The sequence below is a fragment of the Bos grunniens genome, chromosome 27 (genome assembly GCF_055505025.1).
Source record: "Bos grunniens cultivar Pamir isolate PY7600 chromosome 27, Bosgru_T2T1.0, whole genome shotgun sequence".
Taxonomy (NCBI): domain Eukaryota; kingdom Metazoa; phylum Chordata; class Mammalia; order Artiodactyla; family Bovidae; genus Bos; species Bos grunniens.
The window spans coordinates 35059958-35346891 of NC_141191.1; the positions used below are offsets into that span (position 1 = coordinate 35059958).

The window sequence follows — 286934 nt, forward strand, 5'->3', positions numbered from 1 at the left end:
ACATCTTACATAACTGTACAACATTTGTCAAGTTAAGAAATTAGCCTTGATACAATACTATTAACTAAAGTAGAATTTTGGAAAGTAGAGATTGTCTTGGTCTTTTCACTAATGCCGTTTCTCTGTTTCAGGATCCAATCCAGGATCCTGCCTCGAATTTAGTTGTCATGTCATCATAGTGTCCTCTGATCTCTGACAGTGTATCCATGACCCCTGACGCGGTAATGTATTTCTGGTGTTACTAACCTTAGCCACTACCTAAGGTGGTGTCTAGGAATCGCTACTGTAAACTTCCTGTGTTTTCCTTTGTAGTGACTGAATATTTGCTGGAGATAACGTGAGCTATGCAAATGTCCCGTTTCTGCTTAAACTTCAGCCCGCTCATTTTTTAATCCATTGGCAGATCTTTCTTGTGTCAGTTACTACTGTGAGGTTCCAGTGTGACTTTGTTTCTCGAAGTCCTTCTATATTTATTAATTGGATTCCTTCTTAAGGGAGGGCTATTGCTTCTGGATTTATAGTTTTAATTATAATAAGATATTCAGGATAAGTGGAGAAGGAAATGGCAACCCACTCCAGTGTTCATGCCTGGAGAATCCCAGGGACGGAGAAGCCTGGTAGGCTGCAGTCCATGGGGTCGCACAGAGTCGGACACGACTGAAGCGACTTGGCAACAGCATTCAGGATAAGTACAGACTTAGAACTTAAAGATGTAAACCATGTTAAAATGATTCTAAATGCCAGTGTCAAGGAAAGGAAAACTAAATTGGCAGCCTCTTCCAGAAAATATAGTGAACGTAAGGAAAATTGGTGTTCATTTATTTGTGTGTGGATTTGATTCAGTTCTTGACTTAGTATTCACTCCAGACTGAATTCAAAATGTTTTTGATATTTCAAATCTGGACTTTTAAAAAGTGTCTAATATTACTTTGGGGATAATTTTTGTGAAAATCTTGAATAAAGTTACCCAGATCTGGCATGTTAAACACAACTATCTCTTTTTTATAATAACCACTATTGTTCCAAATACAAACGCCAGTATAAACATTTACACAAGTAAGTCCTGATGAAGTATCAGTGGCATGGGCTAGTCTCTACATTCTTGGTGGGGAATTCTTCCAAATGCTTTGAAAAATAGGGCTTTTAAAACTGATTTTTAGCTGGTTAAAAATCTTCCTACCGTTAGAGGTAGGAAGATTTTTAAGTTGAAGAATATAGATTAAATTGGCATTAAAGTTTTTTGGGGGACGGATACCTGATGACTGGAGTTTTTCACCTTTTTTTTCTTTTTAAAAAAGTTATGAGTTTAAAGACTCAAATAATTCTATAGAAGCTAGCAATTTAAAGTTTATGAAAAGGAGCTCTCTGTCACACTCTCATTTTTCCTTCTACAAAAGTAACCACTTTCAACTGAGTTTTTTTTAAGAAAATTCTCTTGATTTTTTTTAACCTTTTAAAAAAATTTGGCTGCACTGTGCAGCTTGTGGGATGTTAGTTACCTGACCAGGGAATGATGATTCTGTGGCCCCCAGCGGTGGAAAGCGTGGTCCTAACCACTGGACCACCAGGGAAATCCCAGTATTTTTAATAACACAGTTGTATTTCTCCCTCTTCATTTGTCAATTTTAGGCTGTTTCTACTTGTTTTCTATTGTAGAAGATGATGGTCTGGTCTCTCTGCCTCTGCCATATACACATTGCAGCCCTCCTCCCTCCAGTTTCTCCATCCACTTACCTGGTAGTTCTGTTGTTCGTTACTATGCTATGTAATGCTGACCAGAGTTTATTCGTGTAGTAAACTGGTTACTTTGCCTGAACAACTCCTGGAATTGTGAATGAATGAATTTCCCTGGAATGAATCCTTTGTCTTACTTGGTTTGTCGATGACTTATGACTAATTTGACCTCAAACCCTCCATCATTTGTCTCATCTTCTCTTAAGATGCTCAGATATACGTGGTCAGTTTCAGGCTCCTGGACAAGCTGTGCTCTGGGGCCCTCTGACGGGAGAACGGCTGTGTTCCTGGTGCATACTTATTCTGGTGTCTTCTGTTCATCCTGGGGATTCTCTCCGCCTCTTCTGTTGGATTCTTTTTTTCCTGCAGTCTGTGTCTTTCTCTTTCTTAGTGTTTTCCCTCATTTTGGTCGAGCCTGTTCTCCAGTAGTTTTCTGAAAAAAAAGGTGTATAGGAAATAATTTTTTAAATATCTTGCATATTTGAAAAGGTGTTTTCATGATCCTTTGTTTAAAACTTGGTTTTTCTTCTTGGTAGCTTGTAGGCTATTTTTGTCCCCTCTGTTCTGAGTATTTCCTAACAGTATAACGTTGGTGTGGGTCTGTTTTTGTCCATTTTCCTGGGCATAATTCATTCTGGAGACACCTGCCCTTAAGTCCTATAATATTTTCTCGGGTTTTTTGTTTCTCTTCCCCCTCTGCTACCCTCATTTCTATTACCTCTTTTTAGAATTCTTGCTGTTTCTGTTACGGATTTCTTAGCCTGGTTCTTTGACTTTTCACTTCAGTTTTCTTCCTTTTTGCTGTCTTTGTGGGAGATTTACTCCCCTTTATCTTCCAACTCACCACTGAATTTTACATTTCCACCTACCATATTTTTAGTTTCTAGAATTTTTTGTTCTCTATGTGATTCCGCTCTTATTTGTGGGTGTAGCATCTTATAACTCTAAGAACATTAATGGTAATTTCTTGATATTTGTTTCATCTTGAATAATGAATTTCCTACAAATTGTTGTTCCCTTTCTTTTTAGATTGCCATCTTTTTCATGTTAGAGTTTTTTTCAGATGTCTGTTAGTTCTTAGTTGTGTTTTTATACTGGACACCATTGTTGTTCACTACTGGAGACTCAAAATTGCCTCTAGAAAATGCTTCATGACTATTCTGTTTAATTATTTTTTCATACTGTCTCTTGGAAAGAATATCTGTTTTAAATGGAAATTGAGAAGGGAAGACTATCTGGATAATTTTTACTTCTCTGTGTGGCTCTTCTCATCACAAGTGGTGGACGGTTAGCACACAGTACAAAATGTGAGCAGAGGAGACGCCAGCTACTGAGAAGGGAGGATTTAGGGGTTTCTGAGATCAGAGCACATTTGCTCTAGCCAACTCTTTTATTTCACAATATACACCTTACCCTGGTAGAATGCCAAGAGTAGCGTTGCCAGATAAAATATAGGACTCTCAGTTACATTTGAATTTCAGATAAACAACAACTCATCTTCTAGTATCAGTGTGTTCCTCATATTGCATGGGACATAATGATACTAAAAATAATTGTTTTTCTGAAATCCAGATTAACTAGGGATATAGTCTCATCCCTCAGTATGGGTGGGGGATTGGTTCCAGTACAAAAACCATGGATGCTCAAGTCTCTTATATAAAATGGTGTAGTAATTGCATAAAACCTAGGTTTATCCTCCCATATACTTCAAATCACCTCTAGATTAGTTATAATACTTAATACAATGTAAATGCTATGTAAATAGTTGTAAATACAATGTAAATGCTATGTAAATAGTTGCTGAATGTGTAGCAAATTCAAGTGTTTGCTTTTTGGAACTTGACTGAACTTTTTTTCTTCTTTCCAAATATTGTCAACCCATGGTTGGCTGAATCCGTGAATTTGGAACTCATGGATAGGAGTGCCAGTTGTATTGTATTCTTTCTTTCTTTCTTTTTTGGCCGTGCTGAGCAGCTTGTGGGAATCTTAGTTCCCACCAGGGATTGAAGCCCAGCCCTCAGCAATGCAAGAGTGGAGTCCTAACCACTGGACTGCCAGGGGATGCCCTGTATGGTATCTTTTTAATTAAAGTTTTTGTTCTGAGGTAATTTGTTAGTTCACAGACGAACTAACTCTGAAACAATGCAGAGCTTTCCTGTGCCCCTTACCCAGTTTCTTCCAATGGCAACATCTCACAGAACTTCACCGCCACATCACCACCAGGATGTGGACATTGATACGGAACAAGATGCAGAACAGTCCCGTCGCCACCACCATTCCTCCTGTTGACCTTTCACAGCCACCCCTGCTTCTCCTTTCCCTCCACACTAAATCCGTGGCAATCACAAATCTGTTCTCCATTTCTGAATTTTGTCATTTTGAGAACGTTACAGAAATAGAATTGTATGGTATGTGATCATTAGAGGTTGGGTTTTTTGCCCACTCAGCAAAATTCTCTTGACATTCATCCAAGTTGTTTCCTGTATCTGTAGTTCTTTTTTATTGCTAATTAGTAGTTTGTGATATGGATGTACCTTTGTTCAACCTTCACCTGTGGAAGGATATCTGGGTGGTTTCAGTTTAGGGCTATTATGAATAAAGCTGCTATGTACATTCATGCACAGGTTTTTGTGTGGACATGGTTTTCATTTCTTTGGGATAAATGCCCAGGAGTGCCATTCTGGGTCATACGATATGTGCATGTTTAATTTTTTAGGAGACTACCAGACTTTCCTAAAAGTGAGGTTGTACCATTTGCATTCCCACCAGCAGTGTGGGAGTTTCTCTGTATGCTTGCCAGCATTTGGTGGTGTCAGTTTTTTATTTTGACCATTCTGATCAGTGTGTAATGATATCTCATTGTGCTTTTAACTTTCATTTCCTTAATGGTTAACAATGTTGAACCTCTTCTCATGCTTATTTGCCAGTTGTATATGCTCTTCTGTAAAAATGTCCCTGTGTGTCTTTTGCTCATTTTCTAACTATTTATTTTAATAAATTTCTTATTTTAGAATAGTTTAGATTTATAGAGGGATTATGATATACAGAGATCCAACATATACTACACCATCAACATGTTAAATTAGTGGTGTGTATTTGTCACAACTAACGGATCAGTACTGATACATTCTTATTGACTAAAGTCTATACTTTATCCAGATTTCCTTTGTTTTTACCTAACACCGTTTTCCTTTTCCTGGATCCCACCTAGGATACTGTATTACATTGAGTCATCATATCTCCTTAGGAGCCTCTTGGCCATGACAGTTTCTCAGAATTTCCTTGTTTTGTTTTGGCCTCACTGTGAGGCTTGTGGAATCTCAGTTCCTTGACCAGGGATTGAATCTGGGTTTGGGTGGATAGCATAGAGTCCTGACCACCAGCCCACCGGAGAACCCCCATGACTTTCCTTGTTTTTGATAACCTGTATGGTTTTGAGGAGTGCAGTTCAGATGTTTCATAGAATGCCCCTCAAGTGGGATTTATTTCGTCTGATGTTTTTCTCCTGATCACACTGGGGCTTGTGTTTTGGGGAGGAAGACCACAGAGGTGAATGCCCTTTCTCATCAGACACTGAATGGCTATACTGTCGACGCAGCTTATCCTGTCGATGCTAACCTGTCATCACCTGGCTCAGGTGGAGCCTGTCAGGTTTCTCCACTGCAGTCTTTCTGCGCCACTCTCCCACCCCCCACCCCCACTTCCAAACTGTATTCTTTGGAAGAAAGTCCCTGTATGCAGTTCTACATTTGGGGGTGGGGAGTTATCCTCCAACTCATTCAGAGTATTTATTGGTTAATTCTTAAGACTCTCCCTGCAAGGTATATTTGTTCATTGTCTCCCATTTATGTATTTCTTTATATCTGAATGGACCCATATTTATTTATTTTATACTTTGTGTTATGATCTGCTGCTGCTGCTGCTAAGTCACTTCAGTCGTGTCCAACTCTTAGCGACCCCATGGACTGCAGCCCACCAGGCTCCCCCATCCCTGGGATTCTCCAGGCAAGAACTCTGGAGTGGGTTGCCATTTCCTTCTCCAATGCATGAAAGTGAAAAGTGAAAGTGAAGTCACTCAGTCGTGTCCAACTCTTAGCGACCCCATGGACTGCAGCCTACCAGGCTCCTCCGTCCATGGGATTTTCCAGGCAAGAGTACTGGAGTGGGGTGCCATTGCCTTCTCCTATGCTTCCAAATCACCTAGAGGGCTTGTTTAAAATGCAGATTCCTGAATCCCACTGAAGACCTACTGAATGATAACTTTTAGAGGTATGCCTGGACATTTGATTACTCCCTCTTTTGTAACTACTGGTGTATCTGGTCTCTGTTACAGCACTGGATAAGATGTATTTGTTTACCTGCTTGTCTCTCCTATTGAGACTGTGAACTCCTTCAGGGTAGGTATTGTTATTCCAAGCCCCAGATTAGGCACACTTAATTGTTGTATAGTTCTCAAAGGGTGGTCCGTGGAGGCTGGAAGTCTTAGAGATCCCTTTAAGGGTCACGAGATGCAAACTGTTTTCCCAGTAGTACTAGGACTCGATGTGCCTTTTTTGCTGCGTTGCTGCCATTTGCACTGTTGATGGAAAATCAGTGGTGGGTAAAATTGCTGGTGCCTTTCCAGGAATTAAGGCAGTGGAAACACATTGTGCTATTCGTCATTGTATTGTCCACTGTCATGCATTTGTAAAAAAAAAAAAAATGCCAGTTTCACTTAAAAATATACTTCATGCTGCTGCTGCTGCTAAGTTGCTTCAGTCGTGCCCGACTATGCGACCCCAAAGATGGCAGCCTGGTGGCTCCCCCGTCCCTGGGATTCTCCAGGCAAGAACACTGGAGTGGGTTGCCATTTCCTTCTCCAACGCATGAAGGTGAAAAGTGAAAGTGAAGTTGCTCAGTCGCGTCCGACTCTTCGAGACCCCATGGACTGCAGCCCACCAGGCTCCTCCGTCCATGGGATTTTCCACGAAAGAGTAGTGGAGTGGGGTGCCATCGCCTTCTCCATACTTCATGAAGAGTAAATTATTAATTTTATTAACTCTTAACCCTTGAGTTCACACCTTTTTGACATTCTATGTGACAAAATGGTTAGGATGCATGAAACAGTTCTGCAGGCTAAAACTGCACTGGTGAAAAAGGGTTTCCAGACCCAATTTCAACTGTGTATGTGGAGGTGGAGGCCTCCCCACACCAACAAGCAATTCTTGAACCCCCAGCAGGGTGTCCAAGAATTCAAGTCACTTTTGACCCTGTCTACCGGGTACAGAATCAGATTCCACACGTAAAGGGTTCAGCCCCACAGGACCGTCCTCCACTCTAGGTGCCAGTCACACATCTAGGTCGTTACCTGTGCTTCTGACCAACTGGCTGCAAATCAGAGGTTCCCATGACTTGCTCCTCAGCTTCAGTGAATTTGCCAGGACAGCTCACAAATCCCGGGAAAACCCATCTATTTACTAGATTTCCAGTTTATACATAGGGTATGAGATATAGGGCATGGCCTGGTGGAAGGGGGCAGGGCTTCCATGCCCTCTCCAGGTACATGGGTCCCCCTGATCTTCACAGGTGTTCTCCAACCTGGAAACTCTTTGAACCCTGGCCTCTGGATTTTCAGTGAGGCTTCATTGCAAAGGCATGACTAAGTCATTGGCCATTGGCAACTAATTCAACCTTTAACCCCTCTGCCCTCCCCCGGAGGCTGGGCGTTGGGACTGAAAGTTACCACCCTCTAATCACATGGTTGATTCTCCAGAGAAGCAGCTCCCCCTCTTTCTGTCCCAGAGTCACTTTCCCTGAGGTATTTTAGGACCTGAGGATGAGAGTTCAAATATTATCCCACTGCTTTTATAGCTCAGGCAAGTCCAAGGGTTTGGAGAGCTGTGAGCTAGGATTTGTGAATTGAATATACATATTCATCTGAATGGGACTTCCCTGATAGGTCAGTTGGTAAAGAATCCGCCTGTGATGCAGGAGACCCCGGTTCAATTGCTGGGTTGGGAAGATCCCCTGGAGAAGGGATAGGCTACCCACTCCAGTATTGGGCTTCCCTTGTGGCTCAGCCGGTAAAGAATCCACCTGCAATGGGAGACCTGGGTTTGATCCTTGGGTTGGGAAGATCCCCTGGAGAAGGGAAAGGCTGCCCACTCCAGTATTCTGGCCTGGAGAATTCCATGGACTGTATAGTCCATGGGGTCACAAAGAGTCGGATACAGCGGAGTGACTTTTCACTTTCATACATCTGAATGACCGAATAGATGGTTTTCCTGTAAGTCACAATACCACAGCTGGTCTTGTGAGGAAAAAGCACATGCAACTAACATACTGGACTTGAAAACTAGCTGCTCTTTTTCATGGAACATCATTTTTATTTGAAAGTACAAATAACACAAAAACTGTGGCTATGCAGATTTAGGTATTTGGCAGAACTTTTTTGGAAAACCAAGTGAGCTTGTCGCTTCAAGGAGCACAACTGACAGTATTTGTTGCTAATGATGAAATTAGACCTTTAAAGAAAAAGGAATTTTGGAAAACTTACCTTGTTTGAGCTTGACAGCTTCCTAATACTTAAAAATGCTTTTCTAATTAGATTGGTGGTAATTAAAAAGATAATGAAGTATGTTAACATTTGAAAGACTGCGTAGCTCAGTGAACTATTTTCCAAATCAATGCATGATGCCATCAATCATGCATGAGTAAAAGATCCATTTAAAGTACAGAATAAACCAATGGGTTTTAATGTATCAGAGAACAAAAATTCACTAATAGTTTTCAGATCCCACATTGCAGCTAACTTTTAAGGAGCTACCATTTGTTGAATTTTAGTGCAGTATTAGAATATCCTACAATTTATCTCAAAAGGCTATTAAAAGACTTCTCCATCTACACAGTTCAGTGAGGCTGGATTTTCTTCATATATTGTACTTCAACCAAAACTAAAATTGTATTAGTAACAGGTTGAATGCAGAGGCAAATACACAAATCCAATGGCTTTCTATGAAGCCAGACATTAAAGAAATTTACAAAAATGAAAGCAATATTCTTTTCTCTGATTAAAAAAAATGTTTGGAAAATATTTTCCCACAAAAATATTTACATGAAATGGATTCTTATTTTCAAATAAATTGTTTAAATTTCTCAGTGGTAACATGTAGTACACTAAATCATGATAGACCCTGTCTACAGGGTTCTCAGCAGTTAGTATAGAGGGTACTGAGAGCCTCCCCCCAAAACTGAACACCTGGTATGGAGGCTGCATCAGGGATTTGGAGAAAGAGGAGCTTGGAATTCAAGTTCCAATTCTATCACTTAACTGATTTTAGGTTAAGTTACTTAGGTGCAGGCTCAGAAGACAGAGCATGGGTTTACAGCTCCATCACTTGCTGGTAGCATGTTAACTACCTCTGCAAATAGAGATAACCTACAAAACCCTGTTGCTGTGAGAATTAAATGGGATTATACTTGTAAAATGCTTACAACTGTACCTAGAACATGGTAAGAGCTCAGTAAAAGCCAGCTACTGTTATTAGTTACATTAGTCATCTAACAGCATCCTAGTAACTGGCTTGCTTTATCCTCTGCAGAGAACTGAAGCTATTCAGGTGTTATAAATTTGAGAAGGTATAAGTAAACTTGTGGATAATTGTGTGTGGCTTAAACAATAAGAGAGTATGTTACAAAAACTTTTAGTTTCCCTATTCTCAGCTTTTGAAGAAATTAGACTGACAAACATCCCCTGAACCCTTGCCCTATAATTTAGTTAGGAAACAGAAAAGTATTGTAAGCCCAAAGGAATTGAGGTCTTGCAGAAAACTAAATCCTCAGGAGATCTGGGCAGCTCTACTACTTAGGAAATTCATTTAAACTCTTGACCTCAGTCATGTCATCTTGTTAAGACAAAAATATCACCTCCGACCTCCCTTGCGGCTTCTGAATCCTGCCAAGCTCACCTCAACATCTTTTAAATACACCTTTTCGGCAGCCTCGAAATCCTAATAAACGCCAGGAAGAAGGGCAAAGCCCCAAAGATCTTTTTCCCCTTGCAAATGCCAACAGTGTGTGTTCTCAGCACCCAGAAGCAAAGGTCTGGACAGCCGCAGCTGCTGCCAGCTCCCTGCCCAACTTTTCAGCAGGGGGTAGCATGCCAGCGTCCTCGCACCATTCTGGCCATTAGCAGGTCAGCCGGGGTACCACGGGGGCCAGGACGTCTGTCTTCCTCTCTATAAAGTGAAGAGGCTGGGCTCGTTTATCCTTGCTCGAAGAACCTTGGCTTTCACCGAGACTTGACAGGCTTTCCACTCGTAACGCCTCAGGCCGCGTCCCTTCCTTCCAAAGACCTCCTGAGCCTTGTGCCGAGAGCCCGCGGGCGGCTTCGGAGCGGAGGGCACGCCGCACGCAACACCCACTAGTCCCACGCGCCGACCTCCAGCCGGTTCCGAGGATAACATCTCGCGCGAGTCCCTCCACCTCTCGCGACACTTCCTGCCAGCGCCCCTGCGGGTCTCCAAGCCCCGGCGGTCGCTCCACTGCGCGCTCCCCGTCACCTCAGCTCTCTGCTCTCGGCGGCCCGGCCGGCTGGCAGCTCGCCTACTGGGAGCGCGGTGGAGAACGGTGTTGGCGCGAATCCCGCGGGCCCCCAAGCTCCGCCCCGCCCCGCCCCGGCTCGCGGGGCAGGCTTCCGCGGGGACATGTCGTGCCCCTCTGAGCGAGGGCAGCAGAGCGCGAAAGGCTGTGAGGTAGCCAGGTGAGTCCGCGGCGGCCGGGCCCCGGGCCCCCGACCCGAGGGGCGGCTGGGAGGCCCTGCGGGATGGAGATGCCAGGAGCGGAGGAGGGCGCGATGCCCGGAGGCAGGGAAGCGGGGGCCCGGGAGGACCAGCCCCGGCGGGGCGGGGGGTGGCCTCGGTCTCAGGGACGCGGCCTGGGCCCTCTTGGTATCGACGGCTCCTGGAGGCGCCGGAAAGTCATCCGGTTTCCACCCGCGTCCCGCTGCTCGCTGCGGGGCTGGAGGCGGGACGGGGAGAGGCGTCCGCGAGCCCTGAGGTCTCAAACCTGGGTCGCAGGAGGCCCGGGGTCCTGGGGAGAGGGGACACGCGAGGTGGTGGAGGTAAATTCGTCTGGAGGGAAAAAAAGATAAAAAGTGGCGGAAGCCGGGGAGCGGCGGCTCAGAGGAAGGCCGGGTGTTCTCGGTCCAGCTGCACTGAGTGCCGAGATGGTCTCGCCCGCTCCCCTCGCCGGAGCCTGGGTTTCCCTTTTGTGGTCTGTCTGCAGCGTTGGTTAGTCTCTGCCGAGCGGTGAAGGGGAAACACAATGGTCAGTCTTCCTTGGGGCAAGAAGGTCACTTGCTACTTTTTTCCTCTTGAGACCTGGACCGTGCGAGTGGGCGCGCGCCTGCGCGCAGTGGCCCAAGCGAAGGTTCGCGTTTTCAGAAATTTGTACCTTCGTCCGTGCTTCAGCACCCTTCAAGGATTGATAAGAAGTGACTGTTATCTTAAATGAATAGTTTTATTTTCAGTGTTGTAATTCCCGTAATCTGGAGCCTAAAAGCAGGTGTTATTAAAAACAGTTGGAGTAAATGTTTTTGGCTTTGGCACTAGATTTATATTGGAAATTGGGGTAAAGTGGTTTGGGGTGTTTTTGCAATCAAGATTTTGACCATGCGTTTCTCATGATTCCAGTTTTGTTTAATTAAAATCGTAGTTTTCTGGGAGGATTGGGAGATCAGTGCAAAGCCCGTTGATCTAACTATAAGAAGCATTTTGTTTAAAGCCTCCTTCCCTCCCTAAAAAAAACAAAAACCAACCAAACAAAAAGCTGTTAATTTGTTATTTATATTTTAAATTGTGTGGCTGCCTTAGGTGTTGTCTTTTTTTTTTTTTTCCCAGAAATTCCTCCTAAAAATAACCCTGTTTTGTGTGTGTGTGTCTGTGTGTATGAACAATTACACTGTTAATAGAAGGAAATTTTTTTTCTGAGAGTTTTCTTTTGTCTTTTAGAGAACAAAATGTCATCAGTGGAGTCACAGCAGGAACAGTCGTCCCAGTCAGACCCATCTCCATCACCAAATTCATGTAGCTCCTTTGAGCTCCTAGACATGGATGCTGGCAGTTTGTATGAACCAGTTTCTCCTCATTGGTTTTATTGTAAGATAATAGATTCTAAGGAGACATGGATTCCTTTCAACTCGCAGGATTCACAGCAGCTGGAAGAGGCATACAGCTCTGGTAGGGTGAAAGTGATGACTTGTAACAGGCGAGGACTTACTGTCATTCCTTTAAAACTGTAATATGATAGTCATTATAGTGAGTGCTGTTTCTAGTTATCTCCTATAGCATTTTAATACTGAAGTTCTGCATTACTGTCCAGTGAGTTTATAATATTCAAGAATTTGGTCTGTATTTTGAAAACAGTGCCTATTGTAATTTCTGCATAGTTATCCAATAATGTTTCTTATGTTTCAGTTTTTGTTTAAAAAGAATGGTGGGTGGTAGTATCATACTGCAAAAGAATGAATTCTTTAATTTTTCACTTGTTTTTTCTATGCTGGTTAGTACTTTATCATCATGAGGTCATTAATTTACCTTTTGACCCCTTAAGCAAAAAATTCAGGAAAGCTTTCTTATTTACAGTTTTTGTTTTTTTTTTTAAGGGATACTATAATCTCTCCTCAGAAAAAGAGCAAAATAGTATTTGGGTATTATTTTTTTCATGTTTCATTAAAGCCAAGAATGATTTTGATGGTTTAGCCAAGAAGAAAGGGATCATTCATGTGCTTTATAACATTATTTAGCATATAACTCAGAGTTGTATTTTGGGAGTGGCAGTTGTATTTTATTTTGCTATACTATGTGCTTCTTTTCCCCTTTCCAATCCTCAATAGGAAAAGATTGTGATAGAATTGTTCCCACTGATGGGGGTAGATATGATGTTCATTTGGGGGAGAGGATGCGGTATGCTGTTTACTGGGATGAGCTGGCTTCAGAAGTGAGACGATGTACCTGGTTTTTCAAAGGAGACAAAGATAATAAGTATGTTCCATACTCGGAGAGCTTCAGCGAAGTTCTAGAGGTATTCCTTTGACCTCTTTTACTCATTTTCTTCCTTTTCTTCTCTTATTTAATAATCTTTTCTTCCTCTTTGTGACTTATTTTGTGAATTTATAAAGAGAGCTTGGTTCTATCTGCATCACAGTTTATGGCATTTCTTTTTGCAAGTCCGTTTCAGGATAAAGTAGTTTTCAGATTTTAAAATATTACAGAAATTGTTTATGTCTTTAAAAATTTTTTTCTCTAATGGTGATCATTGTTAGTATTTAAACTATGACCATGGAGTTGTTCATTTTTGCTTTTATTTTTCTTGCTCTGAAACTATTCTGAAATTTGCTTTAAATTGGAGTAGGACATTAATATTGTTGAAAGAAATATATCAAAATGTGAACAATGATTATTTCTAGTCTAGATGATGGAATTAGGACTGATTTTTTGTCTTTGTTCTGATACTTATTGTAATTTTAAACGAATTTTAAAATTTGATAAATCAAGAGAAGGAACTGTATATGTAATATCCTAATTTTGTGGATAATATACATGCATTAATATCATTGAAAGAAATATATCAAAATGTGTATTGATGTCGGAAGCCACTTTAGGCATTACTGACAGTGTATAGCTGTTTTTTTCCAGTCTAGATGATAGAGGCAGAATGATTATTTTTTGTTGATTGTTTTTTGTTTTATTCTATACTAGTGTCTGTTGTCATTTAAAGAGAATTAAAATAAATTTGATAAATTGGAGTAAGATATTCTTACTGTAATTGTTTATCTAGCAGTATTCTTGTAGAGAGGTTCAATTTTAATAGAAAAGCCATTAGAGAAATCTAATGAAATGTGTCTTGTTTTAAGGAAACTTACATGCTTGCTGTAACTCTGGATGAATGGAAAAAGAAATTGGAGTCTCCCAACAGAGAAATTATTATATTACACAATCCAAAGGTAAAGCAAATTAAGGCCCTTCTTCTTCTTCTTTTTTTTTTTTTTTTAAAGGCCCTTCTTTAATGATAGGATTGGGCTTCCCTGGTGGCTCAGAGGTTAAAGCCTCTGCCCACAATGCGGGAGACCTGGATTCAATCCCTGGGTCAGGAAGATCCCCTGGAGAAGGAAATGGCAACCCACTCTAGTATTTTTGCCTGGAGAATCCCATGGGTGGAGGAGCCTGGTGGGCTACAGTCCACAGGGTCTCGAAGAGACTGAGCGAATTCACTTTGACTTTAATGATAGGATTAAGATTAATTGAGTTACTAAAGAGAATGCAATTAATTCTTAGTGGTTTCTTTTTTCTAGCGATTCTACATAGGATAACCTTTGGAAATTTTTATATTGCATTCATAAGAATCTGCCTGCAATGCAGGAGCCCCAGGTTTGATCCTTGGGTTGGGAAAATTCCCCTGGAGAAGGAAATGACAATCCATTCCATTATTCTTGCCTGGTGACTTCTATGGACAGAGGAGCCTGGTGGGCTACAGCTCATGGGATTACAGAGTTGGACACAACTGAGTGACTTTCTCTTTCACACTTTATGTTTTGAAAGACTTGTCCCCACCCCTCAGAAGGTATTAAGATGTCTTTAATGTAGAATAAATATCTTTATTGCTCTGATCTTTTTTATTTAAGCTTATGGTGCATTACCAGCCAGTTGCAGGGTCCGATGAATGGGGTTCAGCACCTGCTGAGCAAGGTCGACCTCGAACAGTGAAGAGGGGGGTTGAGAACATCTCTGTTGACATTCACTGTGGTAATGTTAATCATTCATTTTTTTCTTATCTTCTGATATACTTGTTTATGACTTAAACTGTGGCCTTTTTCTATGACATTGATTACCTTGAGGCTTAAAAAATGGTCTTTAATCCAATGGGCTTATTCTAAGTTAAGATTAGTATTACTTGATCTAGTGAGAATCTTAATAGGTATAAAAATCTCTTTTGAAGTTGCTAAGTATATATGGTGGGATGGATAAAATTTGGGCACTACTAATCAGGAAGTCACTAAGTACAAATGAACTGCTTTAGTCCTAATTCTAAGAAATGTGATTCTTCCTGCTTGCTTATTTATTCCTGGTGACTTGTGTCCTTGAAGTTTTTCAACCAGGGGAAACTATTTTTTATTAGGACCCTGATGGTTATCCACTGGTCTCTAGCTAGGGGCATTTATGGTTGGTTTTGTAATATATTTAACTGGATTATAAAATTCCTTTTAAGTATTCTGTCAATGCCAAATTATCTGAATTTGGTAACTGCCCTCTGTTATACAAGAGACTATTCTTAGGAAACACACAAAATATTAACGGTTTAAAGAGATGTGATGTCTGTAGTCTGATAATGTATGCAGCGTACTCCCAAATGGTTCTAAAAATAAACGTGTGTGAACAATGGTAAAGTATGGAATCTGTGTGAAAAAGAGATTTTTTGTACTATTCTTTCAAGTTTTCTGTAAGATTGCAGTTGTTTCAAAATAAAAAGTTTAAAAATCCTGAAAAATTCTTTCACTGACTTACTGGGTTAGTGCAAACCTAATTGTAGTTTTGGACCATGAATTTTAAATCATTATAGCTAGGCTCAAACATGTTTTTATTAATCAAAATAGGAACCATTTCAATCAACACATTTTTGCCAACAATAAATAAGTTTTATTCCTGTAGCATAAAAATCCATGCTTCCAGATTTGACAGACTCTTTGGAAAGCATTTTTGCCTCATTCTGGTTGTGAAAGTTTTCCCTGCAAAAATTTGTCAAGATGCTTGAAGAAGTAGTAGTCAGTTGGCAAGAGGTCGGGTGAATACGGCAGATGAAGTAAAACTATGTAGCCCAATTTCTTCAACTTTTGAAGTGTTGTTTGTGCAACGTGGGGTTGGGTGCTGTTGTGCAGAAGAATCGGGCCCTTTCTGTTGACCAATGCCGGCTTCAGGCGTTGCAGTTCTCAGTACATCTCATTGATTTGCTGAGCATACTTCTCAGATGTAATGGTTTCGCTGGGATTCAGAAAGCTGTAGTGCATCAAACTGGCAGCAAACCACCAAACAGTGACCTTGACTTTTTTTTGGTACACCTTTAGCTTTGGGAAACGCTTTGGAACTTCTTGGTTCAGCCACTGAGCTGGCTGTCGCCGGTTGTTGTATAAAATCTACTTTTTGTCCCATGTCACAATCTGATCAAGAAATAATTCATTATTGTTGCACAGAATAAGAGAAGATGACACTTCAACGACAATTTTTTCAATTTTCGGTCAGCTCATGAGGCACCCACTAAGCGAGTCTTTTCACCTTTCTAATTTGCATCAAATGCTGAACAACTGTAGAAGGTCGATGCTGAGTTCTTCTGCAACTTCTTGTTAGTTTTAAGAGGGTCAGCTTTGATGATGGCTCTCAGTTGGTCATTGTCAACTTCCAGTGGCTGGCCAGTATGCTCTTCATCTTCAAGGCTGTCATCTCCTTTGCAAAACTTCTTCAACCACTGCTGCACTGTACGTTCGTTAGCAGTTCCTAGGCTAAATGTACTGTTGATGTTGCAAGTTATCTCCGCTGCTTTACAACCCATTTTGACCTTATTTAAGAAAATCACTCGAATTTGCTTTTTGTCTAACATCATTTTCATAGTCTAAAATAAGAATAAAATAAACAGCAAGTAATAGTACTTAGCAAAGAAAGAAGGTGAGAAATGTGTATTAAAACACATTTAGATGTTAGATCTATAACATAATCACATTTATTTAAAATGTTTTCCAATATCAAATGGCAAAGTTCAACAATGCAAAAACCGCAATTACTCTTGCACCAACCAAATATTTTTAAGATAAATTAGAAACACTTTTGAGATAAATTAGAAACAAAGTAAAATCGCAATATTTTTACTAAGTAGTGAAATATAGGAAAATATGTGTCTTTAAAAAAAAATCTGCTCATATTTTAACTTGCCCATTTCTATTACCTACTTATTGTGAATGTTTGATTTTAGAATACATGACTGGTTATACTGAATAACTTTTCTTTATAATTTCACTTGTAGGGGAACCTTTACAAATAGATCACTTGGTTTTTGTAGTCCATGGGATCGGACCTGCTTGTGATCTCCGCTTTCGAAGCATTGTACAGTGTGGTAGGTTCGCAAAGCGTGTCAGGTTAGATCATGTAAAGGGACTGTTAGTGCTCCTCTGAGCTGAGATAGTGTTGTCTTAGGCTGTCCTCTTAGCTGCATAATAAGATTTGGAGAGCTGAAGACAGGTGGCAAGGTAGTAAAGCCTCCCAGCTTAGACCTAAAGTGCTAGTAACTTCCTTAGGCTAATAGGTTTATACTCTTAACTAAGTTCTTGAGTGAATAAGCCTTCAAGTCTGATAAAATTGTTTTATGATGTGATTGTCCTGTATGTAACTATTCCAGATTTAAAGGGAACCATAAATATGTGACCATAAAGATAATCTAGTTTAAATGAACAACTGAAACCTACATTTTTTTAACTTAGACTGTGATAAACCTCATGATACTCTGGAATATTTAGGTCATTAACTTGATTTCATGGGGTCGCAAAGAGTCGGACACGACTGAGCGGCTGATCTGATCTGATCTCTGAACTTGATTTTGAAAGGTAGTATTCATAGTCTAATTGTCCCAATTTGGGAGTCTTATCCTAATGACTAATGCTTCTAAGCATAAACTTTCTAGAAGGTTAAGATCAATGTAATATGAATTCTAAACATCAGTGGTTTTCCTAAAATATTGGATAATGAATGATTGTTTGAGTGCAAGGCCAACTGACATCGTCAAGTGATTCTTTTAAAAAAATGAAAACAGTTCATCTGACACAGAAGTTTTGAAGTTAGCGTGTGTGTGTTTAATGAAAATGTTTTGTATAGTATAAGCAGTTCTATATGAAAGGAGTGTCTTTTCCTATATGCAGTATTAATTTTTCTTAAATATCGCTCTAGTTTTGACTCTGGTCAGTAGGTGCTCTAAGCAAATGTAGATGAGTGTGGTATAATCGTATGATCTGTTGCATCCTAATTCTGTGAATTGATTGCTTCACTGTTAATGCATTAGTTAATTTTCTTTTCTAGTTAATGATTTTCGCAGTGTTTCTTTGAACCTGCTACAGACTCATTTTAAGAAAGCCCAAGAAAATCAGCAGATTGGGAGGGTAGAATTTCTCCCAGTCAACTGGCACAGTCCCTTGCATTCCACTGGTGTAGATGTGTGAGTAGTACTTTACACCTTTGAGTTGTTACCTGTGATTGTAATGTTTTCTGATCATTAATATGCTTAGGAACATCTCTGCTGTTAGCTGAGAGTGTATATAAAATTCTGTTCAACAAAAAACTTTTTGTACTTCTGTGTCATTTTCTTAGAGTTACATTATTAAGTGCTGAACAATCCCTTTGTTTAACCAGCTTGGGTCAGGAGTAGGGAATGGTGTGTATCTTCTTCGAGTATGTTTTAATGGCTCATTAGTGTTTATTATTGCAGCTTTACTATTTCTTTAGCATAAAGGAGGTTATGGAATTTAAGTTTTCTGCTTAAAACATCTTTCCTTTTTTCAGAGATCTGCAGCGAATAACCCTTCCTAGCATTAACCGCCTCAGGCACTTTACAAACGACACGATTCTGGATGTCTTCTTCTACAACAGCCCCACCTACTGTCAGACTATCGTGGACACAGTCGCTTCTGAAATGAACCGAATTTATATACTTTTTCTGCAGAGGAACCCTGATTTCAAAGGGAGTGTATCCATTGCTGGTCATAGTTTAGGTAATGACATAGTTTAGGACTATCATATTTTATGGATACCTTTTAAGTATTTTTGAAGTACAGTGTCTTTTATCAGTGTCAGATTCAGAGGTCTAGAACTGGTGTGTGATGAAATATTAGGAAGGGGTTGGAAGGGTGATGGTGGATTGGAAAGAAAGACTCCCTACTTAGTAGATTTTGCTACATGGGTAATTGGCTTATTCCTTTTTTGTGTAAAAGGCAGCTGTTCAGTGCTAATGATTCAAAATTGTCCCCTATTCTTCTGTTTTACTTACAGGTTCGCTTATATTGTTTGATATCCTAACAAATCAGAAAGATTCTTTGGGAGATACTGACAGTAAAAAGGTAATTTAGATGTTCAGATAGGTTTTCTCGTATTATTTCTTAGGGATTTTTAGATTTTAGACTTTTTTTCCCACTTAGTCTCATACCATAATATTAAATTTACATTTATTTTAATTTTAACAGATTTGTAATTATCTCTGTTATTCTTGGATGATAGAAGCAAAATAGTAATATGCTTCTATAAATATTTGCCACATTCTAAAATAATTATGGAGTGCCTGATGAACTATGGACTGAGGTTCGTGACATTGTACAGGAGACAGGGATCAAGACCATCCCCATGGAAAAGAAATGCAAAAAAGCAAAATGGCTGTCTGGGGAGGCCTTACAAATAGCTGTGAAAAGAAGAGAAGCGAAAAGCAAAGGAGAAAAGGAAAGATATAAGCATCTGAATGCAGAGTTCCAAAGAATAGCAAGAAGAGATAAGAAAGCCTTCCTCAGCGACCAGTGCAAAGAAATAGAGGAAAACAACAGAATGGGAAAGACTAGAGATCTCTTCAAGAAAATTAGAGATACCAAGGGAACATTTCATGCAAAGAGGGGCTCGATAAAGGACAGAAATGGTATGGACCTAACAGAAGCAGAAGATATTAAGAAGAGGTGGCAAGAATACACAGAAGAACTGTACAAAAAAGATCTTCACGACCCAGATAATCACGATGGTGTGATCACTCACCTAGAGCCAGACATCCTGGAATGTGAAGTCAAGTGGGCCTTAGAAAGCATCACTACGAACAAAGCTAGTGGAGGTGATGGAATTCCAGTTGAGCTATTTCAAAACCTCAAAGATGATGCTGTCAAAGTGCTGCACTCAATATGCCAGCAAATTTGGAAAACTCAGCAGTGGCCACAGGACTGGAAAAGGTCAGTTTTCATTCCAATTCCAAAGAAAGGCAATGCCAAAGAATGCTCCAACTACTGCACAATTGCACTCATCTCACACGCTAGTAAAGTAATGCTCAAAATTCTCCAAGCCAGGCTTCAGCAATATGTGAACTGTGAACTTCCTGATGTTCAAGCTGGTTTTAGAAAAAGGCAGAGGAACCAGAAATCAAATTGCCAACATCCGCTGGATCATGGAAAAAGCAGGAGAGTTCCAGAAAAACATCTATTTCTGCTTTACTGACTATGCCAAAGCCTTTGACTGTGTGGATCACAAGAAACTGGAAAATTCTGAAAGAGATGGGGATACCAGACCACCTGACCTGCCTCTTGAGAAATGTGTATGCAGGTCAGGGAAGCAACAGTTAGAACTGGACATGGAACAACAGACTGGTTCCAAATAGGAAAAGGAGTACGTCAAGGCTGTATATTGTCACCCTGCTTATTTAACTTCTATGCAGAGTACATCATGAGAAACGCTGGGCTGGAAGAAGCACAACCTGGAATCAAAATTATGGGGAAAAATATCAATAACCTCAGATATGCAGATGACACCACCCTTAGGGCAGAAAGTGAAGAGGAACTCAAAAGCCTCTTGATGAAAGTGAAAGAGGAGAGTGAAAAAGTTGGCTTAAAACTCAACATTCAGGAAACGAAGATCATGGCATCTGGTCCCATCACTTCATGGCAAATAGATGGGGAAACAGTGGATACAGTGTCAGACTTTATTTTTTTGGGCTCCAAAATCACTGCAGATGGTGACTGCAGTCATGAAATTAAAAGACGCTTACTCCTTGGAAGAAAAGTTATCACCAACCTAGATAGCATATTGAAAAGCAGAGACATTACTTTGCCAACAAAGGTCCATCTAGTCAAGGCTATGGTTTTTCCTGTGGTCATGTATGGATGTGAGAGTTGGACTGTGAAGAAGGCTGAGCACCGAAGAATTGATGCTTTTGAACTGTGGTGTTGGAGAAGGCTCTTGAGAGTCCCTTGGACTGCAAGGAGATCCAACCAGTTCATTCTGAAGGAGATCAGCCCTGGGATTTCTTTGGAAGGAATGATGCTAAAGCTGAAACTCCAGTACTTTGGCCACCTCATGCGAAGAGTTGACTCACTGGAAAAAACTCTGATGCTGAGAGGGATTGGGGGCAGGAGGAGAAGGGGATGACAGAGGATGAGATGGCTGGATGGCATCACTGACTCGATGGCCATGAGTCTGAGTGAACTCCAGGAGTTGGTGATGGACAGGGAGGCCTGGCGTGCTGCGATTCATGGGGTCGCAAAGAGTCGGACACGACTGAGTGACTGAACTGAACAGAAAATAATTATGGTTATCTTATTTCATTATAAATATGCACTGCTGCTAAGTCACTTCAGTCGTGTCCAACTCTGTGCGACCCCATAGACGGCAGCCCACCAGGCTCCCCCGTCCCTGGGATTCTCCAGGCAAGAACACTGGAGTGGGTTGCCATTTCCTTCTCCAATGCATGAAAGGAAAAGTGAAAGTGAAGTCGCTCAGTCATGTCTGACTCTTAGCGACCCCATGGACTGCAGCCTCCCTGGCTCCTCCATCCATGGGATTTTCCAGGCGAGAGTACTGGAGTGGGTTGCCATTGCCTTCTCTACTGATCTGTTATTAGAGTTACAGAATCATTGAATTGAAATGGAATTTGCGTATGAGGAAATGAAGAATGAATTGAATGCAAATTGATATAGTTTATAGAAATTCTGCTTGAAAGCTGTCCTTAAACACTACTAAGAGCTCAGGGAAAGTTTTGTTAATGATGATGAAGAATACTTTAATAGTCATTCATTCACCAAGTCATTTATTTAAAAACATATAAAGTTTTAATCGACTGCAAAAACTTAAAGATCAATCACATTTTAGTTTATATTTTGTATACATTTCAATTTAGTCAAAGTTAAGATACTGTGTGGCTATCTTACATAGTGCTTTTCTTTATTGCAAAGTAGTAGTAATAAAAAAATCTAAATGAATTTAGACAATATAAGTTTTACAATTTAATTTTTAGGATTTGCCAAGTATTTTCATGGATCAAGGAGATACACCAACACTGGAGGAAGAGTTGAAGAAACTTCAACTGTCTGAATTCTTTAGTATCTTTGAGAAGGAGAAAATAGATAAGGAAGCTCTGGTAAAAATAATCTTTTAAAACTGTACACTCTTCCATTTTCAGTATTTTTATTGCTTATTTTCATCATACTGCTGGCTAAGAGTCTGCCCTTTAGAAGCATTTTAGTCATACATACTTTATCATTAGTAATGCTCTTTAGCATTATTTGTTGTTTTTTTTTTTCCATCATATAAAGTGATCTTTTTTTTGTGGGAGTTCAAAGTTCAGAGGAGCCACGTTGATAATAGGAATAGAGCAAAGACTAAAATCCAGCACAGCTCTGAAAACATGAGAGCAGGTGTAAAGGCCACTGACTTTTCCAGCTCTTATTTTGTTACACTTTCCAGAGCTCTACTTACGGGTATTTGCTTATTTTTTTGCCACCTCAGGTGTGCCTTTTTTTTTTTTTTAAGGTTTGTGACACATTTGTTCATTTAACAGGTATTTACTAAATACCTACTATGATCAGGCAGCTGTACCAAGTATGAGGTAGAGTGCTGATAAGGCAGATATCGTTCAAACCTCATGGTACTTATAGCTTAGTGGAAGAGACATAGATGGCCAAACACATAATTAATTACAGCTGTGCTAAGTTCTAAGTAGGGAAAGTACACAGTGGTTTAGGAGTATACCAACAGGATGAGCTGATCTAATCTGGGGGAGCGAAGGAAGACTTCATCAGGGAGCAGCCCTTTAGCCGATATCTGGATTGTTGGTGTGTTTTCTGCTCTGTGTGTCACTGCTCATGTGCATGAACAGGAACATAACCTTTCTCAGGAATGGAACATCTGAGGAGCGTGGAAACCGTGGAGGATTTTTCTGTCATGAAGTTAGATACTCCTTTCTGTAGGCTTTTTTTTTTTTACAATAGTATCTGTATTACTACAGCATTGATAACTCCAGAATTGATATTTTATATTCCTTTTTTAAACTCCTTTATTAAGAGATAAAGTTATTAATGATGCTTTACCACTGGGGACTCTTAGTCATGTAAAGCCAAGAACAACAGAGTGCTTAGGCCTATTCCTCTCAGAGAATAGGACATTTAATTGATTTTATTTTGCCTAGAAATAAAAACAGTGTTTGATTTTTTATGCTTAGACTTTATGTACAGACAAAGACCTTCAGGAAATGGGAATTCCTTTAGGACCAAGAAAGAAGATACTAAACTACTTTAGGACCAGAAAAAATTCAATGGTATGTGCTTGATATAGCTTATGGGATTAAACAGTGTTCTGACTCCCTTGTACCCTTGTGCATTTTGAGATGTATAGGGAGCTAAGCAGTTGTAAAAATTTACCTTTGGCTCTGTTTTTTAGAAACTAAATACATTTTATTAATATCTTTAAAAATATTATCAGTGTCAGAAGTCTTATCTCCCCTGGACTTCTACCATTCAATTGTTTTCGTTTTTTGGGTAGCTTTATAACTAGTTTATTGAAATATATTGCACATCACATACCATAAAATTCACCCTTTTAAAATATACAATTCAGTGGGTCTTGGTATATTCAGAGTTGAATACCCATCACCACTATCGAATTCCAGAACATTTCCATCACTGTAAAAAGAAACATCATATTCAACAGCAGTCACTCCCCATTCGTCATTCCTGTGAACCACTGATGTATTTTCTGTCTCTGAATTTTCTTATTCCGGATATTTCTTATAAATGAAGTTACACGATATGTGGCTTTTTGTGACTGGCTTCTTTCACTTAGCATAATGTATTCAAAGTATAACCACGTTGTAACAGTACTTGTGCACTGAATATTTTTGGCCACTGAATTCCTTTCCATAGCCTAGATGATTATCTTTCAACTGTTCAGTAGGTTGCTTGGGTCTGGTTTAAGGCTGATAGAGACATAGTGTCTGCTTTGATTAGAAAGGCATAGGACTGCACTGAACTCAGCAGCCCCCAGCGCCCCACAGTGCTCTGCTGCTGTTTTCTCTCATGATGGTTGCCCAAAATTTCAGTTACTATCCAGATGGCTTTGTACAGCTTTCATCATTTCAGAGCATGTAGGGATATCAATTCATAATTTAAGGCAGCTTTGGTTTTCATTAGTTGTATTTTGTTTTCTGAGAGATTCTTAAAATTGTTGACTGTCGTTTCAAAACCTTCCCAAGCATCCTTTTAAACCGGTAGAAAACTGTATAATCCTTTGGATATTTTTTACTACTTAGCAGCTCCACAGAACTATTGTTTATTCTTTAGGGTGTTAATAGACCAACCCCTCAATCACCTGCTGGGGCAAATATGTCTAATATCCCCAAAGAGTCGGAGTTCTACAGTAGTACTAATGGTCTGGACGTCGGCATTGGGCAGGTAAACAGTACTCATTTTCTTTGGTCATTTTATTGTTTGCCATTTGTATTGTAGAAACAGATGTAACTTTTATTATCAGTAAGAGATGCTTTTATTTCCTTCATCCAGGTGCCTGTAAAATACCCCCGGCTTATCTATAAACCAGAAATATTCTTTGCTTTTGGATCTCCCATTGGAATGTTCCTTACTGTCCGGGGACTGAAAAGAATTGACCCCAACTACAGATTTCCAACATGCAAAGGTTTCTTCAATATTTATCACCCTGTAAGCATTGGACAGCTCTTGTGATTTTGCCTGAATGTTAGGGCTTATTGGTGAAGAGCATATGATAGTCTATTGTGTTGATTTACTTTTTTCTATACTATTTTGTACTAATGAGAAAATTTATAATATGAACCTGGAAGTAAAGGGGACAGAACAAGTACATTTAAAAATAAATGAGCTTATAATTATTCTTATTCCTGAGACCATCATTATGATCAGCAGAGGTATATGTAACTATTGTTTTCTGCATGTAGTTTGATCCTGTGGCCTATAGGATTGAACCAATGGTGGTCCCAGGAGTGGAATTTGAGCCAATGCTGATCCCACATCATAAAGGCAGGAAGCGGATGCACTTAGGTATGTCTTGAGTCCAGAACCTGATAATTGTAGACCTTCTGGTCAGTGCAGGCTGACTGGACCTTGTTCACTTTGTTTAGCTATGTTGAGCCCTTTTATCTCCGTAAACCATGTAGCATTCTTTTTCACATGTGTTTCAGAACTGAGAGAAGGCTTGACCAGGATGAGCATGGACCTTAAGAATAACTTGCTAGGTTCGCTGCGGATGGCCTGGAAGTCTTTCACCAGAGCTCCATACCCTGCCTTACAAGCTTCGGAAACTGCGGAAGAAACAGAAGCAGAACCTGAGTCAAATTCGGAGAAGCATAGTGGTCAGTGACTCTGTACACAGTGATTACCTGCACCGGGCCAGAGAACAGGGACTCCCTGAAGTCTGGTTCTTATTCTCCCAGGGTCTTCTTAACTTTCCCCTTGTTGTTGAGAACCAGCACTAGACTATGAGTCCTACTGGGCCTTCAGCTCTGCTGGTTTCTGTCTGTCATCAAATAGCCACAAATTGTGGAAACACATTATTTGTGAGGGAAAGTGTTAAGAGAAGCTGAGCATCTAGTAACTAGGCTTTAAACCATTCCCCACTCAGGCACTGTGGTGGTGATGCTAAGAGCCTACACTGTGAAGAACCTTGCTTTTACCGGGGAATGTTTGTGTATTCATGGGTCAGTTTTATTTTCCTGGCTGGGGACTAGCTGGGACACTTCTTTTGATTGCACAGTTAGTTCGGCATTCTTTTGCTTTTTAACTGCAAAAGGAGTTTCTTTTCAACTGCCTAAGGCGATCTAACTGCATTTAGTTTGTAAACCAAAGAAAGTGAAAGTGAAGTCGCTGAGTCGTGTCTGACTCTTTGCGACCAGTGGACGGTAGCCCACCAAGCTCCTTTGTCCATGGGATTCTCCAGGCAAGAATACTGGAGTGGGTTGCCATTTCCTTCTCCAACCCTGCTTGCATTTAGTTTATAAACCAAAGATAAATGGAATTAGCTGTCAAAGGTATGGGAAAGAAAGGGGATTGGATAAAATCAGTGTGGCTTGAAAACAAGCTTTAAGGGCATTGAGAGGAGAGAGAGAGCTTTCTGAGCAGAGTAGCTCCTTCTCTGCTGAGGCTGGAGTGTAAAGGGAGATAAGGACAGCCTTGGAGGGCTGGAAGCTTCTATATTCTGACCATGGTTCCTTCACATCCAGATGTTAACACAGAAGAGAACCCTGTACCAGTGAAAGAGGAAGCCCCCCCTATCCATGTGGGAATGCTGAATGGAGGCCAGCGCATTGACTATGTGCTACAGGAGAAGCCCATTGAAAGTTTTAATGAATATTTATTTGCTTTACAAAGCCATCTGTGCTACTGGTAAGTGTTTGTTTTTGTTTTGGGTTTTTTTTTTTGTCTTCAGTCACTCCTTCGTGTCTGACTCTTTGCGACCCCATGGACTGCAGCACGCCAGGCCTTCCTGTCCATCACCAACTGTTGGAGCTTACTCAAACTCATGTCCATCGTGTCAGTGATGCCATCCAACCATCTCATCCTCTGTCATCTCCTTCCCCTCCTGCCTTCAATCTTTCCCAGCATCAGGGTCTTTTCCAGTGAGTCAGTTCTTCCCATCACGTGGCCAAAGTATTGGAGTTTCAGCTTCAACATCAGTCCTTCCAATGAATATTCGGGATTGATTTCTTTAGGATGGACTGGTTGGATCTCCTTGCAGTCCAAGGGACTCAAGAGTCTTTTCCAACATCACAGTTCGAAAGCATCAATTCTTTGGCATTCAGCCTTCTTTGTTTATTAAGCCTTCAGTGCTCAGCCTTAATTATTTATTAAGACCAAATATTTATTATTTGTATTTATTTTAAACAACATTTATTATTTTTTTAATGACAACCATTCCGAAAGGGGTGAGGGGATATTTCACTGTGGTGTTGAATTTCCGTGAGGATTAGCGATGTTGAGCACCCTTTCACGTGCCCATTATCCCTCAAATGACATGATTGTGCTATTTTGTATTAATAATTATGAATAAGCCATCATTTAATCCCAAATGAGCACTGCCCTATCCTGCTTTTTCTACATCTATCAAATACCTGTGATACAATGAGGACTTACTTCACTAAGCATAATATTCTTTAGGTCCATCCATGTTGCTGCAAATGGCAGAATTCTGTTATTTTTTATGGCTATGTATTATTCCATTGTAAATATGTACCACATCTTTATTTGTCTGTTGATGGATGCTGAGGTTGCTTCCATACCCTAGTTATTGTGAATAGTGTGGCTATGAACACTGGGGTGCATATATCTTTTCAGGTTAGTGTTTCCATTTTTTCTGGATATATGCCAAGGAGTAGAGCTGCTGGATCGTATGGTAGTTCTGTTTTTATTTTTTTGAGGAGCCTCTATACCATGTTCTACAGTGACTGCACCAGTTTACATTCCCACCAGCAGCAGATAAGAGTTCCATTTTTTCCACATCCTTGCCAACATTTATTATTTGTGTTCTTTTTGATGACAGCCATTCTGACAGGTGTGAGGTAATGTTTCATTTTGGTTTTGAATTTCCCTGAGGAATAGTGATATTGACCACCTTTTCATGTGCCCATTATCCATTTGTATGTCTTCCTTGGAAAAATGCCTCTTCGGTCTTCTGCGTATTTTTTGATTGGGTTATTTGGGGACTTTTTTGATGTTGAGCTTTATGAGCTGTTTATATATTTTGAATATTAACCCCTTATTGCTCATGGTATTTGCAGATATTTTCTCCTTTTCAGTAGCTTTTGGTTTCATCTTGTCTGTGGTTTCCTTTGCTGGCAAAAAGCTTTTATGGATTAATTAGGTTCCATTTGCTTATTTTTGTTTTGAAAGATAGACCCAAAATATTTTGCTATGATTTATATCAAAGAGTGTTCTGCCCATGTTCTCTTTTAGGAGGTTGTGGTTTCCACACTTGTATTTAGATGTTTAATCCATTATGAGTTTATTTTTGTATATGGTGTGCAGAGATTTTATGTCATTCTTTTACATGTTGCTGTCCAGTTTTCCCAGCACCACTTATCGAAGAAATTGTCTTTTCTCCATTGTATATTCTTGCCTCCTCTGTTGTAGGTGAGTTGACTGTGGCTGTGCGGGTTTATTTCTGGGCTCTGTTCTGTTCCATTGTTCTGTGTGTCTGGTTTTGTGCCAGTGCTAATATATTTCGAAACTGTAGCTTTGTAGTATAGTCCGAAGTCTGGGAGGATAGCTTTGACAATATAGGGCTTTTTGTGATTCTGTATAAATTTTAGATTCATTTGTGCTAGTTCTGTGCGAAATGTCATGGGTATTTCAGTGGGGATAACATTAAGTCTGTAGGTTGCTTTGGGTAGTATGGCCATTTTAATAATATTAATTCTTCTGATCCAAGAGCACAAAATATCTTTTCACTTCTTTATATCATCTTTAGTTTCCTTTCTCAGCGTTTTATAATTCTCAGAGTATAGGCTTTCATTTCCTTGGTTAAGTTTATTCCTAGGGCATTTTATTCTTTTTGATGTAATTTTAAATGGGATTTTTTTTTACTTTTTGATAGTTCGTTAATATTGTATAAAAAGCATTAGATTTCTGTATATTAATCTTGTATCCTGCAAGTTTACTGAATTCATTTGTTCTAATAGCTTTTTGGTGGAGGCTTTAGGGTTTTCTGTATTAAAGTATAACGTATCTGTAAATAGTGACAGTTTTACTTCATCCCTTCCAACATGGGTGCTTTTTCTTCCTTCCTCCCTTCCCTTCCTCTGATGTTGTGGCTTGGACTTCCAGTACTATTTATGTTACATCAAAGAAGCAAAAGTGGACATCTGTGTCTTGTTCCTGAATTTGGAGGAAAGGCTTTCAGCTTTTCATTGTTGTGTATGATGATAGCTGTGGGTTTGTCATAAGCAGTCTTTATTATGTTAAGGTATGTTCTCTTTATACCAACTTGGAGAATTTTTGTCAATGTATATTTAATTTTATTAAATGCTATTTCTGTATCTATTAAGATGATCATGTGATTTTTGTCCTTCCTTTTGTTGATGTGGTGTGTCACACTGATTGAACTGTGAATATTGAAGCATCTTTGTGTCCCTGGGATAAATCCCACTTGATCATTGTGTATGATCTTTTTATTTATTTTTTTGGATTGTTGCAATATTTTGTTGAGTTTTGCATCTATATTCATCAAAGACATTGGCCTGTAGTTTTCCTTTTTTGTAGTGTATTGGTGTGATTTGGGTATCAGGATAATGATAGCCTCAAAGAATGAATTTGGGAGAGTTTCTTCCTCTTCAATTTTTTGGAATAATTTAAAAAGGTTGAGTGTTAAATCTTTGTAGTTTGCTAGAATCCCCCTGGGAAGCTGGTCCTGGACTTTTGTTTCCTGGGAGTTTTTTTTTTTTTTTTTTAATATGTAACTTTTACTTATTTTTACGTATTTTAATTTTTAATTTTTACTTATTTTCTATTATTTTTGGCTGTGCTGGGTCTCTTGCTGCACAGGCTTTTCTCTACTTGCAGCACGTGGGCTTCTCATCGCGGTGGCTTCTCTTGTTGGGAAGCATGGACTCTAGGCCGCGCGGGCTTCAGCAGTTGAGGACCCTGGGCTCTAGGGCACAGGCTCAGTAGTTGTGATGCAGAGGCTCAGTTGCCCTGCGGCATGTGGGATCCTCCTGGACCAGGGATCGAACCTGTGTCTCCTGCATTGGCAGGCAGATTCTTCACCACAGAGCCACCAGGGAAGCCTTCTGTGAGTTTTTTACATAACAAATACAATTTCACTACTAGTGTTTAGTTTGTTCAGATGGTTTGTTTCTTATTGATTTCAGTCTTGCCAATTTTTATGTTTTTTTAGAAATTTGTCCGTTTCTTCTGGGTTGTCCAGATTGCTGGAATATGACTCTTGATAGTATCCTCTTATGTTTTTCTCTCTCTGTGGTATCAGTTGTAATTTCTCCTCTTTTATTTCTTATTTTGATTATTTTGGGTTCTCTCTTCTTGGTGAGCCTGGCTAAAGGTTATCAGTTTCTCATTATCTTTTCAAGAAACTAACTCTTGTTTTCATTGATATTTTCTATTGTTTTTTAAAATTTTGTATTTATTTATTTATGGCTGTGCTGGGTCTTCATTACTGCACTGGCTTCTCTCTAGTTGTGGCAAGCGGGGGCTACTCTGTTGCAGTGCGTGGGCTTCTCACTGTGGCGGCTGCTCGTCGCAGAGCGTGGGCTCCAGGGCACGGGGCTGCAGTCGTTGCAGTGTCAGGGCTCTTAGAGCACGGGTGTGGTAGACCAGGGATTGAATCTGTTGCAGCTTCAGGGCTCTTAGAGTACGGGCGTGGTAGACCAGGGATTGAATCTGTGTCTCCTGCATTGGCGGGTGATTCTTCACCACTGAGCCACCAGGGAAGCCCTGTTGTTTTTTTTTCTTTAAGATCTGTTTTATTCCTTCTCTTTTTGATCTTTATTATTCCCTTGCTTCTGCTAACTTTGCATTGTTTTCTTTTTCTAATTCCTTTAGGTGGTAGGTTTGCTTGAGACTTTTCTTACTTTTCAAGGAAGTGAAGGCCTCTCTCAGGAAGGCCTGTATCACTATAAGCTTCTCTCTTAGATCGTTTTTTCTGCATCCCATAGATTTTTGGAGAGTCGTGTTTCCATTTTTATTTGTCTCAAGGTATTTTCTGGTTTCCTTTTTGATTTCTCTATTGATCTGTTGTTTTTTTAGTAGCATATCATTTAATCTCCACATGTGAGTTCTTTTCCTGTTTTTCTTTCTGTAATTGATTTCTAGTTTCATACTATTGTGGTTGGAAAAAATACTTGGTATAATTTCTATCCTCTTAACATGTGATCTGTTCAGGAGAACATTTCATGTGCACTTGGAAAAAAAAAGTCTGTATTCTGCTTTTTTCGGACATAATGTCCTTGTAGATATCTAATATATTCAGATCGTCTATAATGTGTCATTTAAGGCCATTGTTGCCTTATAGCTTTCCTGTCTGGATGATCTGTCCATTGATAAAAGTGGGCTGTTAAAGTCCCCTTCTGTCACTGTGTTATTGTCAGCTTCTCCCTTTAGGTGTGTTAGTATTTGCTTTACATGTTGAGGTGCTCTGTCTTGGATGCATATATGTTAAACATTATGGCTTGTTCTTGTATTGATCCCTTATCATTATAGAATGCCCTTCTTTGTCTTCTGTTATAGCCATTGTTGTAAAGTCTATTTTGTCTGATAGGAATATTTAGCCCATTGACATAGTAATTATTGATATAGATATGTACTTATTGCATTTTATTACTTGTTTTCCAGTTGTTTTGTAGTTCTCTGTTCTTTTTGTTTCTTCCTTTGTGGTTTAGGGAGCTTCTCTGGTGACTCAGATGGTAAAGAATCTGCCTGCAGTACGAGAGACCTGGGTTCAATTCCTGGATCCAGACGATCCCCTGGAGAAGGGAATGGCAACCCACTCCAGTATTTTTGCCTGGAGAATCCCATGGACAGAGGAGCCTGGCGGGCTACAGTCTATGGGGTAGCAGAGTCGAATATGACTGAGCAACTAAGCCTTTGTGGTTTAATGATTTTATTTAGCAGTATGCTTGTATTCCTTTCTTTTCAGTTTTTGTGTATTTGTTGTTTTTTTTTTTTTAATTTGTGATTACCTTGGGGTTCATATATGTTGACCTATATTTCCTTGTTTTAAACTGGCTGTCATATGGGTTCAAACACATTCTGAACATTCTACATTTCTGTTCCCCTCCTCCATATTTTGATGTCGTATTTTATATCTTCCTATTTCATGTTTATTGTAGTTACAGTTGCTTTCACATTTTTTTGTCTTTTAATCTCCATACTGCTCAGTTCAGTTGTTGGTCCTCAGTCCTTACTCTGTATTTATTTCTTCTCTATAGGTTCTTACTTCTTTTCCACTTAGAGAAAACCCTTAATATTGATGAAATCTTTCAGTGTTTGCTTGTCTGAGAAGTTCTTGTTCTCTCTTTCAGTTCTAAATGGTAATCTTGCTGGGCAGAGTACTCTAGGTTGCAGATCATGCCACTCCCTTCTGGCCTGCATGGTTTCTGCAGAGAAATCAGCTGATAGTCTTATGGGTGGGGATTCTGTTTTCTTTTTTCTTGCTGCCTTTAGAAGCCTCTCTCTACCTTTTGCCATTTTAATTATGTTTTCTCTTGGTATGGGTTTCCTTCAGTTCAACTTGTTTGGGGTCCTCTGTACTTCCTGTTCCTGGATATCTTATTTCCTTCAGGTTTGGAGAGTTTTCAGCCATAATCACCTCAGCTGCATTTTCGATGCCCTGCTCTCTTCTGTCTTCTCCTGTAATGTGAATGTTGGTTATTTAATGTTATTTCAGAGATTTCTTATACTGATTTCATTTTTAAAAATCGGATTTTCTTTTTGCTGTTCTGATTGGATGATTTCCATTTTTCTGTCTTTCAGATCATATATGTGTTCTTTTGTATCACTTAGTCTGCTATTCATTCTTTTTAGTGTGGTGTTTTTTTTTTTTTGGCAGCTATTGAATTCTCTTCAGATTGGGTCTTTTTAAATATTTTCTAGTTCCTTTTAAAAATTCTCACTATGTTCATCTATTCTTTTCCCTAAATTCAATTAACATTTTTATTAACAATGTTCTAAATTCTTTACCTGGTAAATTGTTTATTTCTGTTTCATTATTTGTTTTTTTAGGGTTTTTTTCTCTTGTTCCAATTGAGAGCAGTTCCTCTGCGTTTTTGTTTTGCTTAACTTTATCTGTCACTGTGAATTTAGGTGAAACAGTTAGCTCTTGTGGTCTTAAAGGGGTGTTCTGATTTGGGAGCATCCTTATACAGACTGCGTGTGCCCAGTGTCTCCACTGGGAGAGCTGGATTCCCTCAGATATCCCCTCAGCAGGGGGTGGGGCTGGAGCTGGGTGTGAGGCAGACCTTTGCCCCTGCCCAGTGGCTGGCACCCTGCTGGGACAGGATCTGATCCAAGTTGCTGGAGGCAAGGGTCGGGCCCAGGCTGGCTCTGTTCTCTGCAGGTGTGTGTTTTCCCCTCTCCCTGCGTTGGAAGCCTTGCCCCAGAGCCGGGAAGTACTGACCAGAGTGGCACCCACGTGGACCCTCTGCAGGCAGAGGTCTGAGCTGTCTGCCTGCCGGAGCTGCACTTGTTCCCTTGCTCTGCTCACACGCAGCCTCACGTGCATGTCCCCCTGGCCCCTCACAGCCCATCACTGTGCCCAGCCTCCACCACTCGTCATAGGGCCACCCTGCAGGGTCCCTGGGGCCTGTGTGTAGTCTCCGGGTATATCCTGCGGGAGCTGTGGGGTAGAGGCTGCTGTCAGAGTGCTAGGCTCCTTCTGATGCGCCACTTGAGTAAGTGCCAACCGTGACTGCTGCCCCCAAGCAGGCTCTGCCCCAGGCCCGGGTTGCCCCTGGACCCTGTGCCTGGTGGAGGATGCGGAGCGGAGGTATATGCCCAGGCGGGGAACCTGGCAGCCACTAGAGCGCTCGTCCAACTGCCCCCTCTGCCCTGCTCTCCCTGTGGGGGTACATAAGCCGGCATGCGCGCGCGAGCGCACACACACACACACACACCATTTTAATTTTCTTTTGGGGAGTTATCTATACTCTTTATTCTCTTTCATATTGAATTGTTGTTTTTTTAATTGATAAAATCTGTGATATGAGTTGTAAATAACTTTTCCCCAGTTTGTCTTTAACATTGTGTACATTGGTTTTTTTGCTAAGTATAAACTTTGATTTTTATGTAGTCAGATTTTTCTTTTTTGGCTTCTGGAATTTGTGTCATGCTTAGATTTTCCTTGTTCTCCTGAGAATTCCTTACCACAGTTTATTCTGATATTTTAGGGTTTCATTTTTACACGTAAATCTTTGATTCTCTTCAAATTTATCCTTGTAAGAAGATGTGAATTGATTCAAATCATTTTCCAAATGGCTCTCCATCTGGAAAACGCTGTTAATAGATTTGAGGTTCTAACTTCATTGTATTAAATTTCTGTGGGTTTTTAAGTCTTACTTCTGAATTTTCTGTTCTTTTCTATTCACTCATTATTTATGCACCAGGATCACACCATTTTAATATCTGGTTTAGCTAATCTCCTCTCATTGGGATAGGAGGAATTTCTTAACCTGCAGTCCACGTGCAGAGCTTGTAGGGGACAGAAAAAGTCTACAAATCTAGTGAAATTCTACTTACGATTTTGGGTATATAGTATATGTGTATGATGTCTTTTCTGGGGAGAAATGCATAGGTTTCATTAGATTCTCAAATAGGTCCATGGCTCAAAAAATGTCAAACCCCAGACCTAGAAAAGTGTTTGAGCCATATACCTGTAAGACAATCCATGGATATTATTTTTATAGTCATATTTCTTTATGAACCAGATATAAGTAATGGCTTGTACACACACTGAATAATATCTGGAAGATACATAAGTTGATAACATCAGTTGTCAGAAGTTGGGAACTCGTGGTTTAGAAATAGTGGGAAGGAGATTTCATTATTACATCCTTTTGTATCTTTGATCTTTATCCACATGATTGTATTGGCTTTTCTTTTAAAAAGGTGACTCAAAATTTAAAAAATTAAGGTGATGAATTGGATGACTCTTCCATGTTGTCCCAAGAAGGAGTTCTGTGGAGGGAGGGCTTGGTCATTTACTACTGGCTTTTTTATATTACAGAACGCAACGTAGACTTGTTAGAAGGTAACCTAACAAACAACTTCTTTGTTAGGTTACCTTCCAAGCCACTGTCAGATACACCACTTCTGAGCCAGATGTTTTTTAAAACAGTAAAAAAAATGAACTGTGAGGTGGTTGTGTATGTAAAACACCTAGTACAAATGGTAGTCTCCTTTTACGACATCATCTTTTCTTTCTCCAGGGAGTCTGAAGATACAGTACTGCTGGTCCTCAAAGAAATCTACCAAACCCAGGGTATCTTCCTTGATCAGCCTTTACAGTAAAAATGAACCACCTAAGGCTGCTTAATGTAAGTTTTTAAATGTCATGTATGTAGCATTATTCCTATATAACATGTGGAGCCTCAAAAGCTGCTTGGAAATGTACTTTTTGTTGCTTGTCACGAAGATCTAGGTTATTACTAATTTTTAGAGGGACTCTGGTTAAAATTCATGGGAAAAAAGCACTGGAGGCCATTTAGAGAAAGGTTAGTGTGTGTTTTGCTAGCAACTTGGTCCAGTAACACTTGTCATTTTTAGGATCTAAACTCAGAATCTTCATGGTTCTGACCGTCTAAAAGTTACCATGACAACATTTACAGCTTTAAGTACATACAGTCCATTCTGGGATTTACATTGTTATTGTTGTTCAGTCGCTAAGTTGTGTCCAACTCTTTGCGACTCCATGTTCTGCAGCACAACAGCCTCCTCTGTCCTCTGCTGTCTCCTGGAGTTTGGTCAAATCTATGTCCATTGAGTCAGTGATGCCATCTAACCAACTCATCCCCTGCCGCCTTCTCCTCCTCTTGCTTTCGGTCTTTCCCAGCATCGAAGTATTGGAGCTTCAGCATCAGCCTTTCCAGTGAATATTCAGGGCTGGTGTTCTTAAGGATGGACTGGTTTGAGCTCCTTGCAGTTACAACAGTTTCAGCTTTAAGTATAGACAGCCCAACCTGGGATTTACATTACTCAGCCTTGTATATATGTATTAATAGTTAGAAAGCTTGTGTGTCAGACTCTGGCATTCTCTCTGGTTACCTTCAGCGTGATGACCTCTCTTCCACTTTCTCCCCTAGATGGACACTGAGGGATCCTTCCCCAGAAAACCTGCCTCTTTGTTCCCGCGTTTTCCTCTCAGCTATGTCGTTCCCTGCATGTTGCCTGCCACTTACTCACCACTGGGGTCTCTGGAAGATAATCTTCCTCTCTGGAAGCAAGTGGAAAAGCAAAGGGAAGACCCTGTTACTTTTTACCACTGGCTTCACAGAAACATTCGCCATTCTTTCTTCATGGCTGTGGGTAGTCTGTATCTTTAATTCTCTGATGGTATTTACATACCACACTCTATTGCTTATTACTTGAGATGGTATAAAGCCTGCCTTGAGTTTGTTTTGGGTTGGGTGTAAATTTTACTAGGTTATTGTTTATCTTTAGAGAATATTCTAATCTGGTAGTGGGCTCCTGAGACTCAGAAGCCATTCTGGGTCTGCTTATGGTCATGGGTGTTCTCTGCGTTGGAAGGCTAGATCTAAGTGGAGGAGGGAGACTGGTGGGCAGTCAGATTCCCTCCAGCCAACTTTTGTTTTCTACACGTACTGTATGAAGAAAGACTAAAATTATAAATACTGTTTACTTTCTATAGTTGACTGACAAGATTTATTGCTAGGACTCACAGAGGATGTTCATTGTTTTTACAGCTGTTTGAGCTGCTCTAAGAGTCTAAAGTGGACAGTTTAGTTTCCATCAGGTACATCTTTATAAAGATATTACATATCCTAGACTTGCCTTTTTATATCATATCATACTTCAAACTGGGAGACTCTAGATGAAGTCCAACCTAGTTATTTGTTAGTTCTTAAGTTTAGGGTAAAGTTATAAATGCTGACAAACCTGCAGTTACACAGCTTTGACTGCTTATGAAGTGATGAATAAAACCTTTTAGTGGTGTGTTCATGGTGGAACAACTTGTGAAAGCCATCTGCCACATCTGCTTGTGTGAAGGGAGTGTTGAAGACTGTTCTCTTTAAACAGACACTGTTGCCTCTGAGTCCCCGCAGTGCAGGGAACAACTGGACAGGCCCCGGCACAGGCAGCGCTGGGGGAGGGGTGGGTCTGCCCAGGGGGAGATGTTTCTCATTCCGAAAGAGAAACCTGGCTCTGGGGCTAGGAACAGCTGCCGCAGTCAGTGTCAGAGGTGCAAGAGAGATGGGTGAATGTAGACCCCCGGCGTTTACCATTCACACACGCCATCGCTGTGACAGCATAAGGTTGGGGTACTGGTGAGAGCCTGGCCTCTGTGTCCATCTGCTTACAGACTAATGCTGACCAAGCCACTAAGACGTTTCAGCTCTATGAGATGCTTTATTTACTACATAAACTCCGAGACCGAAATAAGGGTTACTGAGAATGAGGTAGCATTCAATGTAAAGGGGAAGCTTTCATCAAGTTGTTGTCTTCAAATTTAAATTTACTCTTCCTATTAACAGAGTAAGTAAATCGTAAGAGTAAGCCAGAGGACAAGCAAGAGTGAGTCCCTGTAACCAAAGATGAACAGCATCACCCCGGATTGTTAGATAAACCACTGTTTATACTAAGAAGTGTTTCCTTCCTGGTGGTGAAGGGCAGGTGACTGGAAAAGAGCTTTATATCCTGTGTATCCCCGTGTTGGTATCATGGATGCACTTACACAGGGTACTAAGCTTGACTTAAATTCCTTATTCAGTTGTATATTTTTTGCACTACTTCAGTTGTATCATGTGCAATCTCTTGACCAAGCCTATTTTTAAACTCTGGTAGAGTATCATTTTATACATATTCCCAGCTGCAGAATTGGTATTGCTTATTCTCAGCAAGAGAGATTGTTTGCATGGAAAGATTAATAGCACTGATTAGCTTTCTAATATTTTGCACTTTTTGAAATGTTTGTTTTTTATGTGATTATATTTAAAACTTTAGTAAATAATGAAATAAAACCAATTTGACCAGTTGCCTACTTCTACCTGGTTCATCCATCAAAGACCAAAGAGAATCAGTACAATAACCATTTTCTCCTCCCTTTTGTGTTACTAAAACAAGTTTAAAAAAAGTACTGGACAAAGAACGGACATTCGGGTTCTTTTCCCCTTGACTTTAAAGTACGGTGATTATAAGGTAAATATTGAGAGCTCTTTGGTATTATTAACATCAGCCACTGCTGGAGACAGTTGAGTCACTTATGTTAGAAGGGGAATCCAGTGTTTAACTTTGAAATGTTTCAGTTCTCAAATGGAACTTTAAGTGCAAAGCCCACATTCACCATTTTATTTGCATATTGCATTTACATAAGGAAAAGGTGCACTGAAAATGTTATAGAAAGAAATACACAAAACAAGGTCATATTAAAGTACGGTCAGCATAAAGAGAAGGGTGGTTTCAGGTTCCGTGCATCAGTTCCGACCACGTCCCATAACTGTTCCTCATGGCCCACTGGGGACAGGACAGGAGACGCTGATATGTCCTCCAGATAAGTCTCTGAGCGCCCTCCTGCCTCAGCCACGTGGCAGGGTGGGTGTGTTCGCACAGGTCTACAGCCGTGACTGGAGGTAGAGCGGCTCCTGAGCTCGGCTCAGCACAGGTGCGGCAGGAACCGGGATCTGCTGTCGGTACTGAATCGACGCTCCTGACCATTTTCTTGTTTACTGTGTTTACTCAGTAATTCAGCAAATTATCAAATCACTTATGTTCACAGAATTCAGAAGGGACAGCACTATTTAGCTGGACTTGGATAAGCATAACAGTGGTAAATTAGCCAGAATTGGACATTCTCCCATTTCAGGGGTGGAATTGTCCCACCAGAGAAAGTAAACAGAAGTAAAATAATTTAATTGCTCATGCCCTGGATTTTAAGATTCTGAGCTATGGAAAGTGGAAATTAAGTTTTGGTAATCAATGCTAGTGTCTAGGATAAAGTGACGCTAAGGTAAATGCTTCTTTGTGACATAATCCTTCTAAGAGCGTACTGAAGTTACATGTGAAAACACTGGATCTTGGGATACCAATCTGGTGGACCAGACTCGTAAGCTGTTGGGGAACTATGCATGGCAAACAGTAGTGAAAAAGGACTTCGACCCCTCTTGATAAATCCCTGTGCACCGTGCGCCGGGGCAAAACTGCATCAGCCTGTGGGCGTCTGTCCTCACCTGTCCTCAGGAGGTGAAGGTCAGACATTCTTGTCCTGGGCGTGGGGAGAGAGGAGGTCCGATGGGCCTGTTCTCCAGGGAGGCGGCTCCAGGGTCTAAACACAGAAAGGCTGCGGGTCGCGGGGCTGCTTCTGCGGGGCAGGAAGAGCAGGGCTGAGGGGCAGCGGCCTGTGGCACTCGGCGTCTGTCAGCGGAGGGTAGTACTGCCTGTAGCAGCTGTACGCGAACGTCAGGCCAATGGCGGATCCAGCCAGGACGTCTGGACGAAGACAGAGGAGATGGCTTTCCCTCACTCACAAGTCATGCTTGCTGGTGGAGGGAGCTTGACCCTCCAAGGCTACTCTGCAAAACCCCTACATTCCAGGGTTATGGTTTTGGGGGATTTTCTTAGTTTTATCATATAGCTGCAGTATTGTCATTATCAAGCCGTTCCCTTAAACACCAAATCAAAACACATCTTTAGTTAGGTAAGTATAACAAGGCATATTCTGAGTTCACTGCATTGAGTTTTTTAGTTTGGAAGAATAACAGATTCATTGAATACTATAAAAAACTCCTCATCACCATTCAAAGGGTTCTAGAGGAAGGAATAAACTCTAGGAGTTGCCTCTCTTTGTAAAAATTTAGTTTATTCTTCAGAACAGCTCTTAAGGGCCTCTAGCTGATACTGTCAGCTTTTTTTGTTTTTTTTTTTTTGTTTTTTTTGAATTTTGGGCTTTCTCTGCAGATACTCTGTAATTTGGATGATTTACTATATCATTCAACTTAAATTTCTTTGGTTTAATTACAATTTTATGTTTTCTTACATTTTACTTCCATTACTGAACAAAAACCTTGACAGTGAAGTTGATTTTTAAGGTAGTAAGTAAACTGAACTTTGAGGTTGGTTGTAAAAAATTTCTTGATTTTTTCCTGAACTTACGATGCTTCAAAGTAATGGGAAAATTAGGATGTCCCTCTTTGGTAATCTGTTTAAAAGATAACAGTGTGCTTTCTCATTTTCCATGTAGCAATAAACCACACTCTCAGTTCAGATCCAGACCATCCTCTGCACACTTGTCTGTTCACTCAGCAGACACCTGGGGGTGTGTCCCATGCCACGTGCGGGGGACAAATGACGGGAGAACCATGGAGGGTCCACGGCCTGGAGGCCTGTGATGCTTACCCTGCCAGTGATGCTTGTAGTCACAGGTGCGGGACAGTGCAATCACAGCTGCAAAGAGTAGGGGTGACAGAAAGGAACAGAATCTCCAAGATTTCCCTCGGCCTCTTGGTGTGAAGCAGTGTAACTTCCCCGCCAGGTAGAAGGATGCGAAGGCCAGACCAGCAAATGCAACTAGAAGAGGGGAAAACGTCTTTTAAAGGAAAAGAAGAAGACAGGGTTATGAACATGTTCTTAGCCCTTTTTGTAGCTTCTGGTGTAGATCACTGATCGAGACTGTCAGTTACGAGGGAGGAGAAAACAAGGGAAAATGAAGGATTATCTCCCAAAGTGAGTGACATTTACCCGGAAGAGAGTTTTTGGACTCCTAGTGATGGGACTTCACTTCCCAGTGCCTCCATTTCCTCGTATATAAATGGGAATCATAAAAATAACAGAAGCCATCTCATTGGGCTAATATTGCTGTCAAATGAGACATGAATCTAAAATGCTTTTGGAAGCACCTGACTATATAGTAACTCTTCCATGCTGCTAAGTTGCTTCAGTCGTGTCCAACTCTGTGCGACCCCAGGGACGGCAGCCCACCCGTCCCTGGGGTTCTCCAGGCAAGAACACTGGAGTGGGTTGCCATTTCTTTCTCCAATGCATGAAAGTGAAAAGTGAAAGTGAAGTCACTCAGTTGGGTCCGACTCTTAGCGACCCCATGGACTGCAGCCCACCAGGCTCCTCTGTCCATGGGATTTTCCAGGCAGGAGTACTGGAGTGGGGTGCCACTGCCTTCTCCGAACTCTTCCATAAAGGCTGGTTAGTATTTTTACGACTAGCACGAGATTGCAGGATTTAGGCAGGATAATACAGTAATAATAAAATGTTCAAATTTCATGAAGGGAAACTACGTCCTCTGTCCTTAAATGTTTAATACTTGAGGTTCAAGCTTGTTATTAAAGAACGGGGGCTCTCTGACTTCTAGATACAAGAACAAGACTGCGTGAGATGTTCCCATCCTCACAAGTTAGTTCCCCTGGGTTAAATTCAATGATTAAAAAAAACAGAACAGGGATGTAGAGTTCACATGGTATTCATACAGGAAGAATGGCCACTGGGGAAGCTCTTACGGCCCTCATTCACCACGGCCTTGTCTCCTGTGCACATCAAGTCTCCATGGGCTTGCCCATCCGGGAAGCAGCGGTAGAAGAAGTCTGGGCGTGGCCTGGAAGAAATACGGCCAGGTCTGAACGTGAATCGTTTACAACTCCAGAAATTGTTCTTCGGTTGTATTAGACATCGATTAACCTATTAACTGTCAGTCAAATAGCATCCCAGGCAAAACAGTGAAACTGGACTGGATAGTCACCACTAAGAGAAAAGCCTTATTTTTCCAAGGTTAGTATTTAAATCAGAAAAAAAAAAAAAAAAAAGCGGCTGCAGCGCATAATTGTTAGGGGAAAGAGCCAGTCATGCTGCAGCTTCCTCAGGGTGCTCTGGAGGACACTGACTCTGGCACTGGGAAATGTGCTGTTCTAGGCAGAAAAGAGCCCGAGAGTCAGCCGGGCACCAAGGCAGAGGGAAGGGAAGAAGCGTTAAGAGAGAAGAGGCTCCGGAAGATAGGGCTGGGGCTGCGTGACCCGCTCTCCTGACCGGAGAGGGCTGAGACGGCAGGCGGCTGCTCGGGCACTCACCTCCCCACTATCAGTTTGATCGTGTTGGTGAAGATGCCATTCAGGGCCAGCGCCAGGCTGGCCGCTGCAAAGCAAAGAAACTCACTGTCAGTGGGTCTGCGGAGGTCCCTGTCTCGTTCAGCACAGCCACAGGGGACACTGTCTCCTGAGACAGCAGAGAGGTCAGCCTCCAGCCAGACTGGAGCATAAAAGGAACGCGGGCCTTGGTGGCCACTGCGGTGCCACAGGTGCATACAGTCCTGTGCGTACAGGTGTACCTGGGAGGTGACCCAGAGGTCACAGGTAAAAAGTAGGGTAGAGGGGAGGCAGAGTCACCTTAGGGAGTCGCAGCACATGGCCTCCACACACTGAGGCCACCAGCTCCATTGGGGGGGTGGGGAGAAGACCCGATGGCCGAGCGTGGGGGTCACTCTTACCCAGGCAGGCCTGCCGGCTGTCGGCTGCGTCCGCCGCCTTGAGACACCTGGCCAGTAGGACTGGAGCCAGCGGGGCGAGGAAGGCGATGACCTGCATGGGACACAGCGGAGCTGAGCACACGAAAGAGAACAGAATCGGCTTGAAAACAAGACCTCCGACAGCAAGAGGAGCGGAGTGACAGTAGAAGTCACACACCAGACCTGAACTGCCCCCTGCAGGTGTGGCGTCCAGGGGCCACGGCCCCGAGCTCCCCTGGCCGCCCTGAGCACTGCCCCCAGCACGTGTCCCCGAGCCAAAGCGGAGGGACATCCGCTCTCAACCCCGCCGAGAAGCACGGCGACGCGAAGCCCCGTCTAGCAGCGAACTCCCCATAAATGTCTCCGCGGAGTCGGGATGACCGCCCAACGCCCTGAAAAGCGCGGTCAGAAGGCAGGCTGGTCCTCCACGCACAAACATCGGCTTGGTGGGGAGATACTCTGCCTCCACGTACGGATTCCGGTAAAGCCACATCTCCTCAGGCTGGATGAGCCTCTGGAAGGGCGGCAGCAACTCCGTCACCCTGAAGGGGACACAAAGGAGCGGAGCGTCGGCGGCTTCTGGCGAGCGCGCGCGGAACCCGGCCGGGTCTCGGAAAGGAGGGTCGGGGGCTGAGGGACCAGGACCGGGGTCGGGGAGGGGGCCAGAGCTCAAGTCCTTACAGGAAGACCGCGAACAGCGCGAGCCGCACGCCCAGCTCGGCCGCGAGGGCCGCCGCCGCCGCCTTCCCCTTGCCCATCGCCCGGTGCGCGATCAAGGCTGACGTGGCGGCGCTGGGGGCGGGGAGTCGAGGGGCGGGGCATCACGTCGGGGGCGGGGACGGGGAAGACGGGTGGGGCGGGTCCGACAGAGGGAGGGGTCGCTCCCCACGTGTCTCTCCACCCGCCTTCCTACGCCCGCCCCGACGCTTCGTACTCACTCAGCCTCCGCTCCCGGGAAGCGCGCAAAGTGCGCGTTTTGTGTTGGCTGCGTTGCCAGGTCCAAGTTTTCCGCGGCTCGGCTAGACCTTGGGCTGCGGGGCCCACCGGCAGGTTAGACGCACGAGGTCTTCCAACCCCGCTCTGGCCCCCTCCCGCCCAGGGTGGCCTGTTGGCCACTGAGTTGTAGCAAGAAGTTACAGGCAATGAACAAGTCCATATATTTAATTTTGGAACATACAGGACAATTTATTGAAGTCAATCTCAAGCAAAATCGGAAATCAGTGGAATGTCATTAAAAATCTTCCAAATTAATCCTCACGGAAGCAAAAAAAAAAATTGAATCCCAAAGTATTTGTAAAATAAAAAAGGTAACATCTCAGTAAATAGAATGTACAAAAATTATATGTTCCTACCAGCACACACAGTAGTAAGAAGCTTAAATATTACAGGCAATCCTAATACACTGTAACTAGTCAACAATAACCTATCTATATACAGGTTAACCAAGCTTTAAACATTTCACACTATGCAATAAAACATGGGCCAATCAACAAAATCCCCCAAATATCATATATCTTGAAGTCTATGTGGCAACATCAAGTCATTATTCAGTAATGCCCTAGTGGAACGCCCCCCCAGGGAAAATGAACACTAATCCTTAGTATCAGGAGCTTCTAGCCAAGTCACAGAAACTCTAATAAAAGAGATTGACTTTTAGTGAATATTGATGCTTTGTTATTAAAGACTCAAGTCTCAAGTGATTTAGGCAAAATAACATTTCACAGGATCTACAAAGTTTATTACAGATAAACAAAGTACAGAAATAACCAATCTACAAAGGTCATTATCATAGATAAAGATCACGAGGAAATGAAAACAGAATCTGTAGGTATCTGTGGTTGTTGTGCAATATCACAAGTGGATACAAATGGATTTCTCATGTCAATTCCAATTATGCACACACCCTTATATATAAAAAGAACCTTATTATTAGCCAGTTGCAATCATCATTTAGCATCTTAGTTATCAGTGGCGATAGGATTTTCTTGTTTAACATGGAGGGCATGTGACAGCACGAATGAGATAAAGAGCAATGTTAGTGACAATGAAGGAAAAGGACATTTTATCCAGTCCACTTCTAAACTGACAAGAGTTACACCATATACACCCCTCATCTACGTCATCTGATGGATACGACAGCGGTGTGCACACATCAGGGGTCTGGTGGCTGGGAAAGGGGAACCCGAGGGTGCTTTCTTGCCAATTAGCAGATGCAGTGATGTCACACGAGAAGACGAAGGACTGAATAAAGGACTTTGGCAACTACTCTTTTCCCTTTCTCTTACACGCTAATGACTTTGAGATACTCCTGAAGGACAGGTATTTCTCTACCTCCTACCCCTTCGTACAAATGTGCCACACGCACCTGAACTTGTCACTTAAGCCATGGACTGACTGGAGAAAGAACGGAAATGAGTTTGAAACACACAGGTCACACCTGGCATTTCAGGAGTGTAACATAAGTGCAAAGTTCTTTTTTTCCCTACACAGGCATCTATTAAAAGGAAAGAAGAGGTGTTTGGGGATAGGGTTGACAAAGTAACAAAGTAAAGAACATACGTAAGAAATACTCATGTAAATGCTGCTGGTATTTCATGCAGGAGTCTCTTCCCCGACTACGTGCACTGAATCTGAGAGACCTAGTGTGGACGCTCCCGTATGCAGAACTTCGCCTCTAATCCAACTTCAAGAGGGTAAGAGACAAAACAGTGTACAAAACAATGCTTTCTACTTCATAAATTTAAAAATAATTGTAAAACAAGGAGAATCTGAGGAGTTTCAAGTACTTAAAAAACCTGAATTCAATGAGGCAGAGGTCTCAATGTTAAAGTGACTACTTCGTACCTGTGGTAAACATTATAATTCCCCTCCCTCACCCTACTGTGACCCCATTTCTCCCAGTCCCCCTCCCCAGATAAACGTTGGTAGATTTCAGTATATACAAATTTCCAGCTCTTTCGTATATGTCAGTACATGGCAAAGCTGTCTAAGTCTATTTCCGAGCCTATCTGGAAATGGAAGTGAGTTCCACTCTCTGTTTACAAATAACCGGAGACCAAGTCTAGGTGAAAGAAAGCGAAAGTCACTCAGTCGTGTCCAACTCTTTGTGACTCCATGGACTGTATAGTCCATGGAATTCTTCAGGCCAGAATACTGGAGTGGGTAGCCGTTCCCTTCTCCAGGGGATCTTCCCAACCCAGGGATTGAACCCAGGTCCCCGCATTGCAGGCGGATTGTTAACCAGCTGAGCCACCAGGGAAGCCCAAGAATACTGGAGTGGGTAGCCTATCCCTTCTCCAGGGGATCTTCCCGACCCAGGAATTGGACAAGGGTCTCCTGCATTTCAGGTGGATTCTTTACCAGCTGAGCCACCAGGGAAGCCCAAGTCTAGGTGGCCTGAGGCTAAAGGAAGTTGTTCCAAATGATCACTTCATGTCTGCTGCAGCTCCAACTCGAAGGATCTAGACACACCAGCTTTTTAAGTAATTCAAGTCTAATTTGCACTGCTCGCCAATTAAGCAACTTCCCCTGTCCCTTCGTGCTGTCCCTCCTGCAGAAGAACAACTGGTGTGAGCTTCCCAAACTGTCAGCACGCCATGGTGACCAATTTTCTCATCCTAATGGGACATGGTATACGGAAGCATCTTAACTTTAAGGTGAATGCTAAAGAAGAGCTTTCTGTTTTAAAATGAAATGAGAGACAAGCAACAAATCCCCGGGAGTCCAGAGCCTGCGCTCCACATGGCTGGCCCGTCTGCTTCCAAACTGCAGGTCTGGGCTGGACCCTGTCAGGAACACACCATGCAACAAGCTACTGTGAAGTAAGGAAACTGCTTCACGATCAGGAAAGAAAGGTATCTGATAGCCACCCTGTCTGAGAGTCCTTTATGTGATTATCTCGAGGTTGTGGGTGTCACAGCATTCTTCCCAGACCTGCTTCCAAATACTTTGTGGAAATGGCAGCAGGGAGCAGCCTTTCCCTTTCCCTATTTTATTTTTTTAGTCTTTAGATGTGTTCCTGACTTGAACACACAGAAATCTCCAAGTTTTAATGATTCTAAAAGTCAGCCTATTTTATAGCTTAGGCAAGAGCTTTTTTGAGAATTAGGATAGGGTGGGAACGTGTTAAAAAGAGAAATGAAAATAAAACCCACCTCACTCCTAACTGTAGCCCTGATTAGACAGTCAAGAAATGATTCACTTCCTCCAGCTGCTTCCGCCTTCCAGGAATGCAGCCCACCCCCCCACCCCCTGACAAGCGACAGGCAGCGCCCCACTCCCACCAGGGCCTGGAAGGTCTGGAATCTCACCTCTAGTTGTTACAGACCCAGTTTCTGAAGCGTTCTGCTGATTCTCAAAAACCTTAACATTCACTTTTTCTCTGAACCAACATAAGGTTCAAAAAAAAAAATATGACCGTTGTTATCCCATGCTGCTTGATGTTATTTCATTTTTGGATAAGAAGTAAAAACCAGCCATTTTCAGTCTGACTACAGCTCGATTTCACAGTTAGCAAATCAAATAACAACTTCCGGCTGTGAGTAAGCAACGTGTCTGTCGCAGTATTTCATGGCGAGCCACAGGCAAGCATGCTGCTCGGATACTATGCACACTGTATGGATGGATACTTCGCAAACAGAAAGCACGACTTACTCTTTGGCCTGCTTCCACAGCCTGCACCTTTAAAATACGTAAACTTCTGACACCACAAGGTGTGAGTAGAGCTCCTTGGCACTGGCAGGACTGAAAACACTTCTGAGACTGTTAGAGGACATTCCCGGACAGGGACTCCAGAGCTGCGGTCAGCGATTTTGCTTTCCAACCTGATTTCTGAAATGGCAGAACAATCCTGTTAGTCACCCCCACCCGCCCCACCTACCCACCCCGCTGTCCCCCACCCCAAATCAGAACACTCTCAGCAGAGCTCTGTTACAGATACACAAACCAAATGTGACACAATGCAGAAGTTGCATAAAAATACTTAAACCTAAGGTATTTGTAGTATACAGGATATACCCTGGCTTACCATATAAAAGTCAGATATTAAATAGCACTAAGTCCAAAACAAAGCAAGAAGATTTCATGTTGGATACTGATTCAACGCGAGTTACAGTTCAAATATTAAAGGAACTCCTTCATGTTAGTAAGTTTAGAAAAGCAAACGTTTATCATATACATATATAAAATAAAGTTTTAGTATGATAAAACATAGATTTTCTTAAGTTATTTTTTTAAAAGGACATCAAACTCTATAGTTGCTCAAGAGCAAAGTGTAGTGTTTTGGTGAGCTGTGATTCATGTGACTGGCGGCAGTCGCATTTGGTAACACGTGTAGCATCTTCTATCTTGCTCTTTCTTTTGAGACCGTATCTAATCAATACAATTACTGGAGGCTCAATAAGTTACCTCAAAATTATTTGCTGGAATCACGCAAATGGCAGTTTAGGAGCTTAAGTAAAGGAATTGTAGTGTTTGTTTTTTTGTTGTTTTGTTTTTGTTTTTTTTAAACAAAAAAAAATCCAGTATAATTGCACATATACATACAAAAAAAAAAAGAGGCACAAAACAGATTTTTTTTTTCTTTTTTCCAGAGAAGAGCTCTAAATTGATAAGAAAAAAGGGGACACACAGCACAACTGAAGGAATGTCGTGGAGCATCCATCTTCCCAGCCTTTTTGTAAGGTCACTGGGTACTTCGGGAGGGAAAATAAATGCTGCCAGGTACAGGCAATTGTAAGCAGTCAAAATTCACAGAGAAAGTTAACGTTCATTCAAGCTAACCCTAGACTTCTACTTAGTACAGTGTTACAACAAGGTCTGACAGGACTAATGGATCCATACAGGGGATCCTGGAGTAGACATATTCCTACGCATTACAAGCAAGGGAGTTGTGGGGGCAGACAGTCCGCTTCACGAGCGTCTATTCTTGCCAATACTGCTTTCTCGGGAGCTCTCCCTAAGTGCTTCCTGCAGTGAAGTGTGTTTGCGGGGCCCTTACCTACCCTGCACAAGTGCTTCCCTTCCCCAGTGGGGCGAGTCTAAGGACTGGATAACTGACAGGTAACTTGGGGAATGCCCTGACCCCTTTCACCCTCAAATGTGGAGTTAAACAGAAAGAGCTACTCAAATCACACAAATTCAAATTCATTTGTGTAGTTTCCCTGAGGAAACTGATGTCTGACCAGGAGACGGAAAATAAAACGCCCACATTCTCTCCAAGCCAGACCAGGGTCCACAGCACGCTGGACAGACAAGGGAGCTCCTCTGATCCAACTTTTGGTCCGTGCCCTTCATCTGCCTTTAGCTGCCTTTACCAGTGCCCCAGGATAATAGGAATGTCCATTCAAACACTGCATTCACATCCCACATAAATGCACTTCACCAAAATACCCATTATCATCGGAGAACATTTCAGACTCGGTGAGGCCATCCGCTTCTAGTTTCCTCCAGAAGGAAAAACCAGCAACCACATTACATACCTTTCTAGGTAAAGTCATATCAGAAAGCCCGCCGAGTTTAAGACCACAGAGGTAATATCCACTGAGGGCTTTTGTTTTCAAGAGGCCAGGTTCAGTCCTCCCAGAGCCGTCTCTAAGACCATGAGAGACACCTGGAAGGGAAAGCGAAGCCAGCCGCCCTTCTGCCCGGGAGAGGGGCCTGTGACACCGCCAGACCCTTTTCTAGAGGGCTTTCTGCAATTCCTACTTAAAACACACATGTACACACATACACTGATCAGACTATCTGAACTACGCGTCTCAGAATCTTAAAAAATGAAAATAAATAAAGGAATGATGACTACTTTTGTTTTGTACACCCATGGAACACATCCTAGACTTTAAATTTATCTCATTAACAAAAAACTTTCTTTTCTGTCTGTTCTTATTTTAAAAAGTGAAGACAGCTCTTTTTTCCCAGCTGCAAAGGCTCTGAAGCACAGTAAAAGGCAAGAAAAGACCAAGTGAATCTAACCCTCCACACAGGAATTCCCAAACCGACAGAACTGAAAACACCAGAGCCCACCACCGGCTTCGGCCTGCGGACCATCTCCCCGCTCCTGCTTTTGCAAGGCAGCACCGCTGGCCAAGGCTGCCCACGTCGCAGCGGTCTCTTCTTGCACTGACGCGTCCTCTACTTTTTTCTTTTCCTTTTTTTTCCTTTAAATAAAAAGAAGGACATTTTCCCTGCCCATTTACTCCTTGACTTCTTCTCCGTGATCCTGTGATTCCAGTTTACACTTGATCTTGCTCCAGTACTCGGGGGACACAGGGGACGCAGGGTCGTGCTCTGAGCAGCAGAGCCGGCCTTCCAGGGCGGAGGGCACCAGCGCCCCCTTCTCGTGATCTTTACAGAAGGACCGGGGGCAGAACTCGCAGAAGGCGACGGCCGCAGCGCTGCACTCGTCGCACTGGTGCCAGGGGCACTCCCACTTTCCTGGAGAGGCGGGAAGAAGGACAGAGCCCAGTGAGTGCCCGGGTCCATTGCCCGCCAAACACCCCACCTCCCACCTGCCTCTCCAGCTGGAGGCTGCGTCCGGCTGACCACAGCTCCAGGCCTTGGCCCACGAGAGGTCTGTGTGGTCCTGGCGGCGTGAGTGTGAGCTCTGCCCCCAGCTCCACACCACAAGAGCCAGCTGCCCACCTCAGGGAACACAAGACCCCAGCCCTGCCGCCCACAGGCGTCCCCCCATGCACTGAGAGTTGCTTGCTCCAGCCACTTGTCCTCTCCGCTGCCCATCGCATGGCCCACAGGGGGCTGGACGTGGCGGGGGGGGGGGGGGGGAGGCGCTCACCGTAGGGCGGCTGCGGCAGGTTAAGGCAGAGCAGGTGGTAGGCTTTGGAGCAGTCCTTCCTGTCGCACATGACCAGCTCCCCGCCATCCCCACACTGGAAACAGAAATCCTCGTGCAGCTGCTTGGGCTCCGTTTTGATTTTTCGTCGCTTCGGCTTTAGCTTAGCATTTTTGGCCTTTTCTTCAGCTGTGGAGGCACATGCCGACTGGCGGGAAAGAGGGACCATAGTTTTAATGATCACAGCGCATGAAGCGCTACGGAAAAGGAAAATCCTACAACCTCAGGTTCACTTAAATCCGTCTGTTGTCCGGTTAGATAAAACTCCAGAAGGGCTTGTCCCGTAACAGAAATGAAAGAAAAACAAGGCTTTATTGGGACTTTCCTGGTGGTCCAGTGGATGAGGCTCTGTGCCCCTACCGCAGGGGGCCTAATCCCTGGTCAGGGACTAGTCAACATGTTTTAACTAGAAGAGCCCATGTGCTGCCACAAAGAGCTGGTGCAGCCAAATTAAAAAGAAAAAGAAGGACACTGCTCTATTTTAAAAAACTGTGCTTCATTTTCACTGACTTTTGAATAGGTGCTTTTTCTTCAAAATTGCAAAGACACTGAGATATCATTCACAAACCATAAAATCCACCAATTTAAAGTGTGTAACTGGGTGGCTTTTAGGGTAAGGTGAATTTTTTAAAAATGTTTTTGAAAAGGAGTCTACTAACTTCCAGTTCAATCAGAAATACAAACATGTTCGGAACCTGACAGATGAAACCATCTGGCCCACTGTTCCTGAGACGGTTCTCCAGCAGCGCCCTCCCTACCACTGACCTTCGGGCGCACGCCCAGGAAGCCGCTGCAGTTGTCTGCCCCGCAGTGGCACTCCGTCCTGCCGTTGCCCAAACAGTCCAGGTTGTAATTAAATGTCAGCTCCATCCCTAGGCCACAAGAGAGAGAACCATTCATACTCAAGTCCCGGGGAAGAGAGAAGCCGTCAAAGACACAGCCTCACACTGATAAGAGAGACATGATTCTGATATGAAGACCCTTCCCTCCTCCTTGTTCCACACTGAACACAGTGATGGGGAAAAGGAAAACAAACAAACAAACAAACAAACAAACAAAAGCTAGAAGAAGACGTCCCCATCCACCAATGATTAAAGCAAAAGAAATATTCTGCAAAGGCCATCATAGCCTTTTCACTGAAGTGGTCAAACACTATGATAGAGAGACTGAGAATCTGAAACCTGTGCTCAAGAAAAACAGGCTCTAGTTCAGGCCTCTTTTTCTAAAACTATTTCACACCTAGTGTCCAAGTGAACAATATGACCGTGGAATTGTCACAACCATACCATGTTCAGTAGCTAATGTCTTACATTATGATCAGAAAAAGAGTTCTAAATGCAGGTTTACTATACAAACCGAAGACCCAGGGATTCAAACTAGGAGGTCCAAGCTTCCTCAGCAATCCACAGTGAGTGCTAGAAACACAGTTTAAATCCCTTTCAGTTATGGCACTTCCCTTCCCACCCATTTTTCTAACAAAGGAGAAATTAAGTTCTGCTGTTATGATGGTGGATGGGTAAGGAAAAATAAAAGCAGTGACTGCTTCAAAAAGCTTTTTATGTCTAATTTGGAACAGAATGCTCTTTCGAACTAAAAAACAAAATAAGAAAGCTCCCACAAACAGCCCAAGAAACCAGCTGATGTTAACGCAGGCTCATTACTTTAAATTAAAAAAGAAAACAAAAGTTTAAACATCAGCTTACATTAAACAGACAGCAATCATTTGGAGAACGAATTTGCTTCTACTAATCTCCCTTTTGCAGGATAGAGTTTTACTTCTTAATGACAGATAATTCTAAACACAGCTCTTTATTTTATTTGAATAAATATGTGAGGGTCAAAACTTGAAGAGTGTCCTGGGAGAGGAAGCAAGTTAAGTTCCTTTTACCTGCAGGAATGTCACAAAGAGCAAAAAGCCCAACGCGAACGTCTCCATTCACGGTCCACTTTTGGGTTTCACAGTTTGGATTACAACTGTGGTTCATAAAGCGAGAATAATTTCCCTTTGGGCCAGCATCAATGATACGGTCCTTCAGAAAGAAAAGAAAGGAAGAGAGAGCTCCTTTGACATAAAACTGAGCATCAGCGTGTCGGAGAAACCCCCAGCGCAGGCAGGAGCCCCAGGGTAGCGCCAAGCACCGTCAGCCGAGGCCTGACCACCTACAGCTTCACAGATGTGCTCCTGGACAACTGACCGAGTCCTCTTCTCTACATGGAGACCAAGTCAGAGCAAGTAAGACAATGTGAAGTCTGGGTTCTTTTAAAGTTTGCTTCTAGGAACAGACTGCAGATAACGCCACTTAGAATGTCAGCTGGGTGTGGGGCTGAAGGAAAGGTGTTTTCTGAGCAGAGTGTGCTCAGTTAGGATGTTAATTGAGACGGGGATGATGGTGGTTTGCTGCCACCCCTGCTCTGAGCGAGAAGCAGAGCTGGGGGCCAGGGGCGCAGGTGGATGAGAACTTAGGCCACAAAGAGAGAGGGAACAGAAGCGAGACACTTCTCTGCACAAAGACTTGGGAGATTTGGCTGATGGAAAAGCTAGAGTCTGGGATATAATCTTTGTCACTTACATTTACTTATATGAAAGTTCAAGGTATCATAAGAAGCCCAACATTTTGGCTCCCTGAATTTACACTCTGATAATCCGGAAAGGCTCTGGAGGACACAGCCCCCTAGTGTTGTCTGGATGGCTGCAGGGGTCACTGGCAGTGGGGCTGGGAGCTAAGGGGACAGTCGGCAGCCACGAATAAATGGCATTTTATGTTTATACATTATCTGTTTGTGAAAGTGGTAAAACTTTCAGTGACATAACAGTTAAACTAATACTCTTCAGTGATTTCTAGTTCTTTTAATGCTATTCTGATTCAGTTTTAGAGAGAGCCTGGAACATAGGAAACACAGGTACTTCGTTAAGCTGTAACAAGATATTCAACACATCATTTCTCATGGCTGGACCTCAGTTTCTCGTCACCTATAAATCAGAGGACTGTTGGAGAAATTCAATAAAGTAGGTTTTGCAGTGAATGTGCTTCAAGTAACACCCACAGTTGCATGTATTAAATCAGAAGTTTTACTGTCTCTTTTGACAGCATTCATTTTTCCTGACTCATTAAAAAAAAAAAGTCTAAATATACAGAATGATTTATAGTTAGGATTTTTTTGCTAAAGCAGAACTCTCCTGGTGGTTTGTGACTTAGAATCACAGCGGTGACTCTCTCCCTTGGTGATAACCAAACTGGGGACCAGGTCTTCCAGGACTAAGAGCTGAGGCTCAAACCCAGGTATGTTAACCTTGTTGCTGGTCACCTTCTCATGCACGGCGCTGTGTCACGTGACCTGCGACAATCCCTCACATTTGTATTCTGGTAAAATGAGCATATTACAGCGGGACGCATACTGGCTACCACAGACCATTATGTTTTGCTTGAAATGAAACCAAATTAGAGGAAGGAAACGGAATTCAACCTAAGACTATGAGACTAAACCAAAAAAATCCTTTGTTCTTACCAAAAAAAAAAGCAATTTTACCTTGGTAACAGTTAACATATAAAAATTAGTTACACTGTTCTCGTGGGCTCGCTTGATTCGCAATCTGCATTCTTCCTCATCAATTAATTCGCCGACATATTCATTTACAAATTCACCCTGCAGAGGAGCATGCAACATGCAGAGGAACAATTAGTGTATTGTGTTAGAAAGCATTCCCAAACACCACATGTGTAACCCAAGAGAATTAACCCAAAACCTTCCTGGAAACAGAATGACGATACAAAGGAAGACCAGAAAACTGACACTGGGACAAGATTTTGAGGATTTCACAAGCACTTGTTTGTGTGCATGTGTGTTGTTATGTGTACACACGTGCGTTTCCGGAGTTCTACCAGGTGGGCAGTTAGGCAGCCACCACCACAGTCATGTCAACACAGAGGCCCAGAACCGCTCCTTCACAACCCTGCCCATCCTCCGTCCCTCGTTTGTTCTCCAACTCCATCGTTTTTTCCTTAATTATATTTTATGGAAGTTTAGTTGACTTACAACGTTGTGTTAATTTCTGACGTGCTGCAGACTGATTCAGTTATACATACACACAGACTCTTTTTTTATATCCTTCTCTATTATGGTTTATCATGGGATATTGAATATAGTTCCCAGGGCTAAACAGTAGGACCTTCCCAACCCTATAGTTTTATCATTTTGAGGGTGTGCTATAAATGGAATCACAATATGTAACCTTTAGAGATTGGCTTTTTAAAGAAAAACTAAGCTTAATTCCCTTGAGATCTAGCCAAGCTGTTGTGGGTATCAATAGTTTATTGTTTCATTACTGCTGAGTAACAAATAAAGCTTTTATTACCAAATAAAGATGCTGTGAACATTTTGATAAAGTTTATATGTAGACAAAGGTTTTCATTTCTCTGGGATAAATGCTGGGTCATATGGTGAGCATATGTTTAATTTTTTAGAAAACTGCCAAGCTATTTCCCAGAGTGGCGGGATCATTTTGAGTTCCCACCACACACTCCCCATGCATGAGAGCGCCGGCCTCCCCACGTCCTCGTCAGCATGTGGTATGTGTGCGCTCAGTCGTGTCTGACTCTTTGTGACCCTGTGGACTGTAGCCCACCAGGCTCCTCTGTCCATGGGATTCTCCAGGAAAGAATACTGGAGTGGGTTGCTATTCCCTTCTCCAGGGGATCTTCCCCACCCAGGGATCGAACCAGGGTCTGCTGCATTGCAGGTAGATTCTTTACCAGGTGAGCTACTAGGGAAGCCCATGGGATAGTCACTGTTTTTCATTCTGCTGTTCTAACAGGTATGTACTAATAAGCTCCTTTTTAAAATAAGCGTAAATACCGTACATTCAACCTCTCATGTTTATAAATGCATAATCATGAATCACCCTTTCACCTTGAAGACTTGGCTGATTCAATCTAGGGCAACAACATTAACTACAGGATTTCTTGGTGTTAAAAATACATTTCCGAGGCAGAGAAATGTCTTCAGGGAGTAAATTAATATGTATTTGCTATTGTTTTTACTAGACCCGTGTTCCTCCCCCAGCCCCCAACCCAAGTTCTCACCAGCCGTGCTCACCGCTCATTGCTCAGTATCACAGAACCGAGAGCATCAGTCATCTAAAGAGAAGCGCTGTAGTCTTTTCTGATTCTGATGAGTCATTAAAAGCATAAGCCAATGTCCTTACGTATGGATACTTAGGTTTTTCCCACCGATAAAAAGACTTTTCCCACCGATAAAAAGACGAGACTGTGACTTTGGCATGAGAGAAGGGAGATGGTGGGTCAGCCTGGGCGTCCGGCCGGCTGGCTGGCCACAGGGGACATGGGCGAGGGCCCGTCTGCTTCAAGCAGCTACAGCTCCTCTCGGCTGGGCCTGGTCAACACACAAGCGCGCTTCTGGGGGCTTCTCTCCCCCGTTGTAACCGATGGGACAGGTTCCGACAGGGAGCCGCGTTTCCCCTCCGCCTGAGACGCCGAGACAGGACAGCTCTGCACGGGCACGTACTGTGCGCAGTCGGCCCTGAATGGCTTTCCCTCCACGCGGTCCGGACTTGGGCCTTGGCCGCTGAGAACACCTGGCCCGGCCGCGGTCTCGCCGCCCTCCCAGGTGGGTCTCATCGCATCTTGGCTGCACTGCCACCTGGTGTCACCTTACTTTATGGCGAGTTTTCTGGACTGAAGACCGAGCAGGGGGTTCAGACCAAATCAGCTCCACTTTACCTGCCTGACACGCTTGAGATTCAAGTCAAGGCTTCATTTGAAGAAAGGGTTCTGTGGCTTTTAAAGGTCTGAAACCATGTGTTATGGTTTCTATTTACTATTCTATGAAAACTGGTGAATACTGAAAAAAAGTGCTGATATCAAACGAGGTATGTTAAGTCTTGTCAACTCGATATGGTTGTGAATACATCTGTCTAGTTATTTTGTAAAAGAAATATTTTAGGCATCTAAAAAGTGACAAATCTTTAGCCTCAAGGAGTTGCTTACTGGACTTAAAACCATTAACTGTGAATTCAATTGTGGTTAAAAGTAACAAAATAAAGAACTTTTAAGCAGGCAGAAATCTGGAACTTCTCTGGCGGTCCAGTGGTTACAACTCCACGTTACCAATGAAGGAGGCTCAGGTTTGATCCCTGGTCGGGAAACTAAGATCTCCCATGCCGTGAGGCATGGCCAAAAATAAAGAAATAAATAAATTTTAAAATGCTAGAAATCTATCCTTAAAGGCAACAGCAAAAGGACAGTTTAATTTAGTATTTAATATAATTTTTTTTAGGGCTTCCCCAGTGACTCAGTGGTAAAGAATCTGCCTGCAGTGCAGGAGCCGTGGGAGATGTGGGTTAGATCCCTGGGTTGGGAAATCCCCTGGAGGAGGAGGGCATGGCAGCCTACTCCAGTACTGGTACCTGGAGAAGCCCATGGACAAAGGAGCCTAGCGGGCTACAGTCCATAGGGTCACAAAGAGTCAGATACGACTGAAGCGACTTAGCACGCACACATGTTTTTAATTTCTAAGAAAGAAACCACTTCATAACAGGGTCCTTTGTTTAAGTCTGGCACACGTTTTTAGGAATCTGTTTTGTGTGAAAAGAAGGGGACTGATGGTGTACTTCAGTCTCCCATTGGGCTCCTGTCTCTGAGTGTACCCAAGCCTTCTCCATATTGCTACAGTCTTTTTGACTATGCTGTTCAGGGACTGTGTATGTTCAGCTCTTTTGTAAATGACCAATTGTCTTCTACTAGCAATTCCCTTTAGTAGGTGCTAAAGGGCAGAATAATCCTGACTGTTTTCTTCTCTTTTGATTATATCATTAACTTAGTAACTTAGAACATGGTTTAGAATAAATATAACTACTATTAAAAGGTGTCAACACCATATTAAACTTCAGGATGGCTCCACAAACTCCCCTGAAACCATAAGTAAAAACCTGCAAGTGATATGCAGGGCATTAAAGTAGTATCAAAATGTGTGCATTATATGGTGACATTTAAAAAAATATTTATCTGACTGCGTCGGGTCGTAGTTGTGGCATGGCAGTCCTCGTTGCGTCATGTGGGAGCTTCTGTTGCAGCACATGGACTCTAGCTGCGGCAGTGGGCTCAGCAGTGGTGACAGGGGCTTAGCTGCTCCATAGCATGCGGAATCCTAGTTCCCAGACCAGGGATCGAACCCGTGTCCCCTGTACTGCAAGGTGGATTCTTAACCACTGGACCACCAGGGAAGTCCCTATATGATGACACTTTAAATGCAGATGGCCTTTGACCAAGCAACCCAATCCACATACCCACTGAGCTGGCGAATCCTGCAGGTGCTACCTTCGAAATGTCAGAAGTCCAACCACTTCTTTCCTGCTCAACTATAGCCCCGGTTAGGCCACACAGCCTGGACGATCATTGTCTCCTTTTATTAACCTCTCTCCGTTTGTGTGTAGTAACTGCACAGAAAAAGTTCTAACAGGCTACACACCAACTTAAGAACAATGGTCTTCTCTGGTGTGGAGGGCAGGAATTGGGGAATTTCACTCTTTATTATCTTTTTTGTATTGTTTGAATTTCTGTTCTATGTTATACAGCATTTCATTATAAAGGTGATTTTTTTTTTTTTAAGGCAGAAAAATGCCAAGAGTAATTTTAAATTCCTATTAGGCCCATCTTCTCTCAGAGAACATAGCTGTAAGTTGTACACATCAGAAGGTGATGGTGGGGACTAGGTGGAGAAGACAAACTTTTTAAAAAACAGATTATTTAGGCCTGTCACCAATATTTCAGTTGACACTCATTGTAACAAGGACCCTGGAAGATTCTCAGGGTCTCTAAAGGTTAAGAGCCACTGTGTGAATAGTAGGATTTATTGGTGATTTTCAATTGAGTTATTTGGATTAAAATATTTTCCACAATGGGCACACATTTCCTGTGTTAAACAAAGAGACTGCTTTGAAGAATTACCTCAAAGTATAAGAATGAAGATAATTTATAAGTATTAAAGATCTCAACTTTTTCTAGCTGCTCTGTATATATGATCTAATTTGAGACTAGCCACAACTCTTTCACATGTAGGGCAGGGTTTATTATATCCATTTTAGAGATAGAGGAATTGAGGCTCAGAGAGGTTAAGTCAGCAGTCCTCATCCTTTTTGGCACCAGGGACTGGTTTCATGGAATACAATTTTTCCATGGATGGGGGAGGGGGGATGATTTCGGGATGATTTAAGTGCATTACATTTCATTGTGCACTTTATTTCTAGTATTATTACATCAGTTCCACCTCAGATCAGGCATTAGATCCCAGAGGTTGGAGACCCCTGGGTTAAGTGACTTGACTGGGGCTTCATGGTTAATTACAATGTTGGAGCAAAGTCCTGGGTTTGCTAGTTTCTGTCCAGTATGTTCTTAACTTCACTATTTTTCCTTTTACCTATGTTAAATCTAGTTTGCTTAACAAGTAAAAAATATTTCAGATAGAATGACCAATATCCCTTCTCCTTCTTATGACTGATCACAGGAAAAGTGAAAGTCACTCAGTCGTGTCCGACTCTTTGGGACCCCATGGACTGCAGTGCGCCAGGCTCCTCTGTCCATGGGATTCTCCAGGCAAGAATACTGGAGTGGGTAGCCATTCCGGTCTCCAGGGGATCTTCCCAACCCAGCGGTCAAACGTGGATCGCACTGCAGGCAGATTCTTTACCATCTGCTCTTCTAACCATTTCTTACTTGCTCCAGAAGTACCAAACTCTCAACCTGAGAAGTTTCAGAATTGTGGAATGAATCCCTGTATACTGAATCCTTACTGACACACTCTGAGAGGCACGGGTCCTGGTCTGACCCACTGCCGCCCCGCCCCGTGCTACCTTCTTGATGCTCCTCTTGGTCCGGAGGCCCCAGCCCCTCCGCTCGGTCCTGATGACCTCTGCGTCCGGGTAGAGCCTCTTGGTGAAGCACTGGTTCTGGCAGCGCTCCCCCGCCGGGCACACCTGGGGGTGACACTCATACTGCAGCATCCGGTTCAGGCACTCGGACTCCAAGCCACAAGGGTTCTCGTCGGCCGGCTTGCAGTTGCAGCGGGGAATCTCCGACAGGTCTGCCACCTGGATCTGTACCTTTCCTATCACTTTGTTGGCCTGGCAACAAAATCACAAGTGGGAGGGAGGAATCTGAACAGGACATCGGAGACACCCAGGCCCGCCTGGCCCCGCTACTGCCTGTGGGGTGACCCTGAGAAAGGATTTCCCCAGTTGAGTAAGCTAAGATTAACAGCTGCCTCTCTTAAGTTGACAAAAATACCAAAACCTGACGCGAGTCCTCATTTATCCTGTGTCTTTCCCCTCCTATCAGTTGATGACCATTTCATAAAGTTGAAAACAGCTCTGGGCTCTCTGGAAGAAAGGGGCTAAATCCCTATATTCTTGCTGGTTACAGGACAGGCTGAGGAGCAAGCACAGAAATTCCCATCAAACATGTTGTTCCTCAGTATGAGGGGCTCACTCGTCAAAGTCCTCGCCCTCCCGGCGCAGCAGCCTCGGCTCCCAGCGGATGCTCCAGCAGAAGCTTGTTCTGCACAGACTGAGCTGTAATCAGCATAAAGTTTTTACAAGCCAGTCGGGGCCTTCTAACTACTAAGAGAGCAGTTTCACCTTGTCTGTCAAATACCAGCATTTTCGTGGGTGAAGACTCACTTTGATGTGTTTGTATGGAGGGGGTTTTCTTGAGCTTTTTTCAATCTCCAGTGCTTCTTTACTTTCTCTTTGTGCTTTCAACTCTTGGAAACGTTTTGCAGCTTCTTCCAATGCTGCCAATAAGACCGGACAAAGCATAAAAACACCCCACACCAAATAAACAAAAAGAGTTGTTATTACCCTGCCTTCCCCATGCACGAAATGGGACCTGAGGTTTTCTTTTTAAAATTATGCCCTGGAAGTAACCATTTACCACCAGGATAGAGTAACACTGAAATGGGATATAATTCATCTGCAGCTGAACACTGACTGCTCTGTGCAAGCTGCCGCCATGGAAAAGAGGCCCCCCTTCAATGGTCAGGGGTTTCCACAGGAACCTGACAGCAGCTTTTACCTTGTACCAGATTTAAATTCACTTCACTCTGCCCCAGAAAGCTAAACTTCCCGTCAACTTGTTGCAAAAACAGCTGTTAAGACTTAGAGAACAAATTTATGGCTGCCAGGGGGTGGGGAAACAGTTCTGGAGTGTGGGATGGAGACGAACACACAGCTATATTTAAAATGGATAACCAACCAGGACCTCCTGCGTAGCTCAGGGAACTCTGCTCAAGGTTATGTGACAGCCCGGATGGGAGGGGAATTTGGGGGAGAATGGACACGTGGATATGTACGGCTGAGTCCCTTTGCTATTCACCTGAAACCATCACAACCTTGTTTGTAGATGGGATTTACCTCAATACACAGCAAAAAAAAGTTTAACAAAATTAGACAGCAAAAAATTTTACAGAAAACAGCTGTAAGGCTCTTCATGGGAAGTGCTGACTACTCTTCTGTGGCAAAGGTGCTTCACTTAATTAAGGAGACTCTGCGTTCCCAGATAAATCTCCACGTCTGTAGTAAGATCACTGAGAAAACTTCTTTCACACACACAGCACAGTCTACTCCACTGAACGGGTTTTTCTGAGTGATTGGATTGTGAGGTGGTTCTAACGTGACTGGAAACTATGGACGCCAGGTCATAACACCTGGTGAAACTCCCTACCGGCACGTGTCCTCCATGAGTGAGGCGTGCGGACAGATCAACAGGAGCGTCAGTTCTGAGCCACGGTGAATGGCGTCCAACGTACCTTTTTTGAAGGTCTTGTTAATACTGGTCTGTCCATCGGCAAAGCTTTTGTCTCCTTCGACGTAAGGGAACACTCTGCCCTGGTGGACCCAGTAGTAGTCGTGAGAGCCGAAGAAGAACACGGGGAAGTCGCCCAGGTCATGCTTGAGGCCCTGGATGTTCAGCGGCACAGACCGGGGGTTGCAGATCTCGGCCGGCCACCATCTGAAAGCGGAGGATGGAGAGTTGCGCTATGCTTTACACGGCTGGCGGGAGCCGAAAGACACAGGTTTCGTACTGTGTAATTTTCATTGCAAATCTAAGGACACAGAACACCTCGCTTACCTTTAATCCTGCCCAAAGCACACGTCATTTAACAACATACTGATGAATGAATTAATGCGTGAAATGGTGAACACAGACTAAACAAACTAGGCCCTAAACACCCGATCTGATTTCTTCCTTAAATATTAATATTTGATATTTATAAAAGTATACATAAGAATAAAGCACACTAATAACGTTAACAGTGAACCTACAATACAACTTAAGAATTAGAATTGGCCAGTAAAATATTCCAAATCAGATTTCAGTCCTGGAAAAGTCACGTTTTTCTCCAAATGTGACATTCTTAATTCCAAGATTGTCTTTCAAACTACAGAAGTTTATTCCTGGCAGTCAAGGGAATCCTTTGAGAATAAACTGATGCTAATCAGAATAAACTCTTGGGAGAATGCCTGCTCCCATTCAAACTAGCATTTTCTGACTCTCTAGTCAACCAGGATAAAATATTTTCTGGCCAAATGTACTAGGCTTTTATCAGTGTGTATTTCAGAATCTAATTCATCTTAGATCATAATAGATGTGGGATTTGGGACAGGCCTGAAAAAAACCATGCTTCACGTGATGACTGGTCCACAGTGATCATTGGGGGAGCCACCTGCGAGGTGCGCTGGAAGATTTCCTGCAACTGGGCAGGTCGGGAACTGAGGGGGGTCCCCGTAGTACATTCGATCGTTGATACCAACAGTAGGTGCACACAGACGTAATGTTTTTCAGTCGCATTTTACACATGCCTCATAAAACCATTTACTTGATGAACAATGAATGGCATTATTGGGAAGATAAGTGATGAACATGCTTCACCTAAAAGCACCCCATGTTCACCTGTGGGTTAATTAAAACGTGGGTAGAAGCCTGTGTTCAAATTGCTAAAAACAACACTATTCTGTGTAATCAGTATTTGGTTCCTCTCAAAGCAGGCTGGGCAGTGGTTGTATTTCTGATTCGTGTTAAGGCCACATGTGGGGTGCGTGTGGTAACCACACACACTGGCTCAGACAGACGGGGGTATGATTTCTGCCATCCTTGTTCCAGGCCCACGTCTCCCCCAGGAAGTCTCACATCAGAATAACTAGTCATTGAAAAGAAAGTTTCATGGGGCCCAGAGAGGTCTGATTGAAAAAAATACATTACGAATTAGTCCATGGACATAAAATCAGGCAGATAAAATGTCACTGGCCTGTGAAGCTCTGCTTTGGGCCTAACTTTAACTATATATGGTGATGGATGTTAACTAGATTTATTGTGGTGATTGTTTTGTGATGTACACAAATGTCGAGTCATCATACTGTATACCTGAAACTAACATAATGTCAATTATACTTTTTTTAAAGACAAAAGAAAGTTTTAAAAAGGAAACATTCTGAAATTTATCTGAAGGCCTTGGGGCTTCCCTGGTGGCTCAGTGATAAAGAATCCACCTGTCAATGCAGGAGATGAGGGCTTGATGCAGGAGACGATCCTGGGTTGGGAAGAACCCCTGGAGAGGAAAATGGCAACTGACTCCAGTATTCTTGCCTGGGAAATCCCATGGACAGAGAAGCCTGGCAGGCTACAGTGCATAGTGTTGCAAGAGTCAGAGACTTAGTGACTAAACAACAACAAAGCCTTTTTACTATTTCTGATATTTCTATCCGGGAATATCTTATCTATTATTCGTCAAACCTGTATCTATCCCCTCCTGGAAAATATATATATTTTTAATTATAAAAGTTCTGTGTGCCAGTCAGAATCACCATCATTAAAAAGTCTGCAAATAACAAATGCTGGTCGGGGTGTGAGGCAAAGGGAACCCTCCTCCACTGTTGCTGGGAATGTAGTTGGTATGGTTACTAGGGAGAACAGTACAGAGGGTGCTCAGAAAACTAAAAACAGAACTACAACATGAGCCAGCGACCCCACTGCTGGACACAGACCTGGACAAAACCAGGATTCAAGAAGACGTGCGCACCCTGTGTTCACAGCAGCAGCATTTACAAAACAACCTAGTTGTCCACCGACAGATGAGCGAGTAAAGAGGATGCGGTGCGTCTACACAGTGGAGCACGACTCAGCCATAAACAAGAACGAAAAATGCCACTCGCAGCAGCATGGACGCATCTAGAGACTATCATACTAAGTGAAGGAAGTCAGAGAAAGACCAGTACATACGGCATCACTTCTATGTGGAATCTAAAACATGGCACAAAGGAACTTATCTACAAAACACAGACAGACTCCCAGAGAAAGCAGACCTGTGGTTGCCAAGGGGATGGAGGGAGAGGGGAGGACTGGGAGCCTGGGGTTAACAGATGCAAACTGTTACGTAGAGAATGGATAAACAACAAGGTCTTCCTGTAGAGCACAGGAAACTATATCCAATCCCCTGTGATAAACCATAAAAGAATATAAAAAAGAATGTATGTATGTATGTAACTGAGTCAGTCTGCTGTAACAGCAGAAATTAGCACAACACTATAACTACACTTCAATTAAAAAAGGACATACCTTTAAAATTATTAAATGTAGTTTTATACACACACAAAAAAATGCAGTTTCTTTTAAAAATTAAAACAACGCAGAAATGTGTAACAGAAAAGCTGAATACGCTTCCTCCTTATAATCTCATGCCTCAGACTATTAACGTTAGATGTTTTTTCCAGGTAATAATACAAACGTATTATATCGCAAGCTCCAATTTTTACAAGTTGTATACGTATACGGAGAGATAACCTATGTACTAGTTAACGTGCTTCCTGAGGTTAACTGTACACTGAGGCCATTTCCCATGTTACCGTGAGCATTACCCTTCTTCTGTCTTCTAGGCATCCTGCAATATGGATTGACACATCGCCTACTGACTGGCCATCTGGATTGCTTCTGCACCTAGAAGCACCACTGCAATGAGCATCCCTACAGGACAAGTTTGCCCGCGTGTCCAGTGTCTCTCCTTAGATTCACTCCTTGAAGGGGAAGTGTGGGGTCCAGGGGTGCACAGTTCAGCTCTGTCACATGATGCCTTTCTTGTGCAGGAGCCCTTGTCTCTCCAGGCCCACCTGAGCTGCAGAATTAGTATTCTTAAATCTCTGCCAGCCTGTTAATTGAAAATAAACTTTGTTTTTTTATGTACATTTTATTTTTAGTGAGGCAGGGCACTTTTCACATGTTTATTTTCCACTTGCTCTTCTTCTGCAAACTGGCTCTTTCTCTGCTCCTTTTTCCTTCAGGAAGGTATTTTTCTTTTCTTACTGAGAGTAGACGAGTACACCTGGTTTGATATTTGCCTTTTAAAATTTATATCTTTTGCTGTAAAGTGGAAAATTATTTATATAGTCAAAGTGTCCATTTTTAAAAAAAAGAACATGGAAGTTTCCTGTCATTTGTTAAAAAAATTGGTTGGAGGGGAGCTTCTCAATGCCCCTCATATCAGCTAAAAATGAAGTTTTTAAGGTTAAATAGGTAAGCAAGCAGTTTATTTAAAACAGAGAAAATGACAGAACTCTTGTTTAAAAAAATTACAGCATGTTTGAAATTCTATGGAAACATATTTAGGATTCTAACTGAAAAGCAGAACTTCACTGTGTTCTTTTGAATAGCATCCATTTTCTTAGTAAAATATAAGCATATACCTCAAAATGTAGAATGTAAAATTTTAAAAACATATCACTATCCTTTTGCGTGAAGATTTGTTAAAAATAGGCTTCTTTTTTTTTTTTTAAAAAAGAAAAATTTTCGGCCGCAGACTGGTGTCCTGCGCGTCCCCGGGCGTCCGCCGCTGCTTGGCTGGCTGCAAACTCCTGCCGCAGGGCCCGGGCAAAGGCCCTGCCCACCACCTGCGCGCCCATCACAATGATCTGGGCCAGGTACTTGGCCATGGCGACCACTCAGGTTCGGGGGTCCGACTTCCTGGCCCCGAGGCCCCGGCTCAAGGGCGGTCCAAAAATAGGCTTCTTAAGAGGAGAAAGATTTAATAAAATAATGGCACCCATGCATACTTCTTGCTTCATTCCCTTAAGAACTAAAGGCTCCTAATGAAATACCTCTCTCCCTAAAGTCTAAAAAGCTCCCTCTTTGCACACAGTTTAGAGCTTCTAGCTAGAACTATAATAAAACAGATTTTGGGTCAGAAAGAGTTATTTTGGCCAGAATATAAACTGTTAACTTCACTAGAAACCAGGAATGAACATAAATCTAATTAGAATGCAAAAAGAAAAAAGTCTTCCCCACTATCCATATGAAACCTTTTATTCCAAATCCTATTAGTACCATAGTTCATTAGGATAAAATAACTTTCAGAACTTAAAAACAAAAGTCAATCAACCAAAAAAAAGGGGGGGGTGTGTGGGGGAATCTAACCACCACTAACCTTCCCAGTCTTCTAAAAACCCAGACTAAAAATGTTTTTCTTTCTTTTTCTGAGGAAGTGGCTGTGCTGTGTGTTGTACCTGTTTCCTGGCCACGCTTGTACAGACTGTGAACTACTCAACAGTGATTGAATACTTCCTCTTTGTCCTTGGAAAAACTTGCCTGTAATTTCCCAATTTGGCCCAAACAATCTGCTTGTAATGCAGCTTCTTGCCAGCCTTGCAATCATTGCAGTTCCAGCAGCCTTCGGGCGTCTCTATGCTCAGGCACTCCGGGTGGAAGGAGGCTGGACACGACTCGCAGCAGAGCAGTCGTCCACCTTGAAACAAACAAACAGTCTTAATAACTAAGAAGAGAGGAAAGAGAGAGACAAGAAAGTTATCTTTTCAGTTAAATGTGATTCAGATTGAGAGAAATTAACAAAGGGATTGAGTTATATAGTGATGGATTAAAATACAAGACAATAAACAGACTTAGCTACTTCAGTCCTTCCTAGGGAGGGCTTCAATGGCCAGAAACTCAGAGCATGTGAGGAACTGTGAGTAGGAAAAATATGACTCTTCACCCCTCTGAAATGAGGACTAATGAGGCATTGGTTTAGCTGGGGGTTAAGACTCTTAACATATGACAAATAGGTGCATAAAATCTTTAGCCTTGAGTAGATGTGAGAACAGATTTTCAGAAAAATATGTACTCTTTTTTTCTCCTTGAGAGCTAAGAAAGTAAACAATGGTCAGCTTTGTATTTTAATCCAGTGGCACAGCTAACTAAATCCCTTTATAACAATATTAGCGAGAATGAAAATAGCCAATAGGCTGACCACTACTTTTTTCTTCACTTGTAAGAATACAAAAAAGCAAAAGGATCTTGAATTTGTGATTACATTATCATTACCTTTTCAGGAAAGACAAAGAAAGTCAAACAGGCTATATAGCAGTGGTTTACAACTTTTTCATCACCAAGGATCCCCTTTCCCTTTCCCATGGACTCATGTTTTCAAATATTTTATCAACCAAAAAGCCCACCAAAACAAAAAAAACATTTAAAAAGCCACAATAATTTTTATGTTTTAATTAACTACAGAAATATCTAATAGCCAACTGGAGCTTCAGATCCCAGTAACAAAACTAGTCTTATCATATTAAATTGTTAAAAATCATAGCCAAATACAGAGAAACTCATGCAACTGTATTTTGCACAAATGGCTGATTCTGTTAGACTTTCTGAAATATTAAACATAGTTCAAAATTTTGTTTGTAATATTTTCTGACATCATATCGAGAACCACTGCTTTATAGCATGAAAGAAGCATCAGGTAGAATCAAGAATAACATACAAGGAGATCTCTTTAAGTAGCCTAGCAAAATCCTCTCCTTTTAAAAACAAAATGATCTCTGTATTAAGACAAAAACAGGTGCAGCAAATGAAACAATATTATTTTTAAATGCAAAAAATTAAAGAAATTTGAGGGGAGATTAGGTATTTCAACAAGTGACAGAGAAGAATGTTAATCACTGAAGATGAAATACAATAAAGACATTTACTGTAAAAAAAAAAAAAAATCACTTTTTCATTGGAAAACCAAGTCTATAACCCATGAGTGTACTGAGATTTAAAGTCTTGTAAGCAAAAGGTTAAGAGCCCACTATACAACTTTATCAAATTATATGCTCCAACCTTTTGAGTGTTTGCTATCAATTTTCCAGAAAATCTTGTCTTCCTGTAGACTTTCAAACTTCTAACTAATTAACATAAAAACAAAAAGAAAATCCATGTACAATCAGTGATGAATTAAATTACTATATTTCCTCTGCTTAAAAGCTTTTACTTCCATCATTTGGATTTTCCCCTTTGTCTGAAGATCTCAATGTGGATTAATTGTTTCAATTCTCCAACCTAGAGATTAGCTGCCTGAGTGGTCTCAGCCTAGGTAGGGAATTCTTCTGTAAGTTTAAAATAAAATGAAATAATTCATTTTTCCATCAGAAAGAAATGACCAGTAGGGAGAGCGGTCTTTGCAAATAGCTTTGAGGACATGTGATTCTTTGGGTTGACGTGGAAAAGTCAGGCTGGCCATTTTTAACATTGGAATAGTCCTGAATTTTAAGTCTTATTTCAGAGGAAATACAGACCCTGAATCATCAGTGAAAATCATCACGATTTTTTGACAAAAATACACAGGGAAATAGAAAAATAAAAATATGAACACTCCACCTTGGTGCTATGCAAGAAAACTGCTTTAGGGTGCGAGAGAAGAAAGATAACGGTTCAAGCTAAGCAAACAGAGGGCTCAAAATAATTTCAATTCATGTCAAGGCCAATACCGAGTACTGAACACAAAGTAAGCAACAATTGAATTTGTCTAATTTTATAAAGGCGCCAGGAGGGAAATCAGGCATTTCCTAAAATGCCTTGGGTAGTCTAATTTTACTGCACTATGGAATTAGTCAGACCCATGTCCATCTTTTTTTTGGAAACAGGTGGTATCACCAGTAAGATGCCATACTGTGACTTCAATGGAAAATAGACAAAAAAGTCAATAGTCTCTCAGCCTCCTTCTCCATGGGTTCTAACCAACTTGCTTAGTTATACTTTCCTTTAGTCATGGGTCGCTACTTCAGATGTCTGACAAACAGCAAACATACATCAGCAGCAGGCAACACAAAGAAAGAAAAAAAATGAATTAAATTTTCTTTAAAGATTCTGAGCCTGGCCCCAGATCATAACGGAAATGTATACCGGAAAAGGCCTTCACCTTCTAGGTTATTTATCTTACCCTCTAGAATAATAACTCCCCCAATAATACATTATTGTTAAAATACTTTCCCCCCCCTGCATTACACGTAGGCTCTGTAAGGCAAAACACAAGATTTTTCTTCCATAGACTAAATTAACTGGGAGAATATAAAGATATACATTTAGCTCTTTGTTCTCTGTGTATAAATTATCCATAAGTTATTCTTCAGTTCTGCTGGGCTGCCTTTCAAGCTCCAGTATTTGTGCATTCTCCCAGCTGCCCACCAATGTCTCCTGAGAGAAGGGCAATTAGGTTTCATAGCAAACATTTAAGAAACAAAATGACAGAATGTATTCCAGAGTCAAAATTTTAAGTGTCAGCTATCTTTGTTCCCTTCTGTTTAATAACCTATCTTGTTATTTAGTTGAAAGTTAGTAACAAATTACATCCTGTCTCTTCTATTCTAACATGAATGGTAGTTCAGGCAAAAGAGAAAGAGGTCTCAGAATACATTTCTATATTAAGCAGAATCCTAGTCTTTCAATTTTAATAACTACAGATATATGGAATGTGTGAAAATTTATTCAAGAAGTGTAAGTAAAAATTTGTAATAGCAGAATTATTTTAAGCCCTTTTTAATAATTTTGCAGCCATATGAAGACAGTCACAGCCACCAAGGTAGAATTTACTGAAAGCAACAGATGGTGCTTGACAGGCATACATTTTCCCCCTTCATTTAAAGAGAAAAAAAATAGGAAATGCAAAAATAAAAGTAAGAGATAAACTATTTTGATTATTACCTTTCTCACATTTCTTTTTGGAAGCTGACGAAGAAGGAATCATAGGTAATTTCATCAACTCTGCACGATTTGATTCGTTCAGTAGGTAGTGGGACTTATAGGCATAGGAACTGAACATGGGGTCTGAATGGTCCTGCACTATCAGCCCTATACGAGACAAACAGAAAGATGTGAGCTGCAATGAAACTACCCATGATTCCATGAGGAAAAATAAACCAACACCTACTATGTAGCTGTGCTTCAAGGTGGGGGAAAAAGAATATGAAGAAAAAGAAAGATCTGACAGAAAAAGCTTTCTACAGTTAGTAAAGGGAGTTTAGGCTACTCAGTGCCTTATCTCTACACAGAAATCTACACACCCAGAAAAAAGACTCGAATTTGAGGATTAAACTGTGTTTGATGTCATTCTGAAAACCCACTCTGGAAAACAGAGCTATGTTCCTCAATGTTTAGAAGGACTATGATGACAACCCAAAGAACAAAATGACGTATCACTTAATAGTGGAAATAAGAACTGTCTACATGACACAGTAGAGACACTGGTCACCTTCAATACATCAAACAGCATTGAACAGCAGACTTGGGCCTCTCTTCCTCTCTGCTAAGATCTTTAGATACCCTCAAATTCCAGCTTTCTCAGTCAGACAATGAAGCTTTCCTCTTATCAGTATGATACATGATTTTAAAGATGCTGTGAGTTGCTGAACTTCACTGAGGTACTGCAAATCTTTAAAATTTTGTCCTGCTAGGATAATAACCAACTTAAGGGTTTATAAAAATGTCCTTTCAATCCACTAATACAGCTGTCCTATTGGAGGAAACACCATCTGCTCTAACCCACCTGTAGCACACACCTCTCCCCACTCCCTCCTCCTCCTGCCCCGAGTTCAGTCCATCCTGTGGCTGAGGGACCTGCAGGACCAGGGAAACTTTCTGTTTGTGGTTACCGGTCAGTTTATAACAATCTAAGACTTTACAGTACAAATCATGACAGCAGCTTCGCAGAGATCTTTTTGAGAAGAGGGAAGAGTTTTGTTTCTAAAGGGGTGACCATTTATTATTTTTGGTGGATGTTATCTTCATTTGGTGCTGCTCGACACTGAGACAGATTCAGGAAATATCTCTCATGTGAATGGAACTTGAAATTGCTAATTGGTAATACAGAAGAATCTTTGAATAAAGGTTATATAATGTTGAATGAATTTTATACATTTAATAGAGAAAAGTGGTACAGTGGCTTTTAAATAGGGAAGAACAACTTAGAATGTTAAGTAACTTTTATTTTACAGCACCCTCCAGATGAAAGGGAATGCAGAAGAATCTCTACTGCACTGAAATGGCACCTATGACACCATGAGGGGCAGGGGAGGTGGGTTGTTCCTCTAAACACTGAAGCATTTCCAAAAATATTTCCAGATATTTCAGACTTTAAGAATTAGCTTAATGATTTTAAACAACCAATAACCAAGAACTAAGACAAAAATCCTCTGTGCAGAGGGAGAAACAACTGCAACACAAGCTAAGTTTCCTAACGCCAAAACATAAAGGACTGAAGTATCCCTTTTAATAAGTGTGGATTTATTACAATAGATCCCCTTAAAAAAGGAGACCCTCTATAAAAACTGATAAAGGAACACATATCATTTACTTCTGGAGAACTTTTAAGCCCTTCTCAAATCCTAGCATCTGATCTATTTAGAATAATTTTCTGTAAAATGCTGGAAAAGAAAATGAACGTTTCTGTTTACTGTGCAAAGCTGCAGTTAGAGTATTTGGGAATTAAATAATCTTGTTCTTAAAAAGGCATTTCAGTACAGCAAATCTTGCAGAATAACTGCTAAATTGATAAAATCCAAATGTGATCCTGTTGTTAAAACATGGAGTTTCCATTATGTCAAGCTTTTAATCAAGGCATGAAAGTTAAAACGGTTAGAATTTGCTCTAAAACTAGGTTCCTTGACAAGGGGTCATTTTCTACCTTACTTAAATAAAAAAAACACCTGCTTTAAAGGTCACCCAATCATTGAATGAAATAGAGCAAAAACAAATATTGGTTGATATACTTACTGATGGTACTTGATTCAGAATGTACTCTCGAGTAAGCCAACACGATAGTTTTAAACTTGATATTTATTAATAAAATGTTGGCTCAGTTACACATACACACACACACCACCCCCATCACTCCAAGTGAAAGTGAGTAAAAGTACTATTTACAAAGCAACAGAGACTTTATGTTATCACTGATACTCATCTATTTGAAAGTCTCTAAAGCTAGTCATTCAGCTTTTTCACCCTGTCATGCCTTTCTTAGGAAGGGGGAGAGGGACAAGGCACATGCTGACATTTTCTTTGGCTAATGCAATGTGGCATGAGACACGTCCAATCTTCTCCTCCCTGTGCCGTCCAGCCTTCAGGGCAGAATACAGCTGCCCTCACTGTTCTACCCAGCACTTCTCTCTGACAGCGGCCACCCCACATGCTTGCCAAACAGGCCAGCTCAAAGCAATGTGTACACTGACTCAGCTGGCTGCTACAAGGACTACCAGTTACTTAATCCTTTATTGTCCACCTCCTCTGGTCCTTTTTTTTTTTTTTTAAATGAGAGTTACAAAAGTAAAACAACTCAAGATCTATCACACTAGCTAAATTCTATTAAAAATATTTTATAGTACTTTTACCAAATTGAAAGAACTGTCTCCTAAAACAAAACAAAACACAACCACTATGTATAAAGTAGATAACTAATGAGAACCTCCCGTACAGCACAGGGAACTCTACTCAATGCTCTGTGGTGACCTAAATGGGAAGGAAATCCAAACAAAGGGTTAGGATATATGTAAATATAGAGCTGATTCACTTTGCTGTACAGCAGAAACTGACACAACGTGGTAAGGCAACAATACTCCAATAAAAAATTCTTTAAAAAAAGAAAACAAGATCTCAAACTTCTTTTTCAATATGGGCTCCTGCTGCTGCTAAGTCGCTTCAGTCGTGTCCGACTCTGTGCGACCCCATAGACAGCAGCCCACCAGGCTCCCCTGTCCCTGGGATTCTCCAGGCAAGAACACTGGAGTTGGTTGCCATTTCCTTCTCCAATGCATCAAAGTGAAAAGTGAAAGTGAAGTTGCTCAGTCGTGTCTGACTCTTCTCGACCCCATGGACTGCAGCCTACCAGGCTCCTCTGTCCATGGGATTTTCCAGGCAAGAGTACTGGAGTGGGGTGCCATTGCCTTCTCCGCAATATGGGCTAAGTATAATCTAATAGGCCTGACATGCCATAGAATCCTTTCAAGAATTTCACACTAAGGGAAGTTTAGAAAACAGCATTTATGACAAAAAAATCCCAACAAACTGTGTTTGGGGATATTAATTGATTTCTAAAATGCTTACACTTTATATTACACTAAACATTGTTTTTATTATAATATAGCTGAGACATTCTGTAAAGCTGAATACTCCGTATCATATTCAACTAAAGAAATTCTACTGTAGATTTATCACGAACTCAAGTTCACTGACACCCTCAGGGACACAATATTGTTTTTAATTGATCAATCTCTTGGCAGACTTAAATATCAACAGCTGGCAAGTAAGAAAGCCTGCACTGCAGGCTCTTAAGTAATACACCCCATATGTTGCCTTGGCTGTATCCCATTAGGCCTCCCTCGATGCCAGACCAAAACATGATAAAATACAACATAAATAATTGAAAAATAAATGTGCTCTTCTTGCCTTGCAAGTGAAATCTAAATTAGTTGAAAACTCTGGATTACATAATATGACATGAGAAGATTCTATTTCAAACAGAAGAATTGTTTGGAAAAGTGAAGAGAGTTGACCCTTAAACAGTCAGAATCGCAGTCAGAATCCTTTGTAACTTTACAGTCGTCTCTCTCCCGCATCTGCGGATTCCACCAACACTGGATCGAAGTCTTAGAGTACACACTGAGAAAACAGTGTACACAAGTGGGTGCAGGTAGTTCAAACCCATGTGGTTCAAGGGTCAACTGCAATCTTTTGACGCTCCAAATAGGAACACTGAAGACTCATCTTTAATTCTAAGTTACTAAGAAATTAAGCAGAATTTAGCTTAATTTATGGAAGGATTAATATTCTAACAGTCTGAGTATCTAATGTAACAAAAGGGACTGGTTGCTGGAAGTGTTCATCTCTCTTAGGGGTATTCCTGGAACTTGTTTTTAATGGGGAAATATACCAACGAACCCAGAAAGACCCGAAGAGAAAGGACTGAGACTCACCTCTGGCGCAAACGAAACAAAAGCCTACATTTACAGCAGACGAAGAGCCACTGCTCCGTGTGGAATGATTACTGCAGATGAGAACGCAGGAAGACACGAGGGTGCTGCCGGCGGCAATGCAAGCATCTACGGAGTGGTAGGCGACTGGGCACCGCAGACATCTCACCATGCGACCTATTGGAAGATGGTCAGGGAGGACCCTGGGTCACAAGGCATCTGCTGACACAAAGGGAGATCTTTGGGGACCCAGGATGATGCTGGTTATAGTAGAATGAAAATCTCACTAGTTTGGCTCTGCCATTTCTATGCTGTATGGTCCCTAAATGTAGTGCCCATCTAGAGGTCACTCAAAAAATCTGTGTCTGCTCCAGTGCTGGAGAAATGGTGGTTGTCAGTATGGCACCTGTTGAAGAAATTTCCAGGGGTAATTTTGAACATATGGAATTTTCTTCTCAAGGTCTGGATTAGAACCTAGAATCCACTTATCTTAGGGCTATCCTGGTGGTTCAGTGGTCAAGAATCCTCCTGCCAATGCAGGAGACACGGGTTTGATCCCTGGGTTGGGAAGATCCCCTGGAGAAGGAAATGGCAACCCACTCCAGTATTCTTGCCAGGATAACTCCATGGACAGAGGAGCCTGGTGGGCTACAGTCCCTGGGGTCACAGAGAGTCAGATACGACTGTGTTTTTTACTATCTTATTTTACTTATTTTATTTTACTATCTATTTACCACTTACTTTACTATCTACTGTGGCCCAGCTGCAATAGCTACAGATAAACAAAGGGAGGATGCCCAATGTTCTTTATAATAATGTGCTTACTGTTTGCCATTGCACTTAAAACAACCCCAAACGCTGTCCCCTTCGTTAGCTTTGTTTTACCTTTACTTGCTTTGTGGATATCTTTCTCCATAGAGCAGGCGGAACAGCAGTGCTGGGGACAGCGGAAGCCTTTTGATTCAAAGATGGCAGTGGGGAATTTGCGGACACAGGCTTCATGGTAAAATTTCCCACAAGCACTGACAGAGCAACGCTTCACATCCGCACCAGACACTTTACATGAAAAACACGGGTGCTGTCCTGCAAAATTGGTGAGGAACACAGTTTAAATAAAATCTGGATTAAACAGAAGCAGCTACTGGTATCAGAGAGCTAACTCCTCCCTCCACAGATTCTACTACTATGTGTAAGATTTTAATATACAAAAAGATTTTAATATACAAATAGTTAAAATATGACAATAAAACTTGCTAGAATAATTGACTTTCTACAATAATTGATCATCCATTTGAAGATACAGCACTAAAAGCAATTCAGATCCCCATTTCTCACTTTACACTAAAATAGAGTCCATAGAAAACCTAGAGCAGAATTTTTCAACACCTGAGAGTGGCAAGGTCTTCCCAACTGAGAATAAACAAATAACCAGTGAAGACAGATGTCATCAGATAATCACAATTTCCATTTGTAGATCAGACATAAAATGAAAACTCATGATCCTAATAAAAACAGAAAGTTATGGCTAGATGTCTTATTAAAACTGCAGAAAATCAAGGACAAAGAGAAAATATTAAAATCCCCTTCAGAGATACAAGACTGAAAGCTGATGGAAAGAGAAAGCTGGAAGCCAGGGGATGCTATCACTAAGGGCTGAAAGAAAACTGTTACCAAGCCAGAATTCTGCACCAGTGAATGCACTCTCCAAGAAGGGGGTGAAGTCAATAGGTACTGGGAAGAACTAACAAAACTGAAACTCGGTTCTTTGAAAAAGAACTGATATCCCTGGCAACAAGTAACTAATAAAAAAATGGAGAAAAAGCAGCAATATTAAGAATATCAGAAATGCAAAATGATTCATCACTACAAATCCTACAAATGTTTAAACAAATAGGAGGATGTCACTACCTTTTTGCATAAATTTGAAAATTTGGATGAATAGATTCCTAGAAAAACAGAACTTATTAACACTGGCACAAAAATAAATAGAAAATATGATAGTTCTATAAACTATTTAGGAAATTGAAACTACAATTAGAAACCAATACAGAAACTTTGAAGCTCAGATGGCTCCACTGGTCAATCTGCCAAACATTTTGAGATAGAAACAATTAGAATGGGGAAGAAAAAAAACCACAAAAAATGGGAACAAGTGAAAAACAAACAGATGTAGAAAAATAAATGCAACAAGGATGACAAAGGATTATGTTTTGTTATATAAAGAGTTCATATGTGATATTATCACTTATATGTAGAATCTAAAAATCAAATGAATGAATATAACAACAGTCTCACAGAAACAGAACAAACTAATGGTTACCGTGGGAAGAGGAGTGGTGAAAAGGGGCAAGATAAGCGTAGGTGATTAAAAGGTACAAACTACTATGTACAATAAAATAGGTAAGATGCAAGGATATATTGTACAGCACAGGAAATATAGCTAATAATTTATAACTTTAAAAGAAGTATATTCTATGAAAATATTGAATCATTATGGTTTCCACCTGAAACTAATATAAATCAACTATGCTGTAACCAATCAATCGGGCTTCCCAGATGGCACTAGGGGTAAGGAACCTGCCTGCCAATGCAGGAGACATAAGAGACTCGGGTTTGATCCCTGGGTCAGGAAGATCCCCTGGAGGAGGAAATGGCAACCCACACCAGTATTCTTGCCTGGAGAATCTAATGGACAGAGAAGCCTGGAGGGCTCAGTCCATAGGGTCACAAAGAGTCGACACAACTGAAGCAACTTAGCATTCATGTATTAGCCAATCATCAATCAATACAAAATAAAGAAGAATCATGGGGAAAATATATGTAACATATATAAGCAAAGATCACAAGACTTATGAGTTTCCCTGGTGGCTCGGCAGTAAAGAATTCACCTGCAATGCAGGAGACATGGGGTTCGACCCTTCCATCAGGAAGATCCCCTGAAGAAGGAAATGGCACACCACTCCAGTATTCTTGCCTGGGAAATCCCATGGTCAGAGGAGCCTAGTGGGCTACGGTCCATGGGGTCACGAGAGTCTGACATGACTTAGCAACTGAACCGATATAAAGAACTATAAATCAATGTAGAAATGGCCTAATATAAAAGTGGGCAAAGGGTATGAACAGGCAATTTACAGAAAGCAAAAAAGACAGACAGCCAATAAACATATGCCAAAATGCTCAACTTTACTAGTAATCAGATAAATGCTAATTAAAACCACAAGTAACATTGGAAAAATTCATCAAATAGGAAAAAAATGTAGAGTTTGATAGTGCTGGCTGTGATCAGGGTGTGGTGAAACGGCACTCATGCATTGCTGGTGGGAGTTAAGCTGGAAAGAACTAGCTCAGAAGGCAGCAGAGCAGTGTCCATTCTGAAAGGAGACATCCACTTTCTGTGGCCTAGACATTCTACTTGCTGTCTGCGTTAGAGAAGGCCTGTACATGTAGAAGGGTATTGGCTGAAGTACTGTTTGTAACTGCAAACAACCGAAAGCTGTTGTTATCTGCCTTTTAAAATCAGGACTGGCGTTTTCATTTTGTGTCTTGTGACATATGGAAATTCTAAGTGGCTATTTATTTGGATTCATCTTTTGGGAAGTGTTCAAGTCTTTTGCTCATTTTTCTTATGATGCTATAAAAATTCTGAAGGAAAAAAATGTACAAGGAATAGTTTTTTGTTTTGATTTTTTACAGAAAGTTAGATGCGGTTTTGGAAGTAGCTAACCATTACAATTTGACTAAGTCATAAAGATCCTTTAAAATCAGTACTTATAACTGTGATGTTCAAATATTTGTTGTTGTTTTTAACTGGCTTTGTTGCAGAAATAAAATACAGCAGTGTTAAATTGGGTGAATTACAAAAATTCTTCAAAATTAGTACTTACAAACAGTGATGTTCAAATTTTTTTAAAAATTGTTTTTATTACAGAAATAAAGAACAGTAGGGTTTTTTTTGGTTGCTGTTGTCCCATTGCATATATATGATTTCAAATTATATTTTAACATATGGATAGATAAGAAAGAAATACTATTGTTTTTAAAATAACTTTTATAAATGTAAAAAATTAAAAGAAAATTATTTTAAAGTTTAAAAAGGTTTGGCTGTATCTAATGCATAAACTGCTCCATGTAAAAATGAAATAGGCTTTCATAATGATCAAAGTAAGTCTAATATAAACGAAAATTGTTGTAACGAGCAGTGCCATTACACTAACAGAGCTGAGCTATAAATCCCTGTAAGACTCAGGCTTAAGGCTCTAGCATGGGGATGATTCCACTGCTCTCCCTCCTCACTAGGGCATGGGAAAGTCACTCAGTCATGTCCGACTCTTTGCGACCCCATGGCCTATACAGTCCATGGAATTCTCCGGGCCAGAATACTGGAGGGGGTAGCCTTTCCCTTCTCCAGGGGATCTTCCCAACTCAGGAATCAAATCTAGGTCTCCCACTTTGCAGGCAGATTCTTTACCAGCTGAGCTACAACGGAAGCCCAAGAATATTGGAGTAGCCTATCCCTTCTCCAGGGGATTTTCTTGACCCAGGAATCAAATTGGGTCTCATGCATTGCAGGTGGATTCTTTACCAACTAAGCTACCAGGGAAGTCCCAGTAGGACATGGTCTTCCTAAAACTATGGTCTTCTTAGAATAAGAAAGTAACAAGTAAAACTGCCTGTTACACATTTTATTCAAAAGGGCCAATGAAAATGTTTTCTATCCAGAAGTCACATTTGTCTTAAACAATAGAAAGTGGAAGTATAAGAACTTATCAGGCATGTATCCTGTGATACTTTTTACATATAATGTGTTTGTTTATCTTTTGATAAACAAACAAATTAAAAAACTTCCTAAAGAATCTGAGTTTATATTCCTAATATGTTGGCAGTGTACCACATTGGTATCCAACTGATTTTCATGTGATAAAAAAATGTATCAAAAGCAATTTAAAAAAGTTACTTTTGCATTTCCTGAATTACTAATGATGTTTGTAATGAAAATGAACATTTTCTCATGTCTTACCGGCCATTTGTGTTATTACTTTGGAGAAATGTCTGCTCAATTTTGAATTGGATTATTTATTTATTTCTGGTATTTTCACCTATGAGTTTTATACTTTTAGCTCTTATGTTCTGGTCTTTGATCACTTTGAATTTATATGTGTATGTGTATATATATATACACACACACACACACACACACACACATATATATATGGCATAGGGTAAGGGTTCAAGTTCAATGAATGTGGATCCAATTTTCCCAGCACCATTTATTGAAAACACTATTGACTAGTGTTTGCACCCTTGTTAAAAAATCATTTGACCATATATGTGAGTTTATTTCTGGGCTCCCTAATCTATTTCATTGGTTTATGTCTTTATGCCAGTACTACACTGTTTTAATTACTGTAGCTTTGTAGTAAATTCTGAAATCAGGAAGTATGAGTCCTCTAACTTTGTTTTACTTAAATTGTTTTTAAAGCAAATTTCCTTCTTAAATTTTCTAGCAGATGTGTACCAAATTAGATTACATCTAACATTTGTTGGCAGATTTCTGCTGGATTCTAGAGTTAGAAGAGAAGCCCTAAGAGTGTTTTAATACTGAGATACATGGTCCTTCCCATCAGTAATTTAAACTACAGGCTGAAAATTTGAAAGCTTAATTTAAACTACAGGCACATCAACGACTCAGTGACAGAGTTTCAGAAAAGGGGCATGGTAGGGAAGGTGGGGAACCAAGAGTACGTGCTTGTTGTGTGTTTACACGTCCAGAACTCATTCTGAAGGCCAAATAAAACAATGTGTAGATGATCTGACTCTGAGGCTGTCAGCTGGCAAACTGTCCAAAAGTTCTTCTGCAGAGTCTAAATGTGATCAATAAAATGATACCTTACGTAGGGAAAAATATAAGTTATTTCTTTAAAACACCTTCTGTAGCTTAGGTTTTGCCTGTGTATATAAGTAAGGGTGTATGGGTGTGGTCAGGATATATGATACATGATCCCCGTCTACTGGGTCAAGGTGGCAGAAGGCAGTGGGAAAGAGCAAGGACTCTGGGGTCAAGCTCTGCCTCCTGGGCCAGAACCCCAGCTTCACCCTGTACGTCTGTGACTCTGGGCAAGGCTGGGAACCAAACGCTCTGAACCTCAGTTTCACACTCTGTAAAATGGACATAATAATAGTAGTGATCTCATAATGTAATGAGGATCAAACAAGATAAGAAGATAAAATGCCGAGTATTAAGAGCAGCTGGCATTTAGGAAGTGTTTGGTTAAAAACAAAGTTACTGTTCTAATGGAATTTGGAATATACAAAAGATTTTTGGAGGCACACAAGTAAAAAAGTATAAAATAAGTATCTATGAGAATCCAAATAAAGGGGAGAAAGAGTAGGAAAATAATAAAGTATCAATGGTAAGGTCAGCATATCATAAATACTTGACATCCAACTGGCTCATAGTTCCTCACAGCAAAACTGAGATAAAGCCCACAAAAACATACAAACAGGTTCCTAGAAGCACTACCAGGCCATCTCACAACCAGGTGACTCTTCACTTACATTATTGGTAACATCCTGCTTTCCATGACTTTACCTAGAAGCGAGGCTATGACGCAGAAGAAATAAAAACTTATCTATTTCTTTCTCCATAAATTATTTTGATTGGTGGAAGCCTACATATGGAGTAAAAGAAATAAATGGTAACACCCACCCCCAAACCAATTTCTGGCCCCTCCATCTTTCCACTAAAAATACAGCTCCCCATGGTTACAGTTTGTGATGTAACCATCACAGTCAGAGGTTGATGTAACCTCTGTACACTCAGAGGAGACAGAGGCCCTGCATACCCTGACCCGCTGCCCGTATCTACCAGAATAGGGATGCTCACCAGTTTTACACTCGACACAGACGAACTTCCCATCAGGGGGTGATGACAAGCCCAGGCACTCCAGGTGGAAGTGTTTGCAGCACTCTCCCTCACAGGGAATCAGAGAGTCACCAGAGCTTTCACAGATCTGTAACAAGGCAGAAAACCAACAGTTCTCAAGCTGTATCAGGTGTCGGGACCACTAGAGGGCCTGTGAAGACAAGCTTGCTGGTCCACGGTTTCTGATTCAGTGGGTCTGGGTTGGGCCTGAGAATTTGCAGTAAGTATCCTGATGGTGCTTGTGCGGCTAGCCCTTCGCCCTCACTTTGAGAACCACTGAACTAGCAAACTCTTCCCTGCACCCAATATGTATAAAGTTTAAAAGTTATACTCGATCTTTGATGATTCCTTCTTTGGAATCCACAGACTTCAACTTTGCTTCACTGCACAAAGCAGTATTTTTCAGAAAGGGGCCCACTCCAGTATTCTTGCCTGGAGAATCCCATGGACAGGGGAGCCTGGTGGGCTATATAGTCTACAAGGTGGCAAAAGAGTCAGACATGACTTAGCAACTAAGCAACAACATCCCAGCGAGGACCCACAGTTCCATGTGAATAGTAAGTATTCCAACTCCGAAAGGGAAGAAAAGAGCCAGAAGTGGCTTTGAGGTCTGTAGCTTTAAAGTAATATTCCAAGTCAGAAAGACACTATCCTCTCTGGGACTTCCCTGGTGGTCCAGGGGCTAAGACTCCTTGCTCCCCATGCAGGGGGCCTAGGTTCGATCCCTAACTAGGGAACTACATCCCACATACTGTAAGGAAGACCCAATGAAGCCAAATAAAGGAATACAATTTTTTTTTTTTAAAGAAATATACTACCCTCTCTGACAGGATAGAAGCGTTCTACTGGCAGGACGTCACGGCAACTGTTTCAGGCTGCAGGACAGGTCCCTTGCCTACCTGACACACAGTGTCCTTCCTGCTCATTCCAGTGCCTCTTCGTGACAAACTGGAATCCACGGACTGCACATCAGAAACGTCTGCCTCTGCAGTAGCTGAAGGGCTATCAACTTGCTTTCCAAAGCCTGCCTGCGTGGAAAACGGAACAGGCTTTTAAGAAAAACAAAAATCTCCTCAAAATTAGGTGCTGTGAAAATCCTAGTAAGCCTTGCTCAAATAAACCTTCCCACAACCTCTTCTTTCTTTCTAAAACCCCTGGATACCAGATGTCTGCTGTTTTGACAGAAACTGTTAAAATGAAAAACAAAACAAAACAAAAAACTACGCTTCTGTTATGTAAAACCACAGTCCCCAACCTTTTTGACACCAGGGACAGGTTTCATGGAAGACAACTTTTCCATGGACTGGGGGTGCGGGGCAGGGGGGTTGGTTTCGGGATGATTCAAGTGCATTACATTTGTTGTGCGTTTGATTTCTCTTATTACTACATCAGCTCCACCTCGGGTCATCAGGTCTTAGATCCCGGAGGTTGGAGCCCTCTGATGTAAGAGATCAGCAAAGTTAAGAGACTCCTAAGTTACGAAATAACCAAAATGGTTTCTTTACTACCCGTATTTTTTTTTCCCCCAATTCCCCATTCTCGCCAAAAAAAAAGAGCCAGGCAAAGCATTACTTGGTTACTTGGTTTGGCAAAGCAAGACGGCACTGCGCCCAGGCTCTGGGACATAAACTTACCTGCAGGTCACTCAGCCCTCTGGAATCGGAGTCAGACGTGTCTCTGTACGTGGAACCAGCCATTTCTACGTCGGTTGAGGCGCGGCTCCTTTTCTTTAGAGGTTTACAGGAATCTGAAATCTCGCTGGCACCTTAATACAACACACCGAAATTAATCCTAAAATAGTGCTTAACATTTGTTGTTTTAATTTTTTCTTGTGGGAGAATATTTTCTTTCCCCAAACTCATCTGTAGTGTGAGAAAAAAAAAAAAGCATAGCTCTCTTTGTAACACTGAAGTCACGAGTCAAAACTTCATAAGCTTCTGACCTTCCTGATGGTGAGTGATGTAATTTACAACCGCTCTTTGAAAACATTTAATTCCGAGCTCCTGCACTAAAGCTATTTTCTGGCACAGAGCCCAAGTTCCGACCTAAACACCATCTCGGTGAGAACTGCAGGACAGCGGATCGATTTGGAGCAATGCAAAGAGCAGTTCAATTTGGCGGGGCAGGGGGAGGGAAGACATAAAACCCAACACACTGTGCAGCTTACAAATACGGTTGCAGAGACACCTCCTTCTTGTTTTTTATTAGGGATGTGACAAATCTTTGATTTGTATTCGATTCGTACACGGATAGTGCCATTTTCCCCCAAATTTTGCATTTCAGATGATTATTGCCCCCCACCCCAGATAAATCCTGGATGTTCACAATTGTTCATCTGAGACTTCCTCGGTGAAGGGCAGTTACTGTGACCATTACAAGTGCTGCAGCACCGCGACATACGTCATGCCATCTAGGCAACACAGTGCTGAGGGCTGTAAACAGACAATCAATGTTCAAGTGCAGCCAAATCACGAACAGCTGGATGAGAGGCCTCTGTGTGGAATTGGTGCGGGAAGGAATAAGTATGAAAAAAAAAAAAAAAGGCAGAGAATAGTGTGGAATTTTTTTTTTTTAAAACTGTGTGTAATACAAATCCGGCCAAAACAATAGTGCAAAAAGTTACAAAGCAACAATCTCTCAGGCTAATGCAGAATAGGCTATACAGAAACAGCCACGGTGGAACGTGTGGATCAGCCACGGTGGATACCAAAGGAATCAAGGAGACGCTTAATATTTCAACCCACAGTTTTGTGTTTGGGACATTTTTTTTTTTCCCCCAAAATTTCCATACAACAGACAGACATCTTAGATCAGCCCAGCAAGCTATGGTGGAGGTGTGCAGTCCAGAAGAGACCCAGGAGGAACAGGTCTCCTGAGGGCCGTGACGATCCGCAAAGGCTGGGCAGGGAGCAGTACTTGGTGTGTGGCCACGGTCTGTGGTGGAGGATGTGGACCTCGTGAGACTGCTCAGGTTAACCGGAACCTCGTCATCACATCCCATCCTACAAGGTTTTCAACTGAGGGTTTCCTTACATCTATAAAGTGAGGGTGCCTGCCCGTGTTAACGCTGATTTAAAAAAAAACCACAAGTACACACATCTATCTCCTTCATTGTTGGTGTATGGACCCAGAACACCACCACAACATATTTCCTTGGCCTAAAAGATCACTGGATTAACAAGGAGTTTTAACAGAGGAACAGGAGTGCTGTACTGAGAGGCTTTCGGAGGGAAACACAGGTACCGCCATTTCCGATGAGTTTCTGAAAATGCTAGAAAAAGGACAGACTGCCCACAGGCAGCCACCACGCTGTTCTCCATGATAACGGCACTAATGTTAAAAAAAATAAGAGCTTTTAATGATTGTAATGTATACAGTTTGGGCTGTTTGGCAAAACCCTGCGATGTGCATTAATGATGCTTTATTTAAAAACGTAAAACCGAAAAAAACAAAAAACAAAAAAAAAACCCCAAAAACAGTCCATGTTGAAATTGATCAGTGTAAGTTAAACGATGGTTTTTTTAGGCTGGACCCATGATTTAAGCTGTACCCATCCAGCTCAGACCAAAAAAAAAAAAAAATCATTTGAATGTTAAAGCAATTGTTCAGAGTCTTGAAGAAGAAACCAGGCAGGAAAACGCCAATAGTGATGATTGGCAAAATCAAAATCGAAAACAAAGAAACTGTTTTATCGAGCCGCCGACAAAGAAATCTTGCATGGAGACTACAAGTCTGGAGTTTCTGGGATGAAATTGTACAGGAATCTCAGTCCACAGTTTCCTCAATCGCTGCGGAGACGGAGCTGTCACTGAATCTGACAGAGCCCTGCACGCCCCGGTCCGCCGACCCTGTGGAATGGTGGAAACACAACGCAATCAGGCCTCCTAATCTCGCAGCGATCGCGATGTCTTTTCTTGGAGCTCCGCCAAGCAGTGTTCCCTCCGAGAGGCTGTTCAGTTCTGCTGAGGATCTCCACGGAGACCATCGCTGCAGACTTCTCCCCGAGAATGCAGAGAGGCTGGTGTTTTTTTTTTTTTTTAATAATGCAATTTGCCCAGAGTAAACTACAGGCATTAAATACAGTCTGATCTCACCAAAAAACGCACGAATCAATGCTATGGAGTTTGTACTGCAGTCAAATTGCACACAGAAAGTACAGACTTAAGTTTAAGGTTTCTTAAACTTTGTGCATATCTCAAATAGATTCTGCATAAGATCAGCAAATAATGGCCATAAGTAGGCTATGAATCATTTTAATTTACAAAAAAAAAGATTTTACAGCACTGTAAAAAATAAACGTGGCAAGTTTTTTTTTTTTCAATCAGGTGGTCTCGTCTGATTTGTCATTGTCCAGGTTTGCCAACCATTGCCATAGCTACTATTCGGTATTCAGTCGATACCAAAAAAGTGGATTCGTCACATCCCTAGTTTATAAACCAGTGAAACCCCAGAATCTTAAGGAGAAAAGCTGGAAACAGGTATTAAGCCTACGTGGTGTTCTCCAATTTACCAAAACGAACAAGACTTTTCACATGGAGGCACAGAGTAAGATCAACTCTAAGAGACACACACGCAGGCAGGCGCGCGCACACGCACACACACACAAACACAGGGGAATGCTTCAGTTTCACACAAATCATTGACTCAAGAGCGACAACAATGATTTACAGAGACACACAAAAATACATGAAGTACGAAGAATTCTTTAAAATTGGTTTTAATTGAGGAAAATGCAGAGCAACATTATAAATAACTCACCTTTTTGTAATCCAGTCTTCACTGTAGCCTGAGGAACTGTTTCAACCTGTTTTGGACAGAAAAATACAGCATGAGTAGGGAATTTTTCTTTCCTTCTGCTAAATTAACAGAGTGGGGGTGGGGGGAATAATATGGCCATCAATTTAAGTCATGATGAGCAATGAATGTATCTGAAATCTGGACATGGTCCCGTTTTCTGGGTAAAGCTGTCTCAGGGTCAGGGAGGGTTTCAGTCCGAGCTGCCTGTGCTGGGCGCCAAGGGACCACACTCAGCCACATGCGCTCGGGCAGCCCTCTCCCACTGCTTCCTCGGTGCCTGAAGACAACCCAGATGCTTTCCTCTGCATCTGGGAGGCAGGAGAGGGGTTGTTTGTACAAGCAGCCCCAGGGTTGCTGTAAGCTCCACCCACCCCAAAGAGGTTTAGGGTAATTTTTTACTTACTATGATACTCCTCTTTTACTTACTATGATAGGCTCCTCTGTCCATGGGATTTTCCAGGCAATAGTACTGGAGTGGATTGCCATTTCCTTCTCCAGGGGATCTTCCCAACCCAGGACTCAAACCTGGGTCTCCCGCATTGTAGACAGAGGCTTTACCGTCTGAGCCACCAGGGAAGTCCCACTATGATACTCAGGTTAATGCAACTCACAACCACTTTAAAGACCCTCCGCACCTGCACTGGCATCTCAGTTGCTGGGGACCAGGACTCTCTCTGTAGAGAGTGCTATGGGCTCCATACAGCTGGAAGCTCAATACTTCTGCTGCTAGTACAAACTTAAATTTGCGACATTGCAAAAGCGCTTTCTTGAGTGTCTTATGAACAATGTCTTGATCCTACATTAGGACAGCAAGATCAGAAGTTACTCTGCCAAAGGATATGTAAAATGCGTGGTAACTGGAGGGCTGAACCATTGGAATTGAAGGAAGGATGCTCTTTGGAGGAGTTCCTGCTTAAGCTACAAACTGAATTTTAGTTTTCTTTGAGATGTGGTGAAATATGCATGTTGCAACACAGTTTGTAAATATTTAAGGATTATTTTAAGCTTTTTTAAAAAAATTTTTATTTTTTATTTTTTACAACAGGTAGAAAAAAGCATACAACAGAAGAGCTTTTACAAGATACAATTGGCGATACAAATATAAAATCTTCTGAATAATCACTGGTATTGTTCTGCTACTAACTAAACACAGTGCATTAACAATCTGTCCCGGTTTTGGTACTCATTCTCCTTATTAATTTTAGTCTGGCTGGTCACAGACTGAACTGGAGAACCAGCTGGCAAAGTCGCAACTTCATTTTGGTAAGGAATACTGTAGACCTGCAAGAGCTTAGAAAGATTTATTGGAATATAATTTCCTAAGTATGAAAGCTAATGATGATAAAAGAACATCAGATTAGTATACTATTTAAATTTGTATTAAACTATTTCTGAAAAAATTGTTTTACATGCTTGCTGATACCATGACGCACCCACAAAATCACCTCAAGTTTGGAAGTTTAAAATTCTGAAGGAAGTCATTTAAATAGAAAACTCCACATTCTTCTAAATGTATTTGAGTGGTTTTAAAAATAGAAAGCTTATTGGAACTAATACTATTCACAATTCTTTTTGTTTAATAGCAGCCGTCTGGTCTGTAAAAATGAATATCTTTTTAAACAATGAAGAGAAATTCTGACTGTGAGCTTAAGTTAAAGGAGTAATGGTTTCTAAAAATTTCTTTGAAAATGTAACTTAGTATGCCTATTACTACAATGATTACACTGGCTTAATACCCTTCAGTCAACATGCCCCTCCCTTTTTAAATAGTGTGTATCTGATAACCCAATAACAGGTGAGTGTCATTCTACTGGGAAAACAACATTCCAAAAAAATCTGTGATATCAGCAGAAAAACCAGATCATCTATGATTATGTTTCTTAAATAAAACTCTTACGGTTAATTTGATTTGTTTAAAAATAAAATTAACACATACTAGCAGCTTAGGTCAAAAATTAAAATTAAAAAAAAGGGGGGGGGGACTGAGAGATGGTTCCAAATAAAAATCATGAAAACATGAAATCATTTTGCTCATAACAGAAAATTCAAAATAAATGAGAGGAATTTTTAAAAGTCTTGGACCACTGGTTTCCCATCTCCTGAAGCCTGACTGTTTTCTGTGAAAATGCTTGAAGCAGAATCACAGGGATGCTGTCTTAGAACTGGGTACTGGAATTCATCAGGGCAGAAGCATGAGATAGTCCAGAAGGGAAATCCAGTGTTGGGGAGGTCTCGCCTTCTTTTAAGGTACCAACATAAGCCACAACATTTACAAAAAAAGGCTTTAACTCTCTACAGGTAGAAAGCCAACCTGCTCCTTTTTGATCTTCTTCTTTGGCACAACCTCAGTGGATTTCTCCGATTCAGAACGAGTTCTAATTGATCTTCTCTGCTGCTTCTTTTCTACTGAGCCTAAAAGATAATTTAAACAAGCAAATAAAAACTCACTCGAGGATGCCTTGACATTTAAATAATTAAGATCTGACCAAATTCCCTGCTTTTCTCATCCATTACCTTTGGTCTTGTAATTACAAATCATTAAAAACTATTAAAACACTTGGGAGTACACAGAAAACTGTAGGTTAAATTGTAAAGGCTGATAAGTTGAGACTAGGATTCATGAAAGACGCTAAACTATACAAATAAAGAGGAATTAAGTTTCTAAAAATTATACAGTCAAACTAAAATAGACGATCAACACTCGTAGGCAATAATAAGTGAAGGAATGAAGGGATGGCGGGAATGTATGAAAACGACTGCATTCTCAGTTGACACTAGGAAGTAATGGTTCAAAATTTATTCAGTACTATGTATTTTGCATTAACAAATAAATTAATTCTACCTTTAAAATGCTTAACAGGGCTGGCTGCTGGATGTACTATTGTTATATTACTAACAACCAAAGAGAAAAAAGGAGGAAAAACACAAAAATGTGACGAATAATGAATCATTAATTTGACTATCAAGGGACTAGAATCCTTTAAAAATAGTCATGGAAAACTCACTGAAAAAATTTTCAAGCCTGTTAATATTAAATAGTGAAAAAAAGAAACTAAGAAGGTTTTTAAACAGTAAGAGTCTTTGCAATAAAACACATTATTTCAGTTCAGTCCCTCAGTCGTATCCAACTCTGCGACCCCGTTTTGGAAAGGATAAAACTGACATTTAAGGCCACAGTGTGAGAAAACACTAAGTCAGGAATGGATCCCAGAATGGTTCATTCTGTGACCCAAAGCAGGAAGAACGCTTTCAGCGCAGCTGTTCTCTGTCTTCTCAGCACTTGGCCCACCTGAGCAGTCCTCACTAGATGATAACCACCTTGCAGAAGCTACCTCAATACAGGGTTCACATCACCTGTATACCTCTTGGCTTCATTAGTCTTGTCTACGGGGAAACAGCTCTCATCACCTTTGTCGAAAGCCCAAAGAAGGATCCCATTACTTTTTCAGGGGCAGGAGCAGGCAGTTTGACAATAACGTATTGTTTCTGAGCTGTGCTTAATTAATTTCTAGCACAGAAGTCACAAAATGAATGTGTCCTTTACTCTCACTCTTCTCTTTACACTGATGGAAACATCAACTAAAACAAGAGGCATCCCACCCTCACAGACACCTGAGTATTCCAGAGATCCATATTTCGGTTTAGTTATCAATACTCAAGTACCTACCAGGAAAGAGGAAAATGAAACTAGAACTGCATAAGACAAACAAACAAACAAAAATCTTTGCTTATTTTGAGGATGACAACATATAATTGTTCCATCAAGGGCAAATGATATTTGATCTATTATCTTATAAAGATAAGGCAATGTGGTGACTCCTTCAAATTATTCTGAAAGCTACCCAAGGAACATATAAACTCTACTATGTTTAAAAACAACATTGGACTTCCCTGGTGGCCCAGTGGTTAAGGATCTGCCTTGCAATGCAGGCAGACACTGGTTTGATCCTTTGGTCCAGGGAAGATCCCAGATGCTGCTGAGCAACTAAGCCCATGTGCCCCAAGTACGGAGCCTGTGCTCTAGACCCCGCAAGCTGCAAAACTACGGAAGCCTGCGTGCCTGGAGCCTGCAGCCAAAAGAGAAGCCGCTGCAATGAGAAGTCCACGCACTGTAACTGCAGAGTAGCCCCCGCTCATGACAACCAGAGAAAGCCCAGGTGCAGCAAAGAAGACCCAGCTCAGCCAAAAATAAAAATAAATAAAATTTAGATAAAATAAAAATACTAAAAATGGGAATTCCCTAGTGGTCCAATGGTTAGGACTCCGTGCTTCCACTGCAGGGGACACGGGTTGGATCCCTGGTCAGGGAGCTAAGATCACGCATGACATGTGGCACAGCCAAAAAAAAAAAAACCCAACAAAACCTCAAAAATGAAAAAAAAAAAAAAAAAAAAACCCTAAACAATGAAAAAGTATTCTGTTTATGTTCTAAGGGATAAGAAGTGAGCATCTCTGGATTTGGAAAATAGCATAGAGATCTTGTACAAATGCAAATATGATTCCTCAAACCACAGAAAAGAAGCAGAGCCACACATTCTAGGTAGCGCCTAAATTTACTGAGAAAAAGCCTGAGAATTCTCCATGAGTAGTTAACACCAACTGAGATGATGATGATGCAATCAGTTTCTGAAGGGAGACCAGGTCTCTTTTCTGACTTTTCAACCACAGAAGTTTTTTCACAAGGAGCAAAATGGTCATTTAAGGAGGCAAAATATGCTTATCAGCTACAGCTGGCAACCAAATTTAAACCAAGGTCAAAGCTTTAGACTGCTCATCTCTAAAGTAAGATCACAAAAATCATTTACAATCTACTTACATATGTCTGCCTAGGGAAGAAACTGAACTTCTTCTCGATATAAAGAATAATAACTGGACTTTCCATGGTGGCTCAGTGGTAAAGAATCCACCTGCCAGTGCAGGAGACGCGGGTTTGATCCCTGATCCGGGAAGGTCCCACATGCTTCAGCGCAAGTAAGTCCCTGCACCACAACTACTAAGCCTGTGCTCTAGAGCCTGGAGCCTCAACTACGTGCCCTCGAATCCACGTGCCCTCGAGCCCATGCCCTGCAACAAGAGAAGCCACCGCAACAGGAAGCTTGTGCACCACAAGTAGAGAACAGCCTCTGCTCTCTACCACTAGAGAAGAGCTGCGCAGCAATGAAGCCCCAGCACAGCCAACAAATAAAATTATTTTTTAAAAAAGAATTACAACCTTCCACAGCTTAAAAAAATAAAAAAAGGAAAGAAGAAAATTCACAGGAGAACTTAAATGGAAAGGACAACATGAAGATAAAATGTTCAGTAGCTGAGGGGAAGAAAACACCAAGCTCCATTAAAAGTCAAAGTTTAATATTGAAGATCAATCTAGTATTCTATGCAGAATTTACTTTCTCCCTAGTTCTGAGAAAAATGGATGTTTACTGATCCTCCTAGTGTAAGTATCATGCTGACATTCAGACAAATTACCACCCGTTCAGTGTAAAGAAAGATGACAAAACCTGGACCTAACTAAAAAGCACTGAGGCCAACCGTCTCGCGGCATCTAAGAAGGTAACAAAAGCATTCAACTATGGCTAATTAACGCAGGATCTTCTAAGTCCATTATTCATTGCTTCAACATTGTAATTTCACTTTTTGTACAGGACTCTGAAACGACACAAGATGCAAGTTCGGTTCTGGACTTGGCCACTCTCCCCTTGAATGCAGCCTCCTCTCCCAACTCATTGCCTGATGAAGGCTTCCTATTTACTCCGCCCCACTACGAATACGCCACCATCTCGTCCCATCCTGCAGGCCTGTCACTTTTTTTCAAAAGAAAAGTAGCCCAAGTTCTTTCCTGAATAATGTTTGTTTTTATTTAACTTTTGTAAGAAGAATTTTAACTCAAAATTTCCCTTACAAAAACATTTATCTCTTAGTGTCCCTCAATTACAGGTTTCCCTGAATTATTATTGATCTAAGATTACGACCTCAGGTCTCAAGACTTTAATCCTTTTGGACAATTATTTGGTCACTTCTTAGACTCCAAAAAAATTTCAAAAGAACAGGGAAGGAAGTCCGAAAGGGAGAGGATATATGTATATGTATAGCTGGTTCACTCTGCTATACAGTAGAAAATAACACAACACTGTTTTAAAGCAACTATACTCCAAAAAAATTAAAAAAAAAATAAATAAAGAACAAAGTGAAACATACTCCTTTCTTCTAAGATTTCAAATGATCAAGTTAGTTGATATCTATTTCTTTTCTTGACAGCTGTATGCAGCAGTAATACTGTTATATAAACCAAACCAACCAGACACTCAATTTAAGTTACAAGTCAGTCTTTGCCTACTCCAAAGGCACAATCTTACTGAATATAGGCATTTCTCCTTTGAGTTACACTAATGTATCTTGGTTTTCAATTCAAGCTATTTGTTAATCAGAGAAGATTCTAATAAGAGAGTTAGGCCCGAGACCCTCAGCTACCGATATCTAGCACACCTAAGGGAAATGGAAAAAGCGTGGGCATCCACCAATTTGAGTTCCACAGGGGATAAAGGAGGAAACAGAAGTGTGTATTAATACTGCCGGAAAAACTAAAGCTGTTATTTTCACACAGACAGATCATCAAATGATGCATCTAAGTCAGATATGTATAGATTTTATAACTATGCTCTTTTCATCATAGAATCCTATTATTTAAATTCCTATAGGAAAAATAACCATCACTGTTACTATCAATAAAGCTCTTTGGTCCCTAAACCATTCTCTATTGAAATAATTGCCTTTATAATTTGATTTTTTAAAAATATAACTTGATTCTGATAATGAAGGTTTCCTAGGAACACAGTTGCCATGTGATCATCCAGCAGAACCAAGACCTCAAATGGGTCTGTGTACTCTATACTCATACCCACCTGCAGAACCAGATGTTGCTTCAGGAGACGACATATTCTGAGTTGCCTTTTCATTCCTCTGGTTTGGTGTAGAAATTATAAGTCTGTCTTGTCCCCTGACACTTATTTCTGTTTTGTTACCAATTCCCTTTAAATAAGGCAAATTAAAAAAAAACAAACAAACAGGTGATTACCAGACAAATGGCACTGCTGGCTTATAAAGATGGCTTAAGACCATCATAATGTGCTTGGATTTTATACGGTTTTTGATTGCAGTTACTTTATTATCCTTGCCATTATCAGAACAATTTTATTAAGTCATCAGGTTGTATTCTAAAATGTATGATGAGATTATTGGGGGAAAAAAAAAAAACTATTTGTTAAGCCCAGATGACAAATATCACTAAAAAAAAAAAACCTGTACTACCTATTCTTCTGTCAAAACCAAAACATTTTCTGGTCTGAATGGTCTCTTCCTTTACCCACATCGCAGTAAGAGAACTGTAGGCATTTTTATGTGGTAAAGTACTCTACTACATGGATAAAAATGCCAATGTGTCTTTGAAAGACAAGACTCTCCTTAGATCACAGTATGACCAAACTGTGCACCCAATAAACAATTTGGAGCAGACAGAAGTCCAATTTCAGTTCTGTCTCATTTTAGGTATTTTTTAATGCAGTGAAATAAAAGAGTGATTAATAAATATAGTATATGTATTTTTAAAGCCTTCATTTTTAAAATGTCAGTTTTACCTCAAATTTCATTTAAATAGCACTCTTTGGAGGGGGGTGACCAAGTTTGACTTGTGCATCCCAAAGCAGATAAAAACCAGCTCCAAGAATGAAGCCAATTCACATTCAAAAAGCACGCAAAGGATTTATTTGCTAGTCAAAGCTGTTCACAGAACCAAATGGGGACTATAACTTAAGTTTTTCCATGGAGCTTCACCTTAGTGAAATTAGTTGACTCTGTAGGCAGAAACAGGTTAACAGAGGACATTTACACCTGGGGAAAATTTATCACTGATGAGGCGCCCCTATATTTATTTATTTTAATGAGCATGTGACACTGTTAAGAAATAACCACAGAATTCTTCAAAACTTGTACACATCCATGCATGTGAGCTCAGTTGCTAAGTCATGTTCGACTCTTTTGCAACCCCATGGACTGCAGCCCACCAGGCTCCTCTGTCCATGGGATTTTCCAGGCAAGAATACTGGAGTGGGGTGCCATTTCCTTCTCCAGGGGGTCTTCTCGACCCAGGGATCAAACATGCACCTCCTGCATTGGCAGGCGGTTCATTACTGAGCCACAAGGGAACCCCACACAACCATGAGGAGTCACTAAATTGAATACACAAGCCCACGGTTACGGGGCGGGCTGGGAGGGTAGTGAAGAGGTATATTAAAAATGACAAATGTTATAAAAGTTTTAAAGCCTTAAACTGTAAGTGCCCTGACTGGAGGCGCAGGGCGGGCTGAAGAAGGCATTCTGTCTGAACAGGCTGAATTCATGCCCCTACCCAGGCTATCACCATGGTTCATTGTGACAGGACACACACAGCTCTGGTATTTCCCTAAAATGCATGAGCACCCCAAGCCAACGTGAGCCGAACAAAATTGCTGGTGCCACCAAATGGATCAGCAGGTACAATGCTTACAATGGTTAATTCAGATAAATGACAGAGATGATTTAATCAGAAACATACTTTGCAACTAAAAAAAAAAAGCTAACCACACAAACTAGAAATGGGCAAAGTGCCCAGTTTTTTCCCATAATTTTAGGGAGCTGAGCTCAATTTTGGCTGCACAGCTCAAGATTAATCTAGTACAGATGGGGATATTACAAAAGAGGGGGGGAAAAAGAAGGAAAACAAAGCCTTTTTGCCTATGTCCTTTTTGTCCCCATCTTAAACATAGTAAACTGACTGTACATTTCAAGTGTGGTGAATACAAAGGGTATTTAGATGATGACCTTGTGTTATCTGGGTTGTTTTTTTTTAAATGCCAACACTGACTACTTACTAGACACCTGGGTTCCCCCAGAAAACCCATGAGAAAAGGAGATACCTTCGTCGAATAAACAAACTGATCGATAAACTTCCCATCTCCTGTAGCATTCTGCAGAGCAAACACTTGTTCAATTTTCACCACGGGAGACATGTTACACTTCTGCAAGTCCAGGCTCCCTTTGTGCATGGTGATGGATGCTGGTAGGGATTTCCTCGCTGCCGCGGTTTTCCAGGCCACCTTCACGGGAGGGGGCTCGTCCTCGTCCACGCCCGTGTGCCGCCGCTGGCTGTGTCTCCGCATTTCAGTACCTGAGGGCGAGGAGGCTGCCTCCCCGGCGTTGGTCTGTTCTGGCTGCACATTGAGCACCGACCTCGGTCTTCGGGGCTTTTTCACTTCGGCTTTGGAGACAACGTTCTTTTTTGCTTGGGATAAAGTCTCCTCGGGCTGTTTATCAATATAGATGAAAGTGTACTGTTCTATCCTCTCCTCCCGGGTCATGGTCAGCGCTTTCTCGGCGTGGGCAATGCCGATGTCCCACTGGGCACGTTCTCTCTGAGGCCGCGGTTTCCGAATCTGGAAAGAAAGATGCAGGCATTAGGGAACACGCTTTATTCTAACTGGGCTTCCCTGGTGGCGGAGTTGGTAAAGAATCTGCCTGTAATGCAGGGGACCCAGGTTTGATCCCTAGGTCGGGAAGGTCCCCTGGAGGCGGGCATGACAACCCACTCCAGTATTCTCGCCTGGAGAATCCCATGGACCTAGGATCCTGGTGGGCTACAGTCCATGGAGTCGCAAAGAGTCAGACATGACCGAGCGACTAACACTTTATTCCAACAGGGACACTGAAACCCATGCGTATTTCCCATGTGGTCTTATAGTCTTTCCAGGTGTGCATACACACCTTCAGGGTCTTCAGGCAAATAAAGGAAATGTTCTGAGCCTGTAATTCTGATGGATCCGTGCTACTACCGAGGACACGCAGGTCCACTCTCTCTGATGGTAAACCCTTCCCTGTCGCCCACTCTGCTGGACGAGTCCCTCCAAGGAGTTGTCCTCTTCACATCACAGTCATAAAAAGCTAGTAATGATGATGGCGGAGAGAAGGAAGGTGACAGAAATGATTGCTTTCAGTGGCCTAGGAAACACAAACATTAAAAACGTCACCCTCAAGCTCAGGGGTGCTGCACAGACCACAACAGAGCTAAGGGAGGGGCAGAGAACCAGTGTTTGGAGCTATGCAGCCGGCTTGTGCCAGGATGCAAACAGGGTGCAGAGAAAGGAGAGCCCCGAGGAATGCGTGACAGTCGACAAGACACGAGAAGACAGGAACGTATGAGGGGAAAAATAAACCTGAATCACAGTTTCCACAGTCCTGATCAGACGACTGGATTGGCAAGACAGTTAAGAAAATTTTGAATAAAGGTATGTGAATGACCAAAACAAGTAGGAATTAGCCAGGGAGCTTAGACTGAGGGAGCCAGAAATTAGCTAATGGAACCATCAGATAGTATAGTATGTGTCAAACAATGACATTTAAATTTGTAACATGTTACAGAATGTTTAATAAAAGTCATCAAAATCCTCTGAAATAATATTAGCTTACTGTGAAAACAGAACACATTTCTGAATCACCAGAGGCCCACACTAAATTAGTTGAGTTAAAAAACTCAACCAGACACATTATCAAGAATACAGGTCCAAATTCTAATGCGTCCACCACCATGTCATCTTTGGTTCCATCACTAATGTGACCTTGGCTGAACCAACTACTCAAGCTTTTTGTGCCTCAATCTCTTCATCCGTAGAAATAGGAATAATAGTCTCTACACCTCATTGACATTGTAATGAAGATTAAATGGATTAACACATAAATATAATGCTTAAAAAAGTGCCTGTCTCAGTGTAAATACTAAATATTTTTAAAACTTTACTTTCATAGAACAATTTTGCTAAACAAGCATAAAGGGGAATTAGGGCAGGATGCTGAAATTAAATGAAAAGAATAGAAATCTCTGACAATATCCACATTTCACTAGCATCTATTAGACTTTATGCATTAGAATTCAAAATAGAAGCCAAAATTGTATTAAGCAGAAAAAGTTTTTGAGAGGACTGTGATGTTGTTTATATGTAAAATTTGACACAGTGATAATAAATTATTAAAATTGAACTTAGAGGACTAAAATAAATCATTGTAATTGCCTGAATTCAAGTATGAAAAGCTCTACTAAATTATTAAGTCCTTTAAAATCCGTATTCAGTTGACCATGCTTCTATGTCATCAGTCACCTTCTGCTTTTCAGAGTGATTGCTGGCTTGTCTGGTCGCTTCAGCCAGTAGTTCCTCATACTGTTTGTGGCCTTTATACTCTCGGACCCGCTTCTCATGAACCCACGCCCTCTCTGGCTGGTTGCTAAAAAACTGGACGTGATACTCCCGGGCACCTGCAAGCAAAAATTCTTGTTAGTCATTTCACGGCATAAGCAGCCACGTATATTTTGCCAAAAATGTGAACCTAAGCTGGGTTCCCCGGTTTACTCTGATTAAAACTTGTAATTTTTGGATCATCCAAAGATGCAATCCAACATCTACCAATGACACAACTAATAGCTACTATAAAAATCACCTCAAACGATTAAAATTAGTACAGTGAGTTTTAAGAAGGAAAAAATATTACAAATATTCTGCTCATTATCAGATTTGTTACCTTGGTTACACGATGTATTTTCACAGGCCTCAAACCTTTTTACAAACAAATCTGGGTATAAATAATTTTTCCTTCAAAAAAGGCATATTTTCTTGGACTTTTAAAAGCTAAGAGCTGATCAAACTGCTTTTCTCTTGACATAAAAGTGTGGCTGAAACTCCAGTACTTAACTACCTGATATGAAGAACTGACTCCTTGGAAAAGACCCTGATGCTGGGAAAGACTGAAGGCAGGAGGAAAAGGGGATGACAGAGGATGAGATGGTTGGATGGCATCACTGACTCGATGGACATGAGTTTGAGCAAGCTCTGGGAGTTGGTGATGGACAGGGAGGCCTGGCGTGCTGTAGTCCATGGGGTCGCAAAGAGTCAGACACGACTGAGCGACTGAACTGAACTGAAAAGCGTGGCACACAGACCCAGGAGAAGAGGAGAGGTTGCAGAGATCCCCAGGCTCCCATGAGGTCAAAACCTTTGTCATTGTAATGAAGAAGATGTCTTTTTTGAGATGTTGACATGTGCAGTCGATACGGCAAGAGCAAGCTGGGTCAGACTGCTGGTATCTCAGCACAAATAAAGGCAGCGAGTGACTCCAAATTACACTGGTGTTGTATCCTTCACAGTCACACGCTGGCAGTTTAAAAAAAAAAAAAGGCCAGTTTTACTTAATGCCCTTGATGAAGCAGTAAAAATGATTAATTTTACTACATCTCAACCCTTTGAGTTTGAGATAGTGAAGGACAGGGAAGCCTGGTGTGCTGCAGTCCATGGGGTCGCAAACAGTCAGACACGACTGAGCAACTGAACAACAACAACGTCTCGACCCTTGAACATACGTCTTTCTCATATTCTGCGTGATGACACAGGAAGGGTGTAAATCACTTCTGTGCACTTCAGATATGATGGCTGTCAAGAGGGGAAAAATTTTTGTGATTGAACTGCATGGTGACCCGGCCACCTCTTCACAGAACACCATTTTTACTTGAAAGAATGACTGCGAGGAAAACTAGGTTATTGGAACTTCAGAGTTTGGCAGATATTTTCTCAAAAATGAACAAACAAGTTTTTCACTTCAAGAAAAACAACTGATGGTGTTTGTTGCCAATAATAAAATTTGATCTTTCAAGAAAAATTAGAATATTGGAAAACTAGTATCTATCCCTAGGAATTTTCCAACTTCTCAGTAATCAAAGAATTTTCTGATGAAATAAGTGGTGACTTAAAGAAAGTGATTTTTTAAAACTATCTATAAAGGAATGTGTCAACATTTGGAAGATAGGCACAAAATATGTTTTAAATGGCTAATATATGATGTTCTAAGTCATAAAAGGCAAAGATCCACTCAAAGTATAAGACAGAACCAATGGATTTTAATGTCATGAAGTACAAAAAGTTTATTGACAGGATTTCAGATTCCATATTGCAACTGACCCACTTCTTGCTGAGTATGGGTGTAATATCAAAGACAGAGGTCCACAATTATCTGAAAAGGCTATTCAAACACTTCCCTTTTCCGACTACACATCTGTGTGAAGCCAGATTATCTTCCTTTTCTTCAGAGCAACAAACCATAATAGGCTGAATGTAGAAGCAGATACAAGAATCTAGTGTTTTCAGTTAAGCAATTGGCAAAAATGTAAAAATACCATTCTTCTCAATTTTTTTGCTTGAGAAAATATTTTTCATAAAACATGAAAAATTTCTGCAAATAACAGAGTATATTTTCTTCTAATTGGTAAATATTTTAAACTTTCTCAGCTCTAACTTTTAAATTAACATAAACAGTAATTGATATAACCTATATAAAGCTGAAGTGTTTAGAGTCCTCACATTTCAAGAGTAAAAGGGGTTCTGGGACCAAAACATCTGAGAACCATAGCTCTCCAGTGGTGCTACTCTTAGACTGGTTCCCAGGATAAGTATGCTACAAAACAGAGACGCTAAGAGTGAGCCTTTAGAAACTATGATAATTTGACACTGCATGATATCTAGGCTCACAATCAGGGATTCTGTGTGTGTGTGTGGTAAGTGGCTTCAGGCATGTCTGACTCTCTGTGACCCTACGGACTGCAGCCCGCCAGGCTCCACTGTACATGGGATTCTCCAGGCAAGAATAGTGGAGTGGGTTGCCGTGCCCTCCTCCAGGGATCTTCCCGACCCAGGAATCAAATCCACATCTCTATGTCTCCTGCACTGGCAGGCAGGGTTCTTTAGGACTAGTGCCGCCTGGGAAGTCCCCAGGGATCCTGTACTGTATATTTTTTTTTGAAAGGGGAGGCTTTTCATTTCTCTAATAGTTAATTTTATCATATTGGATAAACCTAGAGTTTGTCATATAGAATGAAGTTCCATATCTGGAGGATGAGACTGGGCACCTCTGGCTTCTGACCAAATGTATTGTTATAAGCAGAAAAAGCATTTCAGTTTTAACTTTTAAACTTAAAATGAGAAAGACCTAAACGATAAAATACAACTTAAAATAGGTATCCGATCCAAACATCTTTCAATGTGCTTTTCAAAGAATTATCTCTTTATGTGTGAAAACCGTTAACTATGTTTTCCAATGCTAAGAATCTGACTAATAGCAATACTGACTAAAAACAATATGGAAACCAAAGATTACTGTATAAAATTCAAGGTAAATTTTACAAAGCAGTTTAGATAATAAGCAACACAAAGTGCTTCTCAGGTATCACGTGTAGAGTGTAATCACCAAAATCAAGTTTTATATTGTGTTTCTGGTTTTCAGAAAAACTGTCAAAAAACTACTTCATTTAAAACTGCACTGCACAGGCATGCAATGAAATATTATCTTGCAATAAAAAGAGACAACATAGATGAACTTCTAACCGTGGTGCTAAGTGAAAGAAACCAGACCTAAAAGGCATCATATCGTATGACTTGATTTATATGAAATGTCCAGAAAAGGCAAATCTACAGAGATGAAAAGTAGTTAGTGGCTGCTCAGGGCTGGGGGGTGAAAGTGGGGGATGAGGAGTGACTGCTAATAGATACGGGACTTCTTTTTTGGGTTGATGAAAAAAAGTTTTCAGATTAGATTGTGGTGAAAGTGAAAGTCACTCAGTCACTTCCAATTCTTTGCGACCCCAAGGAATAGTCCACGGAATTCTCCAGGCCAGAATACTGGAGTGGGTTGCCATGCCTTCCTCCAGGGGATCCTCCCTTTCTCCCTCATTGCAGGCAGATGCTTTACTGTCTGAGCCACCAGGGAAGCCCAAGAATACTGGAGTAGGTAGCCTATCCCTTTCTCCAGTGGATCTTCCCGACCCAGGAGTTGAACTGGGGTCTCCTGCATTGCGGGCAGATTCTTTACCAGCTGAGCCACAAGGGAAGCCCATCGGGTCATGGTGATGGCCGCATAACTGTAAATGTGCTAAACACCACCAGATTGCACACTCTAAAAGGGTGAACTTTACGGCACGTAAAACGTATCTTGGGAAGGCTATTACTTCAAAAACTACTGCAGAAAAGAGAAAATTGAAGATATTATCAGAAGGTACATTTTTGAAACCTAAATTCTCAGATTTTGGTTTCCTCAATAGTACAAACAAAACTCAGTTTTTCCAGCACTAAAGTACTGAGGACCAGACCAGATTAATTCATAAAATGAATGCAAATACTTCCTTTGAAATACAAGATGAGGCATAAATTGTACCTTCCTTTGTATCCCAGAAAAAAAAAAAATTGCTTTATATAATCCCAAAAGGCTGGTTTTCTAAGGGGAGAGAACTGAGGAACCACAGCTCTCACGTAATGCAGGATCTCAGAATGCTCTGGAGGCCCAGACACGCACTGTTTTATCTAAGAAGGCTTGTCCCTCTTGGGAAATCCTTGTCCCTGTCTTCTCTCATTCAAGATATTCACAGATTATTAAAAGTGCAAGGCACTTCAGAGATTAATAGTCTAACACTCTTACTACATAAATGAAGGAACTAGGACTGCCTTCCTCAGCCTCTATAACTCATGAGCAGGGGGTTCAGTTATTTTCTCCCCCTATTATACACTAGCGGTTAAGAGTGAAGGTGATGGAGGAAGATTTCTTTGAGACTCTATTTACAGATCTGAAGCAAGATGATATTAGGCCCTGCTTCACAGTGTTGATGCCACAAGGGCTGCTTAAGAACACATACAAAGGAGCTGTTTTTGTGTTGTTGGTTTTTTTTTGGCCATGCCACACAGCATGTGGGCTCTTAGTTCCCTGACCAGGGATCAAACCTGCACTCCTTGCACTGGAAGTGTAGAGTCTCAACCACTGGACAGCCAGGGAAGTCCTACAAAAGAACTGTTCAACAGTGTGCCTTGCACAAAAGTGGACATTCAACAATGTACTTTTTAAAAAACTTCATAATTTTGTCCTGGGTTAACACTGTGTGGTAGTTTCAGGTGCACAGCAAGGGACGCAGCCGCACATGCCCACGCCTCCATCCTCCCCAGACTCCCCTCCCACCCAGGCTGCCACGTGACACTGAGCAGAGCTCCCTGTGCTGGACAGTAGGTAATGTTCCTTTTTTTTAAACTTCTGCCCCACTGATGCTTCCAGTCTCCCCAACCGTTAATCAGTGCACTATAATGACAAGATGATTGTCTTCTGCATCTGGCTGGATCCCTTGCTGGGCGGCACAACAGTTGCAAATATGGCAGATCTCATCACAAATCTGACTTGTCGGACCTTTTTCCGCCTCATAACAGTGAACAGGCACCAATACAGGAAGTTTAAAATGAGAAAAAAAGAAATAGGTGCAAACTTGTCACAGGCAATAAGGGACTGACAAGTGATTCCACAAAGCAAATATCCAGAAATAAATTCCAAACTCCAACCTTCCTTTGGCTACTAATAAGCAAGTCCATTCCTAGGAATCTACCCTATAGATTTTGGTCAAACATCTTCTTAACATTTATTAACATTCCTAAGGTAGGATTCTATGCCATTCAAAGTATACTTATTTATCACATTGAATATTTAGGGATGTTTCAGTAAATTTACAGATTCGAAAATGGAGTAAAAAGAAAGTTTTTAATTAAAAATAAACAAAACCTCAAAAAACCACAAAAATAAAATGGGAGTTAAGGAGGAAAAAAGCATCTCACAAAATTTATCAGGATTAAAAGCACCTCTTTGAGTAAAAAATTAGTACCCACAGGCATCAAAGATGAAACAAAAATGTTCAAAGAAAGCTTGGCCCAAATGTCTTTAAGCTCACATAAGGCGTTTCATTACTTACAGGTCTGCTTTCTTTTGGAATTCATACCAGAGGACAGTCAGATTAAGGTTTGTTTGTTTTTAAAAAAGAAATGTGAGAGAAATTATAAAACAAACATAGGATGTTTCAAGGGAAAACAAGGACTATGTCAGCTGTAGAGCCTCTGCCAGTTAAGATAACCGTTGTTATTACACAGTTCATCAAAAACTGGCATTGAGGTATAGCTTTGATCCCTGGGTCGGGAAGATCCCCTGGAGGAGGAAATGGCAACCCACTGCCATATTCTTGCCTGGAGAATCCCACGGACAGAGGAGCCTGGCGGGCTACAGTCCGGGGGTCGCACAGACTTGGACACTACTAAGCACGAGTGCACACACACATATGTGTTTTTGTGGTGTCAGATTATATTATCATGTATGTACTTTTATATTCATAATAACCCTTAAGAGTCACTTTTTTGCCCTAATACCCATTTTTACTTAATACCCATTCATGCCTCTTCTTACCTCTTGTGTTAATTTTGGTGTGCACCTCAAGTTGGGGGTCACTGGACACCATGCAAGGCCACCAAGGATAGGTTCCCACCTTAGACCAAACAAGATCGCCGACCTGGAACTTCACACCAGCGGACGCCTCTGCTGTTGGAACAGAAGGTAGCATCGGCTGAACCTGTAGGAAAAGGTCATAAAAAACTGTCAGTAGAAAAGAAACTTTTAAAAAGAAAAATGTACAAAATACATCAAACATGCTAACCATGGAAAATTTATCTTCACTCATACTTTTGTCTGATGCCTGCTATCCATATCTAGCAAAAGGGAAGAGAGGAGGAAAATAATTAATAAGCCCCACCCCAAATATTAAAATTAGGATGGATGGTTTCTATCGCCAAATTATTGATAAGTGATCTCAAAAATTCACAAGTATGAAAAAATGGTCATAGATTTTAAAAGAAAGTAATTCCCTAAAAAAAAAACAAAACTGCCTCTTAAGCCAGCTCCAAGATGTATTTCAGTAAAATTCCTGAAGTAATAATCGGTGCTATGTGTGTCCTGATTTAATCACTCTGCACCCACCTTCTCATACCACGTTTGGTTAGACAGTATTCACTAAGCCACTCACCGGGGTCTCCTCTTTCAGCACTGGGTCTTCTCCTGGTTTTTCTGATACAGGGTCAACCCTCTCATTTGGTCTCTGGGTGAAAAGAATAAAATGGCAGCAAACCAAAGAACAGTGACACACATATAAACAGAAAGCGAAACAGGAAATCAGGCACATACGTTAACTGAATAATGTGAGGAGTATAACGTCCACAGCATATGACACTGTGTCTTAACATCCCATGTCCACTCTACACCACAGCCAATGCTCCTACTTCTTACGCTATCTCTTTAAAAACTTAATTTCTTAATCTGTTGAGTCTCATTTTTTTTTAACCTATCAGAGGACAGAAAAATGGGCACTCTGAGATTGCTAGTAAGAAGTAACTTGGAATTTTTCTAGAGAACAATTTGGTAATATGTATGAAAAGCCTTAAATTTTCAGACTCTGACCCAGCAAATCCATTCTAAAAATGTATACTGAAAAAGCACTGATACATACATATATACACACAAACATACATACAAAGACAATCACATTGGTGATTTTACAAGAGCAAATACTAGAATTAGTCTGGATGTCCAAAAGTACAGAGTTAACTAAATAAACTGTAATACAACTAGTTAGTAGAATTTTAATACGAATTTTTAAGTGACACAGAAAAATAACAATATAATGTTATTTGTAAACAATAAACTGCAAAGCAGTTTGTATAATGTGATTCCAATCCTGGAAAAATAATTTTTATGTGTACAGGAAAAAAAAGAGTAGAAGGATACCACCAGAAGACAGACTACATGATTTTCTGGATGTGCTTTTCTATATTTGTCAAATTGCCTACAATAACATCACATTACTTTCCTATTCATAAAAACCTACAAATACGTTATTTAAAAGTTGATTTCTACACACCTTTGAGGAGGCAATTTGGAGCAAAACTCAAAACAAACTCTTTAGTTTAACAATTGTATTTTAGGAACCTGTCCTATAGAAATAAACAAAGTGAGAAAACCTAGGCACAGGGATGGTGACTGCAACACGATCTCAAGTCAGTAACCCACACCCCTCAACATCGTCCTGTTATTTAAAAACAGCCTGTAAGGACTTCCCTGGTGGTCCAGTGGTTAAGAATCTGCCTGCCAAGCGCAGGAGGCACGGGCTTGATCCCTGGTCCAGGAACACTCCACGTGATTCAGAACAGCTAAGCCCAGGAGCCTAGAGCCCATGCTCTGCAACAAGAGAAGCCCTCACACTGCAACTGGGGAAAGCCCGTGAGCAACCAAGACCCAGTGCAGCCAAAAAAATAAAATTAAAAAAATATTTTAAAAAATAACCTGGACATGCCTTGAAAAATATTTGATACATTGTACAATAAATTGATTATAGAGTAGTTATGTTTGAGGAAGGAGATTAGGAAAATGAGGAGAAAAGACAGATACCTGTATATTGCATTTTCTGTAAAAAGCAATTGCTTTTGTAATTTAAAATGTTCAAAAACTTTTCTTACTTGTCAAAGAACAGAATTTAATGTAGATGACTTAAAAAAAAGAGAGGTCTAAGAGACCATTCACTTAGGTCTAATTTCATTTAAAAACTATGGCTAATTCTAGAAGTTACTTATTCTCCATTCAAGACATTTAAGATACCGCTATAAAAACAAAGTTTTATTAAGTAAAAGAAACTGTGAAAATTGTTAGGAAATGATAAGCGAGACTCATATGCCAATCCCCACGTGTCGGTCGTTCACTGGACAGCGCCCAGAGTTCCTGGCCTGTTCTAGAAGCTGGTGTGCAATGGCAAAACATACAGATGTGACGCCTGACCTCAAAGAGCTCACAGGTGGGTAGGACAGACAGACAGACAAACATGAAGCACAGTTAGTCACTCAATCATGTCTCACTCTTTACAACCCCATGGACTATAGCCCACCAGGCTCCTCTGTCCATGGGATTCTCCAGGCAAGAATACTGGAGTGGGTTGCCATTCCCTTCTCCAGGGGATCTTCCCAACCCAGGGACTGAACCCTCGTCTTCTGTGTCTTCTGCGTTGCAGGTAGATTCTTTACCCGCTGAACCATTTGGGAATTCAACACAAACATACACTCATACAATGTACGAAGAGAAGTTAACAGTGTATGGGCATGCAGCTATCAGGAAAAGCCTCTCTGAGAAAGTATAATCTGAACCAAAAGAAGAGGAGTTGTAGTCCAGTAAAAAAAGTGGGGGAAAGAACATTCCAGAGAATAGCAGCATGTGTGAAGTCTCCGAGGTTAAACAAAGGTAGGAACTTCAAAGGAGCCCTTACGGCAGCCACAACTGCCCCAAAGAGGAGAGAGGTTACAAAACGGGAGGGGAGGAGGCGACCTCACCAGGGCCTTGTGAGCCATGTTCAAGGGTTTTATCTCAAGTGCAATGAAAGCCTCAGAGGAGGATTAGGGGGAGAAGTAACACGTGCCAATTTCTGTTTTAAAACGATCGTGTTAGCTGTTGTGTGGAGAATATCTTGTAAAGGAGCGAGAGGGGAGGCGGGATGTTTAATGAGGAGGCTACTGAAAATACTGGAAGTAGCCCGCGTGGAAGAAGGCGGTGGCGGCACTACGTGAACTCTGTCTGATCGTCCGTGGCGGTGCTATGACTGGCTAATCCGATAGGACTCACTCACTGAGCAGGAGACAGAAACCTATGTTCAAGTGAGAATTCCCCCCCTCCCACCCCCGGTCACTGGTGTGACGAGGCAGTTTAAAAATACTGTCCACATTTGCATAAGCAGCTTCATTTCAGTCCAAAGATATAGAGCAAGCCTTGACCTCAGCTTTTGAATTCTCAAGCTACAGCAGGAGGACAGGGCCACCTGGGCAAGCCTGTGTGTAGCTGGGAAAGCAAGTCCTCCTCCTCCCCTGCCTTCAGTCTTGGGGATGTCGGAGCGTTCGCAAGGACCTTTAACTCTGAGGCCAGACAGATAAGGAGTGACTCATCTCTGCCAGATGATGGAATCCTACTATTGTAAGAGCTGATCTGAAGCTCATAAACATTTCTCCCTTTCTGGATTAAAGACAGGATTTCCTTCAAAATCTTTATATTATTCAAATGTCTTATCTCTTCCTGATTTTCCTGGTTGGTTCCAGGTTGTTTGCCTTTCCTTTAAATGAAAGTCGCTCAGTCGTGTCCGACTCTTTGCAACCCCATGGTCTATACAGTCCATGGAATTCTCCAGGCCAGAATACCGGAGTGGGTAGCCTTTCCCTGCTCCAGGAGATCTTCCCAACCCAGGGTCTCTTGCACTGCAGGTGGAATCTTTACCAACTGAGCCATCAGGGAAGCCTGCCTTGCCTTCAGGCTGGCTTGAAACAAAGTTAAAATCATTCAAAGAACTAAGTTTTTTTTTTTTTTTTTTTAATAAACACAGTCATTTTAAAAGGAAAGAAATGACAAGGGAGAAAAAGAAGCCTAAGAAGATTTATTCTAAACTTTCAAACTATAAAAATAGAAGAAAAAAAAAGTCAAATAAAGGTGCTGCAATGATAGAACGTGAATATACATTGCAAAACGTGCTAACATGTGAGCAAAGCAGAAATATCTAGGAGGCGTTTGGAGATCTAAGACTTGAGCTCAAAAGAAAGGTAAAGAGAGATAACATATTACCACAAACATCAATTAAGAAGGGGAGTTTTTAAGATGAAATGGTCAATGCTTAGGAAGCAGTCAAATGCTTAGGAGTCAAGAAAAATAAGGAGTCAGAAACTGCCAACAGATAAAATATTGCTGGGTATAAAATCCACTTTCCTTCGACTGTTCAAAAGATAGATAAGCTTAAAAGAGATTAAAACCAAACAGGGACTGAAGATACCTTTTTGGTACTAACAGTGCTGCTTTAGGAAGAGAAAGCATCAGAGAAAAAGATGACAGTGAGCGAACTCTTCATAGCTTTAGAGTCATCTTAATTTCAAGTGAATGATTTTTATGGGTATACAATCTCTTTACATTTTTAGCTGATTTCACGTGGAAAGACCTTTTTTTTCCAGTAAAGAATCATAGGAAATTTCTTAATCTGGTAGAAAAAAATATGCTAATGGCAGCTAAAATAAAATTCTATTGCCCTAAATATTCCTTTCAAAAAAACTGGGGGAATTCCCTGGTGGTGCAGTGATTAGGGCTCGGGACTTTCACTGCCAACACCCGGGTTCAATCCCCGGTCAGGGAACGAAGATCCTGCAAGCCACGCAGTTCTAACCACACACACACACACACACACACACAAATATCCAGTATTTTTATTAAAATTCAAGAAAGAAATTTATCAGGATGAATAATACACATCAAATCCGGCAGAGTTCCAAATCCTTAAGAGTTTTCAAACATTAAGTAAAATCGTATTCTCTACAGGAACCAAAACCTTATGTCATCATTGAAGGTGGAAAGAAAAATGTACAGCCAGTAAACTGCTCATGCATTTTTTTCTTTTACTTTCTGAATAACCTGTAAGTTCGTAATGCATATAAACAGTTTCTAAGGATTTTAAGATCTAACAATTTGAGGCTGGAGAACGAGATATAACCTCTAACTTAGTGCTAATGGGGCCAAAGAAGCTGTCTGGCTTTTTATATGTGAAAACGGCAAGCTGAGAGTTACTGGGCCTGGCCTTAGTGGATAAGCCCACCGAGGGCTGGTGGAAGCCAGTGTTTAAACAGAGCCTACGCTCACATGCCTGAGGCATTACACCTGCCAAGTAGGAAGAAGTGCAGAAACATTTCCACATGTTTCTAATTTGGTGGGAGAGAAAGCAGCTAAAGCAGCTTTACAAAATACACAATTTCAGTAGTGATAGCAGGTCTCCTGCTGCTGAGCTGTTTGGACACACATCTTCATTGTTGGAAAGATGTACTTAGGTTGCTCCACAGAACAGCCGCTCTTTAGAAGGAAAGATAGCTCAGAATTGGGAGGAAATACTCGGAGAGAGAATACTAAGAAAAAAGGAAAGAAAATAGGAGTGAGTGGAATCTTGTTTTTAGATGAGACTTTGTTTGCTTTATCTGTCTCAAAAAAGAACATATGAGTGAGCTTTTAAGGAAGAAATATACATCTGTACACCTAGATGTAGTTATCAATGAACCCAGCTTGAGGATAGTCATTCCAGGCACCAGCTCTCACTGGGCTTCCCTCGGGCGAAGGGGAAGGGGAGCTGTCCAGTGGTGTCTGCAGACACTTCCGTGGGCTTCTCTTTCCCTTCCGAGCCCTCTGTAATGCTGGACACCAAGGGTGTGGACCTCTAGCGACAGCCAGGAGTCACAAGGGTATCAAAAGTTAAAACACTTAAATCAACCATCCTCAAGGAAGCAAAAGGAACGTTGTTCAAGGAAACCCCTACAAAACCATACACGGTTACAAAAAAAACAGGCTGATGCATGCACATCCCTGTCTGCACGGCTTAGCAGAGGCACAGCCCTAACAACAAGCAGGGTCCTGGGACACCAGCTTCAATGTTCTACTGTCAGAGCGCAGCATCACTTTTATGGCACCTTCCCATAAGCTTAGACCTGCCCCGTGTGTGCCATAAAAGTCTAATTAATCAAATTCAACTAACAAGAGCTTAGCTCTTCACTACATTTCTTTGAAAGAAAATGTGGTGGGTGAGGGGAGAAAAACAAGGGAAAAAAAAACAACCCTAGATTTTCCCCCAAAGCTCAACTTTAAGGCAATGGTCTTGGTAACATTTAAAGCAATCAATGCCACTTACCACGTCTATATCTTCAAACAAACTGACATTCCTTTACCCCAAGAGACTGTAAGATCCTAAATAATGAAATATTAAATTATGCCCCTGCTGCTAAGTCACTTCAGTCATGTCCGACTCTGTGTAACCCCATAGACGGCAGCCCACCAGGCTCTGCTGTCCCTGGGATTCTCCAGGCAAGAACACTGGAGTGGGTTGCCATTTCCTTCTTCTACATGATTAAAAAAAAGAAAATGAACTAAAACTCTTAAATCACATCTAACCATTCTAATTCCTGGATATAACCATTAACTGAAAGTTTAAGTGATATAAACGGTCAGACATAGCAGACAACCAACAAAGACAGAATCGGCTTTAAAGTCTCACTGAAAAGTGACTACTAGACATATCATTGCACTGAACTATTTCCTGGATTCCAATAAAGCAGAGTGGATATGAAAAATGAATAGGCTATCTTCTCTTGCCTCTAACTGCTTCCAGCCCTATTTCTATTGTGAGATATATTTTAAACTGTACATTTTAATATTTTTATCAATGAGGCAAGAAGTCTAGCCTAGTAAGTAAAATTGGATATTCTCCTATTTGCCGGATTCTTTACAGCAAAAGAAAGTCGGGCCAGCAAGATGGTTCTTAGAACCTCAGCTAGAACCAAATTCAGGTTTTATGCATTTTCGTGATCTCAACGGTCACCAGGGCTTCGCATGTCTTTTCACTGCAGGTCCGTGAAAGAAATACTACAGTGGATGTATTTGGAGGGGAAAAAGTTAACTCCTCTCCTTTCACTGATTCATTCACTTAATAAGCAGTGTAAGATACTACACGAGCTAAGATCTGTGTGGGGAGGGGGAGTGCATTTAATAAATGACTTAAGAAATATAAAGGCATTTCATAAACCACTTAGCTTCAGTGTCATTTTACAGCTACAGAACTAAGATGGCAGAACTGCTAGTGTCCACAATTTCTCTTTATCTCATCACTCAGTTTTATTTTCTTCATAGCACTTATCACTATCTGAACCTAGACACGTTTACATGCACACACACACACACGTGTGTGTGTGTGTGTGTGTGTGTGTGTGTGTATTTTCTGGCTCCTCTTACTAGGAAGTAGGCATCTTTACTTTTCACTTGCTGGCCAACTTTCAATTCTTAGAAAAGTGTCTAGCACACATTAGGTACTCAGTGGATATTTGTTAACTGAATAAGATAAACAATAGAAAATGAGAAAAACATATTGACTTATCACACTGACACTTGTGAGAGCCTAGGACAAGTGTGACCTTTTACTCCAGTGAAAGATCATGTTGATCTGCATAAAGAAGTGGAACTCAGCTACTAAGGAAAAGATGACTTGGTAAGATGTAAACATTTCTTTGAATAGAAGATAACAAATTAACTTGCATACCAGATAGAAAAGCATTCATTTCTTCCCAAATAGGTCTGGGGACATCTTCAAGTCATACTTGTACATTAGAATATTAATGAAAAACTCTTCATTCAAGCTAGAATTGATTTGTTACATACCTGGTTATTAAGGAAATTAAAACTGAAGCCTCAGAGATGTTAAAAAAAAAAATTAGTAGCACGCATCTTAAGTTACTACCAAAGGATGACTTTTATAAAATGCTACCTGAAGTTTTAATGAGTATGTATGGACACGACTGAGTGACTGAACTGAACTGATGAATACTAACTCTGATTTTAATAAAGAGTTCCTTTGTTTACCTCAGGTTATTTTGCAGCAAACACACTAGTGATGAGTGTAAATCTAAGCTCTCCTGGCAAACGTTGGTCCAGGAGGTTCCTTGGTGGCACAGTAGATAAGAATCTGCTTGCCAATGCAGGAGACATGGGTTCCATTCCTGGTTGGGGAAGATCCCATATGCTGTGGAACAGCTGAGCCCATGAGCCACAGCTACTGAACCCGTACTCTAGAGCCAGGAGCCGCAACTACGGAGCTGAAACCCCAGTGCCTTAGACCCTGTGCTCTGCAACAAGAGAAGCCACTGCAATGAGGAGCCTGCCCACTGCAACAAAGACTAGCCCCTGCTTGCCACAACTAGAGAAAGTCCACGAGCAGCCAGGAAAACCTGGTGCAACCAGACCAAAAAAAAAGCTGAAGTTCTGGAACAATGGGAAACCAATTTCATTAACCATATTCTCACTGACTTTCCTCTTCATCTTCAGAAGCCAGTTTATTACAAGCAAGATTAAGTGAGACTGCTAAACAAAGACATCGGAGGCAAGACTTTTAGTGTCACATGTTTTTAAAATATTTCTTTACTCTGATGATGTCCATTCATTTACTCAACAAATATTTACTTACCACCTGTCATCATAACCCAAGCTCCTTGCCAGAGATCAGAAGAAATAAGTTATCAGAAATATTTACATTTGAAGAGATAAAACTGGAAAAAGATCTCTTGGACTTCCAGTAAATGTGAAAATATTACAAAAATTTTCAAAAAGATGTTTCAACTTACATTTTGTTCTTCTGGTTCTAATTTGGGGATTTTGTGTGACTTGCGCTCTTCAGATCTAGATGAGTCATGCTTGTTGCTCTTTTTCCTCTTTTCTTTTCTGCTTTCATGCTTTGACTTTGTGTGCTCACTTGCCTGGACTTCATTTAAAAGGTCTCCACAAAGGGAAGACTCAAACAATTCCCTGCCATTCTGGATAGTTTTGGTTATTTTTAGTTTAATTTCAGGTGAGCCAGTCTTCTTTGGAATCACAGTCTGTGGTACCGAAGGAGGAGGTGGTGGTGGCTGTGGAGGAGAAGGCTTTTCCAGAATTTCATGGGGTCGTGTGTTTGGAATTTCTGAATGGTAATAGTCACTGGGGCTAAAGTTTCTAACTGCACCAAAGCCGTTGGCGGACCCGTTGGGATACTGGTTATACGACTGGTATTTGGTTTGAGTTTCGTACATGCTGATGGACGGTGGGTAGCCATTCGTGAGTGGAGGAAGATCTTCTGTTGTGGGTGGGTACTGAAAGCCTTGCTGCAAGGTAGCTTCATATGGTGTCTGGCCACCATCTTCAACAATGTCACTGTTGTTATCAAAGGCATCCTCCTGGCGGATGTTGGCGGAGTCAATGAGTTGAGGTGGTTGCTGAATTGTGTTTCCCATGATCCCTTGCATGAAAGAGAAAGAGAAATCCATTGTTCTGCTCCAGCATCCTTAACTTTCCCTTTCTCTCATCGGGCCTAAAGTTTTAAAAGAAAGATCAAAAAGTGTTAGTTAATAACCTCAAAGGCTAGATGGCTAATCAAAAGCAAAGGATTAAAATAAAATATTCTGAAGCCCATTTTCATATCCAGATCTGCACAAACACTGTTTTTAAAACAAGCAGCAATGTGATTCTGACACAGAACAAACACTTTTTATTGTAATGCTTATCTGTTTGAAACTCAATGACTGTCATAATAACTTGAGTAACAAAAATTTTGTCCTCTTTGCAAACATGCAAAATAGTTTTGACATTCCTTTGTTTCCCAAGTTAGAGATTATAAGTCTCAGTTAAAACTGGTAATTGCAAAATCAGCAGTGTCTTGACGCATACAAATTAAGTTCCATGGGAGTTTTCCTTGGATCATTCATGTTTTGTCCAGTGGTTCTGTTATTACAAAAATAATAAAATCTTATCGCAAACATTTTAAATACAAAATTTAAAAGGCCAAATAAGTCATGTGTAACCACTGTAAATACTTTAGTGGGTATTCTTCTAGATCTTTCTCTATATATTTACACACAAAATGTTTAAAATAGTTTAATCTGTGACTTGCTTATTCAACTTAAAATAAATCCTAGCTATCTTTCTACATCAGCCATGTACAGATCATTCTCATACATCCTTTACTCTCTAAGTGGCTGTGGTCACACTGTAAACAACTGTGGAATCTACCATATTTAACCATGAAAACCACTCAGTTGCTCACAACTCTTGGATATTATAAATGGGCTTACAGAAAACTTTCTTGAAACTGTATCTTTATGCGTATATATATTTCTCTAGGACAGGTCTGAAATTCCGATGATACTGTACAACTGTTCTATAGAACAGTTTATTATAGGCTGTACCATATCAATTTATACTCATACCAACAGTGTGAGGGGACAGCTAGTTCCCATGCTCTCGCCAGTATCTAGTTGTTTTTATTTTTTTTTCCTATTTTATTTTTTTAATTTTATTTTATTTTTAAACTTTACAATATTGTATTGGTTTTGCCAAATATCGAAATGAATCCGCCACAGGTATACACGTGTTCCCCATCCTGAACCCTCCTCCCTCCCCATACCCTCCCTCTGGGTCGTCCCAGTGCACCAGCCCCAAGCATCCAGTATCGTGCATCGAACCTGGTCTAGTTGTTTTTAATCAGTGATACAGATAATAGAATCATCTTTACTTTTACAAAAGGCACATGTCAAGATCTATATACCGATGACCCTGATTCAGTAAATCTGGGGTGAGGCCTAGGGCATGAGTATTTTTTTTTCCAGTTCTATATGTATTTGTTATTTATTTTTAGTTGAAGGATAACTGCTTTACAATATTGTGTTAGTTTCTGTCATACACTAACTTGATTCAGCCATAGGTATGCATATGTCCCCTCCCCATTTAACCACCCTCCCACTTCCCAGCCCATCCCACCCCTCTCGGGTGTCACATGAGCTCCCTGAGTCATACAGCAAATTCCCACTGGCCGTGTATTTTATATATGGTAGTGGATATATTTCCATGCTACTATCTCCATTCGTTTCACCCTCGCCTTGACCCCTACCCTCCATGCCCACAAGTCTGCTCTCTGTCTGCATCTCCACTGCTGCCCTGCAGGTAGGTTCATGAGTACCATCTTTCTAGATTCCATATATAGAGCACGAGTATTTTAAGGCCATATTGCAGCTAATCCTGCTGCACACTGTTGGCCAGGTCACTGCTTTACTTACAGTTACTGTGCCTTCTCTAGAAGGTGTATGGAATTGCCCACACCGTGTGACAATGTTACAGTATGGATGAGCATCTGTTAGGAAATGCTTTAAGACCACTCTGCTCTGTCATAGGTTTGACAGGTCCACATCCTGAGACAGGAGATTAATGGACTGCCCAGATATAATTTTGAAAATCCTGTAAACACCTCTTCTAAAAAGCTCTAAGGCTGAGAGGATTTCACTACTGTGTCAAGTCTGATGAGCTAACTGTAGAGGGCAGAATGCAGGGAAGTGGATTCGGAGACTAGAGCCCAGTTCAATTCTGTGATTTACTGGTAATGTTCACCATCGTGGTTCTAGTAGAAAAACGATAAAGCAAGTAAGCCAAAACAGTGAAGGGAAGAAGGAAATAAAAGCGGACAACATTTTCCAAGGTGTAGCCAATAAAACAGCTGTTGATTCTGATGTTTGCAAGTGGAATGAATGTTACCAGTTCTTAACTTGCAAACGAATGAATATGAGAGCTTACAGAAAATCAAACTGCCTTTACTGCTCTATACTGGAGTGAGGTGAGGGGGAGGGGGGCAGCCACAGGATGTGAGAGAGCACTCCCACTTCCTTAGCATCTACTCTGGGCCAAGCACTTTTTACATATCTCACTTAATCCTCAAAACAACTCTTCAAGATGGAGTGACTCCTGGCTCACAGATAAAGAAAGCGAGCTGCAGAGGCGTTCTTCGGGGGCTTGCTTAAACCCCAACGCCAAGGAGGCTGAATTAGGATTTGCATGTAGGCATCTCTGACTCTGAAGCCCAAGATTTTTGCCATCATGCCACTGCCACTTTCCTCAGATGTTAAGTTCTGAGAGGATTTGCTTCTTTTGTTCACGTATTGGGTTGGCCCAAAAGTTCATTTGATGTTTTCCATTACATTGTATGGAAAAACCCACATGAACCTTTTGGTCAACTCTGTTCTTTATTGCTTGGTCACTGCTAAAACAGCAACTAACCATTTCATAATAACCACCACTAACACTTAAAAGAGAGTTTAGTATATGCCAGGAGCCACTCTAAGAGCTCTACAAACAGGACACCATTTAACGCTCCCAACAGACAGTCTGGTCTCAGAGTCCGTGTTCCTAACCAGCATATCATACTGATAATGCTCATAAAGGTTAGAAATCATATATAGCTTAAGAATTGAACCTTACCTTAATCTGACCCTTGACAAAAATATGTACCTCACAGACACAAGAAAGTATGTTCTAAATTCTGTAAACACACATGGGGCAAGTATACAGGTAGAATTCAACAGTTCTCCAAACTTCCAACTTGAAAGCAAATTAAACACCAGCATTTGACATCATGCAATCTGTGTTTTTGGTTCTTGTAACTGTCATACACAAGATCAGCTTCCAGATAACATCCCATAGTCTTTAGAGGTTTTCAGGCACATGCACTCAGGGACTGCAAGGAGATCAAACCAGTCAATCCTAAAGGAACTCAATCCTGAATATTCACTGGAAGGACTGATACTGAAGCTGAAGTTCCAATACTGTGCCCAACTGATATGAAAAGCCAACTTATTAGAAAAGACCCTGATGCTAGGAAGGATTGAAGGCAGGAGGAAAAGGGGACAACAGAGGACGACATGGTTGGATGGCATCACCAACTCAATGGGTGTGAGTTTGAGCAAGCTCTGGGAGACGGCAGAGGATAGAGAAGCCTGGTGTGCTGCAGTCCATGGGGTCAGAGAGAGTCCGACATGACTGAGCGACTGAACAACAATTCAGATTTCTGATACTTCTGACTTAGTTCCAAACACAAACTTCTAAGAAGTCTGGCATTTTCCCCCTTCTCTTCTCTAGCCCTATAACCAAATATTTTATTTTAGTTTGAACTAAGAAAAGAAATAACATTACTATATTACAATTACAGTATAAAAGTTAGAGGGCTTCCCAGGTGGCACTAGTGGTAAAGAACCCACCTGCCAATGCAGGAGACATAGAGACATGGGTTCAGTCCTTGGGTTGAGAAGATCCCCTGGAGAAGGAAATGGCAACCCACCCAAGTATTCTTGCCTGGAGAATCCCACGGACAGAGGGGCCTAGTGGTCTACAGTCCAAAGGATCACAAAGAGCTGGATACCACTAAAGTGACTTAGCACACATGCACGCATACGAGTTTGCAATTACACAGTGTTTTCACATACTTTCTTATTTGATCGGCCAAACAATCCTGTAAAGCTGACAGGGCAGGTGTTAGCTTCATTTTTCAAATAACTACATTCAATATTTGCCAAATTTCCCAAGACTACAAAGCTAATTAGCGAGTAAGCCTGAAAAAGAATCAATCTCTTAGCTTTCTAATCCTGTGTTCCTTTCACGAGACCCCATGCCAGAGACTATCCAACCACCCAGAGACAACACAAAATCGTCTTGAGAGTCGTATGTTCAAAGCTTAGCAGACTGTCCTTTCCTAACTCAGCTTTGCTTCCAGACTACCCTGCACTGCTCGCTGCTTCCACTGTTTTTCCAGCTCCCAGGCCAGGAGCCTCAGGTTCATATGAGGGTGACTGATTCTTCCTTCTCAGTGAAGCCATAAAACTAAACATTGGACAAGTCTAGTACCTATTCCTTTGAACTCTGATTTGTTCTCCTTTTTAAAAAAACAATTTTATTTATTTATTTTTGGCTGTGCTGGGTCTTCACTGCTACTCAGGCATTTTTTTCTAGCTGCAGAGGGTGTAGGCTACTCTCTAGCAGCCACGTGTGTGCTTCTCATTGCAGTGGCTGCTCCTGTTGCAGAGCACGGGCGCTAGGGTGCATGGACTTCAGCAGTCACCGCTCCTGGGCTCTAGAGCACAGACTCGGCAGCTGCGGTGCATGGGCTTAGCTGCTCTGCGGCATGTGCAATCGTCCCAGCCCAGGGATCAAATCCGTAGCTCCTGTATTAGCAGGCAGATTCTCTACTGCTGAGCCACCAGGGAAGTCCTTGATTTGTTCTCTGATTTCTATATCCATGTCAGGCCAGGCCCTCGTCAGCACCTGATCCTGGAACTACAACAACTGATTTTCTAGGTATTTCTCACCTCTAGTCTCTTCCTGCACAGCTGCCAGGGGATGCTTCTAAAGCCAACCTGCACCGAGTCTGTTCCTATGTTGATGTTCTGAACTTCACACACCAAGTCTCTTCTGTGCCTTTCAAGATTTTCCACAATCTGATTTTTTTTTACCAACCCAAATTGCAAGGGCATGAATGACCTTTTCTGAGCATCCACTGAGCCAGATATCTATAAACTGTGGCCTAATATACTTTATTTAATCCTACGAAGCAAAGTATTACCCCCATCTTACACATGAGAAGGGATGGGGCTCAGAAAGATCATGTGATTTGCCCTTAGTCACACGACCAACAGAAGTTGAATAAAATGGTGAAATTTGTATCTTTTAACTCCAGTACAGAACCAAGTAATGTCAGGTGGTACAGTGGTAGGGAACCTGCCTGCAGTGCAGGAGACACGGGTTCCATCCCTGGGTTGGGAAGATCCCCTGGAGGAGGAAAGGGCAACCTGCTTCAGTATCCTTACTGGGAAATCTCCTGAACAGAGGAGTCTGGGGGCTACAGCCCATGGGTCGCAAAGAGTTGGACAGGACTGAGCGACCAAGCATGGGATGCTCTACATGGCGGCTGCCTCATAATCTTTGAACTACCCAAACTTCCCACTTTAACCCAATATGCTCCAGACACACAACCCAAGGGCCTGTCAGGCAGCTTCACTCACATCCCACAAGCACCTTAAAATGTCTAATAGTGAACTCTCAGTTTCTATTTTACTTAAATGTGTCCTTCCCCTAGTCCTTCCCCTGAGAAGAAAATGAAACCTCCACCTACCAGCTGCAGAAGCCAGAAGCCTGGGAATCATGACACACCCCTTTCCCTCACTCCTACTCTTGTCCAGCCGATCCATAAAATACCCGAGCCTTACTCCCCAGGCATCTGACTCACGCTGGTCTATCTCATTCCACCTCTGGTTCCTCACCGAGGCTCTTGCACAACCGTCTCCCCGATCTCCACACAACCCACGTCCCCAGAGAATGGCCCGTCACCTTTAAAAAAATGAATCCAACTGTGCAACCGCCCCTCAAAATATAGCAGGAAAGACGAACAATAGGGAGGACTCTCACAAATGTCATTTTGAACAAAAGTGGTCAGACACGGCGATTCCACTTACACAGTACACAGTGTGATTTCATTTACACAGGGGTCAGAAACAGGATGAAGTTAGGCCTAAATCTATGGGGACGGCTGTCAGAATAGTAGCTGCTTTCTTGAAAATGGTGCTGTAGACACTGGAAGGGGGCCACAGGGAGGTTTCTGAGCCGTTGGTTATGTTTGATTTATTCATCTAGATAGTAATGACATGATTTACTGAAATAGGCAAAAATAAGCAACAAAACCTTCAATGCCCTCCCAGTGGCACTCAAGTAAAATCCGGGCTCAGTATCATGCCTGCGCGCTCAGGCCTCAGTTTGTAAACTACCAAAGTCATCTACCATCACTCGCCACAGAAGCATCGCACTCCGGCCACAGGGGCTTCTTATCAATTTCTCAAATGTGCCCACTTCATTTCTGTCATTGGAATTTTCACCTCTGTTGCTCCAACCACCTGAACACTCATTATCTCTCAGAGAAGACTTCTGCAGTCCTTAGCACCCTGTCCTCACTGAGTCTGTTTTGTGTCCTTTATAACAGCACTTACAGTAACATGCCTTATACAAATATGCGTTTGCCTTTTTATGGTCTCTCTCCCTCATTCCACTGCATGCTCTACAAGCACAGGGACTATGGATATCTTATTCAAGGCTAGATATTCAATACTGTTCAGTTAATAAATGAATGAAAGCATCCCTGACTTCAAAGGGCTTAAAACTAGTATACCTTCACTGACCTGCAGGATTTCTGGGGATATTCGCCTATAATGTAACTCTACTCACCCACTAATCCCTGGTTTGGTAGAAAATGAGTTATGCTTATTGCAAAAAAACAAACAGAAACACTGACACCCATAGTTACATGGTCAACTGATCTTCCACAAAGGTGTCAACTAATTCGAGGAAAAGGACTTCCCTGGTGGCTCAGTGGTAAAGAATCCGCCTGCCAATGCAGAAGACATGGGTTCGATCCCTGGGTCAGGAAGATCCCCTGGAGAAGGAAATGGCAACCCACTCCAGTATTCTTGCCTGGAGAATCCCACGGACAGAGGGGCCTGGAGGGTTACAGTCCATGGGGTTGCAAGAGAGTTGGGCACAACATAGTGACTGAACAACAACAACTAATTCAAGGAAAAAGGATGGTATTTTCAACAGACAAGGCTGGAAAAAAAATATGACTGGATAGCTGTTTGGGAAGAGCAAACCTCACCCTTACTTTACTTTATACAAAAAAATACTTAAAGTTAGTTCATAAACCTGGTACTCAAACCATAAAACTTCTAGACTAAAAACATGGGAGAAAATATCCGATTGTGTTAGGCAAAGATTTCTTCCACAGGATGCAAATATCATGACCTACGAAAGAAAAAGATGGATAAAATGGACTTCAAAATTAAAAACTCTTGCTCTTCAAAAGACACAGTTAAAAGGGAAAAAAAGTGAATCACAGGCAGAGAGAAAGGTACCTGCAAAGTATATATCTCATAAAAAATATCCTTATACTCTTACATTCTAGGAAATGGGGAGAGACCCACTAAGGGTTTTTGAGCAAAAATGGGACCAGTTAAATGACGGTTTCAATATTCATCACTCTACAGGTGGCTTACCAATTGCAAACAGGATTGCGCACAGGACAGAGCACTTCACACGAGGGAGTAGACACGGTTTTACCAGAGGCGGGCCAGCTGGCCTCCTGGGCCTCATGGTGTGATTCATGCACACATCATCATTCCCCAAGTCCCCTTCCCAGTGCTTACACCAAACCTCAAAATGAGGAAGCAATCAGACAAATCCAAAGTGTGGGACCTTCTCTCAGAATACTGGCCCCGGCTCTTAAAAAAGTGAAAGTTACAAAACTCTTTATTTGAAAAGACCAGTGCAATTCGTGAACTTTGATTAAATCCTGGATGTAAACACAAGCATACACAATGAGGTAAAAAACAGTGTTTAGGAGAAAATGAAAATTTAAAACGCAAACTAGGGGCTTCCCTCATGACCAAGACTCCACTCTCCCCATGCAGGGGGCCCAGGTTCTAGATCCCACACACTGCAACTGCAGGTCCTGCCTGCAGCAACTAGGACCCAGCACGGCCAAAGAAATAAAAATAATAATATTTCAAAAATAAATAAAATAACTAGCTATTAAACAATGGTGCTGTTAATTTTCAAGGGTATGATAACACTAATCTGTTAATGTAAGAGAATGTCCTTATTCTTAGAAGAGCTATGCTTAAATATTTAAAGTGTCCTAGGATCCACAACTTTCAAATGGTTTAACATTTAAACAGTACATATATCTAGAGTAAAACAAAGCAGGCAAAAAATGTTAACAACTAATCCAGGTGTCGACTATAATAGTCTTTTAATTTTCCTTAAGATTTGAAAAATTTGAAAGTGAAATGTTGGGGGAAAAAAAAATTTAGCCAAGGGGCTGGAAGAAATATTAAAAAGAAAAAGCAACTGCTTCTTAAGGCAGAACAGCATGCATTAAATCTTGACAGCGTATTCTGACCAACTCAGCCAAATGGCTCACTGTATCATATTTTCTAGGAAGTCTAAGCATGAATAGAGCCACACTTTCTCATATTGCACCTCCAAATAACACAATAATGCAATCAAGAAAGCAATTTTGATAATTAAAAAAAAAAAGATATTTTGAAACTATAAAATTCTTTACATAGTGATTTTTATACATACTGGAGTCTGGTGGCCAGCATTCAAACAGCAGACACACTGATATAGAGAATTAGGAGCCAGAGATGCGAGTTCAATCCCTGGGTTGGTAAGATTCCCCGGAGGAGGGCATAGCAACCCACTCCAGTATTCTTGCCTAGAGAATTCCATGGACAGAGGAACCTGGTGGGCTGCAGTCCATGGGTTCGCACAGTTGGACACAATTCAGTGACTAAACAACAGCAAAAGTGTTGCTGTAGGAATTAAGAGAATCCATGAGCAGTACTTTGGACAATGCCCAGAGTTAGAGCTCAGTATCTGTTGGCTGTTACCATAATATTATCATTCAGCACAATGCTGGGCACACAGAACTTAGGAAAAACCTGATCTCTGACCCAAAGGCATTTACAGTTTCTTTAGTATATAAGACAAGATAGGATATTATGGTCAGGACTCATAAAACAGTAAACAATGTAAACAACATTAAACAGAAGGTGACTAAGAGTTACACTGTGTGTCATCACACTTACAACAGACATTGAGAACAGTGCTCATGTAGGCAAGGAGGCCTCTAGACCACGAAAGACAGGCAGGATTGGAGGTTAGGTGTTTTTCACCCACACATTTTAAAACTACTCCACAAGAGTCATCAAAAACTCTCACACCTTGGTCATTAACAAAGCCCTGATAAAGATGTTTTAACCTTTTTTGTATTACTAAAGTAATAGTAATAATGACTAGCATTTGAGGACTTAACTACACGTCAATACTATCTCAAATACTTCACATTTGTGTGATTATTTCACTCCCCAAAACAGGTCTTTGAGGAAATACTATTACTACCCCCATTTCACAAGTGAAAATGAAGGCCAGTGTGATTAAGTGACTTCCTCAGCCAGACATCCTGTAAATGGAGAATCCACACAGAGGCCCTCTGCCCCACAAACTGGCTCTTGACAAGTAAACGCATTGCCCACAGTCCCTAAGTATGTCAAGTAAACAGCAACACAAACATTCACTTTACTGAATTACTTACTGAAGTAATTATTTACTGAATTATTTACTGAAATCATAACGCACACTTCCTGAGCGTTAGCTCCGCTGCCCAGAGCTAACAATTTGGTGGGAGACGTAATGGACTAGTATTCGGTCCATTGTAATATGTAGTTCCAAGTAAATGAAACCACCACAGGCCAACAATTTAGGACAAATTCTTCCTCTGACCAATGTTTTCACACTGGTTTTTAAGATGAAAGAAATCAGTGAATGAAAAAAAAAAAAAAGATGAAAAGAAATCAATGAATGAATACTTTTCCCTTATTTTTGATGAAGCTGTTCACAAACATTTTTTATAATTTTGTTTATTTATTTATGGCTGTTCTGGGTCTTCGTTGGTGCATGGTCTTTTCTCTAGTCATGCTATGCAAGCTCTAGGTGCACGGGCTTCAGTAGTTGTGGTATGTGGGCTGAATAACTGTGGCTCCAAGGCTCTAGAGCCAGGCTTGGTAGCTGTGGCACACAGGCTTAGTCGCTCTGAGGCATGTGGGATCTTCCCTGACCAGGGATCAAACCCGTGGCAGGAGGATTCTTTACCACTGAGCCATCAGGGAAGCTCCATAGACATTTTTTAAAGGAAAACAGTTGAAAATTATCAACTAAAGCTTTAGGCCATTCATTCTCCAGCTTATTCAGGAGAGGAGTGATAACAGAAAAGTTTACTTAAGTCAATCTCAGATACAAAGTCTAAAAAAAAAAAAAAAAAGCATATGATGTTTCAGATGAACAGCTGAGCTACTCAAGTATTCATGACATGTTAAATGTAAAGTCTAAGTCACCATAACAAATTCTTATCCTAATGTGAACAATTTCCTTTTGTAGACTGTACATACTGCTGGATTCTACTTTACAGAATTACACACCGTGCTGTATGTACTTATTTTCCTATGTTTAACATCAGTTTCTTCTCCACAAGAAAAAAACACTTCATATTTCATTATAGGTTAAAATTCCTCATACTGACATCATTATTCAGGCTTTTTGGAATCGGAAGTAGCTCTAAAGGTATCATATAAATAACCCATTTTTGTCTTCAGATCAATTACCCCTTCAATACATTTCTAGGTTACTTAATTTGTAAATCTAACCACATCACTTTTCTGTTTAAAAGCTGTCAATGATTTCTAGAAAAAGCCAAAGTAGTTTGGCCCACAGAGCACACAGGCCCTCCAAGCAAGGTCCCCATCCCCATCTCCAGACTCAAGTCACTTCTGTACACTGGTAACGTCAGGTTACTCGGAATCACTGTACACACTGGGATTTCACACCACTGTACCTTTACTAATATTGTCTCCTATGCCTGCCGTGCTGAGTCACTTCAGTCATGTCCCACTCTGTGTGTGACCCCATGGACTGTAGCCCACCCAGCTCCTCTGTCAATGGGATTCTCCAGGCAAGAATACTAGAGTGGGTTGCCATGCCCCTCTCCAGGGGATCTTCCTGACCCAGGGATTAAACAGGCATCTCTTACACCTAACCTGCATCAGCAGGTGGGTTCTTTACCATGAGCACCACCCAGGAAGCCCAATTCTTTTACTTTTTTTTTTTTTTTGGCTTATTTAACCATCCTGAACTCAGAAAGTCATTTCCTAGAAGTATTCACTTAAGTTCCATGCTAGTCTGAGTAACTTTTCTCTGTTTCCTAAGATAAATAATACCTCTTAGAATTCATCATGAAACTGTCTGTGTGATTTTCTTAAGAGCAGGAAGTAATTTTATTCATCCATATGCTCCCAGAACCCAAATTGAAGGCTAGGGGCGGGGCTTCAGTGAATCTCTGAAACTAAACTGTATGAACTTAAGGGAGCTATTACGTATAAATGAACTGCTTCAAAGAGTAGTTGAGGATCTTTCTATGAAGAATGCAAGATAATATAAAGATAATATAAAGGCAACTGTGGTCTCCTCAGGAATATCCTTGGCAAAATCTGACCATTCTCTAAGCCATTACTGAGATTCTCCTTAGTTCTGGACTATGCTTCCCTTCGAGGCTTAAAGCCCCGAGAGACTGACATGAAGTCAAATGCATTTCCAAGGAGAGTCTACTAACCCAACGAAAGACTGAAAGATATCAAAAACTCCTTTATAAGGGGATCTATTTAAAACCCCAGTGTCAACCAATTTTTACTTTCTGCCTAGAATGATGTATGTGTAGGAGAATGAGCTGTAATGTTCCCAAAGTGCCTTGTTTTCTCTGATACAAATATATTTACAAGGACCTGGTTCAGAGGATTCTGGAGAGCGTTCACCACATCAAGATGTTAGGGAGTGGGCTAGTATGTCGTGGGGATACAGTCTGAAAATGGGGCCCCTTCTCCCAAGGACGGGAAAGGAGCTAGAGGTGGAGATCTGAGCAGTGGGGTTAAGCCAAACTCCTGAAGTGACCCTTTCCTCTTCACCCGACTCCTCTCAGACATCCAGTTTTTCAAAGTCCTGTGCCTCCAAGCCTGATCTCACTTGAGTTCCTGCCAGGCTTACGTGTGTACCACATTAGCACCCCAGTGACCTGAAGATTCTACGTAATTGTTTTATGTATATATGCAAATACACAAATGTCAACATTTTAAGTAATCTGATAAACTCTTTGGAACCATGCAAAAAACAGAAATAAAACCCTAGTGTTATTAATACTGCAGATATGAAATTCAGAATGTGGAAGCTCTCTAGCTCAAACTGTCAAAATCACAGTTAACTGACTTAGCATGAAAATGAATCCTTATTTTGAAACCTATTCCAGTTGTTATAATCAATCTTACTAAAATACACAGTGTACTTGATATATCATTACAATTTTTACAGCTAAAGAAAAATAGTAGAATATAACGTGATTCCCACAACACAGAAGAGGGTGGCCTCCCTTTACTCCAGGATAAACAAGGGATCCAGATGTTTCTTTATGTGAACTGCACAAGAAATATTTCTCAAGGTTTATGATAAATCCACAGTCTGCATGTGTTTCTATAGTAACAGTGCACGCAGACAGTCTACAGATGTGAACCAGCTATGCTGCTTCTTGAAAACCTGGCATTTTTACTGTTTGATGATTTCTGTGGCAAACCACTATAAAAACAATACATCATGTTCAAAATTTAGAGGTTATTTGTGCTTTAAAGCAAGAAAAAATTGATATTAAATTTAAGTATATACAAATTGAGGTGTAACAAGAGAAAGCTATCAAATATATTCATATACTGACTTCTAACTGAATGATCACTAACATTTGAAAGTCAGATCCTGTATTTGAAATCAGTTGAATACATACAAGCATTACCCCTCCAAAAATATCAACTGAGACTCATATTTAATGACAGAATATGAAGATTTCTTGATGACAGCATCAAGGGAGTCATTTTACTATTTTTTCCCCAAATCTACACCAAGAAGAAAATGGTAATAGGAGTTAATTTTATTTTTTTTAAAAAGGGTCCATTATTTTTAGTACATAGGTCTGCAAAGGTAAAACCAGGGCCTCTATAAAGTAAAAACTTGAAAAAACATGCAGAATCTATATAGGAAGAATGCTAAAATCCCCTAAATGCTAGGAGACTCCCTTTCTTTTTGCTTGTATGTTCTCTTCATATTTTAATCACATCCATGATCAGAGTGATCCTTTGACTATAAGCTATAAATTCTGTATTACCCATTTTGGCTTTCATAATTTAAAAATTGTTTGTTAGTAATGTAATGACAAAAGTGTATTGTTAAAAAAAGAACAGAGGTATATAATTTTGTTATAATTTTCTGTTTTAAAACTGTGAGTCATTCATCCTTTTTGAAAATAAGACAGAAATATTTTTAAAGAGTCCAAACACACACCTTTAAAAATCAGGAAACATAAAACCGCTACCAAGTATGAACAAGATGCAAATTATGTTAAAAATTAATATTCTTCCTTCACAAGCCTTTTGACATTTTTACTTCACTGCACATACAGAAAACTGGGGGTGAAAGTTATGGGGAAAAAAATCAGCCATTTGGTTCTAAGAACTTGATCATGCCTCTTTAGTACCAAAAAGGGAATGAGTAATAATATTTACCTTTTAATCACTAAAAGTAGCTAGAATTGATAGCATCTAATCTGGCTATCTGGCTATGCTATAGACAAAAAGCACTAACTGAATTTGGTACAGTGACTATACAACTCAATGTCAATCTTTCAAACCAAGTGTGTCCTGCTTGAAAATTTTTAATCAAGGAAATTTTTTTGTTTGCTCAGTCGCTAAGTCAAGCCCAACTCTTTGCGACACTATGGACTGGAGCATGCCACTGTCAAGGAAATACAAAGTTAATAAATTGAAGTGGTGTTCCATTTGTTTTTAAGTTATCTTATCTTTTGAAGGAACTAAAACTGTATCAGTTTACAAGACTTAACATTTATTCACAAACAAACAAAAGTTCTTCTAAAAGCAACCAAGAGTTACACAGTTGGTAGTTACAGCGGTCTATCCATATCTGTAACTATAGTGGTATAAAAGCAAATTATTTCTGACAAATTGGGCATTTTCTCTCAGTTTGTTAAATTCCCATGATAATACAAAGGCTTGAATTTGGAGGCTGCTACATAAATATATTAACTCTACAGGTTCTTTTAATTTCCTTATGACTTTGGAATGAAAATTTGAGGATGTCAAAATCATGAGGTTTGAAAAGAGTGCTGGTCAAACTTCTGAATCATTTAAAGAGGTTTACTACCATTCTGATTGAGGCTAACTCTTTGAAAGTTTAATGCAAAAAAAAAAAAAAAAAAGTGTGGGGAATTCCCTGGTGGTTCAGTGGTTAGGACTCTGTGCTTTCACTGTGGGGGATTTGGGTTCAGTCCTTGGTCAGGGAACTAAGATCCTGCAAGCCAAGTGGTGCAACCCCCCCCAAAAAAAAGTTAAAATTTCATGTTATGATTAAGGGGAAAATATTTTCTTTTCTGAACTGTATTTCAGCAATTATACTAATAAAACATCAATTCTCCAAATGATACCAAGGCTCACAGTATTTTAGTATGTTAAATGAATGTTCTTTATTAGTAAACCTTATCTGGGTACACGACTTAAAGGTACTTTCCGAGGTAGCCTTCTAAAAAGAACTCTAAGCTGGTGACTAATTTCTGGGTTAAACTGGAAAATCTGCTTGCTTTAAAAAATAAACAATTCAGGAGAGAATATATTTCCTGTATATTGTCACGTGATTTTACTCATCTATCCACCAAGATAGAAAAGGAATCACATCGTTTTTATACAATTACCAACATCTACCCAAATCAAAATTGTCTTGCTCCATCCTTATCTCATAAACTCAAGATGCATCAAAAATGCTCTTCTAGAACAGGATTTGTTACAGGACATTTATTCATCAAGCAATTAAGCAAAAGCATAAGACTGGCCACTCTCTTTAATAAATGAAGAAATAAAATCTGAATCTGATGCTTAAACAATAAAAATGAAACAGAAATAAATACTGGTAAGGTTTTCTTTTCTTGCTCCCCACTAAGATACAGTATTATAGTCTTACTTTCTTAAAAGACACAGTAATATTCCTACAGAATGCCCTGCTAATCTGTCAATTTGACTCAGTTTAAATAAGTGAATGCTGTCACAGAAGGCTACATAGTGTCTTGTTCCATTTATGTAAAATGTCCAGAATAGGTAAATCCATAGACGGAAAGCAGAGTGGTGGTTGTGGGGTTAGGTAAGAGGAGGAAACAACCGAGGCTATATCAAAAGGAATGCTCTAAAATGAAATCAAGAAAGTATTTGCAAAAAATAAATAAATAAATAAAAAGAAAGTATTTGCATATATTTCTCAACAATAAAGTCTACAATATCCATACAAAGATTTACTGGTTTGTACACACATATACAATGTACTCGAAATATAAAGCTCTACATTTAGTAACCTACAGTGATTAAAAGGTGAGGTACTGGCAAAGAGACAGACAATGAAACAGACTATGACCTGAGACACAGACCTAAGCTTACACAGGAATTTGGCATGGAACAGAAGAGTCATGGCAGATGAGTGAAGAAAGGATAGGAGATTCAAAGAATGGTACCAGACAACTGTTTATCCACATACGAAAAAAATTACACCCTCGTAATGGCACCCCACTCCAGTACTCTTGCCTGGAAAATCCCATGGATGGAGGAGCCTGGAAGGCTGCAGTCCATGGGGTCGCTGAGGGGCGGACACGACTGAGCGACTTCACTTTCACTTTTCACTCTCATGCACTGGAGAAGGCAATGGCAACCTACTCCAGCATCCTGCCTGAAGAATCCCAGGGATGGGGGAACCTGGTGGGCTGCCATCTATGGGGTCGCACAGAGTTGGACACAACTGAAGTGACTTAGCAGCAGCAGCAGCACCATGTAATATACCACTTCCAGGTGAAATAAAGACCAGATATAAAAAGTCAAAAATTAAAAACTTCTAAGGAAAAACAAAAACAAAAAATGGAAGTAGATCATTATGAACTTAAGGTGGGGAAGGACTTCTTAAACAATACATAAAGAGTACAAAACATTGATGAATAAAATCAACAATATTTTTTTAACTGTACGTCAAAAGATAACACAAATGAGTGAGAAGACAACTCCAGACCAGGAGAAGATAAACGAAGTGCAGAGCAGAGCTGGGTTCTACCCTCCAACCTTCTGCCAGATCTGCTCAGTTCTGGCTATGTTCACTGGCTGTGCCTTGTCATTTCTCATATGAATTCGAGTAGTAACTTCAAGCCGTTCTTCCTGCTTCCAAAACTGTCCACCTCCAATCTACTCTGTCTAGTATTGACAGTACTTAAAAACACCCCCCTACACACACAAAAATGCACTAACTTCCCATGGCTCTCCACGCCTTAAAATAAACTCCAGAAAGCAAAATGCCTTTTCTAGATTTGGCCCCTGCCTACTTGTCCAGCCTTCTCTCGTCCTGCTTCTGTATTCCGACCTTGGCTTCCACCTTGCTCTCATTTCCTCTCTCATATCACTCAGCTTTTAAGCTTCTGTTCGGCTGTGTTAAAATGCCCCAAGAAGCTTTTCCAGACCACCCCTCACCCACATCCTACCTATACCCCACTAGAGCACTAATACACCAGAGAGAGCCGTCTTGAGCTATAGGAAGGGTATGTATGCAAGTCAACATAATCTCAAAACATCGGAGTAAGAAATAAGAGTAAAATACTTAATTACATCCAGTCTGGATACCAGATGCTGTCTGCTAATTGCCCTCTGTAGGCTGAGACAATGTTGGGCCGACGTTCATTCCAGCTCTTCCTTCCTTCCCATTCTGCTGCTGCTACAATAGGAGGGAGACCAAAAGTTGCAGCCAGGTTGTCCCCACCCCAATCCATACAGGTTCCTCTAATAAAGCACGTTGTTTACTGAGCACCTACTATGTACCCGTCACCACACTAAGCACTAAAGCTGTAGAGATGAAAATTCAGACGTGGTACCTGGAATCCCACAGGTGCATTACTACTGGAGAGAGAAAAAAAAAAGCATGACGGGAAAGTGCTGGAGATGAGGCTCCATTAAATGCACTTATTCATTTCATACTGAGGGCCTGTCTTACGTTTGGTCCTAAGTACTAGAGATAAAAGATGAGCAAGACAAGAGTCTCTGTGGACACAAAGGGACAAGTGTCCTGGAAGCCAAAGGAAAGCATCTGAGGGTGAGAAGTGGGGGGATGTGGGACAGAGAGGATTCAGGGGACCTCAGACATTTCCAGGCATAGGAAAACAAACAGTCCTAAACTGTGGAAGGGAGGGGAGTTACATTAACCTACATCACTTAAAACAGTTAAAAGCTTCCTTGGCATCTTAGTTTCACACCTTCTAAATGATCTAGATTATATACATATACTTCTTGATATGCTGCAAAACCAAATTACAAGGATTTGATGAAAGGACATTACATAATTCAGGGAAATAAAACAACTTCAATGCCAGAGAATATGGCAAGACTGGAAGTTTACAATGAGGAACGGGACTATTCCATCTCTGAAACTGACATCAAGTGGTGAGCACATTGTCAATAAACAGATCAAACACAAGGGAATGCTACAGCAACGGGCTACAGGCTTAGATGAACGATGTATGTTAATATGCGCTAAGAGCCGTTAGGTAACCAGTGTTACTGAAATGCCACAGGCTCCTTTTTAGCAGCATGAATTTACAACTGACTATACAGTTTTGCTTTGTCCCTCCTAAAAGCATCATGAATAAAGCAGGCAAGTATCTGCACCTTGATTTATATGACCAACATAAAACCAAATGAAAAGTAGGTAATCGCGGCACCGGGGCGTGTGCGCAGGAGTGAGGTCGGCCGCTCGCCCGAAGCGGGAGGGAGGGGGCGGCGGCAAGAATTAAAAAAAAAAAAAAGAAAAGAAAAGTAGGTAATCAGGACTAAGAGGAAATAAAACAAAACAAAATTTCCCCCTACTATTTTTAAGCTTTTTCAAAAATTTAGTATGTACTTTTACTATATTTCATCAAGTAATCTTTTCATGAGAATTAACTTATTGTGGAAGATACTTTATTAAGTTCTGGAAATTCAGAGTATAAACACAGCATACAAAAGAGTCACTGGTTGACAAGAGATGTTTTTTCCCAGGAAACTGAATATTTACATAACTGTATTTAATATGAAGCTTGCTAGCATGAATCTAATCATTCTATAGGCATATATAAACTATTAACATATTAGCATTCATATTTTCCAAAAGAGCAGTTATATTAAGCAATGAAGCTTTGTCTTTTGTTCAGAGTATAAAAACTGCAACCACTACTAATGGGATTAAGAGAAACTATCACAACATTATCTCTGTTGAGGATAACAAATTATAAGAAGAATCTGAAACTAATAAAAGTGAAAAAATGAAAGTTAAATCACACAGTCCCTTATTTGTGATCCCATGGACTGTAGCTTGCCTGACTCCTCTGTTCATGGAATTCTCCAGGCAAGGGAGTACGGGAGTGGGTTGCCATTTTCTTCTCCAGGGGATCTTCTCTACCCAGGGATCAAACCCGGGTCTCCTGCATTGCAGGCAGATTCTTTACTAACTGAGCCACCAGGTACACCCTTTTTTTTTGATCATTTATAGGCTAATACAAAACCCGGACTAAATACAAAATCACCTTCTATTAAAATGCCAACCTGTATTAGAGGCGTCTTTGAGTAACTTCAGCATTCAGAGAATTGCCAAATGTGTTCTGATTTCTAAAGTTCATACTTATCTTTAATTTCCAAAGCAAAGGGTAGCCATGCCTTCTTTGGTCATGGAAAAACCAACCAACCAGAAAGACAAAACTGATACTTCACTTCTACCAGAGGTACGGGTACTTTTATGTTTTGCTCACTGCTGTTAACTCTCTCCCCCAACACAGTTAGGGAATGAACAAGACTGCTAAATGAACACAGGAAAGGCAGAAGAGACAAAAGGAAATTAGAACCTCTATCTTATTGAATGTTCATTTCCAACCAGGTAATGAAGACAGAATTAAGTAGGATTTGGCTATCAAACTACAGTCAAAAGTATAGCCTCAGGGACTTCCCAGCAATCCGGTGTTTAAGACTTTACCTTCCAGTGCAGGGTGTGTGGGTTCGATCCCTGGTTGGGGAGCTAACATCCCACATGCCACACAGTGCAGCCTCAAACTAAAAAAAAAGAGGGGGGGAGAAGTACAACCCCAAATCACAGCATTAGTATTTACCATAGTAGGACTTCAACTTCATAATCTGAAATTATGCAGATAATTCCAATGTGTACCTCATCAAATGTGCATGTTATACTAATCTCTAAAATTACTGACATTTCCCAAGAGCCAAATATGAGTTACCAAATCAAATTTGGTCTTTAGCATCTGGACTTGACGTAACCCACTGATCAAGAAGGAAGTGATCTGGGACTTCCCTGGTGGTCCGGTGGTTTAAGATTCCATGCTCCCAATGCAGGGCGCCACCACTCCATCCCTGGTCAAGGAACTAGATCCTACCTGCCACAACTAACAATTCCATAGGCCACAACTAAGAACTGGTGCAGCCAAGTATTTTAAAAAGTGGTCCAAAATTCAAACATATGACTGAGAATCAGACTGAGAAAGCAACACAACTCATCAAGTTCACACTCTGAAACAAGGGTTTTCAGCGTCGGCACTGCTGACATTTGAGAAGGCTGTCATGTGTATTCAAGATATTTATCAGCATTCTGGCCTCTACCCACTAGATGCCTGTAGTCCACCTGCCAATAATAATTTTTAAAAAAAGTCTCTAAACACTGCCAAATGTCCCTTGGAAGGCAAAATCACCCTTGGGTTGAGAACCACTGCCCTAAAAGGATGTTGACCAAAATGTACATCCTTACTAGAGTCTGTTCTCTTTTGTTTTGTCTTTTGCTTCTCTGTTGAGTCTATAAAGAACAAATAAAGGGCTTCCCTGGTGGTTCAGTGGTTAAGAGTCTGCCTTGCAACGCAGGGGATACCTGTTTGATCCCTGGTCTGGGAAGATCTCACGTGCTGAGGAGCAACTGAGCCCACACTCCACAACTACTGAAGCCCGTACATCTAGAGCCCATGCTCTGTAACAAGAGAACCCACCGCATCGAGAAGCCCGCACACCGCAAGAAGAGTAGCCCCCGCCAGATGCAACTAAAGAAAGCCCACGTGCAGCAAGGAAGACCCACCACAACCAAACAAGAAAAAAGATTTAAAAATCTTAAAAAAAAAAAAAAAAAGTTAGCATGTCACTTTAAGAAATACAATTCATAAATGATATAAAAGATTTAAAAATCTTAAAAAAAAAGTTAGCATGTCTCTTTAGGAAATAAATTCATTAATTATTAATTAAGAAAATGCTCATTATTTCTTCAGCTTGTATACTATTTTTCAATGACTAATACACAGATGTTTTCCTGAATATGGTATATTTATGAGTATTCAAACGTTAAACAAAGAAACCTGCAACAACTCAAAATAGACCCAGATTTTAATCTGTAATATATTAAGAATCTCTCTGAAATGTCAACAAAAATACTTTCAAATGCTTCAAGTAAAATAATTTATTGAGCACTTACACTGTGATGTTCCAAGTGTTTTACAAGTATTTTCATTTAATCTTCAGGAAACTCCTGCAGTTTTTTGCAGTATCTCCATTTTATAGATGAGGAAACTGAAGGACAGACAGGTTAGGTGGCCTCCCCAAGGTCACACACGAAATAAGGGCAGAGACAGGAGTCAAAGCAGGTAGTCTTGCCTCATGACCTGTACCCTTTACCACACGCTATACCATCAGTAGCCATGGAATCACTTCTCTGTCACATCTGTATCGATTCAGAAAGACAACCATTCAGGAAACATCCGTACAATTAACAAAGGCTGCATCTTCAACTTGCATAGAAGCTGTGATGGAGAGAATAAGGACTCCCCAACCAAACGCCCACATCCTAATCCCCAGAACCTGTGAACACGCTACCTGACGTGGCAAAAAAAAGGACTCTGCAGTTGTGATGAAGTCAAGGATTTGACAATGGAGAGATTATCCGTGTGAATAGGCCCAGGGTAGTGCCTAGGATCCTTACAAGTGAAAAGGGGATGGAGAAGAGTCAGAGAGAGGTTTGAAGACGCTCTGCTCTGGCACAGAAAATGAGGAAGGGGAACATGGGCCAGGGAACGCAGGCACCTCTAGAAGGTGGAAAAGGCCGGGAGAGTCTCCTCAAGAACCTCCAGGAGGAACGCAGTCCTGCTCATACCTTGATCTTAGCCCCATGAGACCCACGGAGGCCTTCCAGCACCCAGAACGATAAGATAATAAATGTGTACTGCTTTAAATTTTGTTGTGTTTAAGCCGCTAAGTTTGACAACATTTGTTAGTGAGTCAACAGGAAACTAATGCCGTGTCTTCTCTGACAGCATTTCTAAACACTCCCTTTGTCTTTATTAGTTCTACTGCAAAATAGGTAGGGAGGAGCAAAATTCCCTTAGATTCCTTAACCTAAGATTTGGGGAACACGAAACAGAAATGTCACTTGCAAAGGTTTTAGCCCACCACAACAGGAATAGTCCTATCTATGGATACAAAGATGCTAATGTGACCTACGACCTGCCCCTAGACAGCCAGAAGCCTTTAGATTTTAATTGCTAAGAAGGTGTTGCTGCCACCTTTAACAATGCGGAAGGGAAGGAAAGGATTTCTTCCCATTTTGTTACCACAATCACTGCCACTGTCGATGCTCTGGATTTCTAGTCAGAGTCGTGACACAAGAAACGAAAAGGCAGTAAAGCCATCATCATGCACGACATGATAATGTTATGGATCCTTTCATTACTAAAATACTATATCTTTCAATCAGACAACCAAAATCTTCAGGCCACACTGGAATTTGTGGTTGATTTTCACAAAATTATGTGATGGGTATGGAGAAAACTTGCAGTAGTAAAGACAGCACTACGGTAAGAGCTATTGTTTAAATGTCTGTTAAACATGTAATAGCCACAGTTAATAAAGCCCCCTCGCAGCCATCCAAAAGAACTCTACCAAGCCAACATTTTGTCTAATGAACAACCTCTCACTGGAAATTTATTTGGTAAAGGTGAATAATGTATATGTTGCCTAAATAAAAAGATTTTCATTCACATTTCAAAACATTAACTATTTAAGCCTATGTACAGGAACAGATTAGTAAAAATAACACCCTTTTCACACTTACCATGCTGGCATTTAAAGATCAGAACTTAAATCACCCAATTTACTGGAAGAGACATTTGATCTCTGACTACCCACAGATAACTCAAACCACTATCAAACAGTGCTTTTATCAGGTAAAGTGCCCATGTCTGCTGCGCAGTGATGTCCATTCAAAGATGATAAGTCAAAACACCACACTGGAAAACCAGAGTTTGGCAGCGCTCTCTGTTCCGACCAGTGGCAAACAAATAAGTGATTTCAAGTAAATCCCTTAATCTCTAAGAGGTTAGGAAATAAGGCTGAATACTCAAAAACCGACCATGGAAATATTTTCTCACTTGTTTTTCCATTTTGTCAATTGTATGATGTTTTATGTGGAGACGATTTATTTAGTACATATGTGTATGCCTGGACAAAAGTCTCTTTTTAAAATAAGAGTTCCCAGAGAAATGCTTCTATACAAAATCATTCTAAACTAATCCCATATATTGCTCACGCCAACATCACCAAGAGAATCAAAAGCTGACCCTCACCCTGCCTATACCCAGACTCTAAGTGGCTTCTTATTCCAGATATACTAATATATCTAATTCCCCACAAAGTCTTTTTCTCCTTTTGTTTGTGACATGGTTTATTACTGAACATCAACTATGTACCAGGCCCTGTTCTAGGTCCTAGGAAATCAAAGGAAATATGATCCTAGTCTCATGGAGCTTAAAGAAGCATGAAAATTTCAGATGATGATAAGCTATCAATACTATAAAACAGGATACAGTGACTGCAGGATACAGTAACTCCTGGATTGTTATCAAAAGGATTAGTAGAATCCAAACCAGGAATTAGTCATATAGAAAGACTGGAGGAAGACATGTGAAGAAGTGATTACCAGCCATATCTTTTATTTTCTTTCAAGTTCTCTTTGTCTCAAAGGCTTCCGAGGCTATAGTAAAAAGATTTAAATAACAGTTTATAGTCACTTATTCCACGTAATATAAGAAGTTTAAGATTTCAACATTATTTAACCATAATGATGCCAAAAAAATACTGAAATGAAACCATTTTATTGATCAGTTGTACACAGTCTGTTTATAACTGCAACAATCAAAAGTTTTTAAAAAGACTTTTATAAATTGTTTTACTTAAAATTTTTAAATATTTAAAATTTGTATGGTATAAAATAATAATCAAATAACTAAGTTGTTTCCTGTAAATGATTTACTATCTAAAATAATGAGCATTTGAAAAAATGAGATGTTAAAATCCCAACCCCACAAAAACACAATATACCATAACCACAAGGGCAAAAAGGGTGAAAATGTCCACTTCTACTTAATTCCTTCCCTTAAAGAATACCTAAATTTGGGCTATGTGATTAATTTTAAACAACGTAAAATTAAATAAAATTTAGTTCTCAAGTACACTAGCCACATTTCAAGTGCTCAAAATCCACAGTGACGAGTGGCCACTATACCGGCCAGCCAGAGACAGGGTATTTCCATCTCTGCAGAAAACTCTATTGGTCAGTGTGGATGTAAATCATTTCTCCAATTTGACCCAAACACAAACATCCTAAAAAAAGCTTATAAACATAAAGGTGATAATACATTTTTTTCAAGAAACTGGTGAACAATACTGTAAAGCTCGACAGAAATCACATACAAGGAAATTGAGCAATCAGACCTGCATGCCACATAAGGTAAGATAAATCAGGGACAAGGGAAAATGTGCTCTGACTTTGGCCTTGAAGTCGTGAGCCTTCGGTTTTCGTCGTGATTCTACCTCTCTGGCTTGGCTTCATGAATTCTGAAGACATACAACATGTTAGGACTTCTGTTTACAGCCCATAATAAAGGTTAAATGAGGTGATCCAGGTCACCTGAAATGACCCCAAACAAGGGGAAAACGAACTATGATTCCTCCCAGTCACCAACATATAAATGTATGGTTTGGATATGCATGCTGACAAGAACATGTAATTTTAAAAATTAACTTTATTGTCTCACCTACCCTATTGATATTATTTAAAGGCGTTAATTATTTGCAATAGCAAACAATTACATTGAATTCACAACCAATACCTATTTACAAAAATAAGATTTTAAGGGTAAAGCATGATCACCATATTTCTTTCTACAAAATTCACTAAGTAAGGGATCAAAATGTGTTAGAGAAGTGGCACTTTTTCTTATCATTTTTAATTTTTCTGAGTGTATACCACTAGTAATAGAGCAACACTATTTTTTTTAAACTTTTGCTCTTGTAGTAAGGTATAGCCGATAAACAAACAATGCTGTGACAGTTTCAGGTGAATTGTGAAGGGACTCAGCCATACACATACATATATCCATTCTCCCCCTAACTCTCGTTCCATCTAAGCTGCCACAGAACACTGAGAAGAGTTCCATGCAGCAACACTATTTTTAAAACATAATTGTTATAAACATAACTACTCCGTAATCTGTTTTAACTCCAGTGTCATCACCTCAAATATATTCTAAAATTTTCACTTAATAATTTTCCACTAAACATATGTTAAGAGAAAGATGATGGTCAAGGACATTAAAATATCCTGGAAAAAGGAGTGAAGTTATGTGAAATTAAACACAATTAGTGAATGAAATATAAAAACAAAAAAAACCCAAAACCTCACTCTATAATTTCATTTAACCAGGAGCCCTGTCACTAAATACAGTCATACAATTTTCACTTGACTATTAAGTTACTATTCCATTAAGTTACACAACATTTTAGGTTGCTTTGTAGTTCTTATTTTTTCCTGACTAAACCACATTACTATTGAACTTCCTTGCACCAATACAAAACACCCAATTTCCCTTATCTGTTTGGTTTAACCTCGCCATCCTCACTTTGTTCTTGACCACATTGGGTAACAACAGATATGGCAACCACTGAAAGAAAATTCACATCAAATTATTTTCCAATCCCTTACGTCAAGGAGACTAGCTCACAGTGAAAATTATGACAGACATGTGACTTACATCCGTCATCTTGTTCTACTTACTATGAAGTCTAGTAAACTAACAAGTTCATCCACATAGTTTCCTTCCTCTTTCCCTGGCAAAATGTTTAATTATAGTAAATTGGTCTGAGATTGTTAAAATTTTACTTTCTTTTACCATAGCAAGGCAATGTATCACAGAAATGATATGTAGTTTTTAAAGTACTAAGCAATTTACCATAACATCTAAAATGATAATTTACTAAGTTTATCTTTCCTATAAAGACCAGTGTTTTTTTCATTTGGTTCATCACTTTAGTATTTTAGGTTCAATTGTCAACATTTCACCTTTAAAATAAACAATGAAGAAAACATAAGGGACTTTATACCATATATTCAAATTTTACATTATCACTTATTTGCTTCATCAGAACACGAAGCACTGGTGAAGCTATAGCCATCAAGCTGTTGTAATAACAACAGTGGAAGTAAAATTCGACTGGAAAGTTAACTTCATGTTTATACTTGCACCAGCATGAATTCTCTTTACCAACTGAGAAACACCCATATAACCCATGCAAAGATCGGCTCAAGCACTAATTACCATTCAACCTTTAACATCTATGGAAGTGCATTTAGGCCAACTGAGTTCACATCTTCACCCAAGAAACATCTGACTAAAGAATAACTCATGTTGCATGTTATTTTTCTTATATTAAAAAAACATTTATTATCAGCTACGTGCCCAGTCTAGTTCTAGGTACTCTCTAGCACTTCTAGTTTGGATCCCTATAATTTCCAAAAGTAGTCATTTTTTCATCTCTACTTTAGAGGTAAGAAAACATTGAGCCCCAGTGGTAAGAGGTATGGTGGGGATAAGAACTGAGTTCTCCTTGACTCTTGCCCTATAGTCCACTGCCCGTTTTTTTTTTTTTTTTAAAAAAGGATGTTTTGTTAAATGGCTCAAAGCAAACAGAACAACTTTCAGGGTGAAGGTCAGTCAGAGCAAAGCAAGTCTCTTAATAAAAACAAAGCCATACTTTTTATATGATGACAAGTTTGCTACAGTTGATTATATAGGTATAGCATACTTTCCATAGACAATTTCTAAAAAAAGATGTTTCTAAATAAAATTTGAATGAAAAGAAAGGTATTTTAAAACCATATACAATACTGTCTCATTAAAGGCATCTTGAACAGAAAGATGATTTTATAATTCAAAAAATCTACCACACACTTTGTCATGTTTTCTTAACATAGGAATATGAACATCTTGTTATCATAGGTGAGTTTTAAATCAATGCATACACAGATACAAAGTATGCATCAGTTATATCTTAATAAAGCTGGAAATAAAATTTTTCAAAAATAAATGCTAGGAATTATAAAGGAAAAAACTATACCACACAAGCTGCTGTGTCCTTGTATACTTATACTACACTTTTAAAAACCACAAATAAATGCAATTTTTAAAAAACAAAGCCTCTATGATATTGCTGGGAGTTTAAATTTGTTTGAACCTTGCTGGAAATGTTCTAAAATTGACTGTGGTGACAGCTGAACAATTCTGTGAATATACTATAAACCATTACACTGTACATTTTAAATGGCTGATTTGTAGAGTATGTGAATTATTTTTCAACAAAAATGTTATTAAAAAACCTTTCTTAATTCTACATTTATTGTAATGAAATCATCAGTCATATAATTTTTTAATATTTAAGAATATTCATCAAATTACAATATCTATCTAAAAACTGCAAACTGCCTAAAATACCATCGACAGAATAATGATAAACAGATATGCCACACACATACAATTATATATATCAAGTTAAAAAAATCACATTCTCAAGAAAATTTATTTCACAATAAAGCAGGTTATAAAATGATATTGTGCACCATTACAATTTGTCCAAAAAAAAAAAAAAAAAAATGCATAGGAAAGACACCGGAAGGATACAGAACAAAATGTTAACTGCAGCTATTTGCAGTTGGTAAGATTTCAGGGGATTATAATCTTTATATCTTACTGCAGTTTTCAATTTCTCTATAATAAATAAGACTTACATAATTTAAACATAATAAATGTTTTTAAACTAGCAGCCACTTTGGAAAGGACAATTTTCCATTAAAAATTAAAAACTAATAGGGCTATCAGCATTTCTTTGGGGTGCTACCTGTGTAGACCTATAGGCATAAAGGTGTAATTCTTTAATTAATGCCTTAACCTCAATACCTTAATTCCATTACACAATAAAATAAATTCTAATGATCAAGGCTTACATGTACAGGTGATAACATAGAAAACATGAGATGACCAAAAGCATATTAACCTTACTTAATACACAAAACCAAATTACCTAATTTAGGTTTAAAAACTGTATCAAATCATGTTTGTTTCCATATCTAGGAAAACATATATGCTCATTTCAAGATTGAAAATAAACATTTCTCTTTCTTGCAGGAGGAAAAATTAGCTAGGCATGTATTTAACGTTCACCCAACATAAAAAAGAACAACATTCTATTGGAATTCTAGGTAAAGCATAACAAGAAGCTTCTTACCACAACCAAACATGAAATACCATATTCTGATGTATTTGGATCCTGAAGAGATCATGAGAAACACAGAGGGCTTAAAATAACAAAATTTCAAAAGCCAGGAAGAGGCTTTATGTATGCAGATGTCCTTTGTCATTTATAAAAATGTCCTTCACAAAGTCACGTTGGAGAATTTTACTCAAATAGACTGTGTTCATCAGGTAGTCAGAGAGGAAAAAAATTCAACTTTTTTCTGCTATCAAAATCCTCCAGAGACTTCCTTGGCGGTCCAGTGGCTAAGACTGCACTCCCAATGCAGGGGGCCAGGTTCGATCCCTGGTCAGGGAACTAGATCCTGCATGATGCAACTAAGACCTGGCACAGCCAAATAAATAAATGTCTTTTTTTTTTTTAATTCCCTAAAAAAAAAAAAAAACCCTAAAGCCAACATTTAACCTTTCCCAATCTATAAGAAAATAGTCTAGAAATCGAGGGGAGCATATTAAAATAGGTTTCTCCAGTTAAGAAAGAAATTTGGTTCACCTAGCCAAGATGCAGTGAGGGTAAAACTCAGGATGCACCACAGATGAAGAGTCACACAGGCTGCCACTGCTGACTGCTTCTCAGGTTGATACTTTTCCTCATGGTTACATTAATGTGAAAGCAAGAGAGTCAAACTAGTTTTTGTAAATAAGATACTTAAGTTAGGAGATTATTGATATAGGCAAATCTGACATTTTCGAAGCAAAAGCCATTGTTAAGAGTTTGCACATAAATCTAAAACCAGTAGTCACTGAATCTGACCAGAAAGTGTAACGGAGACGAACTCTGAAGAAACAACTTTGTGTAACACAGCATGATTGTTGTAGGATTCAGCATTATTTTTTTCCACGTTCATTAGTAAAGCACCAAGATTTCAAATCACTAAATGACTACACCAAATGTTGGGAAACTTTTTTTTTTTAATTGTCTAGGTAACACTTTGATAACAACAAAAACTGGTAATTCAGTTTTTACTGAGTGTTGACCCCTCCCTCTTGGTTATTCATTTTTCCGCTTAGTTTTCAGCACACCATTATCCCTCAAGACCAACTACCACTACAGCAATATCACTTAAACCAATGAGGCTGTCTTTGCAGCTTTTCTTAAAGGACTTATTACCTGGCACATGACTCCATGATGTCCACTTTCTAATTGTTTGTTTATACTGTACATTTAGGTTTTATGCTTTTTTTATAAATATGTCACATTTTACAACTTAAAGTCTTTAAAGAGGGCTTTTAAGGTTTTGTTTTTTATGTATTGCTTTCTTATGACTCCACAGTAAGACTCACCAGACACAATACCGTCTTGCCTAAGGCCAAAATGCCAGTAGGCAAGCCTCCACATGAGACTTCCTAATCTTCGTTATCTCAAATCAATTTGATAAACTAAATTTTGTTTCACCCACAAAATCCAAGGAAGCCACATATTTCTTTAATTTAAAATGCCTACTTATTTAAATTGAGTTAAATAATCCTCGGGCTTTCCAACTTCACACACACACACACACACACACGTTACTGTGCTGGAATTCTATCAAACAGGCTTCCCCAGTGGCTCAGAGGTAAAGAATCCACCTGCAATGCAGGAGACTGTGGAGATGTGGGTTTGACCCCGGGGTCAAGAAGATCTCCTGGATGAGGAAATGGCAACCCACTCCAGTATTCTTGCCTGGAGAATCCCTTGGGCAGAGAAGTCTGGCAGGCTACAGTCGCTGGGGTCGAAAAAGACTGGGACACTCTCAGAAGGTGTCATGTAACAGCAAAGGATTATCAGACCGTAATATTCATACTCAAACATTGTTAAAAGGAAACTATATGAAAGTAAATTTTTTTTCATTTTCGTACTCGCCTTCCTCTCAATATAATTCTAAACCTAGATGAAAAAGGGAACCTAGTATAAAGAGCTTTCATTGTAGATCACTCAGTGATAACACAGATGCACATCTATTGATAAAATTTAAAAATAAGCCAAAAACCATTTATCAAAGAGCTTTTCAAATCCAAAATCTTTCAACAGGCAGATGTGCCTTAGAAGTAACGACACACATCCGTTTAGTAAAAATTGAACATTTTCTAAATCACAAAATTTTAAATATGCCTTTTCCCTTATTGTCATGTATGAGCACAATGTAACACAGAAGTGTTTAAAAATACTCATTAAGTCCTTATTAAGGTCAACAATAAAAATGAAACAAAAACCCTCTATTTAAAAAAGTGTTAGATAGTCATAGTATAATCAATTCCTTAAATGTATCTATATTTATATTTATTAAAAGATTAGCCTGCAGAAATAAAACTCACCATTCATTTAAAACCTCAAATGCTGGACATGTTGTTTATTAACAAATGAATAAATCAGCTGCTCTTTCAACATACAATACAAACTTTTTTTTTAAGTAAAACTAAAAACAGCATTGCATCAAAAACAGATTTTATGGATATCAAATTCTAAACCTTTCTAAAGCTCTAATGATTTTAATTTTTTAAGTGTTTAAAACAGATTTTTTGTTTTAAAAGAACTCGATGAATAAGTATCCATGGTTATGAATTTTCTTCTTATAGTAAAAAATAATTTAAAACAATCAATGGTGACTATGATTTTTTTAAAAAAACTTGTCTTCAATTAGGTGCTTTTAGCTCATTTAACAAACTTACTACTGTCTGAATCTTCTTTCCAAATTCTTTTCCAGGACCAAGCTGGACCTCTTCTTTTTTTAAATTTCATTGACAATTTAATTAAAACAGGAAAAATTCTGCCAAAGCTACTTGATTACTCAAAACAAAATTCAAGATACCTGGGCAAGACTCACTTATACATGTAAAAATATTCTGTGCATATGATATATGTACGGCATGGTGAACAAAGTATGGAAAAAAAGAAAAGCCTTGACCTCACTGCAAGTTAAGCCCCTTGCGCTCACTATACTAACCATGCCTAACCTTGAGTATTCCCCCTCACCTTGAGCTTTGACAGAAAGCACAAGTACATTCACAATAATTAAGTAACATGATGTGGTATAAAGTAGCGGTCTCCAACTTTTTTGGCACCAGGGACCAGTTTTGTGAAAGATAATTTTTTCTAGAGACCAGGGTGGAGGGGTTGGTTTCAGGATGATTCAAGAGCATTACATTTATTGCACACTTTATTTCTACTATTATTACTTCAGCTCCACCTCAGTCATCAGGCATTAGATATCTGAGGTTGGGGACCCCTGGGATAAAGAGTCAGGAAACAGGTTTGTTACCGAAGCCTTGGACTTAACTTTTTGGTCTCAGTGATTTCTCTTGTAAAATAAAGTAGTTGGACTATACCTCTTCTATATAAAGAGGCTGTCAGGGACTTAATTCAGGATCTGCTATACTACTTATAACAGCAAAAACTTGTTAACAACGTCCTATTCCAAATAATGGAATACTATATAACCCTTAAAAAATTAAAACAAGAAAGCTGTAGGTCCATGTGTGCTGGTTTGCAAGGATGTCCCAGGTAGCCTATTAAAACAAAAAAAGCAAAATGCGAATAGTGTGATCCAATTTTATGTATTTTAAGACAAACGTATATACATATGTACAGGAATTTTCTAGGAGGACACACAAGAAACCTCAAAATGGTTATTATGGAGAATGGAGTGCTAACCTTAAAAAAATCTCTCAGTCTCTCTTAATATTTGAAACCCCACACAACTGTTGGAAGGATAGAAGGAAATCATTCACAAAAGTCACTTAGCCCAGAACATGTTTAGAGGACAACAACTATCAGCAGCTATTACTAGTGTTATTATGATGAACTCCAGAAACTGAATACCCAGTTTCTGGATACTTAGAATCCGACAACTGACTGAGGACTTTGACAATTCATTCAAGCATGACCAACCTCAAGGCAACCAATTTCCTTTACCCAAAACTCATTCAATCTGATCAGTCTAAGAAATCACATATCTATTAACTTAAAGTAAAAAAAAAAAAAGCTATCACAGGCCACAGGTGAGCTAATGATGGACATGGTAATGAGAGCAAAGTCTGGATTTTAATTAAGAATCATCTATTCAGAGTAGCCTTCCTCATTATATGACTCCCTAGCCAAGGAATCAGAATACTCAGGGTAGCTGGGCAGGGCACCTTTCTCTTTACAAAATTCTGAATCTTTACAAAAGGCTGAATTTATAGGAGTACTTTTTTTTAAGTAATGCAAGCTTCCAAGAATCTTTTCTTATTTTAATACACAACAGTCTCTCATTTTCCTAAAAATGTATGGCACTGTTAGTTCATTTACAAATTAACTACAAATCACATGTCAATCAAGCAGGAGATATAAAAATGAAACCACCATATAAAGAAATTCCAAAAAAAAAAGCATACTGAACAGTTTTTTTGAGAGTAGCTTTCCCTCATAAGATTCTTTAAAAATTCAGGCTGAATATTATCAAATCAAAAACACTCCAAGCTGTAAATCTAACCCCTCTTCTGAAAGTGCTCTCCCAGAGTAACACTCTAATAATTTTCTATTTAATTTTTCCAAAAGACCAAGAACATATCTTAAAACTCTATTTAACAACTTAAAAGGATAATGCACTAAGATTAAATCAAAATGTAGTACAACTGGTTTGAGTCCATAAAATCATACTAAAATTTTAACAGGCTTTACTGGTATTAGAGAACAATTTCAATATCAATATGACGGATTAAAGTTTGGATTCCCCCAATTACAATAATATAGCAAAAACAAAAGGTCATTCACACATTTAATCCTTTTCAGTATGAAAATAAACCAGGCTCCACTTAGTTTATCTAAATTTGTTAGTATTTAAACCTTTAGAATAGTAAGTAACTATTTTCAAATCACACAAGTAGATACATTTGAATACATTAGAGTTACTGTTGCTTTCCTGGAGAGTGTGATCTGAAGTTCCCACCAAAAAAACCTGGCACCTAAACGATGCTCTGAGATCTGCATGCCTGCTTCACAGATCATTGCACTGTGCTGAACTGACATTTGGAGATTGTATTGAGCAACTGTATGGAAGCAAGGGGAAGGGATGCAGGAGGGTTTATTTTTAAAAAGAAAACATTTAACACACCCATCCTCTATAAGCAAGAGCTATCAGAAAAATCTTTTAAAAATACACACATTTCTAATTTTCCAACACTCGAACTACAGAAAGTAGATATTCTACCACAGGAGACCTTCCAATCCCCTCTTCTCCCCCACAGTGTTTTGCCAAGAGCACAAGCCCAAGTAAAACAACCCAGGCAATTTCCTTGTTTACTCAAAGAATTGCAGAAAACACGTTGACTGCTTCGGAAGCTTCTGAAACAAATGCATTTCCAATATTTAAAAGACTTTTCATGAGCATGCTTGAAATAGAGAGACTAGTTATGATTCCTTCACCCAGTATTAAATACTTTTAACTTTATTAAAAGGGTTAAATTTTACACTGAAGCTCATTAGCATGCCGTGTTCGCAACCAGCAGGAAGAGGGAAAAGAGAGGTGAGAGAAAGCAGCGAAACACACAAGATGGAAAACATTACTACCTCCTTTGGTGGATATAAATAATTTTATATGACCCCAAGATGTATGGGAAGAGTTCATGAATAGAAAGAAGGGGGGTTAAAAATCTGGACTGGCCCCTTCTAGAATCCTACTGATGTCGGAGACAAGAAGGAATTTATTTACACTGCAGTGCCTGGCAGCAAACATGGCTGCCCCTGCCCCCTTTAAATCTGAATAGTCTTCACTCCCTCACCAAAACCATCAAATTATGGCCATGGCTATCCCTGTCTTGCTACCATTACAGGAACACACCTTCTCCTCCCTCAAAGCAGTAAAACCCACACCTCTCCATTTCACAACACCATAACCACTAGCTTCTCCATTCTCGAGCCTTGAAAGAAAACGCACAGAATACACAAATATAGGAACAAAAGGCTTTCCCTTCCTAACACTCCAGCAATCCCCCTGCTCCTTCTTTTCCTCCCACTCTGTGACGCTTGGTTCGTAGTTCTCACCCCTTGTCAACATTCAGTTCATTTCCTTCCCGAGCCCAATCCTGGGTCTCCCGGTTTCCTGAGTCTATTTCCTATCTTCCGATTGCATCCTGTCTCAATCACTTCTTACCCTTTTTTCCTAATCCACCTTTTCCTCCACTTTCATTCCCTCATAGCTCCCTTAGGGCCTCGTCTCTCCATCACATTCCTTCTCCTTCCCCCAGACTCTCCTCTAGTTCACACACTCCACCCCCAAACCTGCCTATTGCTCAGTCCGCCCAGGTCTCCCATCTCCGAACCCAACTCTTCTCCTCGCTCCCTGCCCCCTCCCCCGTTCCATCTTTATCCCCGCCCCCATCCCACCTCTACTCCCAATTCCCAGCTCAGCGCCACTCCATCCCTCATCCCAGTCCCTACCTCCCCAGCTCCACCTCCCAATCCCCTCCACACCCCGACCCTGCCCCATCCTTCCAGCCCCCCTCGAGCCCTTCCGGGCCACCCAGTGGTCCTCCCATCCCTGCTTAGGTCTTTCTCCCGATCCGGGTCCCATTCCTAGGTCGCCCCCTCCTCGTCGTCCCCTCCTCAGCCCTCCCTTCCAACACACACACACACACACACACACACACACACACACACACCCTCACACTTTCTCTCTCACACACATACAAGCGCGCATTCACTTTACCTTCAGTTTGTTCCATTCTAACCCCCCGGCCGTGTCAGTACGATCACAGGAGAGACACGGAGGCCCGGAGTGGGGATGGGGCGCGGGCAGCCGCCGGGTCCGCGGCGGGAGGAGGCGGAACCAAGCTAGGCCTCATGAAATCCCCGGGCTAGATTTCCCCCGCGCCGGACGCCTCTGCCATGGCCGGCCGGCACCGAGGAGGGGGCCACGGCCGGGCCGGGCCGGGGCCGGCCGCGCAGCGAAAGGAGGAAGGCTGCGGGCGGGAGGGTGGGCGGCGGAGACGGAGGGATGGGGGTCGCCGCGCAGCTGCAGCTCCCACAGACGAGCCCGTGGCTGGCGGCCGGGCCGGGGCAGTAGGGTCCTCGGGGCTCGACGCGGCCTCGCGCGCCTCTCCGCGGGCGATCAGTGTGGACAGTCCCCCTCGGCCTCCGCCTCCGTCCTGGCCGCCCGCTGCCGCCGCCCGCTCCCGCCGCCGCCGCCACCGCGCACAAAGCCCCCCCCCACCCCGACTCTCTGGGCGCCCCCGCCGCCGCCGCCAAATCTTCAGCCGCTGATTGGCCGCTGGCCGCGGCGCCTGCCGGGAAATGCAGTCCGGGGCTGGGAGCGCCAAGGGCCGAAAGGAGGAAGAGGCTCGTCAGCCTGTGGAGAGGAGGAGCGGGGGTGGGGGTGGGGGGAGCCAGAAACGCGAGCCGCCTGGCGGAGTCTAGACGAGAAGTGAGACCGCAGGCGATCCGGGCGGAGAGACAGGAAGGTGCGATGCGGAGGCCGAGTGAAAAACAAAACAAAACTAGAGGACGGGGTGGAGGTTGGGCCGGTGAGGCCAAAGTGTGCTCGTGCGTGTTCTTTGATGCTTGAGGAAATAACAGCGTCTGTCAGTCACCCGACGGCGGGACTCCTCGGGGTGACACCGCGAGGCCGTCCCCAGACCTTAGAAATCCCCCTGCAGACGGGCGCCCGGTTGATAAAGATGAGCGGGGGGGGGGGGGGGGGGGGGACGGGACAGAGATGTCTGTGCTTCCCAGACTGGCTCCCGCCCGACCGCTGTCAAAGAGGAGCTCAGCGTCCCACCCGGCGGCCTCAGACCGGAGCCCGTTGGGGGCCAAGCCCGGACGGCAGTTCTTCTCAGACGCCTCCCGGGCAGGCCTCAGGCCCCCGCACGCCCGCTTCCTGCTCGCCCCGCGGGCCCGGAGGCTTGTGGGTAACGGGGGGGAAAGGCGGCGCAACCCGCACCCCGATCCCGAGGGCTCCCCGCCCATCACGTGCCAGGCCCTCGCCTGCTCGCCGGCCACACCTCCGCTTCGAGGGATGGGGGCGTTTGTCCTCGTCCAAGCTCACGCACGCAGGAAGGAGAGGGAGGAAGCGGGAGTCGAGATTCTCTGTTACCCTATATCCACACACCCCCACCCCATCCTAGGAAACTTATGTGAAACAATAAAAGGTCTCAGTGCGTGACACGGTAAACGAGTCTTGCAGGAGTGTGACGGTTTGGTGATATTTCCTGGGGCCTGGGGATAATGACTTAGGACGCGGCAGCGCAGACGTGAATGTACAAAGGAAACACAGGCAGCGAGATGAGGAAACCAATACTCGGTTCCGAGAATCATGAAGTCATATCACCCACTAGACGTTAGACTCTCCACCGACGTTACAGTGCGGGACCTATTTGGTACTGTTACGGGCAATTCCTGCTATCTTTATCTGTAAATACCACTTAAACAGGAAATTTAAAGAGTCCTACATATCAATGATTTTCATGGTTACTAATTATGGATTCGTTTTTAAAAAGCACCACCCTGTTAATAATGCTAAGTTATGATATTCAGGATTAAGCATCTCCATTACTATCCTTAACTATTTATACACCTATACTTGTGTGGTTGCTATGCTTGTGATACCAGAAGTTAAAGGAATCAATAAAAGCACATTTTTCTTTGTTTTAAATGTCTTTTCAGAACACAAGTCTCCAAAGGTGATTCGTGAACTTATTTCCAATGTTTGATTCTATCTCCTGGAAAGAGAGGTTAAATTGGTCTTTTTTTTTCTTTCCTAAGATCCTTTCTACCTCCATCTTCTTTTCCACCTTCCTGTATCTTTCTTGCTTTGTTGATAAGCGGTTTCCTTGGCCTGACACTTGGATTGTCCCCTTGAGGAGAATGTGGAAAATTATTCCCAGGGATTTTATTTTAATCTGCTTCTAAAGCTGTGCTGTCAAGAGTTTATGTGAAGTAAATGCACAGTCTCTTCCTGCATAAGATATACATTGTCAATAATATTTGGTCTGGAGCCATATTTAGGGAAATAACTTAAAAATAATAATTTCTATTTTTAGCATCTAACATTAGGTTCAGACATGCTTTCTCTTCTTCATAGAAAGTGAGCAAATAGCTCATTAAGAAAGCAACCTACAATTCTCAGGGCCAAGGTTAGGGAGGAAAAAAATTGTTTTTCTCTTCTGAAGATTATATTAAGAAACTCATTACATGATAAATAACTTATCCTGAAAGTAAAAAAAAAAAAAAACCACCCACCAGGTCTAGTAACAGAAGGCAGACACTGCTTTGAACCAATGGATTTCAATAAGGAAGATTCTTAACCCTTCCCTTTTTATTTTTATTTTTATTTTTTAACCCTTCCCTTTTAAAAATGGGATTGCTGACATATGGCCATGGTAGAAAGTCTAGCTCATCTTTCAAATACTGGGTTTGGAATCGCTCATCTGGTTTATGAATACTTAATGATTTTCACTGTGCCTGGTTGTAAATGAATACAATGCATGAATAAGAATAATTTCCCGGTATAAAATGTCTCCCAGGGAACTGAGAGGAATATTTTTGCATCTTTTATGATCTTTTCCAGAAAAGTACGTGTGCATGATAATGCAGTGATTAATTTATGAAATTAATGTGAAAAGTATACCTACCTAGCCTTTTAGAGTTCAAAATTTACCATTGGGAATTTTCAGGGAAGGAAAGGTACAGAAACCAAAGCTTTATAGATTTTAATTGTAGAAAACACAGAACATGAAGGGAAGCCTTTATGTGGAAAGTTGGCTATCAGACATGCACAATGGGCCCTCTAGTGGCCACACCGAGAAGTTTTGCCCATTTAACACAGTTCATCTATTTGGTTATTAGTTTAAAAAAAAAAGCTTTGTGGATTAAAAGCTGCCTTCATTTTTTTTTAAGAATGAAATTTTATACCCGTCAGCTTTTATTCTTCAAATGCGCAGCCCAGATGAGTAAAGTTTGTGGTCATTCACATGTTAAGAGAAGCCTTCGTGTGAAAGCGATTCCTTCCTGTCTGGTGTTAGTCAAAGGTGACCCACCAAAATTGTTTTCCTTCTAGAGTAAGATAAAATGGATGGGTAGAGGTAACTGGGGAGCGAAAACATTTTTACATCTTTCACGTTCCGAAAATGACTCAGTTCCCCAACCTGGGAACTGAAGTGCCCCCAAACCTGCAGTGTCACCGCACGACTACTATAATATACATTTTAAATACTGAGATTTCTACACTATTGAACATAAACAATGTCTGTCGAGATAACATAAATAAAGCAGTTTTCTTTAGTGGAATTCATATTTCCATATGCAGATTTCACAATATTCCAGTTTTTGACCCTAGAGATAGGAGAGGAATGTTTTCCTCACCATTCCGGCCCTTTCTGCCATGCCCTCTCCCTGCTATTTTCCCCGCCCGCAGTTGCGGAGTTGGAAGGTGAAGGGGGATACATCAAAGTGATGTAATTGCTGACTCCCAGATGGTTACCATGGCGACTATCAGGCATATTATGCTACTGGTAGAGTAAGAGCTTCTTCCATCTAGTCTTCAAGAAAGGGTTTTGGGGGTGGGGGAGGGATGTGAATCCACAGCCTACAGAAGAGGGACAGGCAGGGCTGAGCCTCCCATCACAGACAACTCCTTAAACTAAACCTGGTAGACGAGTCGTTTCGCCGGTGGGAACCGGACTTCTCTGCCTCCTGGGCTGCCACCGCGAAGGACGCCCTCGCGCCCCAGAATCTGCGAGCTGATTGGCGGGTGGTGTCGTCACTCACAGTGACGTGATGGCAGAGGAAAGAGGTGGAGCCATAGAGACTTGGCTTCTGGCCCTTCTAGCTGGGGGAGCCTGGGGAGGAGGGGCATTGGGAAGGCATTGGAGGACTGAGGCAACCGTTCCGGGAGCCGGCCGGAGGAGGTAGGGGCGGGCGGGCCAAGTCCTCAGGCTGTTACTCGGTGGACCGCGCCCGCCTGTTTTCCTCCGGAGCCCGCTCCTCTCCGTATCCTGCTCCTCCCATCGGTGCCCAGATTTCCCCACATCTTCCCGGCCCCACCCCGCTCTCTCCTCAGCCCCTGACCTCGGTCCCCTACCCGCGCCCCAACTTTTGAGCTCAGCCTCCAACCCCGCTCCTGCGCTTCATTTCCTCATTTCTTTTCCGCCCCCTGCGCCCCGATGCTCCTCGCCTTCCTTCCATAAACTCGGACCGCCAAAGCTCGTGGTCCCACTGCCCGCATCATCCCCTTTCCAAAAAAACAAAGACCCCCCCCGGCCCTACCACAGCAAACACAGCCCATCAACGCACAAGGCGCACAAAAGCCGTCTTCTGGGGAAGCCGAAGGCGCCTTTTGCCCCAGTGTCGCCGAGAATCAGAGGCAAAGGTAACCCAGGGAGCCTGGGGCCCGGGTGAGCCGGAGGCGCTGTGCGGAAGCGCAGGCGGGGCTTGCCGACGGCCCCGCCCCTCCCCGCCTCGGCCCCGCCCCACCCCGGGCCCGACTCCGCCCCACCCCGCCTCGGCCCTGCCCCGCCTCGGTCCCGCCCCGCCTCGGCCTCGGCCCCGCCCTCCTGGGAAGTGGTTGCTCAGAGCAGAGTAACTGTCCCCTTCCAACAGGAGACGACATGCCCTTGGTCTGGGTTCAGATGTTCTGGAGTATCATTTGAATTCTTGTTCAAGACGTCAGCTCTATGGTTGAGATTTCTGACCAGGAGGGACTGGAACTCCTTTCCCAGCTGCAGGAAAACAGTTGACAGTGTGAGAAACTAATTCCCTTGCTGCCTTTGGCTGAAAAGCGCTGGTAGGATGGTCAAAATTTTTGGCAAAGCTTATTTAAAGGTTTAAAGCTGAGTTTGGGTTTCCCTTGTGGCTCAGCTGGTAAGAAATCCACCGGCAAGGCGGGAGACCTGGGTTCGTTCCCTGGGTTGGGAATATCCCCTGGAAAAGGGAAAGGCTACCCACTCCAGTATTCTGGCCTGGAGAATTCCATTGACTGTATAAAGACACGACAAAGAGACACGACTGAGCGACTTTCACTTGGGCTCTTTGGAGAATCGTTAGCATAGGAAACCAGGCTTCCTCCCCTTTTGAATTATTAGTAGGTATCTTGCATATTTTCACTGATGAGTATTTTCAGTCTTTAAAGGTTTGGCAGCAGCTTGGCCAAGTAAGGAGTAAAGATAATTGAAAACAAATGCAGAAGAAAATTTACTGTCTACTTGTAATTTTAGGCTACAAATAAGTGTGTCTCGATCAGTTTCTTAGACACTTGGCAACCATTCAAGTAAATTACTAAGTACTATTTACCAGAAATCAAAATATCTTTGAAGACCATAACATAATATGAACATCATTGTATTAGAGATCATTTCTATGTGTGGGGATCTAAAAGTACCATTCTCAAATGCAGGGCTAAGAAAATATTACTCCTGATTGGTGGAAATGAAGAATGAAATTGGAAATGAACTTGAGGGAGATTTTACACTTTGAATAGAATATGCAAATTTTCTACCCTTGAAGTAGTTTATAACACTTAAATCCTAGTATCTGAATAACTGGTATGTTTTTAAGGTACTGAATTGTTTACTTACTCCTTCTGCCCAGGTCCCTATGTTGACTCATTGAAAGAAATATAAATATGGCCTTCTACAGTTATAAAACAGTCTTAGCTATTGCCCGGACAAGGTAAGCCTTGGGATTCCCTCCTCCCTCCACTATTTATATGAACCTTATTTTTCTAGATGGAAAAGATACATGTAAAAGGATAGACTCAGTACACAATTAAAGCTTTCTTGGTTTTAATTGTGTTGGCTTTTAGGAAGCAGGCATTTTAATGTATTTAAACTTATCCTAGATTTTCTATATGCTTTAGAACTCAAGCTGAATAATTTGTAAAAGTGTGGAACAGGTAAGATAGAAAATGTAATGGCTTTACAGTGACACCACCGTAACTGATGAATGTTACATGCAGCCCTTAGATGTAAAAAGGAGTAAAATGGCTGGCAAGCAAGCCAATCCTAGGGCTTATACTTGCTGCAGTACGGTCTGTTATCACTTACTTATTCCAAAGAATATTAACTGAGAACTTACTGTGTGCCAAATACATTGTACATTTTCCCTTTTGGCCATTCAAAAAGTGCTGTATCTTGGCAAAAATAGTCTGAAGGAATGGAAAAAGCCATCTCTTTGCAAAAAGAAATCTCTTTGCCAGAAACTTTCTTTTACCTAACTGGGTCTTATTTTTATTTTCAAACAATCTGATGTGTCAGTTTAGCTGAAGATTGTGAATTGTTGCAAAACTGGAATGTAGAGATCCCTGGCTGGGGAGCCTAATTCTAATTCTTATTCCCAACATTCCTTAGGAGTCTTAGATGAATAACATTTCAGCTGTAAGTCCTTCTTATTTGAAGGAGTCCCTGGGCACTGCATAGACAAAGCAGTATTATGTGATTGGTTAATCCCCACAGGGACCATGAAGTGTTTCATTCAAACAATATTTCTATCATCAGTAGAGTAGCTGAAAACAAGTGTACAACCTGCTTAATGACAATAGAGACAAAACTGTCACACATAGCCCCGATGGAAAAGTGTTTGCTTTTTAAATTAATAGTCACAGAGTTTCTAGCTTGTAACACAACAGTTATCCTTAGGAATTAACTTATTAATATATCTCACAGAGTGTATCATTCACCCACAAAACATACTGTTATTCGTTTGGGCTAAAAAGTTGTATGTCATTCATTCAGGAACATGATCAGCTTTGAAAAATGCAGGATTAAAAACGATTGTTTTATTTTTACCAGATAAAATATTTCTTTACTCTTTCATTCTGTAATAGTATGTGCTTGACTTAGAGGCTGTTGGTCTTTATTCCAGATTCCCTAGCCATTTTGTCCAGCCTATCAGCTCTTCTTACTCCCCATCATTTGCATTTCTTCACTTGCCAGATTCCCATTTAAACAAAACCTATATGAAGAACTATGGAAGCAAAAAGTACTCCCATCCAAGTCAGTCAGGCAATAAAGTACTTCATTTACGAGCCAGAATCTTCCAAGAGCTGCACACTTCAACTTGCTGGTTGCAGGAGGTCCCCAATAAACATCAGCAGGAGCAAACAGCAAAGAAGCCTCAGGTGCCAAGCCCTCAGCCCACGAAAGAAGCGGGCATGAAGATTAAGGAAGGAAAGCGATCTTATAGACAAATAATTATGGATGAACTGAAATATTATTACAATGGATTCTATTTGCTTTGGATTGACACCAAAGTTGCTGCCAGGATGGTTTGGAGGCTGTTGCATGGACAGGTGCTGACCAGACGAGAGAGAAGAAGGGTAGGCAAGAGTCATATTTGAGAAAGAAAATGTAAAATTGAAACCAACTGTTGATGAACCAACTTTTAAATTCCTCTGAAAAAATCCCAGAGTAGGAGTAGTAATTCACGGTGAGAACCAGAGTTTCTGACTTATCTGCAACCAACTTGCTGTATACCTGTAGATGAGCTCTTAAAATATGTGTATAGTTGCCCATGGAATGGTTATAATTGTGTTTTCTAATTTCTCCAAGGAGTTGAGAGGCTTCAAGTTTGATCTGTGCATCTGGAGTAGAAACTGCTGTTAATGTATTAAGTATATGCATTTGAAAAACCAATTGTAACAGATACCATGTTATTAAAGTACTGACTTAGATGAAAGCTCAGAGATGCCAATAATATGTTTTGATTGTCATAGATTTCCTTGAAGATATCCCATAAACATTACTTCTGAGCTAAGGTACAGAGGAAAATCCGGCCTTTCCATTTTATAAATAGCTGCCTTGGGTTTTTAATGCTTTCAGAATTGAGGCAGACTTTTGTTTTTGGCATGGCCAGGAATAATGGATATTTGCATATGCCTTTAATTCTTTAGCTGCTGAGAACCTGTGCTGATTTCTTCCGCCTGGTTCCGTTCATGGTGTTCATCATCGTCCCCTTCATGGAATTCTTACTGCCAGTGTTTCTGAAACTTTTCCCAGAGATGTTGCCATCAACTTTTGAAAGTGAATCCAAAAAGGTATGAGGATTTTGAAAGATTTTAAAAGAATTAATAGAGTTTTATCTTTTTAAGAGCAGTTTTTAGGTTTACAGAAAAATTGAGCAGAAAGTAGAGAGGATGTCCAGCTACCTCCTGACCCCTGCTCCTATTTGCCCTATAAATTTTTTTAAATTATTTTTTTCAATTTATTTTTTGGCCACACAAAAATTAACTGTGACTAGATGACCAGCAGGCATGATTTACTCAAACAGACCCTTGTGTGCTTATGAGTAGCTCCCGAGTGGAGGGTGTCCTCCTCCTCCTTTGATGGCCACTATGAAGGTGAAGGGCTGGCCAACCAAGGCAGCGCCTTCATTCTCTCCATCTTGGCCACTCTGCCAGACAGACGGATGAAGGCATGGACTCCGCCCCATGAGAGAACAAAGAAGGCAACTTTTAAATCAGACTGAGACATGTCTCCCTGCCTCAGTGACCATGGAAATGACAGAATAGTAGAATTTTACAACACTGTTTGAAAGGCATTCTGGATAGAAGGACTAGCGTTTAAGATGCTTTAACAATATAAAAGTGTATGACATAATCAGAGACCACCAACTGGTCCTCTGTAGTTGGAGCAGGGAGCACCAGGGGATCCATGGGAGAAGATGAGACTCACATACTGTGCTGGAGTCAGGTTGGAAAGTATCCACCACCCTCAGGAATTTAGACTTTGACTATGTTGATTGATAGAAGGTGAATGCAAAGCAGAGGATGAGGAAAAAAAAAAGTGGTCTATATATTAGATCAATCTAAATCACCTAATCAATCATGATTAGAGCTATATTTTAGGAAAACAATTTGCTGGCAGGAAGGATTAAAGAGGACAGAGCCAAATGAGAATCAGCTGGAATGTTATTACAGTAGCATGAGAGAGAGAGAGGGAGGACAAAACCTGAATTATAAGTTTCATCAGGAGTAAAACTTTGAAGATAGGTTTAAGACAGATTTAAAGGGTAGAATCAAATTGCAATATTTAACTGCCTGGCAGTGGTTTAAATTAGTTTACTTACATTTAAAGTAGTCAGGGTCTAGGATTAATACCATGGGATTGGGTTTTTTGTTTTGTTTTGTTTTTGGCTGCACCATGTGGCATGATAGATCTTAATTCCCTGACCAGGGATTGAACCTTTACCCTCTGCAGTGGAAGTGCAGTGTCTTAACCACTGACCTGCCGGGGAAGTCCCCAAGGAACTTGTTAGTGAATGCAGAAAGAGGTGGGGGATGAGGTAGTGGTTTGTCTAAGTATTCCTCTTTCCTCAACATTGCTTGTTTCCTAAACATATGCACATACATATCATGGCCACAGTATTAGAAAATACTTTCTCCTTTGCTTTGTTCCATGAACAGAGGGAGAGAGCAAGAGAATGAAGATGAGTACCTAGCTTTCTGCTTACACAAGGTCCCAGCACCATGCACTTCTCTTTCATTGCCTGATATACTTTTACATTAATTTGTGGAACTACCTGGAGAAGGAAATGGCAACCCACTCCAGTATTATTGCCTGGGGAATCCCATGGATGGAGGGACCTGGTGGGCCGCCATTTATGGGGTCGCACAGAGTTGGGCACAACTGAAGCAACTTAGCAGCAGCAGCAGTGGAATTGTTGGTTTATTATTGACAATGTTTGTCTCTCCCATTAGACTAGAAGTTTCCAGAGAGCAGGAATTCTTACCTGTTGTTGCCCATTTTACCCTAGCACCTAGCACATGGTGAATGTTCAATAAATAGATGAATGAAACCGATGGTTGCGTGAGTTTTAATTATTGTATTGCCATTGTGTGATTCTAGGGGGCTGATTCTTCTAAGGTATTTCTAAAAAATAAAAAAAGAAAAACAATGATTGCTATGATTTGCTTGTCATTAGAATCTCTTGGGCAACTTAATGGGGGGGATTTCTTTGGAAGGAATGATGCTAAAGCTGAAACTCCAGTACTTTGGCCACCTCATGCGAAGAGTTGACTCATTGCAAAAGACTCTGATGCTGGGAGGGATTGGGGGAAGGAGGAGAAGGGGATGACAGAGGATGAGATGGCTGGATAGCATCACTGACTCGATGGACATCTCAGTGAACTCCAGGAGTTGGTGATGGACAGGGAGGCCTGGCGTGCTGCGATTCATGGGGTCGCAAAGAGTCGGACATGACTGAGCGACTGATCTGGTCTGATCTGATGTATGTATATAAAACACATTTATTCCTGTTCCTCTGTATGTACCCTGATCATGGTTATTTTGAAAATACTACCACATTATATCTCTGATAGTGAACTAGAATTTAGAATTAGTGGTTAACATATGTCTTAAGAGTATGCATTTAATTCCCTTCTACGTAGTGCTTTGTTTATATGTGTTATAGCACTTTATTATCTTGTAATTAATTGTGTTTGTTTTCTTCTTAACCTGTAAGCTTCATTAGCTTAATTTCCTAGTTTGGTTTGTGGGCAAGGAAAATCTGGGGTCACTCAGACCAGGGGTCAGCTTGACCAATGACCTAGATGGTTTGCACCAGGTTAAGAGATAGTGTGTATTTTATTCTAAAGAGTGACAAAGTCTTCCACTGAGGGAACTATTTTGAACCCATCCAATATTTATGATGATTGCATTAGTGAGAAAGGTAAGATTAAGGAGAAAAGTTGTAAATCGAGGCTACTTTTTAATTTTCTCTGGTTTTCACAAAACTCCTTCAATTAGGTTTAACAAGAATATTCATTCATGAAGTAGAGATGACAAGCAACAACGCCACAGTTATGTTTCTCTCATCTTTATCAAGTTGTAATCATGAAGGATTAATTCTAACTTTTTCCTCTTCCATCATGAAGGAAGAAAAACAGAGAAAGAAAATGGCTGCAAAGTTGGAACTAGCGAAATTCCTTCAAGAAACGATTACAGAAATGGCAAAGAGGAACAGGGCCCAGCTGGGGGACGCCTCAACCCAGTTCTCCTCCTATGTCAAACAGGTGTCAGTCTTTTATATAAAACCAGACAACTCCATGTCATCACGGAGCTTCCAGATTGTTCCTCATCTCTGAATTTGCAAATATCTCAGTTAGAGATACAGTATTTCAAAAATTTATGGGAGTTTGCAGAAAACCTATCTTAAAGCCATCAATGCTTTGAAGATGTTAAAAACTACTTAGAAAAACAGTACAATGAAACTCAAACTTTTGAACGTCTCCTGATGTTCAGTTGATTTAGGCTGACTTCTGACAGATTTTTTTTTAACTCCTCTTTGTAACTCAGGGCCCACTTCCAGACATAAGATAGAATCCATAAATGCGTTGGCATCTTTCACGTGGTCTACAGGGAAGATTCTTTAAGCAGGAAGCAGGTTTTTATTAGTCCCTTTGTCCCACTGCCTAGGTCCAGACAGGCCACAAGCCCAGCACCAAGGAGATAGTTCAATTTTCCAAACTCTTTGAGGATCAATTGACCCTGGAGCACCTCGACCGACCTCAGCTGGTGGCCCTTTGCAAACTGCTGGAACTGCAGTCCTTTGGAACCAACAATCTGCTTCGCTTCCAGCTACTGATGAGGCTGAAGTCTATAAAAGCAGATGATGAGGTAAGAGCTGAACTACAGCTGGAGGGAATTAGCCTGGCCTTGGGAACTGTCTTAGGGTGGCTCTGTGACAAAGTGCAGTGCCTTCTGTTCGGTCTGCCTGGAGGCTGGTTCTGGCAGAATGAGTGGTCTGAGCAACCGCTGATAACCTGAACCTTGATGACTCACTTTCGAAGTTGCCTGTTGGGCTCTTGAGAAGGTCTTGTAAGCAGTGAGTAGCTTGGATGTCTTAGCTGGGGCTAATCAAAACCAGTTAGGACCCATGGGGAAGGAACAGCAGCTTAGTAGATCCCGGGGAACAGCAGATCTCACTGCCAAGGACAGTGCTCAATGCCCACCCCTCCCCTGCCGCCCCCCACACTTGCCCTGTGCTTCCTTCCCTTGGATCTTGGTGAGCCGCCCTGGCAAGAAGGGGTGGCCAAGGACCACCAAGGAGGGAAGGAAGGACCCCAACATCTTCAGGAGTAAGGGCACCATTTGGACTGTAACTACTGGTTAGTGTCCTAACAAAGTGGAAAGAATGTTTCTTGAATCTGAATTAGCTGCTTTAAAAGCATTCTGCCTGAGGGAGCAGGATTCCCAGAACTGAGAAGGCAGGATCCCATTGGCCCCATTTAGATTTCAGTGGTTGCTTTCAAAACTGTGGAATAAACAATACTGGTCCCAGAAGTCCCATAGTTTGGGGTCTTACCAAGTAGAAACTGTGTTATTTATTGAAGGAGTTTTGAGGCCCAGGGAGTTGGGGCTGTTCTTACGGGGTTGGGGGGTGGGGGAGGAATATTGCTGGGATGTGCAACAAATGGTACATTGAAAGCGTTTCAAATGGAATGCTTTTCTAATGAGTCTTAAAGTCGCCACTCAAGGGAAGTGGAGTGGAGCTGTCACAACCAGGCGCAAGGCAATCAAGAGGGAGAAACACCTTGGGGTCAGGCGGTGGAATTCTATAAATTTCTGATATTATTCACACCTGTTGGCAGGATTCCCTTCACCTCCACCACTGCACCTCCTGAGGTCACCTGGCTTTACTGAGCGCCTGGCCTTTGTGGCAGTCAGCGCAGGGGACAGAGTGGGAAAGCTAGCTGATTCTGCCTTTCGCCTGACTTGTAGGAATTGAAGGATTAGGCAAAACTGGAACCAAAGGACCTGATGCCATTCCTTCTGTTTGTTTGTTTTTTTTCTTTTCCCCCAGGTAATTGCCAAGGAAGGGGTGAATGCTCTGAGTGTGTCGGAGCTCCAAGCTGCCTGCAGGGCCAGAGGGATGCTGTCACTGGGTCTCACTGAGGGGCAGCTGAGACAGCAGCTCACAGAGGCAAGTGGTTGCTTTCCTGGGCCCTGTTCCCTGGAACTCTCTCCCGTCCCATTTGTGTGTCTGCTGAGTTGCTTCAGTCATGTCTGACTTTTTGCAACCCTATGGACTGTAGCCCTCCAGGCTCCTGTGTCCATGGAATTCTCCAGGCAAGCATACTGGAATGGGTTGCCGTGCGCTCCTCCAGGGGACCTTTCTGACCCAGGGATTGAACCCATGTCTCTTATGTCTCCTTCATTGGCAGGCAGGGTTTGTTATCACTAGAGCCATCTGGGAAGCCCCCCCTCCCCATTTTCAGGCCTTGTTTTTAAATTTCTGCCTTCCCATCTTACCTAATTGGCCTTCTTTGGCAGAGCCATGGGCCACTGAAGAAGCTGGCTTTGACTGCAACACGGTACTCTGTTGAATAGTTGTCTGTGGCTGCTAACACACCACCACAAACTTAGCCACTCAAAGTAACACCCGCTGATCAGCTCTGGGTCCTGCAGGTCAGAAGTACAGGCTGTTTTCCTTTCTGGAGGCCATGGGGGAGATTCCATGTCCAAGCTCATGCAGTTTGTTGGCTGAATTCAACTCCTCACAGCTGTGGGAGTGCAGGCCCTGTTTCCTCACTGGCTCCCAGCCCCAGGCCACTCTCAGCCCCTCCGGCCTCTCCATCTACAGTGAACTTCTCACCCAACCTCTAGCTCCGTATTTAAGGCCTCATGTGATTAGGCAAGACCTACCTGGGTAATCTTCATATTTTAAGGTCAGCTGACTTTAGACTTGGAATTACATCTGCAGAATCCCTTCATGGCAGCACGGAGTTTAACGTTTAATTGAGTAACTGGGAGAAGGCATAGGTACACAAGGAACAGAAGTCTTGGGACCACCCTCCAATGTGCCTCCTCCTCCGGGTATCATGAGGGCCCCGAGCTGAAGCTGTGACACAGGGCCTGTCATCCGGGTGAATCCCCCTGAAGGCCTACACCTTTTGGGGCTGCTTTCCCAATTCATACCCCAAACCAGGGTCAAGTGTTAGCTTTGCAGCAGATTCCCCTCTGATAACATACTCTCTCCCAAACAGTGGATTTTAATGGAGCGTTTAAACTGTTTTAACTGCTTTAAAACAAAGTAATAACTCCTATTACAGTCCTCATTCCCTTACTGTAAAAGGTGCTGTGGAAGGCCTTCCTTGGTGGTCCAGCGGTTACGGCTCCACACTCCCAGTGCAGGGGGCCCAGGTTCGATCCCTGGTCAGGGAACTAGATCCCACATGCCGCAACTAGAGAGCCTGCCTGCCTCAGCTAAAGATCACGCGTGCCGCAGATAAGGCCGCCATGCCTCAGTTATGCAACTATCGATCTGGCATACTGCAACTAAGGTCTGGCACAGCTGAAAAAAAAGTGTGCACAAATTATTTAGGGCTAGGAACCACTGTTGTGGCTTTGAACCACATCAGGGAGTGATTTCCTCTTCCATGTTGGACCTGCTCTGACTGGAAGGGGAGCATGTTCTAGGGGGTACTTAAACATCATTTATTTCCTGCATGTAGGGTATTTAGTCACTTCATCCTGTCAAATTGTTTTGTTGGAGGGATGTGTTATTTTACAATCCCCCTTCAAGGGAGCAAGAAAACTAAGCCAACCATATAATCTTCATGGATTGCTATGGATTACTGTTCCCAAAATCCTGTGGTAGGATATGGCTGACATGTCATAGAAAGGAAAAGCTAAAAATGATAAACTTACAAAATGTCTTAACTTAAAAAAAAAAAAAGTTAAAACTATGAGATTCCACATGCACTTGTTACCTTGGGAAAGGTCAGAGGTGGGTGACATGCTATTGGGGAGGGTGTAAGGACAGAAGGGCACTCATGGAGTGCTGGTAAAATCCTGCATGGAGATTTGGCAACAGCTTTCCAGATTTAAAAATGCATTTACTTGGACCTAGAAATTTCAGTTCTAGGAATTTATCCTATATTCTTGCACATGTGCAAAATGACATACCTAGAAGATTATCCATTGCAGCACCATTTATGATAGCAAAAGACTGAAAACAGCCTAAAGTTAATTAGTACAATAATCAAATAAATTATGGCATTTCCATCAATGGAATCCTTTACAGACATTTAAAAGAAGGCAGCTCTGGGACCTCCCTAGCGGTCCAGTGGTTAAGACTCTGTGCTTCCATTGAAGGGGGTGTGGGTTTGATCCTTGGTTGGGGAACTAGGATTCTGTATCCAGCACACTGGATGGTGTGGCCAAAAAATAAAGAAATAAAAAGAAGGCAGCTCTACATCTACTGGTACAAATCAATTTCCAAGATACTTCAGTGAAAGAAAGCAAGGGACAAAAGTGTGTATGTGTCACCCTTAGTGTAAAGATAAACATATAAATGTATATTTGGTTTTGTTGTTAATATTTTATTGGCTCAAGTGTTGTGGCCACCACTAAGGTTTTGTTTTGTTCGGGCCATGCCGCAGGGATGTGGGATCCCAGTTCCCCCGACCAGGGATCGAACCCACGCCCCCTGTAGTAGAAACACTAGTGCTGGGAAGTCCCTAAATGTATATTTGTATACGCATAGGATATTGCTGTAAGATTGTATCAGGAACTGATACAAACCACTGTACCAGTGGTTGCTTCCAGGGAGGGAAATAGGGTAGCTAGAGAATAGGGTAATTTACCTTTTGAATTTTGTCTTGTGTGCATCTATCTATCTGTCTATCTATCTATCTGTGGTCTTCCCTGGTGGTTCAGTAGGTAAAGAATCTGCCTCCAGTGCAAGAGACCCAGGTTCAATCCTGGGTGGGGAAGATCCCCTGGAGGAGAGAATGGCAACCCACTCCATTATTCTTGCCTGGAGAACTCCATGGACAGAAGAGCTGGTGGGCGATAGTCCATGGGGTCAGAAAGACTCACATGACTGAGTGACTAACACACACACCCACACACACCCCTATCCAAAATTTGGCCAATTTGGAGCTTGAAAAATTACATCTCATTCTAATGTTAATTTCTTTAGTTATGAATGAGGTTGATGTAATCTTTTACATTTATCTACTTTATACTGAAGATACTTACCTCCTTTGATCCACAGTTGGTGTGAGAGGTTAATTGAACCTCCCTCTCTGACTGTGAGGAGAAAGCAATGGCACCCCACTCCAGTATTCTGGCCTGGAAAATCCCATGGATGGAGGAGCCTGGTAGGCTGCAGTCCGTAGGGTCGCTAAGAGTCGGACACAACTGAGCGACTTCACTTTCACTTTTCACTTTCATGCATTGGAGAAGGAAATGGCAATCCACTCCAGTGTTCTTGCCTGGAGAATCCCAGGGACGGGGGAGCCTGGTGGGCTGCCGTCTCTGGGGTCTCACAGAGTTGGACACGACTGATGTGACTTAGCAGCAGCAGCAGCTCTGACTGTGAGGGGCTGTAGGGCCCAAGCAGGGATGCAGCAGCCAGGAGACATGCCCCTGTCCTTGCTCTTAGTACTCAGCATATGCCTGGGGGGCTGTGAGACCAGAGAGGAGGAGATGCAGGGAGCGGCGGGGCGGGGGGGGGGGGGGTGTCACGTCCAACTCTAACGGTCTGTGATTGTCATGTTTCATCCCTCTTCTATTCTCCAGTGGCAGGACCTCCACCTGAAGGAGAATGTCCCACCTTCTCTTTTGCTCCTGTCCCGGACCTTCTACCTAATAGACGTGAAGCCAAAGCCGATTGAGATACCACTCAGTGGGGAGGTGAGTCCTGGCTCTGTGGGAACCCAGACCTCACGACTGGGGTCGCTCCGCAAACCCGTTTCCTCTTCTAGTCAGAGTAGGCCTCTTTTTTTGGCTTATCTTTTGGAATTTGGCCCCACTGGCTTTAAGATCTTTTAAAAATTCCTTTAAAAAATGAAAATCACTCAAACAACCTCTAGCTTTAGAGCTGTTTGCTGTGTTTAGGAGTTTTATTTGATTTCTTATTAGGAGTCTGGCTTTATTCTTTCTAATTATCTAGTCTTCTTAGAGGTTTTTTTTTTTCTCCTCCTCACCATTCTTTCTTCTTTGAGACTGAATGGCTCCTGTTCTTTCCTGTCTGTCTCATTTATCCAGATTCCTATTAATTTTTAAGTGGTGAATGGCCAATCTAGAAAATAAATTCCTTTGTCTCCTTTCAGCCCATTTCCTTAATCATTTGTGATCGCCTTTAACTAGTAGCTGTTGTTCTCCTGGTGTTCTGAAGAGCTGGCCCAATCACCAGAGCATCTTGCTCTGGGTCCATCAGAAGGGGCCTCTCACTTCCCTGCCTTGTGGCTTCACATCTGACTCGGAAGCTGCATGTGTGAGAAAGGAGGGCCCACGAGAGAAGAGGCTGCACTTGTGGCCGAGTGGATGGACCTAAGCACTCTGGAATGAGGACCAATCATTTGGAATCTTGGTTATGCTATCAACTCCTCGGGCAAGCTGAGGAAAACATGAAGTCCAACATGAAAAATGTACTTCAGGAAACACCATCTTGCTTTCCTTTTCCAAATTTTCAGAAACCGATCTGGATTTGGGCTTTGTCCAGAAGCATTCTAGGGAGACTTAGGAGATAAAGTCTGGAGCGTAGAGCATGTTCTACCAGGCTCCTGGGTTCTTACTCTTTCTTTGAGACAGACCAGTTGTTTGTCATTCTTAGACTGCTCTCAGTAGCAAGGAAGTCTTAGAGTAGCGAAACGTCTCAGAGCTAAATTTTAGTTTCAGAATGATTCTGCTACTGCTAAGTTGCGTCAGTTGTGTCCGAATCTGTGCGACCCCAGAGACGGCAGCCCACCAGGCTCCCCCGTCCCTGGGATTCTCCAGGCAAGAACACTGGAGTGGGTTGCCATTTCCTTCTCCAATGCAGGAAAGTGAAGTTGCTCAGTCATGTCTGACGGTTAGTGATCCCATGGACTGCAGCCTACCAGGGTCCTCCATCTAGAGGGTTATAAACTCTTGATCCAGATGTTGCTTTCTGGAATAGTTAAGAAATACCTGGAAATTGGACTTCCTTGGTGGTCCAGTGGTTAAGGCTCCAGCCTTCAATGCAGGGGCCTGTGTTCTATCTCTGGTCAGGGAATGAAGATCCCACATGCCTCACAGCGCCACCCCCCCCCCCAAAAAAAAAAAGTAAAAAAGAAGTACTATTAAGAAAAACTACCTGGGAATTAAGGACAAAAAGACAGGCTCCTAGGCATTTTATTGTTGTTGTTGTTGTTTTTAATACATGCTTTTAAACTTCTGTTCTTCATATGTACAAAATGAAGACAAGCAGCATGGTAGATTCAGTAGAGAACTGAGACATGAAACTGAATATACTATAGTTTTGGATATATGTAGCCCTCTTCCCTCCAAAGTACATGAAGAAATTACTTCCAAAGAGCAGAGATTTACTTTTCAAATGTAATTAATGTAATTGTTGAAGACAGGTTAGCTAGCTCTTCTAAAATACCACTCCCTCCCTCCCTCCCTCCCTCCCTCCCTCTCTCTTCAGGTATTGCAGGAGCTTCTATTAAGTAACACCTTTCATTTGAATAAATCATTTATTACTAGCCACCAAAAATGACACCAAAGATGTCAGTTTTAACTTAAGTTATGTCAATGCTGGCAGAAACTGATGCCTAAGTGAGAAATGGCAACTTTTGTGTTTGTTTGTTTGTTTTGGGAGTGAGGACAGGATCAGAATGGCAAATAAGTAGCTTGTTAATAACAAAGGATTTTAAATATCAGAATCTGATTAGACTGCAACTTTTGTATCTAGAGTGCTCAAAAGTTAAAAGGTAATACTAAGTTGCTATTTCAGGGACATATACTGCCTATTTCATCCAGAAAGGAAGTCAGGAAAGCAAATTGTGCAGAAAAGTACTAAAGTAGAAGTGCTTCTGAGTTTCAGGAGGAGCAGACAGCTTAATTTATATAAAATCTCTCTCTCCCTAGGCTCCAAAGTCAGATATTCCCCTGGGATCACCCACTCCCCCTGAATCTAAAGAGAACACGGCCGGTTTAGCACCTCAACTGAAGGAAACTAAGGTGAGACACTTTTGATTACGTGAAAATAACAAGAAGTTAATTTCATTGGTCCTTTAATAAGGACTTATTTTGGGGTACTGCTTGATCTAAGAAAGTTCAGCATCTGGCTGTATGCATTTAGGTTCCAGATTTTGCCTGTTGAGTCCCATGGCAGACATTCAGAAATTGTTTCCAGGATCTGGTAGTCACGGCACTGTGACTGTAGCTCCAGTACACCTCGTGTCCTACGTCAGTAACCCGACTCTCAGCTCTGATGTTTAAGGATGAAGAATGGATACAGCTGCCGTCAGTTATGTCATCACCCACAACACCATCAAAGTCTATTTCATTACCTAAAGAATCCATCACTTCTGCTAAAGAAGATGTAAATTTCTATAAAAGGAAACTTTTCCTCAAGTTGCTTTTAGGGGCAGTGAGAATCTAGAATTATAATAGTTGCAAAACACCACACCCTCTCTCCGTGTCCTCCAAACAGGAAGCTGTAGGCTGAACTTCAGTCACCTTATAACCACTATATTTTTAAAAATTCAGTGATCTAAAAGCAAATACATATATCAACAAATGCAATCGTGGTTCAGAACTAAACATGTTAAGTCTAGAAGCTAATTACAATATAGGCAGATTCTTATTTTCTGTTGCGCCAGATGGAAATAGTTCCCATATGTTGTGTATTTCACACAGGCTTCAGATGTCAGGAAATACTAGCAGGAAAGCAATTTAAGAATCTTAGGAGAAGTGCATGTAAACGAGAAATTACTTATCTATCCACTTTTCCTGTTTGGGGGTGAGAGCAGAAAGCAGGAGGCAGTGAACAGTAGGGGGTCACAGGAGAGTTGAGCTGTGGAGTGGCTCTGCTGGCTCTCCAGGACCAAAGAGGGAGCCACTGAGCACCAGGATTGTTTAACCCAAGGCCTTGTCTGTATGTCTTCTTTCTCATTGTGACCAGTCCCTAAAGTCCTTATGTTTTTGTACCCCAATACTCCAGGCAAAATCAGAAAAGACAACCCAGAACAGCAAGGCTAGTTCGAATGGAGCATAAGGACTCACGGAGGATGGAGCTTACTCTCTCTGGCTTGCTGCCCTCAGCAGTGGCATCCGTAAAGAACGTCCTTGAGATAGAAGATCAATCATTTAGTCCTCAGGGCAGTCTTTTGAGGCCTTGTAACCGTTCAGATGACGTCAGTGGCAAGACCAAGTTCGGATCATTTGGAAAACTATTTAATTGCAAAGTCCATGTTCTCTGTAGCATTAGATCATCCCACTGGACTTTGTGTAAGGCCCATCTGCCATATTGTTTTTTAGCAACTTCACGTCCTTTTAAGAGAGGAAACTTTTTTGTGCAATGGAATCAGCCTGATGCCTTAAGATACCTCTTGTCTCCTCTAGCTCGGTAAGCCGGGTAGGAACTAGGGAAATTTCAAAGCCAGTCATCACGAGCATTGCACAGGCACTCTCACACTCTCACTGCCTGTACAACTTTTTCAGACTGAGCACACACACACACACATCAGTAGGAATAGTGCCCTGGAAACAAAGTACCTTTGGAGATGGGATGGATGTAAGTCCCTGGTTAGGTCTTCCCAGATCTAAAGAAGAAAAAGCTTCTTAGGGAAGAAGATGGGGAGTTCAATAGACTGGCAATCAGAGACTTGGCAGCCCCCCTCGGGCCTGCAGAGGCTGCAAGGATCTGGGAGGCCGCCACTCCTCCGGCACATATGGCTTCCATTAGCCTCCATCTTGCTAGGAAACATAATTAAGGGCTTAAGACCGAACCATTTGTTTGTGCTGGGTGTGTGTGTTTTTCTGGTCTGTTTGTCTTTCACAAACAAGACTATCTGTTAGTCACAGGTTGTTAAGAGTCTGATACAATCCCAATACTACCCAGGAACAGATATTATGTTCAGATATTTATGTTGGTTATCTTCAGTGTTGTCCACACTGAAAAACCTTAATAATAAATCGATCACCATGCAGCTGACCACCAGCCTTCTTCCTTTGGGGAGTACTTAGAAAGGAAGAGGTGTTTCAGCTGCAGAAATTAGATTTCTGTACTTGCTGTGGAATTGAAGGCAGTTAGATGGGCATCCATGGAACCAAGGAAAACTCAAATCAACCTGTCTGGGGTAATCTAAAAGAGGAATGTTATCGGCACTTGACAGCAAGGAAATGCACTTTAAAACCTTCCCTAAACCTCCCCTCCGCCAAGGGACAAGCCTCACCATGTCCTGTCCTGCTGAGGAACTCTATGCCATTGGCCTTGGAAGGTGATTCACAGTAAATTTTCCCATTTTTAAAATGATGAGTGTTTATTTTAATTAGTTCATATTTCAAGAGTTTGCATGTGAGAAAGGGATTAGCTTGTTCATTTATGCAACCCTGTTGCAGCTGGGTGCCTCGTGGGTGCTGTAGGGTTGCTCTACAACTCTGTCTTTCCCTGTGAACAGAGTGGGAAAGGGGCCCTTGGCCACCTCAGACCTCAGCTGGACTTCACTCATGTTTGCGTCATAAATAGGCATCTGAGACCCTCAATACACCTCTCTTTCCCTTCTTCTGATAGTGCCTCAGAGAGCTCACTTCACTGGTAAGTACTGCTGAGACTGAGCTAGTGGTGTTCTGGTAAATGATTAACACCCGGTCTGGTGGTTAGAACTCTGTGCTTCCACTCCAGGGAGCTTGGGTTCGATCCCTGGTTGGGATCTAAGATCCCACATGCTGTGTGGCGTGGTTTCAAAAAAAAAATTAATAGCCAACTCTGGGGCATGGTTGGGAGGGAGCCCTGACTTGAAGCATTGCAAAGCAGTGATGTAAATACTCCCACACGGCTGATCTTCAAGCTATCAATAGGTCACTGAACAACAGTTGGGGAGAGATGGATATGGTCAGCTTGAAACACCCCACTTAACTGACCCCCGACCTCTGGGAGGAACAAGAGACACTTAAACCTCTAGTTGGTGCAGGCTGCAAACGTTATCGGAGAAGACAATGGCAACCCACTCTAGTGCTCTTGCCTGGAAAACCCCCTGGGCCGAGGAGCCTCGTAGGCTGTAGTCCATGGGGTCGGGAAGAGTCGGACACGACTGAGCGACTTCATTTTCACACATTGGAGAAGGCAATGGCAACCCACTCCAGTGTTCTTGCCTGGAGAATCCCAGGGATGGGGGAGCCTGGTGGGCTGCCGTCTCTAGGGTCGCATAGAGTTGGACACGACTGAAGCGACTTAGCAGCAGCAGCAGCAAACATTATTTCCATGTGCCAGGACAGACGTCTAGGAGGCAGTGTAGCGTAAATGGCCCTAAATACTGTTAAGTGGCAACTTAGAACTTGCCCCAGTGCTTGGGTCCCCATCCACCTGCCTCCCAACAGCTGAGTGGAAGCCTGTCTCCTTGCCCTGCTCTCTGCTCTTCCCCACAAATGCATCTACTGTGGCTGCACCAGCTGCTAATAATCTCACCGAGTATAATTTTAGGCATTTTCTAAAGCCCAACCCCGGTGGTGATGTCAGACTTGGCCCATCTCACACCCTGAGAATTCTGCAACAGAAAGGTGTTGGTGGCTTGGCACGTACGGACCTGCACCTGTGCCGTGACTAATTGTGTTTCAGTCATTACAGGTCACAACGGTGATATCGAATAAATGCTCTATAGTGTTAAAACCTAAAGATCTCCTTGTCACCACCAGTGCACACCGGTAGGTAGGGTCAGACTAACGGAACTTTAACGCTGATCGACACCTTCCTTTTGCCCAGGGTTCTGGCCCGCTGGCTCCCCCCAGTGGCGGCAGTGTGAGAAACACAGCGACTTCACTGTCAGAGATAAATTTCCTTCAGCCGTGGTTCAATCTTACTTACCTGAGATCAATACAGTACATTAGCGGTGCCGGGGGACCGGTGACCCCTGGCCTGTGGCAATTAGAAAAGGCGGGAAGGTGGTATCGATCGATGCTCCGGCCCTCATCTTTTAACCCTCAGGAAACCAGACAGACTCAGTGCCTTGACAGCATGACATCTTCATTAGATAAACTGGATCTCTTTCCTCAAGAGACCCAATCCGGTCATCTAAGTAAAATGGCCATTTCATTTTCTCTTAGGTCAATTTCACTATCTTTAATTTGACAGCTCAGTCTCTCGGGAAATTCATGGGTGATTAGAGTAGTTACAGCAACAGTGAGTTGTGTCCCACCACCTCTACTGAAGGCACGTAAAGCCCTTTGTGAAAGAGCGACCACGCATTCACATGACCCTGGGCCCAAACTATCATCAGTATTTTACAATGAAAGGCACCACTACAAGGTGTCCCACAAATGGTTTTAAAAGCTAAAATTCATTTCCTGATTCTGTTCTTCACCAATGTATGCCTTCCTCAAACGTGAACACAAATCAGAATATGTTGACAGTTGCATATTCACAGAGCTACCCAGCAGAAGACAGAACTTTATAATGAGCCAACACTAAAAGGGGCCAAGAAACAGCTCAGAAAGGAAACTTCAGGAGCAACCCGATTCTTCCCAAACGAAACTGGACTTGCTTTTATACTCAGAAGGGATCTAGCGAAGAGCAAGCTTTGGGGGCAGAGGAAGAACTACAGCCTGAGCCCTAAGGTTCCAAGGAGCCGGCACCTACTTGGTGGGGGCAGAGGAAGAAAATTCCCCAGCAGCCAAAATGCACCTTCACGGAATGTCTTCCTTTTCTTGAGGGCTGGGGTGGAGTTCCTACGGGAAGAACTGGAGGAGGCCAAGTGCTAGCCCCAGCACATGCGGTCTTATCACTGGAATTCAGAATGGTGTTGGGGGGTGGGTAGGCATGATGGACATGCCAGAGCCCTGGGTGTAAAGCTGGTCTTAGGTGACGGGTCCTCCCTGACAAAGCAGCACAGGCAGAACCATACCCACACAGAGGAGGAGCCACTATCTAGGTCTAAGTGCCTGCCGCCCAGGGTCAAATTATCCGTGGCCTGCCTCTCCATCACTTCAGCCCCACTCCTGGCTCTTCCCAGCTGGGCCCTAAGCTCCCTGTCTGACTCTCAGACCCCACAGGCTCCACGTTCCCCACAAGGAAACGTGTGGTGGAGGGGCGGTGGGGCCTGGCCCTGGGCCCAGTGCCCCCTCTACCTGCCCACCACACAGCTACCTGCCTTCTTTCCCTGCCTTTCCCAAAGCCCGGCAGAGGAAGGAGGGCTGTCCAGTGGCCTCGGAGCAGGACCCATGGGGAAGAGACCTTGGGACAGACAGCCCCAGAGCCCGTCAGCCTCGCTCCTTCACAGCCGACCTCCTCTCCCGTGTCACACAGCCCGTATAAAAATGAAGCAGCAGCAATTTTTATTGAGGGACCTAAACTGAAAATAGGTTTAGAACATAATTTAAAAAAATAAAACAGCAAAAGTAGCAAAAAATATATGACCTTTTTAAAAACATTTTCTTTTTTTTTCTTTTTTCTTTGTTTTTAATATATAGCAACTGATGCCTCCCAACCACCAGGAGCATCTTACCCAATGGGTAAATCTCTGGTAACGACCCTTTTAAAAAGACATGTAAATATATACTCAGATTTATACACTTTGTGTTTTCTTCGTAGCTATGTACAGAGCCCCTGCTTTGGGGCTGGGCCCCAGGGCCACGCCGCCGGCTCCCGGCCTCTGCGTCCCCACCCTCGGGTACCAGGTATTTGGTCAGCAAAGCAAATTAGTTTCGGAATCAATAAACCACTGGCACTATCCGTCTGGAACAGAGGTCGCCTGCGGAGGCCCGGGCGCTGACCACCCCTACACCCAACTCCCGCTCTGGCCCGAGGATCTGCCACAGAACACGGGCCATGGGCTGCGCAGAGTAGGCAAAACCAATGCAGGAAAGCTCAGTCGGCTCTCGCTCGAGGGCGGCTCAGCCCTCACTGCCCAACCCTCCAGGTGGCAGGGAGGGGGTCTTGGTCCAGCGTTTGGCAGGCCACGTAGTAGCCATCAGCAAGGACCGGCTTCCCTGCTCCTCTGTCAGGCTGGGAGGAGGAGAGGAGGGGAGCTCGGGGTGCGGGCCTCAGGGAGGCCGGCCAGCAGAGCGCAGGGGAGGCAGCGAGTCCAGCGGGAGGAGGGGCAAGGCGTTGAGGATGGAGTCCGGGAAGGGGTGCGGGGTGTGGGGGCCAGTCAGCGCCGTTTGAGTCCGCCGTTGGCCAGCTGGGCCGGGTGTCGGGGCAGGCAGGGTTCCTCGGGCAAGGGCTCGTGAGAAAAGACGGAATCCTCCCCGGAGGAGCAGGTGGAGCTGCGGGTGTCGGGGAAGCTGGGGGAGTATTGGTCCAGGGGCATTGACAGGTCCAGGTACTCCTGAGGGCGGAGACAAAAAGATGGAGGACCCGCACTCTCCTTCCCGCGGCGGCAGGATTCATTCCGCGAGAACTCGGAATGAACCCCGCGAGAACTAGGGATAAATCCCGGGAGAACTTGGAATGAATCCCGCGAGAATTCGGGCCGGTGGGCACACAGGGTCTGGGAAGGGCAGACTCACCTGGTTGGAGGTCAAGGCCACGATGCGGTCCAGGTCTTCCACCAGCTGCTTGAAGGTGGGTCTCTGAGAGGGGACCGCGTGCCAGCAATCTCTCATCATCATGTAGCTGGGGCAGGATGGCGAGGTCGGGGTGGTGGGGGAGAGGACAGACAGGCTCAGGGCGGACGGGCCGCGGGCGGCTGGCTGCGCGCCTCCTACTCCTCCCTCTATGCCCCGAGCCCAGTTCGCCCCCAGAGCCCAGCCCAGGACCCCAGGCATCTCTTCTCAGGCTTACAGCTCGTTGGTGCAGTTACTGGGCTTGTCCATACGATGACCCTCCTTCAGCAGCTTGAAAAGCTCCTCCACGGGGACCCCAGGGTATGGGGAGCCGCCCAGAGTGAAGATTTCCCAGAGGAGCACCCCAAAAGACCACCTGTGGATGAGCGTTGTGGGCGCAGAGCTAGGGCCCCCCACTGACCTCACCACCTCTCCCCCCAAGTCCACGACCCCAGGGGACCATGGAGGGTCAACCTCTGGGAACAAAGTGAAGGGGCAACGTTTAGTTCATTTTCTGAGACAGGATGGGGAGCTGTACCACCCTGGAAGCTCTCCCCAGCAACTGCTTATCTCAGACTCACACGTCGCTCTGGTGGGTGTAGATCCGGTCAAACAAGGCCTCCGGTGCCATCCATTTGACGGGCAGTCGGCCCTGCAAGCAGCACGGGGACACTGGGGTGGCCCGGGGCAGGCAGGGGCGGACGTAGGGCTGGACCCAGCTCACCCGTCCACCCAGCCTGTCGGGGTGGGGGTAGCCCAGCGGCTCGGAGTCCTGGGGCAGAGGACGGGCAGCGCCTGCACTTACATTGGTTGTCTTTTTATAGTAGTCGATGTGGTGGATGTCTCGAGCAAGACCGAAGTCCGCGATCTTCATCACGTTGTCCTCCGTCACCAGGACGTTCCTGGCGGCCAGGTCCCGGTGGATGCACTGTGGGGCCCGGAGGACAAGAGGGATTTGGGGGGTGGGGGTGGAGGTGGGGCGCAAGGGAGGGTCAGCAGCTGCCTGTGGGCCCACTTCCCTCACCAGCCCTTGCCTTCCCCACCCATCGGCCCCCGGAACCATCCAGTTTCCTGCTACAGGGTCCCTCTCCTGTAGGTCAAAGCCAGACATCCAAACACCCCCAGCTCTGGGCCGCCCAATCACTTCAGCAAACCCTCCAGGTATGTTTTCCTCCCGGTGCTTGGCTTTCAACATGCAGGCAGTGAGCTGAACCCCTCTCTGTCCAGTGTGCATATGAGCTCTCATGGGGATGCCCTGTTTCCCCGGCCAAGTACATCCATACAGGGCTGGGCTCAAACAAAGCAGCATTTACCCAGCACCCAAAGCTGCACCTAACTGTCACACAGGACCTCATCTCCTCCCTGTAACCAGTTACAGCTGAGGCATCATCATTCTAACTTCACACTGGTCCAGCCCAATCCCAAGGCCTCAAGGCCACGTAGCTCTCCTGGCTCTGATGTCCCCGCCACCCCCCGGGATCCCACGCTACCCAGGGGAGCCGTCAGGAGCCACACCTTCTTGGAGGCAAGATACTCCATGCCTCGGGCCACCTGGTAGGCGCAGGACACCAGGTCCTTGGAGGAGAGCTGCTCCTCGGGGTGGTGGCTGGGGTTGTAGCAGTACTCCAGCCCTGGCGGCCTCCGGGCCTGCAGGTACTCTCGGAGATTGCCCTTGGAGGCGTACTCCACGATGACATACAAGGGACCTGGGGACACGGGCGCAGAGAGGCCGTCAGGGCCGCTGGGCAGGTGTACGTGCTGAGCCTCACCCGGAGGAACCCCAAGGCATATCGCGAGCCTGTTCCCCAGGCCTCACCTCCCCTTTGAGGGGAGCTCCAGAAATTCATCTCACTCCCCAAAGAAAGCAAGGGCAGTCATTCTTCTCAGCCTAGTCCAGGACATTCCCAAGTAAAGCTGGGGCCAGAGCCCTGACCTCAACTGGAGCAAGTCACCTTTTCTGGCCACATGGTGTGTGTGGATCCAGGTGCCTGGACTCTCAGATGAACCCCCGTGGGCATTGGGACGGACCCCGAGAAACACATTCTGACTATGGAAACCGGCCTCTCCCCCCAACCCGCTTCCCTCGTGGCTGAGAAATGCCCGATCCCTGACGCCCCAGCTAGACATCTTCTCCCTGACAGACAGATGGCAGCAGCCTGAGTGCCTGCCTGAGCCCCTCCCCGCAATGGGTGGAAGCCCGCAGGCAAGGCGCCCACCATCCTGTGTACAGGCCCCCAGCAGGTTGATGATGTTCTTGTGTTTTCCAATCATCTTCATCATCTCCATCTCGGAGATCAGGTCCGACAGGTCTTTCTCTGTTGCATCCGCTGCATGGACAAAGCAGAGGGGATGGAGAAGCATTTGCGTTGGAAGGAAGGCCGACAGGACAAAAACTAAGGAAGGGGGGGTGAGGTGAACACCGAGGGGTCCCTTTCCTCTGGGACTTGCTTCTCTCTTTACGCGCTCCCCCTCCTTGGCTTTTTTTTTTGGCGGCACCACAGGGCACGTGGGATTTCCTCTGCAGAGCAAGTGCAGAGACTTAACTGCTTGACTGCCAGGAAGTCCCTCCCCTCTCCTTTTCACATCGAAATTTATCTCCCCTTCCCTCTTATGAGAGCTGCCGGCGTTGCCAAAAGAAAGGATCTGGGGTCACCACCTGATGATGGACGCCAAGGAACAAAGTGAGGTCATGGTGAGATGGCGGGGTGTGCAAAGCCTCCCAACTCCAGGACAACCTCAGCAGGCTGTGGAGCAGGTGCAGGTAATAGCCTGAGGCCCAGAGTTTGCTTGGCAAGGGAAGGGGTCGTTTTTGCAGGGACACAGGCACCACATACGCTTCAGCATCTTCACGGCCACTTTGGTCACACGGTGGGGTTTGTCCTTGTCCAGCCCGCTGGCCTCCGCCAACACCACCTGCCCAAAGCAGCCCTCTCCCAGGGCCTTGCCTAAAACCAGTCTTCGGGGAAACAAAGGGTGGGATAAGCTGGGGTGGCAACGTTCAAACCTGACAGGAACCCCCACTCCCCCTCCGCCTCCAGTTCCCTTGACTTAAGAGCAGATGGTGGCAGTCACTTCTGGATGCTCCCCTGAAGGTCTGAGCCCACACCACTGCCCCCGTTAGAATAATGAGCCTGGGTGGGGGGTGGGGGTTACCTGTCCCGAGGCAGCTCCCAGCGAGGGTCTTCGGGAAGCTCATATTCAGAGACCCCGGCCAGCATAGGGGTGCCGCTGGAGGAGAGACGCGAGGGCCGAACTAGCAGGACCCCGGAGTTCATGGACGCGCTGGAGTCAGCCGACACCTGCAGGGAGGCGTGGGGTCACCCTTCCAGCAGGGACAGGGGAGCAGCGGCAGGTCCCTCCCCTCCCCGCTCAGTACGTATTGCTAAAGTTAGAGGTGTGGACCTGGCATCTGGTGCTCCCTCCCCAGCACAGGCAGAAAGGCCACAGGAGGTCGGAAGACCGAGGTTCTAACACTGATGTTTGCCACCAACTCCTTTCTGGGTTTTGGATTACTCGCCTTTCACATGAGCATGACAGCCTGACATTCTGTAACTTATCACTGCAAGAGCAACTCTCTTCCTGTCCTCACCCTTATGTGAAAACCCTGCTGTGGATGAGGAGTTCCTGACTCCTGAAGCCCCTTCCAGAATTAGCACGGTTCGGAGCGAAGCCTGCCTCCTTTTCTCCTTTCACGCACCTTCACCCTCTGTTCATCTCCTGGGATGGGGGGAGGCGGATGCACAGGAGCGAGAGGGCATCTTGGGATCCAGCTCAGCTCCTCTCCTCTGCACGTTTGCACCCCTAATGGGCCCTCAGGGGAAGCTCAGATTCATAATATCAACTAGGCATTCAGCCCAGTGAGGACCATCTCCCAGTCCCCAGGCTGGCTGAGCAGGGCACCGTGGTTGAGATAAGATGGGCTCACAGGATTCATTGGCCAGAAGAAATTGGAGCCTGATCCCAAGCACTTAGGACACTCCCCTGCTGCCACCCGGAAGCCGGACACCAAAGTCTGAAGCAGGGACCCTGCAGCGGGTACTGCAGACCCCCCTGGGGCGCAGGGAGGATGCACAGGGCAAGGCAGAGCGTGCGAACCCCCCGTCTACTTTCTGTTACCTGTCTGCGCAGAGGGATGCTCTTGGCCAGCTTGTGCACGGCCATCTGGCTGTGGAAGTCACTCTTCTTTGTGCCGCTCTTCATCTTGTAGATGATGACAGACCCCACCATGCAGGAGATGAGGAAGGCCCCCGTGCAATAGATGATGATCTCCAGGTACAGCGGCGAGGTCATCACCGCCGGTCTCTCTTCCAGGGCTGGGTCAGCGTGAACAGAACATTAGTGGGCTCAGGGCAGGGCTGGTCCACTAGGGTCCCGGCTCCCTAAGAAACTCAACATCCATCTCCTAAACTCTGGGAATCTTTGGGGCAGAGACGAACCGAGCTAGGTCCTAGCTGGGATTGGGGTCCTGACACTAAGCACACAGCAGACATCCTGGGATCTGTGAGGTTCCCTGATCCTGACTTGAATCCCCAGAGGGATGGACTGTATCTTGCTAGCCGATGCCCATGCCCACGAACTCAGGAGCCCTCCTGGCTCAGGGACTGCTGGACTGGATGGGTACTTGGTGCCCTGCAAGAGACAGCTGAGCACTCACTTGGGCTAGATGCCTCTTTCAGTGTTCCCATGGACACACGGCCCTTCTCCACAGTGCCCGAGCACTGCGTCAACACTATCACGGGACGGCAAACCATCCATCGGCCTTTCATTACTGATGGCCCAGGGGTACCCTGAGGGCCCAGGTGGCACCTCATCCATGTCTGCAGGCCACAGCGCCTGGCATCCGGTGGCACTCATAACACAAAGACAATGATGCAGGGAGGAAACAAGAAAACCAGCGTATGTCCTGACTTCATTGCTCAGCTTTGCCTATGTCATCTCTATCAGGTCAGATGTGAAAATGTCTACACCTAGCCAAACTGGAGACAGAACTTCGCTTGCAAATGTCGTCTGGATTATTAAAGATAAATATGGAAACATCTCTTAAGACTTCCACTCACAGGTCTAACTCCTCACACTGAGCAAAGTCAGGGAGAGGGTTTTATTCGTTTCTCCATTCAGACTCTCCCGCCTCCCACCCTCACTGAAGCCCAGACAACTCAAGCCTCTCCCTCTCGCACGGAGGTGGGGAGGGTCCCATCCAGCAGGACATCCCTTCCCCCACCCCTCCCCTATTAAAGACCCCCGCCAGCCGCAGGGGCCAGCAACCCCGAGGACCTCCCCCAGGAGGCCCCAGGCATGACCCCAAACTAGCCCAAAGAAAACTCTCCGAGGTGCGACGAGGGACGGCAGAACTGATAACAGGGAGAAGTGTTTCTGTTTTTCTCTTTCCCCAGCGTGGAGAAACAGAGACCATCCACCGGGAGGCACAACACAGGACAAAGACAGTGATGAGGAAAAAAAAACAGAAAACGCTTCTGTGCCTCCAGTGGGGGTGCACGTTATCAGAGGAGGAGAGGGAGGGACAAAGAAAGAGACCAGAGTCCGCAGGATGAGTAGCACCACGCCCGGCTCCAGCCCCAACGCCACCAGCCTACCACCCTGCCCAGGCTGCAGGCTCCTGCCTTCCTGGCCCGACCTCCACGGCCCCCTCTGGAGAGGAGCTGTGTTGGGAGCCAAAGGATAAATGGGCACCATTGAGCCCCCTGTGCTGCCTGGGAAAGGACTCGCTCAAAGCAACTCAAGTCCACTGTCTGGGTCTGGAGGAACCTTGCCCACCGAGATCAGCAAGGGGGAGGGTGGAGGGCACTGATGCTTCCGAGCGGCAAGCCCCTCACTTCAGAGCACCTATATTCAGTTACAGGGGGAGCCTCTCGGAGACTTCGGGGGGCTGGCGATAAAGGAAGACTACTGGACCCGAGGAGGGAAGGAGCCTGCCCTGGAGGAGAGCCCGGCTGCAGGTTAGATCCAGACCCCACGCATGCATCACTCTGGCCCGGGGGAGAGACGGAGGCAGGCCCACAAGTGAGAGCAATCTGAGATCCTGCACCAGGAGGAAGGCTCTGGGGGTGAGCCAAGAAGGTTCGACCCACGAGGCCAAATGACAGGCTGGATGACTTGCCGGAGCAGCCTGCTGCGTATGGAGCCCGGCTCTGTGTCTCCCCCAACCCTGCGATGCATGCTCCCCCCGTGCCCCTGGCGAGGGCAGGACATCGAGAGGAGGAGGACAGTGTATACCTTCCAGAACGGTCAGCCATGCAGAGTGATGGGAGAGTCCGATAGAGTTACCCGCCAAGCATGTATACTCCCCCGCGTCCTCAAAGGAGACATTCCTTAAGTGCAGCACCTCCATCTCTTTGTCGGTGGTGTTAACTCCGGCCGTCTAGAAGAGACAACGGAAGCCACATGGACAAGCCCGGGACCGGAGACCTCTCAGAGAGGGAGGGAGGAGGAAAGGGGGAAGAAAAAAATAACCAGAGGAAGAAAGGTTCCCCAGCATCTCCTTTGCAACAATGGACAGACAAAAATCACCAGGCAGCGAGAGACCTGTTAGAGGAAGAGGGTGAGAGCCTGAGGAGGAACTCGGCAGACCTGACGGCACGACGCGGATGGCTGGTTACACCCGTCACCAGGCGCGGCAGCCCCGGCCCAGCCCAGCATGCGGTGCGAGCGCATGGAGAAATGGGCCGGCGCGAGGGCTGTTTGGTTTCCGGAGGGGGCACACAGGAGGGATGGAGGGGGCTGCAAGCCTCACACACACACTCACACCCACACTCACCCCTCCGCACACACCCACACAAATACCCACACACATACCCCCATCCCACACACTCACAGCCCCCCCTACACCCTCACACACACACCCCACAGCCACACACACATACACTCACCCCTCACACACACTCACTCACACACATACCCCCTCACATACCACACATACTCACACAGCCCCCACACACACCCACACCCACTCCCCCACACTCACACCCACACAAATACCCCCCCACCCCACACATAACACCCCACACACACACACTCACCCCACATATACTCTCACCCTCCCATACTCACACCCACACAAATACCCTCTCACACACATACCCCCCCACATCCCACACACACACACTCAGCCCTCCCCACACTCACCTTCACACTTACACCCACATCCCACACACACACCCCCACACCTTCCCCCCACACACACCCTGCTCACATCCACATCCCCCACACGCACACTCACATCACTACAGATGCTGGTCCTCTCTCCTCGCCATCACTCGGACCCTCAGTCTCCAGGATCACCCAGGACGCACCCGACACGCAGCCAAGAACACACACAAGGCGCAGAGGGGTGACACCAACACAGAGCCGAACCAATCCAGCCCCAGGCCGGGTATTTTTCCATGGCTCCGGGCACTAGAAACAGCAGGCTAACAGGGAGAGTGGGGCGCTGGCCTCCCCACAGCTGCCCTGGCAGCTCAGGGCCTCCATCAAACCCCAGCACAGGGGCCCCTCCAGCTCCCCGTTACCTTTTGCCACAGGTCTGGTGACTGTGAGCCACGCAGACTGGTTAGCTTCACCAATATAATTGGAAACCTTACACACATACTCCCCGCTCTGGGCCTCTGTCACATTGAACAGGGTCAGGACCTCCGCATCCGAGCTATTTATCCCCGAATGCTGGAACAGACCAACGACACGCCGTCAGTTGGGCCAACACGGAGATGTGGCCGTATTTGCTCCCGTGTGGTGTTAAGGTGGGCCCAGGAGCTAAGGCAAGAGGCTGAGGTAACACTTGTCCTCTTTCCCTTGTTAGCAGGACAAAAAAGTGGACTTTAAAAATCCATGTGACTGAAAAACAAACTGAATGAAAAAATCATTGCCCCAAGCAAATGTTTCATTTGTGTTAAACCCCCTCCTCCAGGAAGAGGGCAGAGATTGCCAATGGAGACAGCAGCCAAGGTCCAAGGCCCCGGGCCCACTTCCTACACTGCAGTTGCAGGGCCCAAGGTGAGGAGCGTGGCGGCTGGCTGGGAAATCTTTGGAACAGCCAAGCCAGGGAGGAGGAGGTCTAAGGCTGGGACCAGGAGGGAAAGCAGGTTCCCAGCTTCTGGCTACTTCCTGTTGCAAGATCCACTGGAGAGTTAGGCAATTAGCTTCCCTGGATTAATGGAGCATTTGGGGACATTCGAAGTCTGGGAGTGGGAGGAAAAAAAGAAGAAAGTGCCATTACTCCTGAAACCACTGAGGACTGACCCGTGGCCTTGGCTTTTCCAGCCCTACCTAAGCTAAACCGTGCCCACGTGCCAGAAAGGACGTGACTCCGGAAGCAGGGCAGAGACCGGGAGACGCTTGCTGGGAAGGCTGTGGTAGTGGGCGGTGGGAGAGCTGAGTGCCAATGCCTTCCCGGAGAAGCTGACCTGAAAGCCTGGGCACGGTCACCGTCCAAGCTCTTCAGAAGCCAGCAGTGCTCACCCCCAGCCCTCGGCGCCCCACGAGCCTTCACCTACGACCTGCCACTGGTCCTTCAGAAAGTGGCCAGGGCCCCACATAAGATGGAAGCTGGACTCAGCAGAAGGACCGGGGCCCGATCGCGGGGACTGAGCCGGACCCCAGCCACCTGGACCCCAGGAGATACAGGCCTCCTTCCCCGAGCCTAGCCCACGGAGACCGGAGCCAGGATTACCTTCAAGATCTGGACATAAGGCAGGTTGTCCGGCCCAATCTTACTCCCGTTCACCTCAATGTGCTTCAGCCACTGGATGTGGGGCTGCGGGTCACTGTACACCTTGCACATGAACTCCACGTTGCTGCCCAGGGCCACCGTCTTGTTGGCTGGCAAGCCCGCCTGCAGGATGGGCCGGTGAGGGGACCGCTCTGGGAGGGCACGGGATGGGAGAGGGTCGTCAGGCCCTGCTGTGGCCACTCCTGGCTGGAATGCTGACAGAGCATCCCAAGGACCAGCACAGAGACACATTCCTGGACCTCAGCCCAGCCTACCTGCCCGTAACTAAACCCACAGTCACTCAGACTCTTGCTGTTCAAAGTGTGGTCTGGGTACTGCAGCGCCAGCTTCACCAGCCTGTTAGAAACACTGACCCTCAGGTCCTACCCCAGACCTCCTGGATCACAAGCTTGTATATTTTTTTTTTGGCGCTGCACTGCATGGCTCGTAGGATCTTAGTTCCCCAACCAGGGACTGAACCGAGCCATGGCAGGGAAAGTACTGAGTCCTAACCACTGACCCTCCAGGGAATTCCCCAGAAGCTTCTTTGCATACCATATTCTTAAAGCCAAGGCAGAACACTGGCTGTGAAACTCTTTACCTTAAGGTTGCCAGAGAATGAGATTCAGAGCCTCTGGAAGACAGAGGCTGCACCACAGCACCAAGAGGCACGGCGTTCTTCCTAGTGTCTCGTGCAGTGCCTGGAGTCTGCGTGGACTGACCTCTCTGAGCCTCAGTGTGTTCCTCTGTACAACGGGAACAACAGCGCCTGCCTTGCAGGGTGCTAGAAGAATTGCCTGTGGTGTATTTACTGTACCCGGCAGACCACTCGCATCTGTGGAGTGGTAGCTACTATTAAGCTAGATTAACCACCACTATGCCAGTCACTTCCTGCAGGAGAGACTCAACAGCACCTTTCCCTTTACAATGAACCTGTGGTACCACTGATCCTCCCAACTCTACTGATGGATAAGAAAAGGGAGGTTTGAAAAAGGAAGGTGACGGAGCTAATAAAGTCAGAATCCTGACTCCACCCCTAAGTGAACCTGGCTCCCAGGCTGTGTTCTCCGCATCCCTGCTCCTTCCACCAAACTCCTCCTCCTGTCGCCACCCTCTTACCCACAACATCAAGCTGGTAGGTATGGTTGATGCTGCCGTATTCGTTCTCCACGATGCAGGTGTAGTTGCCCTTATCCGAAGGCACCACGGAGTCCATAATGATGCTCCAGGTGGCATAACGGACCTGAGGGGAAACATGCCAAAGGGCCCCAATGTGGGTCTGGAGGGAAAGGTGGGCAGAAGCCACGCACCCTCCAGTCAGAGCACGCAGCCCGGCTGCACAGGGAGCTGGGGACCATCATCCCAGCCCACTCATATTCTGCAGGAAGGCATCAGGCAGAGGGGTGTGAGGACTCGGGAAGTCTGCCTGCCACGGCCAAGGCCATCTGCAATCTGGACAAATGTGCCTTCGGAGCCCTCCCAGATACACTGGGAACTTTCCTAGCCCTGCACCCCTGTCCACACTGCTCTTGTGCCAGAGCATCCTCCTGCTAAGAGTCCAGCCGTGTCCACCCTTGATGTCTCGTTTCACAGTCCTCACAGGTGCCGCGCTCCCCTTAGATGGACCCTGTTGGGCAGGACGCTGCCTCATAAGACCCAGAGCACAGGGTGCTGCACACAGCAACTGCTGGCTGAGTTACTTTATAAACAGTTTGTTTTTCTGATTTCCTCTGCTTCCCTTTTTTAACATCTATGTCATTTGGCTACTCTGGGTCTTGGTTGCGGCATGTGGGATCGCGTTCCCTGATCAGGGACAGAGCCAGGCCCCCAGCTTTGGAAGCAAGGAGTCTTAGGCACTGGGCAGCCAGGGAAGCCCCTCCTCTACTTTTCTTATGCAAGATTAATGAGAAAAGAGCAGCTAGGTGAGATGGGAGAGAAACAGGAATGGTGAGAATGATCACAGGGTTTAAAGGAGGATTAGATGAATACACTCTTCCTAGAATTATAAACAGGCAAAGGACTTGAACAATTTCCACAGCAAGAAATGGAAACCACTTAGTAACACATGAAAATTCTAAGTTTGTTCCTAAGCAAAATAGCCCACAGAGAACAATCTGATACTCTCACCTGTCAAATTTGTTGGCAAAAGTATAGCCAGTTTATCATTCTCATACTCTGCTATGGGAGGGCGAATTCATTTTCCCTTTTAAGAAAGTAACTGTTACCACAATAAAATAAAATGAAAAAAAAAAAAATCACACCCCTACTCATTACATCATCTTCCACTAGCGCAAATGTCACAGTAAAATTTTATGTCTTCCCATTGGACTTTGAACTCTACTGCCTAATACATTTTCTGGAAAGACATGTATCCACAAAATGTTGGTGTAAAAAATGAATAAGTGAACAAATGAATAAAATTACCTAACTTTATTAGGGAAAAAAAAAAAGGAATTGGGTAACATGCATCAAGAGCTTAAAAATGCTTATACTTTGCTCTAGTAACTTCCAGCAATCTGTCCCTAAAGAGGAGTATTTTAAAATACTGACATAGACTTTACAAAGATATTCACCATAACATTATTTACAGCAGTGCAAAACTGGAAAATAGTATCACAAAATAGTTCATTAAATTATGGGGCAATTAATACTGGGATATTATAAAGCCATGAAAAATCATCTTTCAAATACATGGCAAAAGACTCATAACCTTAACAACTGGCAAGAAATTAGATAGTCAATGTGATTGACCATGCAAAAATCAAATACGTAGAAAAAAAGACTAAAAAGATTTAAGTTTATTTTCTTTTTTAGTATTTGAAAATTTTCTAGAGTGTTATTTAAAACAATTAAAGGCATATAAGTAAGGATTTTCTAAGCAGCGTCTCCTGCCCGCCTTACTCCAGCTTTCATAAAAACCCAGATACCTTGTAGCCTCCGATCCTGTGGTCAGGCTTGAATTCTTTGCCGTTTTTCAGCCAGCGCAGCGTGGGGTTCGGGGTCCCACTGGAAGGGCATTTGAACTTCACTGTCTTGGCAGCTGGCACTGCGTGCAGTTTCTTTTCCATCTTTTCTGGTGACGTCCAGTACGGAGCCACGGCTGCCCAGGGAGAGCAGAGAGACAGGGCCTGGTCAGGCTCGGGGGAGGCCCCACCCACCTGCTCGCCACCTGTGAACAATGCCCGCACCGGTCCAGACCCCAGAGGGGTGGTCCCCCAGGGTCCCCCATGTGGCCTGTCGTGACTCCCATGTGCCCTGCTACCCCTCCCTTCTCCAGTCGTTTGCCTAAGCTTTCCCTTTTCTGTTCCAACCCAATCCCCGGGCCCGGAGGCCAGAAAGGAAGGAAACAGTGTCTCACGCATACGGTTTGGTTTGGTGTTATCTGTTTCCTTCTCCTCCGAAGAGGAGTCATCGTCGTCATCGTCGTCCTCCGACGAGGGGAGCGCATCTAGGGCAAGAAGGAGGGGGCGCTGAGGTCCCTCCCCCAGGAAAAGAGGCTGCAGCTCGCATCCAGTCCACAGCCACCCCGGGAACATGAGGGCCAGTCCAGTAACAGGCGACCGCAGCGACCACTCCCCACCGAGCCTCCTGAGACCACGCCTCCCTCAGTGTCCGTCCCTCTGCGGGACAGACACGGTTTATGTAAGAACTGCACGCCCTGTGCCTGTCCCCCTCCTCCACCGACCCCAACACACTGCCCTTCCCTGCCCCGAAGCCTTTGCCCCATCACGGATAGGTGGGGTTCTCTTTAACCTAAGTCCACCCTGCACTCAGAGGCTCACGCCGCATCTCAGAACCAGCAGCCAGGGCACCCAAACCCTCCTTTGGAAACCCAGACAGATCGAGGCACTATGGCCAGAAGCCATTTCCGAAGCCCTGGGGTGAACTCTCTGGAGTTGCAACGTTTCTAGCACGTGTCCGCTGAGGTCGGGGAACTGCGCTTCTCAACCACAGTGGACAGGAACCCACGACACAGTGGGCAGCTGCCAACACCTGCCCCCAACAAGTATCCACTCCTTTGAGTGTGTGGTCACCCATCAGGGTTCGTGCCAGATCTTTCCCCAGTCCTTTCTAGTGTTTTGGGGGCATCTGGAGGGAAGTGAAGGAGGCATGTCCCTCTGCTGGGGAGGGGGCATTCTAGAGGATGTTTGGCGGGCGGGGGAGAGGCCAGGCTCACAGCCTGAGATGCATAAGTGGTGTAAAGAGAATTCCAGCTCTATGCGGTTCAATCCTAAGGTTTTGTAAAAGTCACATCCTACAAGTGGCAAGTCCCCTGAGTCACAGAGCTCTAGGGTTCCCTGGCTGCCATAACACAGGTCTGGAAGTTAGAGAACACGTGTCTCCCATCAAGCCGTGACTACAGTGGTGCAACTGGGTCATCCACTATCCCACAGGGACCTCACCACGAATCTGGGGGCGCTGATGACTAAGCCCAGCACCAAGTCCAAACGGCCAGGGAACAAGAGTTTGGAAGCTGCCTGAGCCCTGGGGCACCCCGATGACCTGGGCAGGCTGTGCTGGAGAAACCACCGTGTCTCACTGCTCCCCCCAAGGGGTGTTAGCGAGCACCGCCGAGGTGGGTTCAGGCAGTCCTTCGCTCTCCAACCCGAGGCCAGCACCCCGAGTCACCCCCTGAGAGCTAAGCCGCGCAGCGGGCCGGAGCGATGTTAGTGGGTGGCAGCTTCTGCAGCAGAGGGGAGGGCGCGGATGACGGCAGAGGAAGAAACCGGCCTCCCCCTGAGACCAGCAGAGAGGGAGGCGGGGGGTTGCAGGAGAGAGGCGGAGGGTGGACTTGGCTACCCACCTGAGACGTTGACGGAGAAGTAGGTGGTATCACTGCCGGAGGGGCTGCTGGTCACGCAGGCGTAGAGGCCTGAGTCGGCGGGCACGGAGCCCCGAACCTCCACCTCCTCCCCGGTGATGCGCGTGCGGTTGCTGTCCGCCAGCTGCACCCCGTCCCGCAGCCAGTTGATGCTCTGAACATCGTCCCGCAGCCGACAGCGGAGCTGCAGCAGGTCACCGGGGTGGACCAGGAGGGACTCCACTTCCACAGGGGCTCCCCAGGGCTGGGCTGCAGCCGCCGCAGGGACCAGGAAGAGGGCAGAGGGAGCAAGGGAGCAGGAGGAATGGGGAAAGACAAAGGCATTATGCCGGCCGCACAGAGCTGCAGCATCCCCGGGGGGCGGGGTACGGAGCTGGGGTGGCGGGTCAGTCGGGGGGACGGCTGGCTCCCTGGGCACTCCCAATGCTTCCCATCCACCCTACTCCTCCAGAGGGCAAAGGAAGACAGGCGAAGTTAGGAAGCAGCTGCAGCAGCATTAAGCGGTTCAGAGTGGGTTTCCATACATCTTTTGGTGGCGGGGGCAGCTCTGGCCCTCCCCAGGACCCCTGGGTGTCTAAGAGCACCCCCTCCCCATACACACAGCTCTTTACCAAGAGCGGCCGCTTCCCAGGGGAACACACTGTTCACTTTTGGGTGGGGCAGCCTCACCCCTCTCCCCAGGAACAAGCCTCCACCAAAATGCAGCAGCCCCCCATGTGGTGGGCAGCGTGTCATGGGTGGGGTTCTAGATTCAAGTGATCAGTACTGAGGGGTGCTTGGAGCCCCGCAAGGAGTCCGATGCACAGGGCGTATATGTGGGAGAGACGGCCCGAGGAGAGGTCAGCTCAGGGGAGCCTCAGGCTAACAGGTGTTGGGCCAGAGGATTCGGAGCTTTTGACTATATTAGGAACGGAGGCCGGCAGCTGCCACAAAACCCACACTTGCCCTGGCAGCAAAAGCCGCTCCACACAAAGCTCCTTTCTCCTCGTCCCACTGCAGGGCTCCCCCTCTCGAGCCCCCAACCTCCTCTCCGCTGCCCTCCCCTGACACACAGGCACACACACCCACTCCCCGGCACTGCTCCCCCACCCCACCCCAAGCCCGGGGGTCCAAACACCCATCCCTCTCTACCAGCAACGCTGAACTCGCGCCAACAGGAAGGCCTGAGGCCGGACACAGGACAAGGCCAGCCTCGGGCGTATCCGTCTTCTCCCAAGCACACCCCGTCCACACGAACACAGAGAAACGTATCTCCCCACCCCTCTCGGCACTTGCACGTCTGCTCCTGGCATCTTCCGCCCTCTGCCCGGCCTCCACCAGAACAACACACCTGAAGTAGCTCACACCCACCACCTGCCTGGTTTCTACTGCCTTCTGCAGCCTTCTTTCTTTCTTACCCCCGTTTCGCCATCAGAGGCTTGCTGGCAGCCCCCCTGCAGGTCCCGGATTTGGGAGGCTCTGAAAGGCACCTGGCCCCGCCGCGCTGGCGTCTCTGCCTGGCTCTCCACCCACCCTCTGGTTCTCAGCCTGGCTGGAAACTGCCTCAAAGGCCTTTCTGACCCTAGTCTGGGTCAGGGGCCCTCCCCTCGCACTTGTCACCCTGGAGGAAAGGCCCCTTTCTCGATAAGGTTGCCAGAGTGGGAACATGTCACATTTACCTTCAAACCCCATTACCCAGGAGGGCCCTGGCCCACAAGAGCTACCAAGAAAGGCTTGCTGAATAATCTGACGATGATGCACTGTCTCTCCGTTGTCTTCCCTTCCAAACTCCGCTTCTCCTTCACCACCTCATTTTAACCCACTCTTTCTGAAGTCCCCAACAGGTTTCTGCTAGAAACTTCACCGATGAAATGTGTCCTGGGCACCAGGGACTAACAGTAGCTTTTTGTGGGGGGAGGCCTCGGACGAGGCTCAGAGGCCACGGCTGCAGGCCGGGTGCCCCTTGACCCAAGGGCTCTGTCTTAAATCCTAGGTAAATACTGAGTCATCAAAAAGGAGGTGCTGGTTTAAAAGGGTTTGGAAACAAACCACTGGGCCCGCACTCATTTATTTTTGTGAATCAGGTCAAGAGGCACACCGCAAAGGTGAGCAGACCACACACTGATTAAAAATAAGCTTTTGTGGGTCTTGGAAAATAAAAGTTATTCTTTCCATTTTTAATGGTTTGTGGTTTTGCCAAGAGGAGGCAGAAGAAAAGCCATTCAGACTTGACCCTTAGGGAAACAGAAGACGCTCCTATGGATCAAATCTCATTTTCCTGCAATGACCTCACTGATTAAATATTTTGCAGCTCATGATCTGTACCAGCCGTTGGTCAAACAGTAAACTCCGGTAAACTCAAATTCTTAGCCTCTGACAGGTCTCAGAAACAAAAAGGTAGCAGGGAGAACACGGGCATTGCCCCAAGAGAAAGCAACAAAGGGACACTTGGCTCTGCTGGGGCCAGCTCGGGCTGATTCCACTTGGATCTGAAACTCCCCGATCTTCCTGGCCAGGACGTGCAAACAGAACTCTTCTGCACGATCTAGATAAAGCCTCAAGAGCCAGCTTTCTTGTCCCAGTCCCTGGAGGTCAAGCTCAGCCCCATGCTCCATGCCACGGTGTGCTCATCCCGTTCATTCTCCTGATCAATATCGAAGACTGTGTAGACGGTGAACTCTAACCCCATGCTTTGCCGTCAAGGCTCCTCTCAGTCTGTTCCATCCTCCCCATGCAACCGTCTTCTCCCTGCCTTCCACGCCAAGTCTGGGTGTTTTCTGCACTAACCGTATTCTGCAGCCACAACAAAACTGACTTCTGCTCAAGGCTGTCAGGCATCTCTCTAGAACTCTCCTACCCACCTACTCAAAGTGCACCATCCAAGACGCCCACCCTCCTTTTCTGTAAAAACAGTTACCATCTGAATAGCACAAATTTGCATTTAATTCCATGCCATCTTGCACTGTTGCTTTTTCAAACATCTTTATTGAGATATAACTCACGTATCATAAAATTCACCCATTTATAACGTATCATTCAATACTTTTTAGTACAGTCACAGAATGCAACTATCACCACAATCTACCTTTAGAACATTTGTATCACCCCCAAAAGAAACCCCATACCCATTAGCAGTCACTGACTATCCCCTCCCCCTCCACCAGCCTAGGCAACCATTGATCTGCTTTGTCTCTATAGATTTGCCTATATTAGATAGTTAATATCAATGGACTTGTGCAATATAGTTTTTTTGGTGTGTCCTCTTTTCTTTTATCATGTTTTCAAGGTTCTTTTCATGTTGTCTCATGTACTTTATTCCTTTTAGTGGCCAATAGTCCATTGTGTGAGTATACCACATTTTATTAATCTGTTTGTTGGCTGATGGACATTTGGGTGTATCTTTTCCTAATTGTCAAAAGTGTCCATGTCTTGCCTAAGAAACAGAAAGCAACTCAGACCAATAGAATGGTCTATTATAGTTTTCCCACAGTGCCTGACAATGTCAGAAACACAGAAAAATACTCAGTAGGTCTTGAAGTTAGCATCTGGCAAAGACTAAATTTTAGGGGAACTGAAAACATTCTTCTCAATTTGAACCAAAACCTACGGCTCTTGGTTTCCGGTGGATTTTTTTCATGGCTAATAGTGCTCTTGGATGTGTGTCAAAGCCTCCATTTACAAAGCAGGTAAATGCCACTTTCTTCGAGGAGGTAATGGAAAGGTAACTGACCATCTGCTGGCTTACTGGGCCCTGCCCCTCTGTGTCACCACCTGGACTAGCAGCCCTGATCTTGGAGCGTCGTCTGTAAGGCAACTGATGTGGGCATCCATGCTCACTGGCCGCCTGCAACAACCAAGTCATTACTCTCCATTCTCCTGCGGTCATGCAGGGTCCCCCATTTATGTCCCCGTTAGAAAGGCCTTTGCATCTGTGGCTCCGTCTCCACTGAGCTGGCCTTTCTCTGACCAGGACCCATGCACCAGGGCTCTTCGTGTCGTTAGGCATCAGGAAGCAAGAAAGGAGCTGACACCTTTATTGGGCTGGCCATGACTGATGAAGAACAGAAAGCAGTTTATTGGGCAGCGACTTGAAAAGACATTCCAACGCTTGATGAATTGGAGTGGGGAGGCTGTGGGGGAGACTGCAAAGCCACACACTCGCTTTGTGTGTCCTGTTTCCTGAGAGATGAGGTGGGCAACAGAGGCTGGGGGACACTGGGTATTTGTATTCCGTGGGGACCTGGCCTGAGGCTGAAAGCACTTGGCATGCGTTTCACTCCGACAGGCTCTGGGTGCAGGGTGCTTGGGGTGCCCCGGAGGAAAACGGTGCATCCTGCTTCCATGCCCACATCAGAGTCACTATGATCGTCACTGGGAGCAAGAAGGTTAGGGTTAGGGTTGGACTTGACTTGCACACCCTTAAAGGATCAAAGGTGCCCTGGCCATCTCTCCGGAAGACAGGAGGGAACGAAGGCTCCTGCTTAGCTGCCTGAATCTGGGGCTGAGGAGGACTCTGGTTGTGGGGCAGCTTCTAGGACAGTGCAGACAGCAGGTGGACCATGGAAGGCCGTGCTGGCTGGACCCAGGACACTCTTAGTGGGAGGGATGGGGCTTCAGACAGCAATCACCAGTCCCATCTGCTTCTCTAATGGAACCTCTCCACCCTCCAAGGGGAACTAGAAACAGATCAGGGACCCAAACATTTTAGTAATCCTCAAGGAAGCAGCTAGAAAAACAGAGAGGTGAGAGGTGGTATTTCTCAAGTCTAGGAATGTGATTAATGTTAGCGGGGCCCTACGGAGTCCCTCTCCCTCCCTACTTTCCTCCAAAACACCAGGGCTCTGTAATTGCCAATGAGCCAACAGGATATAGCAGTTGGCTCATGGCAGGACTGGCCAGAAATCTGCCACTGTCATCTAGCAGGCAGCTCTGATCTGGGTTCATCTGTTCAGATCCAAGTTCTTGATTCTAAACTCCGAGTCTTCTGCCAGCCCCGGGTACCATGTAGGATGGGCAATGACCACGAGGAGGCTCAAATCCATACAAAACGTGTTCATTGGAAGATGAGACCCCAGTTTCCCCCAAATCGAAGAAGACAGGGACTTTCTCCAGAATGGCTATCAGTGGGTTGTCTCTGTGAGCCCTTGTTGCTGTGCAAAGAGAGGTCATGGATTAAAATAAGGAGCAAAAGAGCTGGTCAGCCTTGGGCTGCTGCTGCTGCTGAGTTGTGTCCGACTCTGTGTGACCCCACAGACGGCAGCCCACCAGGCTCCCCTATCCCTGGGATTCTCCAGGCAAGAACACTGGAGTGGGATTTTCCAGGCAAGAGTACTGGAGTGGGTTGCCAGTTCCTTCTTCCAGCCTTGGGCTAGCCAGGGTGATAAGATTTACACAATACCTGGTTGGTATGGAGGACTTTATCATACAACACGAGGTAAGGGGAGAAGAATATGAGAGCCCAGGGCAGGTGACCCAGCACAGGCTCCAAGGTTTCAGAACTTAAGTATTGGTGGTCAAGGCAGATGGCAATGTTCGCAGCACTGGGGAACATGATGGTAGGGGAAGGCAGTGAAACTTTGTAGGGAGCAGAAATAGATGGGGTGCTTACGAGCAAGGCTGTGCCTCGGGATGAAGGGGACGGGAGATGAGGCTAGACCATATGGCCTGCCTGGAATAAAAGAAGACACAGCAGAAAACAGCCCCCTCCAAATGATTTCAACTTAAAGGTGGGTGGATAGAACAGAACCACTGAAGAAGTCCCAGCGAACACACTCCTCTGCAGTCTCTGTGAATGCAGGCCTTTCATGCCACATGGACAAACATACCTGAAAATGTATTTTAAAAATACCACTTCACCAGCCTTGGTCCCATAAGAACCAATCTGGTCTGGAAGCTATCCATCCCGGAGCCCCACAACTTCGCATGAACCCGGCAAGGAACAGCACCATATTTGCATAGCACTTTACGACTGACCACACGCCTCCCCATATATTATCTTGGGATCCTTAAACAACTCTGAAAACAGTAACTCCAATATTGGCCAATACTGGCAGCAGGCTTATTATCTACATCCCATATCCTGTGAATGCTTTTACCACAGAGTATCCCTGAATCCTCAGAGCAACCATGAAAAGTGAAGTGTTAGTTGCTTGGTCGTGTCTGACTCTGTGACCCCACGGACTGGAGCCCGTCAGGCTCCTCTGTCCATGGGGATTCTCCAGGCGAGAATACTGGAGTGGGTTGCCATGCCCTCCTCCAGGGCTTCCCAACCCAGCGATCGAAGCTGGGTCTCCTGCATTGCAGGCGGATTCTTTACCAACTGAGCCACCGGAAAGCCCAGAGGAGGTTGATACCATTGTTACCTCTACCCTGGGAATGCAGAAGCTGATGGTATGCCAAGTACACAACAACCCCCTGAAGTGAGGACCGTCACCCTCATTCGACAGAGGGGACATGGAGGCATGGGAGGTTCAGGATGTGTCCAAGACAGCCTACCTAGTCATTAAGTGGCTGAGCAGGGATTTGCCCCCAGGTGGCCTGACTCTCCGGAATCCACATGCATCCAGAACCTTTGAAAGAGACCAGTGCAAAGGGTCTCTATTTGTACCGTCTTTGCAATCCTTGCCTGCGGAAGGCGAAAGAAACCCTTTCTGGTCGGCCCCTGGGTCCCGCCTAATGACACCTGTGTCTCCTACCTTCCTCCCATGGGACTCTGCAGCTGGCTGCTTTAGCCTCCTCCTCTTCTTATTCCTTCACCTCCACAACCACTACTTGATAACTTGGTGTTTTTTTTTTTTTACTTACAGTGCACTTTCCTGGTCATGCTCATCTACCCTTTAGAGCTGAGCAGGTGAGACTGCGCACATTTGGCCGACGAGGAAACTGGGAGGTGGGGGTGGGGCAGCCCTGTGACCATGGCGGACCCAGGGCTAACAGTAGTGCCCCACTTTGGCACGGCACCTGATGCTTTACAGAGTGTGCTTATTCACGTCTGTGCTCTTTGCATGCATTTCAGTTAAACACGAGACAGTGGAGGTCGAGAGACTTCTCCCAAAGTCACAAAACAGTCACGAAAAAAAAACAAAACAAAACAGTCACGAGTCTTAACTACTGAACCACCAGGGAAGTCCCCCCAAGTCCCTCTTGAGTGCAGCTTATAGCTGAGCTGATGACCTCAGATGACCCCTGCCTGAACCACTGAAAAGATCAAGAATGTCAGGCAAAGAGGCTGGCCACCCCTCCCCTGGGCCAGCTCCCCCCTCCTCCCCCATCACACATCCTGACTGTCCCAGCCCTGGCCCAGGCATTCTGCGTCCCGTCCCCTCATGCCTCTGGTTGCCTGGTTTGCATGCCCTCCTCCAGGACCTGGGGCCTCTCAAGTCCTGGCTCCCCCAGCTCTCCTGTCCCCTCACCCTGCCAAGCCAATACCCTCACCACCCTTTATTTTGCTTTCTCCTAAAATAACACTGTTTCTGTCTCTTCATCACTTCCCCAGACATGAAAACTCATTCTCTGGAAATCTCTGCAGCTCTGTCGCTCAACTCATTTGTAATGTGACTTACAGATTTTCACAGCTTTATCGTGCCCTCATTCAAAATGCTCAGCCGAGGGCCGATCCATCAGTACGTCTCATCTATCCTGTGAGGTCAGTGTGGCATCATCTCTATGCCCACTCTGGAGAGGAAGGGTGTAGGCTTGAACAGCTAGCCCCCCAACAAATCCAGGTGTGACAGCTCTTCACGGTTGTCTTCCCTTTTTGTTGTTCAGTCGCTCATTCCTGTCTGACTCTTTGAGACCCCATGGACTGCAGCTCACCAGTCCTTCACTATCTCCTGGAGTTTAATCAAATACATGTCTACTGAGTCAGTGATGCCATCCAACCATCTCATCCTCTGTTGCCCCCTTCTCCTCTTGCCCTCAATCTTTCCCAGCATCAGGGTGTTTTCCAATGAGTTGGCTCTTTGCATTAGGTAGCCAAAGGATTGGAGCTTCTTCATTCCTAGGAAATCCTTTGGATTCTGTGTTTCTGGGTTGAGAAAATTAGAAGAGGGGCCATGCTCTTTGGTAACGTGGGGAACTGGTGGTCCAGGAATGTTTACAGTCTTGACACAAACTCCCCAGAGATAAATGAGGGGGCAATTGTGGGTGGGGGAGGAACTCGGGGTGGCTTTGAAAGCAACTTAAAAGGAAGACAGAACAGCCCAGCGGGGCCCCGGGAGCCCTCTGTCAAGGTTTTTATTACGTTATTTTGGCTTTGAAATGGAACTGAAAACTTACTTTAGTCTGGCAACGCCAGGCCAGAGGGGGTTCTCATCAAAATCCTGGGGGACAACGGTCATCCTGCAAGGGTGGGGGGTCCAGGGAGGAAGCCCTCTGGATGCGTGATCCCCTGGACATGCAGCGTCCCTGAGACGGGGTGCACAGAGAAGTGTGCGGGAGGGGACACGGGGACACCAGTCAATTAGTGGGGCCTGACACCCTGATCCAGCCGCATTCACCGGGCCCCCAACCCGGGGGGATTTGGAGTGTAGGTGTTTTTTTTTTCAAATAGAAAAAGGGAAAGAAGTAAGAAGGAACATTTTGCATGCAAATGGGCCGCTGCCAGAAGAGCCCATTAAAATGTAAAAACTCCACATTCAGCCTGACAAAACGGTGCAAACTGCTGCGTGGGCCAGAGGGGCAGCAATACAGCTCCCGACAAAGGGGCCCGGCCACAATGGGAGCTGAATGGTCTCAGTCAGCGGGTCCCCTCTCGCGTTGCCATGGGGACCCCACCCGGGCTTACCAAAGGTATTTCCTGAGGAGAAAGGCAGTGCACACATGCCCAGGCGGCCCGGCTAATCCTGACAGGAAGCCTTCGCCATTCAGCAGCCCAGGGGCTTGGGGCCGGGAGTTGTGTTTTGTTTTTATTAAAAAAAAAAAAAAAGATCCCGGGGCTTTTGTGTCGTCCCATCTCGTCACTGTAATTTAGCGCTGAGCCGCCTGTGCTGGCCGAAGCCACAGCCAGGACCCGGCACCCACTCCAAGACCCCCCAAAACCGGCTCCCCGGTTAAGTTGCAGGGCAGGCAGGTGAATCCCTGTATTTTGTGCAGACCTTCCCCAAAGATGCAGCGATGGGTAGCCCAGCATCAAAGTTGAGTCTGACGTTCTAGCTGATGCATTTTCTTCCCTCCTAGAGACTGGGTTCCCCACCTTCTCCCCCTTCCCCCATACCTCCCACCACGAGGAGGAGGACACTTCCAGGCTGGGGAGAGGGCTGTAATTACGTGATTAACAAAGGAATGTGCCCAGGAGTAGTTTTTAAGAGAAATCTCCCCTTTTCCTCTTGCCCCAGTGTTTACAGAAGCACTCCAGGCAGAAATGCTTCCTCCAAAGGATGCCCGGTACCCTTGGCTGCTTTCCCGCCTGCCTTACCAGGAAGAAAGAGCTGCCCTGGGCTGGGGCAAGTTCACCTAAGTTGTGGTCTGCAGCTACTGGGAAGCAAGGTCTCTCAGTTCCCGGTTCCTAGAAGTTTGTCACTAGCTCACACTTGGCACCAGAGGAATCAGCCTTGGCAGATTCAGGGAAGAAAGCCAACAACACAGCTGGCGGTGGAGACAGAAACTCCTGTGTGACAACTGCCCCCCTTGGACACAGTTTAGGGTAAATTAACATTTCCTGAGCAAACTTGTATGTGGAAGGAGCCGGCCTCCGTGAAGATAACAAAATGAAGGGGGCTGGCCCAGCCAGGCCTGTGGGTTTGCAGAGTTCATGCTCTTGCCTCTAAACCATCCCCTGCAAAATCTTTTGAATCTGGCATTTTGATGGGGCAGTGCAGCAGACCCAAGTTCAATCCCTGGGTCAGGAAAATCCCCTGGAGAAGGGAATGGCAACCCACTCAAGTATTCCTGCATGGAGAAATCCAAGAACAGAGGAGCCTAGTGGGCTCCAGTCCACGGGGTTGCAAAGAGTTGGATACAACTGAGCAATTAACATCTTCCCTGATGGCTCAGGCAGGAAAAGGGTCTGCCTACAAGGCGGGAGACCTGGGGTTCGATCCCTGGGTCGGGAAGATTCCCTGGAGAAGGCAATGGCAACCCACTCCAGTACTCCTGCCTGGAAAATCCCATGGACGGAGAAGCCTGGTGGGCTACAATCCACAGTGTCGCAAAGAGTCAGACATGACTGAGTGACTTCACTCACTCACTGACTCGAGCAATTAACACAACACATGCTAGATTGGTTGCTAAATCGATTGTTTGGGCAGCATTAAGACCGTGCCTCACCACAGCCCTGGAAGCTTCTAGAGCCATGTTTGGTGGGTTCCATCTTAGGAAAAGAAGCTGGAGAGCCTTGCTCATTCACGGAAAACGTCCCCTAAAGAACCACATGCCCAGGAAGGGGACTTGTGTAGGGATCAGGACGATGGAGTGGGGAACTTCTCCTGCCCTTAGTAAATACAAGGGGGCGGGGCCAAAGTACCAACTGTGACAACACAGAACACCTTCCCCCCAAAGCGGTCAGGGAAAGCTGGATTAGCTGAAGAGGTGTGTGTGTGTGTGTGTATGTATGTGTGTGTGTATGTGTGTGAGTGTGCAGGGGTCCCGCTGCTCCGAGGGGAGCTCAGACCCTCCCACCACTGGCCCGGAGCCCAGGCCTCCCCAGCCATGTGTCTGCAGCTGTGACCTGTCAGGCACTTCCTGGTCTGGGTTCTGTAATGGAAAGATCATTAAGAGTGGGGGAGGGACGACGGCAAAGAGGTAACCAGGCAGCTCCCACTCCGCCCGGCTCTGACCTTAGAAGTCCGGTCAGGTTCCTCGAAGAAAAGAATGTAGGCGCCTCCCCCGCCCTGCCCCCTCCCAGGGCCTCCCCTCCCCCGCCCCCCCCCCCCCCCGCCGACTCCGGTTTGGGGAAGGAAACCCCAGCAGCTGGCTAGGAAAACACTGTGGCTTCCTAAACTTGCTGATGAGTTAGCCGAGGCCACAGCTGTTTCAGCATCTGCCTTTTGCCCTCCCCACCAGACCTCGATGGGGGCTTCGGAGCACATGCGCCAGGGCTATCAGCGCCCTTGGGGTTGGCCACCTTCCTTCACCGGCCAGTCCTGTGGCTGCGATGGTGGGCCTGGGTCATCGGATCCAGTGAAGGATGACGATCACTGCAGCTGCAGTGGGGAAAGGGACTCTTCATAAAGTCACATTTTTTTTTCCATGTTAAAGAAATGCCCCTTATTTGAGAATAAAGGTAATAGACATCTTTTATTTATTTATTGGCAGAACTGTGTGGGGATCTTAGTTCCCCAACCAGGAATCCAACCTACGGCTTGCTACATTGGGAACTCGGATTCTGGGAGTTTTAACCACTGGACCACCAGCAGTAGTGTTTTAAAAGGCAATGGTGTACAAACTGGTTTACCAGGTGGAGTGTCAGCTGGGAAGGTGAAAAGTTCTGGAGCTGGACGGTGGTGATGGTTGTACAACAATGGGAACGTATTTAATGCCACAGAACTGTACACTTAAAAAAGGTGAATTTTACAGTAGGTATATTTTACCATAATAAACAGTATTGGTCGTGGACAATGTTAAGTTTTGTTTTTTTTTTAAGATGTTCTTACATGGCAAAATAAGTTGTCAACCCAAAATATTGGGAGGTGGGGATTTGGCTCGTGAAATCTAAAATCTGACGGGAGCTGGTGATGGACAGGGAGGCCTGGCGTGTTGCAATTCATGGGGTCGCAGAGTCCGACATGACTGAGCGACTGAACTGAACTGAATGGCCTCTCCACAGATTGGGAGGTAAGCGAGGGGCCAGAGGGCCCATGGACATACCATGTATTCATTCTCTCTCACCTTCATATTCACCACGAAAGTCGAGCATTTCATCCTGTTTTCAGAAGCTCCAGTACTTTGGCCACCTCACGCGAAAAGCTAACTCACTGGAAAAGACCCTGATGCTGGGAAAGATTGAGGGCAGGAGGGGATGGGGGTGCAGAGATGAGGGAGCAGTTGGACGGCATCACCGACTCGATGGACAGGAGTTTGAGCAAGCCCCGGGAGACAGTGATGGACAGGGAAGCCTGGTGTGCTGCAGTCCATGGGGTCACAAAGAGTCGGACATGACTGAACAACAACAAACAAAACTGTTTTCAGAAACTGAAAGAGCGTGGTTTGGGGATTTTTCTCCCTGAGATGAAATGGCTCTCAGATGGAGCAGGTAGAAGAACCAGGACCAAAGGCTGCCTGGGGGGTCAGTGTCCACACTGGAGACTCCTGTGCTCAGATGAACTGGGGGATCTAGAACAATAAGCCTCTCAGGAGAGACCACCTACTGTGGGCAGGGTTCACATTCCAGGTGTCCTAAGAAATGAGAGCCCCCTTTGAAACTGTCAAAACCACTTAGTCCCAAACTCTGCTTGAGCCCCAAATGGTTGCAGAAAGAGTACTGGCATGGAAGTCGCTGGGAGGACTGCGTGACCTAGGCCAAGTCATCCCTCTCTAGGCCTCCGTGTCCTCAACTCTGAGATAGGAAGGCCGACTGGACAAGCCCTAATTACCCCCTGCCTGGCCCACAGCTCTAACCAACGTTCTAAGTTTCAACCCAGCCTTGGGAATTGAATACCAATCACTGTGTCCCCTCGGCCCCTACCAGCACAGCACTCCGTCTTCAGTGAAGGAAGACAAGAGAGTTCAAGTTACTTCTCCTTAAAAGAGGGAGGGGACTTCCCTAGTGGTCCAGTGGTTAAGACTCTGTGCTTCCACTTAAGGAACTAAGATCCCACCTGCCTAAGTAAGACACAAGGATGTAACATACAGCAAAGAGAATATAGTAAATATTAAAGAAAAGAAAAAGCAGCAGCATGTGACCAAAATGAAACAGGTAAGACGCAAGAATGTAACTTACAGGGCTTCACTCTCCCCACCCCCAGCCCACGACGGCTCAGCAGGTAAAGAATCCGCTTGCAGTGCAGGAGGCACAGGTTCGATCCCTCGGTCAGGAAGATCCCCTGGAGAAAGAAATGGCAACCCACTCCAGTATTCTTGCCTGGAGAACTCCATGGACAGAGAAGCTGGGCGGGCTACAGCTTTGCCATGGGGTGGCAAAGAGTTGGTCACTGAGTAACTAAGCACCATAAACATGTAATATAAAGCACAGAAAATAGAGTCAATATTTAAAAAAAGAAAGAAAGAAAAAGAAGAGGGGATTCCATTTTGGCCACAGAGTTATAGCCACCAGCACCTTCAATACATGTCTCTCTTCATCTTTTCCCTCTGGCCTAAAATGTTCCAGAAGAAATCTCAGAACTGAGGGTGTGGGGTAGCCCAGAGACTATGACTGAATAAGCTAGGAACCCAGGTATTCTAGAAAAATTTATCTTTTTTTTTTTTTTGATGCTCACTAGCTAGGCAAATAAATTTAAAAAATGGACTGGTAGTCAGTGGGTAGTGGCGAAAGACTAACATTATAAAATAAATGCCTCTTCCAAGTGTACCTTTCAGGCATTAAGAGAGGCTTGAGAGAGCAAATAACATGGACTAAAGTTTTGGATGCCGAAGAGAGAATTTCGTTCAGTAGGTTAGTCAAGGAATCTGACTCTTTAAAAGCTAATTCCTAAAACTGAAGGGAAACAAACCTTAATCCCCAAAGTAAACCCTGAAGTTGGATATACAAGGGGCAGACATTTCTGAACGCAAAAGGTCCGATGATGGGAGAGCTGATGACATTCCAACGGCAGTGATAACTGACTTCAAGCCCTAAGCAAAGCAGGAGGGCGTTTCCTTCCCTCCAGACAGGCCTTCAGACAACTCTCTACTCCTCGTCTTCCTTCCTCCGAAACCCCCCAGCATTCAGACTCAGCCGTCTTTACCCTCCTCACCTCCCAGTATAGAGGTTAGAGTCATAGGCACCTATATTAAACAGACCCAAGTCAACTCCAGATCCTCCATTTATTTTAGCTGTTTAACCTTGGGGAGTGTTCATTTGACCTCTCTGAGTCAGTTTCCTAAACATCTACCTTGTAGACTTTTTGAAGTGAGTGAGAATTAAGAGATATCAGAGATTCTCAAAGTGTGATCCCCAGACCAGCAGCATCCACATCTTTGGGGACCTTGTTAGAACCACCTGGTAGGGGCCCCATTGCAGGCTCCAGAACTCTAGGGGTGGACATGGGTTTTTAACAAGTCTACCGGGTGATGTCCCTGCAGGGAAAATCTGAGAACCTGCAGAAATGAGAACGCAGAAAACTGCATTAGGTGACATAAAGGGCTCAATATGGGGTAGCAGTAATTATTTCTCACCTATTTGCTGTACCTTTTCATTGAAAAGGATTTCATTCCTATCTTCCCTATTTTTAAAATTGGAAATTGTTGGTATTTTCCCCTCTAGTTCCTTTTTTAAAAAAAGTAGGAGTATGGATTTTTTTTAATGGGGGGTCCCCTGCTGCTGCTGCTGCTGCTGCTAAGTCCCTTCAGTTGTGTCTGACTCTGTGCGACCCCATAGATGGCAGCCCACTAGGCTCCTCTGTCCCTGGGATTCTCCAGACAGGAATACTGGAGTGGGTTGCCATTTCCTTCTCCAATGCCTGAAAGTGAAAAGTGAAAGTGAAGTCCCCTGGATTTTGCTTTTCAGTATTAATTAATTTATCTGACTGTGCCGAGTCTTAGTTGCTGCACTCAAGATCTTTGATCTTCCTTGCAGCATGTGGTATCTAGTTCCTTGACTAAGATCTAACCTAGGCCCCCTGCATTGGGGGGAGCTTGGAGTCTTAGCCACTGGACCACCAGGGAAGTCCTAATGGAGTATAGTTGATTTACAATGTTGTGTTAGTTTCTGTTGTACAGAAAAGTGAATCAGATATATATATATACACACACATGTAGTGGTAGCGGCGTTAATTGCTCAGTTGTGTCCGACTCTTTGCGATCCCATGGACTATAGCTGGCCAGGCTCCTCTGTCCATGGAATTCTCCAGGCAAGAATACTGGAGTGGGTCGCCATTCCCTTCTCTAGAGGGATTGACCCAGGGATTGAACCTGGGTTTCCCACATTGGAGGTAGATTCTTTATCATCTGGTCAGAAACACGCGTGCACACACACACACTCTTCTTTAGATTCTTTTCCCATATAGGTCATTACAGAGTATTGAGTAGAGTTCCCTGTGCTTTACAGAAGGTTCTTATCAGTTGCAAGTATCTTTTTTAAAAAAAGAAAATGGATGGTTACTTCCCTGTGCATTCATGCATGCATTCATTTATTCAAAAAGTATTAACTGAGTGCCTAATACATATCAGACACTAAGGTGCTGGAGTGAACAAAAAACAGAGCAAAACCTCTGCCTTCCTGATATATATGTGCACACATGTCACCGCCCCCTAACAGTGGTCAGCTTGTCCTTTCACTTTAGGGAAGAAGCCTTCTCCTGTGGCTTCAGATGTCCTCATAACCTAGGTTTTATGTCCTTATTTGAGGTTGTCTTTGGGTGACTCTTCTTCAATGAGTCACTTACTGTATTTTCCTACGTGGAGTCAGAGTGACACTGGCTGGGGCTGAGCCTGACCCATGGCGAGGCTGGGGCAGGGATGCCCTTTGTCCTGGGCGTCCAATCCAGAGGGGACACCAAGACGTGCAGGCTTTTCCCCCAAACGTCATACAGACAGTTACTGACAGAACTGAAACAGGGGCTTCCCTGGCGGTGTAGTGGTTAAGAATCCGCCTGCCAATGCAGGGGACGTGGGTTCGATCTCTGGTCCAGGAAGGTCCTGCATGCTAAGGAGCAACTAAGCCTATGCCCCATAACTATTGAAGCCCTTGAGCTCTAGAACCCGTGTCTACACAAGACAAGCCACCGCAATGAAAAGCCCTTGCATCCCAACTAGAGAGCAGCCCCTGCTCACTGCAACCAGAGAAAGCCCAAGGGCAGCAGGAAGACCCACTGCAGCCAAAAATAAATACATAAATAAAGTTAAAAAAAAAATGAAGTACTTAACACGGATGTGTATTTCCTATGTTTGGACTAATGAAAAATATAACTCTTAAGAAAAAAAAAGAACTGGAAGAAAATATTTACCAAATAACTTACAATAAATGTGTGTTCTATTCTTGGGACACACTTCAGACAGAGTACTACAAATTAATATATACGCTGAATATTCTTTCAATTTAAGTATTTTGTGACTGGTCCAAGTGCATTATAATATATATATTTTTAAAAATATTACTTTGCTAAATATAAACACTAAGAAAAACAAAATTTCAAGACCCTATCACCTTGTGGATTTTTCTTTGCATTTCTTCATGTTTTAAATATAAAAAAAATATATTATAATATATATATACATACATACACACACACACACACATATATATATATATTTGTGGGGGCTTCCCACATAGTACTGGTGGTAAAAAACCCTGCATACCAATGCAAGAGACATAAGAGACATGGGTTCGAACCCTGAGTCAGGAAGATCCCCTGGAGGAAGGCATAGCAACCCACTCCAGTACTCTGGCCTGGAGAATCCCCATGGACAGAGGAGCCTGGCGGGCTCATGGGATTGCAAAGACACGACTGAAGCGACTTAGCACACATGCACACAAATACTGGTAGCCTCAAAAGGACACTAGAGCTCAGGCCTGCTGAGCCTTCTAGCCATGTTTATTCTCATCTATCAGACACTGTTGGACCGTTTTAGAAGCACTCCAGGTGGTTTCATGTCCAGACAACACACTATATTCAAAACAAGTGCGACCAACAAGGAAAACTCAAGGTGTGGACTCTGACGCTTTTAGAGACCTCTAATCCCAGACCTTCGCCAGGTAGGAGGTCTCAGCTACACTGGGAGAGGCTGTTTTTGTTCCATTGGTTATTCTAGGCTAGGGAACCACTTTGACTGGGGCGGCTCACAGACCTATGAGCAATGCACAGCCTCACAGTCAAGAGCGGAAGAATGTCCCACAAGAAATGGCACAAGGTAAGCAGCCTTACCCCAATCACACACATGTATGTCCCACCCCAGAAAGGGAGGTGACGCCTACTTCCTGTGAGACAAAAGCGACCAACCTAGCAGCATTTAAATTGTAAGGCTGGTCTGCCTGAATTCTGGGGAGAAACCCAATTTGATAGAGTTGTCTTACACTGGAAAAAAATTTACTGGAGTCAGACCTACCTGAGCCTGAATTCCACTTTCCCCTCTCATCAGCTGTGTGTGTTAGCAGCTCAGTAGTGTCTGGCTCTTTGAGACTGTGGACTGTGGCCCCGCCAGGCTCTTCCGTCCATGGGTCCTCCATGCAAGAATACTGGAGTGGGCTGCTAGTCCCTTTTCTAGGCCCATCAACTCCATGACTTTAGATAAATTACTTAACTCCCTGAACCTCAGTTTCCTCATCTGATTATGGAAATAAAACCTATAGGCAAGGGACTGGTGTAGAGGTAAAAATATGTAAAGGATGCAGAATGTGAAAATGTAATAAACAGTATTAATTACAATTTTTAAAGATCTTAACTGGTTATCACCTTTCTGGGGCAGTTTGGTACTATGTAATCACAACTTTTTGGAACAGGTCAGTTTTCAGTCCAATCCCAAAGAAAGGCAATACCAAAGAATGCTCAAACTACAGCACAATTGCACTCATGTCATATGCTAGTAAAGTAATACTCAAAATTCTCCAAGCCAGGCTTCAGCAATACGTGAACCATGAACTTTCAGATGTCCAAGCTGGTTTTAGAAAAGGCAGAGGAATCCAGAGATCAAATTGCCAACATCCACTGGATCATCAAAAAAGCAAGAGAGTTCCAGAAAAACATCTATTTCTGCTTTATTGACTATGCCAAAGCCTTTGACTGTGTGGATCACAATAAACTGTGGAAAATTCTGAAAGAGATGGGAATACCAGACCACCTGACCTGCCTCTTGAGAAACCTGTATGCAGGTCAGGAAGCAACAGTTAGAACTGGACATGGAACAAAAGACTGGTTCCAAACAGGAAAAGGAATACGTCAAGGCTGTATATTGTCACCCTGCCTATTTAACTTATATGCAGAGTACATCATGAGAAATGCTGGACTGGAAGAAACACAAGCTGGAATAAAGACTGCCAGGAGAAATATCAATAACCTCAGATATGCAGATGATACCACCGTTATAGCAGAAAGTTAAGAGGAAGTAAAAAGCCTCTTGATGAAAGTGAAAGAGGAGAGTGAAAAAGTTGGCTTAAAGCTCAACATTCAGAAAACGAAGATCATGGCATCCGGTCCCATCACTTCATGGCAAATAGATGGGGAAACAATGGAAACAGTGTCACACTTTATTTTTTGGGGCTCCAAAATTGCAGCCATGAACTTAAAAGACGCTTACTCCTTGGAAGGAAAGTTATGACCAACCTAGATGGCATATTGAAAAGCAGAGACATTACTTTGCCAACAAAGGTCCATCTAGTCAAGGCTATGGTTTTTCCAGTGGTCATGTATGGATGTGAGAGTTGGACTGTGAAGAAAGCTGAGTCCCAAAGAATTGGTGCTTTTGAACTGTGGTGTTGGAGAAGACTCTTGAGAGTCCCTTGGACTGCAAGGAGATCCAACCAGTCCATCCTAAAGATCAGTCCTGGGTGTTCTTTGGAAGGAATGATGCTGAAGCTGAAACTCCAGTACTTTGGCCACCTCATGCGAAGAGTTGACTCATTGGAAAAGACTCTGATGCTGGGAGGGATTGGGGGCAGGAGGAGAAGGGGACGCCAGAGGATGAGATGGCTGGATGGCATCACCGACTCGATGGACATGAGTCTGAGTGAACTCCGGGAGTTGGTGATGGACAGGGAGGCCTGGCGTGCTGCGATTCATGGGGTCACAAAGAGTCGGACACGACTGAGGGACTGAACTGAACTGAACTAAATCACAACTTTTAGAATGTATTGAAAAGATTTTAGAATGTATCTAAAATCTTTGGATACATGGAGAAATTTTATTTGTGAAAGTATGTTCACTTAAGTGCAAACTATTGAAAATAGCTTAAGTGCCCAATAGTGAGGACTGCATGAATAAATAAATCTTGTACATCTATACTTCTGTGTAGTTACTTGAGCATGATGGAAACATCTCTGCAAGGCAATAAGTACCTGCTTATGTTACACACTAGTATATAATGTATAAATTACCTGTTTGAAAAGTCACGTTGTATAAATGTAGAAAAAAACTAAAGAAATAGATTCGTTGTTAACAGTGATTCTTTTCGGATGGTGGGCATATAAGTTTTTCTCTGTGCAAGCCTATATTTTCTAAATTTTCTATAATGAAATATTCCTTTTTTTTTTTGATGTGGACCATTTTTAAAGTCTTTTTTGAATCCGTTACAAAATTGAGTCTGTTTTATGTTTTGGTGTTTTGGCTGTGTGGCATACGGGATCTTAGCTCCACGACCAGGGATCAAACACCCACCCCCTGCATTGGAAGGCAAAATCCTAACCACTGGACCACCAAGGAAGTCCCCCAAATACCCCTGGTTTAAAAGAGCAATAAAAACATTCTTTCTAATTGCCCAGAACTTTGCTCTGGTCAAGGAAACAGCCATATATTAAATAATGTAAGGCAGGGGAAAGTCAGTGCTAGATTGAATGCTACACAAAAAGGAGAGAGAAAAAAAAGTGATTTATTTGGAAACAGAGGAGGGCTTCAATCGGGAGATGGCCCTTAAGTTACACCTTAAGCTAGGAGTAGAAACGACAGAGTGAAAGCAGGGAAGGCTAGGGATGAACACTTCCGCTAAAGGACCAGGATAAACAATGGTTATAATTGCATGTGCATGCTGTATTAAACAAAAAAGAGGGAAGCCCTGTTTGGTCAGATGGATGAATGGATGGTAGAGAGGGAAGGAAGGAAGGTGATTGGGTGGGAAGGAAGGAGGGATGGCGGGAAGGGAAGGAGAAAGGAAGAAAATGTGATCAGTAAACAAATGGCAAAGAGACCATTAGCCAGAGGCTAGTTTTTAACCCTGGAGAACACAGAGGAAGGGATAAAGGCTTCAGTTCAACTTTCGTTGTTGATCAAGTATGTGAAGCTTTAGCATTGATGGTTTTTAATCTCTTTCCCTGCCCAAACTCATGACCACTAATGTCCCGTCTTCACCGAACTCCTTGACCCTCTCACCCACTTGAGGCTCAACACGCCTACACATTAGGGCCCGGGAAACACAACCACATTCACGCCAACACTCACCTCCTTTTTTTACACAACCTGTCCCAGGAGGCTTGGCCATGCCACAACACGTGGGCTCGGGAAGGAGCACTGCGTTTCCAGCTCCACCCGGGCGATGGTTCTCAGTGCGTGGAACTGAGTGGATACAGCCCCATCCTGAGCTTTCCCGTTTGTAAAGAGAAAGCCTTTAAATGAAGGCAGGGGGCACCTCGTTTGGCAAGGGGGGCAACGAGGGTCAGTGTGAACCAAGAACAGGACAGGGGGGCTCAGGGCAGGAGCCACAACCAGCCTGCCCTGGGGGCACTGAGCCATCGTCCCCTGCTTACTTGGCCATCACCAGCTGTGAGTCAAAGCAAGCCTTCAAGTTCAGGAGCAGCCCAAGTCCAGGCAGTTTCTCCTAAGAGGAAACAGGGTGGGACTTCCTCCTGGCCTTAAGAGCCCATGTCGAGCAGTTGGCTTGCAGCTGAATCACTTGGGGGGCGCAGGTGGGGGAGAGGGTGGGCAGAAGGAAGGGAAGTGCGTGGAAGTGCCTTTTCTCCAGGACAAACAGGGAGGCCCGGGCAGCTGAATCCAGGAGATCAGCAGTGCCAGAAGCAGCTGGACTTTCCCGGTCAGCAGGGAAACAGCTGTCCCACTGCCAGGCTTTCAGGAGGCAAGAGGCAAAGGTGGTGTCCACAGGGTGAGCTGGAGCCTCCAGAGGCCCCCGAGGACCGAGGCCCTGCGAAAACAGGGCGCAGCTGCCGGTCAGGCTCTCTGACCCTGGACCTCACCCTCCCGGAGCACGACTCCCCAGAACCCACTTCTCCCAAGGCCGTCTATCACCGCCCCAGACATGAGCCATCACTCACCTCCCCAGGGGCATCCCTGGTCCTCTCTCTCCCTCTGGTCCCTGCCCACCCCCCTCAACTCCAGGTGGGCGGCGGTCACAGAAGCCAGGGGGGACAGCAGCCCAGCCTGCTTCTCAGTGTGGGATCCCTCCCTTCCCCCTACCCCGGGCCAGGGCTCTGGACAGCCATTTGTTCTTCCCTGAGAAATTCCTCCTCCCTGGCTTCAGGGGGGAGCTGGCCGGCAGAGCCAGAGTGGAAAATCAGTGAAGCTAATGGTGCAGCAATGCAGGAGCCAGAGCCAAGAGCACGGCCCTGGGGTGGCTCTGCCCGGCGTGGTCAGGCGGACATGTGAGCCCTCCCCGCCTCCCTCAAAGCCTCTCCCGACCCCCACCCTCCACAAAGCCCCGCTCCAGAACACTTGCTCACGCACCCTTCTCGGGGTACAGGAGCCGCCCCTCCTGGGCGGGGGACAGAGATCGTCTGGGAAAGCGGGGGTAGCCCGGCGCCCCGCAGATTCCCAGGTCCTGAGATCCTCCAGCCTTGTTTGCCAGTGGCTCGCCCCGCATCGCCGCCCTCTGCTCCACGGAATGCCACCCGCCTTCCGGCACCGGGGAGAAGCTTCTCTTCAACGCCCCCCACCCCATGTGAATCCGAAGCAAACAGGTTCTTTTTGCAAAACGATCTGATACGGGGGATGGGATGGGATAGCCACTGGATACACTGGCCCAGCGGACACCGGTCCTCTGGCCCTGCTGATCAGCTGCAGCCAGTGGGGCCACGGCCTGTAGGAGGACAGCAGTGAGATGCCTTCTGGTACTGATCTGGAGCTGCCGCCTGTAGCCAGGTTGAAATGCATACCGCTTTGGGCCCAGCAGAGCTGGGGGAACCCCTGGGGAGTTGCCTGGGGCGGCCAGGGCCTGGGACTGGACTTGAAGCTGGGGTGATGTCTCCTGCACCACTCGCTGCCTCCCCCACGGGCCCAGGTTTCTGCAGCACACAAAGACAAAGCCTCGCTTTGTGGCGCCCGGCTTCCAGGGGGCTTGCAGCCAGAAATGGAAACGTGCGGCTTTTCCATTAAGGGTAACCTCTCCCCCTTCAACCGGCCACCAGACTCCTTCAAATCTGGGTAGGTGGGAGGAGCTGTAAAACCCCAGCCACTAAACCATTTATTAGTTGCAGGTTTCTGAGCATGTAGGCAAGTATTTTGAGACTCATGTTGTGCCCTCCACCATGGGGTCTGGGGGTTTCAGCCCAGATTATTGCTTTGAAAAAAGGGCAGGACCCCCACCCCAACTATGTGACAAGTGGTCTTGCAAGCGGTTTTGGATTCGTCCACTTGCTTTTCTCCAAGTCTTATTCTAAAAGAGAGAAAAATACACAGAAACAAGCCTCTTCAAGCTCAAAGTGTCTTTCAAGCCAGTGCTTATCTTTTTAAAGGGGCATTCTTACTCCTTGGCCCATGAGCCCGCTTCGGTCTCCCCCTACCACTCCCCCACAAAGCCTGGTCTGAAACCAGCTCAGCCTCTTTAAGATCCCAAACCTTAAAGAGAAGGGAAAGGAGAGGGGGAGAAGGAGGGAGGCTGGTTTTCCTGGAACCCTTATTAAATCAACTTTCCAAGGACAGCCAGAAACTCCAGGCCCTCCCCACTCCCCGAGGAGCATTTGCAGACTGGGGGAGGGGCTCTCAAGACACACACACACTCACCACTCTCACTCACAGCAAAGCCTCTCTGAAGGGGAAAAGCTCTCAGTCAGTGGGAGCAGGGTTTGAGGTAGTTTGTCTTAAACTTTTGGGCAAACCTTTTTTATACAGTCCAGTCTTTTCTGAGGACAAGAGCGGCATTGTCATTCAACAACCAGCAGTAATACTTTACATTTATGAGATACCTTATAGTTTACAAAGCACAGAGAGAGATTTCCCCTTAGGGTTTCAGACAGTGGGGGCTGTGGTCTGCCATCACTAAGCTCAGGATGGATAATCATGGGGAGGGGCTGACTCAACCAAGCAGGGACCCGATGCCCATCAAGACGAGTGGATTTCCTACTTCTGCATCCTAAGGTGTTCCAAGCGTGGCCATGAAGCAAGCCCCTTATCACCTGATGCTTCCCCGGAAAAGGTACCCACGGCTCCCACGTATGGTTCATTGACTATGTCCAGCCAGGGTTCTGAGAGCTTTGCAGACATTCACATCTGATATTCACAAGGATCTCTGGAGTAGATGTTCATTACCAATAAATATTGCAGAGTGGCGGAGAGGGACAGCCAACAGGCAACAGTCGGTAAGAAACGGAGCCAAAATCCAAACCAGGGCAGTCCAGGGGAAACTTCATGCCCATAGTACATGAACATAACATACACGAATGCTCACAGCAGTTTTAGTAATAACAGCCCAAAGTGTGAACAGCCCAAATGGCCACCACCAAGTGAAGGGATACACATTCACCAGGTAATTTCATTATGAGAAATTCTAAAGTAGGCAAAATTAACCTGCAGTGACATCAAGTAGATCCGCCACTGCCCGAGCCCAGTGGACTGCAAAGGGGGCACGAGGCAAGGTTTGGGGATGATGAAAATGTTTCATGTCTTTTTAACTGAGGGTGTAGTTACGTGGGATAATACTATATTTATCAAACACACCGAGCTCTACACTTACGATCAGTGCATTTTACAGAATGTAAGTGATACCTCAGTTAAGCTGAATTTTTTAAAACATGGCACTATTCCTTCCTTCTTCACCACCACATCGCCTCCTAACAGCCCCCTCTCCCACCCCCTCCCTCCTGTTCAGGGGAGCAGGGACTTCGTCCTGACCAAGACTTCCAGCGCACAACCCCCCGCCCCCACCCGCCCCCAGCTTCCTCTCCCAGTCTGGACACAGCCAGAAGCTTCAAGGACTCTTTCCCCCTGCCCTCCACTCCTTATCCTTGGACCCTTGGACATTCCTTTTCTGTTTACTGGAGCCCAGGCTCGAGATGCTTACTATTCAGTTTCTCTACCCTTCATTCCCAGGCTGCAAAAGGGTTTGTTAGAGAAAGTGGAAAAAAAAAAAAACAACTTTGGGGTTGAGCGTAAACTCATATCCTCAAACCTAACCCACCCCTCTTCGTGGCTGCCCATTGCTGTGGCTGACCCCAATTTCTACCTGCTCCTCACAAACCTCCCATCCTGACTCACCTCCTTTACACTCGCCTTGTCTGTCTCTGAGGCTTCCCTGGTGGCTCAGACCGTAAAGCGTCTGCCTGCAACGCAGGAGACCTGGGTTCGATCCCTGGGTTGGGAAGATCCCCTGGAGAAGGGAATGGCCACCCACTCCAGGGTGGCCCTACCCTTGCCTGGAAAATCCCAGGGACGGAGGAGCCTGGTGGGCTATAGTCCATGGGGTTGCAAAGAGTCTAATATGACTTCTCTTTCTCTATCTGTGTCTCTGAACCTACTGAAGCCTATAGGTTTTATTTCTATAGTATCTCTGCTGTTTTTCCTTCCTTTACAACCCTCAACCCTAGTTCACTCCCTTTTTCCAGCTAGACATGCAAAAACAACTGTTAAAGTAACTCGCCTCTGGGGACTTCCCTGGTGCTTCACTGGTTAAGAATTTGCCTTTCAATGAATGCAGGGGACATGGGTTCAATCCTGGGTTGAGGAACTAAGTTCCCACAAGCCATGCGGCAACTAAGCCTGCCACAACTAGAAAGGCGCCCGCGTGCTGCAGCCAAAAAATAAAAGTAACTCATCTCTCTGGCAACAGTGGCGGCAGCAGTCATAACTAATCCATGCTTTACCAGCAAATGCTTTATGTGGATTATCTCACTGCATCCTGTGTCATTCTCCCCATTTTAAAGATAAGCAAGCTAAGGCTTAGTGTGTTTGAGTCATTTGTCAAAGCACGTAACGCTGCTATTAAGCGGTGGAGCACGACTGGAACCTAGGTCTGTCTGACTTCTTCCTCCCATTCGTCCAAACCCAAATGCTTGAAAATCTGAAAGCTGGATCATGTCACTTTCTGCTCAAGATTTTTCAAGACTCCCAGTATTTACCCATTTAAGTATAGTTTCCTCTGCAGGGGATTAAGGCTTCCATTCGCTAACTCAGTCCAATTTTTCCAGGCATGATGTCCTCCAACTACCTATGCATCAGGTGAGTCATTCTCAGAATGCCTTATACATCCTGCCCAGCACCCCCTCATGCTGTTCCACCTGGAACACCCCGAATTTCCTTCCCAGCCCCTGCCCATCCCTCTGGACCATTTCAGAAGCTCTCTGCTGCCCCGCTTCCCTGGCATTCCCACTGCACTTTGTTATAACTCCGCTGTGTGGTCTAAACACGGTCCACCTTGAATTTAGCTGTCTTTGTACCTGTCACCCTCTACCTGATGGTGAACTCCCTGTGGGTAGGATGGCCCCCTCTGCCCCACTTAGGGTCTCCAATATGTTCCAGGTCAGGCCCTGCCTTCAGTTCTGTCATTGAATGCAACAGGTACCTGCTTGCTCCAGCCTGCTTGCTCCAGCTTCTAGAAAGCCCCCTTCACCCTTCTCCCTCCTTCTCCATCACCCTACAAGGGGATAAACACGCTCACTCTTCATCTGTCACTCACGCAGGTCCTGCGAGTGAGACTGGTGGCCCTTGACACGCAGTCACCATGTCACACGCACGCCTGAGCCCTTCACCCAGTGCCTGCCAACCTCCTCTGCTTCTGTCATCAGCTGCTGAGTCATAAGCCACACTACCTCTTGGCAGCAGAAATGCCCAAATATTAGTTCTCAAAGACCTTCAAAAGCTGCCAGGTGTGCCGTACCTGTAATCTCCACGAGGTATTTTCACAAGTCCGGAAAAATGCCATCAGCAGTGGGGGCAAATCTTTCCTGTTACTAAAAATCCCCCTGAGTTCCCAGTAAACTACAGGTCTCTACCAGCACCCTCGTCCCGCAGTGCTCTTCAAAATCTCTTTGAAATCCCTCCAGCAGTTTATCCGAAGCAAACCTCTTACGAAGCCTCCCAACAGGGCTTGTGAGACATGGTCAAGACAGACAGAATAGCAGGCATATGGCCATGATGGCCAACCCTCATAAAAGACATGTCTTGGGAACGATTTCTAGAAGCCAGAGGTCTGTATGAAGCTCCCACATCCCTCCACATCCTCTGTAGACCATCCAAGTTCTAAATCCAAATTCACAGGTCACCACACCCAACGGCACCGCCTAGCCCCCACTTTAGACACCATCCAGCTTAGGGAACTGGCTCTTGGGTTCCAACCAGAAGCTCTTTTTTCAAGAGAAGAAAAGCACAGACCCACCCTGAGCATGTCACCTCTGGCAGATGGATGTCGTCGGCCTTTACAACCCAACCTCTGATGAAGCTGGCTGCATTTACTGGCAGGCCCCAGCCAGCTCAGGGGTTTCTCCTGCAGGCCCCCTGGGATGGAATCTGCCTGGCTGAGCACATCACATCCGGCCTGGCCCACCCTGCTGCTGAGGGCCGTGTGCCCGCGCTGGACCTCTGCCTGCGCCTTACCTTGCTCCGGCAAGGTCGGGGCCGGCTTGGCAGTGCAGAGCGTGGCTGTGACCAGCACGGCCCAGAAGAGGAGACACTTCCGGCTCCACATCCCAGTTCTGCGGTTAGAGGTTGGTGACCAGGCTCCACACCTCCATGGAGACTCCGCCGTGGGCTCGATCCTCCTTTGCAAGCTGACTCTGGGGAAAAGGAAAAAAAAAAAACAAAACCCCAAGTTAGGAGGGTCTGAATGGTGGGGTGGGGGGTCTCCCACACTGCAAGGAGAAAAAAAAGAGGGAAACCTGTCACACGACCACCCTGCCCAGAAGGTGCCCAAAGCAATCTCTTACTCCTTCAGACACAAAGAAGGGAATTGTTGTCCTGCCCCAACGCTGAACTGGAGGTTAGAAGCCTTAATTAGACCAAGGAGGGCTTTAATTCACTCCAACAACTATTTACTGAGTGTGGACTGTTTCCCATATTGGGAAAATCGTTATCAAGCTCCCCAAGGCATGATGAGCCCCACGATCGATTGTGCTGGGAAAGCGAACAGCCTCAGGAAAGTCTCCCAGAGGGGGCCCGGGGGTACGAATGTGACCTCTCCCAGGATAAGTCTTCATTCCCTCTAGGGCACACCAACCCTTGTGAGGGGTGAAGAGAGATGAGGAATCATAGAATAAGTCCCCAGACTGAGAGCCACGTGAGATGCTGACCCTCTCTGAACCCACACGGCAAGGAAGCTGAAATAAGCCATCTCCAGGGTGCTTTCTTTTTGTCTCCAAAACTGGACCCATCATGGGGACCTCTAGGATTCCAGCAGCTTTCCCTCATGGAGACAACACAACTCTCACCAGCTACTTAAACAAGGCTTCCAAGTGGGGAGCCGTGAGATGGGGAGCCCAGTTCTCCCTGAGACCGAGAGGTGACAGCAGTCGTCCAGCGGAAATGGATCCAGACATGGGGAAAGGTCGTGCAGAAGAAGGTTTCTTGCAAGGCCTGACTCAAAGATGGCTCATGCCAACCCCGGTGAAAGGCAGGGACTGCGGCCCTTTATCCTTCTCCTGTCTGAAAGTGTTAGTCACTCAGTCACGTCCGACTCTTTGCGACCCCATGAACTGTAGCCCGCCAGGCTCCTCTGTCCATGGGATTCTCCAGGCAAGAACAGTGGAGTGGGTTGCCATTTCCTCCTCCAGGGGAATCTCCCTAACCCAGGGATCGAACCCAGGTCTTCCACATTGCAGGCAGATTCTTTACTGTGTGAGCCACCTAGGAAGTCCTTCTCATGTCTAGAGCAGCAACATGTAAAACAGTCCTCCAGGGTCTTCAGGATAATGGTCTTTGCTGCTCAACCTTTCCTAAGTGATAACCCTTCTGGGCACCATTTGGGCTGCAAGGGGATGACCCTCTCAGTCCTCCAGGTGGCTTTTGTCCTAAATACTCCAGGGAACCATCCGAGTTATTCAGAGAATCCACTTCCCCGGAACATGTCCTCATGTGGTGCTTCAGCCTGGCCTCCCCGGAGCCAGACGGGGCCCCTTGTGAGTGAGTCAGTCCCGGCTGGCAGAAAAACCCCTGGATTCCTGGCCTCGTTCTCAAGTGCCTGCCAGCGCGGAAGACGCAGGCGGTGCCTGCGTCCCTCCCAAGGCTTTCCTGAAATGTTTTAATGATTTCAAATCAAACGAGAAGTAAACATTTCTGTTTTTCTGAATTTAGGAAAAGGACTAGACGAGACAGAATCGAGTAAGTATTTACTGTACCTAAAACCCATGCCAAGTGTGGACTATGTACGATTTTAAACTATAAAACTTCAGCTCTTCTTCACTATGAACTTCGGGGAGGGTGGGAATTATTATTGCCCTTTAAGCAATGGGGAAACTGAGACTCAAAGAGGTTAAGTGCTTTGCCCAGGGTGGGCAAGAGGGGAGGCAAGAGCATGAGGTCTCCATCACCTGGGCTTTCGGAATACAGTGGGGATGATCAGGGACTTCCCTGGTGGTCCAGTGGCTAAGACCCAGGCTCCCAACGCAGGGGACCTGGGTTCAATCCCAGGTCTGGGAACTAGATCTCATATGCTGCAATTAAGAATTTGCATGGGGACTTCCCTGGTGGTGCAGTGGTTAAGAATCTGACTTCCAAAGCAAGGGACCTGGGTTTGATCCCTGGTCAGGGAACTAAGATCCCACATGCTGAAGAGCAAAGAAGCCTGTGCGCTACAACGAGCCACAGCTAAGATCCGACACAGATAGAAAAAAAAAAGAACTGCATGCTGCAACTAATTTATTTATTTGGCACAGCCAAATAAATAAATACAAATAAATATATATAAAAAAATGGCATGATCAAAACTGGCTCTACCGGATGAAAGCTTATTTTCTCCAGAGGGTAATTCCCCGTGTCTTACAGAAACCATGTAGATAAGGACAGATCCCAGGTGATTCTGGCAATGGGAAAGGGTTTTCTTTCTTTTTTCCCCAACCATTTATTAATTGATTTACTTTATATTTGGCTGTGCTGGGTCTCCGTTGCTGCACTCGGGCTTTCTCTAGTTGCAGCAAGTGGGGGCCACTCCCTAGGTGCGGTATGTGAGCTTCCATTACAGTGGCCGCTTTTGTTGCAGAACACAGCTCTAGGTGCAGAGGCTTCAGCAGCTGCAGCACGCGGGCTCAGTAGTGGCCCACGGGCTTAGTTGCTCCTCGACAAGCGAAGCTTTGATTCTCAACTTCTTGGCTCAAGAGAAAGACCCTTGGAAGCAGCTCCTGGGGGTACCATCTAGGACACAGGACAGGCCGGATCCCCAGCCAGGGACAGAAGTGATGCTGGCCAGAGAATATGCTGAAACCACCTTCCACATCTCGTTACATCCCAAAGATACACCAAATGCATGCAGGGCAGTCACCGAGAAAGGTACACCTGACTAAGAACCTCAATAAGTCCCCTAGAATGGCCAGAGTCAGGAACGAATTTTTAGTACCCAAGGAGAAAGGGTGGTATCATCTTGAGATGAAAAAGCTGGTTTTCAAAGGTAGCAGGGAGGCAGGTCCCACCACTACTTGATCACTCTGCCTACCCCCCCTGCCAACCCCCAAGAGCCTGGCCACCTCCTGGCAGGTGGGGTCTGGCTGCTGGCCGCCCTCTTTTTCGGCTCTGCAATCAACACATTTCAAACTAATCTGGCAGCTTCCCTGCAAAGTCTCTTCCGTTCCTCCCCTTCTGGGCACTGAGTCCCCAGCCTGTAAAACAAAAGATGTTCAGAAAACCCAGCTCCCTGGGCAACCCCTTCTGGAACCAGAAGGTAAGTTGGGTACACATCCCGCTGCGGAAAACACAGCGACACAGACCACTAGTCCACACGCTGTCTGGAACCCTAGGGACTGTCCCCTCCCCCTTCACCTCACCTTCTTCCCATTCTACTAATTAAGGAATTCTTTAAGTCCCTTAGGGACAGTCTCCTTCCTCCACTGCTTGACAGATGTGACCTGTAGCCCCGCAGGTGCACACAGCAGCTGGCCCCATCAGCCTCTCTCCAGCAGTTTCGTCTCCTGGGACTGGCAGCCCAGCTCTGGCTCTGGGTGCAGAGGTCCTCACTGGGGGGCGAGGAGGGGGAAAAAGAAGGAAGAGGGGCAGGGAGAGGACACGTGACATCTCGGTTTTCCCACTTGTCGTCAGAGGGAGCTGAAATATTATAGTTGCCTTGCCTACACCACAGCGGGTGACGAGCCTTAAACCCGCAGCGTGGGTGAAAGGACTTGCTCTCTCCTCTTGAAAACACTAATCAAATGTAAGGAATTATCTATAAACATTGTGCTTTGAGTCACTCCTTGATAGCACTCTCAGGGGACTTTGGTAATTGGCAACCGGAGGACATGAACTTCCTGCCTTTGCAAAACCATTTCTCCCTCTCCAGTCTTTCCAAACCCCATACTCTAGACCTTGGGGTCCTGTTCCGTGTGGCCCCCGTGGCTATGGAACCCTTAAAATGTGGCCAGTGCAAGTCAGAATGTGTTGGAAATGAAAAGTACGTACTAGAATGTACAGTCTCTCAATGATTTTTTAAAAATACTGATTACATGTTCAAATGATAATGTTTCACATATACTGGGCTAAATCAGATATATTATTGACATCCAGGTGAACTAATGAAAATGCACTTCACCTGTTCCCTTTTCAAATGTGGCCACTAGAAAACTCTGAGATTCCACGCGGCCTGTGTTACTCTATAGGGGACAGGACAGCTCTGGGTAACCTCCACGGCCTGCCAAGCGCTTCTTCTTTGCCCTTCCTCTATCCTTGGCAGGCCACGCTCTCTCATTCCTCTCTCATTCTCTGAGCCCCACCTCAAACTGCCACGTCTTCCACAAGTCTTTCTTGGGCCTTTCGAGGATCCTCTGAATTTCCAAAAACGTCCATCATAGGGTGGCAAGCTCCTATAGAGGAGGGTCTGCATTGGTTTACTCCTTGCTAACACCCTTAGCACCTAACACCTACAGAGCGGATGCTGCTGCATTTGGTAACTGGATGAATAAATGAACAAAACAAAGAAGGGCCGATTGGAAAGAAACTGACAGAGCTGCGCTTGCAGAGAAGAGGTTGACAACGCCAGAGAAAATCATCAGGCGTCCCTGTTAGCCAGCCAAACTCGATTACAAAGCATACCAACCCGGACATTTTCTAAACATCTTGATTCCTCAGACTTGAGGAAGTAATGCCAAAACTTTAATCCCTTTAGTTGGGAATAACACTTCTTAACAGAAATGGTTGCTTTTCCCCAAAGTGAGCATTCCCTACTCCCGGCGGAGAGTGGCAGGGCAAATACTCCACAAACACCCAACAAAACACACGCAGCTCGGCTTGCGAAACATGAGTGGGTCCAACAGAAACGGTCATTTAAAAGTTTTGAGTCCTTGTAAAAAAAAAAAGTGCCCAGATGTCCCTGGGACTGAGGTATGTAAGAAATGAGTAATAAGAAGAGAAACTCTAACTGTCCCACCGTAATCTAGGAAGACTTGCCACCGAAGAAGGATGGCTTGTGGACCACCATACGCTTGGAGGTGTTCACCCAGGTGAGGGCTGTTTTCTTGGAGCCCAAATGTGGCTCCTTGTAATTGCAAGTGGAATGGTGATGAGCAGGGAATTTCTATCTCAGGAAGATGTAACCTTAGGGGGAAAAGCAATTCTCTTAGTCCAGGTCGGCTTTTTAATCCTCTCTGGAAACCCCAGAATCTTCTCTGAAGCTCTGCATCTGGACTCCCAACAAGTCCTGGGGTTGACTCAGACCTTTTACAAAGCTCTTGGGAAGCCAAATGCAATACCTATTTCCCAAGAGGAAATTAAAACTCCTCTCCAGTGAGGTGAGGCCTTTTCAGAGTAAGATGTTTGAATCACTTACTCTGTAGCTCCTTTTCCTCCTGCAGCAACAGGCTGAAACCTTCCTAGGAAGCTCTTAACCACGGCCATTTTGATGAGAGAGATTAAAAAATGGAGACCTGAAGAAAGTGTTCAGAGGCTGCTAAAGGCCCAAGCTCACAGGAGCAAATCTCTTATTTTAGGACTCTTTTTTTTTTTCCAGGCCAAAACAAACAAAAAACACTCCCCAAACACCCCCAAACAAACAAAAAGCAGACAACTAAAAGCCAAAGCAGCCCAGCCTGCTCTCGGTGGCTGGAGGCTACCCCCTCTATTCTCAACTCCATCCTCCTGGCCTCTGGAGTCCACAGGAACAAAGCTGGACCAGACCTGAGAGAACATCTGGAGATGTTCTGATCCTCTGCCCCAGGAGGGGTGGGGCCATAGCACCTTCCAGGCTCCTTCTCTGTGTCTTCTCCTGCTTTTGGCTTCACTTGCTATTCTAAGGGTGCCTAACGGAACTTTCTCACATCCTCCATGGCCAGGAGCCAAGGAAAAGAAGTACCCAAGGCTGTCTACTTGGGAGCCAAAGAAAACAGTGCCCACTCTGGCCCAAATCCCATTCGTGAAAAATGCCTCCCCAACGCGCATTTGTACGGGCACCGTCAGAGCAGACAGCGCGCGGCACGCACACTGTCCAAGTGGCTCTTCACCCGGATGACCCTCATTAAAAAGCTGACACTCCGCTATGACTAAGAATAAATGCAACAGATATTTCAACGAGCTCCTCACCCGATGCAGTATGCAACCATCGCCGGCTGGAGCCGAGACCCCCGGCAGCTTCCCAGTCCCCAAACACCTTGTATTCCTCGGGGGGGGGGGAGGGGGTGGGGGGGCGGTCCACTGCAGCAGCCCTGGAGGTCTTCCCAGCTAACTGGGGGCGGGGGCGGGGGAGGTGGGGAGAATACGTAAACAAGTCATTAGGGAGGCAGGCCATCCTCCCTAAGGTCTCTGGGTCTCCCCTCCAGCACCACCAAGGGCTCCCCCTGGGTCACTGGAAGGAAGGCTGATGACCCAGGCTTGGGGCGGGGGGTAATTAACCAGACAGAGGCACGTCCCAAGGGGCCCTGCTACTTAGCTTTTAAACAAGCCTCAGGGAGGAAACTGGGAGCCCGGGCCAATAGTTGGGGTGGGGGTGGGGGGAATGGCCACTTTCTGCCCCACAGTCTCAAGGCTAAGGTTGTACAATTTAGACGGTTTTCCAAAAAAAGCGCAGGGCCGGAGGTGCAAAGGATAGAGCGCCATCTGCGGAGGAAACAGTCACCTTAATTACCATGTCTAGAGAAAGTGCGATTTCATTACAGCCTCCGAACAACCGCCCAAAGGAGGAAACCAGAGAAGTGTTTTCAATTTGAAAGAGGCTGGAGAGGAGAGGGTGAGAGACCAACTCTCCCCACCCTCTCGCAACTTTGGAACCAGAAAGCGCTTTCCTGCCTCAAAGGGCAGAACCAAAAAACCCTCAACAGGTCAACCCCTTTCAAACCTGCGGCCGGCGCGGACTTGGTAAAACGCCCCACGTTAGCCTCCGGGAGCGGCCGCCCAAAGAAAGAACTCCTTCAAAACACCGAGGGAGCCACAGCCCGGGCCCCCCTCCCACGCCCAAGCCGCTGCGCCCCGGGCTCGCTCCAGGGAGGGTGGAAAAGGGGACGCGTGACGCCACCGCCGGGCGGCCCGAGACCCGGCGGCGGGCTCCGGACAGGGTCAGACACTCCCGCCGCTCCGGCTCTAACTGAAAAGGGAGGAGACTGCAATGCTCCGGTTCCAGAAACTTCTGTCAGGGCCAGCTCTGGGTCAGACCGATGGCCAAAGAGGCCACCACTTATCCGATAAGATATTGTCACCCCCTAAACCTCGGCCCTCTCGCCGGCGATGCTTCTTTCTCGCACGAGCCTGAAAGCGCCAGTACAGCCTAAGTACCCTGGCATCCAGGGTAACTTCTTTTCTCCCCCAGTCCCAGCGCCTCGTCCCCAGGTCTTAAGAAAAACTCGTAAAGAGCGAGGTGATGAGGACAAGTTATAGGATCTCCATTTCGATCCGGGGGAGGGGGCAGGGAGGAACAGGGACGTTCAAGCGGCTGTGGTGTACCCGGGTGGGGTGAAACGGAACCAGATGCGGCGGCTACATCTGGAAAATGGGGCGCGGCGGGGGGAGTGGTGGTGGTGAGGTGGGGGGAGACACGGCGGAAACTTTGAACAGGGCCAAAGCCTCTGGGTCCAGACAAGAGATGCAGGTTTCACCGCTCCCCAAGCCCCCGGCTCCCCAACCAGAGGCATCTGACTGCTTTCATAGGATCTGGGTTAAATGATTCCATCTACAACGTTAATAAATTCCTCTGCAAACGAAGGTTCCAGCCCCTCTCTCTCTTCTCCTCACCCCAAACATAGCGGGAAAGGGGAGCGGGAAGGGGGCAGAGGGTTCTGGGCCCGCGAAGCAACAAGCATCGGTGCCGAGCGAACCGCACCGGACAAAACCCTCATCCCTTCCCCCACCTCCTCGAACCAGATAGGAACTGACCAATCCCCTCCCCCCGACCCTGTAATGGGGCTTAACCTCACCCGCTGGGCGCCCTCCCCTTCCCCAAACTTCCGACCCTTTCAGAGAGGGACTAAGTCGGAGATCAGCGCCTCTGGAAAAAGGGAATTCCTTTCTCGCTCTTCGCTGAAGCAGCTTCAGCCATTTGGTGACGACACCCCCCTTTAAAACCGACTGGAAGAGAAGCGAACCGACCCCTCCACTTCCTTCCCCCTTCAGGCCCCCAGCCGCCCACCCGCCTGCTGCAGTGACCCCAGACTTTCCCGGAGATGGAAAAGGATTTAGGAAGACCCCGGATTTTTTCTTTTTCTTTGCGTTCCACCCAAAGCTACCTGCTGGATCGGGGAGACTCCCCTTGGGTGGACTAAAAGGAGATGGTGTGGAATGCAACACACACACACACCCCACCTCGCTGCCCACCCCCGCCTGCCTCCCCAGGCCCAGGAAACCCAGGACCGCCGCCGCCTCGGCCCCGGGCCCTGTCCCTCCCCGGACTCACCGCGGAGCCGCCGCCGCCGCCTCGCCAGCTCCCCAGCGCGAGTTGGCGGAAAAGTTGGGCGGCGGGACGGGCGCGGGGAGGGGGCGCAGAAGGCGACGCGAGCGGAGGGAAGGGAGGGGAGACAAAAGGGGGGCGCCGGGCGCTGGGCAGGGAGCCGGGGGTGGAGAGGGGCGGGTAACGAGCGGAGGGAGGCGCCGGACCCGACTGCTCTGCGGCGGGGAGAGCGCGCAGCCGGGAGGCTCCGGCGCCGGGGGGCCGCCCGGGACGCCGAGCCCGCCCCGGATCCGGGGGCGCCGCGGCTCTTACCTCACCCGGCGCTGCGGTTCCGCCTCTGGAGAGTCCGCCGTGGCTCGTGCGGGCGGGCGGGAGTCCGCGTCCCTGGCTCCGGCCCGCCGCCCCCGGGCTCCGCTCGGGTCCTGGCGGGGCCGCGAGAGCCCCCGCGGCTGGCGCTCGACTCCCGGTGGCGCTCGGGGCTCGGCGCCTCCAGCCCGGGCGGGAACAATGGAGCAGAAGCTGGTGCCCCGGAGGCGGGGCGGGGGGAGGGCTCCCGTCCGCCGCCCGGGGTCTCCAGACCCTGTGGCCCCCCCCTCTCCAGCACCGGGCGGCGGCCCTCAGGCTTCTGGCAGCCCGGGCTCCATCGCCCGGCGGGGGCCCCGGCGCCGCGGCGTGCCCGACTGCCGCCCTGGTCCCCTGCGCCCGGTGGGGCGCCCCTCGGACCGGAGAAAAGTCCACGGGCTCCGCCGCTCTTCCAGCTGCGGCGCGCGCTCTCGGCCGGGGAAGGCGAGGTCGCCGCAATGCGCTAAGCGGAGTCTCGGGGCTGTCCGGACGTCGCCGCCCAGCTCTGGGCACAGCCCGGGCTCCTCCGCGCGCTGCGGCTGGACCAGACTTCGGGCTCCCGCGCCGCGCCGCCGCCACAGGCGAGGCCGCCGCGCCAGTGCCCGCAGGAGCGCTCCGAGCGCTATGCGCCGGTAAGGCGCGAGGGCTCCCTCTCTCACTCCCACCCCGCGCTGGTCCCACCTCCTCCTCCTCCCCCTGCCACTGCCTGCTGGGCCTTGTAGTTCTGAACCGAGGGCCCCCGAGAAGGGGGGAGCGGATTGAGCCGCCCGGCGATCCGCTGCTCCTTTGCCTCAGTCTGTCTGGCCTCCTTTGACGCGCGTGCCCGCCCCTCCAACTGTACCCCTCCAGGAGGGAGCACGAATTTCGGGCCATGGACGGATGAGCAGTTGGAGGGATGGAGATGAGACCCTGAAGCCCTCAGGTTGCACATGGACTCTGACCGTGTGCCCTGGGGAAACGATGTTCTTGTTCTGTATCTCAGTTTTCACATCTGTGAAAGGGGATAGCAAAGAGATCAAACCAGTCAATCCTAAAGGTCAGTTCAGTTCAGTTGCTCAGCCGTGTCCGACTCTTTGCGACCCCATGGACTGTAGCACGCCAGGCTTCCCTATCCATCATCAACTCCCCGAGCTTGCTCAAACTCATGTCCATCGAGTCGGTGATGCCATCCGACCATCTCATCCTCTGTTGTCCCCTTCTCCTGCCTTCAATCTTTCCCAGCATCAGGCTCTTTTCCAATGACTCAGTTCTTCACATCCGGTGCCCAAAGTATGGGAGCTTCAGCTTCAGCATCAGTCCTTCCAGTGAGTATTCAGGATTGATTTCCTTCAGGATAGACTGGCTGGATCTCCTTGCAGTCCAAGGGACTCTCAAGAGTCTTCTCCAACACCACAGTTCAAAAGTATCAATTCTTTGGTGCTCAGCTTTCTTCATGGTCCAACTCTCACATCCATACATGACTACTGGAAAAACCATAGCTTTGACTACTGAAAAAACCATAGCTTTGACTAGATGGATCTTTGTTGGCAAAGTAATGTCTCTGCTTTTTAATGTGCTGTCTCTTGATGAAAGTGAAAGTGGAGAGTGAAAAAGTTGGCTTAAAGCTCAATATTCAGAAAACGAAGATCATGGCATCTGGTCCCATCACTTCATGGGAAATAGACTGGCAAACAGTGGAAACAGTGTCAGACTTTATTTTTTTGGGCTCCAAAATCACCGCAGATGGTGACTGCAGCCATGAAATAAAAAGATGCTTACTCCTTGAAAGAAAAGTAACCTAGATAGCACATTGAAAAGCAGAGACATTACTTTGCCAACAAAGGTCCGTCTAGTCAAGGCTATGGTTTTTCCAGTGGTCATGTATGGATGTGAGGGTTGCACTGTGAGGAAAGCTGAGCGCTGAAGAATTGATGCTTTTGAACTGTGGTGTTGGAGAAGACTCTTGAGAGTCCCTTGGACTGCAAGGAGATCCAACCAGTTCATTCTGAAGGAGATCAGCCCTGGGATTTCTTTGGAGGGAATGATGCTGAAGCTGGAACTCCAGTACTTTGGCCACCTCATGCAAAGAGTTGATTCATTGGAAAAGACTCTGATGCTGGGAGGGGTTGGGGGCAGGAAGAGAAGGGGATGACAAAGGATGAGATGGCTGAATGGCATCACTGACTCGATGGACGTGAATCTGAGTGAACTCCGGGAGTTGATGATGGACAGGGAGGCCTGGTGTGCTGCAATTCATGGGGTCACAAAGAGTCGGACATGACTGAGCAACTGAACTCAACTGAACTGAGGTTGGTCATAACTTTCCTTCCAAGGAGCAAGCATCTTTTGATTTCATGGCTGCAGTCACCATCTGCAGTAATTTTGGAGCCCAAGAGACCAACCCTAAACATTCATTGGAAGGACTGATGCTGAAGCTCCAATACTTTGGCCACCTAATGCAAAGAGCTGACTCGTTGGAAAAGACCCTGATGCTGGGAAAGATTGAAGACGGGAGGAGAAAGTGGCGACAGAGGATGGCATCACTGACTCAGTGGACATGAGTTTGAGCAAACTCTGGAAGATAGCGAAGGAGCAGGAAGCCCCTTGTGCTTGGGGTTGCAAGGAGTCAGAGACGACTTAGCCACTGAACAACAAAAAGGGGAACAATAGCACTTTCCATATACAGTTGAGGATTAAATAAAGACCTGCCGCAGAGTTACTGAGCAAAGTCAAATTGCTTTTATTCATGAGAAGTTTGATGGCTCCTCAGACACTTTGCTTCCATCTCACTTTCCCAAACATATGGCCTAGGTTTTGTGGTCCAGGGCTGCTGAGTCTTGTCAGTTCTGCAGCACCATTCTCCACCTCCGGAGTCTTCAGTCTGCAGCGAATGTTTCAGAAGCAAAGAGTGAAAGGAGCTAAGAGGTGTTGATTTGGAAATTGATCAAAGCCCACCCAGCACACACTCCAGTACTCCATGGAACTCAAGGGAAAGTAGCTAAAATGGCCTTTTGCCTGGGTCCTTCTGCAGGCTGGTATAATCTAGTGGTTCCCTGATCCAAATGGACATCAGTCCTCCCAAAAAGTTCTGAAAAATATAAATTCTTGGACCTGCTCAGACTTGAGAGATCAGGCTGTCCCAGGAAAGAGCAAAGAGTTTATATTTTTCTGCCGCTCCCATGGTGTCAGGTAGGGGACCACCTGCAGGTGAGAAGTGTGCCACCCTAGATATGATAGATACCTTCTTTCTGGCCCACTACTTAAGAACTGTTTGATTTTGGACAAGTCATGTATTTGAAAGAAATCAAGACCTGTTTACATGTTTTCCCTCAGTTGGCTGGGGCCCGCCTCACAAGGTTGTCACCAAAATCAAATAAAATAATGGAATTCAGTGCACTCAAAGTGTTACTTTTGATATAAATAAAGTTGCTGTGTAAGTTACTGGTAGGGCCTATTCCCTCATCCTCACCTCACTGAAACCCACAAGGTTGTGGAAGCTCAAAAACTGAACAAGACAACCGCCTCCCACCCCAAAGTTTAAGGAAAGTATCTCCAAGTTATTTCTTTTCTTTTATGGCTGTGCTGTGTGGCTTGTAGGACCTGAGTTCCCCCACCAGGGATGGAACCCAGGTCCTAGAAGTGAATGCATCAGGTCCTTACCACTGGACTGCCAGGAAATTCCCTTCAAGTTAGTTTTTGTATTGGACCAGCAGGTAAAAGAACAGTGACTATCATAGTGTTGTTCACATAGTAGGAGCTCAGTACATGTTTATGGACTGACTGACAAGTAAATAAATATTTACAAATGAATGAAAAAAAAACATTAAATACAAAGCAAGAACTCACATATTTGTGGAATAAATGAACTTCAGTCATCAATTTTTTTATTCATTTTAGGTTTTACATTTAGGTCCATGAACCACTTTGAGTTGGTTTCTGTAAATTGTGCAAGGCATGGTCAGTTGTTGCTGTGTTTTTTGTATAGAGGTATTCAAGTTTTCCAGCACCACGTGTTGCTCTGTACCATGTAGACTGTGGGATCGTAGTTCTCCAGCCCAGAATGGAATCGGCAGGGAAGTCCACTGGACCACAGGGAAGTCCCAGTTATCATTTATGGAGTTATCCCCCCTGTGAGCTTATCTCTCCACCCTTCAACCCTTCTGCTCCTGATTAAGTTCTATTCATTGGAAGGACTGATGCTGAAGCTGAAGCTCCCATACTTTGGGCACCTAATGCAAAGAACTGACTCATTGGAAAAGACCCTGATGCTGGGAAAGATTGAGGGCAGGAGGAGAAGGGGGCAACAGAGGATGAGATGGTTGGATGGCATCACCGACTTGATGGACATGAGTTTGAGCAAGCTCTGGGGGATGGCGAAGAACAGGGAAGCCTGGAGTGCTGCAGTCCATGAGGTAGCAAAGAGTTGAACACGACTTGTCAACTCAACAACAACAAAACAAGTTGCCCATATATTAGGCCTCTTTCATTTTCTTTCTTTATCAATTTTTATTTATTTATTTTTGGCTTTCCTGGATCTTCATTGCTTTGCTCATGCTTTCTCTAGTTGTGGAGAGCGGGGGCTCCTCTTCCTTGTAGTGTGGGGTCTTCTCATTGCTGTGGTTTCCTTGTTACGGAGCACAGGCTCTAGGCATGCCGGCTTCGCAGTTGTAGCATGTGGGCTTTCCTGCTCCTTGGCATGTGGAACCTTCCCAGAGCAGGGATCAAACCCATGTCCCTTGCACTGGCAGGCTGATTATTATCCAGTGTGCCACCAGAGACCTCCACCACCTTCATTTTAAATCCTGTTCATTCCAGCCCTGTAAGAAGGCCAGACTCACACTCCTCCCCCTAGGTGGGGCCTTCCCAGCCAATCTCCGCTCTATGAGTCCCTGGGATCCCTACTGACCTTCTGGTATATCCCACTGATTTGATATGTAACAAAACTGGTGGCTCACTTGGTAATGAGTCTGCTTGCAATGCAGGAGACCTGGGTTCGATTCCTGGGTGGGGAAGATCCTCTGGAGGAGGACAAGGAAACCCACTCCAGTATTCTTGCCTGGAGAATTCCATGGACAGAGAAGCCTGGCAGGCTACAATCTGTGGGGTCACAAGAGTCAGACACGACTGAGTGACTAAGCACACATTTCTTTGTTGGTTGTCTTTTTTACTCTTTCTTCTAACCAGCTCCCAAACTGTCTTAGGGCCTGGTTCCCATCTTGTATCTGACCTAGCTCGGGATTCCTCTCAGGAGGTGTTTCATTATATTGTTGGTGAACTTGATTACCAACCTGGGTGACCAGACAAGACAATATAGTTGGAGAGGGAATACAAGCCAAGACAGTCCAGCATTTAACATCCAACCAGTGTTTTCACACTTTGTTACTGCAAGAGAATAGATCACACTTCGTCTTTCTGATTCTTCTAAAACAGGGAGTTTTCCAGTCTTATTTATTTTTTGACCCTGAGGCATGTGTCTTATCTCCCTGACCAGGAACTGAACCCACACCCCCTGCTTTGGAAAGCAGTCTTAACCACTGGACCACTGGGGAGGTTCCAACAGGGTTTTATTGATTTATTTATTTTTAAATCCAGCCCTTTTGCCTTCTGATTTAGAAGCATTTTACAGGTACCTTGAATCCCACAGATGACGCTAAAGAATGTGTCCTTGATTTCAACAGAAAATGTTCAAATGTTGTTTCGATGTTCTGATGCTTGTCTGTTTGTTGTTGAGTGGCATCAACCTGGGGTTGAGGAAATGTCTCTGCAGGTGTAGCAAGAAACCAAAATGAAAGCAAGTGGTCAACTTGGTAGTTCTCACTCCCTGAGTTCTCAGGGAAACAGCCAAAGACAGCACAGGAAAGGTGGGAAACCCAGGGAAGGAATGAATGAACAGGCCATCCACAGACCTCGGACGGGGCTCCTGAGTCATTGCGAGGCCAGGGCTTCTTTCCTCCCAGCCCAGCTCCCCTTGGGTGCTGCTGCTCCCCTTCCTCTTCCTGAAAGGGGGACCCTCCACTGGAGGATTGGGTCCCAGGCCAGTGAAGGGAGCGCCTCCCCAGGGCGGCCCCAGCCTCTCCGGGCAGAGAGGGGGTCAGATCGCCACTCTGCTTCTCTGTCCTGCTCTGGGGACTCCTGGCACCTTGCCTCTCTGCACAGAAATATAATCGTCCCTCTGAGATAACAAAGAGCTGGGAGGGTTGGGGAGGATCTGTAGGTCCTTCGCCCTGCCAGCTAGATGTTTAGGAGGGTGGGGAGGGGGACAAAGGCCCGCACGGCCTCGAGGACCTGATAACCGTCTGGGGACCTGTTGCCTCCTGTGTCTATGGGAGGAGGTGAGCGGTGCTGAATGAAACCCAGCAAAAAGGAGCTCTCCCCAAAGCCGGATCGGGTGTCTTTGTTTGGGAACACTGCAGAAAAGCCCTTCTCTCCTCCTGCAGTGTCCTCAGACCTCTTCCTTGAGAAGGCAGGCCCTCCCCTCCCCAGGGCTCCCCTGCCCCATCTGAGTCTAGTTATTTTAGGGCTCAGCTGTTCCTGCCAGCGATGAGGACCCTTGCTCCGCTGGCGTGGCCCTGCAGAGCTGACACCTCCCTGTTATGGAAGAGTGTGGAGGGGGAGGCTAGCAAAGCCTACCACCAGCGGGGCAGGAAGGGCTGGAGAGCAGCTCTAGCCAGCTCTGGGGGTTCCTCAGACTTGGGAGGGGTACCGATAGAGGCTGAACTGGTTGCAGGGGAGCAGCCTCGAGAGGAGGGAACCGTCCGGATTTCTCCCTCCACGGTGGAGGTTCACAGGTCCCCGGGAGCAGGTGGGCCGGCCAGCCTTTTGCCCTAGGCTCCTGGAGTTAGGGAGCGGCAGTCAGTTACCATCTGGCTGCCATTTGGTGACCCCTGGCTGTTCTCAGCACAGCTTCAGCATATCGGGGAAGGGAGGGTCTTGTTTGGCTTGGTGTTTCTGTAAATAACATTTCACTCTCTCCCGACCAACTGAGAGTGGGAAAGGGAGGTCTCAGATTCTCTGGCTTGAGTGCAACATTTATCCTCCGAGCACTGGGGTGGGGTGGTGGGGGAGGGGGACATCTCTTGTGTCAGGCACTGTGCTGGGCACATGGTTCCGAAGAATGAATGAGATGAGGGGGAGCTCATGCCCCGAGATGAGCCTCCAGGAGCTGACAATCTTGTTGGGGAGTCAGGGGCACCTGCTGAGTATTTGGGGAGGAGGTGGCTCAGGGGAAGTAATAATGCCTGAGTCTTGAAAGTGAAACTCACAAGCCCATGTGGGATGCTGAAGGAAGGCAAGATGGGAGAGTGCATGCATGTCAGGATGCTGAAGCTTCTGAATTGGCTTGCTCCGGAGAGATGAACTCAGTGCTGGGCACAGAACAAGTGCTCCATAAATGCTAACCTTGCTCTTCCATTTTAACCCAGAATCACCTCTTTGGGTGCCTTTTTTCAGGTATCTTTGTGGTGAGACTATCCAATCACCACCACCCTCAGATCCTCTGCCCAAGATCTGCAGTAAAGGATATATATTTTTTCCCACTAATCTCCTCTTTCCTTGCTGACCCCATCAAGATAAGCAGCCCCTTTTGTTACAGATTTAACCGTGAAACAAGAAGAAAATAACAAGAACACATATGGAGAAGCTAACAAGGCTTATAAAACCTCCACGATCCTAACAGCCGTGGTCCCTGGTCTAGGTTTCAGACCCCCTCCAGGATGCTCATGGCAAACCAGCTGGCCTTTTGTCCTCTGCTTTCCTTCAGAGCTCCCTGAACTATCCCCTCTTTCTGACCCCAAAGTACAAACCCTCTCCCAGTAAAAGCCGCCCGTCCAAACCACCGTGCTGGGGAGCTGAGAGGTGACAGAGGTGGCAGTGACCGAAAAGTGGACATTTGCATTTCTGAGGACTCCCCAGGAGTAGAGAACCCAGTTCCTGAGGCTTCTGCCCTGCCCAGGGACAAAGATCAAAGATGCAGGGTTAGACTGGGATACACCTTTGAAGTGGATTCCATCCAAGGATATGCTAACAGAGTTGCAGATGACTTCTCCTGGGTTGTTAAGAACTTTTGGTGATATCGGACAAGCAGGGTCAGAGAGGAAAAGAATTTAAAAATAGACAGTGTTAGGTTAGGAGAGATAGGCATGCATTTTAAAAGACAGAGAGATGAAGGTGTCAGTGAGGGTGTGGGAAAATGGACACCCCAAATGCTTGTTGGTGAGAGTGCTGAGGGTATAACCTCCTTGGGGACCATGTCATAATATTTATCAATATTTAAAAGGTACATACCTCACATACTCTTTGACCCAAAAATTCTTCTTTTAGGAATTCAAGATACAGATGTCCTTGTATGTGTAGAAAGACTGTGTATATAATATATATTAATACATAGATATGTTTATATAAAAAGACTATGTATATAACACATGGATATAGATATGTTTATATAATGTATATGATAATCATTACAACATTGTGGTTGCAAAACACCATACATAGGGCATCCATCCCTAACAAAACACCAGCCATAGGGCACTTGGTGAAATAAATCGTGGTCTATAAATGCAAAATTGTGCATTTATTAAAAGGAATATGATAGATCTATATGGAAGGGAAAGAGCAAGAAGCTTTGGACTGTACATATAACAGATCTTTTCTGTTTAAGGAAAGAACGGGGGCACACACACCATTACACAGGCAGATACCTGCCTGCCTGGCTCCTGCTAAGTTGCTTCATTCGTGTCCGACTCTTTGCAATCCCATGCACTGTAGCCCATCAGGGTCCTCTGTCCATGGGATTCTCCAGACAAGAAAACTGGAGTCAGCTGCCATGCCCTCTTCCAGGGAATCTTCCTGACCCAGGGATCAAACTACCGTCTCCTGCATTGCAGGCAGATTCTTTACCTCTGAGCCACTGGGGAAGCCCATATGCAGATACCTATATATGTGTGTGTTTATCTAATTGTAGATTACCTGGAAGGAAACTCTCACACACACAATAGGTGAATTGAATGTCTAGGGTGTAAGTCGGGGAAGGGGCCCTTCAGACTACCCTTTTGGACTACTATAACAATTTCATCCTGTGCCTATGTTTTTTCCCTCTTAGTTGAATGTCATTATTTAAAACAAAGCAAAGTTCTATGAACTAAACTATTATTAGCGGTTTCCTTTGTGATGCAGTTATAGGACGTTGTTTGTTTACATACCTTTCTATCATTTGAACTTTGGGAACGGAGCTTGTCTATAGGGTAGTCTCTACAGTCGATCAGGCTGAGTGCTGGGTGTGTGTTTCAGGGGCTAAAATTTCTGTGCACTTCTCCCCTGACCTCTGTCCAGAGGAGGTGGCACCTTCTTTTGTTCCTGACCATGTACTACTTTTATGATCAGCAAGATAATAAAGTAATGATGATATGATGATGGCATGTGTGGAAAAAGCAAAGGTACACTGAGTGCTATGACTTTATCTTCAGTAATCATGGAGACACATCCCACCAATGCACGTCCACGGGGACAGCGTTTAAGTGGCCACTCTCAGGCCTTCGCAGATGCACCCGTTCTTTCTTTCACAGTGACCACAGCCCCAACCACTCTGCAAAATGGCCCCTGATCTGAAGAGACAGAGAACAAGAAAGCTGATTTCTGAAATGGCAGATGATTATAAACAGCACACTGGAATCAGGGGGCGCTGCAGACCCCTCCCATCATGAGTGGTTCCTGAAACCAGCTCTCCTCTGAACAGCGGGGCCCCAGGGCGGGGTGCTGGGGTGCGGGGTGGGGAGGCTCTTCCCGAGTCAGAGGCAGGGCCCTCTCCTGCTGTGCCCTGTAGCCCATGAGTGGCTTCAGTCAGCAGTCCAAGGCGGGGGAGTCAGCTGAGTGAACTGGGGTGGAATTCTGAGACCTTACTAGGAAACCATCCGGATGAGTGTTCAGTCTTACGGGGAGTTTCTCGCCAAAGCTAGGCAAAGGCTAATAATTCACTGTTATTCCCAAAGTTACTTGTTTGACTGTCATAGGTTTCTAAGCACGTGAGCTTATTTTCTAAGAAGTGTATAGGAAACGCAAATAACTGCATTAGGGTTGATCTCTCTGCCTAAGCCTTTTTTTTTTTTTTTAATGTTTTGCTTGGCATCCCCAAGAGCTAATAGTTAATGAATGCTTGCCAGGCAGACACCTTTCTAAATGCTTTTACATTTGCTAAGTGAGGTCATTACTTTTAAATCTCACAACAATGAGAGAGGGATGACTGTTAGCTCCCATTTCACGGATGAGAAAACTGAGGCTTGGCAAGGCTAACCTGACCCACAAGTGGTGAGCTAAGGAAGTGATTCTGCAGATCCAGACAGTCTGACTCCAGAGCCTTCACTGCCAGCCTTTCACCTCGGGAAAAGAAGCTGCTCTTGGTTTAGCAATGTCTACAAAAGGGAATTTAAAACTGTTCTTGCTTTAAAGATTCAATTATTTTTTTAAAAAAAGTTTAAACCACACTAAACAGAATTGTCACAGTTTGAGTATGTATTTTAAAGAGAACTTGTTACTAGTCTGCTTGACTCAATCAATACCAGAGTCATTTTTTTTTTTTCCTAAAACATTTACGCCTTCTGGGATCTTGGGAGTGTGTATGTGTCGGGGGTAGGAAGTCGGGTGGCAGGGAAAAGAAAGAACTGAAATCTGGCATCTGTGAGCCCAAGCGTCAACATCTCTTAGGGGTGTCACTAGGTTTCAGAATTACTCTGCTTGAGTTCAGCTGGTGCTGTTGGAGATGTTGTTCAGGAATTTTGTGGTGAAGTTGAAGTGAGGGCTTGGGAAAACATGGAAGGCATTTTTCAAGAGACTCAACCAGCCAGCGCAGAAATTGTATTTTAAGTAACCATATCTCTGTTATGAATAGGCCCACAGAGAATTGAAATGGAAAGAATCTTTCAAATCAAATGTGCTTTCTGCTAGGTATGTTTCAAGTTTATTTTTCATTTTAATCTTTTTCCATACCCCTACCCTCTTATAATTCCATTTCCTGCTTTTCAAAGTTTTCAGAAGAAGAACAAGGGGTGGTATTTTGATTAGAGGGATGGCTTGTTTGGCTTGGTTGCCCGTAGGAATGATCCCCACAAATTCTTGTTTGGCTCTGGTGTTTTGTCACCTCTGTAGAAGATCCCAGAAGCAGGTCCCCTGGCCCCACAGCCCACCTTCCCGAGTATGTATGATTCGGGTCACTAATCACCCAAATGAGAGCTGCCGTGGGTAGTACGATTCCAAGCCCAGGTCTTCAGTGCAGTAAACCTTATGAAAACAGTCAGGGGAGAAAGTTTGTTATGGTAAAAAGTCGAATGTCGGGGGTGAAGGAAGAGAACCAAGAGGAAGACAAGAACCCAAGTCAGATGGCTCATCCCTCTGTGTCACCGAGCTGGACCCTCCAATGCGAGGGCTGCCCTCCGCGGCAGCATCTTGGCGATTGGCTCCGATGCTGCAAAGTCCTCTCTTAATGACTTAATGGAGACTCAGGGAGCCTGGCTGCCAAGGCTCATCTCTGCAATTTCTTCCTTCCTGCATTTTTATTGAAGCACCGGGAACAGAGCCAGGACATTTGATGATGTTTGTTTCTACAGATCCTCCACTCCCTTTTTTCCCCTTACAGATCAGATTATCGTGTGTTGGTGGCAGCAAAAAAAAAAAAATCAGAGTATTGATGACAGGTAGCGAATTGCTGGGAACATACTAGGATAGGGAATGCACACCCCATTTGGTCCAGACGGCGGGGTAGGTCATGTCGCCCCTGACTGGGGAGAAGGTGCTTTGTCCTAGGACTGGGGAGCGGTCAGGCCCCCCTCCTGCCCTCCTTTTCCTGTTTCTGCTTCAGGTGGCCTTTTATTGAAACTCTAAAGCTCATTGGAGGATCTAAATGAGACTTTCTTTAGCCTTAATCAAAAATGCAGGATAACCAGGGAGGGACCTCCTAGCCTTTTGCTTCAGTGAGTTTCCAGTATTCCCCCGGGGCGAGGTAAGCATTGGTGGGTCCGGCATCCGAATATTTTTTTTATGTGTCACCTTGACAAGGTTAGTAGCTTTTCTGGGCCTCAATTGTAAAATGGATAAATAGGGTCGTGAAGATGTTAAAAAAAAAAAAAAAGCCAAAACAATCCATCTAAAGCCCCGCAGGTGGTGCCGGACACTGCAGTAGTTGCTCATTAAATGTAGCCTGGCTTTACCGGAGTTACCGGGAACACCAAGGGGCGAATCTCTAGCTTCAAATCCATTCCCTGGTGGTAGGAGGGGGATCAGGCTGGCCACCCCAACTCAGGGATGCTAAAGCTTCACCCAGATTGATCCCAGTTTGGGTCTAAAGAGAATTCCTGAGTCCTTTGCCCCACTCCACTCGCCACTTTTTTTTTTTTTTGGCCACACCACGCGGCATGCGGGATCTTGGTTCTCCCCAACCAGGGATCGAACCCCTGCCACTTGCATTGGCAGTGTAGAGGTCTTAGCCAACTGGACCACCAGGAAGTCCTTCCCTCCTTTCTTCTCATCACCATCAATGGGCTTCATCTGCCCACATCCCCACTCCACACTTCATCCTGAAAAGTACCTGCAGTGCCCAGGTTCCGTAAGGACTGACATCAAAGAAGAAGTGATTGAGGCTAAGAAAAACAGAAGGTGAGCAATCAAGGCGAGTGAAACAGACTGGTGATTCTCAAGATCCTTTTTCTCAATAGCCTCCTTGGCCATGCCTCTCTGGCCTCGGATTCTCATTCTCTCTGCGCCTCTCAGCCAGGTTTCAAATGAATGATGTAACGCAAAAGATTTATGGAGTGTCCACAATGTTCCTGCTCTGGCTTCTGCCCTCTGCTTCACTGCTCTCTCCTCCTGGACAGAACTTGCTGACCTTCTTCTTTCAGAGGTCCCTTTCAATCTCTTGTCAATCGCATTATCCTTCTCTAGGGAATCAATCCGCTAGCAAACTAAGGCAGCCTCTTGGCACTTCCAGACCACGGCTTGTAAAAACACAGAACCCAGAATCCCCATTCATCAATGCTGATTTTTCCACGGCTCTGCTTCCTACGGGGGTGCGTGGAGGTGAGGGGTGCAGGGGGAGGGGTGAATGGTGAAGAGAAGCCGGCAGTGACAGAAGCTGACCCTTCCCTGTGGTGGGGTTTCTTACTGGCCCCAAGCTCCTGAGCCAGGCTGTAGAGAGGGCACCCAGGGGATGCCCTAATGGGCCCTTGAGCCCAGGATGGGGTCAGCCCCAGCTGCACGTGGCCCCTTGCATTGCAGATGAAGGAAATAAGAGCAGGCAGACACCTCCTGGATGAGACCTTTCTGATGCTTCTTTCTGGCAAAGAAAAAGAAACTGTTTGGCTCCTGCTTGGGGGAACTCTAACTTGGAGAGGGAATGGCAATGCTTACGATGAAATTATTATTTTTTAAAATTTACTGTCATAACCATTTCTAGTTAATTTTAAAGTCTTTTAAAAATTATTTATCTTTCAGGGCTTCCCTTGTGGCTCAGATGGTAGAGAATCTGTCTGCAGTGCAGGAAACCTGGGTTTAATCCTTGGGTCAGGACGACCCCCTGGAGAAGGGCATGGCAACCCACTCCAGTATTCTTGCCTGGAGAATCCCATGGACAGAGGAGCCTGGCAGGCTACAGTCCATGAGGGTCGCAAAGAGTCGGACATGACTGAGCGACTGGGAGAACTCTAACTTGGAGGGGGAGTGGTGATGCTTACAATGAAATTATTTTTAAAATTTCTGTCATAACTATTTTTATTTAATTTTAGTTTAAAAACTATTTATCTATCTATCTTTTGGCTGTGCTGCATGACTTGTAGGATCTAGTTCCTGGACCAGGGGTTGAACATGTGCCAGCTTCCCTCTTCCCTCTGTGGACTCTCGTATCTCTGGACCTCAGTGTACAGACACGAACTCACATATCTATTAATGGAGAGGTTTCATGTACAGGTGCTGTGAAGGTGTCCAAGGTGAGTGAGAGGCAACCCCCTGCCCACTGACTTACTTCCTCCAGCGGATGCAGGAAGGGGGCATATCTCAAGCGTTCTCCCCAAAGCACCCACCAGCCCCTGTCCCGGTGACAGGACCTCCTTTGCGTCTCAGGAGACAGGAGGAACATAATGGCATAAGAAGGGAGAATAAAGCTTGCATTCCAGGTATCAGGGGTCACCTGCACAGCGAGCGGCAACCACCGTACACCAGCCTCACTATGCTTCAGGCTTTGGGACATGCCAAGCGAGGATCAGAGGGAGGCTGGGTGATTTGCCTCGCTGGGCTTCAAATCATGGAATCTTAGGAGCTAGGATGCTAGGTAGTTTCCCATTTCTTGAATTGATTTCCCTCTGTGATGAAGCTTAACAACCGTCTGCCCCGAAATGAGAAAAATAAAATCACGTAGTGAGTTTTCCCATATTTCTTTTAAAGGATTCTCCTTCATATTCTAAGATTGTGTGTCCCCTCCTTTTTTTATGTTCTAAGATTGTGTCTCTCCTCCTTTTTTTAGTCCTGAAATGTGCTTCCTTTTTTAAATGATAGTCAGAGGAGCCAGCGATATTTTAAAAATATTCTTATCTGGTGACAAGTTTTCAGTAAAGTTTCAGTAAATTGCACTGGACCCAAATTTGGGAATCACGGATCAAATCCAACCCGTTCCTCCCGGGGGTGGGGAAACTGAAGCCTAACAAACTCAAGGGACCCATCCAAGGTCAGATAGCAGGTAGGTGCCCTCTGTCTCTTCTCAATGTGTTCCCCATTCTGGGGCCTTTGTGTGATGGGGCCTTAGAATGTGTGACAAACACTGCGTGGTCCCTGAAAGGGCAGTGATCTTCCTGCCTCCCTGGTTCTGGTATTAGAGAATCAGTCTCTCTGTTTCTCTCTCTCTTTTTGAAGTGAAAAGTCTCCTTCCCATTTTTTTAAAAAAAATATTTATTTATTTACTTGCCCCAGGTTGTGGTATGTGGGATCTTCGATCTTAGCTGTGGTATGAGGGATGGTGTTGGAGAAGACCCTTGAGAGTCCCTTGGACTGCAAGGAGATCCAACCAGTCCATCCTAAAGGAGATCAGTCCTGGACGTTCATTGGAAGGACTGAGGCTGAAGCTGAAGCTCCAATACTTTGGCCACCTGATGTGAAGAACTGACTCATTGGAAAAGACCCTGATGCTGGGAAAGACTGAAAGCAGGAGGAGAAAGGGACGACAGAGGATGAGATGGTTGGTTGGCGTCGCCAACTTGATGGACATAAGGTTGAGTAAACTCCAGGAGTTGGTGATGGACAGGGAAGCCTGGCGTGCTGCGGACCATGGCGTCACAAAGAACTGAACTGAACTGAACTGAGGGATGGTGGGGTCTTTTAGTTGCAGCCGGCAAACTCTTAATTGTGGCCAGTGGGATCTAGTTCTCTGTCCAGGGATGGAACCCGGGGCCCCCTGCCCCGGGAGTGCGAAGTCCTAGCCACTGAACCACCAGGTAAATTCTCAGTCTTCTCTAACCAACTGCACGGGACTCTACCTTAGCTCCCTTGAATGGAGCACCTCTTCTCCCCTTCGAAGGCAGACAGCGACCCAGCCCTCCCCTTCGACAGCTGAGAGCTGGCCTCTTCCACCGAGTCCCTAAAAGGTAGAACCCAGGCCACCACTCTGCAGCGCTCCCTAGTCTGACCTCCAGGAGGGGTGCGAGGTGCCACTCACTGGCTCATAAACACTCCATTTACCTGGCTTCCCTTTGTGCTCACCTGACCGAAGTTAAACTTCCTGAGGGATAAAAAAAAAAAACAACATTCGTTTATTCTCTTTGTTCTGGAGACTCTCCACCTCTTTGGGTCTATTATCTCTAACAAAGCAACGCCCTCTGTTCTGAGCTCCAAAAAGATCAGATGGATTGAATAATGAGGCGGACTGGAGCTGGGAGGCTGGTGGAGGGGAGGATTCTTAAAGCAAAGCTTGGGGTGAGAGTGAAAACCTTGGTGCTTAAGGAGGTTCAGCTCTAGGACTAGGCTATGTTGGGAAGGAAATAAGCTCTGACACTTCCGGGCATGGAAGAAGCCACGTGAAGCCCCTAGAAGTCAGAGCAAGGCTGGTAGAGAGCAGGGAAGGCTCTTTCCTATTCTGGAAACTTCCCGGCTTCCTTTCCTATTGAATTGAATTGGAGAGTGGGTTCCTCCAGCCCTCCAGCTCCCAGGCAAAAACAACCTCCCTTCCTTTGTTACTGTCTGGTGAGGGGACCACGGCCAGCTTTCTGTTTATCTGTCCTAACCAAGGAGGTGGGGCTCAGATTAAAACAGAAGCTGCATTTTGCCTTGGGTAAAGAAAAAAAATAAAATAAAAAAGAAGAGCACTCTCTATTCAGAGTCCTCTTCTCCCGCCAGCTTAAAGGGCTCTCAGCCCAGATCACAGATCAATGAAGACTGAGTAGATCATTCAGCTGGACACAGGACCCACATAGGTCTTTGGGCCATGACCAGTGGTACTGCCCTTCTTTGCGGAGAGATTCTTCTAGAGGTGGCTCTCATTACCTCCAGAAATAAAAGTGTTCAGAGAGAGAGGAGGAGGAGAAGATATTTACTCACTGCACAGGAAATAGTAAATATGTTAGGAGAGAACTTGGGGACCGAGGGAGGAGCTGGCCCCTTACCTGAGGCTGTGCGTGCTAAGTCGCTTTAGTCATCTCTTTGAGACCCCACGGACTGTAGCCCACCAGGCTCCTCTGTCCATGGGATGCTCTGGGCAAGAATACTGGAGTGGGTTGCCATGCCCTTCTCCAGGGGATTTTTCTGACCCAGGGATCAAACCTATGTCTTCTGTAGCTCCTGCATTGCAGGCAGATTCTTTACCACTGAGCCACCAGTGAAACCCTACCTGAAGCTGAGAAGGTGTCAATTGTCCAATCAGAGAATAGGAACGAAATGTTTCCACCCCCTACCCCCACCCCCCAGCTTGTAAGTCCTAATTCAAGACAACTTGTTTATCCTGGGTTTGTCCTCAAGGACAGTAGTCTGGATTTAGAGAAAGAAAACCCACATTTTTAACATTCCGATACCCATTAGGTAACAAGACGTGATGGATTTTGGAATCAGGCAAGCTCTGGCTCCAAGAGCGAGGCAGGGAATTGGCTCAAGGTCATTGCTGTGATTTAGCTTTGGAAGCTTGGACGGTTGCCTGGCTTCTTTGGAGTCTCAGCTTCCACATCTGTAAAGTGGAGATAAAGAATGATATCACAGCTGGAGCTAATATAAAGATGAAATAGCAATCAAGGTGTATGAGAACCCCAGTGCTTAAGTAGGTTCTCAAAATTGCATGCTCCCTCCTACTCCCTGCTACCTACCTGGCTGCAATCAAGACTTCTGAGAAGGGGAAAGTGAGTAGAAGTAATTCTCTCATTTTAAAAATTGGACACTCCCTGTTGCTATGTCCTGTCCCCAGGCTGCTCAGTGAATGCTGTCATCATTAGAATGTATTTGTGAGTGCTTAGTTCCTTAATCGTGTCCGACTCTTTGTGACTTTATGGATTGTAGCCCGCTAGGCTCCTTTGTTTATGGGATTCTCCAGGCAAGAATACTGGAGTGGGTAGCCATTTCCTTCTCCAGGGGATCTTCCCAACCCAGGGATTGAACTCGGGTCTTTTGCACTGCAGGCAGATTATTTATTGTCTAAGCCACCAGGGAGAAGGAGAAGGCAATGGCACCCCACTCCAGTACTCTTGCCTGGAAAATCCCATGGATGGAGGAGCCTGGTAGGCTGCAGTCCATGGGGTCTCGAAGAGTCCGACACGACTGAGCGACTTCACTTTCACTTTTCACTTTCATGCATTGGAGAAGGAAATGGCAACCCACTCCAGTGTTCTTGCCTGGAGAATCCCAGGGACGGGGGAGCCTGGTGGGCTGCCGTCTATGGGGTCGCACAGAGTCGGACATGACTGAAGTGACTTAGCAGTAGCAGCAAGCCACCAGGGAAGCCCAGAACACATTTATCCAGCTGCTAATCTGTTTAAAGGCAGCTTGGCTTGGTGGGAAGACTGGAGAATCAGAATCCAGAAGACAGCTTCTCTTTCTGGTCCACCACTTGGTCTCAGAGATATGTGATTCTCTGGATGGGGAGGGCCCTTCAAGGTCATGTCCTCCAACCATAAACCTGAAGCTTGACCCTTATTCCACACACACACATACACATGCACACATATACACCATCTCTCATAAAGTGGTTGTCCAGCTTCTTTAGGAACAGCTCACTACATTTGAGACATCTTGCTGAATTGTTGTTAGGCTTCCCTGGTGGCTCGGATGGTGAGGAATCTGTCTGCAGTGCAGGAGACCCGGGTTCGATCCCTGGGCTGGGAATCTTTAGACAATTCTGTGCCAAGTTGTTCTTTCAAAGTGAAACTTGTCTTCCTGATGTTTCTTCCTATTTACCATACTTCTATCCCTTCAGGACATAAAGAAAAATAGATTCTGTCCCCCACGTGACAGTCATGCATTTAAAGCTGATCGTGTCTGCCTGAGTTTTCTCTGGCCCCCACAAGCCACCTTCGTTCCTTTGCCATTTGCTTTGCCTCTCTGCACTCACCCAAACACAATGAGACTCAGTCCTCTTGTTTTAAAGGCAGGGATCGTTATTCCTGACTCAGGGAGGATTTAACAATGAAATGTACCTTCCACCCGGGCTGGGCTCTATTAATATTTGATAATAAATGAGTAGATGAATGAGTATGTGAGAGCGCTGTGCAAACAGCAATCTGCTTGCTGCATTAGTCTGTTCAGGCTGTCAGAACAAGGTACCACAGCCTGGGGGGTTTAAACAACAGAATCGTACTCTTTTCTCACCATTTGGAGGCTGAAAGTTCAAGAGCAAGCTGCTGGGTTTTTCTGAGACATCTCTGCCTGGCTGGCAGATGGCTGCCTTTTCACTGCGTCCTTCCATGGCTGTTCTTGCCCTGTGTTATTTGTGTCCTGTTTTCCTTTTTCTTGTAAGGCCCACCGTACAGACTTCTTTTTAACCAAATACATCTTTAAAGACTTTATGGATACATTTGGAGTTATTGGGAGTTGGTGCTTAAATATATGAATTTGATAGGTCATCAGTTTAGCCCATAGACTTCCCTTGTGGTCCATGGTTAAGAATCTACCTTGCAGTGCAGGGAACGTGGGTTTAGTTCCTGGCTGGAGAACTAAGGTCCCACATGCAGCGGAGCAACTCAGAGCTCTCACTACAGCTAGAGAATCCGTGCATCTCGCAAATAGAGAGTCCATAGGCTGCGACGAAAGATCCTGCATTTGTGACAAGGATCCTATGGGCTGCAAAGACCTGACACAGCCAAATAGGCAAATGAACAAATATTTTAAAAGAAGTTAAAAGGAACAATTAAAAAAAAGTTTAAAAATTTAGCTCACAACACTCACCAATGTATTATTGTCCTCAATTTAAAAAAAAAACCTTTTATTTATTATTTATTTTTGATTGTGCTGGTTCTTCATTGCTGTGTGGGCTTTTTCTGAGGTTGGGGAGAGTGGAGGCTACTCTCTAGTTGCCAAACGTGGCTTTCTCATTGAGGCAGCTTTCCTGGTTACAGAGGACGGGCTCTAGGGCGTGTGGGTTTCAGCAATTGAATCGGAGCTCTGGAGCACAGGCTCAGTAGTTGAGGCCCACAGGTTTAGTTGCATCGTGACGTGTGGGAGCTTCCCAGACCAGGGATCGAACCCACATCTCCTGCATTGGCAGGCAGATTCTTTACCACTGAGCCACCAGGGAAGCCCAGCAATTTTATTTATGGTGACACTTTTCAGAGAGAGTATTTGTGTGCTTTGCAGGGACAGTGGCCCTTTGCATATGAGAAAGAAAGAAAGAAAGAAGTTGCTCAGTCATGTCTGACTCTGCTACCCCATGGACTGTAGCCTACCAGGCTCCTCCATCCATGGGATTTTCCAGACAAGAATACTGGAGTGGGTTGCCATTTCCTTCTCCAGGGGATCTTCCTGACCCAGGGGTTGAACCCGGGTCTCCCGCTTTGTAGGAAGATGTTTTTCCCGCCTTTTTGCATATGAGAAATGGGATATGATAAGCACATTTCAGTATATATGTTTTTGAATAGATAAGATGTCCACATGGTTCAAAATTCAGAAAGTCATGGAAGACGAACCGTGAATGGATAACCAACATAAGAAGATGCTTTCAGTGTCACCAGTAACCAGAGAAATGTAAATTAAGTTCATATTATAGGAGAAGGCAATGGCACCCCACTCCAGTACTCTTGCTTGGAAAATCCCATGGACAGAGGAGCCTGGTGGGCTGCCGTCTATGGGGTCACACAGAGTCGGACACGACTGAGGTGACTTAGCATAATATCACACCGTTTTACACCCGATAAATGTGGAGTCTGTTAATATCCCATTGACGAAAAGGCAGAGAAACAAATACCCTTCATGTGCAGGTGGGATTATGAATTAGCACAACTATGTTGGAAACCCTTTGGCAAATGGTCGGTGAGCTGAAGGTATAGCTACTCTGGCCCAGCAGCACCACTGCCAGGATCACACCCTAGGTCCCTCTTATATGTGGGCACCAAAGGCAGTCAGAGAAAGCTCATAGCAGCAAAAATGGGAAACAGTCCAATGTCTTACACCAGGAAAATGGGTAAATAAAGTGGGCATATTCATACAGTGAAGCATTAACACAATGAAAACACATGAATCAAGCATCAGCATGAATGAATCTTACTACCAGGGTGACAGACATTGATTCATCATAGAAAAATACATACAGTTTGACACCATCTTTGTACAGTTCCAAACAAGTGAAGTGAAAAACTATATTACTTAGGGATATATTGCTGTTGTTGTTTAGTCCCTAAGTCATGTCTGACTCTTGGCGACCCCATGGACTGCAGCATACTAGGCTTCCCTGTCCTTCACTATCTCCTGGAGTCTGTTCAAATTCATGTCCATTTTGTTGATGATGCCATCCCACCACCTCATCCTCTGTCGTCCCCTTCTCCTCCTGCCTTCAATCTTTCCCAGCATCAGGGTCTTTTCCAATGAGGCAGTTCTTTGCATCAGTTGGCCACAGTATTGGAGTTTCAGCTTCAGCATCAGTCCTTCCAACGAATATTCAGGATTGATTTCCTTTAGGATGGACTGGTTGGATTTCCTTGCAGTCCAAGGGACTCTCAAATGTCTTCTCCAACACCACAACACAATTTTAAAGGCAGGCGAATTTGGAACGTCCCTGGTGGTCCAGTGGCTGAAATTCCATGCTCCCAATACAGCAGGCCTGGGTTCAACCCCTGGTCAGGCAACTAGATGCCACATGGTTCAACTAAGGGTATGAACACTACAATTAAATATCCCTCGTTCCACAACTAAGACCTGGTGCAGCTAACTAAATAAGAACTAAAAAGAAAAAAAAATAAAAGCAGGCAATACTGAGGGCAAGCAGACAGCAGTGACCTTTGTGGGACCAGGGGCATGCTGCAAGAAGTCTTAACCCTATTGTAATGCTCCATTTCTTACAGTGGGTGGTAGATCCACAGGGAAGAATTATTTATTAATCCTATCTCAATACATACATTAATCTCGTATATTTCTGTACATATGAAATAATTCATCATAAAATGCTTTACGAATTCAAAAGGCAGAAAAATATATATCATGAAAATCTTTCTCCAATGGCAGCTGTTATTTTCAGATTTGTGTATATCATTTGGAGATCATGTATGCTTACAGAGACAAATCGATACTTCATTATTTAGAGATAAGTTATATTTGACAGCAAAACATACATGGACATGCATGTGTGCACACTTGTGTGTTTGTATTCTGTTTTCCTTCCCTCTCCCTTTTAGACACTGGTAGCATGTCCGCAGGCTCCTTTCAAACAACATTATGATCAGATAGTAAAAGGTCAGAGTAAGGAGACTGTCTGGCAAGAGAAGATGGACTTACCTATCTGTCTAGTCTAAATCAAAGACAGAATTGTCACTCTAAAGAAAAGAGACAGCATGTCAGGAATTCAGCTTTGGAGCCAGGGCTGAAGAGACATGGAGTTGGGACCCAATGGAGTCCAATCGCCTCCTGATTGAATCAACCCAAGACCAGAGGTGAGCAACTCTCCCTTCTTGATAATGAGACCCCCTGAGTTATAACTGTCTCAGACCAACAACACAGATGTGCAGAGAGAAGGAGAGGGCGAGCTCGTGACCCAGTAAAAGCAGGGGATGAATACATCAAGAGATGGTTCAGGATCGATGTCAGATGTATGTCAAGCGCCTGGCTGGGATTAAGGCAGAGAGCGGGCAAGCATTCTCGCACAGAAGCTAGGCAAGGAGGTGGGAGCTGCTTGGCCCAGCAGCTGGGTGCGGAGGGCAAGACCAAGTGCCCCGTGAGCGAGGTGGAAGGTGGGTGAGTGACACCCAGGGCAGTGCTAGGTTCAGACAGGGCCAGGCCACAGAAGCTGCCAGTGCCTGGTTGATCTGGGAAGTCTTCCCAGAGAGGCTTTCAGGAGCAGCTTGACTGGGGAGAGAAACAGGTTGGTGAACAGATTGAGGGCGGGAGCTCCAGGGCGTCCTGCCGATCCACACTGGCCGGGCTCCAAAGGCACACTTGCTTATCTTCTTTCTGTTGTGTCTTTCACCCTTTTGTATTTCCTTAAAGATCTCAGAACCTGGCAGGGGTGTTTGGTTCTAGCATAAGCTGTCGAGAGTGGGTGTGCGCTAAAATGCAAATGCAGGGAACGAGGACCAGCTCTTGGAGATGGAAGTGGAATGCGGAAAACAAGAGGACTCGGAGGCCACGTGGCATGCACGGCGCTCCAGCCCCTGGAATCAGGAACCCTGGACTGCAGGCCCCTGGACTCAGATACCAACTTGTTCTAGGACCTCAGAAGGTCACAGAACCATGTCCAGCTTTCATCAAAGACTAGATGGGTGTGTTGGAACTAAATGACCTGAAAAATCTAAGTGAGTCGGCGACTGTCAGCCAAAGAACTCAAGCCTGCCAGTTCAATGCAACCGAATATCTCAACAGCCTTGAAGCTTACAGTATAAACATTGTTCGTGATCGTCATGCCTACCAGGCACTTCACACAAGTCTTCTCCCGTATAGCCTTTCATCTGCCCGTCCTAATGACCCACGGAGCAGGGGTGGCAGGTGTCCGACTAGCCCATTTTACAAATGGGGAAACTGACAGGTGGCTAACTGGCTCGAGGCCCCAGGGCTGGACCCTGGATGGTGCTTCATCCCCCTCTCCTTGCCCTACTTGGATGTCAGTACTGGCTCTGGGATGAGAGCCTGAAAGCCTGATGCCAGGTCCCCTTCTCTCCAACTCAACCTCAGTGTCAAGGTGGGCTACATGGTCACCTGAGCACTGCCCCTTAATGGGATGTCTGCTCCAGCTGGCACGCCCCTGCTGCACTTGTGTGGGGGCAAGGCATGCCGTTTACGGCCATAAGGATGTGCCCTGAGCTGCCCCCCACCCCGCCCCACCCCGGCCCTTGCGGATGTATCCCCTGGGCTCCTGAAACAGTGGCAGCTGCCCGCCTGGCCGCCTCAGGCCTCCAGCCTCAGGGAGTGGCCTTGCTTTTCTCCCAGCCTGGCTTCCTGTCTAGACATCTCGAATGGTCCACTGGATTTAGCTCGCCGAGTCTGCCTGCCAGCTCCCGTCAAACCCACACAGTTCAGTGCCCGGTGGCTGCCTCCCCCCTCACCAGGGCGGCATCCTAGAAGGAGTGGCTGGATCAGAGGACTGAGGCTAAGAGACTGTAGAATGAAGGGACCTGGGTGGGGCTGGGGGGAGGTAAAGATGATAACACCCTTAGAGTCAGCTCAGCTCTAGCATCCTGCCTTTTTCGGAACTCACACAAGCATCACCCTCTCCCCTCCCATACCTGGAAGGCTGGGTTGTCAAGGCAACATCTCGTAGACCCCAGTATTCTCAGTTTCATGGGTCCCCATGGACCACAGGAACTGGCTGTGGAGAAGAAGCCTCTCTATTGGAACTGGCTCTGGGGAGACGCGAACAGAGCTAGTTCTCTGTAGTCCCCAGTCCCCCAGCTAAGACTCTCTTGGAGGCCGGAGCTCCCACAGGAGACGAAGCTGAGAGATACGTCAGGCCCAGCACTTCTGGAGTGAGGATGCCAAGGCTGATTTCAGAACGGCCCAGGTGGTCTCTGGGCCCTAAAGGTATGGCTTTACCTTTCTGCGCTGGCTCCTCACCCGCCCTATACACAGGCTTCATAGTGGATGAAAAGCACACATGCTTCCCTCCCTAACCTGCTAGGGGAAAGAGATGACCCACTGTGGTTCTAAAGGACTTGAAATCACGCTGAGGAACCAAACATCAAACAAATCCTGATTGAGAGACGTTCTACAACATACCCAACCAGTCCTCCTCAAAACCACCAAGGTCATCAGAAACAAGGGAAGTCTGAGAGACTGTCACAACCAAGAGGGGCTTAAAGAGACATCAATGTGTCTAACGACCATGCGGTGGGACAGGGCGAGCCCTGGGCTGAGAGTCTGTGATTCACGCTCATCAGAACTAGGATGGGTGGCCTGTTTTTATAACTGCAGAGCAAAATTTTTTTAAAAACCTATTTTAATTAAAAGTTGCTTTATTTTTGTATGTTTTGCCATGCTGTGCAGCACATGGGATTGAACCCATACCCCGCTGCAGTGAAAGTTGTGGAATCTTAACCACTGGACCACCAGGGAAGTCCTCCCAACTTTTTTTTTTAATTAAAATTTTCTTTTAGAACATTTTTAGATTTCTAGAAAAAAAGCAAAGATAGTACAGAGGGTTCACACACACCAGGACTTGGTTTCCACTACTACTACCCTCTCACATTAGTATGGCATATCTGTTAAAATTAAGGAACCAACATTAATACATCACTATAATTAAAGTCTAAATTTTATACAGATTTCTTAAAGTCCTTTTTCTGTTCTAATCCAGGGTTCCACATTATATTCAGTTTGGTGTCTCCATAGCCTGTGCTTGGTTGTGACACTTTCTCAGACTTTCCTCATCTTGAATGACCTTGGATATCTGAGGAATATTGGTCAGGTATCGTGTCTCCTTTGACTGAGACTTGGCTGATGTTTTTCTCATGATTAGACTGGAGGTAGGGGCTTGGGGAGGAAGAGCATAGAAGTTAAGTGGGGTTTTCGGTCCATCCCACTGACAGAAGAGACTATCTGACTTATCACTGGAGATAAGGCTCACCTCCTCCAGAAGCCACCAGATGAGGTAGGTTAGGATTCTCCACTGTCAAGTTAGATCAAAGCACAGTTTTTAAGATATGATTTCCTTTGATCTTATCTAACCGCCTTTGGGACTTTGCACACCCACTTACTATCTCTAGCCTCTGGCTGTAGAAGGAAGATACAGGACATCTTTGAGGTCTGGTTCTAAGATTCTCAGTTGTACTCCCTGTCTACACTCTGACCTACAGAGAAAAGATGGCAACCATAGGACTGCCCAGGGAGCACTCCACCCTCCCTCGATTTGCTGTCCTGTCAAGTCTGGGTGCTGGCTGGGTATAAACGTCAGCGTTTTGGAGGGTAAAGAAGCATCCTAGAAGCTCCACCAATGAGCATGAAAGGAAGCCAGTAGGTGTTGAATGAATGACCAAGATGATAAATTTATTAAGAACTTGCTGATGCCCAGTTTTATGCTAGGTATTATAGGAGATGAAGAGGTATGGTGGGCTGCCCAGGTGGTGCTAGAGGTAAAGAACTTGCTTGCCAGTACAGGAGACACAAGAGACGCGGGTTCAATCCCTGGGTTGGAAAGGCATAGTAACCCACTCCAGTATTCTTGCCTGGAGGATCCTATGAACAGAGGAGCCTGGCGGGCTACAGTCCACGGGGTCACAAAGACTCAGACACAACTGAAGCCACTTAGCAGACAAGCAAGCATTATAGATGAAGAGGTATATGATGTAATAAACACAATTTACTATGGGGGCCAGAGGTAAGCTGATGAACAGTGACAAGGCACATTCTGCCTGGCCTTGAACATCATTGCCTCTGTGAAGCCTTTTCTCTTACAGATTTTTTTTTAATGTGGACCATTTTTAAAGTCTTTATTGAATTTGTTACAATATTGTTTCTGTTTTATGTTTTGGCTTTTTTGGCCACAATGCATATGGGATCTTAGCTCCCCGACCAGGGATCAAACTCACACCCCTTGCACTGGAAGGCGAAGCCTTAACCACTGGACCATCTGGGAAGTCCCTATGCAACCCTTTCTGATTGTCCTCTTGGATTTTTGCTTCTCCACTTCTGAGCCCTATACCACTCTGTGTAAGGGAATGGCACTGCTAGTGTTCAGTTCAGTTCAGCTGCTCAGTCGTGTCCGACTCTTTGAGACCCCATGGACTGCAGCACGCCAGGCCTGCCTGTCCATCACCAACTCCTGGAGCTTACTCAAACTCATGTCCATCGAGTCGGTGGTGCCATCCAACCATCTCATCCTCTGTCATCCCCTTCTCCTCCCGCCTTCAATCTTTCCCAGCATTAGGGTCTTTCCCAATGGGTCAGTTCTTCTCATCAGGTGGCCAAAGTATTGGAGCTTCAGCTTCAGCATCAGTTCTTCCAGTGAATATTCAGGACTTATTTCCTTTAGGGTGGACTGGTTGGATCTCCTTGCTGTCCAAGGGACTCTCAAGAGCCTTCTCCAACACCACAGTTCAAAAGCGTCAATCCTTTTAAGCATTAATACACTGCTAGTATAGCTCTTGGTTTATATGACTTTACTTGGTAGACAGGAATTCTACTCTTAACAATAGAGGCTTATCATGAAAACTTACTATGTGCTGAATTGGTCTAAATCTGAGATGACAAGAAATTAAAGCCTTAAATGTGCTGGGCTCTGAGGAGGGAGATCTTGGATTCCTGGAGGAGATGAACTTGGAAGCACAGTTAAGGGACACACCAAGGCCTTCCTCCTTCCCTGGAGTATGCAGAGGTAAATTTAAAGACAGGCTCCTAACCTCAGTGCACTGCAGGGGCCAGATTCTCATTGCCCAATTCTTCAGGGCTAGCTCCTCTCCTCATGCCTCCCATGGTCTTGCCTGTAAGTCTTAGCCCTCACCCATTTCTGCCTTCTCCTCCTCCTGGAATCACTCCAGCTCACAGTGGCTTTGCCTCTTTGATGGTCCAGATGAGCACTTCCAGTTTCAAAGCCCTTGTTCCCATCCCGAACTGTGGGCTATCTTTTGTGAACTGGCTTGATGCCTCCCAACATGCAGACTCTGGGTCTCACGAGCCCCAGCTCAGCCTGGGGAACTCAGTAGATGCTCGGTCAACAGCAGTTGATGAGTGGATTGTTTCACACGCTTCAGGGACTGAGCCCTCTCTTTCCTACCTGGCACTGTATCATGCCTCCAATGTCCAGCTGATTCTTCTTGTTGGGTTTCCTGTGCCTCATTGCCCACCTGCCTTTCCACTGGTGGAGGGAACATGGCTCCCCCTTGCCCAATCTCTGTTCCCAAGAGCCTGGAATCGGCTACCATTGTTCTGATGACACCCACAGAGTCTGTATCCTAGCGACTCTGGGAGGCTGCATCCGCAGTCTTTCATGAATGAAGAAAAACTCCCTTCTGACTTCTGTGGCCTCAGAGGTAATCTTGGATGTGAATGAGCATGTGTGCATGTGTGGGTGTATGTGTTGCATCTTGGGGGTGGGATATGAGGATATGTGTTGTATGGGTGTGACTGTGAGTGTGTACATGTGCGTGTGCATGTATATAAGCATGTGTGTGCTGTATAAGTGTGGGTGTGTGACGATATGGGTGTGTGTGTTGCAGTGTCGCATGTGTTTGAGTGGGTGTGAGTGGGAGAGCAGATGGGTGTGTGTGAGAACACAGGCATGTATGAAAAGGGATGCCGTGTTTGAGTGTGCATGTATGTTGTGCATGTGTGACTGTAAGTGTGTGTGTGTGTCTATTGTATGTGTGAATGTGGGGGTGTGGGTGGGTTGGATGTGTGCATGCAAGGTTGTGAGTGTGTGTAAGGGTACAGGGATGTGGGTTGTGTGTATGTGTGAGTGTGGGTATGTGAACCCTTAGGAAGAAAAGTCTTCCAGACTAATCCTGTTAGAAGACTCAGGACTTTATTTGCCCCTGTGGGTAGAAGACTGTGGTCCTGACCCCCTTGGCAGAAGTCTGGGCCCTCAGACAAAGCCTTCCTTCCTTCCTCCCCCCTAGCTCAGGCCTGTCCCTCAAATTATCGGCTGTGCAGTGGGCTTTGTGGCATCTTGAGACAAGTGGCTCCATCCCCTGCTTCTGCGGGTCTGTTCAGCTCAGTTCAGTTGCTCAGTCATGTCCGACTCTTTGCAACCCCGTGAACTAGCACACCAGGCTTCCCTGTGCATCACCAACTCCTGGAGTCCACCCAAACTCATGTCCATTGAGTCAGTGATGCCATCCAACCATCTTATCCTCTGTTGTCCCCTTCTCCTCCTGCCTTCAATCTTTTCCAGCATCAGGTCTTTTCCAGTGAGTCGGCTCTTCGCATCAGGTGGCCAGCATTAGTCCTTCCAAGGAATATTCCATGGGTCGGGCCCTGCCTTCTCATCCTGGCCCTGCTCCCTCACAAGAGGGCTGGGATCCCCTTGGAAGATGCCAGCCAGGAAGTTGTTTTGCTATCCACCCGGGGCCACCTTCCAAAGCTTTGGGTCCCCCAGGCTCCCCCCACGAGGGAGATGACTTTGGCCTCAGACACCAGATGACGAGAAACTGCTGACACAGGCCCGAGGTACAGCAGGCCCTGCCGGGTGATGGATGATGAGTTTCCAAGTGAAATCTAATAGAAAGTCCATGCATAATGCATCTTTATGGGAGCAAATTCCAATTTGCATCCCATTAGACCGCTGAAGTCTCAGAAGCTCAGCAGTCCCGATCAAGTCTTCCTTCAGAAGGAACCCAGAGCAGAGGGTGCCCATGCCTGCAGAGGGTGGAACCGATGGGCATGGTACAACCTCTCCTACCCCCTCCCCCACCCCCACCTCCCACGGTGGGACCTGCTGGTGGGAGGAGCTCTCCTGCCTGCTGTCCCTGGGTGCTGCCCCTGGCCTTGCTCTGGGCAGCTCTTCTGATGTCCTGTGCCCTGACGTGCCCTTCACAAGCGGAATCAAAGGAGAGCCCGGCTTCCCTGGTGCCGCTGTAATTTCCATTCCCCATCCCCCTTGTAGGTCAAGGGTGTGGAGGGAAATAATGTGTGCCCCACTTTCCAAAGAGGTAAGGGAAGCTTGAATAGGGGCAGAGTTCCTACTTCAAGGGTCGGGGGCGGGGGCGTTGCTGTAGGGGCAGCAGGGGAGAGGAGAATGTTGGTTGCAGGGGAGCTGTGAGGTTGCTGTGAGCGCCATCCTGAGGATCTGGGAGCTCAGCCATTCACTGCTCCAATGCCCTGTCTACCGTGTACAGTTAACTCCACTGGCCTCAGCATCCTTCTCTAGGGACCAGATAATACCACCTGCCCCACGGGGCTTCTGGGAGTGTGGGAAAGCATGCTTGAGTCCTGGGGGTGCTCTCCAGACCCCCAGTGCAGGGAGGGTGGGAGATGAGGCTGTGTTAGGGGTGGGTAGGGGGAGGGGAAGATGAAATCCAGTGCCTGTTGTACCCAGAGGGTCTTCCCCGGTGGCTCAGCAGTCAAGAACCTACCTGCAGTGCAGAAGCTACAGGAGACACCGGTTCGATCCCTGGGTGGGGAAAATCCCCTGGAGAAGGGACTGGCAACCCACTCCAGTACTCCTGCCAGGAGAATCCCATGGCCAGAGGAGCCTGGCAGGCAACAGTCCACGGGGTTGCAAAGAGGAGGACCCAACTGAAGCAACTTAGCATACAAGCACGCGCGCAAGTAGAGCCCAGAGCGCTGGGTCTTCAGGTCGCTCCCCTTTCCCGCAGCCCCCAGACTTCCTCTGAGAGCTGGATACGGAAGTGTGTGGCCGTGGGGGTCTGAGAACTGGGAGTTTCATCTGAGGTTGTGGGGAGTCTGGTTTTCCTTTCAGGGGTGGAGGTGGAGCTTGAAGGGCAGGGTGGTGGTCAGCGCAGTTAAACTGGAGCTTTTGACATTTTAAGAGCGGAAGAGAATTCTGGAAAAACTGGGAGAGAAGCCAGGCTTGGAGGTGGGTGGGGTGACGTCTAGTCCAGTGGAGGGAGGCCTGGCCTCCCTGTGGCTGTGGGCAGTTCCTTCTGATAGGAACTGAGGACTCCCCAGACCTCCCTCTAAAACCTATCAGAGGTTTAGGCTGCACCTGTGGCTCTGCAGGGAGGTCTCTGCCTGGTTCTTAACTGTACCAGGCATGTGCTTGTGGGCGGGGGTCTCTGTGCCATGGGACAGAGCCCTCTGTGAGCACAGCCCAATTCCCGGTCGGCCCTCTGCCCGCGGGACACTGGCCTTTCGCCCTCTGCTCTGTAGCCACTGCCGCCCTGACCGGAGGCCTCAGCAGTTCTGTGGGGCTTTCCCTCCCTGGCCGGGTTGTTGGCACTCCACGGGCCCAAACTCCTAAATTACTCCCTGCGGCTCACGGAGAGGCACGGGGCTGTGATTAGGTGAGTCAGAGCCCAGGGCGAGGTCGTCCTGGAGGGACGCTCGTGCGCTGGTGACGTGGCCCCCGGAGCCAGAGAGATCTCTCGGCTTACCCAGCACTAAGGGAGGCAGAGGTGTGCTAGTCGCCCATCCACTTGGGGCCCTCAGTTATGGGGGTAACCCAGGGAAGCATGCAAAGTGTTGAGAGGTACCATTTGGATGACCCACCCTGACCTGTAGGAAAGTGTCTTGTGTCCACAAGGAATGAACGTCCAGTGCAGCTACAGGGATGGGTCAGACCACAGAGACAGGCCCTGGGAAAGGCCCAGCCCGGCTTGAGTTTTTTTTCTCTTGTAAAATGCTCCTTCAAGGCTTCCCTGGTGGTACCGTGGATAGGAATCCCGCCTGCCAATGCAGGGGACATGGCTTTGATCCCTGGTCCAGGAGGATTCAACTTGCCTTGGACCAATGGATCCCGTGAGCCGCAACTCCTGAGCCCGCATGTTGCAACTATTGAAGCCCAGGTGCCTGAAGCCACAGCGATGAGAAACCCACATATTGCAACTAGAGGGTAGCCCCTGCTGACCGCAACTAGAGAAAGCCCACACACAGCAGCAAAGGCCCAGCGCAACCAAAAATAAAAATAAATTATTTTAACACTGTTATTTCAATTGGTCTCCCTGTTTTCTTGGGGTAGTAAAGACGGAAGGATAGATGTAAAAGCACGCCTTTGATAAGAGATCCAATCGTGCTTTGGAAGTACTATGTATATTGCAACGTGTTAACGTATAGCCTGAGTGGGTTTACGTAACTTATTATCACGGTCCGTGCTCTGTTAGCCAAGAATGGTGAACACGATCTGTGTTTGGGACAGGAATGTCACACTGATACGTAATCGTTTTGATGTACTGCCTTTTGAATTGACGCCAAAGCGGCTGACAGCCTGATGCCCATGAGACGGTCATCGAGTGTCCAGATCCCTCTCTGGTTTCCAAAGGGGTAGCAGGTTTTACTCCACAAGTTTCTGCGGTTCTGTTGTTCCTCTAGGGCCGGCCTGCCAGGGGCACGCACTGTCTTATTTTTCTCAGTAGGTTTTGGGATGTTGCTCCCGAGACTTTTGTACTTCTGTCAATGACTTCCACAGTAATTATTCATTTTCTCCCACAGACTGCCCAGTTGGACAAGGTTTGTTGATGTGCCGTTAGGGCTCAGTCCAATACCTTCGGTGGTGGTGATTTTCCAGAGCATTCTCTGGAGCGTGCTATCACGTTGCACCATCCCCGGGGCAGCCTGCCCTTGCGAGCTGTTGGCTGCCCGCTAACTGTTCTATCCCTGCCACGAGATCTGTGACAGACAGGGTGCCTGCCCTCCAATTACACCTTCCACCACTTCCTCGGTTGGTTGTTCCCGAATACATTTTCATTTCTTATGTGCCTGTCATAATGTTTAGCGGTGGATGCATGACCTGGGACCAACTAAACAAATTTTCAGTCCAGACCAAACACCTCACTTGATTTCACTCTCAAGTCAGACATTGCTTTATCTGGGTGGTTTTGTCTAAGCCGCTTCAATAGTCAACCTGAAGGTTTTTCCGTCATCCTGTTTACATTTGTGCCTGGGATTTTTTTTTTTCCTTTTCCATTTTTTTTAAATAGCAGTAAAATACACATAACATAAAATTTACCATCTGAACCATTTTTAAGCCTACAGTTCAATCATATCCAATACATTCATAATGTGGTACAACCGTCACCACCATCCATTTCCAGAACTCATTTCGTCTTGTTAAACTGAAACTCTAAATCCATTAAACACCAACTCCCCTTTCCTGTCTGTTCCCAGGCCCCTGGTAACCATCTTTCAGTCTCTATGAACCTGACTATGCTAAGCACCCCCATAAGTGTGATCCTATAGTATTTACCTTTTCGTAGCTGACTTATTTCACTTCGTGTAATGTCTCGAGTTCATCCATGTGGCAGCACATGTCAGAATTTCCTCTTTCGAGAGTAGTTTTTCTAACAGATTTGGCTGTTGGGTTTTCAGCTTTGAATGCAAAGCTGACATAATTTTCATAGACCCAACGAGGTTGCTATGATACTCACTGAAGACATGCCTCGTTTTGCAGTCACGAAGCGGTATCTATTGTCAGTGTGAATTACTTCCTTTCCACCTGAGAAACTGGGGGATTTCCAATAGGAGCATTTCCACCGAGAGTTACTCATTAACACCTTGATGCTCCACACAATCTCTGAGTCAGGCCACTTTATAATACCGCAACTACGTTTGAGCAGACACAAGTGGCTGTAGTTGCCTAAATCTCCTTACTTGTGTTGAGGCAAGTTTGTAAATTTTTTTGCTTTCAGGGGAGCTAGACGTTTTCATCAGCTTCTCTGTCTTCCCTTATTCATCTAGATGGTACCTACTGTTTACAAGGCAGTGAACCAAGGCAAACAGGGATCTGGCTGCTCTCTCACATCTGCTGACACAGGGGACAAGTCAGGTGCTACACACATCTGCAAGTGCTTCATCTTCTGGGATTTGGAGGGCCAACTGCCCTCCTAGGAGAACCCTGAAACTTGCAAATCTTTTTGGGCAGGGACTAAATTTTCATGCACCCCCACCCCCCATTAAACCTATGTGTGTATAGTTGCTTAGTTTTGTCAGACCCTTTGCGACCCCACGGACTGTGTGGACTGTAGCATGCCGCCAGGCTCCTCTGTCCATGCAATTCTCCAGGCAAGAATATTGGAGTGGGTAGCCATTTCCTTCTCTAGGGCATCTTCCGAACCCAGGGATTGAACCTGGGTCTCCTATATCACAGGCAGATTCTTTACCATCTGAGCCACCAGCAAAGCAACCCTGCCCCCAACTTAAGCCTGCCAGTTCATTCTGACTGGCATTTTAAAATTTCTCCTTGTACTGAGTTTTCAATCATCTAAATATATAAAGGATTCTTTTTGGAGTGGAGGTGTGGGGATATCAAATTGGGAGGGCTCTGTGTAATTTGAAAAGGCGTTTTCTCTATTGCGCTCTCATTTCCTATTTTTAAAATTAAAAACAAAACTTACGACTTCCAGAATGCCAGGCAGGGAAAGCCCAGCATCTTTCCAAGAGGGTAGAGAGATGTAGGTTCAGTATCAGTTATTCTCAGGGGGGAGGGAGGAATGCAATGTCTTTATCAAGAGTTGTTCTTTCACAATTCGGTTCAGTGTACATTTCTTCTTGGTGGCGTTCATCTGTGCCAGGGAGCATGGGGACCTGGCCGACCCATCAGGTACACCAACTGGCTTTGGAAATGAACCGTCTCCTGCCAGACCAAGGAGCGTGGTGCAGGTCTGGTCTGCTTTGTCCGACTTTGCAAAAGAAGAGACTTTCTCAGCGCCCTGCCTTTAGAGATTGGAGAAGCCACACGGAGGATGGACACCTACTCCTTTTGCTCTTGAAGGCAGAGGCAGTTTGATTTAGGGAGTAAGAAATAGCCAGGAAAAAAAAAAAAAAAAACAAAAAACAGAACACACACACATGCACAACCCGAATGCAGAAAGGATTCCTTAGGAGAGGAGGGGTGAGGTGGGGGGAATTGCAACCTTATCCCCTGGGACTTGGGCTCAGGAGCCGAGCCTCCAGGTTCAGTGAATCTGTTAGTAACATGAACTTGGTTGCTGTATTTCTCAGCCTGAGCTCATGCATTATTTACCTGTTGTAAGTAAACCTGCTTCTCCCAGGGTTGCTGGGGAAACCACTTTGATTTAACGAGTTGGGTCTTACTTTCCAACTAAAACACTGCAGAGGGAGAGGAGCCGGGGGTGGGCAGATGTCAGGTCCCAGGGGCTCGGGGTGTGGATCAACCAAGAGCAGACCCCACTTCCCCTTGCTCCCTGGGGGCCCCACGCCTGCCCTGTCCTGCTCCTCTGAGACCTTTCTTTTTGGCAGGCCCTCCGGGGAGGGGAAGAAGGAGCGAATCCCAAGGAGCAAGGCGTTCATCTTCTGAGGTCCTGGGAAGGCCACTTGCGGGTCTCATCCCGTCTGCTTTCAGAGATACCCATCAGTTTGTGCTGCACAGGGATGGGGGGTGGGAGGGGATCAAGTTTCCCCAGAGGCTGTTTCCAGGTGAATCAGGCCTGGGGAAGCCAGCTCCAGGCACACAGGTAGCATGGTCCTCCTTCCTTCCAAACTCAACGTTGGCTCCTAAGCCACAAGAGCCCTCCTGGTCCAAATAGCTGTGGTGGGCGAGGAAGAGCTTGGGCTGACAGATGGCAACCCTGGGTTCAAGTCTCTGTGCTTTTACTGAGAGTGAGAATTGGAGCGAGTTACACAGTCTTTCCACCTCTCAATCCCCAGGTGTGGGAGATGGACACTAGGGCCTGCTGGCGAGAGGCAGGGTGCAGGTTGCCTAGCAAGGGATTCAGGAACATGGTCCCCACCCAGGGGGACTGTGATGTGGGTGAGGGGCCCCCCGGCCAGCCCTGCTGCCTCTTTACTGTTCTTGCCGGCAAGACTCAGGCAGCATGCCTGGCTCCCTTCCTCCCCTCTAAAGCTATCGATTTTTCCTTTCCTTCCTTTGTTCTATTTGTGGCTTCTCTGGCCCCTCACAATTGCATTATTTCTGCAGACGAGGGAGCCTGCCGTGCGCATCAGCAGCCGGGCTTCCTCTGTGCCCGCAGGCCTGGGCCACACCCCGTTCAGGACTTTGTGGCCTTTCCGTGTGCCGATGGCACCTTCTGAGTCTTTCCAGAGTCTCTCTCTCTCTGCTTTGACTGGAAGGAAGCTGCTATTTGTCAGGTGAGTGTACATGTGTATGTGGGGGGGGTCTTCCTAGGCAGTGCAGACTCAAAATGTGTCAGGAATAGACTCATCCTTGCCTTGACAAATATTTAAAAGACAGCTATATAACTTGGGATTCCCTGGTGGCTCAGCGGTAAAGAATCTGCTTGCCAGTGCAGGAGACACAGGTTCAATCCCTGGGTCAGGAAGATCCCCTGGAGGAGGGCTTGGCAGCCCACTGCAGTATTCCTGCCTGGAGAATCCCATGGACGAGGAGACTGGAGGTCTACAGTTCGCAGGGTTACAAAGAGTCACACAACTTAGTGACTCAACAGCAACAATGCAACTCACGGAACTTGTTTTTTTTGGGGGGGGGAGGGGGTGAAACTACAGTAAGTCAACATGTTCAAAGGAAAAAGAAACTCGTTTCCTTTGAAACGAGTATCACTCACTTAACTGTTAGCTACATCTTTATAGATTTGCTTTTGTCCTGGGGTTATTTTGTTATTTTCAAGCTTATGGTTAAGTCCTACTTTAGCTACCAGTGAGATTAGAATATAGGTGTTAATTACGTCCTTAACGTTTCTGCTTTTCCATTAGGTGCTAACTACGCCCAAGTGACTTGGCTCCTCTCACTTAAGCCGGCTCCCCTGCTCTGGCCTGTGCGTGTCCCGAGACGCGGCCGTGTGGGCCAGGAGGTCTGCGTGTATCCCAGGTGCCGGCCCCCGCTTTGCTGACATCGTCTATCCAGAGCTGGTCCCGCCGGTTCCAGACTGGCTTCTTGGAGGGACGTCCTGTTTCTTCCAGACGAAATGACAGGTCAACAAGGAAGTCACACACACAGACACAGCCTGGTCATGCGGGCTCTTCTGAGAGGCTAAGGGGGTGTCCTTCCCTGAGCAGAAGTCAGGGATGCTTAAATGTTAGCACGCTGGACTCCAGAGGGCCTGGGCGGGGCTGGGAAATTTGCATTTCCATCAAGTTCCTGGAATATGTTGACATGCTTCTGGTCCTGGAACCACTGTTCAAAGCAGAAGGGATCCTAGCAGAGACCTTGAGGCAGGAAAGAGCTTGGTGGGCTCAAGGGCTAGAAAGGAGTCCAGCGTGGCTGGAGGACAAGGAGCAAGGTGCTGGAGAGGTAGGCGGGGGCCATGCCATGCAGTGAGGAGACACACGCACACGCAGACACACACACACACACAGACACACACAGACACACACAGACACACACACACAGACACAGACACACACACACAGACACACACACACTGGAGAGGTAGGTGGGGGCCATGCCATGCAGTGAGGACACACACACACACACAGGCACACACACACACACAGACACACACACACAGAGACACACAGACACACACACACACACTGGATAGGTAGGTGGGGGCCATGCCATGCAGTGAGGAGACACAGACAGACACACATACACAGACACACACACAGAGACACACAGACACACACACACACAGACACACAGACACAGACACACACACACAATACACACAGATACACACAGACACGAACAGACACACACACACAATACACACAGACACACACAGACACAGACACACACACACACACTGGAGAGGTAGGTGGGGGCCATGCCATGCAGTAAGGAGACACACACACACACACAGACACACAGACACAGACACACACACACACAGACACGAACAGACACACACACACACAACACACACAGACACACAGACACAGACACACACATACAGACACAGACACACACAGACACACACACACACAGACACACACACACACACACACACACTGGAGAGGTAGGCGGGGGCCATGCCATGCAGTGAGGACACGCACACACACACACACACACACTGGAGAGGTAGGCGGGGGCCATGCCATGCAGTGAGGACACGCACACACACACACACACACACTGGAGAGGTAGGCGGGGGCCGTGCTGCGTGGTGAGGACATGCACACACACACATGCTGCTGCTAAGTAGCGTCAGTCGTGTCCGACCCTCAGTGACCCCATGGACTGCAGCCCACCAGGCTCCTCCATCCATGGGATTTTCCAGGCAAGAGTACTGGAGTGAGCGCCATTGCCTTCTCCCACACACACACATAAGGGGGTATTTTTGAAGTGAGGTGCATGAGGAGGGCCAGTAACCTGATTTGCTTCTGTATTTGTTATTCTATTTGATTCTCCTCTCAGTCACCCTACTGTTAGCCCTGTGCCTCTGGCACCCCAGCACCTTCCACAGCCCCGGAAGCTGGTAGATCCTGGATAAACTTTATTTTGTGCCAAACAGCGTACACAGCTCTTCATAAGTATATCTCATTTAATCCTCCTTAATCCTCTTAGTGACCCTGTGAAGGAGGAATGTTTGCAGTCCCATTTCACAGATGAGGAACACCGAGGCACCAAAGGGTCCCCTAACTGGGAAGTGACAGATTATATGTGAAGCCAGGGAGGGTGACAAGCAGGAGCTGAGCCCTGGCTTCCATCCACCCCGGTCTGCCTCTTCTGCTCTGTGTTGGCATCCTTGTAAATGAGTCAACAGCTTTGAGAGGCATAATTATCCAAGGCTCCGGTGCACAATCGGCCACAGTTGGAAGAAGAGTATCAGCCCAGATCTATGGATTCCAGATCTCAGGTTCTGGACACAGATCCAGCTGCTAATCAAGCACAAGCCCCGAGAGTCTCCCACATGGCCCAACGAAGGGACAAAGACGTTTACCAAGAAAGAGGAGGCGCCGCCTGGCAGGTGTGAGGGCGAGGCTGGTACTCAGCGAAGATGGGGCTGATAGATTTGTTTTCTTGATGGGTGTCCTATCAGTGGTCTCCCTCCGTCCGTCCCTGGGCTGGGCCAGGGCAGCAGCTGGGAGCCTGGGCCTGGAGGTGTCAACAGGGCCAGTCATTCAAAAAGCCACAGTTGGGTTTTGTAGCCATTTAGAAAGATACAGTCCTTCTCTCCAGGGAGCGAAAGCTGATGCTGTAAACACTCTGGGCTTTATCTTTGATCTGGTGGGTCATCAGAGCAGCCTCTCTCCCCAGGTAGAGTTACCAGGCGAGGGCTGACCCAGAGCTTTGGAAAGCTGTGCCCTGCTGAACAGATGGTACGGGTAGGGGCGGGGGAGGCAGGAGACACATGTGGGAGGCAGAGTCTGAGAAGGGAGCCCAACAGTTACCCCCAAATCTGGAACCCAGACACCAGATTCCAGGCCTCGGGGAAATTCCCGAGTTTAAAATAAATTCCTAGGGGTTTCAGTCTTTGGTCTTCGGCTTCAAAAACAGTTCCTTTCTAGATAATGGAAAACAATAACTTGCATCATTTAAAGAGCTCAGAACATCCTCAAACTAAAAGTATGTAAAAGCTATTACCAGGGCCTGAAGAGCCGTAAGTGTGAGATGATTAATGGAGCCCAGCTCTGAGGCATTTTTCTGTCTTCCCACCAATAGCCTTTGATTTGGGGCCCTTGCCCCAGCAGTTGCAATGGATCATAGTTCTGTTCAAGAAGGTGGTTATTTTCAAGCTTTAAGTCTTGAAACTAGCCTCGCTTATTCTGTTTCCTCTGCTTGTAACATTCTTTCCTCTTTTTGGCTCTGTGAACTCCTATTCATCCTTCAAGACCCCATTCAAACATCACCTTCCAAACTGGCATTCTCCTGCTCTCCTTCCAACCCCAGAAAATCATTAAAACTATCAAACTATCCTTCCACTGTCCTCTATCCAAGAGCATCTTGTTTACAACTCCATATAACACAGAAAGATTACAGTCAAGGGTATTTTTCAGGCCAGATGGCCTACAGAACTTGAGTAGAAAACATATTATTTCTTCTGTATCATTGCAGCTCCAGTACACAGCGTGATGCCCGGCTCTTAACAAGTGGCCTCATATTAATATTGTTTTTTAAAATTAGATTTCAATGGAGTATAGTTGATTTACAATGATGCATTACAAAAGTGAATCAGTTATACGTGTACATATATTCACTCTTTTAAAGATTCTTTTCCCATACATTCAATACAGAGTTTCCCTGTGCTATTCAGTGGGTCCACACTAGTTACCTATTTTATATATAGTAGAGTGTGTATGTCAATCCCAATCTCCCAATTTATCCCTCCTCTCCAGTTAATATTATTGAACGAATGTTCTTATTCCTTCAGCATCTGAAGTAAGAGGAGGGTCAGAGAGAAGAGGAGTAAGGGAAAAGAAATATAAGCATCTTCTATAGACCAAATACTGTTTAGGCATCATTTATAAGTTATTTAATTTCATCTCTATTAGAAGCATTTTCATTTGTTTAACTCTTAACACAGTAACCAGGGGAGAAAAGTAATTGATATGGGAGACACAAGGACAAATGTGCATTCTCTAGGAGTTTATAATCTGACTGAGAATGGGCCTATTCATTCCCTGTCCCCACACGGACCCCCCAACACATACACTACATCCACTCAAACAAAGGTTATCAACATTGTAAAACGCCCTAACTTCTAAATACCTGATACAGTCCTACATGTAATAGAAGTGGAAAGATGAGAGGCTGCCGTGGGTGTGGTGTTTTTAAGGGAACCGCAGGCGTCAGTAGCTCCCAGGGGCTGGTGCTCTCATATGCCCAGAACCCGGGAGTAGATTAGGTAACGTGCCACACTCCACTGGCTGGAGAATTGGAGAGTGATTGAGAATGGTCCCTGATATTTATGACTTTGAAAAAAGCACCGTCACTTCCATAAAAAGCGCCGTCACTTCCATGATATTTTTACCCCCAAAGCACATAGCTAACAACGGAGTGGGTTCTGTCTGTGTCATGGATTAGCAGGGCTTCTGCTTACCCATATGGCTTCTCTGAGCAGATGAGGGTGCCCCTTCCTTAAGGAAAATTTGGTTGAATTTAGTATATTATGGCCCAGCTCGAACAAGTGTGCAAGGCAGCCCTACCCTGGCTGTGCCCAGCAGAGAGCCTTCCTGCACCCCAGCACGAGGCAGTCCCACCTGAGGACACAGACGTCTGCCCAGATCCCCACTTGCTCATACTCCCTGCCTGCCCCTCCCCCTTGATGCCAGGACACAGGTGCCCCTGGCAGCCTGTGCCTCTGTGTCCACCCTCATCTTCCCACTAAGTAAAGGGGTTATACCAGATTCAAAGCAGGGAAGAGTAGGGATTGGGTCTCCAAGAGTGGAGGGCAAATCATGGCAGACCCGGATCCTTAGTGTCTGCAGAACCTCAGCAATTTCCAAGAGCCTTATGGTTGCCAAGAGATGACAGGTATAAAAAAACCAACACCTCCCAGTTTCTCAGTTTACATTTTCCTGGCAGGTTTCCCCGAGAGGTTGTGATAAACATCTGTGGTCTGTTTGCCCAACATCCTTCCCTTCTCCCATTGGTACTGTTCCTCCAGTTTGGGAGAAGGGAGACCACACCCTCATTCCTAATCCACGTGATCTGGAGAAGTCTGGGAAACAGTAACTAATTGAGAAATGGGCATGTGACCCCAGCTGTCCTCATGAGAGCCATCCTTGGCACTTGTGCTGAAATGATTGGGAAACAAATGCTTGCTTTTTTTTTTTTTTTGCATGGTATGCAGAATCCTAGTTCACTGAACAGGGATTGAACTCACATCCTCTGCAGTGGAGTCTCAACCACCTGACCACCAGGGAAGTCCCCACCTCCTTTTTTTTTTTGCACAAATGCTTGCTTTTCATTGGAATGGGTAGCTGCAAGAAACCAAGTAATACATGGAATTTCTGAGGCCATCTTCACTACCACATTCAAAGAGCTTGCCTGAAAAATGAAGACAGCACAGAAGAAAGCACAGCTGAAAAATTCAGAGACAGAATGAAACTTGACTGACATTAGTTGAGTCCTGAGCCCATGGAGCCATCTACTTATGGACATTTTTAGTTCTAAGAGTCAAATAACTCACTGTCTTGCCTAAGCTGGTTTGAGTTAGATTTCAGTCCTAGCAATAACAGCTTCCTCTCATGCGTAGGCTCCATCCTCCAGAGCTTCAGACCCTCAGTGGGGATGAAGTAGACCCAGGCAGAGTTAAACTAGCCAGTCTCCTCGCCAAGGTGTCCAGGGGACCCCAGCATCCCTATTCTCCTGCCCTGATGGATAGCCTGCCAGGTACCCACTTGAAGGCCATGGGCATACTGCCTCCTTGAGTCTTAGGTGCTTCCTCTGTGCCTTGTTCTGTAGTTTCTAGTGCATGCTTGTGTGTGTGTGTGTGTGTGTGTGTGTGTCCTTTCCTCCAAACTTGGTGAATGATCACAGGGTCCAGTGGGACGGCACAGGCCCAGTGCCCAGCCCAGGGCCTGGCACATACAGCAAACCCTCTTTCCCTGTCCCCTCCCTCCTCCTGACTCAGGATGGGATTTAAGGATCTGTGATGTGTTCCAATTTTCAATGCCCTGGATCATCATGTGGGGGAGGGGGGTGGGAAGGAGGTTCAAGAGGGAGAGGACATATGTACACCTGTGGCTGACTCCTGTTGATATATGGCAGAAACCCACACAACACTGTAAAGCAATTATCCTCCAATTAAAAATAAACTAAAAAAAAAAAATAGGGGAGGTAGGGTACAGTTGCCAGAAACTTGCGCTCCTTTTAATTAATGTTATATGTTTAGAGTGAGATATCTCAAAGTCACGGAATAAGTTTAGGTCACATATGTTTATGCAAATCAGTATTTTTCTTTGGAGCTGACAGCTGAAGTTTCTGTTTGTCCCATGACGCTGCAGCAGAGGCCAGATGGGCCATGTTTTCTCAAGCGACGCTGCCAGCTCTCCAAATGTCATAACTGGCGAGGCATTTCACTTGGGGGCATGCTTTGGGGTCGAGGGTGGCCGGGAAGCATTGACAAGCCTATTTTTATTCTCTTTAGTCTCACAATACATTTCGTTCTTCTTTATTGAAGTTATAAAACTAGCTCAGACCTAAAGTCAAACAATAGAGTCCAGTATAGAAAAATGAATTTTCTTGTCCATTCCAACCCCACCCTCTGAAGTAAACAGTGTAACCACATTCATGAGTATCTTTCCACATTTTTCATATACATCGTTCCCAGATTTTCCCTACATTTTTTAACATATACAAACTTTCATAAACATATGTATCTCTTTCTCTAATAAACACTAAAAAATTTCTCTTTTTTCTCAAGCTCTGGTAGTCATCTGACATTCTTTTTTATATAATTTTATTTATGTATTTATATTTTTGGCTGTGCTGGGTCTTCATTGCTGCGTGGGCTTTTCTTTAGTTGTGGGGAGCAGGGGCTCCTCTCTGGTTGTGGTCGTCGGGCTTCTCATTGCAGCGGCTTCACTTTTTGCAAAGCACAGGCTGTAGGGCACACGGGCTCAGTAGCTGTGTGCATGGGCTTAGTTGCTCCATGGCATGTGGGATCTTCCTGGACCAGGAACTGAACCTGTGTCTCTTGCATCGGCAGGCAAATTCTTTACCACTGAGTCAACAGGGAAGCCCCATATGTATCTCTTTATAGGCTATCCTTTAAATTTTTTTCATACAAATAAGTCATCTTCTGTAAACTTGCTTTTTTTTTTAAACTTAATAACTAGATCTCTCCAAGTTAACATCAGTTCAGTTCAGTCACTCAGTCGTGTCCGACTCTTTGCGACCCCATGAATCGCAGCACGCCAGGCCTCCCTGTCCATCACCAACTCCCAGAGTTCACTCAGACTCACGTCCATCGAGTCAGTGATGCCATCCAGCCATCTCATCCTCTGGCGTCCCCTTCTCCTCCTGCCCCGAATCCCTCCCAGCATCGGAGACTTTTCCAATGACTCAACTCTTCGCATGAGGTGGCCAAAGTACTGGAGTTTCAGCTTTAGCATCATTCCTTCCAAAGAAATCCCAGAGCTGATCTTCAGAATGGACTGGTTGGATCTCCTCGCAGTCCAAGGGATTCTCAAGAGTCTTCTCCAACACCACAGTTCAAAAGCATCAATTCTTTGGTGCTCAGCCTTCTTTACAGTCCAACTCTCACATTCATACATGACCACTGGAAAAACCATAGCCTTGACTAGATGGACCTTTGTTGGCAAAGTAATGTCTCTGCTTTTCAATATGCTATCTAGCTTGGTCATAACTTTCCTTCCAAGGAGTAAGTGTTTTTTCATTTCATGGCTGCAGTCACCATTTGCAGTGATTTTGGAGCCCCCAAAAATAAAGTGTGACACTGTTTCCACTGTTTCCCCATCTATTTCCCATGAAGTGATGGGACCGGATGCCATGACCTTCGTTTTCTAAATGTTGAGCTTTAAGCCAACTTTTTCACTCTCCACTTTCACTTTCATCAAAAGGCTTTTTAGTTCCTCTTCACTTTCTGCCATAAGGGTGACATAGATATAACTCATTCTTCTTCGCAGCTGCGTTGTTTTTCATTGTATAGATGTACCATGATTAATTAATTAATTAATAATTGATGCTTAACGGATATTTTGGGTTGTTCACAGCTTTTTGCTATTATGTATGCTGCTGAAAGAAATACCTTCCTGAATACAATTATTTATATTCAAAGAAACACGTGGTTATGTTCCTTTGGCCCATGTGCCGTGTGTATGAGGGACACTGATTCTGTTAAGGTCTGCTGGGTCTGTTCGTCTGTCCACCACACGAGAAGTCATCTTCACTTCCTTCCTGAGTGCGTGCATTTAGCACAGCATGTTTGGAAGACACTTTTCTGTAACTGCGGAACCTGGACTCAGATACAAGATCAGCCTCACTCCACGCCTGCCCCAGAGCCTCGACCTCTCTGCTCCTTTTATTCCCTCTGCCCTGCTGTGCCTTCAGCATCCCAGCCGCCCCCACAGTCAGTGACAAGATGCTGTGGAGGAAAGGGCTTTGAAGTCCCGGTAGATGAGATAATCAATCTCTGCTCTCCAGGGATGCTGGGCTGAGTCGGTGCCTCCTGAATGGCCTCAGCCGTGCTGGGTGTGTAGTAAGTACTTAATTAATATGAAATAAGAACAATAAATCCAGGGGGCTGGAGCTCTCCCTTTGAAGTTCAAGTCAGCTCTGAGCCATTGGGGAAGAATGAAGGGAATGGATAATTGAAACTCATAGATAATCCCACACCTCATCCTAATAGTTAATAGGTTCAGGCCCTTTACCTAGTAACCCTGCCTCAGAACTGCCAAAGTAAACCTGCTGCTGTACTTGTCTTTTCATTTTTTCTGGAGCTGGTGAAATGGAGCAGGGAGGTGAAAGGAGACAGAACCAGGAGTCCCGAGTGAGGCATTCATAGATGGCTCATAAGCAACTTCTGAATCATAGTGTCGTCTGCCAAAGGGCCCCACCAATTACAGATGCAGACCCAAGAGCGGTCTCCCCAAGGGTTCCTCCTGACCTGGGTGCGGTGAGAGGGAGGCTCTGGGAGAAAAGGTAGAATGACGCTCAGTTGAAGCCATCTGGCCAGAGACGCCCCAGCTTTGCCCGTGAGGTCATCCAGCCTCTAAGATGCAACATCAGTGCTTCAGTCCATGGAAGGGTCCGGTGCATTTCAGTAAAAAGAAGTGATCTCATTACATCCTTGAGCAGAAAAGGGAAAAGGACCCACTCTGTCCGGGTGGACCGAGCACAGCAGGGCGGGGGGAGGCCAGGGGACCCGTGGCTGCACCTGGCTGTGCTGTAAGCTGTGCTGTAAGCTCTCCCTGTGACTCTGGGACTGGCCTTCCCTGCCGAGGTTCCTCTCTCTTTAAAACGGAGGGGTGGAAATTTGGGATTCTAGGATCCTGGCCATCTCTGACTCTGAAAACAACCCCACAAGCCCAAAGAATTTCACACTGTTGCTCCACGACGGGGGGAGGTTTCAGCAGGAAGGGGGACAGATGGCGTTCTCTGGACCCAGTTCAGAAATGTGGAGCGTGATGCATGGTGTGAATGAAGCGTGGTGCCCTTTAAACACAGCTCGCCCCGGGAGGGCTGGCGTTCGTCCTTCTCCCGCGTCATTCTGGGCATCATGGCCTTGTGCACTGAAACACACACACACACACGCACACACAGACACACACACACAGCTCTGACACACTCTGTGATTCACGAACTGCCAGGACCATTACACACACCAGATGACTCATGGGGTTGCTCACACGCGCAAGCTCACACTCAGTGTGACGTGCCTGAGCCCACAGCGATGGGCACACCCCCACTGAAGCCTCGGTTGCACATTGCACGGGCGTCTGCAAACGATTTACGCTCTTGGCTCTTCCGAACCGCCTGTTCTTTGTCTTTCCGTTCCCTTTTCCACCCTCTCCTTCCCATCCTCCCTTCCTTGGCTGGCTTCAGTTTCTTGCTCCGACGCTCCTCAAGCAGTTTCTGGGACTGGACTCCGCCATCTCCAGGGCCCTCTCCAAGTCCAAGGCTCTTTGAATAAACTGTGAGCATTTCTTTCCCCACAGGATTCACCCCCTATCTGGCTGGGCACCTCTTCCTGACTTCCTCCCAGGGTCTTGGTGTGCAGTTGTCTCCACCGAGCTGTCACGAGGTAGAAATCCTGGCACCTGTGAAGCGTGGTCCCCAGCATCTCTGGGAGTACCTTTCTTCCAAGTATCCCAGGCAGGAGGATAAAGGGGTGTCTGGAGAGCCCATTGCTGGGCATTGAGCAGGACCAGCCGCTTCTGAAGGTGCCAAGGAAGGAGGGACTCGCTGCACTCTGAGGTTTGTGAGGGGTCCTCACTGACCTGCCTTCCCCTGATGTGGGCCCCAGCCACGGTTCTAATGGGGACGTGGGGATCAGGCCCTGGTGCTCACACAAACAGTAGAGTCCTTGCTTTTCTTCCTCCCTGTTCACACACACACACAAAAAAAGCACAACTTGAGAGTTGTGAGTTAAGTTTTACTTGGGTCAAAATGAGGACTGCAGCCCAGGAGATAGCTCAGATAGCTCTGAGAGATTGCTCCAAAGAGGCAGGGGAAGGTCAGTATACAATGTGATTTTGGTGAAGGGGGGAAGACATGCAATCAAGCACATATTTTTCCAAAAGGTTACTCCTGGACTCATGAAACTTCTGCTGGTCATGAGAAACAGTCGTCACCACGAAGGATTTTAGTGCTTTTCCAGATATGAGGAGATACAAGAACTGGGTTCATAAAGTTGGCTCCTGAGAATATCCAACTATCTGAAGACTGGTCCTGCCAGTTTACCCTGAGCACAGAGTGCCTCATTCCTGGTCTCAACCCTGAACTCCTTCTGGGGTGTTGAAGGTCAGCAGCTGCAGCAGCACCCGATCTAATCCTCACACAGGTGGATGGCAAGTGCCTACCGAAAGTGCCATTTGCAGTCGACACCCCCTTGGGGCTCTCTCAAAAACCGAGAGTGGGTTTATCGGGTCAGGTGAAGCAGCCACGTGGTCCTGGGTGTGTCATTATCCCCCAGGAGCATCTGCTTCCTTGGCTGTCAAATGCCTTAATAGTAGCTCTCCGTGCCAGTGCCGGAGGTGTAAGAGACACAGGTTTGATCCTTGGGTCGGGAAGATCCCCTGGAAGAGGAAATGGCAACCCACTCCAGTATTCATGCCTGGAGAATCCCATGGACAGAGGAGCTATGGTCCATAGGGTTGCAGAGTTGGACATGACTGAAGCGACTTAGCACACACATCTACCCTCAAAGATGTGGTTGTGGGGAGCCAGGGAGATTATTTGACAATGCTATGATGAATTCCTCTCTCCAGGAGAGAGAATGGGTGGGGTCTATGCTCTGAGGGAGTTCACACCCAAGCAGGCGCTGGCCCAGTGATGGTGAGAACTAGGGGGCCTTCTGTGCCTAGAAACATGGGGACTCAGTTCTTGGTGCCGTGTTGATAGCTGAGGGTTGAGATGCCCCTTTTCAACTCTGAAATTTTAAGAGCCTAATAAGCCCTGAGCTGTGGTGTTGGAGAAGACTCTTGAGAGTCCCTTGGGCTGCAAGGAGATCCAACCAATCAATCTTAAAGGGAATCAATCCTGAAAATTCACTGGAAGGACTGATGTTGAAGCCCCAATACTTGGCCACCTGATGCCAAGAGTCAACTCATTGATAAAGACCCTGATGCTGGGAAAGAATGAAGGCAGGAGGAGAAGGGGATGACAGAGGATGAGATGGTTGGATGGCATCATTGACTCTATGGACATGAGTTTGAGCAAGCGCCAGGAGTTGGTGATGGACAGGGAAGCCTGACATGCTGCAGTCCACGGGGTCGCTAAGAGTCAGACACGACTGAGCAACTGAACAACAGCAACAATAATCCTGGAGAGCTTTTCCCCTGCTGCTTGTTTAAGAACCTTATCTCTGACTGCATCCAACCCATCTGAAGGTCTGGATTCTGGAGGGGACTACCTAGCCTTAGCTGAGCCTGTATCCTCTGGAATCTCCGCCCTCTCCTCTCCACTCCAAACATTCTTAGAGAGATTTCCAGTTAACTCCTTCCTTCCAGTGGACCTTCTGACTTGGGATTTAAGGTTACTTTGCCTGGAATAGCTAAGATGATCTTGGAGATACCCTAGCAGGCTAACCATTCTCAGCCTGCTTCCTGCAGGACCTCCATCCTTAAAGGGGAGGAATTTAAGGGAAAGATAAGACAAGAATTGATCCGAACAAGCCTTGTTGGGCTTTCAACAGGGGTCTATGGAAGTTTCCTCACTAACTGCCATCCTCTGTGTGTAATCTTCCGGAGAATGCTGGCAGAGACAAGAAAGACTACACTATAATTAAATATGCATTGATGTGAAGGAGGACCCATGAAATATGTATGGCAATTCACTGTACTCAGCAAACGGTCCGTAAGATACACGCAGAGGGTGTGACTTGTGCCTCTGTTCCAGATAAATTCGATACCTGGAAACCTAACACACTGTTTATTTAACTCTCAGCTAGATCTTTAACTTAAATACACTTACTTTGTGCCAGACATGGTTCTAAGCATGTTTCTACAGTATTCACTTACTTAGTTGTCATGAAACCCTTAGGAGGTAGGTACCCTCATCCCCATCATGCTGATGTAGCAGTAGTAGTAGCTTAGTAGCTAAGTCCTTTCTGACCCCATGGACTGTAGCCCACCAGGCTCCTGTCTGTGGGATTTCCCAGGAGTGGTTGCCATTCCCTTCTCCAGGGGATCTTCCCGACCCAGGGATCAAAGCCGGGTCTTGTGCCCTGCAGGTGGTCTCCTGCATTGCAGGCAGACTCTACCGACTGAGCCCCCAGGGAAGCTCTATCAGGCCTATGAGGACCCTGTACAGAGATGAAACCTCAACCATGGCTGGTGCGTGGAGGGTGTGGGTCTCCAGCCCAGGCCTCCTGCCTCGGTACCACCTGCCCGGGACCCAGCTCTCCGCCTGTTTGATGGTCGCTTGAACAGCATCATATGCTCTGGTTGGTTTCTCGGGGAAACTGGAATTCTTGACCTTGGTGGGGGTGATGAGGAGCAAGAAAGCTCAGGCTAGAATTCAGGACCAGGGCCAGGACTTGACCGTCGCTTTGTTCTCCCCGCAGGTGCGGGTCACCCCCGGCCCAGGGGAGCCGTGTCTATGCAGAGCAAAGCTGGGGCCAACGCTCTGTCCTAACTGCCCTCCAGCCCGTCCAGGGGAGTCCCGCCGAGCCATTGTCCTCCGGGCCCCAGTGATCTGGCCTCTTTTGGCAGGGACCTGCGGCTTCTCTTATTTACCCATTAACAATTAAACCCTAGGCATTTAACATATAAACTCAGAAAACATCAGCATAATTACAGCAAGTGTTTCAAAAGCTTGCTGGCAAGGAAGAGCCTGAATATTTACTTAACAAAAGAATTCCTTACTTCAGTCTTTAATAAAGAATTCACTAGAAGGCTTAACTAGCCTGCTTTTGCCAGTAAATGAGAAACATTCTTTTATTCACGAAGAATATGATTTGTATTTTTTTTTTTAAATGTGATTCACCACAATTTTTCAAGAGAACATTCACAACTCTTTTCCTGAGAGTTCTGTTCCCTCGTTATTTTTCAATATACCTCACTGGTTGAGACAATCCTTCTCGGAGCAGAGATAGATGTGTGTGTGTGTGTAGTGCAATCCTTAGGGTCTGAAATTTCACCATCAGAGACTCTTTTTCTGTTTTAAGCTTGTCTTCTCTGATCCAAAAAGAGTGTATGTTCAGAGCACTGACTGTTAAGTATTTCTCCTGTGATTAGAGGGATTTAAATTGGTCTCCAGACGTCCCAGGTGGCACTAGCGGTCAAGAACTGGCCTGCCAAGGCAGGAGATGTAAGAGACGCTGGTTTGATCCCTGGGTCAGGAAGATTCCTTGGAGTAGTAAATGGCAACCCACTCCAGTATTCTTGCCTGGAGAATCCCATGGACAGAGGCTGGTGGGCTACAGCCCATGGGGTTGCAAAGGAGTCGGACATGACTGAAGTGATTTAGCACAAGCTGCTCTCAGGGGTCTCAGGCTCTTGGGGAAGAGGAGGGAATAGGGAGAGAAAACACAAGTGGGTTTATTTAGAGACAGGAGGGATAGTCAGTGGTTTGTTCTTTTAGACATTCATCACAATTCTCACATTCCTACTGTTGCCAGACGCTGAGATAAAATGGTAAATGAGAAAATAGCGTAGTCAGGTAGACAGACAAACGAATAGTTAAGCTACACAGATAAGCAAGGTGAACAGTGAGAATGGAATGCCCAGTTCTCCTGGGTCCAGGGTTGATAGATGGATTTGACATGGAAGCAGTGTTGGGTGGGGAAGGTGTCACAGAGGTGATAGTTGAGTTGCAAAGGTTGAGGAATAATCATTAAAAAAAAAAACTAATGATCTCAGGTGGCTTTGGCCTGCAACGGCTTGAAGTGGGACTTCTCAGCCAGAGATTGAGGCCGGGTCTTGGTGCCGAGAGCGATGATTCCTAGCCACTTACCAGTGGTCAACGGCAAGGTCCTGGTCCTTCCGCTTTGCAGAAAAGAATTCCTGGAAAGACGAGCAGTCGTGAAACAAGTAAAGTATTCATTAGGAAGAAAAAGAGTTCAGTACGGGGGGATCGACATGGGGTGGGCTGAGAGAGTCGCGCCCTCGTAGTAGTTTGACTCACATTTACGGGGCATTCGTCCTGGGTTTTCCTTTGATGGTTCGTCTTGCTTTGCCTGGGACTCAGTCCGTATTTGGTATCTTTCAGGGTTCTCCCATGTGTGCGCGCGCATCTCTTAGCCAAGACGGGTTCTAGTGAAGAGGCTTATGGGTAGCTGGCATCACTTATTACGCAGGAGCCTTTCTGTACATGTGTAGTCAGGGAGGTCTGCTTGACTTCGAGAATGAGGAATATGTGGTCTTTTGTCTCTTCTGAGCCGGGCCCAGCCTCTTCCATCATCCTGCTTTTATGGAGCTTTTGCTGCTACGGAGTTTCTGTCCACAGGGGAGAAACCGTTCAGCCTGGGGGCCCATCTATCTCCTGCCTCACTAACAAAAATTATATTTGCTCTGTGTCCAGAATTACACAAAGCGGCTTACATTTCATCGCTTGTAACCGCTACAAAAATACTGTAAGGAAAGTCCTAATATTATCCCTATTTTATGGATGAGGAGACTGAGGCTCAGAGAAGTTAAGTAGCATTTCCTGAATCCCACAGCCAGAGAGCAGAACAAGTAGAATCAGAGCCTGGGCAGCCAGACCACATTGCTCGGGGCTAAGGACGCTAACCACTAGGCTCATTATTGTGTGCAAAAGCAATTTTCCATTTCATTACGAAACACTTCCAATATCCCCTATGTAAAAAAAAAAAAAATACAAAGAATAACATAATGAAGTCTCATAAATCCATCTTCCACCTCCACTGAATTTCAGTCTTTTGCCTTGCTTGCATAGTTTTCTTAAAGAGAAAAGAAATTTTAGGTCCAGTGGAAGCCCCTTTGTGTATTTTATGCTGAGCACATTCCTTTCTGGCCCCTGAGGTGGTGCCTGTCCTGAATTTGTGTTTATGTTTCCAGGCATGATTTTTCTTTTTCTTTTTTTTTAAATTGGAGTATAATTGCTTTACAATGTTGTGCTAGTTTCTGCTGTACAACGAGGTGATTCAGCTAAATGTGTACGTATATCCCCTGCCTCTTGGACCTCCCTCCCAACCTACCCCTCTAGGTCATCCCAGAGCACTGAGTTGAGTTCCCTGTGCTGTTTAGCAAGTTCCACTAGCTATCTATTTTACATATGATAGAGTATATCTGTTAATCCCAGTCTCCCAACTCATCATTCCCCCCATGTCCAGGTCCTTTCTCCATGTCTGCATCTCTATTCCTGCCCTGGAACTCAGTTCATCTGTACAATTTTCTAGAGACATGTTTTTATACCATTAAAGCATTTTTATGTATCCATCAACAATATATAACACTGTTTTGCATATTTTCAAACTTTATATAGAGTGTCATCTGTCATTTTTACAACTTGCTTTTGCACTGGACATTCTATCTATGAGATTTTATCTATGTTCGAGTTCACATAGCTCAAAGTTCATTTACTTAAAACCGTATAAAATCAATAGCATTTAAGAATATGGTATAGTGTTACATTGTATGAATAATACACCATGTATAAATCTCTGGCTTAAAATATTTTGCATAAAGTATTATTGCAGACAACGCTGAAATGAACTTTCTTGGCATGTCCTTCTTTGCACTCCTTAGAGAATTTTAGAAGGGACATTGCTCGGGGAAAGGGCAGGACCATTTTTAGCTTCCTCTTGTGAAATGCCTCTCCAGAGGGGTTGGCCAGCTGTATTCCTACCAGCAGTAAGTGACAGCTTTGTGGTTCTGCAGCTTCCCAGTACTTGCTCTGATCAACCTCTGGGTACCAAATTACTTCTTATCGTCATTTGAATTGCATCCTCTGACTAGCAGGGAAGTTGAAGATCTTTACAGATTTTGTTTGTTTCTTGCGTGACTTTCCTACTTATGTCTACTTTAATATCTGTTCATTTGGGTTTTTTCTTAATTGATTTTTAAAATCAGAGTAAAACTGACTTTTTTTGAGGAGAGGGAGTTTTGCAGTTCTAACACATGTTAAAAAAAATCAATGAAATTGAAAGACACTATGAGATTACTTTAAACTATGAATTCGATGTCTTTAATGGATAGGAACTATTTGGGTCATCTATCTCTTCCTTGGGAAGCTTTGTTAATTAGTAACTGTCAAGAAATTGGTTCATTCTATCTAAGTTGTCAAATTTATTTGTGTAGAGTTGTTCTTCGTTCCTAGTACTCTCTTATTATTCTTTTAATGTCTGTGGAGTCTATTGGGGGATCCTCTCTTTCACTCTGGCAGCTAGTATGGTATTTCCTTCCTATGGGTGGATGAGACCCCATGGATTCATACAGCTTTCTGTACTTTGCCATTTTATATAAGGGACTTGAGAATCTGCAGACTTTGGTATCCAAGGTGGGTCTTGAAACGAATCCCTCCGAGATAATGAGGGAGGACCATAGTCTGTGTCCTCTCTTCTGTCTCACTCCCCCCTTTTCGTTACTCTAACTAGAGATGTATCCATTTTTATTGAAATTTTCAAAGAATCAGCTTTTAGTTTTATCATTGATGTTCTCCATTGTTTTTGCTTTTAATTTCATTGGTTTCTTTTTCATCTTTGTTTTGTCCTTTCTTATTGTTTTGGGTTTACTTTACTCTAGTTTTTCTTAATATGAAATTTTGCTCAGTCGTGTCTGATTCTTTGCGACCCCATGGACTATACGGTCCATGGAATTCTCCAGGCCAGAATATTGGAGTGGGTAGACTTTCCCTTCTCCAGGGGATCTTCCCAACCCAGGGATCAAACCCAGGTCTCCTGCATTGTAGCCAGATTCTTTATCAGCTGAGCCACAAGGGAAGCCCTTTTCTCAATGTGGGAGCTTGGACTAGAGCCTTGAGATCTTTCTTTATTTCAAATGCAAGCATGTAACAGTATACATTTCCCTCTGAGCATGGCTTTAGCTGCATCCCACAAACTCTGACATGTGGTATTTTCATTCAGGTCAATTTTTTTTTAAACAGAAGGTTTTTTTTTTTTATTATATATTATTTATTTGGCTGCATCAGGTCTTAGCTGAGGCACACAGCATCTTCATTGTGTCAAATCTTTTGTTGTGGTGCACAGACTCTCTGGTTGTGGTGTGTGGGCTCCAAAGTGCATGGGCTCAGTACTTGCAGTGCTCGAGCATAGTTGCTCTGTGGCATGTGGGATCTTATTTCCCCGATCAGGGATTGAACCCACATCCCCTGCATTGCAAGGTAGATTCTGAACCATTGGACCACCAAGGAAGTCCCATCAAAATACTTGATGTTCCCTCAATACATCCTCTTTGACCCATGAATTATTACGTTGTTTAATTCCCAAGTGTTTGGAGGTTTTCCAGCTATCTTTCTGTTATTGATTGCTTGTTTAATTCCATTATGGTCAGAGAACATACTTTGTATGATTTCAAGTCTATTATATTTATTACGGTTTGTTTTATGACTCTGGATATGATCTGTCATAGTGAAATGTATATGTACATTTGAGAGGAATGTATATTCTGATCTTGTTGGGTGGAGTATTCTGTAAATATCAATCGGATCAGCTGGTAGAAGGACTAGTTCTTTGATATATTTGCTGATTTCCTATTGGCTTGTTTATCAATTACTGAGAGAAGAGTATTGAAATCTCTAACTGTAATTGTGGGTTTGTCTAACTCACTTCTACCAGCATCTGTTGTGTGTATTTTGAAGCTCTTTTGCTAAGTGCAAACATATTTAAAATTACTATGCCTTCTTGGAGAATTGACTCTTTAATTATTGTGTATTGCTCCTGTTAATTCTTGGAAATTATCCTGGCTATGCAGTGTCTTTTGTCTAATATTAATGCAGCCACTTCAGCTTTCTTTTGATTAGTGTTTGCATGGTATTTTCCCCATTCTTTTACTTTTAACCTACTTATATTACAAAATCATCAACAGTGAATAGTCGGTTAAATCTGACAGTCCCTGTCTTTCCGACCACTTTTATTTCATATGTATACTGATAATGTTTAAAACTAGGTCTACATGTTTAGTATTTTGTGTTCTATTTTATCTGTTGAGCTTTTAACTATATCTCTTAGTATAGTTTTAAATGAATTTTTTCAGTAGTTACTCCAAGGATTATTATATATATCAGTTCAATTCCATTCAGTCACTCAGTTGTGCCCGACTCTTTGTGACCCCATGGACTACAGCACTCCAGGCTTCCTTGTCCATCACCAACTCCTGGTGCTTGCTCAAACTCATGTCCATTGAGTCAGTGATGCCATCCAACTAACTCAATCTCTGTCATCCCCTTCTCCTGCCTTCAAGCTTTCCCAGCATCAGGGTCTTTTCCAATGAGTCAGTTCTTCGCCTCACGTGGCCAAAGTATTAGAGCTTCAGCTTTAGCATCAGTCCTTCCAGTGAATATTCAGGACTGATTTCCTTTAGGATTGACTGGTTTGATCTCCTTGCAGTCCAAGGGACTCTCAAGAGTCTTCTCCAACACCAGTTCAAAAGCATCAGTTCTTTGGTGCTCAGCTTTCTTTTGGGTCCAACTCTATCTCTCTCTCTATATATGTATACATATATATATTTTAGTATATATATATTGGCTGTGTGGAATCTTAGTTGTTACACTCAGGATCTTTTCAATTTCAGCCTGTGACTCTTGATTGTGACATGTGGGATCTTAGTTCCCTGACCAGGTATTGAACCTGGACTCCCTGCATTGGAAGCATGAAGTCTTAACCACTGGACCACCAGGGAAGTCCCCCAAAGATTATAATATATATTTAGTATTTTACCTCTTCATGTAGCCTGTAGAAACCTTACCATCATATAGGTCCCTTACCCTCCCCCTTCATCGTGTAGTTGTCATATGTATCACATCTATATACACCGGAAATTCACTGAACCATGTTATAATTTCTGGTTTCAATTGTCAGACGTATTTTAAAGAACTTAAGAGAAGGATTGTCTATTCTATTTACCACTTTTTCTCTTTCTTCATTCTGATGTTCTAAATTTCTTTAAGGTATTATTTTCCTTCTATTTGAAGAATAATTTTTAGCATTTATGGTAAAAATTATTCTTCAAATATTTATTGAAATATTTAGCATTTATTTTAGAATGAGTCTGCTGCAAATTCTCTTAGTTTTATTTGAGAATGTCTTTACTTCACTTTCATTCTTGAAGAATATTTTCACTGGATTTAGAATGCTTTTTAAAAAATGGAGGTAAAATTCGTGATATATAATCCACCATTGTAACCATTTTGAACTGCACAGTTCAGTGGCTTTTAGTACCTTCGTAATGTTGCTCAACCATTGGCAGTATCTACCTCTAAAACACTTTTATTACCCCCTCCTTCCCCCAAAAACTCTTCTCATTAAGCAGTTACTCCCTAGTCTCCTCCCCCCATTCCCACTAACCTACTTCTGTCTCTGTGGATTTACCTATTCTGGACACATTATATAAATGGAATCATATAATACATGATCTTTCTATTTGGCTCCCTTCCCATGACACGTTTTCAAGGTTTATCCACATTGCAGCATGTATCGATACTTCATTCTTTACTGTGATTAAATAATGTTCCATTGTATGGATATATCTCAGTTTGCTTTTCCATTCACCAGTTGACAGACATTTGGGTGGTTTTCAGTTCTTAGCTACTATGAATAAATACTGCTATGAACAATTGTGTACCAGTTTTTGTGTGAACACCTGTTTTCAATTCTCTCGGATATAGACCTAGGAGTAGAATTGCTGGGTCATATAGTAATTCTCTGTTTAACCTTTGAGAAGCTGCCAAACTGTTCCCCACAGTGGCTGCACCATTATGTGTTCCCACCAGCAACGTATCAGGGTTCCAACTTTCCCACATCCTTACTCTTACATGTTATTTCCTGTTTATTTTTTTATAGCCAACCTAATGGGTGTGGTATCTCAGCTTTTTTATTTGCATTTTCCTAATAATGAATGACGGAGAAGGCAATAGCACCCCACTCCAGTACTGTTGCCTGGAAAATCCCATGGACGGAGGAGCCTGGTGGGCTGCAGTTCATGGGGTCGCTAAGAGTTGGACTGGACTGAGCGACTTCACTTTCAGTTTTCACTTTCATGCATCGGAGAAGGAAATAGCAACCCACTCCAGGATTCTTGCCTGGAGAACTCCACGGACGGGGGAGCCTGGTGGGCTGCCGTCTATGGACTCGCACAGAGTCGGACACAAGCACCAAGTGACTTAGCAGCAGCAGCAGCAATAATGAATGATGTTGGGCATCTTTTCATGTGCTATTGGTCATTTGTATATTTTCTTTAGGTCATTATCTGTTCAAGTCTTTTGCCCATTTTTTAATTGACTTGTCTTTCTGTTGTTGAGTTGTAAGAGTTCTTTATATATCAAAGATACTAGATATATGACATATAAATATTTTCTCCCATTCTGTAGGTTGTCTTTTCATTTCTTTGATTTACAAAAGTTTAAACTTTTGATAGTTTAATTTATCTATTTTTATTTTGCTGCTTATGCCTTTTGTACATATCTAAGACTTCCTTATCAAATTTAAGATCACAGAGATCTACATCTATATTTTATTCTAAGAGATTTGTTGTTTTAGCTCTTACAGTTGGGTCTTTGATATAGAATATATGAGAAAGAATATATATATATATAGAATATATATATATTCTTTCTCAGTTTGTTTTCCATTATGGTTATTATAAGATACTGAATATAACTCTCTGTGCCATATATTTAATAGCAGATCATTGTTGTTTATCTATTTTATATATTGTGGTGTGTATCTGTTAATTTCAAATTCATAATTTATCCCTAACCCCCCTTTCACTTTGGTAACCATTGGTTTGTTCTCTATGTCTGTGAATTTGTTTCTGTTTTGTAAATAAGTTCATTTGTATCATTTTTTTAGATTCCACATATAAATGATATGATATTTGTCTTCTTTTCTGACTTACTTCACTTAGTATAATACTTTCTAGGTTCATCCATGTTGGTGCAAGTGGCATTATTTCATTGTTTTCTATGGCTGAGTAATATTCCACTGTGTATCATTGTTTGTGTGTATATATACATCACATCTTTAGCCATTCATCTGTCAAGTGCTATACTGTTTTGATTACTGCGGCTTTGTAGTAAATTTTGAAATTGGGAAGTATGAGTTCTCTAACTTTATTGCTCTTTAAAAAAATTGATTTGACTGTTAAAAGTCCCTTGCAATTCTGTATACATTTTAGGATTGGCTTGTCTATGTCTGACAAAAACACAATTGGAACTTTGATAAGGATTGCATTGAATTGTGTATAGAATTCTTGGTTCAATTTATTTTTTCTTTTAGCATTTTATAAACATCGTTCCTCCTCCTTTTAGCTTCCATGGTATCTGATGAGAGACCGCCAGTCATTCAAATCAAAGAGTAATAAACAGGAAATATGTCCCCCCAACCCCGCCCAGTCTGGAGACCTCTGCTTCTCTGTGTCCCTCCAGGCTTTGGCACCTACAGGTATCATGCTTCCACTTCAGTACTGCCTGGTGACTGGAGTGAGAACAGCAAAAAAAGAGGAAAAAAAAACAACAAAAACAGGGAACCCTTTCTGACCCTAAGTCATGTCCCTTCCCATTTTCCCTCCCACAGACCAGAAAAAGGAGATTTCTCTGGGAGCTGCTTCTGTGCTCATCTTTATGTATTTCTGGGTTTCGAGCTTCCTTCGGGTCAGGTGATATTGAAGGGGAAAAACTGACAACCTCAACCCTGGTTGGGTAAAATTCTGAATTCTGGCATCCTTCCCCCATTAGCCCATTGTGTGTGTGGGTGTGTGCGCGTGCACTCAGTTGTATCCGACTCTTTGCAACCCCATGGACTGTAGGCCCACCAGGCTCCTCTGTCCATGGGATTCTCCAGGCCAGAGTACTGGAGTAGGTAGCTGTTCCCTTCTCCAGGGGATCTTCCTGACCCAGGAATCAAACCGGGGTCTCCTGCATTGCAGGCGGATTCTTCACTAGCTGAGCTATCAGGGAAGCCCCATCAACTTATTACCACTTACTTTTCAGGGTCCTTGGAGAGTTACCTGCTCCATACAGTCTGTGTGGGATTTATAGTTGTATTTAATGGGGGAGGAGGATGGGGCATGCTTACTCCATCCACTGGAACTGGAACCTCTCTTAAACTGTCTCTAAGACATCCTTATCAAATATGGATGAAATACTTACATTAAACTACTTTTAATTGAAATATAGTTGATTTACAATGTTGTATTAGTTTATTAAACTCTTTTTAAAAATATGCATGTATTTATTTGGCTGGGCCAGGCCCACGCAGGATCTTTTAGATGAGGCATGTGGGATCTTTAATCACAGCATATGAAATCTTCAGCTGTGACATCTGAACACTTAGTTACAGCATATGGAATCTAGTTCCCTGACCAGGGATCAAACCCGGGCCCCCTGCATTGGGAGTGTGGAATCTTACCCTCTGGACCACCAGGGAAGTCCTTCAACTCTTGTTGTGCATGCTTCACGTATCTTTTCCTAGTTCTTATCTTTAAACTTTTAGTTTTCTCTTCATTACATTTTCTTACAGTAAATTTATGAATAATTTCATTTATGGATCAGGCTTTTGTATTCTATTTAAGTACTCTTTTTCAACACTGAGATCACAAAGGTATCCTATTTTCTTTTTTCCTCATATTTTCTTCTGAAACTGTAAAATTTTTCTTTTTTAAATTTATGTCTTTTGAACACCTGGAATTTATATGTTCTACATGGTGTGAAGTAGCCATTTAATTTTTTTTCCAGGGCTGCAGTCCATGGGGTCCCTAAGAGTCGGACACGACTGAGTGTCTTCACTTTCACTTTTCAGTTTCATGCATTGGAGAAGGAAATGGCAACCCACGCCAGTGTTCTTGCCTGGAGAATCCCAGGGACGGGGGAGCCTGGTGGGCTGCTGTCTATGGGGTCGCACAGAGTTGGACACAGCTCTGGTGTCCTAGTACCATTAACCAAATAATTCTTTCCCTACTGATGTTCTGGGCTCTTTATTCTATTTGTCTTTATCTGTCTTTTCTATTTGTCTTATGCTATTTGTATTTATCTGATCATCTATTCCTACTCAGTCATTTTATTTTTGTATATTTATTTTTATTTATTTGGCTGCACCAGGTCTTAGTTGCAGCACTCGGGATCTAGTTCCCCAACCTGGGATCGAACCCAGGCTCCCTGCATTGAGAGTGCGGAGTTTTAGCCACTGGACTACCAGGGAAGTCCCTCAACTCCTTTAACTGCTTCTTTGGGTGTTTACCTTTGTAAACACCAAATAATATGCTTATATTTCTACCTCTTTATTTTTCAGCTTTGCGTACTATTGATAGACTTCCCTCCATGGACAATAAGGCTTTAGCGCTCTTTCCACTCCTTCTCACCACATGCAGATGCTATTTTGTCCCTTCATCCTCCCGATACCATCGTCCAAGGGCCCACGAGGGCAGTGGCAGTGGGGGTGGTGAGACTATAGAGATAAACTTGGGAGATAAATAGGAGGTGGTGGACTGGATGGACGTCAAGGATGATTTTTAGTTTCTAGAAAACTCGTGGAAGGCGGTGTTATTTGCTGAGCTTAAGGCATGCAAAGGAAGGGGCAGGTTTGTGAGAATTCATTTTATCTTACAATTCTGTCCGTGGGCTCTGGGTGCCCTCTCCCCGGGTTCTGGTCTGACTCACCTGACCGATGCCTGTTTCTGAGTGCTGGCTGATGCGGGCTGGAACCTGGGGAATCGTGGATGCGCCGGGGATGAGCTAGTAAACAAGTGTGCCCTTAGGCTGGGCTCCTTGGAGGGCGCATTCATCATCATCAACGTACAGGAAAGGCTAGTCCTCAGGCTGGCACTTCCTACCCACAGGGTGTGCGGGTGCCCAAATTCTGCCTGAAGCTTGGGCCCATTAGAGAACACTAGGGTGTGGGAGGCAGACAGAGTCAAGTGTCTGAGAAATAAATAAAGACACACAGAGACAGACAGACCTAGGAGAGCTGTCTCTCCTTTCAGGATTGGTCAGAATTTTGTCCTTACTAGCTAGCAATTTTGCTTTTAAAGGTCCTTTCTCACTTGGGATCCAGCCTCCTACCATAGATCTCCGCTATGGGAGAAATCCACAGAGGGAGAAGGTAATTAAACAATCCAGTGGCTGGACAGAAATGAGCCTTGGAGTTAGGAAAACAAACGGCCATCTCCGTGGTCCCACAGAAGATGCTGGCTAAAGGTGGTGGCGGGGGCGGGGTCTGCGATGGTTCCTCCTCTGTCCGTTCTCTCTCCCACCTACTCACAATTTCTTCCTGAACCTCCTGTCCTTCCCCCACCCCGGCCCAGCCCAGGCTGTTGTCTGATTTTGCAGCAGTCAGAGCAGGTTCCAGAAACATTACTGGAGTCCAGCGGAGTCAGCTCAGATCCTAGAAGTCATGGGGAACCAGCTAAAACGCAGCTTGCCACGTCTGGGCCTCACCCTAAGCTCTGATGGAAGCAGATGGGTGCTGCTGTGGTGGTCTTGTTCATACTCTTACTTTTATGATTTATTTTAGGCAGAACAGAATAATAGGATGTTGTTCAGTCGCTCAGTTGTGTCTGCCTCTGCAGCCCCGTGGACTGCAGCATGTCAGGCTTCCCTGTCCTTCACCACCTCCTGGAGTCTGCTCACACTCTTGTCCGATGAGTCAGTGATGCCCTGTGAAATCACTATGCAACTCTGCATTCCATAGGTGAGGATCAGGGAGGTTGAATCACTCATTCAAAGTCAAGGCAGGGGCGTTTCACTTTGCTCTCCCCTTCCCCACTCCATCCCTACCTCCTGATGTAGTAAGCCTGGGGTACCACTGCCAGCCAAGCTGCTGACCACCTTTGTGGGCAGGCCTGAGAGTCCCTTGGTCCCATGGGGACAGGCAGTGAGGGATCAGAGTTTGGGGTGGCACAGAAGTCTGGGGTCCACAGCTTCTCTGTAGCCAGGAACACATGACAGGCAGACCCCTTCCACTGGGCCAGGTCTCGCCTCTGCACCTGGGACTGGGAGAATGAATAGGAACCTTGTTTGGTAGGAATTTCTTTCCTCTGCTGTTTGCTTTGGGTTTTTTTTTCCCCCTCTCCATTCCTGGCTGCTAACCCAATATTTGGCTTTCTGTGAGCACTAAATATAATTCTTCATTTAACCTCCAGAATCATGGTTTCCTACCTGCTTCCCACGACCGGATCCACAGCCTGGAATGAAAACAGAACCCCGAGGGCATCAGCGGCTCAGGGCTGAGGGTGGGGGCGGGTTCCGGGAGGGGGAGGAGCAGCGGGAGGGAGGCAGGGAGGCCACAGCGAGAGGCGCAGGCAGCCTTCACCCACGCTGGGCGGCTCAGGCCCCTCGCTGGCTTTTGTGCTCGCTCTCTGAAACCTGGGCCTGGATCCTGTCCTTTCTTACCCCACAAAAAGGATGCCGGGTTCCCACCCACAAGCCACCTCCACACACCTCGGCATTCCAGGGCCAGAGAAAACAAACAAAATCCACTCTCGGGACTCGCCCGCCTGCCACCCCCACAGATGCCTGTAGGATGCGGGTTGGGGGGGGTCTCCGTGCGGCTCCCCCCCGCAACTTTCCCCCGCTCTCCTCCCTGTGACCAGTCGGGGCAGGTGAAAGCTCCATGGAACTGGGCAGTGGAAAATTCCCCCCAGATCCTCCTGGGGAGGAGCCGGAGCAGCTGCTGCTGAACACCAGGGCTGGTCCGGCACCTGGTCCCCGGGTCCCCCGCCGGCTCGGCCCCAGCTGCGGAGGAGGGCGGGGGGCGCGCAGGCCGCAGGGCGCCGGGAGCCCGGCTCCCCAGGCGCAGGCCGGTGTTAATGCAGGTTACAAATCTCCTGAAATCACACGCGGTTTCGCAGACTCGGGGAGCCCGTGACAGGACATTTCGTCTCCCTCTGGGGCAAACAGGAGACGGAGCTTCCTACCGCCTGATTTACAGCCTCGGCGTATTTTTGACACACACATCACCCCGGAGGGCGAGGCTCAATTACGGCCGTGATGCAGACGCGGTGAAGCCGCTGGAGCGCTTCCTGCCGGGCTGGGAGGCGGCGCTGGGCTCACACCCGGGGGCTCGGGGGCCCGGGGGCCAGAGAGCAGGGGCAGCACTCCTCACCCCCGCTGAAATGCACCTGGCACCCCGGTGGGCCATCTCGGGGCCTGGGGTGGACGGTGGGTGGGCAAGACTAGGGAGCATGGGTGAACCGGGCCGTTCTCACCTTCCTCTGCCCCCAACCCCCGCCTCACCTGAACCCACCCTCATCTCCACCGGGGTTGGCGGGGTGGTGGGGATCCGTGGCGGGGCCCGTTGGAGCCGCTGAGGGGACCCGGGGGGCGGGCATAAGGGCCCCGCCCTGGGCTCCACAAAGAAAAGACAGAACAGCAGGGCCTTCAGCAAAACGCAGAATGCAGGTGGTGCCCTGAAATGTACAGAGGAGTGCCCTGGGGACTCGGTCTTTCACTCAGGGAGCAGAGGAGGAGGTGAGGGCAATGTCTGTGCCTCCGCAGATGCCCCTCTGCTAGGGCTGAGGTGGGTCTAGACTGAGGTGGGTCTAGACTGAGGTGGTTCTGTGGGGAACCCCCTCCCTCGGACTAAAACCTGCCCTTTTTACTCATGGATGAGTCCCACCCAGGCGACAGGGGCCGCCCTTCTTTGAGGAACTGCTGGGTCTCTTCAAGGTGGCACCAGGCAGGTGTCACCCCTGTGCCCACCCCACTGTCCCATCAGACGGAGGGTGCTTTGGATGTCGGTTCCACTCTCACCTCTTGTGATGGGGTCACTTGGCTCTCCCTGTAAGACTTCTGCAGATTTGACTGATATAACTGATGAGCCTTGGGGGTGGGGGGAGGGTACCCTTGAGTGCTTCCCACTCCCAGAAGAGGGCATGTGCTTAACGTTCCCGCCCCTTGGTCTGCCCCATGATGCCTGGCACTCCCCCTCCAGCCCCCGGCTCCTACTGATACCCTCCTCTGGACCATGGGTGAGTCTCTCCTTGCTCCCCATGGCATGTGATGTGGGTACCGCTTCATTCCAGTCAAACATCCAAGGAGGGTGATCATGGTACCTGGACCATGAAGGAGATGAAGGAGATCCCATCTCGCTTGAGGAAGTCAGAGCTGGGAGCTGGAGTGGGGAGGTACCATTACTACCTTCAGTAAAGAGGCAGGTGATACAAAGCTCAGATTCTCCATGGTTTGCCCACATTCTTACCATCGGCTGGTGGGACTTGCTCTCGAGTCCTATTCTTGCCATTGGGTTCTTGGGCAACTTTTCCCTCCATGAAAGACCCGCCTCGCTGGGTTATGGTAAAGCGCAAACGTGTGACACAGCTTATGTCTGGCACATTGAAGGCACACTGTGAGGTTAGATTTCTTTTCTGGCGGGGGGAGGAATACATCGTATGTTTACATGAAGCTCCCTGAACATTGATGGAGACCACTTTCCTGCCTCCAACCCTCTCCCTTTGCCTTGGTTCTTTATGAGAGTGAGGGGGGCTGGGGCTAGTCTGGGGAAAGGAGGAGGGTGCCTCCCACAGGGTGGGAGAGAATCTGGGCTTTATTAACCCAGGAACCACATCCTTATCTCATCCCAGTGGGCAGAGGCCGGGCAGGTGGGTGTCCTGCCCTGCCTGCTGGCAGAGGCAGTTTATAGATTTGGTGACAGATTCCTCCGAGGAGATGAATGAAGCAATTGTGCATTTGGTGTAGAAAAGATCCCAGATAGAGGAGATGTTTTCAATGGCAGTAACCCTGAGACGTAGTGTTTCACCGAGTCAACAAATAAGAGCTATTGGCCTGGCTTCCCTTTGATGGGCCTGCTAGTACTTGTAAGCCTTGGGAGCTGTTCTTGGCACCGAGGGACCATGTTTAAAAGCTTTTATTCTCTTCTTCATTTTAATCACCCCTCCCACCTTCTGGAGGGATTCCTAACTTGCATTCTTGGACAACAAAGACAGTTAACGGAAACCCAGCGGGTGAAGTCCCAAACCAGAAAAACATTCTTCACCACAGCTCCATTGATGCCCCATCCGGGCCAGTCTTCATCTTCAGAAATATCTGATGACCAGATTAGAAGGCATCTCTGAGGAGGTTAGGGGACTTTGTGGGGAGAAGGGCCCACCTCACCTGCTTGTTTAACAGGACAGCTAAGGGCTGGATGAGGGCAGAGAAGGACTTGCAAAATGTTTGCTTTGTGAATATTGGATTTTTAAACATCTCCCACTGGAAGCTGGAGGTGAGGGGTGGGTGGGTGGGAGTGGTGGAGGATCCAGGGAGGTGTGTGTGCCCTGGGCTTGCCAACAATGAAGGGCAGGCCACGCAATGTGGGGCCTCATCTGATGCTGATGAGAGTCGCATGTGAAAAAGCCTTGGTGTGAAGCAGTCCTGGTGGCCAGCCACAGAGCAGCAAGGATGTGATGGGGTGAGGGGAAGGATGGCGGGGGGAGAGGGTGAGATTAAGAAACTGGGGGAGAAGACAGTGCTGGCCTAGAGATACCCAGAGGAAAATCACCCTCCCTTTCAAAGACTTAGAATCCTTCCATCCGCTTACTCCTTGGAAGGAAAGTCATGACCAACCTAGATAGCATATTCAAAAGTAGAGACATTACTTTGCAACAAAGGTCCGTCTAGTCAAGGCTATGGTTTTTCCGGTAGTCATGTATGGCTGTGAGAGTTAGACTATAAAGAAAGCTGAGCACCGAAGAATTGATGCTTTTGAACTGTGGTGCTGGAGAAGACTCTTGAGAGTCCCTTGGACTGCAAGGAGATTCAACCAGTCCATCCTAAAGGAGATCAGTCCTGAGTGTTCATTGGAAGGACGGATGTTGAAGCTGAAACTCCAATACTTTGGCCACCTGATGGGAAGAGCTGACTCATTGGAAAAGACTCTGATGCTGGGAGGGATTGGGGGCAGGAGGAGAAGGGGACGACAGAGGATGAGATGGTTGGATGGCATCACCGACTCAATGGACATGAGTTTGGGTAGACTCTGGGAGTTGGTGATGGACAGGGGGTCTGGCGTCCTGCAGTCCATGGGGTTGCAAGGAGTTGGACATGACTGAGCGACTGAACTGAACTGATCATGCCTTAGGCATCTGGAGAAGATACCCCAAGGCCAAATGTTTAGGCATTACCAGAGATTGCTCAGGGGTTGCTGTGAGAACGCGTGAGCTTGGCCGAGGAGATAGCTGGCCCTCCACCTCCCGGGCTCTTGCTGGGTGACGTCTTGGCCTGTGGTGGCGGCCCAGGCCGGTGCCCTTTCACTGACACCGCAGCCAGGCAGGGCAACATGGCTGCCCCGGGGTGGGGGAGCATAGGTCCGAAACGGAAACTGTAATTAAATCTTTTTTTACCCACCTCATCCCCAGCAGGAAGTTATTCTCGGTGCTCAGTGAGAGGGAAGAAGGGGGCGGAGTAGGAGCCAAAAGGCCGCTTTTGACCTTGTGGCCTTCCTGGTGATTGGGTGGCGAGGTTTTTAGGTTGAAGAAGAGATTTCCTTGAGCATCTTCTGAAAATAGTCACGGACCTCGCGTCTGACTCCTTCCCAGATTCCGCCGCTGCTCTGGGGGCAGACAAGAAGGCCAGAGCATCGAGGCCAGGCGTCCACCAGCCAGCTGCAGCTCCCGGTCCTCCTCCCTTGGTCGTCGTCGGGGTCGGATGTGAACCACATCCTGGAGACACAAGCCCGGGTCGCCTCACTTGCGAGGGCGGAGGCAGGTGTGGCTGCGGTGAGCCAAGGCCTCGTGTTTTCCAGATTGGTGGCCTTGGTTTTGGTGAAGCAGGGGTCTTGGAAACATGCTGCATCCACAGCTCCTCCGCCTCCTTCTCACCTGGAGTGAGAGGGTGAGAGGTCCAGGCCTGCGGATGCTGAGCGAGGAAGCAGAGACGGAGGATTAGCTGTTTTGCCAGGACTCTCCTTCCTGTCTTTC

At 44.9% G+C, this 286934-nt stretch overlaps 5 protein-coding genes and 3 long non-coding RNA genes across 118 annotated transcripts; 5 read left to right on the plus strand and 3 right to left on the minus strand.

Moving 5' to 3' along the window:
- Window positions 1–10446: 10446 nt before the first annotated feature.
- On the plus strand, window positions 10447–49160 carry DDHD2 (DDHD domain containing 2). 9 transcript variants are annotated; one of them, XR_015156206.1, is made up of 20 exons: window positions 10447–10474; window positions 11724–11951; window positions 12608–12795; window positions 13628–13717; window positions 14396–14516; window positions 16783–16872; window positions 17829–17964; window positions 18309–18517; window positions 18795–18862; window positions 21781–21903; window positions 22984–23079; window positions 24101–24211; window positions 24320–24475; window positions 24730–24832; window positions 24973–25143; window positions 26011–26173; window positions 34720–34827; window positions 44570–44662; window positions 47561–47646; window positions 48865–49160. XR_015156206.1 is itself a non-coding variant. In XM_086380276.1 (18 exons), the coding sequence occupies exons 5-17, from the start codon at window positions 14399–14401 to the stop codon at window positions 34799–34801; spliced, it is 1626 nt and encodes a 541-aa protein (XP_086236402.1). In that variant the 5' UTR covers window positions 10447–10474; window positions 11724–11951; window positions 12608–12795; window positions 13628–13717; window positions 14066–14398; the 3' UTR covers window positions 34802–34827; window positions 35593–37503. The 9 variants fall into 9 exon arrangements, 7 of the variants coding, with proteins under 7 accessions (XP_086236402.1, XP_086236395.1, XP_086236397.1 ...); XR_015156205.1 differs by having other exon boundaries at window positions 47561–49160; XM_086380276.1 differs by lacking the exons at window positions 44570–44662; window positions 47561–47646; window positions 48865–49160 and adding an exon at window positions 35593–37503 and having other exon boundaries at window positions 14066–14516.
- PLPP5 (phospholipid phosphatase 5) lies at window positions 37794–46908 on the minus strand. 19 transcript variants are annotated; one of them, XM_086380351.1, is made up of 8 exons: window positions 46623–46908; window positions 42908–43000; window positions 42443–42511; window positions 41952–42042; window positions 41536–41599; window positions 40942–41066; window positions 39860–40030; window positions 37794–38953 (listed from the first exon to the last, which is right to left on the minus strand). In XM_086380351.1, the coding sequence occupies exons 6-8, from the start codon at window positions 41006–41008 to the stop codon at window positions 38790–38792; spliced, it is 402 nt and encodes a 133-aa protein (XP_086236477.1). In that variant the 5' UTR covers window positions 41009–41066; window positions 41536–41599; window positions 41952–42042; window positions 42443–42511; window positions 42908–43000; window positions 46623–46908; the 3' UTR covers window positions 37794–38789. The 19 variants fall into 19 exon arrangements, with proteins under 19 accessions (XP_086236477.1, XP_086236470.1, XP_086236468.1 ...); XM_086380344.1 differs by having other exon boundaries at window positions 42433–42511; XM_086380342.1 differs by having other exon boundaries at window positions 42403–42511.
- NSD3 (nuclear receptor binding SET domain protein 3) lies at window positions 48772–146702 on the minus strand. Of its 7 annotated transcripts, none has more exons than XM_086380236.1 (24): window positions 146214–146702; window positions 110945–111666; window positions 102754–102825; window positions 102141–102303; window positions 95996–96150; window positions 93764–94279; window positions 91715–91841; window positions 87127–87227; window positions 84777–84822; window positions 81653–81783; window positions 80918–81046; window positions 79980–80106; window positions 73982–74179; window positions 73100–73273; window positions 68838–68984; window positions 65463–65619; window positions 60637–60839; window positions 59510–59622; window positions 58685–58954; window positions 53380–53463; window positions 51707–51848; window positions 50584–50690; window positions 49762–49966; window positions 48772–49403 (listed from the first exon to the last, which is right to left on the minus strand). In XM_086380236.1, the coding sequence occupies exons 2-24, from the start codon at window positions 111620–111622 to the stop codon at window positions 49162–49164; spliced, it is 4287 nt and encodes a 1428-aa protein (XP_086236362.1). In that variant the 5' UTR covers window positions 111623–111666; window positions 146214–146702; the 3' UTR covers window positions 48772–49161. The 7 variants fall into 7 exon arrangements, with proteins under 7 accessions (XP_086236362.1, XP_086236360.1, XP_086236361.1 ...); XM_086380234.1 differs by having other exon boundaries at window positions 53347–53463; XM_086380235.1 differs by lacking the exon at window positions 146214–146702 and adding an exon at window positions 132387–132748 and having other exon boundaries at window positions 53347–53463.
- Window positions 146703–150262: 3560 nt separating this feature from the next.
- Window positions 150263–168155, plus strand: LETM2 (leucine zipper and EF-hand containing transmembrane protein 2). 50 transcript variants are annotated; one of them, XM_086380285.1, is made up of 11 exons: window positions 150267–150869; window positions 151100–151283; window positions 152087–152167; window positions 153359–153812; window positions 154386–154529; window positions 157368–157505; window positions 157909–158109; window positions 159296–159415; window positions 163021–163134; window positions 165334–165426; window positions 166412–167722. In XM_086380285.1, the coding sequence occupies exons 3-11, from the start codon at window positions 152121–152123 to the stop codon at window positions 166463–166465; spliced, it is 1365 nt and encodes a 454-aa protein (XP_086236411.1). In that variant the 5' UTR covers window positions 150267–150869; window positions 151100–151283; window positions 152087–152120; the 3' UTR covers window positions 166466–167722. The 50 variants fall into 50 exon arrangements, 49 of the variants coding, with proteins under 49 accessions (XP_086236409.1, XP_086236411.1, XP_086236427.1 ...); XM_086380277.1 differs by lacking the exon at window positions 166412–167722 and adding an exon at window positions 167871–168155 and having other exon boundaries at window positions 150272–150869; window positions 151100–151240; XM_086380289.1 differs by having other exon boundaries at window positions 150272–150869; window positions 151100–151240; window positions 165548–167722.
- Window positions 168156–170722: 2567 nt separating this feature from the next.
- FGFR1 (fibroblast growth factor receptor 1) lies at window positions 170723–220820 on the minus strand. Of its 25 annotated transcripts, none has more exons than XM_086380251.1 (18): window positions 220686–220820; window positions 211967–212145; window positions 185475–185741; window positions 184035–184118; window positions 183598–183770; window positions 181790–181913; window positions 180632–180822; window positions 178183–178327; window positions 176065–176261; window positions 175102–175247; window positions 174783–174904; window positions 174165–174275; window positions 173464–173654; window positions 172754–172876; window positions 172530–172600; window positions 172187–172324; window positions 171913–172018; window positions 170723–171731 (listed from the first exon to the last, which is right to left on the minus strand). In XM_086380251.1, the coding sequence occupies exons 2-18, from the start codon at window positions 212055–212057 to the stop codon at window positions 171555–171557; spliced, it is 2457 nt and encodes an 818-aa protein (XP_086236377.1). In that variant the 5' UTR covers window positions 212058–212145; window positions 220686–220820; the 3' UTR covers window positions 170723–171554. The 25 variants fall into 25 exon arrangements, with proteins under 25 accessions (XP_086236377.1, XP_086236381.1, XP_086236376.1 ...); XM_086380255.1 differs by having other exon boundaries at window positions 175102–175246; window positions 176058–176261; XM_086380250.1 differs by lacking the exon at window positions 178183–178327 and adding an exon at window positions 179475–179625.
- Window positions 172989–176986, plus strand: LOC147343782 (uncharacterized). 2 transcript variants are annotated; one of them, XR_015156211.1, is made up of 3 exons: window positions 172989–173109; window positions 174450–174709; window positions 176156–176986. It is a non-coding gene; the product is annotated as an uncharacterized LOC147343782 (long non-coding RNA). The 2 variants fall into 2 exon arrangements; XR_015156210.1 differs by lacking the exon at window positions 172989–173109 and having other exon boundaries at window positions 174272–174709.
- Window positions 220821–231835: 11015 nt separating the features above from the next.
- LOC147343783 (uncharacterized) lies at window positions 231836–236850 on the plus strand. Of its 5 annotated transcripts, XR_015156214.1 has the most exons (4): window positions 233348–233746; window positions 234512–234661; window positions 235195–235407; window positions 235638–236850. It is a non-coding gene; the product is annotated as an uncharacterized LOC147343783 (long non-coding RNA). The 5 variants fall into 5 exon arrangements; XR_015156215.1 differs by lacking the exons at window positions 233348–233746; window positions 235195–235407 and adding an exon at window positions 231836–233336; XR_015156213.1 differs by lacking the exon at window positions 235195–235407 and having other exon boundaries at window positions 233348–233756.
- Window positions 236851–242613: 5763 nt separating this feature from the next.
- Window positions 242614–243749, plus strand: LOC147343784 (uncharacterized). Its single transcript, XR_015156217.1, has 2 exons — window positions 242614–242776; window positions 243330–243749. It is a non-coding gene; the product is annotated as an uncharacterized LOC147343784 (long non-coding RNA).
- The last annotated feature ends 43185 nt before the right edge of the window (window positions 243750–286934 follow it).

What these genes read in the sequence shown, in the direction of transcription:
- DDHD2 (XM_086380269.1), top strand. Translation starts at nt 11,732, where the DNA reads ATGTCATCAGTGGAGTCACAGCAGGAACAGTCGTCCCAGTCAGACCCA. An exon ending in CATTGCTGGTCATAGTTTAG is followed by an intron (nt 18,518 to 18,794) that starts GTAATGACATAG and finishes TTTTACTTACAG; the next exon opens with GTTCGCTTATATTGTTTGAT. An exon ending in TCTTCAATATTTATCACCCT is followed by an intron (nt 24,476 to 24,729) that starts GTAAGCATTGGA and finishes TTCTGCATGTAG; the next exon opens with TTTGATCCTGTGGCCTATAG.
- PLPP5 (XM_086380334.1), bottom strand. Translation starts at nt 42,727, where the DNA reads ATGGGCAAGGGGAAGGCGGCGGCGGCGGCCCTCGCGGCCGAGCTGGGC. An exon ending in CCCCAGTGGCCATTCTTCCT is followed by an intron (nt 40,031 to 40,941) that starts GTATGAATACCA and finishes CCCCTCTTCTAG; the next exon opens with TTGCATTTGCTGGTCTGGCC. An exon ending in CTACAAGCATCACTGGCAGG is followed by an intron (nt 38,954 to 39,859) that starts GTAAGCATCACA and finishes GTCTTCGTCCAG; the next exon opens with ACGTCCTGGCTGGATCCGCC.
- NSD3 (XM_086380234.1), bottom strand. Translation starts at nt 111,622, where the DNA reads ATGGATTTCTCTTTCTCTTTCATGCAAGGGATCATGGGAAACACAATT. An exon ending in CCAAGAGGAGCATCAAGAAG is followed by an intron (nt 53,464 to 58,684) that starts GTAGCACGGGGC and finishes GCTCCTCTGCAG; the next exon opens with GGTGAATTTGTAAATGAATA. An exon ending in TCTTTGTGACATTCCTGCAG is followed by an intron (nt 50,691 to 51,706) that starts GTAAAAGGAACT and finishes CTTGTGGCCTAG; the next exon opens with GGATGGAGCTGACATTTAAT.
- LETM2 (XM_086380277.1), top strand. Translation starts at nt 152,121, where the DNA reads ATGGCCTTCTACAGTTATAAAACAGTCTTAGCTATTGCCCGGACAAG. An exon ending in TTAGCTATTGCCCGGACAAG is followed by an intron (nt 152,168 to 153,358) that starts GTAAGCCTTGGG and finishes TCTTTATTCCAG; the next exon opens with ATTCCCTAGCCATTTTGTCC. An exon ending in TTGAAAGTGAATCCAAAAAG is followed by an intron (nt 154,530 to 157,367) that starts GTATGAGGATTT and finishes TCCATCATGAAG; the next exon opens with GAAGAAAAACAGAGAAAGAA.
- FGFR1 (XM_086380252.1), bottom strand. Translation starts at nt 212,057, where the DNA reads ATGTGGAGCCGGAAGTGTCTCCTCTTCTGGGCCGTGCTGGTCACAGCC. An exon ending in CTTCTCCGTCAACGTCTCAG is followed by an intron (nt 184,119 to 185,474) that starts GTGGGTAGCCAA and finishes TTCTTGCCCTAG; the next exon opens with ATGCGCTCCCCTCGTCGGAG. An exon ending in AGTATCTTGCCTCCAAGAAG is followed by an intron (nt 172,877 to 173,463) that starts GTGTGGCTCCTG and finishes CGGGCCCCACAG; the next exon opens with TGCATCCACCGGGACCTGGC.